Below are 288,358 nucleotides of genomic sequence, written 5' to 3'. Positions count from 1 at the left end.
AACTTTATCTTAAATGCAAAGTTTTCTCCTAAGTATACTCACTTCATTATTCATCATTTTATGTCTTCAAATTTTTTATAATACTGATGATAACATCAGTTAGTTGTTTTTCTGATTCAACTTATTTTAATATGAATCAGCTCAAATATCTTTCAATACCTCTGAAATAATCTATTTTTCTAATAAAACAATAATATTCTATCACCTTTGTAATCCACAATTTATTTAGTCATTCCTCAATTAAGAGGAATAATTTAATTCCCATATTTTTTGCCATCACAAACAGAATGGATGCATATACATGTATATATATATGTGTGTGTGTGTGTATGTATGTATAGGTGTATATACATAGTATGTTCTCACAGCTATTGCTAAATTTATTACTTTCCCTTTTTTTACTTCCAATTTCATGATTTTGAGGTGGAATCTCAGGTATTCTTTTATTTACATATTTCTAATTAGCTGTGATTTATAACTTTTTTTTTTTTCATATGGCTATATGTGGCCTAGAGTTCTTCCCTTGAAAACTGCTTCTTCAAACCCTTCAAGCATTGATAAACTTCAGAGTGTGGTTCTTATTCTTATAAAGTTGAATCTATTCCTTTTGTAGTTTGTAAATATGACATCAATAAAGAAACTTGCAATTATTTTGTTCCCAGTTTGTTTTCATCTTAATGTTTCTCTCTGTCTCTTTTAAATCTCTTTTGCTGTTGTCTTGTCTGAAATCTTAATTACTACCTCTAGTTGTTTTGTTTTATTTAGCTGAGGCATGATATTTTAATTCTGTGAATCTTTTTGCATCAAATATGTATCTTCTCAACAATGTATTGTTATTTTTTGTTACCTAATTTTTCTAATCCATATCTTTTAACCTCTTCAGTTTTAAGAGGGAGTTTACACTGTTAATATTTGTAATAGTTAAGTGTTTATTTCCTTCCAGCTTATTCTTTTGTTCTTTTGTACTTCTCTTCTCTATATTACCCCTATCTGTTTACTTCAAGTTGTTTTCCTGTCTTTTTTTTCTTTCTAACACTTCTCCAACCTTAAAGTTTGTTTTACTTGTGATTAATATTTCCCTAAATCAAAGTCTTTCCCCTTTTTCTGTTACAATCTATATTTCTGCTGAGTTCAATGTATTACACTGCACTGTGTCTGAGTTTTGCCCACTTTTGCTAGTGTAAATGAAAGTGAAGTGCTTACTTAACTCTTTCCATTTTTCTAATTTACATGTTCTAGAGAACTTTGTCCATTTACCAGTTTTCCCAGCTTTCCTCCCATTTCCCCTTATATTCTTTCCTCTCTCCTTTTCTTTTTTCTTGTATATTCAAAAAAAATAAAATTATTTATGACTGTCTCAATTGACTACTTCTTGAAACATTAGGTTTCTGAAGAATCCTTCATAATTGCTCTGTATTCCTTGTTATTATTGTTCAGTCATTTCAGTCATGTCTGAGTCCTTCTGATCTCGTGAAGTTTTCTTTGTTTTGTTTTATTTTGGCAAAAACACTAGAGTGGTTTGATTATTTCTCCAGCTCATTTTGCAGATGAGGAACTAAAGCAAATAGAGTTAAATGACTTTCCCATTATCATACAGCAAGTTAGTGTATGAAGCAGGATTTGAAGTCATAATAAGTCTTCCTGGTTTTAATGCTGTATCCATTGCATCACCTCATTGCCTTGCCCTTATTAGAATGTTGAAAATTCATCCTTATAAAGATTATTTGCTCATATTAACCATTTCATTTCCCTCAACTCATATATATTTATTTCTAAGTTCTTTTTAGCTCCTTTTTAAAGAAATTTTTGAAAAATTCTTTTTCAATGAAGAGTTCTTTTTTTTTTTTTTCTTGTAGGATTATACTCAGTTTTGATGAGGAAATTATTCCAAATTGTAGATCTATATCTTTTTCCTTTAGGAAAAAACTCATTCCATATCCTCTGTTTCTTTAGTGTGGTAGTAGCTAAAATTTTTGTCATAGTTACTCTGGTCCCTAATGTTTGGATTTTTTCTTTCTGAATGCTTGAAGTATTTTTATTTTGTATGGCTCTTGCCAATGAAATTCTTGAGAGTTTTTATTTGAGTATTTCTTTTGGGTGGTGAATTATTTTTTCACATAGCTTTTTGATCTAATGTGCTTAGTCAATTTTAAAATGATTTAATGAAACATGATATTCAAGGGTTTTGTCGGGAAGGCTTGTTTGGTTTGGTTTGGATTTTGGTCTAAGGCTTCTAGTAATTTTGTGATTTTTTTCCTCTTCTCGAACTGTTTTCCATATCAATTTCTCTCTGTGGCTCTATGTATCTCTCTTTCTCTCTGGCTCTGTCTCCATCTCCATCTCTCTTTCTTTCCATCTCTCCATCTCTCTCTCTCTCTCTCTCTCTCTCTCTCTCTCTCTCTCTCTCTCTCTCTCTCTCTCTCTCTCTCTCTTTCTCTCTCTCTCTTTCTCTCTCTCTCTCTCTCTCTCTCTCTCTCTCTCTCTCTCTCTCTCATTCTTTGGACTTTGTTTTTGAAATCTTTGTTATTTCTATTTAGTCAATTCTAATTTTAAAGAATTTGGTAGTGGGGCAAGGTTTTGTACATCTTCTGTTAAGTTATTTAATTTTTCCCAAATTTCCCCTTCATGACTCTTTTTTTAATATCTTTTTAAAGTCTTTCATCACTTCTTAAGAATTCTAATTTTTCTTATGAAGAAACTATTTTTTCCAGATTGTTCTCTTCTTTCAGTTTTTTGTGTCATCTCTGACATCATAAAGTTGAATTTTTGATTTTTGTTGTTGTTGCTTATTTTCTTAAAGAGGTTTGAATCTCCTCTGTTCTTGACATTGAATGAAATTGAAGATCTTTATTTTGCTCCAAGCATCTTTCTTTAGGCCAAACTCTTTAATTGTGTTAGAATTCCAACTTATCCTTTTTTTTTCACTATAGAAAATTACATTCTCCTATCCTATCATCAACCTTTTTTTGAGAGGAAAACAAGGAAGAGTTTTTATTTTTATGTACTTCTCTATCAAAGCTAACAGAGCTCCACATCTCCATCTTTTTTCCTCTAAAAGTGGTGAGACTTCTTCAGCCTTTTCCCTCTCAACTGAATTATTCTCTCCTTAAGCAATTAGATTTTGTTTATTTTTGCCTTAATAGCAAAGTCTTTTGATTTTCTTTGAGTCACCCAAGAGAACTTACTATTGCCCTTTCCATTAACTGAAGTCTTTAATGTCAAAGTCTTTCACTTATACTTCTGTACATTAAGGGATTCAATATAGCTGAAGTTGGTGGTTTAGTTTTTTATTTGTTTGTTTTTAGCCTGAAACCTTTTACTTTCAACTCTTAAAAGATCTGCTGCTTTTCTATGAGGATAATTGTTGGTAATTTTCTTACTTAATATCGGGATAGAACTAAACTCTAATTTTATTTTTATTACACTATCAAAATCCTTTTAAATTAGATTTTTGCAATATCACATGTATAAATTAGACTAATTAGAGTAATGGCCATATAAACAGAGAGAAGGGGACCTACACAAGAGATGTAATGGATATGAAATCAACAAAATTTGGCAATTGTTTGAATATTGTGGCTTGTGCTTAAAGAAAGGTGAAGAGTTGATAATGAATCCTAGGTTTCAAACTTAGTTGACTGGAATAATGATATACCTCAATAGAAAAGGACAATTTAGGAAGAAAGATTGATTTTGGATAACATAGAATGACTTATGTTTTGGACAGGACAAGTTGTACATAAGACATGTTACCAAAATTGTAGATAATCTCAGACTAGATCTCAAGACAATAAGGTTGGATATATACATCAAGGACTAATCTTGTTAAAGAAAAATAACTAAAAAATTAAATGAAGGTGGCCTACTGTACCAGATCTAAAATTATATTATAAAGCAGCAGTTACCAAAGCCATTTGGTATTGGCTAAGAAATAAGACTAGTTGATCAGTGGAATAGGTTAGGTCCAAAGGACAAAATAATCAATAACTCTAATAACCTAGTGTTTGACAAACCGAAGGACCCCAGACTTTGGGATAGAACTCGATGTTTAACAAAAATTGCTGGGAAATTGGAAATTAATATGGCAGAAACTAGGCATTAACACCGTACACCAAGGTCAGGTCAAAATGGGTTCATGACCTAGGCATAAAGAATGAGATTATAAATAAATTAGAAGAACATAGGTTAGCTTACTTCTCAGACCTGTGGAAGAGGAATGAATTTATGTCCAAGAAGAACTAGAGATCATTATTGATCACAAAGTAGAAAACTTTGATTATATCAAATTGAAAAGTTTTTGTACAAACAAAACTAATGCAGATAATATTAGAAGGGAAACAATAAACTGGGAAAACATTTTTACAATCAAAGGTTCCGATAAAGGCCTCATTTCCAAAATATATAGAGAATTGACTCTAATTTATAAGAAATCAAGCCATTCTCCAGTTGATAAATGGTCAAAGGATATGAACAAACAATTCTCAGATGAAGAAATTGAAACTATTTCTAGTCATATAAAAAGATGCTCCAAGTCATTATTACTCAGAGAAATGCAAATTAAGACAACTCTGAGATACCACTACACACCTGTCAGATTGGCTAGAATGACAGGGAAAAATAATGCAGAATGTTGGAGGAGATGTGGGAAAACAGGAACACTGATACATTGTTGGTGGAATTGTGAATACATCCAGCCATTCTGGAGAGCAATTTAGAACTATGCTCAAAAAATTATCAAACTGCATAGCCTTTGACCCAGCAGTGTTACTACTGGGCTCATATCCCAGAGAGATCTTAAAGAAGGGAAAGGGACCTGTATATGCAAGAATGTTTGTGTCAGCCCTCTTTGTGGTGGCCAGAAACTGGAAACTACGTGGATGCCCATCAATTGGAGAATGGCTGAATAAATTGTGGTATATGAATATTATGAAATATTATTGTTCTGTAAGAAATGACCAACAGGATGATCTCAGAAAGGCCTGGAGAGACATGAACTGATGCTGAGTGAAATGAGTAGAACCAGAAGATCATTGTATACTTCAAGAACAATACTATATGATGATCCATTCTGATGATCCATTCTGATGGATGTGGCCATTTTCAACAATGAGATGAACCAAAACAGTTCCAATAGAGCAGTAATGAACTGAACCAGCTACACACATCAAAAGAACTCTAGGAGATGACTATGAACCACTACACAGAACTCCCAATCCCTCTAATTTTGTCTGCCTACATTTTGGATTTCCTTCACAGGCTAATTGTGCACTATTTCAAAGTCCGATTCTTTTTGTCCAGCAAAACAACTGTTTGGACATGTATACATATATTGTATTTAATTTATACTTTAACATCTTTAATATGTATTGGTCAACCTGCCATCTGGGGAGGGAAGGAGGGGAAAAATTAGAATAAAAGGTTTGGCAAGTGTCAATGTTGTAAAATTACCTATGCATATATCTGGTAAATAAAAACTATTAAAATAATAATAAAAAAAGAAAAATAACTTATAGAGTCATGATCCAATTGATAAATGATCAAATGATATAAACTATGTCCAAAAGTTTACAAAATATACATATCCTTTGACCTAATAATATTGCTACTTAGCATGAATCCCAAAAGAGATATAAAAAAAATAAAAAGATCTATATGTATAAAAATATTTACAGCACCTGATTTCTGAGGGCAAAAATAATTCAAAACTGAGAGGATGACCATTAATTGGAATAAATTGTGGCATGTATTATTATTCTATGAGAAAAAATGAGCAGGATGCTCTCATAAAAACCTGGAAATTCCTCCAAAGCGAAGTAAAATGTACTGTGTATTATAATAATAATGTTATGGGATGCTCTGCTGTGAATAACTTTGTTATTCTCAGTAATACAATGATCCACAACTGTTCTGAAGGATTTATGATGAAAAATTTTATCCATACCCAGAAAAAGAACTGATTGTGTCTGATTACAAGCTGAAACTCTCCATCTCTGTCTCCCTGTCTATCCGTCTCTCTCTATCTCTGTTTTCTTTCACAGTATGACTTTTATGGAAATGTTTTGCATAACTTCACATGTTCTTTCTTAATGGGGACTGGGAATGGACATGAGGGAAAGAATCTAGAGCTCAAATTTTTAAAAATAAATGTAAAAAGTTTTAAAATAGTAAATAAAATAAAATAAAAGTATCAAATGGCAAATATTAAATATATATGAAAAAAAGAAGAATCCATAAAAGTTGATGAGCTCACAGAAATCAAAGAATGCAGTACAGAAATGAGTTAAGGGTTCATGAATGAAAATCTAAGTGAAAGATTAAGGAACAATCAGACAAGTAGAAGAGGAGCAAGAGAAACCAATGTTGCAAAAAGACAGATCATCCAGAAGAATGTGATTGTCAAAATGTCAGATTCTGATGAGTTCAAAAAGAATGAAGAAATAGCCAAGATGTAGATTTTAATCCTTCCATTCTTGTTTATCTTGTGTGATTCTTTATTATTCTTTCTCATAACTTCACAATAGAGTGTCCACCTTTGGGTTCTCTTCATATTGTGGAAATAATAGTAGACCACATGAACTGTTAGTCATTTATCCCTCATTCTAGATCCCTCATTTAAAAAAATGCTTGACCCATTCATTCATAACATCTTTTGCTTTTTTTTTTTCTTTGTGATTCTTTTGTGGTGAGGTGATGTATTCTCTTCACATTCATCATGTTTTGTTATGGGCCAGAACTTGAAACAAATTGCTAAGTCAGTGGAATTGATAGAGACAATAGTTATCTAATTTAGCATGGTGCTTAACAGTTCTCTAGTTCAGTACATGTACTTAGTGCTTATTATAATTCTACAAGATTCACACCTTTAAGAGACATAGATAAGCTTGAAGCTCAAGCTCTAGGAACCAAGGCCAGACTGAAAGACTCTCCAGAAAGCTACCCAGCCCCAGGAAGGAGATAATAAAGGATCTGGACTATAAGAAAGCTAACCCGGATGCAGGAAAGGAGACAAGACTTGAAAAGAGACAATAAAGAATTTGGACTTAAATCCCTGGCTGCACTTGTGGTGATTACTGAACTGAAAGGAAGGCTGCCTCCAGAGACCCCAAGAAAATCTCAACAAGAGAAGATTACATTTTAGAGAGAATATTACAGTGTGTTTCTCTCTTGTCCTTTGGGTTATTCTCATTTAGAATTCTTCATGTTCCATGAATTATAGCTAAGCAACAATGTACTGAACAATAATCAGATAAAAGATTTAGACTCAGTATAACCAAAGCCAAAGGCCTTGGTCAATGTAATAAATTCCACAGGGAGAAAATGTCACACCATTTTATTTATATCAGTGGATGTCTTTTATTTTTTAACATTCATCTCACCTTTTGAAACTGTTTCCTCTTCTTTAAAATGTATTAAACTAGAAAATCTCTAAAGTATCTTCCAACATTAAATTCTTTGATCCTATTACCCAATTGTGGGATTCTATTGATACATAGTTTTTATTCTTGTAGACTTAGATTGGAATCAGAGAATACAGTTCTGTTACTTATACTTTTGTGGTATTTAATCAAAGTCTCTGAAGTCTCAGTTTTCTTATCTAAGGCCATGTCCAAATATAAATTTACATTCCTAAGATTCCTTAATATTCCAACGCTCCAGTGATCTCTGAACTTATGAATATAAGCAGTTCCCCAAATGTGGCTGTCATTATTTTCATCCCAAAAATTCATCACAGAAGAGTGATGCACTTCATATTGCACATAGCACATTGTACAAATACTATATTCTCTCTGACCATGTGACTTATCCATCTTTTTTCCATTCATATGTGCTTCTGATGACATTTTTAGACCATTTCTCACTTTTATTTCCTTATTTATAACATGTTGACATCTAGTATTCACCATGTACTTCTCTATTATATTCTGGCTGCAACTATAGTTATCTGTTGACTATATTCTGCAATGATGCAAAGCATACAACTTCACCAGGCATATATTGATACAAAAGGTTAGGCATCTGTTTTAAAGAAAAGTTGGGAATGGGATATTCTTTAAAAAAAAACACAGCAATTTGTCAAATAGTCCTAGAAAAGTAGAAATAAAGATAATAATTGTGACATTAACAAAATGAATAACAATAAAGTAAATATACTTAAATATATACCTGACCACTTATGGATTGTCTGAGTCCTGAAGATTATTTATGAGCCATAAAGATCTAAATAAATAATAGGTCTGTTATTATGTTGCATTTTATCTCAAATAAAATACATTACAAAGCCTAAAATGAAACACTCAGAGGCAGGAAATTATGAGAAAGTATCATGTCTTCTTGAGTGGCCTCAGTAATTTTCATTATTTTTAAAATTAGATGTGAAATAAATAACCCCATTGAGGGTTTGCTATAACTTCAGATGGATTGTTCTTTATGCAATAAAAGAAGGAATAAGAGGAATTCGTAATGACATTATGGAGAGCCAACTTTTGGATATCCACCTCTGCTAAGTTCTCCATAACTCTTTCTAGGCAGCGTGGTATATTTATATTCAAAGGTCATGATTTTCTTGATAGAACAAGATCTTGCCCAGACATAGATTTTTTTTTTTTTTTTCATCTCTGGTATCATAGACACATAGAGATGCTAAGTGTTATCTAAAGCTAGAAACCCAGCTCAAACAAGTAAGGTATAACTATGAGATAATGAAGGTTCCAGGAAATAGGTATTGGTGCTGTGGAAGATTAAAAAATGAAATCACTGAAGAAACAAAGATTCAAGCTTATGAATATGTCAATTTATTAAACAATGACTAACAATTGCCCAACAGACTGAGACTATACTTCCTCAGCTTAAGCCTAGATCCCTAACACAGGAAGAGATAGGGTTTATACATTAGAAACAACTAATCAGATAAAGCCAACAAGTTAAAAGAAAACAATTCCCCAGATTATAAAATTAGGCAAATTTCTAATTGGAGAAAAGATAAAGTACTTTCCAGTTGGGGAAGGAGAGAATGAAGACATGCAATTCCCTTTATTCAGAAAAAGAGATGTCCCACTCCCCTCTCTAAATGTCTATAAACAATCAAAGGACCTTGGAAATAATAACTTATTGATAATCAAAGGACCACTTTTCAGATTAAGACATATGGATTGATTGATATATGCAATTGTGAGAAATCTTGCATCAATCTTAGGATCTGACTGGGTTTCTGGTCAGCGTAACTTAGTTCTTTAGTTAATGGAATATAAATGTGAATATATGTATGTGTATATATACATACATACATATATACCCACATGTTTCTATGACAGAAGAATATGTTGGTTGAATTTAAGTGTAAGACAAGTCTTCCACCTATTCAGAGTAAACTCTTTGGAGAAGGTAGGATTTGAATAAGGTTATATTTCCCAGTACAATATTTAGTGCAGAAGTCTATGGCTAAATATACCTGGTTGTCTGCTTAGCCATCCAGCCCATCAAAAACTTCAAAAAACATTTTTAGATGGTGTGTCAGGTTGCATCATATCACCTTGTGTTGCATTAGTAATCAAGAGTACCTTTTTTAATTTAATGTGATGGAAATAACCCTGTAGGCTATATTACCTAAAAATGTCATTTAAAAAATTTATATGAAAACTTTAAAGGAAGCAAGTTGAAGAAAGTAATGAAGAATATATTAGAATGTGTTTATGCAGAATATGCTGTCAACTGAGACTCTTTTATCTCACACTTCCTATAATTGTGGCATAATGGAAATATTCCTATTGATGCCCCCAATCTATGGAAAAAACCTAAAAGCTTTCTGATTTATCCAAGAAAAATTAGTTGTTGTTCTTCAATTTTTATATTGTTGGCTTTTTAATAGTATTTTGTCTTTAGAAATTGATAGTTCCTGTATCTATATGGAAAGTCTTTACTAATCAGAATTTTAAATTATTCAGAATATCAGTATTCTCACTGGATAATAGAAAATTTATTATACTTATTATACTTAAGCTTGGTACAGTAGAAAGCTAACTAGATTTGGAATCAGATGATCTGAGTTCAAATTCATGACCTAGTTGTTACATGACATTAAACAAAACACTTAACCCTTCTGGGTCTTAGTTTCCTGTAACAGCCTTGCTGTCTCTGGAAACTCTCAAATTTCTGATCAATAATTTCATTGTGTCCATATGAAGTTAATTATGTTTCTCCTTGTGGATGAATGGAAATAGCTATGTAGAGCATGTTATATAAGAATATACGGCAGGGAAAACCATTCTTTTCAATAGCTATTGATTATTCTAAACACAAAATTAAGGAAAAGAACATGGTAACACAAATGAAACTTAGAGAAGGGCCACAAAATATAATTTTATGATTAATCTTCTGATATTCTCCTTTGTCCCCAATACAATCCTAATGGTAAATAAAAATAACTTTATATTTAACCAAATATATAACTTTAGGAGTCATTAATATAGATCAAAGGTCATAATTTCTAAATAAACTAAAAATTGGTTTCCACACCTGGGAAAAACACAGCTTTTCTAATAATCAAAGTCCTAAATTTCAATTATTGTTTCATTAACTTCTTTTAAGGAAGCTATTTCATTATAATATTTCATTAAGTATTTAATCAGTTTTAAACTTGTCACTGCAGAGGGACTATTTAGAAAGCAAAATTATAATTCATTAAAGCATACTAGACCTATTTCTTATATTTCTGGGTTTTCAATTATATAAATTATAGTTTGTACCTTTATATAATTATGTACCTATTAAATCATTTAATTCTTAGCATAATAAATAGTTGTAGAACTTGTCTACCTAGAAGGCAAACCTATCTAAATTTGCTTCATTAGTTGGCTTCAAAATCTAGTTATCCATTTGACTAATATTTACTAAACACCTACATAACACTTTGCTCAGCACTATGGAGGGGATATAAATCTGAAAAAAATATAATTCCTGAACTCAAGGAAATTATGATTGAGTCCTGAAATAACTATTTCATTCAACAGTTCAACATTTATTAGGATCATATTATGTGTAAGACATGAGCTGTATGCTGAGATTTAAAAGAAAAATATATTGTTCATATAGAACAGTAAATAGTATAGGTAAATATAAACTCTGGGTACGGGGTGAAATGAGAGCAGCTCAAAAAGTAGTAAAAGGATTATTATGGTTGGAGTGGGGAGGGAATTTAAGGTTCAATTTATCTATATTTTAAATTTTTTAGAATAATTTGATTAAAAGGTTGGGGAGTTTCCTGTCTCTCAGGAAAAAAAAGAACAAAGAAAAAGTAACCAAATATTATTATTCATGTGTACCTAACCTCTCTATATGCTTCCTTATGTATTTAATGAAAGGGTCAATCCAAATAGTTTAGATAATCCTTTCATCTCTAAATCTATAATCCTGTGACACTCCTATTTTGACATAGTAATCAAAAAGCTAATGGCATATTGGACTACATTTAAAAAGACATAGTATCTGCATTTAGGAGGGTGATAATCCCATTCTGTATGATTACATCTAAAATATTGTGTTAAGTTCTGGGATTCACATTTCTGGAAAGAATAGAGAGCAATTTAAATATTTGAATGGATAGGTGGATGAGTGGATGGATGGATGGATGGATGGATGGATGGATGGATGGATGGATGAATGGATGGATCTTCCAAAATTATGATTTGAAGGAACTGGAGATGTTTAGTTTGGATCAGAAAAAAAATGCATTAGCAATCAAAAATATTTTTAAAGTGACATATGGTTGTAAGTAGACTTATTTACTTCATCCTAAAGGGAAAACCTAGGATGGATGAAAAGTCCCAAAGGAATGGTTTAGATGTGATGTAAAACATAATTTCTAAACTACCATAACTGTATCAGAGGATATTAGACTCTCTTAGAAGATGGTAGGCTCCCTTACCTCAGATCTTCTTGAAATAGGTTTTTGGGTATTTTGCACATAAGGTTTGTGTTTGGTAAAGGATTGGATTAGATAACTTATTAGGTCCCTTCAGTACCTGAGATGTTGTAATACTCAGGGAAAATCTACAAATTAAAGAATACAGTTGACTTCTTAAGGTAGTCAAGAAATGGAAACAGGGGGCAGCTAGGTGGCGCAGTGGATAGAGCACCAGCCCTGAATTCAGGAGGACCGGAGTTCAAATCTGGCCTCAGACAGTTAACACTTCCTTGCTGTGTGATCCTGGGCAAGTCACTTAACCCCAGCCTCAGAAAAAAAAAAAAAAAAAAAAGAAAAAAGAAAGAAAGAAATGGAAACAAAGTAGGTGCAACTTGGCAAATGACTAAATAGATTGTTATACATAGATGTAATAGGATATTATTGTCCTGTAACGTGGACTAATAGAAAGTAATGCAAGCTAAACCAGGAAAACATATGCAATTACTACAACAATATAAATAGATTACTTATTATTATATTAATTATTAAACTATTAATTATAAATACTATGAAATTATACTGATCAAGGTTGATCATCAGGTATAAAATGTATAAAACAAATCATAAAAACATGGAAAACTTGCCTATAAAATATATGGCTAAGAGAAATATTCATTATCAAAGAACAAATAAGGAGAATCATAGAAGATAAAGTGGATACTTTTGATTAATATAATTTTAAAGATTTTATATAAACAAATCAAATAAAACTAAGATGAATTGGGAATCATCTGGAGATAATCTTTGAATTAAGTTTCTCCAATACAAGTCTTATTTCCAAAGTATATAAGAAACTGATTCAAATTTGTAAAAAAAATAATACATTCCCCAATTGATAAATGATCTAAGGATATGAACAGTCAGTTCTCAAGGGAAGAAACACAGAATCTCTATAACCATAAAGAAAAATAATGCTCCAAACCTCTACTAATTAGAGAAATTTTAATTAAAGCAATTCTGAAATTTTCCCATATAGATATATTAGAGTGGCAAATATGGCACAAAAAATAATAAACACTGATAAGGTTGTGGGAAAATAGGCACATTGAAACAGACATGGATACTAGACCTGTGGATGAGCAAGTTCATTCTGCAAAGAATTTTGAAATAGTACCCCAAAATTTCTAAACAATGTATAATTCATGACCTTTGACCTATCTTTACCACTCCTTTGTCCATCCCCCAAAATAATAAAAAAAGAATAAAATGTCTTTTATATACAAAAGTTTGACAGTAGCATAGAGTAGTAAAGTAGTAGTAAAGGCTAAAACTGGAAAAATAGGTTGGACCCAAAGAGTAAAACACCTTAAATTACATGTTAAGAAAATTTTATATTATTCATTAATAAAAATTGAAAATGTATTGAAGGATTTTGAACATAAATTTAATATTGCATTTGGAAGGTAAATTTGATAGGAGTATATAGAGATGTCACCATTTTTTTACACAGAGGGATTGAGGGGATTGTCAAAAGAAGAGGACGTGGTTTCTCAGTTCAGTCACATCAGGTGATATTAATGGAGGTATTTTATGAAGACAGGACACTGTGAGTAAAAGCTGTACTACATAGTGCCAAGGCAATGATGGTAGCAATAGAAAGGGTGAGTATGGACTCAGATATGAGATGTGTCAAAACCCTGTTCACTATGATTCTTCATGTTAATTGTGGCTCTAAATAGTATATAAGATGGATTGTAATGGAGGAGCCTACAGGCAGAAAAACAAGTTCCAATTTAAGTTTGGAGAAAACCTAAATAATAAAGTAGTGATTCAATATATTATGGGAGTTTAAATTTTAAAAAATTGTATGTGGTTGAGGGAGTTCAGAAAAGTTGTTTTTGTTTGTGGCAATTAGGGTTAAGTGACTTGTCCAGGATCACACAGCTAAGAAGTATTAAGTGTCTGAAGCCACATTTGAACTCAGTTCTTCCTAACTTCAAGGCTGGTACTCTATCCACTATGCCATCTAGCTGCCCCAATTCCCAAGAGTTTTATGAAGTGTATGACATTTGAACCAGGACTGAAAGAATGAAAGGAATTTTACTAGAGTATGCTTAAAAGAAAAAAAAAAGTTAAGAAATCATAAGCTCTATTTTTAAAATAGTGCTTTTATTTTGCTGGTTGATAGAGTATGAAAATAAAGGAAAATAAAGTTGGATTCGTAGATTGGTTTAAAATCATGAAGGTTCTGAAATGTCATGCTAAGGAACTTGGATTTAGCATCATAGATTTGATAATAGAACAAATACCAGTGATCAGAAAACCCATCCATTTATTTTTCAGTTGAGAAAAGTGAGACCCAGAAAGATTTAATTAAGATCATACAAAGAGGATGAAGCAGAGCTGGGATTTAGACACACATCTTGTGATTCCTAGGTTGAAATTATTCTTTCCAATGCACTATGCTTTCAAAAAACATCATTTTTTTGTGGAGAATGCAATAATATTGTTGAAGAACTGAGATAAAGTTTTTATTGACTGGAAATGAAGGGAAATCCTCCAAGAGAGACCACATGTAGAAATTAATAGTTTTATTTATGTCAACTTCAAGTGTCTCTCTTTGATAATGTCAAAAATAGAGGTGAAGGGTATATTATGAAGAAAGGATGTGATTAGGTTCAGCATCACCTGTTTTGGTTTTATATATATTTCCCCCCCTTCTGAGGCTGGGGTTAAGTGACTTGCCCAGGGTCACATAGCTAGGAAGTGTTAAGTGTCTGAGACCAGATTTGAACTCAGGTCCTCCTGAATTCAAGGCTGGTGTTCTATCCACTGCGCCACCATCCTTGTTTCTAGCCACAAACATTTTGGCACATACAGGTTCCTTTCCCTTCTTTAGTAATTCTTTGGAATATAAACCCAGTAGTAGCACTGCTGGATCAAAGGGTATGCACAGTTTGATAACTTTTGGGGCATAATTCCAGATTGCTCTCCAGAATGGTTGGATTCTTTCACAACTCCACCCAACGATGTATCAATATCCCAGTTTTCCCACAGCCCCTCCAACATTCATCATTATTTTTTCCTGTCATCTTAGCCAATATGACAGGCATGTAGTGGTATCTCAGAGTTGTTTTAATTTGCATTTCTCTGATCAATAGTGATTTGGAACACTCATATGGGTGAAAATAGTTTCAATTTCATCATCTGAAAATTGTCTATTCATATTCTTTGACCATTTATCAATTGGAGAATGGCTTGATTTTTTATAAATTAGAGTAAGTTCTCTATATATTTTGGAAATGAGGCATTTATCAGAATCTTTAACTGTAAAAATATTTTCCCAGTTTGTGGCTTCCCTTCTAATCTTGTTTGCATTAGTTTTGTTTGTACAAAAGCTTTTTAATTTGATGTAATCAAAATTTTCTATTTTGTGATCAATAATGATCTCTAGTTCTCCTTTAGTCACAAATTCCTTTCTCCTCCACAAGTCTGAGAGGTAAACTATCCTATGTTCCTCTAATTTATTTATGATCTTGTTCTTTATGCCTAAATCATTGACCCATTTTGATCTTATCTTGGTATGTGGTGTTAAGTGTGGGTCCATACCTAATTTCTGCCATACTAATTTCCAGTTTTCCCAGCAGTTTTTGTCAAATAATGAATTCCTATCCCACGAGTTGGGATCTTTGGGTTTGTCAAACACTAGATTGCTACAGTTGTTCACTACTTTGTCCTGTGAACCTAACCTATTCCACTGATCAACTAGTCTTGAATATCTAATTCTTGATAGTTAATAGTAGGAACAAGAGTTTTCCCCCACTGCTACTACAATATGATATATTGAATTTTATATACAGAGTGCTTGTTTTAATGGATATTAATTTTCTCTCATTAAGGCAATTATTTCAAATTTTCATCCCAATCAATTGCTACATGTGTAGCCTACTAAGAAGTTATTTGTATGAGTTATTTTATTTCATAAACAAATAAAAAGAAAAAATAATGTTATACATAAATCTATTCAACCAAAAGTCAGTGCTTTGGGGAGGAAATTAATTTATGCAGTGTAGTAGAATGGTGGCATTAATTAGTTCTATATTACTTTTGTCTATGTCTGATCTTGATTTCATTTTTCATGATAAATTTGGAGTTGCAAAATAGGACTTAGTGTGTACTTATTTCATTCTTTAAAACTTTTGCTGATCTCAGCATCTCAATGTCTGGCACCTCTTTGCATTCTGTAGTTTCCCATGTTTTTGTTTGCAAAACCCAGGGGATGAATACAAGTTTTATTTCTTTTCAAGATGGTGTCAAAAAAAAAAACAGTTTCAGATTTTCAAGCACTGCCTGATGGTAAATTTGCAGTAAAGAATAAGAATTAGAAGTGGCACTAAGAAACTTTTCTTTAGCTGTACCTTAATAAGGGATCTTGCTCACCTAATGTGAAGTTTAAAAAAAAAATCTGCTAAGCTCCACTGAACAGGGTGTAGATAAATCGAACGTAAACTGTAAAAATACATGCTGTCGCAGCTGCTCCCAGACTGGGACAATCTCTGACTCATGGTTAGTTACTTTCTCCTTAGGGAGCAGAAAAAGCAGTTGCTCTAAGCATTTTCAGTTGAGTCACCAGTCCTCTTAGGGATGCATCTTATACTTTCTTTAGGACTGAGATGGTACCATATGGAGGTGTTTATGTAAAGCCAGAGACAGTGAACACTACTCCTGAAAAAAGAAGAGAACATTCCTCTTTCCTCTCTTATCTTCAAGCTTCTGACAATACTTTCATTCTCGTGTAATGAATTCATTTGGTATTTAAGAATGCTTTTATTCTTATTTTTGCTTTTTTTAAGTAAAAAGTTGTTTTTAAATACTAAAAGAAATATATATATTCACTATAGGCATGCCAATTTTGTTGGCAAATCAATGATACTTTCTACTCATCTAAGGGATCCTCTATAGGCACCTAGATGGCACAGTGAATAGAGTAGCAGGGCTAGAGTAAAGAAAACCTGTGTTTAAATCCAACTTGAGACACTATCTGTGTGATCCTGGGAAGTCAGTTAACTTCAATTACCTCAGTTTCCTCATCTGCAAAATGAGCTGGGGGGATGACATGGCAAAACATTATAATATTTTTAACCAACAAAACCCCTCAAAAGGGTCACAGAAACTCAGATACAACAGAAAATAGCTAAACACCTCCCCCCACCAAGAATCCTCTATACTTCCTAAATCACAAACTCTAAAGAAAATTTAAACCATAAACTGTTCTTCTTCCTAAACAAAAAATTCAGGAAATTGGCACAATTACAAAAACATGGTTTACTAGCTTTAAATAACAGTAAATTCTGAATTACTGAATTCTCCTACATTAAGAATTTATATAATATTACTGTTAATGCAGGAAATAATATAATGAATCTAAAAAGCTGGTCTTGGAGAGTTTCTACTTTTTGGAAAATCAAAAGAGACAGGAACATATGGATGTGTTATTTAAAGCTATAGAGAAGGTACTGAAGATTTGGTGGTAGGCAGTGTGGTATAGTAGATAAGAGAACTGGTCTCAGAGCCAGGAAGATGAATTCAAGTCCTGCCTCTGGCATAAAGACTGTGTGACTCTGAAAGTGTTATTTAATTTATCAGTTAATACTTTAAGTTGCAAAGAAGTTTTTAGATTAGTAGAGGGAGTGCTTCATCACTGCCCTCTCATCTGATAAAATCACAGGTCCAGTAAAAACTTAAAATATTAAATTAATTAATTAAGTATTAAATAAAAAATAATTGCTGTAATGTTCTTTTCCCTAGTATACAGACACTGACTTTACCTTTTAAGAGAAATATTTTTGCTCTTCCTTTAGGACTTGAAACAAATGCTGTATTATTCCAAATATAGGCTGCCCTAAATGTAGGTCATACCCTAAAAGGAAAAAAATAATAAGTAGCTCTATACTGAAAAGTAACATCAATTATAGACTGCACTCAGATTTTCTTACAAGATAAATTTGAAGGAAACATGTGGCCTATATCTGAACCAATATGGTTTGAGATAATTGATTCTTAAATAGAAGTCTTTTTCTCCAAATATCTTGAGGGTTTTGTCTTTTTAAGACTCAGCTTAAAAACTGACCTCATAAATATAAGGTGAAAGGAGAGGTGTAACTTGGGGAAACCATTAGGGAACAAGCCTTAGACACACGGACCAAAATATGCCTCCATCCCCAAGTGAGTAGGTTTCTTCTGTGATGTCATTCACAACAGAAAAGGATTATTGACCAAATCATCACCATGGCAACTAATGAGCTACCATGGACTTTCTGTAAGTGTGTGTCTTTTAAGTTATCAGCCACAGCATATAGGATGCTGAATGTGGTAATAAATGAGAGCTTGAGAAAGAAAGTTCATGTTATAAGCTTCCTACACAATTTACTTCAGTTTTTACAAAGACTGGGAGTGTTGAGGAAATTATTGTCTTCTTTAACTCCATTATTCCTTTGGAATTATCACTATATTCGCATTCTTAGCATATGACTTTATAGAGATACCTTAGTTTCTGGAAATATGTGGGAACATACTAAGGGTTACCACATTTGGTAACCCCCTTTAGTTTCAATGATTGAATTAAAACTGCCATCCTCTTTGAGGGCAGGATTTCTTATACCTTTGAGTAATCCAGTCACTCTAGAAAATGAAAACTTGGAGAATTGCGTTGTAGGGATTACCAAAGTCTTTTAAGTTCCTCTGTTTATTCTGAGGTATCATCTCATACTTATTAGATTGGCTAGCATTATAGAAAATGGAAATGACAAATGCTGGACAGAATATGAGGGGAAAAGGAATACTAATGCAATGTTGGTAGAGTTGTGAACTGGTCCAACCATTCTGAAAGCCTTGAGTGGGAGTCACCCATCATTTATCACAGACAGGACATGACATCCTACCAATAAGGTAACAAGAAGGTCATCTCTCAAATTACTACATGTTGATTCTCAAGTCAATGATTAGATTCATTTAATATAGAATATCAGAGCAAGAAGGGATTTCAGAGAACTCCCAATACAAGCCTGCCATTTTATAAGTGGAGAAACTGAGGTCCAGTGATATTGATTAATTCAACATTACACAGCTGGTTAATGGCAGAGAAGAAGTGAGAAATCAAGTAGTCTAACCCCTATTCACTACTGCCTATAATTTGTAGTTATAAAGTATAAGATTACTCATTTTATACCCTATAGATTATAAAATCTATTAAGAAGTATTGCAAACTCCCATTGTCATATGTTCTATAGCATATCAGCAACCCACACCTAAGCATAGGAATAGCAACAACAGCTCCAACAACGGAAAACTTGTATTAGTCATTTTTATAGCACATTCAAGTCTGCAAGCAATTTATAAACATTAGCTCATTTTATACATTCAATTGCATCCAATAAAAATGGTTAACCAGCCTCTGCTAGTCAATAGAAGTGATTCCACTTTGTCATAGTTCTAATAATAAGGAAGTTGGGGAGAGGAGTATTCTCCCTTAAACTGAGTTAAAATCTACCTCTCAGCAGCTTCTACCAATTAGTCGTATGCTTTGTAGCAGTGTGAACAAGTCTAATCTCTCTTAACAGCCTTTCAAAATCTTGCAGACAGCAATCATGTTACTCCTTAAATCTTGTCCTCTGCTGAAATAACATCTTCAACTCACAACACGGTATCCAATTCCCTGACTATCTGTGTTATTTATTAAATTTTTGGCTTTCATGAGAGAATTGTTACCTTTTTTTAGACCTCAATGCTTCTTCTAGACACTAGAGGATGCTCATCCTGAAAATGACTATGTAACTTCCAGTCCCCAAGAACTCAGTTGCTATGCAAATCAACTTTAATATCTTCATTTCTTTCAGCTTAATCTAGGGGATGAAATAGAATATTGCTTAAAATACTAAAATGTGAAATTTGCATCTCACAATTCTCCTGTCTCTCAAGTCATTGCCCACCTAATAAATTAAAACAGAATGAATGGATCACACTATTTACTGTGCATAGAATAAAGTGAAAAAGAAATTAGAACTAATATTCTTCCATTAAAACAGATGATACTAATAATCTAACTCTTATATCCCTTCATTCAGCTCCTCAGATTATCTTCTGTGGATGAGGAAATCCTTATTCTATACCTGCAACTCATGGAAAATTAATTATTTCAAAGGAGTTCCATCTCAGTCTAATGGACTAAAAGGAGAAAGCATTTACCTATGTATATCAGCCAAATGGGATTCATAATAGTTGGCAGTTCTCAACAATTCTAGATTTCTCTTCTATTCACACCTCTTAGTCCCCATAGCTGCTTCAAAATCCATTTCTGATTGCTGCTTGAGGCACTATAAATTCCATCTAGCACTACAATCTCAGTCATAGAAAGAGAGCAAACTAAAAGAAAGAACATATGCAAAGCACATAAAACAGCATTGTATCTTATCTTAGCACTAATGAACCACCCCCACAAAAATAATTAAAACCTCATCATAGAGGTAATCAGTTTCTCATATTTGGGTAATTAGAAATAGTTCTGTCATTCTCACCCTCTCTGAACATCATTTTCTGGGCCTTAGGATTTCCCCAGAGATGAAAAGACAAAAGAGATTCTACATCACAGGTGCTTTTAATAAAAATGTATCAAGAATTATCAAGAATCGATGTATAAAACTAGTTTCTTTTATCAAAACAAATTATAAAAGAAGAAATTTTATAGGAGGAAATACTCCCTCAGAATAAATCAAATTGAACTTATTTTTCTCTGAAAATAAATCCTACCATAAAAACACAGACAATACCTAAACAATGTATATAATATATAATGTATGTATATAAAGGCACTGAAAAATTTTCCAAAGGATTTCAATTCAGCAGGTGGTATGAAACAGAGGACAAGCAACAAAAGGAAGATGTAGAGACAGGATAAATTCACCAGATTCCACTGTGGTAACAAATTTTTTCTAGCCACAACTCTCTTTAAGTGTGTCAGTGACCCAGACAAGGTTCCAACAGCTGATGATTATATTCATTATAGGAGATTAGCAACCTTCCTTTGCAAATCATCTCTCAGCTGGCCTAGAATTAACTTGTCCTATAAGAAACCAAAGCTCCTGAATTCTTTCTATCCCAGTTTGTTTCCTGTAATTCTTTCAGTCCCTTCTTTCTCCTGAGGAAAAGATATGCCTTTCATTTATTCCTTTGCTGATAAGGATATGTGCAGAAGAGGGTTCTCCTATACATTTTCAAAATGATTCTGCTTTCTAGTTCTCAGGGATCCTAAAGTAGTAATCGACTAAAAAAGGATGTCAAACTATACAGTTTAGAGATATAAGGCAAAATAGCAATAGGCAAGAAATTAGAAGTAAACAAGAAAATAAAACATTACCATGAACTGAACTAACAATGCCAATAAAGCTTTTTTTAAAATCTCTAAATCAATCTGATCACTGCTAAGGGAATTGATCTTCAGGCATATTCTTTGTTGAAGAGGTCTTTCCTTTAAAAGGAGTTATAATTTTCTCTAGAAATTTCAGTAAATGAATGTTACCCTAGACTCAAAAGCCTCCTAATATTAGGGGAAAAGGGACCTCAACTTACTATACTTTTTATAGATATGTGTATATATGAATACATTCTTTAGCAGGCAATATAAATTTGCTTATATTCACAAAACAAAGTTGGCATTAGTAATTATAAACTCTCTAAATAACTAATATATTCAAGTATAGACATAAACCAGCAATTATGATATGAATGAATGAAGGACAGAACTATGTGCAAAGCACTGTATTAAGTGCTGAGTCTGAAAAGAAAGTCAGTTTCTGCTCTTGAGGAGGTCACCTTTTTGTAAGAATAGAGAAAACATAGTTACAGGGTTTAACTACAAATCAGATGGAAAGGTCCTGTAGTTCTTAAGATTCAGTACATGGTACTGCATTCTCTTTAGTATATCCCCCCTCCCAGATTTTATTTTGCATTTTTGGAATAAAACAAGAATTTCCAAAACATAGTACAAGAAAAAAGATTTTTACATGGAACTGCAAATCTGCTATGCACAAGTTATTATTCCTTTGAAATAAACTGAATTGAACCAGTTAACTGTATCATGGCTCTTGATGATTAGAACTTTATTTTTCTGAATTCATTTGCTGTAGCTTTTATCCATCATAGTATGAGTTGTTACAGAGTTTGGCCAATGTTAACACCGGGAGCTAGATTATTTCTTAATTTCCCTGCCAGTATTGGCGTCCTATTCTTTTAATGGGAATTACATTAACCATTCTTATATTAATCACCATGTTTTTCTTGTATATATTACACAAGGCTGTTTTTTTGTTTGTTTTTGTTTTTTGTGAAATGTCTTACAATGCAAGTCTGGTTTCTACATGGGCTAAAATTAGCTCAATTTTGCAGCTTCTAAACTTTCTCTTCTATTCCTTTGACTTTGCTCTTCTCTTTTCTTTCTTCTTTAAGGCCAGTATATATAGGATCAGCTCCTTCCACCCCACTTACCAGAATCATTTCTCCAAGAAAATAAAATAAGGTACATTTAAAATATTACATAAGTTTTCATGCCTTTAATCTGCCCTTCCCAACATCACCATAATAATATGATATACATTTTATCTATTGAACTTGTATAGCAGAGGTTCTTAAATTGGGATCCATCAATCAATTTCAGGAGGTCTGAGAACATGAATGGGAAAAAAAATCACATCTACTTTCATTGTCCTCACCCTGAAATATATCATTTCCTTCAATTATGAATTGGCAACAAACCATAATGATATTGAGCTTCAACATAACCTAAAAGAAATTTAAGAATTCTTGCTCTGATTTGGAACTATGCCCAAAGGGCCATAAAAACATGTACATCCTTAGATCCAGTACTAGATCTGTATCCTAAAAAGATCATAAAAGATATGGAAAGCATCCATATGTATAAAAATATTTATAACAGCTCTTTTTGTAATGGCAAAAAATTGAAAATTGTGGGTTTACCCATTATTTTGGGAATGACTGAACAAGTTGTGGTAAATGAATGTAATGGAATATTATTATACTATAAGAAATGATGAGAAGTTAGATTTCAGAAAAACCTGGAAAGACTTAAATGAACTGATTCTGATTGAAGTGAAAAGTAATACACAATATTAGCAACACTATGTGATGATCAACTATGATAGACTTAGCTCATCTCAGCAATGATTTAAGACAGTTCCAAAAGATTCATAATGAAAAATGCTATCCACATCTAGGGAAAGGACTATAGAGTTTGATCAAAGAATTCTATTTTTACTTTTTGTTGTTTTTGTTTTGTTTTGTTTTGTTTTGATTTTTTTTTCTTATACTTTCTCCCTTTTGTTCTGATTCTTCTTTCACACATGATTAATGTCGAAATATTTTTAACATGATTGAATATATATGGCCCATATCAGATTGTTTGTTGTCTTGAGGAAGAGAGAGGGTAGGGAAGAAGAAAGAAAAATTTGGAAGTCAAAATCTTGCAAAGAAGAATATTGAAAACTGGCATCTAAGTGGAAAAACAATACTATATAATAAAAAATAATTCTTGCATTGTGGTATTCATACACTTGATAAAGTCACATGCAAAGAAACATTTTCTATGTTGTTTCCTTCTGTTTCCTTCCTAATATTATTGTGGTGTATATTTTCTCCATGTTATATTTTGTTCCGTTCTGAGTAATTAGGTTGAAAAAGAGACTAAATCCAGAAATAATTTGCTACTATATCAAAATTCTTTCTTAGTAGAAGGGGATTCTGACTAAAATTATCAATTGATTATAGGATCAGCCAAAAAACATATATTATGTACCTACCATGTACTGGATACTGTGGTAGGAGATACAGAAAGATAAGAGGTAAAAGCCTCTGGTGGAAAAGGGAAATAGAAAATATAACAATGTAATTCCTTGGTTCATCTGGATTCTAGAATATATACCATCTAAGAGACAATGGGAGAGGAAAACAAATATATCATAGAAAAGGGGGGATTGTAACAGTTAGAGTTACAAAGAGAAATTCCATTTAAAGTAACTATCAATAGTATAAAATATTTCTAAATCTATCTACCAAGGGAAAATCAGAAACTATATGAGCAAAACCTACAAAACACTTTCCACATAAATTAAGTCAGATCTAACCAATAGGAAAAATATTAAATGCTCTTGGATAGGGAGAACAAATATAATAAAGATGACAATACTACCTAAACTATTTATTTAGCACTATACCAATAAGGCTTCCAAGAAACTATTTTAATGACCTAGAAAAATAACAACAAAGTTCATATGGAAAAACAAAAGGTCAAAAATTTCAAGGGAATTGATGAAAAAAAAATCAAATGAAAGTGGCCTAGCTGTACCAGATCTAAAATTATATTATAAAGCAGCAGTTCCCAAAACCATTTGGTATTGGCTAAGAAATAGACTAGTTGATCAGTGGAATAGCTTAAGTTCAAAGGACAAAACAGTCAATAACCTTAATAATCTAGTCTTTGACAAACCCAAAGATCCCAGCTTTGGGGATAAGAATTCACTGTTTGACAAAAAATTGTTGTAAAAATTGGAAATTAATATGGCAGAAACTAGACATTGACCCCCACTTAACACCATACACCAAGATAAGGTCACAATGGGTTCATGACCTAGGCATAAAGAATGAGATTATAAACAAATTAGAGGAACATAGGATAGTTTACCTCTCAGACCTGTGGAATAGGAAGGAATTTATGACCAAAGAAGAACCAGAGATCATTATTGATCACAAAATAGAAAAATGTGATTATATCAAATTGAAAAGTTTTTGTATAAACAAAACTGATGCAGGCAGACAAGATTGGAAGGGAATCAATAAACTGGAAAAACATTTTTACAATCAAAGATTCTGATAAAGGCCTCATTTCTAAAATATATAGAGAATTGACTCTAATTTATAAGAAATCAAGCCATTCTCCAATTGATAAATGGTCAAAGGATATGAACAGATGAAGAAATTGAAACTATTTCTAACCCTATGAAAAGATGCTCCAAGTCATTATTAATCAGAGAAATAAAAATTAAGACAACTCTGAGATACCACTACACATCTGTCAGATGGCTAGAATAGCAGGGAAAGATAATGCCCAATGTTGGAGGGGATGTGGGAAAACAGGGACACTGATACATTGTTGGTGGAAATGTGAATACATCCAGCCATTCTGGAGAGCAATTTAGAACTATGCTCAAAAAGTTATCAAACTGTGCATACCCTTTGACCCAGCAGTGTTACTACTGGGTTTATATCCCAAAGAAACACTAAAGAAGGGAAAGGGACCTGTATGTGCAAGAATGTTTGTTGCAGCCCTCTTTGTGGTGGCCAGAAACTGGAAACTACATGGATGCCCATTAATTGGAGAATGGCTGAATAAATTGTGGTATATGAATATTATGGAATATTATTGTTCTGTAAGAAATGACCAACAGGATGATTTCAGAAAGGCCTGGAGAGACTTACATGAACTGATGCTAAGTGAAATGAGCAGGACTAGGAGATTGTTGAATACTCAACAACAATACTATATGATGATCAATTCTGATGGACCTAGCCCGCTTCAACAATGAGATGAACCAAATCAGCTCCAATAGAGCAGTAATGAACTGAACCAGCTACACCCAGTGAAAGAGCTCTGGGAGATGACTATGAACCACTACATAGAATTCCCAATCCCTCTACCTTTGTCCGCTGCATTTTTTATTTCCTTCATAGGCTAATAGTGCACTATTTCAAAGTCCAATTCTTTTTGAACAGCAAAATGACTATTTGGACATGTATACTAATATTGTATTCAATTTATACTTTAACATATTTAACATGTATTGGTCAACCTGCCATCTGGGGGAGGGGGGAAGGGGAAGGAGGGGAAAAATTGGAACAAAAGGTTTGGCAATTGTCAATGCTGCAAAATTACCCATACATATAACTTGTAAATAAAAAGCTATAATAATTTTTTTTAAAAATAAAATTAAAAAAAAAAGAAAATGGGAGATTGGGCAATCTAAGAGCAGAACTCCTAAAAAACTCATAAGAACTGAAGAGAAAAAAGGGATAAAAAGTCACTGACACCTCTCTACATACTTCAGGCTCTATTCTCAATCAGTAACAAGAAACATAGCTATCTAGCATGATACTCATAACTGACTTCTTCCATAGAAGGCTGTGTGTTCAAGTTCAAGTGTTACATGGCTTTCAATAATTCTTATATGAAACCTTTTATTCGTATTTTCTTTCTTTTTCTTTTTTTTCCTGAGGCAATTGGGGTTAAGTGACTCATCCAGGGTCACACAGCTAGGATGTGTTAAGTATCTGAGACCAGATTTGAACTCAAGTCCTCCTGACTTTAGGACTGGTGTTCTATCCACTGCACCAGCTAGCTGCCCCTATTTGTACTTATTAACTAGTTATTGTTGATTCAAATGAAACCAAGGTGATGGATTTAATACTGGCATAGACCACTTATTTTTATTCTATTTCTTTGCATAGGATTCATTACATTTAGGTTTGAAGGGCCTTAGAGATAATCACATTATTTATTTCTCATGAGACAATTGAGGCCCATAAAAAAGAATTACTTAGTTTAGATCATACAGATTATATGTGTCAAGAACACAATATATAAATGAATAAGCATCCATCTATCACTATTAATAATTAATAAATAACTCAACAAACATTAAATGTCTACTACATAGGCACTGTGGTATGGACTAGGAATTTTCTAGAGGCAAAGGAATGTCTCTGTCCTCAAAGACCTTACAATCTCAAGGGAGAGACAGCATGCAAACAAATATACAAAAAGCAAGCTATACATAGGAAAAATAAGAAATGATTGACAAAAAGACATTGGAATTATGAGAAACTAGGGAGAAATCTTTATATAGAAAGTAAAATTTTAGTTGTGATTTAAAGGAAACCAGAGAGGTCAGTGGTTGAAAAAGAGGAAGGAAATCATTCTAGGCATCAAGGACTGCCAGAGAAAATGCCCAGAGCTTAGGAATGAAGTGTTCTGTTCATGAAATAGCCAAGAGGCCAGTGTTACTGTGTCAAAAAGTACATGTCTGGCAGTAAAGTGTAAAAAAACTTGAAAATTAAGAGGGCTATGAAGAGCTTTGATTACCAGCGTATTTTATCTTTACTCCTGAAGGAAATAGGAAATCATTGGAGTTTATAGAGTAGAGGGGTGACATGATCAGATCAGTAATATAAGAAAATCACTTTAATGGCTGAATGGAAAATGGATTGGAGTGGGGAAAGACTTGAGACAGGCAAACCCATTAGCCACTTACTGCAATAATTTTCCCATGAGTTGATGAAGACCTGCATTAGAATGGTGGCAGTGTTAGGAAAGGTAAGTGGATATATATTAGAAATATTAAAAAAGTGAAATGTATTGGCCTTAATAACAGATTTGATATGGAGATGAAGTGGTGGGGATGAGGAGCTGAGAGATAGTGGAAAATATGAAATGACTCCTAGGTTGAAAGGCTAACGGACTAGGAGGATGTTGTTGCCTTTTATTGCAGTAGTGAAGGGAGAAGGATGGTATTGTATAGGAGAAAAGACAATAAATTCTATTTTGGACATTTTGATCTTAAGATGTCTATTGGATATCCAGTTCAAGATAACTGAAAGGCAATTTGGAGATTAGAGGGCAGCAGAGACATTAAGGGCAGGAAGGGTAGATTTTAGAACCATCTATATAGAAACTAACATTAAATCCCTGGAAGTTGAGGAGACTGCTAAGTGAAGCAGTATAGAAGGAGAAGAGCCCAGTATATAACTTGAGGGATAGCTGGAACAGGATCCAACAAAAGAAATTGAGAAAGAATAAATAGTATAAGAACCAGAAAAGAGTTATGTTCTAAAATCATAGAGAAAAGAGTATTAAGAAAGTGAGTGTGATCAATAGTGTTAAAGGTTGCAGAGAAATTGAGATGAATGAGGATTGAGAAAAGGCTAAGGGTTTTGTTAGCTAAAGTATCATTATTTGATTTGTTGATAGTTGTTTCAGAAGCCAGATTGTCAGGGATCAAGAAAAACTAAGAAGAAAGAAAATGGAGGTTGCTATTATAAATAGCATTTTGGAGGAGTTTATCTATAAAGAATAGATGAGAAATACGATGAAAATTAGCTGGGATGGAAGGATAGCAGATGTCATATATTATATTATGCATATAATGTATTGCCATTATATATACTAGTGATTTTACATTATGTTTTTGTATATGTTATTGCTAGCCATATGCAATTCTCATATATAATGCCATGATCTAGGTATATAGATGGAAGGTATCAATTTGAGATATAATTAATAATAATTATTATAACATTATGAAGATTCAAATGGCCTTTAAATAAAGGGGAAGATTTCAACAAGTGCAGGCGTAAAAGAAAGATTATTCTAAGCTTCAGGGTTACTTTATACAAAGAAACTGAGCAGGCTAGATCAGGAAATATAGTAAACAGTCCAATTCACCTAAAATAAAGAGTAACAAAGGGAAGGAATTTGCAGTCTATACAGATAAGTTGAAGCCAGATCATAAAAGTCAATGGATGCCAAATCAAGGAATGTGTGTTTTATTCAATAAGAAATGTTGAGCACTTTAAGGCTTTTGAGCAAGACAACGATCAGACCTGTATATTCAGAAGATTATTATGAAAGCAGAATAAAGACTGGAATGGAGAAGAGGAGAGACTAGAACAGAGGAGCTGCTTGGGAAGATATTGCTATTGAACAGGTGGGAAGCAATAGAGCCTAAAATGGTGTATAGAATAGAAATTGGAAAGGAGAAGACCAATAAAAGAAATATTGTAAAGAAATATTCAATACGTGATGACTGGTTTTGATAAGGGACAATGAGGTTACAAAAACATGACTCCAAAGTCCTTTTTGTGGGAAAAGAAAAATTCAAAGATTAGTCTGAAGAAATGTGTATGTGACTAGCAGAATAATGATATCATCAACAGAAATAAATTAAAGTGAAGAACACAATTGCTTTTTTATTTTTAAATAGTCTCCTATATTAATAACATAGGCAAAACTATTTGGTTTCTTTAATCAGACAGCCATAAAACCATGTTAAATAGAACTAATGTACCTGGAACACAACACTTAATACTTATTGAATTATTGGTTAGTATGGAAATGGTAAAGAGTCTTAGTTGACAGCCTTGGTAAGATAGAACTTTCTTTTCTATATTTACACACTTTGTTTATGGCACAAGGCCACTTTCTGGTAAAGAGACTCTGGTTTTATTTTTGTGATCCATTTTATCCCCAGAATTTCAACCTAAACTACCTCCAATTTGTTAAATTATGAGTGGGCCATTGATTTCATGCAATGTAATGCAGAGATATTGGAAGGCCAGAAATACTGGCAAAATAAAAGAGTAACAGGATAGGTTCACTAGCTGTTTATATTCCCTTTCATCCCTGTCCTCACTTACAAACCTTCAAGTTCAGGGTCCTTACTAGAAGTTTCTTCTTCTTTCAGAAAACCACACAGGTAAGCTTCAATTTATGAGACTTTTTGAAACCCGATGGCTCAGGGGACCATTTGTCCTGTGAGTTTTTATGCACAGGCTTGAATCAGAAATTTGACAAGTTTTGTCAGCTTTAGTGGGCTGAGCAAATTGTTTTAGTTTCTAATCAGTCACTGGCTCCCTCTTCTGGCTGTAGAGCTGCCTAGCAATGATCCTTATTCTCAAGATCCAGGATTTTCTCAAAGCATAATTTTCTCAAAGCAATTTTGTCATATAAAAGCTACTCAGAGACTACTGATTTCAAATCAATAGAAGTGTTACTGGAAATCAATTTCACTAATGGCAATGCTTTTGTTCAAAGCATTTAGAATTTGTCTTCTATTAAAGCTTATGCCCATAATTTGAAAATAAGCTTCTCTTCATAAAATCAACCATTGAGTGGTATAAGGATCATGAAGAAATCATCAAATAAAAGGGAAAAATGTTTTCTTGCAATTTGCTGCTCCACAGCTCACTCTGCCTCACTGAATAGCAGCAGGACTTCCTAAAGAGAGATCCTCATTATTTTTGGAACAGAAAATTTTAAAACAATCTTCTTTTCTGCAATAATGATTAATAAGACATGTTTTGGAGTAGATGAAGTGATACCACTGTTTCAAGACTTTGTTGGAAAACAGCAAATATTTTAAGACGTCCATTAATTATTATTGATAACACAAATCAATTTTTGATATTTTGTATAAGAATTTGGGCATTACAAAATTTGTGCATTATGCTGTAATGGTTTAACAGAGAAGTGTCTGACTCACCAGAGTGTATCAGATTAGTCTGAATTTCTCTAGTCCAAATTTCCTATATCAAATAATTGGACTTCTTGCTTACCAGATTAACCTCAAAGCAATTTACTCAGCTCCTTAACTCCCTCTATGTCTGTCTGCCTGTACTTTCTTTGTAGGTGTCTTAGAATGCATCATTAGGGAAGTATAAAAAGCCACTTCAACTCACTGGGTCTCTGTTTTATTTTTTACAGAGTGAGTATGTTAAAGTAGGTGATCTCTGAATTATTATATTTATATATTATTATGTAATTATAATACATTACATGATTATATTATCCCACTCTTTATGCTATTATTCCCTATTCCAAATGAAAACTAAAATATGTCAGACTACATAATACTCATCTCTATCAATATAAAAGCCAGGATCATAGCTAGTGGAAACTTATGTCAGAATCTGGCCATGAATCAGAAAAACCGTGGTGAACTTTAAATGGGAATGACAGAAGGCATAGCAGCTTTTATAACAAAACTACCTTTCACTCCAGTATCTCCTGAAATCTCCAGGCTGCTGGGAAAGGGGTACTTGGGTTGGTGGGAAATGTTTGAGCACATTTTTATAGGCTTAGAGTTTGTAAGGTAGGGCAGTAGCAAGGCAACATGGCATAATGGAGAGTGTTCTGGAATTAGAATTAGGAAAACTTGGGTTCAAATATTTACCTCTGATTCTTATTAACTATGAGACCATGAATAATTCTCTTAATCTGTATATAACTCAGACAATTTCCAATGCATTCTTCTTCTTGTTGTTATAAAGGGATGAAACTCTGAAAATGTGTACTTGAATTAGACAACAGAGAACTTAGGGCTAATTACCAATTCAATGTGAGATAATGGCTCTATATACATATATTTAGATGAGATGGTGATGTGATGGCTCTCCTCACCATTTGTGCTTGTTGAATGTTTGGCAGTGAGCTAATAATAAGCAAGGATTGGAGGGCTGAGGGAGAGAAGTTGGGGTCACTTGGCGGCAGGACAAGGAGGAGAGAGGATGGAGACTCCGGACTCCAGAATCCAGGAGACAACTTTGACAAACCTCGTGGCAGCTTGTCTGTCTTCTTCACTTCTCCTCTAAAGACCAAGAACTTTAATTGATCCTGACTCTAATCCTGAGACCCTCCAGGGAGCTTGTTCCTTTATTTTCAAGTTCCACCAATGATAACACAGGTGACTTGTGCATGAGGCAAACTTATAAAAAGTCATCAACCTCATTCTCTTTTCCAGAATCTTTTTAAAAGTCCATTGGTGAAACAAAAGTCAGGATGGCTGTTCAGTCTGGAATGCAGTGGATGACCTTGGTGTTTTCAATGTCTGACCAAGCTCTAAACACTCCATAACCTTTTTCAACCATCTTCATGGCCACTGGTGCAAATGGTTCTCAGTCATCTGTTCTACCAGGAGAAGTCTTCATGTGTTTGGGGTGAAAATCTTCCTACTTCACTGACAGCTTTCAGATCTGTTAGTTTCCTTTGACTTGAATGGTTTTATCAGAGTATTGAAGCTGCACATTCTAAAACTTCTTGAAGTCACAGGTGAAAGTTAGGTGAAAGATTCCTAATATAGATGAGCAACCTTGAAAAGGACTCCAGAAGTTCTCACACCAGAAGTGTTAGTCCTCTCTGAATACTACATGTACTCCTTCAATGCACAGCATCTTTCAGTGGAAAGAGTATTGGATTTCAATTCAGAGTCTCTGGAATCAAATTTTGTCTTTGGTACTTAATAACTATGTGAATTTGGGTAATCACTTATTGTCTTTGAGCCTCAGGTTCTCATCTGGGGAAAATTAGTTTTACCAAAAGCTTCTACAAGCTTCACTTATATTCTTGTGATGTATCTTTTAAATGATGGATATATTGCAATCTGAATTGGTAGAGAGTTTTCAAGTTAAAGAAATCATAAATCCTATGAATATTCATAGAAAGAAGTACTATCCAAGCTTCATTTTGATTGATTAGAGGATCTACTACAGGTCTACTGCAACTTCTACACTATTACCAAATCCATATAAAACAATTGTTATTACACAAGGAAACAACAAAGTTTCAGAATAGCTAGTGCATTAATATAGGAAAAATATCTTCTAAAACACAATATTATGAATGTGTCATGGACAAAGAAAGATAATAACACTTAAGTGTTACACTGGAAAGAAGCAATCACAGGCCAAATTAGAAAGTAAAACTCAAGAAGTAAACAAAACAATTGCTTAGAGTCCTAAAATTATTGAGAAACAAAATCAAATTACAGCACATGTGAGATACAGCCATCAATACTAGGACATCTCCTTTTAAGCAGGTTTCACATAACCCATAACACAAACTTGAAGAGCCATAAATAAAAGTTTCACATATAGATGTGAAAAATACTTTATAGTTCTACATTGTAGAAAGCATTTGAAGTCATATTATCAGGAATTCCATAATTGGAACTGGTTTGAATCATCTCATTGTTAAAGAGAGCCACATCTATCAGAATTGCTCATCATATAATCTTGTGGTTGCCATATATAATGATCTCTTGGTTCTGCTTATTAAACCTATCATCAGTTGACATAAGTCTCTCTGAAACCATTCTGTTGGTCATTTCTTACAGAATAATAATATTCCATAACATTCATATACCATAATTTATTCAGCCATTCTCCAATTGATGGGCATCCACTCAGTTTTCAGTTTCTTACCACTACAAAAAGGGATGCCACAAATATTTTTGCACATGTGGGTCCCTTTCCCTCCTTTTAGATCTCTTTGGGATATAAGACCATAGAAACTGGGCTGGATCAAAGAGTATGCATAGTTTGATAACTTTTTGAGCAAGTTCCAAATTGCTGGTTGGATCACTTCACAGTTCCACCAACAATGTATCAGTGTCCTAGTTTTCCCACATCCCTTCCAACATTTGTCATTATCTTTTCCTGTCATCTTAGCCAATCTGATAGGTGTATAGTACTATCTTAGAGTTGTCTTAATTTGCTTTTCTTTGATCAATAATGATTTGGAGCACCTCTTCAATTTCTTCATCTGAAAATTGTCTGTTCATATCCTTTGTTTATCAATTGGAAAATGGCTTGAATTCTTATAAATTTGAGTCAATTCTCTATATATTTTAGAAAAGAGGCCTTTAGATCATGAAGCCATTTCTTGGTATATGGTGTTAGGTGTGGGTCAATGACTAGTTTCTGACATACTAGTTTCTAATTTTCCTAGCAGTTTTTGTCAAATAGTAAATTCTTATCCCAAAATCTGGGGTCTTTGGGTTGAGCAAACACTAGGTTAATATAGTGATTGACTATTTTGTCCTGTGAACCTAACCTATTCCACTGACCAACTACTCTATTTTTTAGCTAGTACCAAATGGTTTTGATGACATTTTTTCAGTAATGCTCTTTAAATTCTTGGCCTTTTGTTCTTCCAAATAAATTTTGTTGTTGTTTTTGTTATTTATTTCCTCAGTTTTTGAAGATTGCACCATGGGCTGATGTTCTTGATGTTCTTGACTTGTGTATGAATTGGATTCAAATTAAACAGAGTTGAACAAAATCATCAGCCTCATTTTCTCTTCCAGAATCATTAAAATCTGCCTTTTAGGGAATGCATTTGTTTATAAACAATTCTACAAACTTGCACAGAGGAAAATAAATACTACCTATTATATATGGTGATCTTAGAATATGGATCATGTATTTCTTGTTCTCCATGTCCTTCTTCCATGGCCACTTAGGCAGAGATGTAGGGGATAAAGAAAAAGAAAAGAGGAACTACATTCAAACCATTTAATCTGACATATATTGACATAAATTACTTAACCTCTCAAGGATCTAGGCAAATCTCTAAGATCCTGAGTGCAGAGAAGGCATCAAGCTTCATTGCCTGAAGGAACTTTCTCACCTGGGAGTTTCCTATACCAAAGAAATCATAGATTTTCTAGTTCATCCTATTTCTTATTGTTGAAATGATAATGATTAGATCACCATAATCATCATCATCAAATTCAGACTTATGGAGGAAATAAGATGTAGATCTCTAAAGCAAAAGTCCTGCAAAGCCTCACAATAAAACTAAAGTGCAAAGCTCAACTCAAAGTCAATTTTTGAACTCTCAAGACAGTTCTTTTATACACAGAGAAGAAGAAATCCCCTCACTCATATAATACAATAATAATAATATGATAAAAAAAAATCATAACTGTTACAAATGTTTCTGGTTAAATATTCCTTTTTTCCATGCATTCTCTTACTGATTTACTATAATAGTCTTCATCCACGCATCAATCTCCATCCATTGAATTTCACTGGGCCTATTTCAATTTTCACCAAGTATCACAAGTATGAATAAATCCTCTTACTTTTGCAATATTAAATAAACTATGATGTAACACTGACACCTGCTGGTCAAAGGCTTACTCGCACATAATTACCTGTTTACCAAATGATCATTCATTTATTCAATACTTATATTAAATCCTTACTCTGGGTCAGTGCTACACCAGTGGAGGAAATTCCAGTTGAGAAGAGAATAATATTAGTCCACAAAACAAGTAGAACAAGTAGAATTGATGTGTTTGAGAAAGAAAAAAATTTAAAACCTCTCACCAAAAATGTATAAATTTCCAGGAAATTGGCATTTTGCTCCAAAAGTCATATCAATTCTATTTAATTATTCTATGTAATTTTTATTTTCATTACCTTGGCAAACTACCAAGGAAGTACTTAATAATTAGATAAAATATTAATTCATTAGTGGGAACAAAGAACCTTGAAATTAACTAATTGGTCAATATTAGCTTTCATTCTGTGCAAAACGGTTTATCCAATAATTGCTGATGCAATATAAAACAAAATGTTTGCATATAATTAAATATTTATACATCACATCTTGAGGTAAAAAGAAAGATCATAGAGACAATCTAGTACTGCTCTCTCATTCTATAGATGATGAAAATGAGTCCTAAAGAGCTTAAGTGATATATTCAAGGCCATACAGAGAATAAACATCTGAGACATGAGTCAACTCCAAGTCCTATAATGCCAAATCTAATGTCACTTTCACTTCCCTACCTAGATCAGTGATATAAGATATAGATAAATGATGATGATAGATGGAAAGAAGTGTGTATAGACACATATATAATATATGTTAACATATATACATATTATATATGTGTGGTATGTTTGTGTATGGGGGTGTGTGAGTGTAAAAAAAGGTTGTGGTATTTTATATATATATATATATATATATATATATATATATATACATTTAGATAATCAGCAAGAAAATTAATAGCTTCAGTAATGTAGTGGAATACAAAATAAATCCACAAAATTATCATAATTTTATTTAACAATTACCAAATCTAGGAAAAATAATAAAATGGGAAGTTCCATTAACATAACTGCAACATACTCAGGGCTTCTATAAATATAATTACAAAATAATATTTAAATAAATGAAGAATCATGGTAAGGACATTAATTATTCATGTATAGATTCTAGCAAGAAAAAAATCACATTATTTAAATTAATTTACCATATCTAAATTAATTTACTAGGTAATACTGGTATAGTGTTTTCCAGGCAAATTACCAAGGAAGTACTTAATAATTAGATAAAATATTAATTCATTAGTGGGAACAAAGAACCTTGAATCTCACCATAGATGAAAAAATAGAAAAGAAGGGAAAATTCCAGACTTCCACTTACGTTATAAAGCACTAATCAATAAAACTATGTGGTATTGCTTTAAAATGGAAAATATCAATGAATCAGATTAGATAAAAATAATTTTTAAAAGAAAACTTTGAAATAAAAAATCCAAGTTTTTTTTAATAATTCCAAAGTCATAAATTACTTGAACAAGATTATTAGACAAAAACTTATGGAGTCTGGGCTGTTTGGGTAATCTCTAATCATACCTATCTGGTAGAAATTGCATTCATGCTAGAAGAAAAGGTGGGGTCCTTTTCCCATTACTAATTGCTAGGATGGAAGTAGGAAGAAGGTGGAATATGTCATTCCAAATCCCTCTTTGATGTTTCTTTTTACAACTGCAGAGTAATCTTAGTTTATTAAAAATTGTCTTTCCTATTTTAAGTATTTGGATATTGCACCACCTTGTGGCTTATTCAAACATTAGATTTTTGTTTTCCTTTTCTGCTTTAAAGATTTGTTTTCTTATTAATGACTAAGAATTACTTCATTCCTTTGAGTTTGAGACATGTCTTGTTATCTTGATGGTGACAGTCTCTGAGTTTGATAAATCAGCATTTTTGTGATAACCATTTTAAAAAACCTAGTTTTTTTCTATCATTCCCTGCAGTATGGTATTAAATTCTAGTGGGGTTTCATTTGTTTTTAATTTGTAAAAATTTTCTCCCCAAGAGATCTATGATGTTTAAGTTATCTTTGAATTTGTGATTTTCAATCCCCCAGTTTGATTTTTCTCTTCTTTTTTTGCCTTGCCATCTACTTTGGAATTCACTTTGTAACTCACTTATTTTTACAAAAAATCAAAATCATGCCTCAAATGAAAGTTCCTCACCAGTCTTTAGGGATGTTCTAACCTTTGGATAGAAAGGAGGGAATGAAGAAATATTATTATTATTATTATTTTCATAATTATGAAAATGATGTATGTGATGAATATACTAATAATTAGGTTTCTCAGAGCTGCTGCTTCTGGCTTAGAAATCAGTCTTAAAATACAACTTGAAATGATCAATTAATTCTTGATAAGATTCTCTTATGTATGTTAAGTGAAGTAAATCAAAGATTATAGAACCTGTTCCAGTCACAGAGCATGGTCCTATATCCTCACCAAACAAAAATTCTTGTGATTTAAAACAATCACTGTTCAGACAGGATTATAGAACACTCATGTTGTCCTGCACTCATGGGATTAACTCCATGTTGATGTAGTGTCATCAATTTTGAAATGTTTTTTGATTTAATTCCATTACTAACTTTTATTAACAATATATTATATGTATATTATGGAGTGGGTGGGATAGAGGAGCAAAATATTTAGAAGCAGAGTTGATAAGGATAGAGAACATCTGAAGTGTGATCCATAATTGCAGAGAATAGAAGGCTTGTGCTTGCATCACAATCTTGATAACCGAGGGAAAGGGAACACATGAGACAGCCAAGAAAAGCTGGCAAATCTCTTCTGCAGTCTCAAAGAGGATTATATCTCTCTGCTGCTACCTTAAACAATCTGTGATCTAGGGGAATAAACCTGAATTCAGAAGGAAAGCTGCTTCTTGATCACTTTCAAGAGGGGAAATTAGCCCCTAACCTATACTAGTTCAGTTCAATTCACCACACTCTAATTACAAATACAAACAGAAAACAATAGAAAAACAAATAAGAAAACAAAACAAAAACCTTTACAAATCATATTAGCAAATAAATCTTTCTCTACTGTCTTCCCAAAAAAGTCCTTTGTCTTTGTATTTCGTCTAAAATAAAAAAAAAAATTAAAAAAAAAGACTGGAAACAACTGAAGTTTCTTGTGAGAGGTATGCAACATCCTGCTCAGCATCCTCTCACGCAATCAAGATATGTCTTCTTCTACAAATGTAATAAGTTATAATAATAATAATAATAAATGAGAATTGAATGAAAATTGTTAACATTTTTATTTCTGTTCTAAACCATTCTGTAGTTTCTTGCTGTTGTTCTGTGATCTCTGGGGAAATCTGCAGGTTTCTCTTTTTTATTATGGGATTTTCTTTCATTTTGCTTCAAAATATATATATTCAAAATATTCACTATTTCCTTGGACCTTTTTTCTCTTACAGATTTTCTCTCATTCCCAATTATATGTCTCTAATTTCTGTCAATATTTTTTAACTGCTTCTATTCCAGTATAAATGCTCCCAAGACTGATTATCCTCAGCCTCCAGTCAATTGTAGACCTTTTACAGAGTAAAATATCTGAGGTAGAGGGGAAAATGATTGACCCCAAATATTTCCAGATCCCTTTTTTTAAATAGGGGAATTTTTTTAAATCACCCAACAAGAATTTGTTAATAAAGTCACTGTTTGCACCAACCCCCAGATCTCCAAGCCTGAGAATATTGGGTATCCTTAACTTTTTTTTATGTTAGGGGATGCAGGTGGCTGCCTAGCCAAAGTTCCTTCTCAAAGTAAAGTTGGGAGCTGAAGGGGGTATAAAGTGATGTTTCCTATCAGGTTTCCAGTTCCTTTTCCATTAGATAGATACAAGCCATTTTGCATTACAACAAAGGTATTTTGCCTTGTTCTATGATGCTCTTCCCACCTTCAGTCTCCCTTTCCTTTAAATTGTTAGAATACTTCAAGAAAATCTAAAGATATTTGCTGTGCAATATCACTTGGGACATTAGTGTGTGTGGGGTGTGTGTGTGTGTGTGTGTGTGTGTGTGTGTGTGTGTGTGTGTGTGTCGACTCAGTGTCAAGTCTGAATAAGTCACCAGGTGGTGCAATATTCAAACATTTCTATACCTCACTAGCAAGGATAGAAATTCATTCAAGAGTTTCTAGGATCTTCAAAGACTGAGCTGCTTTTTCCTCTGAATGGCAGGGAAAAGGCCCTTTCAACAAATTAATTTCCCTCACTTGTACATCAAATCTGAGCTTATGAGATGAAATCTTACACAAATATTTAAATATATCTATGATCAAATCATTGTAAATGATCTTTCCAATAATGCAGATCCATGGTTTCCTATCATACACAACTTAATCATCCCACTCCCCAAGAGCTAGGTGGTGCAATGGTTAAAGTGTGGGATTTAGAAAGAACTGAGTTCAAATTCTGCCTCACACACTTGTGTGAACTGCAAAAAGTACCACTTCTGAGAGCATTTGTTTTTCTTATCTATATAATTGGTGTACTAATTGGTGTACTTATCAGGGTTGCTAGAAGAATCAAAGAGGAAAAATGTAAAGGACTTTGCCAATCTTAAGACATTCTATGAAGGCCAAATAATTACTATCATTATTATGACATGCAGCAAGCTTTCCTTGCTTTCTTCTAATGTCAAATGGGCAAGAATGAGAAAAAAAATATATCAGATAGTCTGTCATTTATCCTTTACTCTTCATATGCCCTGGTTATCTTTTTTTAAGACTCTTTACAATGGTTTCTCTTTATCTATTATGTGTCATTGCCTTACTCATATCTACCTTGCGCCTCTCTATTTTCCTTTGAGTCTGCATAGAAATATTAATATTTAAATATTCTAATTGCTCTTATCATCTTGGCTCTAGCTCATACTCCTTAGTATAATCCACTCTTCGTTCCTCAGTACCCACTTAATAGACATGAAGCATGTGATCACTCCAATTCTAAAATACATAAATTAAATTTTAAAAAGGCAAATTTTTTTCAAACGTAGTCATCTCTCCCTTTTCCTTTTCTTTTCTCCTTTTTTCTGGTCTTTGGTGGGAGGAGAAGATTAGAGAGCAGGAGGGGAAGATTAACTAATACACCTAAAGTTAATTGTAAATAAGGGAAAAGGATTGGCTTTTTCTGGCCATATGCAACAAAAGAAGTCAGAAAGAAAGAATTGTTGGGGGTTTTTTTCCCCCAACTGAACAGTCTGATTACTAAGCAAGATTTATAGCTTTTGTTACATTGTTAGTGATAAATGATTACATTGTGATTGTGGACCAAAAAGAAAAAAAAACACATAAAAAACATAACCAGTACACCTTTTGCCTTCTATTCTTTTGTAGAAAGGTCAGTGTGACCTAATCAAGGCCCATTTTGAACTGAAAAGTTCCTCCCACATCTGTTTGACCTAATGCTTTCTATCCAAGTCCATAAAGGACCAAAGAGGAAACAAAAATCTGGTAAAATCTCCCAGGGTGGAAAAAAATTTAGGGAGAATTTGTTTTAAAAATTCACTAATGAAAATATGGGTATATGAATGATACAAGAGGACTTAAGGCAAGGGGAACAAATGAAGCCTCTTGTCCTTGGGACTAAGAAATATGATTTTTCAGACACTACTAAGAGAAGATCCAATCACAAAAGACCACAAAAATACAGAAATAGCATGTACTAGGTCAAAATAACCGGAATGGACTGAAGTACTTTACAATTGATTATAGTACATCTGTTACCATAGCAACAGACCACAACTACCACTCTTCACCATCTGTGAGGTTTCTATTAAATGTGTGCAAGGCTATTCAAGTGGAAGTAAACAATAAGAGAGGTAGGACATCTGAGACTGAAAATTTAGTGGCATTTGAGACAGGTTTAGGGAGGAATGAGTCAGAGGAGTGGGCAGGATATGGCGAGATATTAAATTTAATGGGAAAGTTGGGTAAATGCTACTTAGGCTCAGACAGCAAGCTCTGTGTCACTGGAGTACATGATGGAAGAGAGAGTCCATAGACAAAAATAGCTATTATATAAATACATAAAATAATACAAATCAATGAACAAAATGCCATTAGTGCAAAAGAGAAGAATCAAAAGCAGGGTGAGATCATTATCAACTGGGAGGCAATCTAGAAAAGCTTCCTAACAAGAGGTGAAATTGAAATAGAATTTGAACAGTGAGGTAGGACTTCAAAAGGTTAAGATAGAAAGAGGACTTTCATACATGGGGAACAAAGTCAGATAAACAAGCTCAGGAAATTCATGAGTAATAGAAAATCTTCAGTTTGGACAGAATATGAAGTCCATGGTGTAACTTGCATAACTGAGTTACCAACAAAATTAGAGAGGGAGGCAGAAGAGAAAGAAAGGCCTGCAATGTTCTAGGTGATTTGTTTCATGGATATAATGAAATAAATGAAAGCCTACTTTCCATTTTTCTCTTTTCCAATAAATCTTGGTTCATTAGTAGTAAAGGCACCCTTAGACACTAATATGGAAAACATCCACAATAACCTATAACATATAAAAATAACAACATGTGAAAACATGTGGAGGGAGAGATAAAGATAGAAAGAAAAAGAGAGACAGAGTAACAGAGACAAAGAGAGACAGAGAGACAGAGTAACAGAGACAAAGAGAGACAAGGAATAGATCACTTTAAAAATGATCTGGGAAGCAGTTTTCCTTCTGAATTCAGATTCATTCTCCTAAACCAGAGATATTAAAAATGATCAGACATTAGATACATTCCTACATATATGCATACATTTATACATACACATAGAGACATATATAGGCAGGAAGACAAATTTAGAAAAAACAGATAAAAGATTTATTAAGCATTGACTCTGTATCATATATTTAATTAAATGATGGAGATACAATACAAACCTCAAGAAGCTTACATTCTAATAAGGAAAATCTCACATAAAAAAATATTGGAGACTGTTAAGAGTAAGAAAAGAAATGGAAATGGTAGGGCAGTGGCATGAAGGCCTTGTTCCCAGAAAAATAAGGCAAAAACTCATTTATCAGGGACAGAATGGATCAGGGAGGAGGGGAAAGAAGAAGGCTAAAGTGTGTAGTAGATGAGAGATGAAGATGACAGAAGGAATGATATGAAAATAGCTAGAAACTCTTTGCATTAAGTCCTATTGTTAAGAACTGTGTAAGAGTGGCTTGAGACAGATGGAATGGGAAATGGAAGAGACCCTATGACATTAGGGAAGCATCTTTGGTAAGGGCTGGAGTCAATGACAGAGATTGAACACACTAAAACATCCTAAAGGTATCAAAATACTCTAGGAAGAAAAGGGAGAAATGTAATATATTTGGCCTTCAGGCAATGTAGCTCAAGGTAATCACTCTTACACAGTTATTAACCTCTGTGAAGGTAGTCCTTTCCCTGCCTAGTTTAATTCATAGTATCCCCCACTGTCATTATACAGGATCCTTACCATCATCACCACCCATGACCATGCAGCCAATGGAAAATGGTCATTCATTAGTAAATGTGCTCTTGGACACTAACATGGAAAACATTCACAATAACCTTTTCACACGTGGAGGGAGAAAAAGAAACATACAAAAAGAGAAAGAGAGACAAATAGGAAGACAAAGGCAAAGGAAGACATTGAATAGATCAATTCATTGAATCAATCAATCAATAATTGAATAGATTAAAAGTGATCTGAAAAACAGTTTTCCTTCTGAATTCAGATTCATCCTCCTAAACCAGAGATATTAGAGACAGTACAGACAGACAGACATGTGGTAGGAGAATATAGACTTTCTATCTTCTAGAAACAAGTTTTTTATTATCTGGTATATAGGTACTATCATGTTGTTGATCTAGACATGTATAAAGGAAAGCTCCATCATAAATGTAAGGACAAGGGAAATCCTAGAAAGATGCAAGCAACATGAGGGGATGACCCTACCTCAAAAAAAATAATAAACAATAAATATAACCTAATGAAGCAAAAGCAGTAATTGCAAATTATTTACAATTTGGTGATATTTTCAGTGCCAAATGTAAGCTGCAAGAAATAAAAATTTCATGATTTTGAGTATGGAAAAAAAGCAATTACAAAATGAACACTGCTAGGAAAATTGTGACCAAAAATCCAGAATGGCCATGTTAAAGAAAAAATGTTACAAACAGCCAGGAAGAAAGAATGAAAGTTCTGTGGAACCATAATTAGTATCACATGCTATTTAGTAGCCACTATATAAAGCAATAGAGAACTTGGAATAAAATATTAAAAAAGGCAAAAAATATGAGTTTATACTCAGGAATTTATTACCCAGCAAAACTGAGTATAAAAGTATTACAGAAGGAAAAAATGAAATTTTAATGTAATAGAGAACTTTTTAAGCATTCCTAATGAGAAGACAAGAGCTGAAGAGAAACATTGAACTTCAATTTCCAGCATGAAGAGCAACATGAAAATAATAAACAGTGATAAAAAGTATCTACAAGGAGATGATATATATAGATAGATAGATATAGATATATCTATTTATATCTATATCTATCTATCTATCTATATCTATATATATATATAGATAGATAGATAGATAGATATAGATATAGATATATATATATCCTCTCTGAATCCTCTCACCAGCAGTATTTATTGAGGAAGTCCTATTAGATAATATCTGAGAGTGATTCTGTTATGTCTTATGTCTTTAAGGATGATCTTGGGGATGATTAGGGGAAATTATCTCATACAATCAGAGTGTATAATAAGACATCTATACAAACAAGGCTGAGGAGAGTGAGTGACATGAACTTTACTCTCATGTGAACTAGTCAAAAGAAGGAAGAAAGCAGACTCAAAGAGTTGGGTAGAAAAATCTATTTTATTCAAAAGAAAACATAGGAAAGAAAGAGGTGGGGATAGGGGTGAGATCAGAGTAAGAGTAGACTATGTGAGATTCATCCTAAGCAAAACAAACTCTAAGGATATACAAAAATATAATTTTTTGAGATAACAACAACTAAGAATCTGAGGGACTGAATATAAGTTGGGTAAGAGATGAATAAGTTATGGTATATAAAAATGATGGGATATAATATGTCAAACTCTAATCAGTGCAATAACCAACTAGAATTCCAGAGAATCAATGATGAAACACACTATCCATCTCCTAATATAGAAGTGAGACTCAGAACTCTGGTTAGCAATTGTTTTTGGACATGGTCTTTATGGAAATTTGTTTTGATTGACTATGTTTATGATTTTTTTTCCTTATGTTATCAATTTGTGGGGGGGGCAGTGAAAATGAGAAGGAAGAACATGACTGACTGTAATAAGTAAAATCCTTTTTTAAAAATTCTTTAAAATTGAGAAAATTGGTAACAGTGTTATCAAGGAGGACAGTAACACTTGATGTATAGAAAGGAAAGACATGTTAGCAAGATGCGCATTTACAAAGAGGATCGCATTAAAAAATGTCAGAGTGTGGAATAAAGACAGATAAAAAATGACTGAAGAACAATGAAAAGATGAATAAAAGAACTACCTCAGTGACTAAGTACTATACAACAAAAGGGAATGAGTTAAAATCTTCTGAAGAAAGAGATAGTAAAAAGAATTTGAAAGACCCTTTGAAATGATAATGGAGGTATTCCAAGAATATCTGTAATAGTTCAGAAGGGAAATTAAAGAATTATGTGAAAATATGGATCTGTGATCTCATTGATTCTGATATTTTCTCCTTCAGAACCCATCCATGCCTGTTTATGTGTCATTCTTCCTCTAAGTTCACCACAGAAGGACCACTCAACATTCTGGACATTTTCCTAGCTTTCACTAGAAATCTGAAAAATACAAGTAGAATATTCTGGTCATGTGCCCAACCCACCTGATGTTATGACTTAATATTCTAATATCGTTACTTCTGTTCTTCAGACTTTCTCATTTATTATATATAGGAATTCCTCATTGACAACATGTTGTAATCTGATCTCCCTCCAGTTTTCTCTCCATGATAACCATTTTAAATTCTTAGAAGATTATTATATTCTGTGTCTTGATGCCGTGTAGCAATTTCAGTAGAATTTTGGTCTTAAAAATATTGAGGGACTTTCAATTAATATGGCAGCAGAAAAGCCTAGCATCCTTTCAAGTACTACAGTGAAGATAAAGAAATATAAAGAGAAATAAAAATAATTGCCTTCATCCTGATATTGCCCACATAGGATGAATGTCAGAAACCTATAAGCAGTCAAAAACGATAAACTTAAAAAAAAAAAACTAGACATCATTAAAGGAGCTTTAAAATTTCCCAAAGTCAATTAAATCTTCTTTTCACATCTTGCTCAAATTTAGGTCCATTTAAATCATAGTTTATTTGTACTGTTTATCTCAGATATTTATTTTGATGGAAAAGCCCCATAGTATGTCTTTCTAGATACATGTTGGACACTAGGCAAACTAAAGCAAAATTCCATTGAAAATATGGTTGATTTTTAAATATCGGTCTTGAAAATCTACTTGTTTCCTATTAATTATTTTTATCATACTCTTTATTTCTGTATAAATGATACTCATAAATATGTTATAAAGATGGGAGAGTATTAATGTCCTCTCCATAGTCATTTTCAAAAAAATTAATCAGAAAGTCCAAGAATCTTTTTCCATCCCTTTCATATGTTCTCCTTTTTTCAAATATATTGATCTCTCAGTTCCCTCACAATTATGTTGCCACTATCACAAATCTCTGTAGGTATTTTGCTCAAATACAAGTGCTTTTACTTTTCTTTTTAGTAAAACAATTAGACCAAATCATAGTTCTACCAACTTGACTAGTTCTTGTCTTCTCACAGTGTCTACATCACTGACTATTCCCAATTTTTAACATTCCACTATCTAGGGAGAAAAAAACAGGACAAAAACAGAACTAGAATAAGAGTAAGAAATTAATTAGTATTTAATAAAGATTCTTACTTTTTTATCAGTAAATTAATGTCATTAGTAATGAAATAACACAAGGGTAATGAGGCATTTGGAAACCAGTTTTTGCATGTAAAAGCAAAGTCCTTCAGGGCCTCCGGGGAAGAAAATCTTGAAGTAGTAAAGTTATTACTAATCTGTAGAAACCCAACTCTTGGAAGAAGGGGAGAGTAATGAGCTCATAAACTGATAGATAATTGTGATCCCACTTGCAGACTTTAACTTAGTTCATCTAGTGACAGATGGAAAGTTCAGTATGGCTATCTGTTTTAGTCCATCAAGCAAATGAGAAAGACCCAGCATTATTGGGGAAATAAGGAATTGGTGTGGGGAAAAAGGGTTACAAACTAAACAGGTGGTAACTTGGAGACAAACAGCATCCTTGGTTTTGGGGAGTCTCTTCCAACCATGCACTTCATTCCTCCACTGTCAAATAGGAAATGACTGTGGGACCCAAGGCAAAGGCACTTCTGATTATACTAAGCTTATACTTTCAATATAATTCATGCAAATGGTAAAAAGCCTATCTCTCTCCCCTTCTTTTTAATCAAAGTCCAGAAACTGATTGCAAAGTTTTCCTGTTTCTAAAGTTCATTTACACTTTCTATTTCAATTAGTACCATTGTCAGCTTAAATATTTGTTTGATCACAAATTTATGTGCATCATTATTTCTGATTATTTCTTGTATTATTATGTCAAGGTTCTTATTTTGATCACAGCTTTCAGTTAGTCTAATTATTCTTATATTTTCTCTTCTTTATCTGTTCTCCAGATTTGCTTTTTTCTTTTAAGATGTTTCACATTCTGTTCTATTTTTTCATTCTTTTTATTTTATTATTTCTTAGTCTCACATAGTTTCACTGTCTTTCTTTTGTCCAATTCTAATTTGCAAATAAGTATATTTTCTTCTTTAAGACTCTGAATCTCCTTTTCTGATTGGTTAATTTTTTTTCATAATCTTGTTTCTCTTTAAATTTTTTTTTAGTTTTTCTTAAATCTCTTTCATTTGATTTTTGAAATCTTTTTTGTGTTCTACAAATTCTTTCTGAGCAGGTAGGTATTTAATGTTATTCTTTGGGGCAGAAGAGGATTTTTTTTAAACTTCATTGTTTTTCTTTGAAGATGAGTCCCAGTCTTCCCCATTCCCATAAATTTCTATGGTTGGGTTTTTTTCTTCTTTGGCTCTTTATTTTTTGTAATGGGAACTATTAGTGTAACCATCTCTAATCCCAGTGGATGGGGATAGTGCCTTCTGCTTCACTTCAGCTATCCCCTCTGAGCTGGAATCCCAAGCGTCACCAGCTAGCAGTATCCCTGCTTCACTGCTTCTACTCTCATAAGGTGTGTTGGTTCCTTCTACCCCAGACAGGATCTCAGAAGCTTAGCTACAGGTGGAATTCCTAGTCATCAGAGGCTCACTCAGTCTTCCCAGACTCAGACTCCTGACTCCCCATGATGTCAGGGAGGTGAAAGTTCTTGTGGTTTGGGTTGAGGCTCCCTCAGAACCTAGTCCCAACTTGGTATTTCTACAGTTAACTTGAAGGTGTTTATACTTCATACTAATTAAACCTGGTTCTAGGGTCTTTCTTAGGGTCTTTTCTGGTTGTCACAGGAGAACCTATGTCTTCCCCAAGTCTTAATTGTTTTTCACTTGTCTGTGTTTACCCTGAGACACAATTTTGTTCTACTTGAGGGAGAAATCTGGAGAGCTTGAAATTTTCTGATCTATTCCATCATCTTTCCAGATTCCTTTTCCTGTGCCATTATTTTTGAATTTGAAATTAGGAGGAAAAGTATCTGGAATCTGTGAGAAAGATAAGACAGAAAAAGAGAAAGACAGAGACAGACAGTCAGACAGATGAAAAGGAGGAAGAAGAAAGGGAAGGGAAAATGAAGAATAGAAGATTTTGGATGATCAAAGGTCTCTTCCAGGTCTAATAATGCTATGATTTCCATGCATAATAAATTTGCTTTAACATCCATGCCCATATTAAAAAGGCTGTCATAAATAAGGTGGTATTAAGACCTCTCTGGAAATAAATTTCTTCTAGTAATAAGAATTTTTTAAAAATCTAGACTTTAAAGAGTTATTGTCCTCTTATATAGCATCCATGATAAATATACATTACATTAAATTGTATTCTAGAAAGGATCATGTTTTATAGATAAGCAATGTACCATGATGGTGAATACATACATTTCTAAGCATTCATTTACCAGTGAATTCTTCAATCTCTCCACGGTAAGAAAAGTCATTTCATTCTAAAAAATGAAATCGTCTAAAGACAATTTGTGAAAATTCAGTTGACTGAAAAAAAAGATGTGCTGAACTACTGACACTTATTAATACTGCCACATCATAATTCCAAATAATAATAATTTAGTTTGCCAGTACTTTAGAGGTATCATATTGTTAGAGGTATCATATTGCGATATCAAGAGCATTGAACCTGGCAGGCTTAAAACCACTAGGTATGCTGATAATAATACATTAACTCTGCATTTTTTGCAAAATGAAAATTACATTGGTACCCTCTATCTTGGAAGCAAATGTGGATAGAATGCTGGGTCTGGAATCAGAAAGACTCCTTTTTTACGAGTTTGGTCTTGGACACTTACTAACTATGATTGTGAACATGTCACTTAATTCTGTTTGCTTCAATTTGCTCATTTTCAAAATGAGCTGGAGATGGAAACAAGAAATCACTCAAGTATCTATCAAAAAAAAAAAAAAAAACCCAAATGCAGTCTCAAAGGGCCAGGAATGATTAAAACAACTCAACAACAACAACAAAACTACCTATCTCATATCACAAGATTTTTGTGAGCAAAGCATTTCCTAAACTGTAAAAATTAACATAAAAGTGTGTTATTCCATTAAATATGTTAGATTCCAAGGTCTCTTTTAGTAAGTCAGATCAGTTTTTGTGGCCTCTATTCCTTCAACTGCAAAATTAAGAATTAGAATCAGATGCTCTCCAAGTTCCCCTGTTATTCTAATCTATAAATCTTAAGATTGTTAAGAAAGAATTAACAATGTTAAAAATTGATTAATTGCAATTTTATACTTGGTATTTTAAGAAATATGTTTTGAAAGAAATATAATTGATATTCTTCTCTGGCTATTGAAATCTTATAATGCTGTGGATATTTAGGGGGAAATATATAGTAAAATATAAATAATAAAAATAATAAAATAACTTTAAAATGTTAACATCATTTTTAAATTACTAGCTAGTAAGCTCTTTGAGGGTAGTTTTTCCATACGTACATCTCCCTCTGAATCTGGCACAGAAACTCATACATAGTAGAAGCTTAGCAAATATTTGAAAGAAAGAATAAGTAATTGGTCCAATGAATGAAGTATGAAATTGTCACTCAGAAAAAAAGTAATTTCTACAAAGGGCAAGATCACCTTAGTAAGATAAATCTAGCAAAAGTGGAACAAAAGGAAATTAAATAAATGCTATTTGATGTTAAGCTCTCAGAGAATGGAACAATTTGATTAAATTATGGGACAAATTATGCCAAAGGAATTGTCAAAGAAAAAGATTTATTTGATTTTGAGATACCATTTGGTTCACTTTGAAGGATAAAAAAATAAGATATATATTATGCCTAATTTTTCATCTTTTGTGTTATAAAGCATGTAGCTACCTTCTTTCTTTAATCTTCCCTTCAGTATGGAAGTATGCATTCCTGGTCTGTGTTCAGATTCATAATAGTAAAATTATACAAGTAAAAGATAAGCCCAGTTGCTGGTTATCAAAATGATCAGAGAAATGTCAATCCTGGAGAGGAACTTAGAATTCATCTAAGCTAACACCTTCATTTTATGAAAGGAAAAACTGAGGTTCAGAGAAGGGACAAAGTTGGTACAAAATCATATGTAATAAGTAGCAGAATCAGAATACAAATCCAGATTCTTTGGTGGTTCTGTGCCATCCTAATTGAGGCAGAGTAGGCCCTAATAGCAAACTGCTTCTGATGAATTTCCTGATTATTCAACGATTACCACTCTGCATTCTTCATGCAGTAGTGTCCAGTAGCTCCCATGGCTATCAGTTTCAGGGAATCAATCATCCACATTAGAACACTGGATATAATTATGTAGATTTCTAGAATTCACTCTTTTCTTTGAATTTGGTTTACTGGTTTTGCAAAGCCAGGGTAACATCCAACATATGACTTAATCTGATGAGTTTTGTTCCATTATAAGGCAGACAATAATTTAATAAATTTATCAAGATCATTTCCCATCTGGACCTCAGATGGGTGTTTGGGAAAGGTGTTCATGCCTCTTCAAAACAGACATTATTACAATTCACCTTTTTGAAAAGGACTTGTGATTTGGAACATCATGGCATTACTAAATTGGGATTTTTTTTTCTAGTGCAATGGCTAGTTTAGTCAGGTAATCAGCAAGAATGTAACATCCACAGGGTATATATGGGATGTATAGATAGATTTGAGAAAAAAAGCATTTTTTTATGAGAGATTGATCAGAGTTGGAGGTCATAGAAATGATTTTTTTTCTTAGTGCCCTCCTCAGTGTCAGTTATAAAGATATGTGCCAAGAACTGTGTTATGCTGAGTCAAAAGCTGAAAGTTCTTAGCTTCAAAGAGGTAACATTCAAATGGGGCAGACTACATCTATATAAATCAGTTTACACAAGATGCATTCCTACTACAATCACTTATTTTCTTAAGTGAATATACAAAAGATTAAGGATTGTTATGTTATAGGAAAACTCTAGGGTGGGTACTCTCATCAACAAGAGAGATTGAAACCTATTTGTGATTATTTTGTATATACATCCCAGACATTAGCCTGAGATGTAGAGATTCAATGATTTGCTCAGGGTCAAACAGTAATATTCAGAAGCAGAGTTTTAATCCTAATTTTCTTCATATTGCTTCTTTGTAACATATTCCTTCTTCCCCTCCTCAGGACCCTTCAATTTGACTCGCATTTAAACATGTGAAAATCTCTAGGGATCCACCACCAAATCTGGTTGCTTTTTCTCAGTCATCTTTCTCTTACCTGGGCAGCTAGGTGCTACAGTAAATAGTTCTGGGCCAGGAGTGTAGAAGACATGAATTCAAGTTATGTGACCATGGCAAGTCTCTTAATGTCTACCTCAGTTTCTTTATCACTAAAATGGGAATAATAATAGGCCCTGCCTCCAAGGGTCATCATTAGAAATAAAACGAAATAATAATTAATTAGAACAATGTCTGGCCCACAGTAAGCATTAAAAAATGTTAGTTCTTCTTATTAATACCTAGCTGGCACAATGAATAGTACACCAGGCCTAAAGTCAGACTTATCTCCTGACTTCAAATCCAACTGTAAACATTTTCTAGCTATGTGACTTTAGGAAAATCGTTTAACCTTGTTTGCCTTATTTTCTTCAACTGTAAAATGATCTGGAGAAGGAAATGCCAAACCACTCCAGTGTCTTTGCCACAAAAACCCCAAATGTGGTCATAAAAAGTCAGACATGACTGAAAAATGACTGAACATACACATTATTATTATTAATTCACTGCAGCAAATTGATTTCCCTTTCCAGAATTTCTCCTCTTCCTTGACTTTTGAAAGGCCACATATTCTTGGTTTTATTGCTTATCTACTTGCAAAGAACTTGTTTTTAGAATATGAAGTTTTAGTAGGATACATATTTAAGTCAATTTTTTTGGCAGTATAGACTGGGAAATAAAGCATAGCTATATTAAGGGAGAAATGTGGTGATGAGTTGTTAGACCATTCCTGTTTTATTTTTACTTTACTTTAAGGGTACCTAGATGACACAGAGATTTGAAGAAACTGACCTCAAATCTGGCCTCAAACACTTGTTAGTTTGTGGACTTTGGACAAGTCTTTTAGCCTTAGTTCTTTCATCTGTAAATGGAAATAATCATGGCCACAACTGACAAGTTGTTGTGACAATTAAATGAGAAAACTTATGTAAAGCTCTTTGCAAACCAAAACTAAACAAATGCTAGGTATTTAACTATTTACTGATACTTTAGTTTTTCTTATATAAATGCTCGGTAAGAAAATTTTTAAAAATACTTTTTTTTTTTTAACCTTTTTGTCAACTCTGAGCACCTTAGTTAGAAAAGAAGTCTTATGCAAAGAAACACTTCATAACTTTGCCTTCTTTTGTTTTGTTTTGTTTTGTGCAGGGAGGATTTTTTCCTCAATTGCCTCCTCCAAAGTGTATTACCAATATATACATTCCAATTAGCAATGCTAATGGTTAACTTTTTTAAAAACAATGTATGCATTTAAAACAGAAAGATTGAACAGACTTTCTTTGTATCAAGAGAAAAATGGCTGCTTGTTCCCAGGAAGGATATCTAGAGAAGAAAGGAGATGTAAGATTACAGCCTTGGATATCTAGTAGGATGAGAGGAGGCTTTAGCCACACAGTTCCTACTTCAACACTTTTTATGCCTCATTGATATGAGCAACCTCCCTTGTGGACTCTTGACACCTTTATAGAAGTTCATCCATATTTCTGTTCTCCCAGATCTCTGTCTTTTCATACCTACTCATTCTCCCAAGGCCATACATCTGTCCCCTTGTGAGTTGAATTCCTCTTGAACTTTTTGTTTTTGTTTTGTTTTGTTTTGTTTTAAATTAAATCCAGGGAATTGGTTTTTAAAGATCACCCTGAGGTTTGGCTTTTCATTGGTGATCTTATCATGTTTCTTTCTTTCTGCTTCAGCCAAGATACTAATTTGTATGTCATAAATGGATCACTTGATATAGCAGCATCTTTCCAGTTACTTTACAATCTTTTTTGCCTTATTTTGTTTTGTTTTCAATTAGTCCCTGGGCTTTCAAGGATTACACAGGATTACAAAAACCATCTGACAGATTATGGAATTTGTGGCACAATCAGGCATTCCAAAGATAGCTAAACAGCTGACTACTCCTTTTGAATCTCCTTTTGCTATCTAATTTTCCTGGAGTCCCCTAACTATGAACATTCCACAAGTTTGAATCTTCATTGTTTGATCTTTTCTTTCTCCACTTGTTTAGTTAATTCTAACTTTCAGTTTTAAGTACCATTGTGAACGTTGAACTGATCAATAAAAAGTTAGTTTGTTGAAAAGACTACCACAATTTGTGAAGCTTTGTTGTTTGTCAATTGTTTTAATTGTATCCAATTCCCCCCCCCCCAGGCTGGGGTTAAGTGACTCACCCAGAGTCACACAGCAAGGAAGTGTTAAGTGTCTGAGACCAGATTTAAACTCTGGTCCTCCAGAATTCAGGGATGGTTCTCTATTCACTGTGCCATCTAGCTGCCCCTGTATCCAACTTTTTATAGCCCCATTTGATGTTTCCTTAGAGAATATAGTGGAGTAGCTTCCTATTTCCTTCTACAATTTATTTTATAGATGAGGAACCTAAGACCTAAGGGAAAGGGACTTGCTTAGGGTCACCCTGCTGGTAAGTGTCTGAAGCCTTATTTGATCTCAAGTGTTTCATCAGAAACACCCAGCTCAGCACTCTATTCACTGTATGACCACAAACTGAATTTTTAAAATTAATGAAAAAATTTAATAAAGTGACATCATAAGTGCAAAACCAGAAGAAATAAAAAAGAAATATCAAAATTATCTAATATCAAAACTTAGAACACAAAGAGATACAAAGGACAACTTCCAAAAAATATAAAATACCTAACATTACCAGTTTAAAAACTTGTGTTCTTGAGTAAAACAATCTCAGAAAAGGAAATAAATTAGCTGTATATGAACTATCAAAAAAGAAATTAGGGGCAGCTAGGTGGTGCAGTGGATAGAGCACCAGCCTTGAATTCAGGAGGACCAGAGTTCAAATCTGGTCTCAGACACTTAACACTTCCTAGATGTGTGACCCTGGGCATGTCACTTAACCCCAGCCTCAAAAAAAAAAAAAAAAAAGAAAAGAAAAAAAAAAAAAAAGAAAAAGAAATTAACACAAAAAGTTCTGTAATGCCGGAGAAACTGAGGCAAGATAGAGATTAGAGAGTTTTCTTTAATATTTTATTAATTGGAGAGTTTAATTGACTGGACAGGACTCTCATCTCAAAGTGTCCAGTAATGAATGGGGGAACCATGAACACTTTTATAGCTCTTCAGACAAAGGAGAGGAAAAAGCGGGAAAATCAGGATGGGGGGAAGTTATAAACTTTTACTAAAAGCCAGAGTCAGGATGTTTGAATAACAGAAGTCAAGATGTCAGTGAAGTATCCGTGATAGTCTTATCTTTTGGAATATCTTAGAGGGGCAGTGTCATAAATTCTTGGGGTAGAAGGAGCTAGGAGTCAGGAAGTCTGATCTGCTCCTCTTCTCCCATTGACAATTTATAACTTTAGAGCAAGTGGTCCTCAGTCTTAAGGAACCAGGGGGGTTTTATGACTTAGGGGACTGAGGCAGAACAGTTAAGGAAACTGAGATAGAACAATTCATGGAAGCTCAGTCAGGACAACGAGGGAAACTAGTGCAGGGAAACTGAGGTAGAACAACTCAAGGAGATTGTGGCACAACAGTTCTTGGTTCTGATGTATTTTCAGAATTCTATCGGACTTTTAAAATGTTAATATTAATAATAAAATTTTTCAATATTATCAAATACTGAAAAAACACATTTTGAAATTCCTTTTATGAGACAAATTTCTAGTACCAAATCAAGGAAGGATGAAGCAAAGAAAGAAAATTATGAACCTTTAATGAATTTCTGTTTCTAAGATGTTATGTTTCTTTTAATGCAGTTTAAGACGACAGTGGCTGATGGAGAGGGGGAAGAGAGGCAGGGGGCTCCATCTCACACTATTGATTTATAATGATCCTCCAGGCCACTAAAACTCAGTGGTTTTTTTTGATATATTAACAATTCTGTATTCATAACCTCTCCCTCATATACAAATGCATCCAATATACATACACATTTGTGGAGATAGCCTACTATTGTCTCAAACTCAAAATGTCTCAAACAGATTACTTCCATGCATATCAAAATTTTGTTTTCTACTAGTTTTCCATTTCTGAGTATTGTTTCACCATCCTTCTGAATACTCAGGATTGATATTTAGATCTTATCTTTGGCTTTTTCTTGGTCTTTTCACATCTGGTCTGTCCACTACAACCATCTGCCAATCTTCTCCCCTGCCATCTCCCCACCTAGAACAGTATGGCATCTCCAAATTGCTAAATGTTCCCAGTTTTTAAGGTAGCTGTTGCACTTAGTTTTATTGCTCTCAACCGGGTAAGTGCTACCTTGATTGAAGAAGTCAATATATAATCCATTCTATCAACTAGTAAACCTCAACAGAAACAAGGGGATACCATGGAGAAACTGGAGACAAATGGAATGGTGGAAGAGAAGAATGATAAGAGGAAATGGCATTTGATTGGGAGTTGAAAAAGATAGTATTGAGAAAGGAGAGCACCCAGGCCCAAGGAACTACATATGCAGGTATGAAGAAGGGGAATGGAGTGTTGTGTATTGGGAATATCAGCTAAGCTGATTTATCTAAAAAATAGAAAGGGAACTACTTTTTTTTTTTAACTACTTCTTTTTACTTATTTCATCTGCAAGTTATAAAAACCTAAAAGGATTGGCATTTAATTAGCATAATTAACTCCTAAGTGAAGAAATCCCCTCCTCCAATGCATATGGGCACCTTCTTCATAATAGGCCTAGAGGTAACCTAGAATACTAATAATTACCCAGGATTATGCAGTACATATGGCAATATATGAGGAATTCAAGTCTTCCTTTACCTAGCAGACCATGTATTTCACTATAAAAGCAGCTTCAACAAGGATGACAATTTTCCAAATTTAGTGAATTAACTATCCACAGACAGTGGGGGCATTTATCAATTTAGGCATACTCTTCCAAGTGGGGGGGGGAAGCATGCACATCCAGTCAGACCACAGCTTATAAAAGACCAGGTCTGAGCATTGCTAGAAGAGCAGACAATTCCTCATGTAAACAGTTAAAGTTCTGAATACTGCACATGATTTCCTCCTATATCGTTTACTATTCATTGTTGTCTTGTGATTAATGTTAATATGATATCCCTGAGAAAATTCAATAAGCAAAAGGATTATTACCTAACAAACAGGAAAGCAGAAGAAGGTAATTTGGATTGACTTGAAATTCCTAGGTACCAAAAAAAAAAAAAAACTAACAAAAAAAAAAAACAAAAAAAAAACACCAATCCACACAATAAATTGCCAGCACTTGTAACTTCTTGTAATCATTATATGAGTTATTTCATGAATATTCTGTTTTTTTCTATTGTATATTTTTTTATATTCAATAGGCTTTTTTGTTGTATTCTTTTGTTTTTAGGGTTTTGGAGACTTGGAAATGTATAGTAGACAGACAGCCTTAAGTTTAAAAACCTGGATTCAAGACCAGCCTTACACATTGGCTGCATAACCCCAAGCAAATTATCTTCTCAGTGCCCTAGGCAATTCTTTCTTTCCAGGTCTTTAAGCTGTGGGGAAAGGTTTCCATTCAGTAAAGAATTTCTTCACCTAAGAGTTCCTTCTAAAGAAACCATTAAGTCCAATGCTCATCATTTTTTCTTTTTTTATACCTTGCAAGTGAAATAAAAAGATTTCCTTTCTACATTCCAGGTAAACTGACTTAATTGATGTTACCCATATACAATATTCCATTCCCTTCCTCCATACTTTTGAATATAATGCCCCCCAGGCCTGAGTATTTCCCCTTTTCAAATCTAGCTTTTTCAATGCCAGTTCAGATGCCACCTTCTTAATCATTCTTTCTCTCCCCCCCCCCCCATGTCTCTGGTTTCTCCTCTGCCATCCCCTTTGTTCTGTTCTCCTTTTCTCCTTTTTTCTTCTTAGAAGCCAGGTGTTAAGTCTTAACAATTGTTAAGGCTTTTGGCATTCTACTTTATAATCTTTAATGTAGTCATGGGAATCACTTGAGCAGAATAGGCTTAAGGATGGAGCTTCAGAACCTAAGAGAGAACCTACTGAAACTGATGTCTGAGAACAAAATGTTGATTTCTGGACCACAGTGCAATACTTAGGAATAATGTGTTACTATCCAAGGAAGTAGAAAATGTGATTATAGTTAGTGAAAATATACTTTCAAGTTTCGGGTGAGACTATCAAATTGAAGGCAAATTTTCTATTTCTACAGAAGCTACATCCAGTAAATTTCTAACAGAGTACTTCAGTAAAAGCTTAGAATTCTCATCAGATCAAATTGTGATTAAGAAACTACAATAAACATCTTTCACCCCAATTTTGAACTGAATGTCAGCCTTAGTCCATAGGTAATAGGGAAGTCAACAACACTAATATACATTTAGACAAACAAGCTAGTAGCCTCCTGGTAAAAGAAATGTCAAGTCAGACATATCTTACCCTACAAAACTCTGTGTCTAGAGGCAACAAGAATGAATTACTTCATAGTAAAATCCATAGGAGATAAAAAAAAATACCATCATGGAGACCTTGGAAGCATAAGAAAGAGCAACAAGAGCAGCTCAGGAAACCAAAAAGAAAACCCAGGAACCTAAAAACTTCAAGGCTTTTGGCACTTTATTCTGAGATACCATAGGGGACTCTAGTGAACTATTACTCTTTGTTTCAAAGATTTAGGAGAAGCATAGAAACCGAGATGACCCAGGATCAACCATTCTACCCAAAATTGTATCAGAGGATAAAGTTTGTTTGAAGCAAAAGGCCCTAATTTAGAAACTAAAGCTAGAAAGAAATAAAGAAAATAAAATACAAACTAGGATCAAATATTGACACAAATCTAGAAATCCTCCCAAATAAAGAGAGATTAATTGTAACAACTGCAAGTACTAACTAGAAAGGAAGAAAAGGAAAAGGGAAAGGGAAAGGAAAAGGAAAAGGAAAGGAAAATAAAAAATCTGGACAAAGGCACCTAGGGAAAAATGTATTATTTTTATTTTGTAAATTGTAGTAAGTTTATTTTTAGTACACATTGATTTATGAATCATGTAGAAAGGAAAAAAACAGAGCAAAAGGGAAAAATCATAGGAGAGAGGAAAAAAACAGGAAAAAAGTGAATATAGCATATGCTGGTTTACATTCAGTTTCCTTAGATTTTTTTTTCTGAATGCAGATGTCATTTTCTGTCCAAAGTCTATTGGGATTGCTTTGGATCACTGATTCACTGCGAAGAACCAAGTCTTTCCATACTAGATCATTGTACATTCTTGCTGTTATTATTTACAATGTATTCCTGTTTCTTAATTGTTTTGCTCTGCATCCAGGCCTTGCTGAAATCAGCTTGTTCATAATTTGTTTATAGAATAATAATATGCCATTACCTTCAAGTATCACAGCTTGTTTAGCCATTCCCTGATTGATGGGCATCTAACTTTTCCAATTCTTTGCTACCACAAAAAGAGCTGCAACAAACATTTTTGCATATTTGGGTCCTTTTATGATTTCCTTTATGATTTCTTTGGGATATAGACCCAGTAATGGTACTGCTGGGTCAAAGGATATACATAGTTTTATAGCCCTTTGGGCATAGTTCCAGAATGGTTGAATCATTTCATAGCTCCACCAGTAATGCATTAGTGTCCTAGTTCTCCCATATCCCCTCCAACATTTATTATTATCTTTTTCTGTCTTTTAGCCAATCTGAAAGGTATGAGGTGGCATCTCAGAATTGTTTTAATTTGCATTTCTCTAATCAATAGTGATTCCCAGCATTTTTTCACATAACTATAAATGGCTTTAATATTATAAATATCCTTTAACCATTTCTCAATTGGAGAATGAGACCTTTTATCAGAAATATTGGCTATAATAATTTTTCCCCAACTTTATATTTACCTTTTAATCTTGTTTATGTTGGTTTTGTTTGTGCAAAACCTTTTTAATTTAATGTATTCAAAGTTGTTCATTTTGCCTTTCATATTGTTTTCTAGTTCTTCTTTGGTCATAAATTCTTCCTTTCTCCAAGAATTTGATAAGTAAATTATCCCTTGTTATTCTAATTTTTATGGTATCATTCTTTATGTCCAAATCATGTATCCATTTGACCTTATTTTGGTATGGAGTGTGAGATATATTTTTTTCATTAATTCCCTTGATATTCTTGATATTTTGTTCTTTCAGATGAATTTTATTATTTTTTCTAGTTATATAAAATAATGTTTTGGCAATTTGATTGGTATAGCACTAAACAAGTAGAACAATTTAGACATAATTATTATTATCATATTAGCTTAGCCTAGCCATGAACAATTGATATTTTCCCACTTGTTTAGATCTGATTTTATTTGAATGAGAAATGTTTTGTAATTGTGTTTATATAGTTCTTGGGTTTGTCTTGGCAGATAGACCCCCAAGTACTTTATTTTGTCTATAGAATGGAATTTCTATCTCTTGCTGATAGGCTTTGTCAGTAATATAAAGAAATGCTGATGATTTATATGGGTTTATTTTCTATTCAACTTTGCTAAAGCTGTGAGTTGTTTCCAGCAGGTTTTTTGGATGATGCTCTAGGATTCTCTAAGTTATAGCATCTTATTATCTACAAAGAGTGATAGTTTTATTTCCTCATTGCTTATTCTAATTCCTTTAATTTCTTTTTCTTTTCTTATTGCTAAAGCCAACATATCCAGTCCAATGTTGAATAATAGTGATGATAAAGGGCATCCTTGTTTCACCCCTCATCTTATTGCGAATGTGTCCAGCTTCTTTCCGTTGCAAATAATGATTTCTGTATATTTTAGATAGATACTGCTTATTATTTTAAGGAGGGCTCCCTTTATCCCTATGATCTCTAGTGTTTTTAATAGGAATGGATTTTGTAAAAAGGTTTTTCTGCCTCTATTGAGATTATATGATTTATGTTGGTTTTTTTTATTGACGTGGTTGATTATAGTAATAAGTTTCCTGACATTGAACTAGCCCTGACTTTCTGGTATAAATCAAACTTGGTTATAATGTATTATCCTGCTGATAAATTGTTGTAATCTCTTTGCTAATATCTTATTTAAATTTTTTGTATCAATATTCATTAGGGAGATTGGTTTGTAATTTTGTTTCTGTTTTGACCCTTCCTATTTTAGGTATCAGTATCTTATTTGTATCATAGAAAGAATTTGGTAGTACTCCTTCTTTACCTATTTTTCCAAATAGTTTACATAATTTTGAAATTAATTGTTCTTTAAATGATTGCTAGAATTCCCATCTGGCCCTGGAGATTTTTTTCTTTGGGGTAGGGGGGAATTCATTGATGACTTATTCAATTTCTTTTTCTAAAATGGGATTATCTAAATATTTTATTTCCTCTTCTGTTAATCAGGGCAATTTATATTTTTATAAATATTTATCCATTTCAGTTACATTGTTAGACTTGCTGCCCTAGAGTTGGGCAAATAGCTTCTAATTACTGATTTAATTTTCTTTTCATTGGTGATAAGTTCACCCTTTTCATTTTTCATGCTATTTGGATTTTTTTCCTTTCCTTTTTTCTGATCAAATTAACCAAAGATTTATCTATTTTGCTGTTTTTTTTTTCATAAAAACAACTTTGAGTTTTATTAATTCAATAGTTTTCTTAATCTCAATTTTATTAATCTCTCAAATTTTGTATTTATATATTTCAAAATTATATTTTAGGATCATGTAATTCTTGCCCCTAAGAAAAATAAATGGAAGCAATGAAAAGACAAACAAACCACCACTTGTGTGATATGGCAGCCAAAAAAATATGCTAAATAAACGAAGGAACAAACAAACAAATAAAGGAAAATACAAGTTTAATGTAAATATTATATGTCTTTCTGCAGGGTTTCTGCAGTTATTTGAGATAGAAAATGTAAGTGAAAAGAATTATTTTCACTGTCTTCTGGGCTTCACTTTTGTAATTTTGGGATATTTCTATTCCTCCTAGACTATGGCTCCCATTAACATTAGGCATACATAAGCATAAAATAATAGGGGTGAAGAGTGTTAAGAAGAAGAAAATATGATCTGTTTACTAGGTCGGCAGCTTTTTATATCATTTTCTTATTTTTTTTTTCATCTTTTGGTTATTGTCCTGTTATTTCTTGCATTCTAATGTCACTGCTTTCTGTTTGTCTCATTTAATTTTCAGGGAGTCTATAACTTGATTGAGCCAAATTTATACTTTCTTTTCCATCCCAATTTTCTTATATTCTCTTATTATTTAACTACTACACCATGTTATATTTCAAATTCATGTTTAATACTTTGAAAGTAAAAGGTCTAGATTCAAGTCCTGCCACTGATATATATCAGTGAGAACAACAAACAACAAAAAAAAAAAATCATTTAATCTCTAAAACACTCCCCCAAGCAAATTTTAAAGACCATAAATTGTAGAAAAGCTGACAATCATCATAAGTGGAGAGTATTTCCACACTAAGATTTTCCCCTAGTCCAATAGGGACATATGAATAAAACAAAGTTGTAAATATTCATTGATGATGATTCTTCATTGTATTCTGACCAATGGCAGGTCATCCATTGGTGTATTGTCTCCTGCAAGATTCTGAGAATTTTTCAAAAATAAAGGACTATTAAAAATATGAAAATCCAAACTATTTTTATGTTTTTAAAAAACTAAATTGGCTAGTTTTTGTAATGTGTAAACAGACATGGCATCCTCCATAAACACAAATAGTGCTGCATATTATAGTAGAAAGAGCTCTAGGAATAATGTTATAGGAATTGTGTTCAGTTTCTAGTTGTGTTTCTTACTATCTCTATTACTATGATTAAATTATTCAATCTTTCTGGGCCTCTGTTTTCTCTAGAAATAATGATTCAAACATTTATATACTTTAATGGTGGTTAAACCACATTAAGTACATAAGGTACTAGGAACATTTGCATAATTGACTGAATTTTTCATTTCATCTGAATACTTGAGATAATACAAACAGTTAATGAGTTGGTTAAACTCAACTCCAATCATTCACTATTGGAAATTTTGCAGGTTAGATGAAATGTGGTCTAAGGTCCAACTCTACATATCTATTATTCTTGATGGAAGATAAAGATCTATGGATTCATAGCTCAATTCCAAGCAGAAAAAAATCAAGGAATAAAGAGATTATTTTTTCCAGAGTTAGAGTTGACTATGAATGGAAGGAATGGATGAAGCCCACAAAGTAAAAAGTGAGCCACCACAGTAAGATCTTTAAAATCCAAAGTCCACAGTCAGTTTTTGTTTCCAAAAATCTAATGGTACTTCCAAGAGGTGATTTTGTTGGCCTTAATTAATTAGACAAGAACAACATGAAGGAGGCTTAAAATAAAAGCACTTTTTTTTTAACCAGCAAGATTTTAAAAGAAGGAATTAAGTCAATAAAATTAGTCATCTGTGAATCATTAAACTTGATTTTGTATTAGACTTCTTTTGTAGAATACAGTGACCTTTTCCTTTGCAAACATAATTTAAATCTTGAGTTGTCACAGGATGTCATTTTCTTTCCCAATACCATTTTAAAGATACAAAAAGGACATGGAAAAATGTAGGGTTCTGTGAAATAATTCAATTTATGAATGTTTATTCAGAAAGTCCTTGATTAGCCATTATAGCAATCTGAGTGCTTATTCCAAAGGCCTTTGGAACTAAAGAAAGTCAGATGGTGTTTTATAGACTTTCTCATTAGTGCTTATAAATTTTATTATTTTGGAATGCAGAGTTAAGGTGACAGAGAGAAGTATGCAAGGTTTTGTCTTAGCTGTGCTTGGGTCCCCTCAGAATCAATACCAGATCAAGCCTCTGAAGGAATTTTGGAGTGACAGGATTCACAAATATTTGGAGTGTAACAAATTTCTAGCAGAAAATGTTTTGGAAGAATTTCAGGAAAGGTCTACATCAGTCAGGCAGGAGGAGGACACAACTCAGCATAGGTGCAGAGCAGGAAGGCCCAGGGCAGAGAGACCTCCAAGGCAGGAGCAAGGAAGAGGGGCAGAATCTAGTGGGAGGCTCTTAGCCAACATATAGCATCATGGTTCCTCTGTCCCAGTTCAGAAGCAGTGGATCAGACTAGCTGTGAGACCTCCAACACAACTACAAAAGTAAATAGTGACCCCCATAAACTCCAGCATAACAAGAGCAACTTGGCCACACCCACCCAGCATTCGGAAGAAGTGGGCAACACTGATCTCAGCCTAGTATGAAGCTAATGTAGAAAAAGCTTGGAATAATCTCCCCTTTGTCCTAAAAGCAGGAATCAATCTTTAAAAATGAGCAAAAAAGCAAAAAGAGCTCTGACAATAGATAGCTATTATGGAGACAGGGAAAAACAGATCTCTAATCCTGATGACACTAAAAGCAAAACATCTCCAAATGAAGCCCTAAAGGGTGATATGAGTTGTCTCCAGATCAAAAGACACTCTTGGAAGAATTCAAAAAGGATCTTAAAAGAGAGTTAAAAGAAAAATGGGGCAGAGGGAAGTTTTGGAAAAGGAAACACAGAAAAAGTCTAAAGAAAACCACCTTTTAAAAAATAGATTTGGTGAAATGAAATAAGAAAACACTTCCTTGAAAAACAGAATTTGGAAGATGGAAAAAAGAGAATAACTTTATGTGGCAAGAAATACAGGCTTAGTAATTTTAACTGTGAATGTGAATGGGATGACTCTCCCATAAAACGGAAGTGGATAGCATACTAGATTAAAAGCCACAATCTTATAATATGTTGTCTGCAAGAAACACATTTAAAGCAGAGTGATATAAACAAAGTCAAGGTAAAAAGATGGAGTAGGATCTATAATTGCTTCACCTGAAGTTTAAAAAAAAATTAAAAAGCAGGGGTAAAGATCCTGACCTCAGATAAAGCAAAAGCAAAAATCTAATTAAAAGAAAAAAGAAAGGAAATAACATTTTGCTAAAGAGTACCATAGATAATGAAGTAATATCAATACTAAACATGTATGCACCAAGTGCTATAGCATTAAAAATCCTAGAAGAAAAGTTAAGAGAACTGCAAGAAGAAATAGACAGTAAAACTCTACTTAGTGGAGGATCTCAACCTCACTCTATCTGAACGAGATAAATCAAATCACAAAATAAACAAGAAAAATTTAGAAAAGTTAGATATGATAGGCCTTTGGAGAAAACTGAATGGGGAGAAAAAGAAACATTTTTTTTTTCTTGTCAGTTTTCTTGGAAGCTACACAAAAATTGGACATGAATTAGGGCCCAGGGCCCGATGAATTTATAAGTGAATTCTACCAAACATTTAAAGAATAATGAATTCTAATGCTATGCAAATTATTTGGAGAAATATGGAAAGAACTCCTACAAAATTCCTTTTATGGCACAGATATGGTACAGATACCTAAACCAGGTAGGGTCAAAATAGAGGAAGAAAATTATAGACCAATTTTCTAAGAATATTGATGCAAAAATCATAAATAAAATATTAATTAAAAAAGGTTACAGGAAGTTAATCATCAGTAAAACAGTTAATCATCAAATTTATATCAGGAATGCAAGGGTGGTACAATATTAGGAAAACTAGCAGCATAAATGACTATATCAATAGAGGATAAAACACATAGGAATAAATTAAGTTTTCCTTAAAATGATCAGTTTCATCTAGTATCCAGTATCCAGTATCATTTGCAATAGGGATAAACTAGAAGCATTCCCAAAAAGATCAGAGGTGAAACAAGGTTGCTCACTATCACTTTTACTATTCAATATTGTATTCAAAATGTTAGCTTTAGTAATAGGAGAAGAAGAAAAAAAAAACTAATTAGAGTAGGTAAGGAGGAAACCACATTATCACTCTTTGCAAAAGATATGATGTCCCGTCCTGCAAGACTCAAGTCATTCGTGGGGAATCGAGGAGGATCCAGCCTGGGGGAGAATGGGCGAGAAAGAAGAGGGAGACCAAGCATATCTTGTCAAGGTCTCATTTATTGATGGAAACAGCTCAAGTTATATAGGGTAGAGCTAGGTGCAATACATAAGGACAAAGTTGGGAGGGGAAAGGGGGCAGGGGAGAGTAAAGGTATGTGCTACCTGCGAGAAAGGGTATGGGGGGGGACTGCAGGAAGGAGCAGACATTCCAGGAGGAGGAGGGGAAGAGCATCCTGTGGTTACAATTCTTATCTGAGTCTAGGGTCGTTAAGCCCTGAGACATCTCTGTGGTTAATACAATACCATGGCTATGTGTTTACAAGTATGGGGGTCGTTCGCTTCTCTAGCCACCTGGTCGCCATCTAATGCTAGATGCAAAGTTTATGGTCTGGTAATATTCCATGACTATAGTTCCCATCACCAACAATATGATGGTATACTCAGAGAATTCTAGAGAATCAACAAAAAAAAATTACTAGAAAAAATTCACAATTTTAGCAAAGTTACAGGGTCCACATAAATCAGCATTTTTATGTTACCAACAAAGTCCAGCAGCAAGAGATACAAAGAGAAATTCCATTTACAATAACTGTAGATAATATAAAATATTTGGGAATCTACTTACCAAGACAGTCAGGAACTATATGAATAAAATTACAAAACACTTTCCACATAAGTAAAGTCAGATCTAAACAATTGAAATAATATCAAATTCTCATGGGTAGGCCTAGCTAATATAATAAAAATGGCAATTCTACTAATCTATTTATTCAGTGCCATACCAATCAAACTGTCAAAAATTATACATAGAGAAAAATAATAACTAAGTTCATTTGGAAGGACAGAAGATGAAAAATGTCAAGAGAATAAATGAAAAAAAAAAGTAAATGATGGTGGTCTAGCTGTATTAGAGCTAAAACTATATTACAAAATAGTAGTCATCAAAATCACTTGGTACTGACTAAAAAAATAATTGTTCAGTGGAATAGGTTAGATTCACAAGACATAATAGTCAATGACTATACTAATCTATGGTTTAATAAACTCAAAGACCCCAACTTCTGAGATAAGGACTCATTATTAGACAAAAATTGCTGGGAAAATTGGAAACCAGTATGGCAGAAACTAAGCACTGACCAATACCTAATACCCCTATATCAAGATAAGGATGAAATGGATTCATGATTTAGACATAAAAGGTAATACTATAAGCAAATAAGAAAAACAAGGGATAGTCTACCTTTCAGATGTGTAAAGAAAGAAGGAATTAATAGTCAAAAAAGAACTAGAGAACATTAAGAAATGCAAAATGGATAATTTTGATTATATTAAATTAAAAAGGGATTGCACAAACAAAACCAATGCAGACAAGATGAGAAGGGAAGCAGAAAGCTAGGAAAAACTGGGGTAAATTTTTACATCCAAGGGTTCTGATAAAGACCTCATTTCGAAAATATATAGAGAATTGACACAAATTTATAAGAATACAAGCCATTCTCCAATTGATAAATGGTCAAGTCATATGGACAATTTTTAAATGACAAAATTAAAATCTTTTCTAGTCATGTGAAAAAAATTCTCTAGATTACTATTGATCAAAAAAATGCACACACTTCACTACACACACTTAGACTGGCTACGATGGAAGAAAAAGATGACAAATGTTGGCAGGGGATATGGGAAAACTGGGACACATACATTTTTGGTAGGTTTGTGAGTTGATCCAACTGTTCTGGAGAGTAATATAGAGAGCAAAGGACTATCAGACTGTGCATATCCTTTGATCCAGCTGTGTTTCTGCTGGCTCTGTATTCCAAAGATATCATAAAAAAGGGAAAAGGACCCAGATGTGTAAATATGTTTGTAGCAGCCCTTTTATAATGACAAGTTATTGGAAAATGAGTGGATGCCCATCAGTTTGGAATTAGCTGAATGAGTTATGTATATGAATGTTACAGAATACTATTGTTCTATAAGAAATGTTCAGCATAATGATTTTAGAAAGAGCTGGAGAGCCTTACATGAATTGATGCTAAGTGACGTAAGTAGAACCAAGAGAACACTGTACATAGCAACAAAAAGATTATGTGATGATCAATTCTGATAGACATTACTCTTTTCAACAGGGAAGTGATTCAGGCCACTTCTAATAGACTTGTGATGGAGAGAGCCATCCATCTGCATCCAGAAAGAGGACTATGGGAGCTGACTGTGGATTGCAGCATAGTATTTTCACCTTTTGGGTTCTGGGGGGTTTTTTTGCTTGCTTTTTTTCTTTCTCATTTTTTTCCTTTTTGATCAAATGTTTCTTGTGCAGCATGATAAATATAGAAGTATGTATGGCAAAAGTTCACATGTTTTAACATATATTGGATTGTTTACTGTCTAGGAGGGAAGTGAGAGAGAAAAATATGGAACACAAGTTTTGCAAAGCTGAAAATTGAAAATTGTCTTTGCATATATTTTGAAAATAAAAGTTATTATTTTTTTACTTTATTCATTTAGTTCCTCTTATTTGCTTTAAAATATACATACCAGGCAGAAAGAAAAGAGCTAGATCCTTCTGCCTTGATTATGCCTGGAAAATAGTAACATTATTAGTCCCAGAATCTGCCTTGGGGTCTTTGGAGAAGAAATGAAAGGAAAGAGATATCTAGAGTGTAAAAATACAGGAGATGTGAGAGGAACAGGCTTATTATATTTGACATTCAATTCTCAAGGCCTCAGGTAGCATCAGATTAATTAGGCTGAATACCTGGTGATAATGATGCATATTCAGCACTGAAACCAATGGGGAAATAAAAAGTAGTGTGTAAAGTGATAGAAACAATTGGATCTGTATGTTGTCAGGGAAACAAAGGGTCATAAGCTCCAAGAACTGCAAAAGCCTAATAGATTTGGTACCCCTTGGTACCTCCAAGACATAATGGGTGTCACAAAGGAAAAAATATGGGATTTATAGTTATAAAACCTGGATTTAATTTTTATTTCCTTTATAACCCTAGACAAACTTTTACTGATTGTGCTGTGGTCTTCTTTAGAATGTCTGCTATAGTTTCCTTAAAGCAGTATACTTAATTGGCCTTAAAAGTGATGTCTGGTACATTTTCATTGCTTAACTCCATTTATATTAAAAGTTGTAGACAACTCATCTTTTAGTTTTTAGAATTTTGTATCCTTGTCTGACATCCAAAGCAGGTGGCCATCCTCCCACCACCATAGAGCCATATGTGATAGAGGACTATTTTCCTAGTCCTATGGAATATGGTCAGAATTGTCCTTACTGGTTGTAGTCATAAAACTCAGGGCTAAAGGGATTTCCCTCTAAAACAAGTTTGGGAGAAGATGTTGGAGGAAAGAATGAAATAAGCACATATTAAGCACCTACTACATGGCAGGTACTGTGGTAATTGCTTTACAAATATTACCTCAATTAATCATCACAAGAACCCTAACAGGTAAGTGGTATGGTTATCTCAATTTAGCAGATTAGGAAACTGAAGCAGACATAAGTTAAATGATTTATCCAGGACCATACAGTTAGTAAGTGTATGAAGTTGGATTTGAACTCAAATCTTTGTGACTCCAAGCTCAGCATTCTATCCTTAGACTTACTTAGCTACCTCAGGCAGGATAATGGTCCTGATATACCTCAACTCAGCCATTACATTCAGGAGTGTGTTGGTAAATGTTTAATAACTGACTCTCCAAAAAAAAGTACTAGTGATATATTTTTGAGTTTCTTATGCACCATTAGCATTTGTCTCCATCATTTTCTTAAGTTTAGGCAACCAATAAAATGATAAATCAACCCTTGATTAGTAGCATTTGTTGAATTAGATGCTCACAGTGAAAATATAGCAGTTCACTCTAATAAGCCCATTCATCTTGCTCCAATGCATATCTTCCCAAGTAATTGACTATCTTCTCTAGATATTCAGAAAATTGCCCTTGATACTAAGAGACTACAAAATAAATCACTTTGGAAATACTATGCCAGCTATAAATGTAATGGAACATTGTTATAAGGTATAACATAAAGGAGACAACTTCACAGCACCCTGAGAATATTTTTATGAACTACTACAGAATTGAATGAATAGAATCAAGAGAAAAATAAAAAAAACAATATTGTAAAGATAAGTGACTTTGAAAGACTTAAGAACACATATCGATGAATACAATTGAATTACAAAATGAATACAAAATGAATTACAATCATGTAATGCTGGAGAAACTGAGGCAAGATAGAGATTAGAGAGTTTTAATATTTTATTTATTAGAGAGTTTAATTGATTGACTGGACAGGACTCTCATCTCAAAGTATTCAGTGGTGAATGTGAGTTCTCAATGATATATATACATACATGGCTCAGCTACAGGGGTAGATCAAGGCAGAGGCGGAGTTAGAACATTGAGAATAGGAAGGGACTATCAATCTGGTTCTGACAGGGTGGTGGGAGACACCAGACATTCTGGTAAATTGGGATAAAGAAGAACAATGATAGGATAGGAGGTAGGACCATAAATTCTTGATGACAGAAGGAGTTAGAAGCTAGGAAGTTTGAACTCCCCCTTATGTTGAGTCTCGCATTGACAATTTATAACCTTAGAGCAAGCGGTGGGGGGAGGTTGCAACTAAGGGGATTGAGGCAGAACAGTTAAGGAAACTGAGGCAGAACAATTTAGGGAAACTGAGCAAAATCAATTAGGGAAACTGAGTCAGGACAATTAAAAATAACTGTGGCACAACATTCCACACTTTCTCTTCTGAATATTCAAAATCATTGAATTACCTTCCTCTAGAAGGCCTTAGTACTGTAATTTTGACCAACCCTATGTGAAGCAAATAAATCAAAATAAAACTAGGAAAATTCAAGGACAAGTCTCTGCCTGATAACCCCAGAGTTAATAGCTGTACAAAGGCTCCCTTGTTGCAAGCATGTCAGGTACTCTGCAGTTGGGGCATCATCTCACCCAGAGAATCCAGTTTGAGATGAGTTCACTGTGAGTTAGGTCTGTGATCATTGTGCATTTAATTCAGCCTCTGCTAATAGAGCAGCAAAGTTCAAGGGCTCAAGGCCCATTCAGAGGAGCAACCTACTCCAGGAGAGAAGAGTGAGGCCCAGAGGAACAGACAGGGCTACAGAAAGAATCAGATTTCTGATCAGATTATGCACAGTTAGACCATCAAGGCAGGCAAACTCCGAACTTTTAGAGACCTGATATCAAACTACAAGGTCCTTTGAGAATGCTGAAATACTAATTAATGAACTGGGGTTACAGGACTGGAGAAACTGATCAGAGAGACCACCAGTCCCAAAACAGATGTCTGGTTGTTTCTAAAAAATAATCCCAAAAACTGAGTCTGCAAGGGCAATTCCACAGAACAAGGTAAAGCTAAAGCATAATAAAAATGAAAAAAAAAAAAAAAATGACTGTTTAAAAGACTTCCCAATTCAATCTGAACTAGTGAGATAGGGGTGGGGCAGAAATGCCTAAAGGAAAGTGAATAAGAGATAGGGGTTCCCATTCTTTCCAGTATTTTGAGAAAAATACACAAGTTTCCCCAATTGTTTATATCTTCCTCCCTTTTTTTCTCACACAAAGGAATTACCAAATGACTATTCCACATATAAATCCCAAGAGTGAATCAAAATTCCTACACTTAACAGACTAGTACAGTAGTATTTCCTAAAAATCCCTCAAACATAATAGTAATAATTACAAGTTTTACAAATCCCATCCCTAATCTTAAACACACAGTAATAGATGAACCGGTTCGGGTTTAACAGTCTTTGATGAATAATCATGGACCCTCTTTCTAGTGTACTTTGAACTGATATGGGGGACTTTTGGTTCCATGGTCTCATTCAAAAACTGCTTCAGGATGAGAAAATGCAGGAGGTGAGTATCCTATGGTGTGCTGACAATCAAAGGTGATCAAAGCTGATCTAGGTCCCAGAAACAAGGCAATATCTGTAATTTGACAATATCTGTAATTCTAGAACCAAAAAAACACAAATCTAACAAAAAGTGTTAGAACGGCCTGAGATAGAAAGACTTGTCCACAAGACTGCTGCAAAATTTGAAGAAGCCAAAATAGATTGTCCAGCAGCTTCCTATGTGAAGAGATGAGTTTGCTTTACAAGACAGGCAAATGGCTGTAGTCTCAAGTCTCAACAGCAGTTAGGATTCACAGACCACTGCTAATTATCCTCTTATCATTTAGAAACCTTAAAAAAAAACCCCACAAATATCCACTAACAGACAGATGACCAAGCTAAATATTTGCCTAAGTATTTAGGATACAATGATTACATATAACCAGATTGGAAACAGCAAGGTATGACATAATTGAATTTCATTAACAATTCTAATGACCTCTGATCATAGAAATCAGTTACAGGAGGAAAAAAAAATGCAAGAACATAACTATAACATAACATAAGCAGTTAATACTCAACCTTCAGTACATACAGGATAAAATAGCTTTAACCCAGTTTTATTCCAATCAATCGTCCCACTAATTGTCAAGAGAGTAGAGCTTTAAAAACCCCCAATAGTATTAACTAATTAACTATAAGGCTAAGAAATTTTACCTCCAATAACAGATTCCATTAATCAGATTTCAGATAAATCCTAAACAAATATTTACCATAACCAAATAGTAATAACAGTAAGAAATTTGTCCCAGTAAGTTCACAACTTAAAGTAGATGTTCATAAATGAACCTTATACATAAAAATCATTTTGCTTTTTAAATACCCAATACATATATAAACATCCCAAATTGCATATTTTCCATAACAGAAACATTTTCAAAAGGACAAAGAAAAAAAAAACTATTATTTCCAGAAGCCCTTTAAATAACCTCAGAATGACCCAATACAATCAATTAAAACTTATACAGAATGCCCAAATACCACATAAGACAATCTGAAAGATTTTTAAAATAGCAATTAAACTTTCAGAAATAATCCTACTAAAGTATGGATCACATTTAGGACCAAATTCCTCAAACAAGAAAACCATTATGTATTAAGAAACAAATATTCAGTCAATTAACCAAGCCTCTGCAGAAAGTTGCTGGGACACACTTAGTGGGAGGGAGGGGGAAATTCCACATGGCTGCCCTTCCGCCACTCCTGCACCCCTGGACAAAAGTTTCCCTCAGGTTCCCCTCTCAATTTCCTACACAGGAATCCTCAAGATTTAGCCCATCAGTTTATTTACTTTCTCCCAATGTCAAGTTTCTTCCAAAGTCTACCATGATTCCCAACTTTCTCTTTCTTTCTTGTAACATGTCTTAACATGTGGGGGGGGGGAGGGTTTGAGTTGAATCTTTACTTTTGAAGACAAAGGATCCTCTCCCATTTCTCTTTCCCCCACCTCTTCTTCCTACTCCCAAAACCTTTCTCTTAAATCCTTCTTCCTAAAATCATGCAAACCTTTAATTGTTCCTACAAAGCAATCCTTCATAAATCACCTGAATTCCTCTTTCCTTTTTCCTTCAAAATCTGTAAGATTCACATTATATAGTGAATAGCTCAAAACTCCACAAAGCCCACACATTTCCAGCAGAACTGGATTAAAAGTATATAACTTATGTTAACAAATAAACCAAATCAAACCAAATACAGTTTTTTTTATTCCTTCAGCCTGAGTGTTCTTCTGACAGCAATTAGCATTTCTTATCTTTAGAGATTTATTGTCCAGCCTAGGCTAAGCTTGAATTTTATTGCTCTTTTCCTTCCTCTCTAACTAGAGCAGGCTGCTTTTTTTTCCTGCCATTCCTAAAATAGACAATTTTTTTTCTTTTTCCTCTTTAGTAATAAAGGTTTCAATATTCAAACAAATTCTAAGATCTTATACTCAGGATAAACAAATCTAGCATGCAAAGACAATAGCAAAATTATTTCCCACTAATTTCAGAATCATCCCAAAATTCCTATTCAAATGTTGTCTCCTGCCTGAGTTTCATTCATATAAGGTTTTATTGTCCTTTAATCTAGCAGGCTTTGAAAACTTGCTTTAAAGAAAAACTTTCCTGTCAGTTTAAAATAGACAAGTTCCATTTACTTACAAATTAGTACAACAGGTTAAAAAGTTTAAAATCACAAGCAAATTTTCAAATAACCCAAATTTCTTAATCATTGTTCTTAAAACTTAACAGAGCTTTCAAATTTAAAAAAACAAACAAACAAACAAACAAAACACAGACAAATCACACAGAACACAGAACACAAATTACACAAGCTGCAGTTACAACATTAAACAAACATTTAACACATAAAGACTAGGAACTTTTTCCCTAGGAATAGCCCTGAGAGAAGGTTGTTTCAGTTTAAGATTCTTCCCTCCCAGAATCCAAACAGAGCTTCTATAAACTTTCAAGTCCCATTTGGTGCCTTTTTCTGCCTTCACATAGAATGCCTAGAGATAACCAGAACCAAGATTTTTGACCAGAGGCAACCAGAATCAGAACCAGATGGTGTCAGAACACCCAGCCAGATTTATACCCTAGAACACCCAGAGTTGTGCCATTGGCACACAGAACCAGAGGTGTCTTAGTAGACACTCAGAACAGAGAATATCTTTTGGCGTCCCAGAATGATATCCTTCTTGGCATTTAATGTCTGTCAGCATTTTATTATTCTGAGAATACAGATGCTAGCATAGACAGAACAGATAAACAGATCATATGACCTAAAACAGACATTTAGGCTTACTTTCCAAGGCCAAATATGAAGGTGTCTACATTTGGGTGTAGTTGCAACTGAAAACCGCTCTCTTCCCTGGAAACTCTGGAAACAAATGCGGAGAGCCAACCTCTCCAGGCCCAGAACCCAAAGGTCTCTAATCTCTAATCCCATTCGCATTTTCTAATATCTCGGTGGGACCTCCAAATGTAATGCCAGAGAAACTGAGGCAAGATAGAGATTAGACCCAGGGGTTCTCAAATTACGGCCCACAGGCCAGATGCGACCCGCTGAGGACGTTTATGTGGGTTATGGCAAATGGGCTGAGGGGCAAAGACAGAGTGTGAGTTCTTGTTTTTACTATAGTCCGGCCCTCCAACAGTCTGAGGGACTGTGAACTGGCCCCCTATTTAAAAAGTTTGAGGACCACTGGATTAGAGAGTTTACATGTTTTATTTATTGGAGCATTTAATTGATTGACTGGACAGGACTCTCATCTCAAAGTATTCAGTGGTGAATGTGAGTTCTCAATGACATATATACACACATGGCTCAGCTACAGGGGTAGATCAAGGCAGTGGTGGAGTCAGAACATTGAGAGTGGGAAGGGACTATCAATCTGGTTCTGACAGGGTGGTGGGAGACACCAGACATTCTGGTAAATTGGGATAAAGAAGAACAATGACAGGATGGGGGTAGGACCATAAATTCTTGATGACAGAAGGAGTTAGAAGCTAGAGCCTCGCATTGACAATTTATAACCTTAGAGCAAGCAGCCCTCAATCTTAATGAACCAAAGGGGGGTGGAGGGTTGCAACTAAGGGGATTGAGGCAGAACAGTTAAGGAAAGTGAGGCAGTGTAACGTGCTGTTGTCTCCAGAAGCTGCCGATCGCTCTCTGGGAGGAGATCAGCTGTGTCAATATCTTCAAATCTCTCCAACAGATTCTTCTTCCTGTAGAGAACCGTTGTCTCCAGACAGTTGCAGTTAACTCTCGTCCAGAGTAGTGACTTCCCTCTTTTATCCTCCCAGATAATGGGCATAGGATAAAGCAAGAGCTTCTGGGAAAAATTACTTCAACCAATGAACTTGCTCCTCCTAAGCATGCAAACTCTTCCCCAGAAATTCACAAGTAAAACTTCCAGTCATGGCCAGAACTAGAGAATTGTCAAGTGCCGACTTAGCACTTAGTAAGAACCTAATATCTCATTATCTCATTAGCACTTAGTAAGAACCTAACATCTCCCCCTTTCTTTTGATTTAGAACATAGGGTGGTCATGACCTTGAAACATAAATCCATCAATATGGGAGACATTACACATAATTACATAGATTGCATAAACACATAGTAACATAGTAACATAGTAACATAACACATGCTAGAAGTATGTAACAAATAACATGATCAAATAATAAATTGAGAATTTATAAATGTCCATAAGTCCATTGTCCATTAGTCTCATCTTGTGTTAAGAAATCCAATGATTCCTGCTGGTTTATAAAGTTCTTTAACAGTCTTCTTATTAACCATGCTCTTTCAGTGTCAGATGTTTCTTAGATTTTCTCCTTTGTTTTGAGGTCTTTCTCTTTTTCTGTCCCTCTCCAATGGACAAGGCGAATACGATTCGTTGGCACCCATCTGATTGCTTCTCCATCTGAAGAAATACAAGCAAACCCTCTCCCCCAAGCAGTTAACCTATCTGGTCCCTTCCATTCACCACTTTCTGGGTCTCTCCACATCACCTGGTGATTCTCTAAGGACAGTGGAGCTGCTCGCATTGTACCTTCTGGTGGGTTATAAAACCTATCTACCAGAGACAGTGCATCTTTGTCAAAAATTAGAAAATTAATGGTATAGAGAACTAAATTTAAAAGTTCCCTAGGGCTACCTGTGGCTCCCCCTTTCTTTTGTTTTTGGAGGAGTGTCTTAATGTCTCTGTTTCTTCTATTATTGCCTGACCTTGCAGATTAAAAGGTATTCCAGTAATGTGTAATATCTTATACTGTGCACAGAAGTGCGCAAAATGTTTAGAAGTATATGCAGGTCCATTATCTGTTTTTATTTCTTGTGGCACACTCATAATTGCAAATGCTTGGATAAGGAATTCACTGACCACTCGGGCTGTCTCTTTTGCTATTGGCACTGCAAAAGTGAATCCTGAAAAGGTATCTACTACCACGTGGATGAAAGACAGATGACCAAAAGATTTATAGTGGGTCACATCCATTTGCCAGATTTCATTGGGTCTCAAACCACGAGGATTCTTCCCTGGAGGGAGTGTAGGAGCGTGGAAAGGAAGACAAGCTGTACAGCTTTTTACTATGCTCCTAGCTTCCTCTCTTGTGATTCTAAATTGTAAACGTAAAGCTTGAGCAGACTGATGATATTTAGAGATTCTTGTGCTTCCTGAAATAAAGGACTACTGGTTAACATGGTTAGAAGGCTATCTGCCTTTGAATTTCCATCAAAAATAGGATCTGAAAGTCCACTATGTGAGTGGACATGCAAGATATAAATCTTGCCCGGATGTTTTCTCACTTGCTCTCGAAGTTCCTTAAAGAGCTGATAAATATTGGAGGGTGCAAATTTTATTTGGGCTGTGGCAATTCTTTGTATTACACCTACTGAATAGGCTGAATCAATAGTTATATTTACGCCTCCTGGGTAATAAGTAAGAGCTAGCATGATAGCAAATAATTCATTTTGTTGAGTGGACTGAAAAGGAGTCCTGATTACTCTCTTTATGGTTAAATCATGAGAGTATACAGCACAAATATTTTCTTTGGAGGCATCTGTAAAGATTGTTGGTCCTTTAAGAGGAACCTTAGAAACCTTTTCAAAAATCCATCACCAATTATGTGGTAGCTGGGTTATCTTTAATGGAGATCCATGTGCAAAATTTGGAGCAGTGGCTAATAAAATTTGCCATTTTGGGATGATCTCACAGAATACATTAATTTGTGTGTTAGTATAGATTGTGTATATTTTTTTAGGACTTATTCCAGATAATTGTATTACTCTCTTAATAGCCTTTAATAAAATCCTAGTCACAAGCACTGGGTAAAGAGTAAGGCTTTGTTCTGGTTGTGCTGGGAGGTTCACCCACTCTATCACACTGTCTCCTTGATGGACTGCTGTGGGTGCCTCTTTTGTAGCAAAAACTGATATTTCCTAGGGTTTTTGAGTGACTCTTTCAACCACATTGGATAAAGCCAGTTCAATTTCTCTCAAAGCCTCTTGTGCTTCTTTTGTAAGCTGGCATGGTGAATTTAAAGCACTGTCTCCCCTTAAAATGTCATATAGAGGTTGTAGTTGATTGGTAGTTAAGCCTAACACTGGACGCATCCATTGGATATCTCCTATTAATTTTTGGAAATCATTTAAGGTGTTCAACTTCTCTGTTCTTAAAGAAAGCTTTTGTACTGTGTCTTAGGATATACTTCATATACTAAATATTGAAAAGGAGCATGTCTTTGAATTTTTTCTGTAGCTATATGCAGTTTGTAGTACGTTAGTGTGCCCATGGTCTTTTGTAGACATGCTTCTAACATATGTTCCTCAGGTGCACATCCCAAAATATCATCCATGTAATGTAACAATATTACTTTTGGAAAGGCTTTTCTTACTGGAGCAAGAGCAGCAGCAACATACATTTGGCACATAGTAGGGCTGTTTTTCATTCCCTGTGGTAAAACTGTCCATTCATATCTTTTATAAGGCTCAGCCAAATTAACACTAGGCACACTGAAAAAGCAAATCTTTTCATATTCTCCTTATCTAGAAGGATAGAATAGAAACAATCCTTAATGTCTATAAACCATAGAGGCCATTCTCTTGCCAACTGAGTAGGAGATGGAAGTCCAGGCTGAAGAATTCCCATAGTTTCCATCTGTTCATTTACTCTTCTTAGATCAGTTAACATTCTCCATTTCCCAGATTTCTTTTTCACCACAAATATTGGGGAATTCCAAGGACTTAGAGAAGGCTGCAAGTGTCCTTGGTCAAGTTGTTCGTTCACTATGTCTAATAAGGCCTGAATTTTATCACTTCTTAAGGGCCACTGTTCTACCCACACTCGTGAATCAGTCTTCCACTAAATAGGAACCAGTGAAAGTGCAGGTAGGCCTTCAACAGCAGCCCTGCCTAAAAAGCCAAAGTGCTTATTTGTAATCCTATCTGCTGTAAAATTTCTCTTCCCCACAGATTGATGGGGATTTTTTCAACCATAAAAGGAGTAAAAACTCCTGTTTCACCTTCAAACATTTGCTGATCGCTCTCTGGGAGATCTGCTGTGCCAACTCAAATCTCTCCGACAGATTCTTCTTCCTGTAGAGAGCCGACTCAACTCTGGCCTAGAGCAGAGACTCCCTTTTCCTTCAGAGCTGCCCTCTTTTATCCTCCCAGATAATGGGTATGGGATAATGCAAGGGCTTCTGGGAAAAATTACTTCAACCAATGAACTTGCTCCTCCTAAGCATGCAAGCTCTTCCCCAGAAATTCACAAGTAAAACTCCCAGTCATGGCCGGAACTAGAGAATTGTCAAGTGCCGACTTAGCACTTAGTAAGAACCTAATATCTCATTATCTCATTAGCACTTAGTAAGAACCTAACAAGGCAGAACAATTTATGGAAACTGAGGCAGAACCAATTAGGGAAAGTGAGTCAGGACAATTAAAGAGAACTGTGACACAACATGATCAGTAATGATTCCAGGGGAATCATAGATAAATATGCTACCAACCTCCAGAAAGAGGTAATGAACTCAGCTGAGACCAAAACATTTTTTAGACATGGCCAATGTCAGAAGTTATTTTCCTTAATTGTGAATATTTGTTAAAAAATTTATTTTCCTTTTTTTTTTTCCAATGGGAGAGAGGTAACTTTTTGTTAAGTGGAAAAATAATTCAAAATGGAAAAAAAAAAAAAAAAAAAAAAAAAAAAAAAAAAAAACACAGCCAGCTCTTTAACTGATCAGAAATTACTTATCATTTCCTCTATTCCTCAACCATATCTCTTGAAGTTTGATTTTAAAATCTGCACAGACACTAAAACATAATATGGCCTTTCTGCTGAAAAAATACCATATAATATCAAGAAACATGTGGTCAGAATAATTAATCTAAAAATCACAAGAAAACTAGTCATCCTTTAGAAAATGCTTCCAAATTCTTTCCCCTAATGTCTTCAGCACAACTTCTCTCTGAAGTTGACTGTCTTTTCTTATTCCATTCTTTGTTCTGTCCTGGCCTCTTATAAGCAAGAGATTTGTACTAAATAAATAGAAACTCCATTTCTAAGTGGAAGCCCAGCTGTGCTTGCTGGCTAATGGAGGAAGGCTTTGTCCAGAGTCTGCATTATCCCAGTAAACATTACATGGCATCAGTAATTCCTTTGACAGTGACTAATGAGGACAGAGATTAGTCAGTGTGTTTCTAGGGACTGAATGTGCATAGTTCCATAGATAGGATGCACAGATAGACTTGTCTTTTAATGAGCTTTAGGGAACATCATAACCTCATTGAAATAAAAACCTATTGTTCCAGGGCACAGAAGGGGTCCGGGAACTGCTTATTTGGTTTGGAATTTGTTTACATAAAACAAATGTTGAGTGCCCTCTGAATATGCAAACACTAACAAACCAGTGGGAGGTGGCTTTGCTGAGCTGGATGCTAGGCTGGTGTGGAAACAGTCCCTCCTGATGGAATTTTTCTTTGGAGGCAAAGGAGGAAAGATGCTCTTAATGTACTTGAAGTGCTTTTTAAAAAAAAAAGTTCAAGGCACATAAGCCTTCTATTTATAGTAACACAAGATGCAATACTTAAAGTGTTTTTATTTCTTATGTGGACCTACTCTAGGGAAGCTAGGTGATGCAGTTGATAAGAGTACAGAGTTCAGAAAATGAGTCTTCCAAAGTTTAAATCTGGTCCCATAGCCTTATTAATCATGTGAGTCTTAGCAAGTCACTTAACCCTTTTTACCTCAGTTTCCTTTTCTGTAAAATGATCTGGAGAAGGAAATGACAAAATACTACATTATCTTTGCCTACCCAAAAACAAAGTCATATATATAACTGAACCACAAGTAGGCTCTTTCCACCTCTACCACTCTATGTGTTATGAGATTCCATAGCCAAAACCATTCATCTACAAATGGATAGACTTCTCATGGCAAAATTTTGTGTATTTAGCTAGAATATGTCTTAGAACATGGGCATACCAGTTCATCCTTAGGTCCAACCTCAAAGCCTCTGAAAAATGGGGGCTTCCAGAGCTTTTGTTCATCAGACACAGCCTTCTAGAACCCCAGGAAAATTCAACAAATTTTTTTTTCTTAAAGCTGGATTTGGAGTCAGAGGATCTATTTCAAATCTCAACAAATCACTTAGCCTGAGTTTCATCATCTGTAAGATAAGGGAGTTAGAATAGCTTTTAAAGTTTCTTATAATTTCTCTAATTTCTGTGAGTACACATGCACAAAATATATATGTATATGAATATATACATACACATTATGTTTACACATATATATGCATATTTTCATATGTATATAATTGTAGAACAGATATTAGTAACAATATAAGTAACAATAATAAGCACTGGTAAGCTCAAGGAAGCTAAGGCACTCTCCTTCCTTATCTCCTAATCTTCCTTATCTTCCTTATCTCTTCACTGGACCCAGACCTGCACAGGCTGGATTAAATCCTGAGGGATCTTCTAAAAGGAGACACTGAGTTCTGTTTCTCAAACTCTGGTTTTTACAACTTTTTTTCATATCCTTGAGAGAGAAATTATTTAAAGCTTAGTTTTAATGAAAGTCTGTTTTCTTTCTGAAATGAGAGAAGGGGCATTGAAACATTTAATAAACAGTATAAATTAGGAAGAGAGGAGCAATTTATTTTCTCCACCTAAAATAAAAGGCTAACACAAGAAGCTCAGTAACACAAATTGACAAATATTAAAAAAAAATTGGTAATCTGCAAATTAGTTATTCCCCTTGGGAGAGTGGAGACATAAAACCATCAAAAAGTAAAATAGTTTGGGGGGATGTTGAATTGACATTTCAACTTCATATTAGTTCTGCATTGTCTAAACACTTCTCTCCAGACCTAAGATTCTTCAAAGTAGCTTGTTCTCATATGAGCAGTCATATTCACTAAGAAAAATTTAAGTGCAAAACACTCTTCCTAATGCAATCATCTCTGACCAAAAGATCTATCTGGGATTAAGTGTCACCAGAGGGAAGATGTGATAGCAAGGAGTTTTAAAAACATAAATATAACTTCTTATTTAGGGAAAGAGAGGTGAGAAATGACTTTAAGGAACAAATGACATTTCAGCAGGATCTTGAAGGATGGTTAGAATTTGAGAAGATGGAAAATGGCCTTATAAAAGGAAGAAAATGGTTGGCTCTGATATTGAAAATTCTGTCCTAATCAAAAATCTTATAGTTCCCAGAAGAAACATTTTTATTGGAAAATTTATATTAGATATTTATTTGAATCTAGTATATATATGAAACCGAAGAAATATAGACTGGTCCTGTAAAGGAACTCTATACCAAGGAAACTTCTAATGCAGGTTAGCCATCTTGGGAGTGAGGAGTAAGTGGGCAACATAGCTTTAGCCTTCAGCTCTCCATGATTAAATGACTTTTCCAAGTTCACAGTCAGTTTTTGACAGAGGCAAAATTTAAACTCAAGTCTTCCTGGACTTGAAGTCAACTGTCTAATTATTTACTATAATTACTTATAATTTACTATAATTACTTATTTACTATAATTAATAAAAATTATTTTTAAAAAAGACCTTGTGCATAAGCAACTTATAACTGAACTACCTCTTTACTTCCTCCAATATATTTACTTCTAAAAGCATTTAAGGCAACTTTCAATTTAGTTTGGGAGAAAAGACATTCAAAAATACCTGTTTGCATGTGTGTGAAAGAGACAGTCACACAGAGAGACAGAGACAGAGAAAGAAACCCTCTCATTGTTCCACCATGCCCAATATCATGTCAAATTTCATTAGCATGCTTAATATTGTTGTTATTGTTCAGTCATTTCAATCATGTTCAACTCTTCATAAAGACATTTGGGATTTTCTTGGCCAATATACTAGAGTAGTTTTACATTCCTTCTCTAACTCATTTTACAGTTGAAGTAACTGAGACAAACAGGGTAAAGTGACTTGTTCAGAGTCATATAACTAGTAATATCTGAAGCTGGATTTGAACTGCAATCTTCCTTCTCCAGGCCCCGTACTCTATCCACTATGCCGCCTAGCTGCACAGCATATTTAAGTACCTTACACATTTTTTTGTTCATACTTAAAAAACATAGGTTACATAATAAAAACATCACACTAAACAGACCTAAAGCTAAATGGGTAGAAAAACTGTAAAAATATCTTTTGGACAATTGTTGGATCCTCATTAATAAGATGGTATTCTATGTGGATTACTTCTTGGGCCATGGAAGCAGACCTTCTACTACAGAACTGGTTAGCATAATAACATTAATTTTAAAATAATTCAAAACCTATGTGCTCTCTCACACACACAAATGCATATACAATATCCCAACAGTAAGAAAATTAACAAATTGCACCTATATTGATATCTTGTAAATTTAATATTTTGTTTCTTTGACTATGGGATCTATTTTTAACATTGGGTTGTACTGTGGATTCAGTCTTTTAATTAAACCCAGGCCTATGAATTGAAACTATCACATCTTCTATTAAGTTCATCAAAACAAGGTTAGTTGAACATAGATCATAGAATGGAAAAGGACATCAAGAAACATCTAGTAAGTATTCTGTTTTCCCACTATAAAAGTGATGAAATGGAGCTCAAGGGTAGTTGGGTGACATACTGCAGGTCTTGTGATTTTTTTTCTCCACTGTTTTCCCTCCATTCCCATTCCATTATTTTCACCCCTGCATTGTGTTTTCTGTACCACAAAATGTAGACCAATTGAACTTCATTTTCTTATTTTTCCCTTTTATAACCACAATAATCAAAGCTTCTGTGATCAGTTTATTATTCTTATCATTTTGTTTTATTAGGTAATTGGGGTTAAGGACTTACCTAGGGTCACATAGCTAGTTAAGTATTAAGTGTCTGAGACCAACTTTGAATTCAGATACTCTTGACTTTAGGGCCAGTATTCTATCTACCATGCTATCTAGCTGCCCCAGTCATTTTAATTTTTTAAAAATCATCTGAGAAGCAAAATATCAATAGAAGCACAAGATCCTAAGTTTTTATAATTCTAATTATTGATGATTAGAATCATTATTAGCTGTTTGAGGGATTTTGACCACATTGTAACTTTGGATATTATTCTAAATATTCTAGAATCATATAGTACTTAGAAAACATGTTATAACTACTGAGAATACCAGACATGAAACTACTCATTAAAAATATGAACATGAGTAGGGTCAGGGAAGGTATTTTGTCCATTTTCTTAGGCCACTACTTACCTTAGAAAATCACAAGTACTGGTTCTCAATCTCAAATTAGTCAAAGATTATCAACAGACTCTAGAACACATGACAACTTCTCTGCTCTTTTCCCCCAGCAATACCTGTTGGAACTATTCCATTTGTATGTACCAAACAAATACAAAATAAAATAGATGTAAAAATGTCTGAAAAATGTGATATAAATACAACCCGTTTTCATCATACGTCTTTATCTGTGCTACTCAACCTGATCAAAATTTAACCTTTCTCCTAACCAAGGCCATCCCCTCTATTTCTAACAGTGATCCAATCCTCTCCAGTTATCTTACTCACACTGCTCATACCATCTTTACCAACCTTGCTCTGTCAGTCTCTCCTTTGTCTACTGGTTGTTTTCTTAATGACTACAAACATGGTCTTGTAATCTGGCTCAAAGCCCACATATATGGAATTATCTCCTTATTGATAGACATGAAACCTTTGTCTTACATGAGAGGTTAGTTCCAGTTGGTGGGAGGTGAGAGAGCTCCTGGCTTTGCCAATCCCTTTTGGGACTCTCCAAGCCAAAGAATCTTTTGAATTTCATGTTAGAACTCTTCAGAGCCAGACCTCTTTGGGAACATTTCAAGCAGGAGTCCTCTTTCAGAACTCCTCAGGCTTTAAAGTCTTCAAGCATCAAGTTGCTTCTGGCTTCTAGCTTCAAGAGAAGTGATGGAAGAGACAAACTCCACTTTAGGTTTCTGAAGGAAAAGATACTCTGAGGAGACATGAAGGGAACATCATGTCCCTATTCCTAGATTGCTATTCTAAAGATTTTTGACATTTTTCCCTTCATTGAAATCCAAGACACTCTCTCTTTGGTTGAGTTTCCTTGCTCCCAGTTAAAGAGCTTCTTCACTCTATATTGTGCATTTTTCCTTATTTTCTATTTTGCTAATAATTCAGCTAAAAGTGTTTCTTTGCTATTTGTTATGTGTATTAATTATGAAATTGGCATTAGGTGTAGAAGAAATCAAAAGCTTGAAGTCTTCCCTTCTTTATAAAATGAAAAGGTGATAAGAAGTTACATGGAACCCAATCATAACCCTAGAAGAACAATATTTAAGGGAGCATTCTAACTCTGAGGAGAACAGTAATGGCCTCTGATCACAACAGCCTACTTTCCCTTCTAGAAGGAACAAAAGTCTATTTTGAAGAAGGGAGCTGTGGATAAGGGTCCAGAGATACCTATTCTTCCTCTCTTTGAGCCATAGAGCAGGCCTTCTCACCATATGTGAAAACGTACTACACATGTGGGGGCCAATGCCACTATACTAATTTCTCATTTATTTCTAAAAAACAAAACGACAAAAAGACTTATTTAGCAAAATCATCCTTTCAGACTGTTGTTCCATATTTCTACTCCCTTTCACAGTTCCTAGAAAAAACTTACCCTTCTCTCACTCACTTTGCAACCGCTTTTTCTCTGTTGCAGTCTCATCATTCAACTAACATTTATTTCTCCAAAACCACCAATGATTTATTAATTTCCCAAACCTTTTCTTGACTTCTCATCAGTATTTGATTCTAATGACTACCCTTTTCCTTCTGGAGATTTTCTTCCCTCTGAGTTTTCATGGTATTACTCTTAATTCTCCTCCTCCTTATATTAGATACTCTTCAATCTTCTTTTCTAGATCACCATCCATATTCCATGACATATCCCAGGGCTATGTACTGGGACTTTTCTCTTTTCTATAATCCTAGCAGTCACCTCATTTAGTTTTGCTGAGTTCAATTATCATCTCCTTGCCAGTGACTCCTACATCTATATATCCAACCTTAATCTTCCTCTTTAAGTTTAGTTTCATATCACTAATTGCCTTTTGGCCATTTTTCACTAGATGTTTCATTGGCATTTCATTAATCATAGGGATCACAATGCTACACTCCAGATTACAGAATTCTAGTGACTTCCAATTATCTTTAGGATAAAATTAATGACTTCTATGTTGAGAATTTAAATCACTTCACAGACTGGCTCCAATGTGCCATTTTAGGTTTATTATACTTTCAGCCAGTGGTTCTTAATATACAATATTCCCTCTCTTATTACTTGCCTTTGTACAGGACTGTCCCCCAAGACTAGAAGGAAATCTCTTCATTTCTTAGGATCCCTACTTTCAAGTTCTGCTTTATTAGTATAATGGGATACTATTGGAATATAAGAAATAATGAACAGGCAGATTTCAGAAAAAACCTGGAAAGACTTATATGAATTGATAGTGAATGAAGTGAGCAGAACCAGGAGAATATTACACACAATAACAGCAATAGTGTGTGATAATCTCAACAATACAATAATCTAAGACAATTCCTAAATATTTATGATGGAAAATGCTATCCATATCAGAGAAAGAATTGATGGGATCTGAATGCAGATCAAAACATTATTTACTTTCACTTTTGAGGGAGGGGTTGTGTTTCTTTTCCTTCTTTTCTGTTTCTTCTTTTACAACATGACTAATGAGGAAATACATTTTACATGATTGTATATGTACAGATTGCATATGTAACCAATTGCTTACTGATTTGGGGAGTTGGGAGAGGAAAGAGGGAAGGAGAAAAAATTTGAAATTCAAAAGCTTATAAAAATGAATGGTTAAAATTATCTTTATAAGTAATTTGAAAAAATATTATTTTAAAAATAATTCATATTTTCCTTCAAAGCTGGGCTCTTTATCACATTTTCCCCCCATTCTAGACCTATACACACTTAACAAATTTTCCTAAAGTATAATTCTGACCATGCCACCTAATTCAGTACACTCAATTACTTTCTTACTATAAACTCCTGTTTGTCATTAATAATTATTCACTACCTGGCCTCTCTCTAGCTCCTCAGTTTTCCTACACATTACTTCCTTCCGTGATATTCTATGGTCTAGCCATGCTGATTTATTTCCTATTCCTCACACACAACAAAAGCTCAATTTCCCATGTCTGTGTTTTTCACTCTGGTTATGGGTAGAATACTCTCTTTGCTCATATTTTCCTCTTTTTCCTTCCTTCCTTCAGTACTTAGCTCAAATGCAACCTTCATAGAAGACCTTTCCAAGTCTCCTGAAGTTGTTAATGGTTTAGCTAAGACAACAATACAACTATTCTGTATGTATCTTAGTATATACATATTTATATACATGTTGTCTTTCCCATTAGAATGAAAACTCCTTGAGGGCAAGGACTAATTTTTTTTTCTTTATATTCCCAGTGCTTGGCACAGTTTCTGGTGCTTAGTAAACTCTTAACAAATGCTTGAGATTAACTGGTTGATTAAGGAACAATTCTAACATTAAATCTTTCTAGATAACCCCAAATGTCTCTAATAAATTTCTTAGTATTTACCTTGTACATATTTTGGATTTATTTCTCTATGTGCTGCTTTCCCCATAAACTCCTTGAGGTCAGGCATTGTTTCATTTTTTCCTTTATAGTTCCAAATTCATCAAGATCTCTAGAATATAGTAGGCATCTCTAGAATATAGTAGGCACTTAATAATTGCTTGTTATTTCCTAATTAGGTTTTAGTGGCCTACAAAAGAAAGGGCAACTTTTAAAAAAACTAGAATGAAAAGCCTCATTTGGGATTGATTTTCTTCTCCATTTCCAACAAGGCACTAGCAAATATAGCTTGCTAGACACAGAGTGAGTAATTGCCTCCTTCTGCCATACTCTGCTTCTCTGCTGTAACTGGACTTATGCCCAGGAGCTGTCTGAAAGGGGTTGCCAAAAGTGGTGCTTTGGATACCACTCAGAGTTTGCTTGCACTGTCAGCACAAAGGTTCTTGCCATGTTGCCTATATATTTGAAAAGAGATATATGTGGCATACAGCTCTTGGTTAGCCCCTACAGTCCTTAGGAACATATTCATTTGAACTATGTCTGTGGTTGGAAGTAAGGAATGGAAAGGGAAATGTAGAAACATATATGAATCTAGTTTCCTATGTGTTCTGGCAAATGTGTGTGTATGTTTGTATTAAATCTTTGAGAATTTTGACCTTCTATAAATAAGTATCCTCTTTTCCTTCAAATATGTTGAAAATACATTTAAAAATGAGTGATTAAAAATGATGAAAAATAATGGACAAAGTAGTAGTGAATTACTCATAAAGAAAATAATTCCCATTGAATACTTTGAAGTTTTCCTTAAAACCCATCCTGCCTATAGTAGACATTATATATCACAAAACCATAGCTTTAGAGGATTTTTGTTTAGTTGTTTTTCAATTGTGTCTGACTTTTCATGATCTCATTTGAGGTTTTCTAGGCAAAGATGATGGAATCTGAGGCAGACAGGGTTAAGTGACTTGCCCAAGATCACATAATCAGTAAGCGTCTGAGAATCAGATCTGAACTTAAGATAATTCTTCCTGACTCCAGGTATGGCACTTCATCCACTGTGTCACCTAACTGCCCAAAAAATGGTCTTTGAGACTATCTGGTCCAAGCACCTCATTGAAAGTGAGGAAACTGAGACCCAGAAAGTTTAATTACATGCCACTTATACAGGTAGTAACTGGCAGAGGCAGTTCCTCTGACTCCAAATCCAGTTTTTATCATACCTATTTGGCAGAGGAAAAGAAAAGATTAAAAAAAAAGGAAATTAAGCAGAACATTTTTTAAGCTAATATAAAAGGAAAATTTGAACTATGTTAGTTTTTGCAATCATTATTAAGTTGTGTTGTGGCTCATGCTTTTAACAGAAGTCATGGGAGTTGGAAGCATTTACACTGGGATGGTCTGCCATTTTAATAACTATCATTTGGACTGAGAAGCTTTCAGTGAGAATTATCCTGAGAGAGTTGTGATTAATCATTTGAAACCTATCATTGCATTAATTAAAGCCCACTCCACAGGCACAATGAGAAGGATACAAATAAAAAAGAATTAGCACTTTGAGAGATACCCCTGTGGTTAAGGGAAGAAATAGAAAAGATGGGTACACTTCAGGTTATTTGAAATTAAATAAGCAACCAAAGCGACAACTTGTTTGAATAGTGATTCATTTGAATTCCTAAAAGAACATCACCTAAAAAAGAAAGGGTGCCTATAGATCATAACGTTTGGAAGTGGTTTGTGAGTGAGCACTTCATTCACTCTACAGAGTCTCCTCTTCATCTGCTTTTTCACCATCCCAGAGAATCCTCTGCCCCAAGGCCATCCTCCCCTGATTGTTGATTGCCTTCCCAAAACTATCACTTTGGGAGACATCAACCATGCTGGGCAAACTAAAACATTTGATCAGCTGAGGGCACATCTGAATATCAGCAGATGATTGCTGATTTTTCTCAAGTACATTGCTGCCCTACTGGTTAAGGTACAGACCTGCATCCATGAGGACCTGGTCACAATGAAAGGAAACTGCCAGAAATAAGACATCAATGAAGAAAGTAAACAAAACTGGAGATAAGGTCCCTAATCTTTTGTGTTCATCCTATATTTATCAGCTTGAGTATCCCCTGTGCTTCTTCTTCACTTAATAATAAAAATCCTGGGTCACCCATTACTTACAAAGGAGACATGAAAATAGCCACTCTTCTAATTCACAGATAACAGTGCTTTCGTGTGATGAAGTACGAGTAGGAGTACATAGCTCCTCTGTGACTAATTTTTCTGATCATTAAAGGACACTGTACCATTTTTTTTAAAGGCACCTACTCATTATGCTTAGATATTTTCTAGACTTCTCTACTTTCTTTCCTGCTGGATCTCCTTCTTTTCTGCCAACTTTTCTGCTTTTTTTTTTTTTTTAATGTGATGTTCCTCATTAGTATGTAAGCCCCTTGAGGGTAGGGGTTGTTTGATTGTTTGGATTTTTAACCTCACACAAAACACATGCTATTATGTTATATATATATATATATATGTATATATATATATATACATATACATATATACATGGAACAATGTAAATATCCATTGGCAAATGACCAAAAAGCAGTCCAAATATTGTGGTGCATTATTGTAGTGGAATATTAATATTCTTTAAGAAACAATGTATATGAAGAGATTCAGAAAACTATAAAAGATTTCTATGTTCTGATATAAAGGGAAAGTGATTGCAACAATATAAATTGAAAGAATAAGAAGATAATTGCTTGGCCCCAAAGAGATGAGAATGCATTTCCCTCCCTTCTTTACAGGGCTGGTGAGGGACAGTGAATGTGGAACACTACAAATAATCTCAAGCTTAATTAATGTGTTAAGTACTTTAGCTGACTTTCCCCATTCCTCTCTGTTATAAAAGGACGCCTGGGAGGAAGAGGAATATATTAGAAAATGTCAAAACAAAAACTTTTTTAAAAATTTAATTTCACTATGTACAAATATGAATTTAAGACAATAATCATGCATCTGAGTAAGATTTTCCACTACAATTTTAGCACAATAGTGATGTAAGTGGAACAACATGATAATCATTTAGCAATTTGAGGAGCAATATCTATTTTAATATTTAATCAGTTAATTCACAATATAATCATTAAATCAATTCCCCCTCTCTATTTTGCCACATTTTCACTAATGCTTGATTTTCCTTTGATGAGAAAAAACAAAATGTATATTTTATTATATACAAGTTCTGCTTTTGACTTCACCCTCCCTCTTGATTAGAACAGAATATGAGTTCATTTCTAAGGTATTCAGTTGTGTCTCATTCTTCTTGACCCTGTGAATCATAGCACACTAATACTTGGCAAAGATTCTGAAGTGGTTTGACATTTTCTTTTCTAGTTTATTTTACAGATGGGAAAACAGGGTTAAGTGTTTGCTTAAAGTCACACATCTAATGCTGAGGCTGGATTTAAACTCAGGTCTTTCAAGCCGAGCACTGTAATACATTGAGCAATTTATCTATCTCTCTTTTTTTAAGTCACCTAGCTGCCTCTTCCTATTTCCCTTGTAATCATTGTGTACACTTTTGTTCTGGCTTTGTTGTATTTTACATTTGCTCAAAACTTCTAATATTTTACTGTATTTTTCATATTCGTTTTTTCACATAGTACAATATTCCATTATACTCAAGTGCCACAATTTGATAAACAATTTCCTAGTCAACAAGTATTCATTCTTTTTAGTTCCATGCTACTACAGAAAATGTTACTGTGACTACTTGGGTACACATTAGATATCTCCATTTTTGAACTTTTTGGCATATACATTTACCAATATAACTTCTCAATAGAAAAGCAATTGATATGTTTTGTCTGTCTTAGCATAATTCAAAACAATTTCTAGAATGGTTGGACTAATTTCACAACTCTACTAATGGGCTGTTAGTATGTCTACCTTCTCACAATCCCTCCAAAATTGAATAATTCTTCTTTTTTGATGTCTTTGCCAATTTACTATACATTTGAAACTTCAAATGATTTTGGTTTACCATGTTGTTAGTTTTTAATATTTTGATTTTTTAAACAGTAATAATTTTTACAGCAAACCTAATTTTCAAAAATGATATCTATCTTTTGTAACTAAGATAATATTTGAGTACTAATATCTTAGAGTAAAACTGGTTTAAGGATTGGCCAGCATACCTCAAGATTCTGACCAAGAAAAAGCAGGCATATAATTGTCTGATTGGCTTCAAAACATACATCCCAGTTTCCAATTCTTAATCAAGGGTAATCAAGTAATTAGTTACCCTTGCTACTATGAAGAGCATAAAAATCTACTTCTCTTGGGATCTTCTCGAAATCTTTACAAATTCTGAGACCTTGGCTACATATTTTTAGTTTTAAGTTTTATTTTTCAGATACCACTACTGGCAACATTAGTTCCCCTATAGCCAGTACTTACCAGACTCTCTTCTCTTCTGTTCTCCATCCTACCTCTACTTTCACTATTCCATCTCTCCCTATGGAATATGAAGTTTAAAAAAAAACTGCCCTCAGCATATAACTGTGCCTTCTTCCAATAAATTACTTTGTCCATGTCTTCCATTTAAGGTTTATTTTTGAAAATTTAAAAATATTATAAAGTTCCAAAACATCCTAATTTTTTTTTCCAAAAAGCAATTTTTGACAGACAAGTAGAAACAAGCAAAGTCAAGATTTTCCCATTATTAGCTAATTTGTTGTAGAGAGACAACCAAATAATTTGGAAAATAGGACTTCAGAAGGCAAATACTCATTAGCCTGAGCTCTGTGGATTAATCAATGAAACAATTAGGTTATGCCCTTTCAATCAGAAATATTTAAAAGTGTCTATGGAATGAACTATTTTGTTTGCTTATAAGGTTAAGGTTTGCTCCTGATAAGAGAATAAATCACCTTGACTCTAGGCCAATCAATATATATCATGAGAGAAATGTGAATGGCTGAGTGAAAAATTTAATCAAAAGTTCATCAGTTATCATCCCTAGGGTGTAGAAAAGGTATAAAAGTGGACCAATTATATAGTTCACCACAATTTTTCTAGGAAATTATGTTATCATGGTGTACATATTTTACTAGTCTCACTCAGGGATAAATAAAATATTTTGTTTCGTAACATCCATTCAGATGTTTGAATAAGCTAGAAATATAATAGAATAAGAAAGAAAATGGTTTCTAAGCAATGCAGATTATTTTTTCTTTTATTAAAAATCTCAATCATATAAGATCAAAATGGGTCCATGATTTAGGCATAAAGAGGGAGATAATAAATAGATTAGAGGAACAGAGGATAATCTACCTCTCAGACTTGTGGAGGAGGAAGGAATTTATGACCAGAGGAGAACTAGAGATCATTATTGATCACAAAATAGAAGATTTTGATTACATCAAACTAAAAAGTTTCTGTACAAATAATACTAATGCAAACAAGATTAGAAGGGAAGTAACAAATTGGGAAAATATTTTTAAAAACAAAGGTTCTGACAAAGGTCTCATTTCCAAAATATATAGAGAACTGACCATAATTTATAAGAAACCGAACCATTCTCCAATTGATAAATGGTCAAAGGATATGAACAGACAATTCTCAGAGGAAGAAATTGAAACTATATCCACTCACATGAAAGCGTGTTCCAAATCACTACTGATCAGAGAAATGCAAATTAAGACCACTCTGAGATACCACTACACACCTGTCAGATTGGTTAAGATGACAGGAACAAATAATGACAAATGTTGGAGGGGATGTGGGGAAATTGGGACACTAATACATTGCTGGTGGAGTTGTGAAAGAATCCAGCCATTCTGGAGAGCAATCTGGAATTATGCCCAAAAAGTTATCAAACTGTGCATACCCTTTGACCCAGCAGCGCTACTACTGGGATTATATCCCAAAGAAATACTAAAGAGCGGAAAGAGACATATATGTGCCAAAATGTTTGTGGCAGCTCTTTTTGTTGTAGCTAGAAACTGGAAGATGAATGGATGTCCATCAGTTGGAGAATGGTTGGGTAAATTGTGGTATATGAAGGTTATGGAATATTATTGCTCGGTAAGAAATGACCAGCAGGAGGAATATAGAGAGGCCTGGAGAGACTTAAATCAACTGATGCTGAGTGAAATGAGCAGAACCAGAAGATCGCTGTACACTTCAACAACAATACTGTATGAGGATGTATTCTGATGGAAGTGGAAATCTTCAACATAAGATCCAACTCACTTCCAGTTGATCAATGATGGACAGAGGTAGCTACACCCAGAGAAAAAACACTGGGAAGTGAATGTAAATTGTTAGCACTAATATCTGTCTGCCCAGGTTGCATGTACCTTCGGATTCTAATGTTTATTGTGCAACAAGAAAATGATATTCACACACATGTATTGTACCTAGACTATATTGTAACACATGTAAAATGTATGGTATTGCCTGTGGTCGGGGGGAGGGAATAGAGGGAGGGGGGGTAATTTGGAAAAATGAATACAAGGGATAATATTATAAAATATATATATATATATATATAATAAAAAATAAAAAAAAATCTCAATCATATGCAAAAATAACTAGCAAACAAAAAATTACTTGGTATAAAATCATGTTTTAAAAATATTTTAAAAGTTTAAACATAAAACTAAATTAAACAGAGTAAAATGTAAGACCAAGATCAATTCCTGTTAATACTTTTCATAGATGGTTACCAAGAACATGTCTATGTAGATGCTTAAAGAAGATTCCCTAAAATATCAATTTTACTTATTTTTAAAATCTCCAAATAGTTTTACAATTCCTTCCATCAAAGCCATGAAGATAATTATGCATCATTAATTTTGCAATCACTATTCTATTTCTAGGTAGCTTCCTCATGAAGAATATCTCCCAATTTATTTATGAGTAAATTTTACATCAATTAAATAAATTCAATAAATTAATGTGTATAGGGACAAATTGGAAAAAAATTAAAATGTATTTGTGTATAAAAGAAATTACATAACACATGAATTACAGAGCAAAAGAAAATATATTTATATTTTACCACTGGATTTATACATTCACTGCTTAGCATTTATAAAGAATAAAACAATTTTTAAAAAATGAATAGACTCCAATTTGCAAATTTAAATTTCACACAATAGATCTCTAGTTTCTGTTGTATTCATTCATTCTGAAACAGATAAACATTTTTTAAACTGATACATTCTATATTCTTTATACAATACAGTAAGGCATTTATGAGCAATTGTATGTGTTCTTGAGAATAGAGAAAATAAAACAATTATCCTGAACTGTTTCATATTTGAGGAAACATCTTAATTTCCATAATTGTAAAAAAAATTACAAGCATTGAAAAGCAATAGGTAATATATTAAACAACTGTTTTTATTAGTGCTTTAACATATTGCTAATGGAAATTTTTTCCCTTTGGCTTAGAGGTAGGAAGAACTGAATCCTCACCTTGTGATTTGCTAAAAAATTTTAAAATTATGTTTTCTTTAGTAATCTTTGACTTGGTTAAACCATATGTTAAGCAAAGAATTAAACAAAAACTTTTATCTTATACGGTAGCAGACTTAATTTTTTTTTTTATTATTATCCATAGAAAAACATAAAAATCAACTATCTAGCTGTTTATACAGATTATTAGAAGGAGCTGTATCTGGTTATTTGTTTCTGCATAATGTCTCCCAAGACCAGGCAAGAAAATTTCTAAGTGTTAAATCATTCTCTAAGGTATTTCAGACTGGTTCCATTCCACAAAGACATGACAATATAGAGATTACCTGCCATGTCTACAATGTATCTTGCAAATATTATTATTTATAAAACTTAATACTCCTAAAATGGATATCCATATATTGATTAGATTCCCCATCCCAGTTTAGTTCAAATAATGCATATGTTGTTATTTTATATTTAAGTTGCTAAACAAAAATCCAGGTAATAGCCACATTTGTCAATAATACCCTACTAATTAGCCACTTTTAAAAAATAGCTGTTAAAGGTGGATCCTTTAGTCATTCTCAAATGAATTTTTCTGCTTGTATTGACAATTGTTTCATTATAATCAAAGGGGGAAAATATATAGTGACTTGATAACTTTAATTCTTTATAACAATAGGGTCATGGATTTAGAGCTACAATAACCTCACGAAAGGCTAGATCACATAAATGATAAGTGATAGTCATTTCATGGTTTAATGGTTACAGAAAAACTTATTCATTCTAGAAGTGTATTGTACTGAATTTGGAAGTAAGAGAATGCGAGTTCTAATTCTGGCTCAGCTAATTATTTTCTGTGATCTCGTGTAAATGACTTCATCTCCTTGTACCTTCAGTTTACTAACTATAAATGAGAGAGCTGGTCTTGATCCCTATGATCCTTCCAACTCCAAGTCATTTGAAATGCTTATTGTACTGCTGTAAAAGGCTGCTACCCTATACAAGACACTATCCCATGTAAATATTATAGTATCTGTGACTACTTCCATTTTGAGATGTGGTTTTTTGCTTGCTTATTTAATGAAAGATAGAATCTTTGTCCTATAAATAAAAACAAGATAGCTGAATGATAACTATCTAAGTAGAAATCCATACAAGTGACTGAAATGAAGAGCCAGAGAAACTGCTAAGAAAATTGATAATTGGTTATCTTGTCCATATTTTAATGAACTTGACCCAGAACAGAAAATTCTGCTAATTTATACTTATTTCTAATTTATACTTATTTCCTTTGAGTTCAAATTTTAAAAACTTGCCATCTGTATTGTCTTTCAAGGCAAGAGCCAAGTACAACTGATCATGACAATACCTATTTGAATATGCAATACCAGTGTACATAAACACAAGTCTCACTAATTGAAACCTAGTGGGAGTTTGTGATAATTAAAACATGAGACTGCCTAAAGTTAATGTTTGCATTGTCTGTGGAGGAAAAAGTGAGATTCTGAAGTAAATGAAGAGATTAGAGACTTAGGGAAGGATAATAGGATAATAGGATGTCCCAAACATTTTAGAACTATCCACACATAAAAAAGGCAAATCATGAAGATTTCTCACTTGGTCATTAAAGGAAGTCTGCAGGAGTTCTGCTTACCACTAATTTTCATTATGTGTTCATTCTTGTAAATGGGGCAACCAACATTTCTCTTTGAAACTATTCTGTAGTTCAGACTTTTCTCTAATTCAGACAGAACTTCCTACCAATTAAGTGAAATCAATGACTTTCCATTGAATTTGTACATTACCCTGAAAAGTAATGCTTTTAGATATTTTAGGAAGCATGCTACTGACAAACTTAATGAGGCTTTATTTATTACACTGAGACAGTACACTGTTAGCATGACAAATTTAATGTATTTTTCCCAAGTGTATAACTACATCATGGAGCAGCTTAGGCACTAGAATCACTTGGCTAGCTCAGTCCCTCATTAGTCAATCTACTTAGCATGTGCATGAGTTTGGCCAAGATCATTTCTGTTTTCTTGTAAAATGTAACTTTTCAGAAGACTCTGGAAAAGGTCTCCCTTCACTTTATTATTCATAGAATATATTCTATTGATCCACGTACTTATCAACAAAGTTGTTTTTTTTTTCCAGGAGAGGGAAGAAGTTATAGTAAGCAATGCTACTTTTTAAAAAATCAATTTACTGTATGAATATTTTAGGCTACTATGAAATAGCAAATTTTCTTCCTTGAAAATCATTTCACACTAAATAGATGAGAGTAAATAAGTAAACTGAAAGCATAGTGTGAATATTTGAGAATGGGTCAATTATTAACTTGCCAAGCTAAAAATGTTTCAAATTATGTCTTGTCAAGACTACTAAACACATCACTTACTTAGATTTAATAAACTAGTCTATTCAGTTAAACAGCTAGCTTTCCTGAACTTTCTCTATGAAATAAATGATAGATTGTTCAAACAGAACTGATCTAATTGATCAGCTATGCTGGAAGGAACCTAAATCTATTCAGACTTGAGATATTTCCAAGCAACATAAATACAAAGACTTTAGCTGGGAGGTTGAGAATTAGGGGAATATAGCATCATTTAGAGGTGGCACTTTCATTCAACAGTGCTCATCTGCAAAGAAAATGACTGCATTTTAGAATCAGCACTACTTTCCCAATTTCTTTGATTGTCCACTAATATCAGTATTTTAAAATTTTTATTTTTTTAATAATGATCAGTTCTATATGTATTCCTTAATAATTTTCACAATTTGAATTCCAAGCCAAAATCATCATTTCCTCTTTTATTCTATAATTAATCATTGGACTTCTATGTTTGCATAATTTCTGAATTGTGTAATTTTCTTCTACTATAGCAATACTGTTAGGATGAGGCACAAGAATGTCAAACATCCAAGATCTTTAAACATAATTATAGAAGATTTTTGCCTCAATTTGAGTGTTATCATGGATAATACTATGAATGAGATTTGGCTTCAAATCCTACCTGAGTTACTATATAATGGGGAAATCTCAGAGCCTCAATATTTCAACTGAAAAATAGGGATAAAAATTTTTGTTCTTTGACTACATAGGGATATTGTAAAGAAAATGCTTTGCAAAACCTAAAGTGCCTAAAAAATATTGGCACCATTCTTATTTAAAAATTACTTCCTTGAGTTGCATTTAAGTAATGGTCACATGCTACATTATCATTTTTAAAAATATTAGCATTTAGTAAGGCAGTAACGACACACAAACTATATTAAACTTTTGGCTAACAGTTCCCTAAAGTAATTTTGCTTGTTGAAGTCACCCAAAGCAACATGTAGATATTCAAGGTAGTATACGGTGCCTGAGTAACTTGAAACTCAAGTCAGGTAATACTATCCAGGTCTGCTACTCATCTCTCTCATTCTACAATGCTAGAAAAGAATCGTCAATAATACCATTGTGTACTTCTCTGCTATCATCCACTCTTTGCTCTCATCAACACTGCAGTAGGCACAACTGAGAAAACACAAAGAGCAGAAGTATCATGGCCATAACAAAGTCAAAGTTAACTACATTTCTTACATTCTTTTTTTATCGTGTTATCTTCTCAGTAACAGATGAAATTTATTAATGCTCACACATCTAGGTTTAAACAAGCTAAATCAGAACAAGTCTTCTGTTGTTTAATAGATTCAGGCTACTCACCAAGAAGATAATAGTCATTTAAAAATGGTTACTGAGTGACTAACTGATGAAAAGACTGTCTCTGGAGAAATATTTTAGTTTTCAGAATATTCAAGGCTAAATCACACAAGAAAATTCAAACTGTCTTGATATAAAGTTCATAGTAATATTTTAACCATAATATATTAAAAAGAGAGAAATTAGTTTTTATTGTTGTCAAAAATAATTGGATATGTAAGATACAAAACTAAGCAAAATAAAATATTAATTATAACATGACTTCAATATTTAAATCAAAAATAGTTATTAAAAACATCACATGAATTCACATCCCAATTGATTTGGAGTAAATGAAATAAACAAATATTTAGAGATTTATATATACATCAACAGTATCTTCAACAAAAAGGTTTTAACCAACAAAAAAAAATGACAAAAAGTTTTTTTTTTTCTTTTAGGAAGCACTTTTAAAGAACAACTCATTCTAAATATGAAAAGAAATAAACTATGTCCTAAAAGTATACCAGTTCATTCAGGATGTCATAACTTTTGTCATTTAAAGGAACTATATAGAGTTATATGGAATATGTAACAATTAATGCTTTAGCTTCTTGAGGACAGGAGGAATTTTGCTTTTTGCCTTCATTAAAGGCGGTTAACATAATGCCTACTATATAGAAGGCACTTAAAAAATGTTGATGAACTGGTTGATTAGCTATTTAGATTATTCAGTGAAATAAAAAAGCTCACGCAGACTGGGAAATATAATATCTAAATTATTAGCATGATATTCAACTATGTGAGGCGTAATACCATGTTTTTTTTCCACTATCAACCCCTTTTTGCCTAAGAAATTTTTATGCAACCTAGGGTATATAGGTATATAAATCAAACATTTACTAATAATAAATCATAATTTCATAACCCCCACATTCAGTTACACATACATAAGATTGTGGCCCACAGTTTAAGGAGCTTTGGTAAAGACAATGTGTTTAGTTCTCTGGAGTAAGGGAAATCCTAGAATAAATGTTAAAAGATATATAGGAACAATCATCTCTATATGTCCCATATATAGGACCAGCCACCTCTAATAGTAATGCTACATAATAAAAGAAAAAAACTCAGTGTTGGGTAGCCATATATGAAGTATTAAATCTCTAGAAATCTAGATAATTGTCTTTACATTTTAAATAGCCCCACACTAAAACTAGGAAACCAGATGGCCTTAATATGAGAAGGTAAGAGAAAAAGAAATGATACAAATTGATCTTGGATTAAGGGTTATAAGTTATGAATCTAATCAAATGATATAATAAAATTGTTTTCATGCTTATTTGTACTAAGATTCATAGGTAAAAGGTTATTTTAATGGGAAATAATCCACATCTTTTACAAAGAAAGAAGGCACTGCTTTCCTAATTAGGGATGGTGTTAGGAACTGGAAATATGATGCCACTGGTATAGAGTGTATTAAGGAAACTCTCCCTACCAATAAACATTGGCATTTTCTATGCAATTTAAGAGTTTAAAAAGTTGCCTAGACTTCTGAGAAGTTGGGTAATTTCCAGAGCCATTATTTGTCAGGCAAAGAAATTGAATCCTAATCTTTCTGGATTCAAGGCCAATTTTCTAGCCAATATGATATGCCACCTTTCTCAACTTAATAAAATAAATTTTCACTAACAATGATCTTCTAAATTATCATTTTTCCATGTTACATTTTGTTACCTCTTCAAAATATTTCAATATTTTATTAAGACACATGGCAAAAGTTTTCCCTTTAATGATATCTTTGGTTGTTATAGTTCTTTTTTTTTAATGCATAAGTAATCTATTAAGGATTTTTGCTGGCATCTATTTTGCATGTTCATTAAAGACTAATGTAAAGGTAATATTTTCATAACAGTAGGGAAAACCCTGATGAGCATCATTTTACAGAAAAGAAAGTGTTAGCATCTGCATATTCAAATAGTAACAATACTTTTGCTTTTCACTAATATTGTGAAATAATCACAGCATGAAAATATACCTGCAACCCTGGAATAAGTATACAGCATTTATGAAGTAACTTCTCAAGCACAAGAATGGTATCATGTTTTTGTTGCAAGTATTTCATTCTTTAAAGCAACAAGAAAAGCCATATACCCTTAAGAGAAAGCATAATCTTCAAATGTGCAATTATGAACACAGCTTTCCAGGATTCTTCATTATCAAATGGTTTTTCTTTTCTTGGCTTGAAATTTCCTGAATTAAATAAAACATTTTAAATATGATTAATATGACATTTTATTTGACAAGGAACATTACTACCATGATTCTATAGCATTGATGATACAGTGCTAGAGGAAGGTGGGACTCAAAAATTGTTTCAAATGAAGTCTCTAGACTAAAAAAACAAACAAACAACAAAAAAATTGCTATATAGAATAAAATACAAGCAGAATATAATCAAAAAAGGAAATGGAGCAAAATTGGTGAAAAATATTGTCAGAATCAATTTATCTATTCCTCTAACACAAAACGATGAAGAAGAATAGGGAGCTTATATTACAGAGGATATGAATGTATCACAGGTTGAAAAAGCAGTAATAAAAAACAGGATGAGATCAAAGTGGGAAAAATCCAAAATAAAATCAACAATGCTAACATGATTCACTTTTCTGGCAGGACTACATACATTCTATGGAAATATACATCATATTTATTTTAATTTTGACTAAAATTCATGCTTCTTCTATATAATTTGTGTCAAAAATAAAAAAATAAATAAAAATGTTTAGGTCTTTTTATAAAACAAGAAAAATGTATACATACACGCTATTGATAGAAGTTAATTTTACCTTTAATTGGAGCATTAATTCACACTGACTTCACTCTTTCTGTACCTGGTTCTTTGCTTATTCTTCTGTACTCCATTGTGATCTTCTGGTTTTCTGCATGAAATGTAAATTTAAAAAAGAAAGACAATTATCACATGCTTTCTCTAAATAACCTATATCAGGATATCACTTAATATTATACAGGTAGCAACAAAGCATAATTGAGTCCTTCAAAAACTACCTATTTCTACCATGGAATGAAGGTGGTCCATGACCCTAACCTAGAAAAGCTTCATGTAATGACTTAGTGACATTCTGTTGACTAAGGACAAGATTGGCTAAATTTACAGTGGTGATCAATTTAAGAATTCCCAGCAATTCATTTGGCTAAATGAATCACAAAGTTTTATCTCCATCTACTGAATAGCTTGGTGGTATTTAATGAAAAGCCATAAAGCACATAGAAAAGTTGTCCTCAACAACCTGGAAGACAGAATTATTTTTCAAATATGTACAGATCAAATTTTGATAAGAAAGAAATATATTGTGGGAAAATCAATGAAGAAACCTAGAGATATATTAGGGGTTATTCCAAAAAGTTTAATAGCCCCATTTCTGAAGTGAAAGACACTGACTTCAAAGGCCAGAGCATGCCAATAAGTGGAAATTACATCTTTCAAAGCTGATATTGACAAAATACAAATAAAAGAGATTATCAGGAGACTCAAACTCACCTTTATTCTAGGTTATGAAAGAGTTTCTTAAGAATATCTACATGATGAGACATTGGTCGTAATTAGTACAATAATCTAGAATTAAGTAAACTAAATCTAAAGTGAACGTACATATCTTCTGAATTGATTGAATCAACTAGACATTTTAATGTTGTGAAGATATATTTTTGGAATAAGCTCTCAAAATTCATAATGGTACTAACTGATATTATACTATATTATACCAGTATGAACTTAATATCTATAGATTTCACTATCTCTTCACTAAAATAAGCATTGAATAAAACAGAAAAGTTATATCAACTTAACTTTCATAATTGAATCATTTTCAAAAGAATGATTCAAATTTGTGGGGTTTTTCTGGGTTCTTAGATACTTTGATATAACAATTTTGGAAAAGCCATGGAGCTTCTGTTTATATTGTAAAGTAAAAATTGAACCATCATATATGAAAATTATGAGAAGTCCTTTGTTTACTAAGAAAAAGAGTAAAACAAATATATACTTGGACCCATAATTCTGTTTACATCCATTTTCCGTTCTTACTTGTTTCATGAAATGAACTGACCAATAATTTCATCATTTGTTGGTCAATCTTTGGAAGAAGGGTATCTAGCAATGCAGCAATCGCATCAAATGTTTGCTTTTATCTCAACTACATCATTTTACATAATTTAATATTAATACTTACAGTTGTTCACCTTGTTCAAAATCATTTCCACTTTCTGTGTTTAAAAAAAAGACAATTTAAATCTTAGGATTATTTTATTGTTTTTTAAGGATCATGTATGATCAGTTTTCTATAAATGGATTTCCCCAGAGAATGTGAGGAGAGCTGATTAGCATATAATTTTTCAATTTATAAATAAATTAATGGTATTATGACAAGATGTTTTACAATTTTCCAATGAAAAAAATAAACTGATATTGACAACAGTTGATAAACAAAAATTTTGTTTCTCCCAAACTATTTGAGGTTGTATATATATTCTATATTAAAAAGTAAAATTGATATATTCTTCATTCTCCTAATCTTTTATTTAATTAAGAATATGTAACTTAAATAGATTAAGAATGATTGTTGTTATTCTGCAACATTATGTAAAGGATCATCACAGAATTCATTGGCATATTCTATTGAATACATTTTTAAACTTTAAGTACATAGTATATGGCTTATTTAGGGAACAGTAAAAATAGAAAATAATCTATAACATTAAGAATCTATAACCTCAGCAGGTTAAGATAGAAAATAGATTAAGAGCTCCAACTTTACTAGTATGGAATACCAGTATTTTTTATACATATATGTTGGTAGAGCATATATATGTGTGTGTGTGTATGTGTGTGTGCGTACATACTAGTACAGAATACAAATCTATTAATGCGCATAATGATCAAAAATTTTGAAACTTTACTGTGCATTGATAAGTCATAATGAAATATATCAGAATAACATTCCTACCTGAGGGTAGCTGTCTCCTTTTGGTGTATAGCTCATAGAGAAAAATACCAGTTACTAAAATTATAACTTCAGCAGTTACTGCAAGAAATGGTTTGAGTGGTACTAGGTAGGTTAGCACTCTGAGGTTCAGTTTTCCTTCACTCTCTCCTAGGAGGAATATTGCACGACACCAGTATGGTCCACTCTCTGTTGTTTGGAGATGCTTTATCTTTAGTTTTGTTTCATTATATTTGGATGGTAGAATTTCATACTTGTTTTTCATTGTAAGGTCAATGGGAACCTAATATGAGGAGATATTCAAATCACATGTATAAGATATATGTGGGTAGAAGTTTTGGTTTGGTTGATTGTTTTTAAGTTGGACCTATAATTTCATTTGAGAAGGGATTTTTAATGGAGAACTTCCACTAAAGTAAACTAGCACTCACTTTTTAGATTAGTTTAAGAGCTTAGAGTCTGGCTCCTTAAGAGTTAAGTGACTTAACCAACATTAGAAAAAATTTTCTTGACTCCAAATCTAGCACTTTATCAATTATGTCACACTATCTTTCATAAAATATTTCTACATTTATGAGCTATTTAGGCTAGATATTCTTAAGAAAATGTGTCAGGAAAAAATTAGGGATTCTTATTCTAATTTTTATCAGAGATATCTTCATCAGACTGATGAAGCCTATGGATCCCTTCTCAGAATAAAGATTAAATGGCTAAAACAAAACATTAAAAAGAAAAACAATTTTGTTGAAGTCTAGATATACATACCTCTGTCTTTACATCTATATATGTAAGCTTCAAAGACCACACATTAAAAACCTCTGAAATTAGACAATCTTTAAATCCATGAGCCCATAATCATTATGAAGAAATGAATATGTCAGAGCTAGAATTCAGAATCAGGTCTATACTCTTAAATATTTTTAAAATATAGAAAAGTGACCCTAGTATATAAGAGCGCATCTGAAAATTGGTTGTCAGTAAAAAAAAAAGTCTTACTTTAAAGCCTAACTTCTTAAACTGTGAATTGTAGATTCACATAATTGAATATGAGGATCGCAAAATTTGTTATCAATAAATGTCTGGTGTATATACCTATGTACAAAGGTTCACATAAAAAGTTCTTGAGCAAAATGGGGTCATGTGTGGAAAAAGTGTAAGAAGCCCTATTCTAAAGCATACCTTTAAAAGGAAAAGGCTTAATTAAATAAGATTGCTTTATCTCTCACTGTTGGAGAAAGAATAGAATGTAGATGGGATGTCATCTTAAGCAATGATATACAGCTGTACACTTAAATCTGGTTCTTTCCTTTATTTGGATTTTTTGAATGGGATAGAAATTCTCAATATTCCCTATATTCTTCTTAAATTTTTCAAGGTTTCTCAAATTCAAATATTATCTAGGACTATTATTCAACATAATAAAAATCAGTTTATTAATTGAATTCCCATAACTATATATAAATTAAAACTATTTCTAAGATTCGATTAAGGCCTAGTGGCCTGCTCTTTATTGTCTGTAAACAGATTATCCAAACTCAAGGCCTCCTGCCAGCCACCAGTCATCTGGAGAGCCCCGCCCCTTCAAGAGGTCCTGAGACTAGAGAAAAATATGAGTATATATTTATTGTATTAAAAAATACAAAAAACAAAAATAAAAAATAAAAAATAAAAAAATTTAAAAATTAAAAAAATACAATAAAAATAGATTTATATCATTCTTCATATTATATTCAATCAACAAGCATTTCATAAGTATAAAGTAGAAACCAGGCACTGTCTACTATTCTTTCCTGTCGTGTATACAAATATGTGGAAGCTGAATCATAACAATTTAAATGTTGTGGAAAACCCACCATTCAACTTAACTTCTTCAAATTAAAGCTGTCTGATATATATTTTGATGGTTATTAGCGACAAAGACAAGAAGATTTGATCCCTTCAACTCACAACCTGAATGTTATCAAAGGATTCGTCCTTCTAAAGAACTCTATCACAATATCCATCGGCTCCAAAGTGGCATTGAGAACTGTCTGTTCTACAAGAATGGACTCCCATCCGTCTGCCCTCAGAAAGCTAAAGCAAGATCTGTCTTGATTGACTTAGAATGTCCTATCAGATTTGGAAGCCCATCACACCTGTATGGCAGTATTATTACCTGACAGCAACTTGCCTTTGTCATGAATTTATTTGGAAGAGAAAGAATACAATAGGGATATAGTTTACTTTACTGCCCTTATTAAACAATGTGGAGAGGCTTTGATGAGTATTATTGATCATCCATGTCTTTATAGTCAATGATTGGATAAATCCACTCTTCTAGATTATTAGAAATTGACTTTCTTTAGCTTTCCTTGGCCACCTGCCAACCCTAGATCATGTTGTCTTATTTAGCTACTAAAACCTATACCTCTGATTTAAAACAAAAATCTGCATATGCAGATTAAAATAAAACAATTTAGAAAAAACTGACTTTTTCTTTATTAACCTGAGTTTGAACAACTAACTGATGTACTAGAGTGCTGGAGATGATGTCAAAAAGATCTTAGTTAAAATCTCAGACATATATTAACTGTTACCTTGCCAAGTTACGTAACCCCTGTTTCCTTCAATTTCTTCATTAGTAAAGTGAAGTTAATAATATACTACCTATCTCCCAAGGTTGTTATGAAAATCATAAGAGGTGATATTTGTAGGAGATTTAGCCTAATGCATAGACATACTAGTATTTTCTCCCTATCTCTTCCTTCTAAATCACAATGGTAGGTGAGAAAGGGATAAAGAAAAGAGTTACAGATTTCTTTCAATTTGGGGTTTTTTGTTTGTTCATTTTCAAACTGTGATTTTGTTGTTGCTGTCAGAAAATCCTTTCTATCAATAGATATCTGACATCACTCTAGCTAAAGCAATCAGAAATGAAGAGATTTGTCTAACCTCCCAAAGCCAGTATATGTCACAAAAAGGACTTGAACACAGATCTACCTGATTTAGAGAGGCTTCTAAAACCTTTCCCACTCACAATCCCTTTTCTTTCAAAAAATTTTTATGTGACTCAGATATATAACTATACAAAACAATTATACAAATCAAACATTTATTAATAAAAAATCACAATAAAAAACTACAGTTTAAGAAGTTGGGATTTAGAAGACAACTCTTTATCTACTATGCTTGCAGCTTTAATCAACTTTCCAGGTAATAACACAAGATGCTAATGAGTAAGATATCTTTTCTCAAGGATGTATTTCTCCAGATCATCAATTAAATATGCAAAATGCTAATGAAGTGTGCCTTCTTCTCAAAAAAGATTGAATAAATTACATCTTCTTTTCAAGTCAGTTTTATGCCTTATTAGAAATGATTTCTGAACTCTGACTATGAAGATGACAATATATTTATCACTGATGCTATTTGTTTTTTCTAAGAATATTAACTCAGAGAAGAACATGGAGCTCAGAAATTTAAATAGACTTAGGATCTAGGTAAAGATGCATTAAAAAATAAACTTTTGCTTATTTTTTTATTTTGATTAGAAAAATTAAATCTTACCTTTTCACTTCCATTACTAGCATACCAGACCCACTGCAAGGGGACAAATTTTTCACTGTTACAGTTCAAGACAACAGAGTCCCATTCATAATTCACCAATGGCTTTTCTTTCGTACAAATTTTAGGAACTAAGGAAAATTAAGAGAAATGTAGGGTTAGTGAAAAAAAAAGTTTAAACAAAATACAAATTTGTGTTTTAAATATTTTCTAAAAAAGTTTTCTCATGTTCCTAAATGATTAATGACCTATAATATGGTATTATTTGCTAGTTGGTTCTCTATACTTAGTAAAACAATTTCAGAAGAACAAATTGCTCATTTATGTTTATTTTTAATGTAGCAAGTTCTAATATAAATCTCATCAAAAAAGAATGGTGTAGAACAATTTTGAATCAGCGTTAGCATGCATGTAATATAAAAAAAAATGGCAATTTAAGAACAATGACTAAAGAAGTGGCCAATCATTACTCTAGAATACTTATGGCAAATCCAGCTTCCTGCCTTTTAACAAAGAGATGATGGCACGGATGAGGCATACACTTATAAATACTGAATACACAAATATCTTCTTTAAGCATATAACTATTTACTTCTTACAATATAAGATGTTTATTTGGAGGAAAAAGTAGAAGGGAAATGACAAAATACTTTAAAAGAGGAAGAAATAAGGGGAGAGATCATAAGTGAATCATCAAAAATACACAGAAAAAAAAATGGTAGTTCAAAAGGGCACACAGACATGTAGGTCAGTGTCAGAAGTACTGGATTCAAGTTGAAATATACCAAAATAAAAGCACTCTTTTTTTCTGTTCTTTTTATAGGTAAATGCTTGTCTGCATCAAGTTAATTACACAGATAAATTTGAAAAAAGGAAAGTGTAAAGTGTAGACTCTAGAATTTTGACATTAGAATAATTTGTTTGGGGACAGCTAAATGGTGCTATGTATAGAGCACTGACCTCAGACACATACTAAATATGTACTAGCTGTATAACTGACTAAGTCACTTAAGCCAAATTGCCTCCAAAAAAGAAAAAAAATTGTTCAAAATGACCAGACTTTAATGATCAGACCATGATTTCTAAATCCATCTTACTACTTCAAAGCTATTTGTTAAAAAGATGGAGATAGGAATGTGGTGGAATAAATGTTTGACAATTTTCTTGGAGTAAGGATGGGGAAGGTGCAAAAACATTTTTATCTTTGATTTCCATTATTCCTTATTATTTCCTTTCAAAATTCCAATCAACAATATGATAAGTCAAGCCTGGATTTGTAGCTTTTGTCTACTTCTGAGTTGTGAATCATCATAAACAATTGTTCTCAAAAGACAATACAAACTAACTCCAGCATACCACTCTGTGGAGAGTAACTAGCCAGATGAGATCAGAATGGCTCTGTGAAATCTGATTATCTGATTATTATGAAGTCTTCCCAGTGTGTCTATATTTATGTATTATACTAAGATGACATTCTTATAGTGGCTTGTACTAGTTTTAAGGCATACCCACAAGAAAGGGGTAGTGATACAAAAACAGCTAACCCTGTGAATATGATTTTGTCCATAACTATACAACTGTGATATTTTAAGGATTCTACACACACACACACACACACACACACACACACACACACACACACACACACACAGTAGTATCTGACAAGATTTATATTAAAAGAAAGAAGCTGGTGTGTCTAGTCACAACACTGAAATAAATCAAGTAATGTTAGGGTAGGAAGAACTTTATCAGTTCTCTCTTCACAATGTTTATCTAAGCTAGAAAGGAGGGGCATCTAGAGCAACTTACTGTGTGTCATAGAACATTAGATTTAATGTAGAAATGACAAACTGCATACCCATCACTTTGAAGATTCTGATGCAAAAGGATGAAAGAAAATCACACTGGCAAAGACCAGGGGCTATAGAATTGAATGCTGAGCTTGCATTTTTAGTTCAAGGAACAATAAAAAGAATAGATCTATCTTCAAGAGACTTCTAAGGCCATATAGTCCAGCACTCTAATTTTGAAGATGAGGAAGCTGAGGGTCACAGAAGCTAAGTGATTTTCTCAAGGTCATACAGGTAGCAAATGAGGGACTGGGAATCTAATGAAGGCCCTTTGCTTATAAATGCAGTGCTCTTCTACTACAGTGTTCAACTGAAAAATAGTGAATCTAAGAAGACTAACATGACAATTTTATGACAGAAAAGCAAAAAATTATTTGTCATTCACAATTTCTTGAGCATTCACTACCTGGGAGATTAAACAAGAAGCTGGCTGAAGAAACTTATTCTGATGCTATTTGTGCAATAGGTAATATGTTTCTACCTTTTCCTATGTAAATGTAAATGAGATCTTTGAAAATCAAGGCATTCCCTGAAAGCTCCATTTCAATAAAAAAAGAATGATCATGGTAAAAGCTACAGGGGGTCTCAAAACCATCATAGCACAAGAGAATAAAAAAAGGAAGAAAGGTTAACTTTGACAAACTGATACAACCAACTTGTATTTCATAGGCATGTGAAAGTTCACTTTTAAGCAAGAGAGAGTTTCCTATTCCAAGTGATACAACATCTCTCTCTCTCAAATCATCTTTTTCTAATTAAAAGAACACATATTATGGCAATGCAATAGAAAAAAGATGTACTTCCTTTATATAATTGCTTGACCCATTTTTGGTAAAGGTATTTGTGTAGGCTCAGCTCAATTTTCTTCTGCAGCTGGCTGTCCATCAGCTAAAAAGGAGTGATTAGCCCCATAGATGGAGGGAATCTGTCAAACTATCATTGGAAACAACTTCATGATCCAAGTGAGTAGATTGGCTGATTTGGTACTAGCAATAAAATTCTCTTGAAAATATGAGTCAAAGTAATATGCTTCAGTTTCTTCTTGAAAAACAAGACTAGACAGTTAAAGGTCAAGTATGCAGAAAGCCAATATCAAGATGAATCTCAAAACATCTGCAAGTATGATGAATTTTATGGAAGTAGCAGTGTAGCAATCTTGGGTCAGAATGCTCCCTTTTTTGCACAGGGTATGGGGTGAGTGGGAGTGGGGAATATCATAATTTAGAAAATATATGCCATCTTTTGAGCTAAAAATCAACCCTGACTGTTGCAGGTTTAGAGTGTAAACTTTGCTTATTCTCTTTCTGGCATTCAAATACCCTCCTGACAGTTAAATACCAATAGACTTTTTTGTCTTAAAACTAATCAACTATGTAGAGACCATTTAAAAATCTCATAGTAATAAATCATCTCTTGCTTTCACACAGAATAAGGTAGTGACATTATTACTTAATTGTTCCTAGGTTCAGGTTTATACATTTGTGTTTGACTTATGCACTTAGGAGAAGACTTCCTTAGCCCTATCTAAAACTGAAGCTTCAATATAAGACATCTTCTTAAGAGAATTCACAAGTTACATATAATGAGTGGAATTATAGGAAGATTGAGTATTTATAAAATATCTATGCCTTGAAGGTAGAATTAAATAACTGCAATATGAATTGTTCTGTGGAAGCCTTTAAATTGTATTCTGATGAAATTAATTGTTTCTTCAGGCAATATTCATTTTTTAAATGAATTGAAGGGCAGGATTCTCTCTTAGGAAAGAAATGCTAGAAGGAATACATTTATTAACTTTACAAATACCTCCAGGATACAGGGTATGCTTAAAGTTGCATTAAAGTTAAATGCACATTAAAAACTAATAAGCCCAATTGAAATGTTTCTATCTAAATAACAGAAAAGAAAAAAAAAACACTCGGCTAGCACTCAGGTATCTTTTTATTTAAAAAAAAAGTTTGAATAAAACCACACAGACTTTGTACTGAAATTCTGATCAGAAACAAAAATGAATTGAACTAAATCAAAGTAGACAATTGATCAAAAAGGTACCCATTGACATATATATATAGGAATGTGTGTATGCATGTGTGTATAGTATGTACATAATCAAATATGCATGTATGTCTGCACATATTTGATCTTGTGTGGGGAAAAACAAAAAATATAAAATTGAGTGTCCCACTAGGACACAACATAAAAGAGACAAACTAAAATCCTCTCTTTGCAGAGGTTCCAACATGCCAGCTATGCCATGCTTGGGATGCCAAGGGCCTCTGTCCACTGGAATATTCTTTTCCAGTGCTTTCCTCTCTTTATCCTCACCTATTTCCCTAACCAGGTTTTATGCCTCTTTATCAAGATTTCTAACCTTACTTCCAATCCCCATAGTAAACCCTTTTATAAATCTAGGTTTTCAGGTCTGTAAATTCTTTTACAGAGGACCTCTGCGCTGCCAAAAGGAAGTCCCCAAAACTCCCTACCTTTGCACAGAATCCAAGGGGTTGCAGGGAAGCCAAACTTCTTCATTTGGTTCCCTGTACCTCAAACCTGCCACTAGACCTTATCATTTAACTTCCTGACCACCAGAAACCCTATCACAAATACTTTTTCTTGAACTTGTAGTGCTTTATTCCAAAAAAACTATGACTTGAACAAGAGCCAATATATCCATCAAGTAGCATGTAATGAACATGTACTATTTATCTAACAAAATTCTAAATTGGGCAAGGAGGATAGAAGAAAGTGGAAAAAAAACAGAAGGTAAAAGTTTCTGTCTTTGGAGACATACTCTACAAATCAGAATACTTAAAAGTAAGTATAAAATAGAGGAAAATAGCCTGACTGTGTAGGTGGTAGGATATTAAAGAGAAATGAAAAGTCTTTAATCATGATCACTAAAAAGCAATGAGTTGTAGGCTACTAAGTAGGAACTTTTAAAATATTAAAAAAAAAACTCTCAAAGTACTAAGTAACTGAAAATGAAACACACCTTTTAATATTTAAGACTTTTTTTTATAATTTGCCCCCATATTGTACTCTTGTTATCATGGTCTAGCTGTGAAAATACTTAACTCATATTATTTCATTTTGCTAAACAAAATTCCATACCTCAGAAACTTCTGCCCTCTCTGACAAATTATTCTTATTTTCACAAATAAGTGGTTTGTGAAAATTTGCATTTTGAAGCTTTTTATAAACACAGCAGATTTTTATGAGGTCTAATTCTATGTATATAAAATGAAATACAAAACTTAGTCTCTGTCTTCAAAGAACTTAAAATCTAATTATATATATATTTCTTGAAGACTGATGATGGATGGACAAGATCTCAAATTCCTAATCATTTTCTTATATCATATGCTATTTTTTTTAAAGAAGGAGGTAGAGAGAAATTACTGGTGTAAAGATTCTCTCCATCAATATAAGAATTCAGCTTCTCTCCAATGGATAGGGATAGATTATTTTGCAAGATACCAAGAAGCTAAGTGCCTCACCCATTGTCATTATAGCAAGATATGTCAAAAATAGAACTTGAATCTAGGACATCTAGATTCCAACTCGAGCCCCTTGGTCATTTTGTGACCCTGGCCCCCTCATATTCAACATGGTGTGTGCTTATGTGTGTCTGTGTATAATAAAATATGAATATGTGCATCTTCAAAAATACTATATGTAAGCAAAGTTTATACATATATTTGTAAATAAATATTTGTATATACATATATATGTGTGCATACATATGTAAATTCATTATGTATATTCTGTTGACTATGTTGTTTATTCATTAAAAACCAAAAAAGACTAGGAGGTTTTATAATTCCTATAACATAATATTGGTATTAATTTCTTAGTACTGACCTTTAAAGTGAAATGTCCCCTTTCGAGCCTTTATCCCTTCAAAAATACAAGAGTAGCTATCCATATGCACCTTATCAGTGACCATCAACCTAGAATAATTTAAATAATTATCTTTGTGCCTTTTTACCTTCTAAAAATGAAAAATTAAAGAGACCTAACCATTGTTTAAAACATAAGTTTGAGCAACATAAAGTGAATAATTAAGGAGGTAAGTAATTACTATTTTCAAATAACAAGTAAATAAAATAATTAAGGTTCAACTAACTTATATAGAAATTTTTTAAAAAGTCAAATTTCTGTATCACTTACCTGATATAAGCTTGCAAAATATTTTCAATTACTCTGACGCTACTTGTTCTATTGATCCGATCATTACCTTTTTTCCAAAATACATACACAAATTGTGGATTCATGCTAGTACTGAAGTTACATCTTAGTTCTATGCTAGCAGGGTTTCCTATTGTCACATTTTTTTCCACCACTTCATCAGATGTTTCTAGTAATTAAAAGATAAAGTATAGTTATTAAAAATTACAATAGCTTCAAAATATCAATTACAATTTTATAATTACAAATTTATAATATAAATTTATAATTTTTCAAAAGTTCTACCTTTTAATTGTTTTATTTACTTTATTTTTTTCAAATTTGAAGAAAAAAATTAATGTTAATAGAAATGGACAGGCATATGCCATAATCTTATTACTTTGTATTCTCAATTAGATTTTAAGTTCTTTGAAGACAGAGACTAAGTTTTGTATTTCCTTTTATATACATAGCATCATGACTGACATACAGAAGCTGTTCAATATATATGTGTTACTTACTGAAATGTGGTACAAAAGTATAATTACAGCAGCATAAAAATTTTAATATAAAAAATTTTAGATGCTAAAAGGAATTGCTGAATTAATTTCAATATTATTACTTAACTTTTCAGTTGCAAGATGAGGATAATAATAGCTATTTTAACTACTTTATTAGAATAGCTGAGAAGCTCAAATAAGATGATATATGAAAAGTACTCTTTAAGTATGCCAAAATATGTTATTATTTGAACTCTTGTTAATAATATAAAATTTGAAGAAGAAAACTTGCATTAAAAACTTATTTTTAAGATTATTATTGTTAAAGAGAGGCAGGATAGAGTAATGAATAGAAAGCTGTCTTCAGAAGCAGAAAGCAGGGTTCAAAGTTCCTTCTCTGACACTGCATGTCACTTAATTTTTCAATTTTATAAACAATTCTTTAAGACAAAAGTTGCAGAGAAGGGACTTTCCTGCACTGGATAATAAGAGTTACCTAAACTAGGAGTTCTCTACATCAAATGAAATTCCTATCCTTATTGTTAAAAGCCAGAAAAGCTAGGCAGCAAATAGCTTTTGTCTAATAGCTTATAGTGTCATCACTTATAATTACATTAAAAAATTTAGAAAGTGGGAAAATGTTTTCCTGAGTAGCAACCAAGTGTAAAGTTTTAAAAACTGTATGCACAGCTAATCTAAAGTGCTTCATGGGCAAATGCTTGAAATAATTGCTTGTACAATTCAAAAACAGCTGAGTTGAATTCCTTGTTTTAAAGAAGAATGCCTTTGATTATAGAATAGTGGAGCCTAGAAAGTATCAAACACTAAGAAAATTTTTTTATGAATCATGATCAATTATGAATCAACAGTGCAAGTAGAAATGGTTTTGAATGCCATTAAATATTCCAGGACACCTGAAATATTCCCTGCTCCCTTTTAGAAGCATCCTTTATGGTCTCAATTCAATACAACCAACATTAACATCAAGACCTAAAGCTAGGCTATGGAAGAGAAAAAATTTTACTTTCAGGGAGTTTACTCTCCACTTAGAAGGATTCTCTATGTATGACATAGAATACAGAGTTATTTCAAAAAAAAGAACATATTAATAATTAAGTGAATTGGTAAAGGCTGCCTATAGGAATTGCCACTTGATTTCTGTCTTAAAGGAAGCCAAATCTATTAGTGTTTGGATAATCTTAAAAATATAAAGAATCAAGTTATCTTCTTTATGATGAAAATGCCATCTACCTCTAGAAAAAAGAACAAAATAGCCTGAATACAGATCAAAGCATAAAACTTTTTAAAATGCTTTCATTTTATCTGTTTTATTTCACAACATGACTGTTGTGCATGACTGCACAGTGTCACATTTACCAAATTCTCTGCCTTCTCAATGAAGAGGATAAGGTGGGAGTAAGAATTTGGAACTCAAAATTAAAAAAAAATGTTAAAAATATATTTTGCATGTAATTAGACAAAATAAAATATTTAATTTATTTTTTTTGAAAGATCAAATTATCTGAGCTCAGCAAATTTACATAAACAAATGTAATTTTTGAACACTTACTGTATACTAAGCATTATAATACCTTCAAAGATTTTACTATCCACGTGAGAAAATGAGACTAGAATACATGAATTATTGAATGACATAAATTATAATTATGTTAAATTTAGTGCTATAAATTAAGTACAAAATCACATGATTACCAGAAAGGGTAGCTCACTACTAAAACAGTATATCAAAATAAAGAGTCCAAGATTTGAAGTGAAAAGATCTAGATTTTAAGTCTTACTTCAATTTCATTATATCTAGGAGACTTTAAACAAATTATATGATCTCTAGGTTAGTCTTCTTATTCATAAAATGGAGGTAATGATATATCCACCTTGTACCTTGTTCTGTCATTGGAAAGGGATAGTTGGATAATGTGTTTAAAATGATCTATAACTGCAAAGTTCTATTTGTGTCAGCTATTAGTATCAATTTTGCTATTGCAATTCTGAGGTCAGAAAGAATGACAAGAGCATAGTTGATTTAAGGATATAGGACTTAAATTCAGTCTTGAAGGATAGGTAAAATTTGGAAAAGTAGAAGTTGGAGGGGAGAATATTCAAGATAAAGTAGAGGCAGAGCAGCTAGTAGGCATCTTTTGAGTAGTGAAATTGTATACTAAACATTAGCTGATAGTAATCAATATGTGCTACCCATAGTAAGAGAAATGATTCAATCATCATCTCTTCCCTCAAACTTCCTTTCCGAATATACTATTTTTCTTTCATTCCACCAGGAAATTAGAGTTTGGGGAGCACTTTGGAGGAAGACTAAAACATGTGCCTCTTTATTTTTTTCCTCTAACAACAATGGAACGTTCTCATGCTTTGTCTTTCTATCCTCTTTAAAACACATTGAAGTGTTAGTTCTGTATAATACAATACTCAATTAAGCACCCACTGGAAAAAAAAAAGTAGGTTATTAGTGATACAAAGGGATCAAACATTCAGAAAATATACACACACGTCTGTTTGAAAGAAAAAGGGCTCTTAAATTGGAAATAATTACTTTGGAAATTTTGTAAATTGAAAGTCTAAAGAACTAAACACACAAAAAAGGTGATGTACTACCCTCTATGGAATGACTGAACTAATTACGGTTTGTAGATATGATATATTTTTGCACAATAAGAAGTCATGAGAGGCAAATCTAGGAAGACTTTTATGAACTGATGCAGAATTAGTGAAAAGAACCAGGAGAGCAATTCATAATAATAAAAATATTATAAAGACAAAGAATTTTGAAATAAAGGAAATGACTACAGTAAGATTGCATTTGAAAAGTATAAAGACTTAAGTTTTTAGAATATTATTATAAAAAGTATTGGGAAAACTGGAAAGCAGTCTGGCAGAAATTGGGCCTTGAACAATATCTTGTATCACTTAACAAGATATGGCCAAAATTAATACATTATTTCTATGCAAAGAGATATTTACCAGAAAATCTGAAGAATATGGAAAATATTAGGGGGACAATTTATGAATAAAGAAGAAATAGAAAGCAGTATGAAGTATAAAATGGATAATTTAGATTACAAAGTTTTTTGTACAAATTAAACAAATGTAAGCAGAAAGAAAATAGAAAATTGGTGGTAAGGTGGGGGAGGATTTAAAGAACAATTCCTTAGATAAAGGCTTCATATCTCAAATATATAAAGAACTTTTTCAAATTCATAAGTATACAAATTATTCCCCAACTGATAAATGGTTAAAAGATATGAACAGGCAGTTTTCCAATTAAGAAATCAAAACAATTTATGGTCACATAAAAAAAAAAGCTGAAAACCATTATTGTTTAGAAAAATGCAAATTAAAATAATCTTGAGATAACATTTTATATTTATTAGATTAGCTAAAATGATCAAAGGGGAAAGTAACAAATATTGGAGGGAATATAGAAAAATGGGGACACATTTACCATTGGTGGTAGAATTGTGAACTAATTTAACCATGTTGCAAAGAAATCTAGAATTATGTCCAAAGAGTCATTAAACTACATATGCCTTTTGACCCAGCAATACCACTTTTAGGTCTCTTTTCCCTATGTGATTGGGCAAAGGAAGAGGACCTACATTTCTAAAATAATTATAGCAGCTTTCTTTGTGTTGGCAAAGAACTGGAAAAGGCACAGTTGCCTGTCAATTAGGGAATGGCTAAACAAATTGTGGGTATATGCTTGTGATGGAATAGTACTATACTATAAGAAATGAGTTTAATAATCTTAGGGAAAAATAGAGAGACTAGAAGAAAATAACAAATAATAATATGAGCAGAACCAAGAGAATATGCTACACAGTAAGAGAAATATTGTTTTAAGAATGACTGAGTGATTAAGTCATTTTGAAAAATACTCAAATTTACTACAAAGGACTTTCTATGAGGAAGACACTATATGTATTCAGAGAAAGAACTGATAAATAGAAGTATGTATAGTTTTATATACATATGCATATATGTGTGTTTACATTTACATATATATACACATACATATTTGTGTTTAATGGTACCCATTTCTAGAGGAGAGTTGAGGAGAGGAGAAAAAAAGGAAAAAAAAGTTACATAATAACTTTATATATTTAAAAAGAGCAAGTTTTACATGATAGAATTATATTTTCATATGCAATAATCTTTTTTTTCTATTCTATCATGTTATGGAAATGCTTGTTTTATTTCTTAAGTTCAAAATAAAATAAATTACATTTTTAAAAAGAAATGCTTATGAACTCTTATCAGTGCAATATACAACCACAATTCCAGAGTATCAATGATGAAGCGTGCTCTCCACTTCCTGAGATTGGAGACTCAAGATGGAGAATGAGATGTACACATTTTTGGACATAATCAACACAGGTATTTGTTTTGCTTTACTATGAATAGCTGTTTAAAAGGCTTTTGTTTTATTTATTATTTTTTAAATAAGGGAGACTAAGAATAGCTAGGTTTACCTCACCCAAGAAAAGAATAGAACAAAAGAAAGCCAGAAGCAATAATAAATGGAGAATCTTTAAAAGTTGTATTCTGAATTATAGTATTGTTTTTAGTTGCTATTGTTTAAATATTTCAGTCACATCAGACTCTGGAGTTTTCTTGGCAATTTTCTTTTCCTTCTCTAGCTGACTGTACAGTTGAAGAAAGTGAAGTAAACACAATTAAATTACTTGCCCAGAGTCACACAGGTAGTAAATGTGAGACCATATTTAAACCCAGGTCTTCCTGACTACAGGCCTACTATCTGCTGAGTACTTTTGAATTGCATATCTATATCTATATCTATATTTATATAGATATAGATATATATGTTTTAAAATAATTTCTTCATGTATGAGTTTCTTATAGCAACAAAATCAAGTCTAATTTCAGATTTTGTAATATTATCCTCTCCTCTTTTATTTTTTTTTAAATCATTTTAATATTTTGTTTTGGAGACAAGAATTGAAACAGAAACTTTCATTATTGTTTTGGATAATCATCATTAATGAATATCAAAGGGTTTTAAATTTTTAAAAATCTCATTCTAAGCTTAAATAGTAATTAAAATAATCATTTTTACAGACGTAGAATAGGGGAGTAGTGATCAAAATTTCAAATCTATTATGTAGTTTTAAAAATAAATTATATACTTCAAAATTTTAAAGTTGAATTACATTCTTTAAAATAAATAAAGTTAAATTATATGCCTTAAAATAAGCCTTTAAGGGTGTATTAAGTGCCAAGAACTCTGCTAAGAGTTGGGAATACAAATACAAGGAAATAGACAGTCTTTGCCTTTCAGGGAGTTTAAAATTTAATAGCAAAAGCTAACATGCAAAAGGGAGGAAAGCAAGGATTGTGGGATATGGTATAGAAGTTCAAAAAGGTCAGAAGCACAGTAGGAAAAGAAATGAAGGATGTGCTCACCTTATCCCCATAAAAAAACAAAGGTCCCTGAAGCAACTCATCAGTGGGGAAAAGGAGGGGCACAACAGCATGGGAAGATGGATGTTCCAGGGCAAGAGATCATGTGCAGCATCATATTAAAGCCCAGAATATCAGAAGCATGAAACGTGTAATCTCTGTGACTGTCTATTCTCGGGAGGGAGAAAATTTATGAGAGAATGCAGCCCAGGTTTATGGGAAAGGTGATGCATTACTATTTTTCCTAATGAGCTATGTCTTCTGGCTGATTATTGAAAGATATGAAGCTACTAGGGGAAACAAAATTGGCTGTAGCGTCAGGAAGATCTCAGTTCAAATGCAGCCTCAAACACTTAATAGGCATGTAAATCTGATCACTTCATTTAATGTGACTTTGATATCAGCTTCCTTATATGAAAAGTGGAAAGATTCCCCCAAGATCATTAAAAGAAAATATTTGTAAAGTGTTTTGCAAAACTTAAAATGCTGATATTGGTGTTCGTGTTTTATTAAACATATCAATGGATGCTTGTGAGCTGTCACTTCAGAAGTATGGATACACTGAATACTATGAACCTGAGGTACCCATATTCTGGGGGAATGTGATGACAAAAAAAGGTAGGGGACAGGCTACCCCCAGCATGCTGCATGTGTAAGTACTAAGATATGTACTATGAGTATACGCATAATATGTGTATGTAGAAAACAATATAAATTATATACCCAAAAGCATCTATTTGTAATATATGCCTAGAATTTATGAGAACAAGAGCAAAGGTAATATACTGGACATAAACAGACTTTTTTTTTCCAGGCACAGATACATGTAGTTTTAACAATGCAAGAAAATCTGGAGAGCTTACATAATTGAGGCTACATTTTTCAAAGTCATTTAGCAAATACTGAGAAATTTTGGTTACCTTATAACTATTCAAGTGAAGATTTAAGCCATATTTCCTGCTAGAGAAGGCTCTTGGCTCACTGTTAGCACTTGTAATAGACATTAAAACATTTACTCTGTTATTTCTCCATTTTAAAAATTGATTTCAGATGCAAGTGTTTTGTCATTCTGGAGAAATGACAAAGTGGTAAATGTTTCTACTTATGTTTTAATAATGTGTTTCTACACTTATTTTCAATAGTTGAATAGTAATTGTTAGTGAATGGCAATGAATAATATCCCAATTCTTGCACAATCATTGTTCCACAGCAAAAAGAATAGAGTAGTATTTCACAACTTACTGTATCACCAGTTAAAGGAAAGTTGTTGCAAAGGTTAGATACATTGCCTTAATCATTACTTAGACTTGCCACTATTTTTTTCAAATTATTTTACTAACACAAAGGTAATCCAAAGTGATTAAAAAAAAACATCCAGCTACACAATAAACTACACAATACATACAAAATTTAGAGTTTAGACATTGCCAGCTCCTGCTTTTTTCCTACAATATCCCTACCATATTGGTTTACCACACTTTTTTACTACAAGATCTCTCTTCAGGACATATGAGAAAAAGGCATTGAACCTTAACAACCAATTCACTTTCAATTTACCAGGATCCAGATATCCTATAATCATTTTTCTCTAGATTCTCAAAACACCGCCAGATCTGGCCTTTTCTTTCCCCTTTGCTGTTTGACTTCTCACCTAAATCTAATAGAGAAAGAGATGTACTGATTTCCCTTTTAAACACAAAAGCACTAAGATTAATAGTTTCCAGTGGCATGGCAAATTCATCCATCCATTGGCATTTGAGAAATACTGTTTGAATCAGTATGTGCATATGCATATATATGTCTATGTGTGTATATACATATATGTGTATGCATAGAGAGAAAGAGAGAAAAAAAAGAGAGAGAGAGAGAAGCCACTCTACTTGGAACAATCAAATCAAGGTAGAACTAGTGGGAAAAGAAAAAAAAAATAAAGAGAAAAAGAAACATGAATTCACAGGCCTAAATATGAACTTTTTCAAAATGTAGGTGATTTCTTTGCTAGCTTCTTCAGTCCCCTATTCTAGATAGGTATATCTCTAGCTATTTCTACCTAAAGAACCAGCTATTAAGTGGCCAGAAGAGGCAAAAAAGAAATGAAGAAAAAAAAAGATAAACTAAACATCAAGCAACCCTTAAGTGAATGACTACTATCCTGTAAAGAATAATGAATAGTCAGTCATTCAGTCAATAAATTTATTAATTAAACCACAATTAATTAATAAAAAATTATTAATTAAACTAGGGAAAGAACTCACAGTCTGATGAGAAGAGATAAAATTCAAACATGTGTAAACAAGTTATATATAGGATAAATTAGGATTAAACCACAGAGGAAATGTACTAGAAATCAAGTGGGTCAGAAAAGCTTCTTATAAAAGATTGAATTTTAGCTGGGATTTGAAAAAAGACAGAGAAGCCAAGAATCAAGGATGAGGAAGGAGTCTAGGTATGGGGGACAACCAATAAAAATGTCCAAAGTCCAGATATGGAATGTCTTATAAAGAACTGCAAGGAAGCCAGTGTCACTGGATTGCAGAGTTTAGAATAAATACAACATATAAGAATAATGGAAAGATGAAGGCACTGCATATAGAGGCCTGAAATTCCGAGTTGGTGCACTGGAATCAGACAACCAAGCAATTAAGGCTAATTACCGATTGGACAATACTCTATTAGCATATGCTTGGAAAATGGCCCTTCTCGCTATTCTGTGCTAGCTCGATTTTTTGATGTGTACAGATCATTGTAGGAGGGATTAGCTGGTAGAGTAAGACAAGCCAGGGTCACTTTGGCTGTGGACGTGGAGGAGAGAAGAGGTTGTGGAGAGTTCATGGAGTTTTCGTCCATCTCCTTTACTTCTCCTTCTAAAGACCAAAGACTTTTACTGATCCTGACTCTGGCTGATCCTGAGGTCAACAGGGAGCTAACTCGGACATCACAACAAGTTATAAAGGGCCTCATATTCCAAAAAGATTTTATATTTGGTCTTAGAAGCAAAAAGGTAGACATTGAAGTTTACTGAATAGGCACAAGAGAGAAAAAATTATCAGACTAAATACCAAGATAGGAAATTTGGAATAAGCAGCTCTTATGTAGTAATAACTATACACGGGGCTATCAAAAATAAGTAAAAATATCAGTGATATTTTTATATCACTGTGATATTAGAAAGTGGCATCAGGAAGAATATCTGATGCCTATTAAATACATTCAAACAATATGAAGCAAATAATCAGTTTTAAAATGTGTCTAACTATATTTATGCCCCTGCAAATGCAATTGCAAAAATAGCTTTAAGCAATTGAAAATAACTTTTTAAAAATTTATCATACTATTTGAACATATCAGGCAACAAAAACTTCCATTTTTCTTTAATGTGCCAAATTAAAATTAATTACTCTTACTGTTAAGAACTCTTATTGAAAGAATTACCCCAAATAATCAGTCAATAAGCTTTTATTAAACACTTAATATGCTAGACTTATTATTAGGCACTAGGGTCAAATAGAGGTAAAAGTCCCTATCTTTTTATTCTACTGAGGAAAACAACATGTATACAGGTAAGTAAGTACAAAATCTCTACAAAGCAAATATAATATTGTTTGGGCAGGGAACACTGACAAGAGGCAGTAACAATTTAGAGGGCCCAAGAAAGAGAATGTGGCACCAGTTCAAAGAATATAATATTTTTGAAATAAGGATGCCTAAAAGTTGAAAGAGATCATTTATAAGGAGGGAGGAAGGGAAACAATAAATGTGTTATAATGTTGATATTGTATAATTTGCTCTGTGAATCTGAGGTTTGGGGAGTCTTTTTCAAAGGAACAAAGTTGACACTGTAAGGATACTGTGAGCTCTTTAGGTATAGTGGAACAATCTGATTTCAAATCCTACCATAACACTGTGTGACTCTCATGCAAGTCCTTTAATCCCTTTGTATCTCAATTATCTGTAAAATGACAGTAATAAGAGAACCTACCTTTTTATGAGCACTTAATGAATTACTATAGAGAGTGTCCCAAAAGTCTAGTTTTAATAGTTTAAAAAGGCTTTAAGATGTTTAGGACATCCTGAATATAAAGCTTTTTACAAATTTAAAGCATTAAACAAATTCCAGCTATTATCATTATGAGTTTTTTGCTTTGGTTTGGTTTGGTTTTTTGCCAGTCTGTTCATTGAATACTTTGATATATTCAAAGAATCCATGTGGTCAATACTATAGGACTTTACTTTGCTAAAATGCTCTTGGATTAATCATTTCCACTAGAAAAATACAGAGCCAGTTATTGTGACATGAGTTGATTCCCTTATAGTAGTAAAGGTCACCATGAAAAGAAATATGACACTCATAGTTTCAGTTGAATGACATTCAAAAAGCATATTTTAGTATAATGTCACAATGGATTTTGAGTATTTTGAAAAGATAAATGCAGCAAGATTAATAATTAATCCAAATGAATGTTTTATTTTACAAATTTCAAGTGGATTTAAACAGAAAAAAAGAAAATTACAAAATTTTGATATGTGTACAATGCCTTGGAGTTACCTATTAACAACAGGGTTGCCTCCATAGAAATTAACTCTGGATATGATAAAACTGTCACATTTTCCTCACTCCAGTCTGTTGGTCCTTCTGTGGGGACTTGGGTTGTAAAATCTGCATCTATTAAAAAATAAAAGACATGATTGTTAGTCTCCATACCATCTAAGATACATACATATGTGTGTACATCAGCTAATTCTTTGAAAAAATGATTAGTATCAGCTATGTTGTTTTAGCTTATAAATTATAAACTTATAAATTGAAGAGACAATGATTAAAAATAGATGGTTTCTGCAAGTTGGGTTTTTGGTTTAATTTATAACTAACAAGAAAAATATTGTTAAAATAAACTATTTTCCTTTTGAAAAATGTATATAACTCATCATAAATAATAACCCAGGCTTCCATTTAGTGATTTCATTTTATTTTTAAATCCTATTGTCTCAATGTAGCCAAAGGTGAACTGATAAATGTTTAAACAACTAACTACTTTAAAAAGAAAAAGTACAAAAGAGTTTAAGTTTAACATTAATAATATTTTCTCCATCATTTTCTGAAGACTAGATGATGAAAAAAAAATGTATATTAAACCCTGATTTATAGCATTTGCCTATTTCCCAGGTTTAAACGCTCTCATTACAAATTTAGCAACTGGTTTGGTTAGAGCTGGCTCCAGCACAAAACTCAGAATAATAAAACATATTCACAACCAACAATGTTAGGAAGAATGCAATGAGGGGAAGGAAATAATACAGAAAATTATAGGATGTAGAAACAATGAAAAGCCAAATAGAGAAGAGATATCAGAGACAAAGTCGAAGACTATAGCAGAGGTATAAAACTTAGCCCCAGCTACATTAAAATAGAGCTGGAAAATGTTTAACAAAATCAATAAAAATACTATATAATATGTTAATTGATGGGTTTTCGAAATCTATATGCTACCCACAGAGATTTGTTTCTATTTAAGTTTGATACTTCTAGACTAGAGTACAGCAAGTACCTTAAAATGTAAAGATGAAAAGGAAAATAAGTGATGTGTGATAGTCTTGCATGCTGATGGTTTGTTTCTCTATGTTATCTATTTATTTAAGAACCTTGTTAGTGAAATATTCAAGTAGTAATTTCAACTTCTCACTTTCTCCTCAAAGGCCTTTTCAATCCTCATCAATCCTTTATTTTCAGGACCCTTGAATTCTCTCTCCTTACCTTTCTTTAAAAACAATCCCAGGTGGAGCCAAAACAGCAGATTAAGGGTCAGCTACCCAGATAATCAGCGCAAACTTTCACCCCCAAAGAATTTTTAAATAATGACTCAAATTTTAGAGCAGCAGAGCCAATAAAGTCAGGGTAAAGCATTTTTCTGGCCTAAAAATACTTAAAAGATAGGTAGGAGAAATTTGTTACACCAAGCAGGAGATCTGTTCAGATCCAATACAACACAGCAGAAGCAACAGCAGCTTCAGGAGTTCTCTTCCCAGAGATAGTAAAAGGGAGGAGGGAAGGGGTGAACATCTAATTAGAAAATTACAATAGTCTCTTTGCTAGCACTACTGTTGCACTGGCCATGCTCTGTCAAGTTACATTTGAGAGTCAAAGTTCCCAAGGTGAGGAATATAGCCCCAATTTGTAGCCCCAAGGGAGTAGGTAATCAGGTCGCAATTCCAGGGAAGAAAAGAAATCTTATGGTCATTCACCGACTGGAAAGGGTAGTAAATATACCTTTCCTTAGATAATACAACCTTGGAAAAACTGAAAGCTTAAAGACCTCCAGAACTAACTGCACAAAGAAGCTGAAGCATGGTATACTGTCTCCTCCAGCCCAGGAGTAAATCCCAACTTTAATATAAGTTAAAAATCAAGAAATAGGAAAAATGAGTAAGCAACAATAACAACCAAAAACAAATCCTGTCCTCATAAAGTTACTAAGGAGACAGGATGTATCAAAACATAAACTCAGAAGACAACAAAAACAAAAAACTTATATCTAAAGTCTCAAAGAAAAAATATGAATACCACCCCTCAACCCCCCAAAATTTCTAAAAGACCTCAAGTCTAAAAGATTGTTATACAGTCCTCTCTCTGAATGTAGATGGCTCTCTTCATCACAAGGTCATTGGAATTGGCATCAATCATCTCATTGTTGGAATGGTACAAAATTTTAATGAAGAAAATAATTCCTTGAAAATAAGAATGGAGCAAATGGAAACTAATGACTTCATGAGACATCAAGAAAGAATAAAACAAAAATTTAAAAGAATAAAAAGAAAAAATGAAGACAATATAAAACATTTATTTGGAAAAAATAACTGATCTGGAAAACAAAAAAAAAAATTTAAGGAAGAAAAAAATTTAAGAATTTTTGGACTATTTGAAAGCCATGATCAAAAAAAGAATTTAAACATCACTTTCCAAGAAATTATCAAAGAAAACTGTTCTAATATTTCAGAACCAGAGGGTAAAATAGACTATTGAAAGAATCCACTCATCATTTACTGAAAGAAATCTCCAAAATGAAAACTACCAGGAATATTATAACAAAATTATATCAGAACTCTCAGATCAAGGAGAAAATACTCATCGAGAAAGAAACAATTAAAAAATCATGGAGTCACAATCAGGATAACAGAAAATTTTGTAGTTTCTACATGAAAAAATCAGAGGGCTTGGAATATGATATCCAGAGGGGAAAATAGGTAGGATTTTCTCCCCACAAAACTGAGTTTAATTGTTTTGGAGAAATGGACAATCAATGGAGATTTTCAAGCATTCCAAATGAAAAGCCCAGAAATGAATAGAAAATTTGGCTTTCAAATACAAGACTCAAGAGAAGTATGAAAAGATAAACAGTAAAGAAAAATCATAAGGGATACAATAATTATGGTTAAATTGTTTAAATTCCTACAGAGGAAGATAATACTTGTAACTCCTAAGAATTTTCTCATTATTAAGGCAATTAAGAGAGCATGCATAGAGAAAATAAGTATGAGTTGAATATAATGGGATGCTTACCTTAAAATTAATAACAATAATTATGATGATAATAAGGCATGGTGGAGTTATGAAAGAATCCAACCATTCTGGAGAGCAATCTGGAATTATGCCCAAAAAGTTATCAAAATGTGCATACCCTTTGACCCAGCAGTGCTACTACTGGGCTTATATCTCAAGGAACTACTAAAGAAGGGAAAGGGACCTGTATGTGCCAAAATGTTTGTGGCAGCCCTTTTCATAGTGGCTAGAAGCTGGAAGATGAATGGATGTCCATTAATTGGAGAATGGTTGGGTAAATTATGGTATATGAATGTTATGGAATATTATTGTTCTATAAGAAATGAGCAACAGGAGAAATACAGAGAGGCTTGGAGAGACTTACATCAACTGATGCTGAGTGAAATGAGCAGAACCAGAAGATCATTATACACTTCAACAATGATACTGTACGAGGATGTATGCTGATGGAAATGGATATCTTCAACATAGAGAAGAGCTAATCCAATTCCAATTGATTAATGATGGACAGAATCAGCTACATCCAGAAAAGGAACACTGGGAAATGAGTGTAAACTGTTATTTTTACCTTCTGAATCCAATTCTTCCTGTCCAACAAAAAATTCGGTTCTACACAAATATAGTGTATCTAGAATATACTGTAATATATTTAACATATATAAGACTGCCTGCCATCTGGGGGAGGGGGTTGGGGGAGGAAGGGAAAAAATCTGAATAGAAGTAAGTGCAAGGGATAATGTTGTAAAAAATTACCCATGCATATGTACTGTCAAAAAAAAGTTATAATTATAAAATAAAATAAAAATTAAATTATAAATAAAAAAGAATGCTTTTGAAGAAGGGGGAAAGGGTAGGTGGAATGGGATAAATTATTTTACATAAAAGAAATGTAAAAGCTTTTTATAACAGAGGGGAAGATGGGGGAAGTGCAGGGGAATGACTGAACCTTTACTCTGATTATAATAGATGCAGAGCATATATATTCAATTGAGTTCAAAAATAAATTTAAACTATCTTTATATGTAAATGGAAAAATACTATTTACAAAAAAAAGATAGGGAACCTTATTAGATGGAAAATGATTAATTTTGATTATTTTAAAGTTTTAAATAAACAAAATCAATGCAACCAAGATTAGAAAGAAAGCAAAAAATCTGGAAGGGGAATTTTTTTTACAACAGCTATCTCTGAGAAAGATCTCATTACTCAATAAAGAATTGATTTAAATTTATTAAAAATATTTTTAAAAGTAAAAACCATTCCCCAATTGACAATGTTCAAAAGATATGAATAGGCAGTTTTCAGATGAAGACATCAAAGCTATATTCAATTATATTGATGAGATTCTGATTATTATCCCCCCCAGCCCAAACCTCACAAAAATCCTTAGAAACAGACCAGCTTGCCCCACCCCATCCTGGTCCAAACTACAGAAATGTTTAAACCCTCACTTACTGGTACAGTTCTATATGATCCTTATTCACATCATCTATATATTTAGGTATCAGTCAATAAGAAAATAGCACCAACAGGATGCAGAACAGGGCATTGACCCACAAACCTCAATAAATCTTTCCCCAACATGGCACCCCCATGCTATCATTCTTTACTGTCTTTTGGGTAAAGTTATGACAATTTTTATTTGTTAATTATTGTATCATTATCATACATTAATACCCCTAGTGAGCTTTTCTTATGCATTCTGAATAACCACATGCACAGTTCCATCAAGGCTTTAGGAACTCCCCATGTTAGCAAGTTCTTTCTGTAACCTTAAAATCTATTTATGTGAATCAAATTCCATAAATATTGTCATCTTGCTTTGCCTGGATGCTAACTCCTTAAAGGAACACAGTTCTACTCTGAAGGTGTGACTATCAATAAATCTTAATAAATACCTTTACTTGATTTGGAGATGGCCTGGGTACTGAGTTCTTAAGATGACATTGAAGATTACCTGTTTGAACCCCAATATTTTTGGTACCCAACATGAGGTTGGAGTCTTTGACTCAGTTTCTCTCCAAATCAAGGTAATCCCCTCTCTCGCCCTACACACACTTTAGTAGATGTTTCACAAGCACCTAAGAAAGCACATCTAGGAAAAGTTAATGGGACTTTTTGGGCTCGCATGCCAGAAAATTCCTTCTAACTAGAGAACACATTATCTGGTAAGTTTATGTGAGGCCTTTCATTCCTGAGCACTGGCGTTCATTTTCTCACTCCATGAAGGACTGGAAGTGTATATCTTTAAATGAAGATTTTTTAAGGCATAATAATGGGACTGTCCTTTTCCATCCCCTGGTACTTTCCCACAACAACTAAATTGACTCCTATAACAATGGAACAAAATTGGTTTATCAGACTTTAAAAGGAGATACTTTGTATATTACTTTAATAGAGCCAGTCCCAAATATAATCTAGAGGACCAGGAAAGGTAGTGTACCAAAGGCTCCCTTAATTATAATACCATTTTTTTAGGTTGATCATTTTTGTTGCCACAAAGGGAAGTGGACTAAGGTCTTGTGTTCAGGCCTTTTGCCCTCTCTCAAGATGCAACCTGGCAGCAACAGCCCAGGATGTGCCTAGTCAAATTTACTCCAGGCAAAGGGGTTCCAGACAAAGAAGATGGGGAACAATATGATCTTCTCAATGATCCCTTCCTTACAGTCTTTGAAGCCTTTGTTCCCACTCCATGAGAGCCAAGTAACCCTTATCAATAAGTTTGTAACCTGCTGGATTCTCTCCTTTACCCACCCTTTCTTACTAGTATACTGGACCTTCATATGATGAGCTAGACTCTGCAACTTCCCAGCAATCTTTGCTTCTCAGATCTTCCCACACAAGGAGTGTGGGCCTTTTTGTCATGTCCCTTTCTCAATGTGTGGCCTTTCCCAAGTTTAGGAAAAACTTGACCCATCACTCAAAATACCTCACTAAATTCAATGAGGGCTTTAAAGGCATTGCCCTCCAATTTGATCTTACCTGGGGAGATGTTAATAACATTTTCCCTTTCTTCTGCACAAATGAGGAGAAAAAAAAAATAATCTGGAATTTATCCCAGAAATTTGGTTATGAAATGGCTGAGATACCTCCCAAGTGCTAATGCTGTACCACTTGCAGACCCTAGGTGGGATCACCAAGTAGACAGCAAAGACAAAGAAAAGAGGGACCATATGCTGACCTGCCTTATTGAAGATATGGAAAAACAGATTAAGAAAGAAGTTAAATATGAAAAGCTTAAGCAAGTTACCAAGAGGGGTGAGGAAAATCCCACCCTCTTTTAAGAGTGAATTCTAGAGGCTCTTAAGAGCTTGGATTACACTTTTCCTGAAGGGACTTTTGTCCTTAACATGCACTTTACTAACCAATTTCCCCAAACATTCAGAGGAAGCTGTAGAAGTTAGTCATGGGTCCCCAGACTCCCCAAGCCCAACTTTTGGAAATAGTTTTTACAGTTTATAACAATAGGGCCTGAGCTATAGCAGAGGATCAGATCCATAAGGCTGGGGCAAGGTATAGTGAAAGACTCAAAGTTTGGTTGCTACCATATCTAGGACCCTAGTGGATGTGCTTCTGATTTCAAATAGAGCCATTTTGTACAGTGAAAACCCCACCTAGAAGAAAGTCCCCAAGCCCATGCTCTATCTGCAACCAAGAGGAGTAGTGAAAGAGGGAATGTCAGTAAGGGAGTTGAGCTGCCTCCCCCCCACTACCACATACTCTGATATCCTCAGGACAAGGAACAATGGGACTCAGGATTTGGCCAACTCCCAACACTCCCCCAGTCCATTATCTGACCAAACCAGAGTAATTTTGGATGTGGCAGATAAGTCCATTAATTTTCTTATTGATATGGGAGACACTACTCTGTTCTACCTCAGCACTACAGCCCTACCTGTCTCTTGCCCCATCACATTATGAAGATTGAAAGGAAACCTAAGAGATGGTTTGAGACTTTCCCTCTCCCCTATCAGTTTGGGGACATATTGTTTAAGATTTCTTTCTTGTCCTCTCCTCTTGCCTAACCCTTTGTTAAGTCATGATCTAATGATGAAATTGGGGCCTCAGTTCTCCCTTCTCAGACCTCTAGGGGCACTTCTACTACTCCTCTCAAGCTGCTCCCACATTCCATCTAAAATCTGAAAGGAAAAAGTCTCCTCCATCAGAGAACAAGGAATTCCAGCTACTCATACCAACCCAGCCATAGTAAGCCTCCATGATGCTAATGTGCTCCCCCCCTCCATTGCCAATGCCTAATTAAGCCTGAGGCTTTCTACCACTGATTGAGAAATTTCTTAAGTATGAGCTTCGGATTCCATCCTTGTAATATTCCAAACCTCCCAATTAAAAAGTCAAATAAGGAGTACTGCAATCTCAAAGCTATTAGTGAAGTTGTTATTCTTATTCATTCTAATCTCCTATACCAGCCTTACTGGAATAGTATCTAATCTTCAATACCAGCCTTATTCAGATTCCAGGAGATATCCAAAAGTTTTCTACTTTAGATCTTACCATACCATTCCAAAAATAATCACACTTTATTTTTGCAATTGAGCAAATATGCCTGGGTGAGCTAAATGTCAACCAATTAACATGGGAAGTCAAGTCCCAAGGCTTCTAAGACATCCCCATCTATTTGGGCATTATCCTAAAGGATAAGATTTAAGAGACCTAAAACAGTTATCTGATTCAATATTTATGTAACATTCTTGTGACATCCTTTGCTGCCTGCTACCATACAGATCTCAATTTCCTGGGTTCTTACACTATACAGTGTCTTTATCTAAGGCTCGAATTGCCTATTAATCTATTATATATCAGGGCCATGAACTAACTCCCACCTCTCACTCATGTCAGAGAGAAAGCAGGCCATTATGTCACTTTCTGAGCCAGTCACAAAGAAACAACTGCATACCTTTCTAAGAATGGCTAGATTTTGTAGATTCTGGATATCCAATTTTGGGTTATTGCAAAGTGTCTTTATAATTCTATTCAGGATCCTGACTCATTTCCCCTAGTCCAGGAACTGAACCAACTCAAGACTTTTGAGACATTGAAAGACACCATTGCCTCAGCATCTACCCTGCATAATTTGAAAAAAACCTTTCACTTTTCATGTTGATAAACAACACAGCCAAGTCTAGTTTAATTAGGTTCCTAGGACCTTATCACAGGCCTATGGCTTACTTTTCTTGATCCTGTGGTCTCTGGGTGGGCTTCCTGTCTCAAACTAGTCACTACCTCAGTCCTTTCATTTAGGAAACTACCAAATTCACTCGTGGCCAGCCTTTGGAAATTTTAAACTCCCCATAAGCTTCAGAGTATTTTGGAAGCTAAAGGCCATCAGTGGCTGGCTAGTAGTAGAAGGCTCACTAAATATCAGGCTGGACACCCCCCCAGAGTGTGTTACCCTCTCAATGTAGTTACAATTCCTGATACCACATAATCAGATGGCATTATTCGCAATTGTGAGGAAACCTTAGATTTTGTCTATTCTAGTCACCCTGACATGAAAGATTTTCCTGACAATAAAATGATTAACACATGGTCCCAGTTCTATTGAGGACTGGGAAATAAAGGTAGGCTACTACGTTGCAAACCTCAATATTATCTCAGGAGCTAAACCATTTCTCCCTAGGACTTTTGCTCAGAGGGCCAAATTCATTGCCCTCACTAGACTTTCAGAATTGGGGCAGGGATTGAGAGTTAACATCTCTGCTGCTTCTAAATGTCTTTCATGTTATACATATTCATGGGGCTAGGTAGAGGGAAAGGGGATTCCCCCATTAAAGCATGCAGGACAAATCTTATGATTATTTTGTAAAGGACATCAAAACAGAGACTTATTCCAAGGCAGGGATAATAGGTTTGCAGATTCAACTACTCCAGCAGCTGCATTCTTGCCATGATTAAGTACTACTATTCTCCCAGCTCCCTAATTCTTATACACCTTCCTATAGTCCCCAAGAAAAGACCCCTGCTAAAGAGAGGAAATACACTCTTAGAGTGCATTCTCTACACTCTAAAGGATAGTAGTGGGTTCAAACACTTTCAGGACAGCTTCTAATCCCAGAGGCAAGTCAGTGGTCTACCCCAAGCTACTCACTTGGGAAAGAACACCCTCCAATTCCTCGTGAAAATGATTTTCACCAACCACAAGCTGAAGAAACCATTCAGCAAGTTTGTCAAGCCTTCCCAACATGCACTCAGGTAAATCCTGAAGGTGTCATTAACTCTCATCCCCCTTTTAAAACCTGTTCAGAAAAAGGGGTACTTACCCAGAATAGTAATAGTCTTTCAAACTAGTTTCAATCTACTTCTAGTTTTTGTCCATACCTTTCGTACTGGGTAATACTCATTCCCATGCTCAGTGGGCTTTTCTATTTGCATTCTGAGTAACTACATGCAGAGTTTGATCAAGGCTTTAGACACTCTCTATGATAATAAAGTTCTCCTCTAATCTCAAAATTTTAAAAAGTGGTAGTTCTTTTTCTTTTTTAATAGAATTTTATTTTTCTAAATATAAGCAAAGTTAGTTATCAACATTTACCTTTGCAAAACCTCGTGATCCTAATTTTTTTCCCTCATTCCCTCACCTCTCACCTCTCCAAGACAGCAAGCAATCCAATACAGGTTAAAAACAATCTAATATAGGTTAAACATGGACAATTGTTCTAAACATATTTCTATATATAAAATAGGGGGAATGCCTCATTGAGAATATGTAGTGCTGATGAAATCACAGATATGACTTTAAAAAATTAACTGGAAGTTCTTTCTGAACATAAACAAGAGCTGCTATAACAAAGTATTACTCCAAAGACTGGTTCAGAAATCAATGAAAATAATATATGGCTAGAGCTGGCAAGACGCTAAAGAGCTGGTAAAGAAAATGATAAGAAAGGAAAAAATGCAAGCAATTAATTTAAGAGCCAAATATGGACTACACACTGTGCTAAGCACTTTTAAATATTATATTATTTGATCTTCACAACAACCATAATAGATTCTATTATTATCCATTTTTATAGTTGAGGAAATTGAGGCAAACAGAAATTAATTCATATGCTCAGGATCACATAACTAGTGAGTATCTGAAGCCACATTTAAATCCAAGTCTTCCTGACTCTGGGCCTAGCAGGACTCTATCCACGTTCATACCCAGTTGCCTCATGAGATACTGGGCATGATGAGATAGTGTACTATAATGACTTGAATGGGGAAAGGCTACTCACCTAATCTATGCAGATAAAATTTTGGAACCTTTTTCAAAAGAAAGGTTTTTTTTCCCAAGTAACAAATTGTGTGTGTGTTAAATTTCCTGTGTTGGGTGGCAAGTCTTGGAGTTTAATCATATTCAGCTGATCTCACATATTATCCTTAGACATAATGTTAAAACTAAAACAAGCATTTAATGTAAAACATTTACTATGCGACAGAAACTAATCTAAGCACTTTACAAATATCACCTCATTGATCATCTATAAACTGGGTTTCCTACTCAATAAGGATTTTTGGTGATATTTGATGATATTTGGTGAAATAAGCATATTTGGTGATAAAGACTGACAAAAGAAACACATATTTTTAAATGTCCTACAATTTTTAAATGTTCTTTTTTTCATAGAATTGTGAAATACTATAGAAATCAAATTTGCTCATTTTTCCATTAAGAAAAAAATGTTCTTATCCTGAAGTTTCTTCACCTATTATTTTTACATCATTGTGGTATAAATCCTTTTCTATCTTCAGATCACAAAATACTAAAATAGAAAGGAATTTTAAGACATCAACCTGTTAACCTTCTTCTTTTACAGAAGACACTGAGTCCAGAATACTAACAGGACTGGCCAACATCACAAATGAAGGCAAAACTGAGTAGAACCAACGACATCCAACTGACCAGTGATCCTGATGCAACATACGGCTTCTTTAGGGGAAAAATAAGCTTTCAAAATAGATTCCACTCCATAGCTATTTATTACAAAGTCATAATTTAAATGAAGTGAGTGGTCAAACTGAATGGGAAAAAATAGGGCACTAGTAATACTACTTAGCTAATATTTTCTAAAAAAGAGAATGGTCTTTCAGAGTTGCTTAGAGTAGATAACCAATCAGTAATATTCTTTGTCATTTGGGTGGACCAATGAGATACAATGAGTTTTAAATATTTAGCCTAAGCAAAATGGAAGTAATTGAGTCTCTTTTTTTAATCAATTTATAGCATATATACCATATAGCATTTAGAATTTGTTCAATAGGCTACAGAATAAGAGATGACATAATGGGTAGATGAAAGGGGAAGTAAAGAGAATAAGCATTTATAGAATACTTACTATGGACTAGACACTATATTGTGCTAATCACTTTACAACTATTATATTATTTGATCTTCAGAACCCTAAGAAGTGGTTTACAGTATTTATAGTTGAGGAAGTTGATTCAAACAGGAGGTAAGTAACTTGCCCAGGGTCACATAGCTACTAAGAGTCATTAGGTGCATTCACATCTTCCTGACTTCAGGCCTAGTATTCTAACCATTTCACTTAATTGGCTCTTAATTTACATTCTGCACATTCTAATTACAAGGTGGTCACACTGCATTGACCTGTGTCTCACTGTTTTAGGCCAGTCACTCATCATCCTACATGACTCTGGAGTGACAGATGACTATAAGCAGTACAAAGAAAATCATGGGAATAAATAATTTAGAATGTACAGGCATTCTAAAAGCAAATAAGAGGCAGCTACTAGCTCAGTGGATAGAGCACTATGTCTGGAATCAAAAAGAACTGAGCTCAAATATAGCCACAGAGCCTTCCTTGCTGTGTGACCTGGGCAAGTAACTTAACCCAATGCATCCACTGGAGAAGGAAATGGCAAAACACTCTAATATCTTTGCCAAGAAAACTCCAAATGGAATTACAAAGAGTCAGATGTAATTGAAATGGCCTAACAAGAAGAAATAAAATCAAGGAAAAGGGCAGCTAACTGGTGGTAAATAAAAAGAAATCAGCAAATGGTTAAATGAGTAAAACAGATAGCCCTGAAAACTTACATTTGGCACAAAATTTAGTATTAATAAAGATATAATCATTTAGGTCTCCAGAGGGATAGACATTTTGACACTATTAAAACAATGGGAATTTAGGGAAAAAATTAGGTTCAGAGACCTGAGTGGCAAAAATACACACACACACACACACACACACACACACACACACACACACACACACACAAGCAAAACCAACAATAGGCAACAATTATTTAGTAATACAGAATGTAGAACACAGAGCAATTATGGTACAAAGATGTTCATGACAATTATCCTTAGGACTCCAAAAGCAATTGCTAGAGTAAAGATCCATTTAATTAATATTTCCCATCATTAGATGTAATGGTCAATAACCATGTTATTCTAGGCAAATTTCTCACATGTGCAAATATTTTCTTCTCAAAGGTCTTTGTTTAAACTTTTTTTTTAACCTTCATAGTTTAATCTCCTTCCATTTCCTCCTTTTTTCAGTTGTGTCCAACTCTTCAAGAAACTTGGGATTTTTTTTTTTTTTGGCAAAAATGTTGAAATAATTTGTAATTTCCTTCTTCAGCTCATTTTGCAGATTAAGAAAGGGAAGTAAATAATGTTAAGAAACTTGCCCAGAGTCACAGAGTTAGTAGTGTCCATGTTAGAATTGAACTCAAGATGAATCTTCCTGGAATTCCAACACTCTACAAGACATGTAGATATCCATTGCATAACAGAACCATCAGTAAATAGAAGGAGAGGAATGGGAGAGAAGGCAATATTACTTTGAATCATCACTTCTTTTATAGATGAAGAAACTGAAGACTAGTAAGAAAAACACTAAGTCAACATGAAGAGACCTGGATCCTTCTAACCAAATATACTTTGTCCTTATCCAAATTTACAATTCTCACAGATCTGCCATAAAATTAGAGATTATGACTAATGGCAAACCATCAGAGTCCCTTTGTTTTAGGGGCTTCAAGCAAGGAAAAAATAGACAAAACAGACTTGTGTGGATTGATTAAACAGGCATTCCATACAAACCAGGATATTAAGTAGACATTCAATCCAGAGAATATAACAGTGGGCCCCAGTGTCCCCCCCCCCATCTCCACAGTACTATCAGAGTTGTTAGAAGCCTTTGAGAACTGTTTTTCCCCCTTTTATAAGCCTTCCTTTGATATTCATTCTAATTTAAAATCACCTATAAGGGATGATTTCACAAGAGCCCAGGATCTCAGCTTGATCTCCCTTCCCCAGCAAGTCTTTTCCACAAGGGCTTCCCTTAATAATCATTTTAATTTCCCCAACAAAATGGAAACAACACCAGCTCTAGACTATTCACAATCAAATGGGAATAGAAGAGGGGAACAAAATGATATTGGGAACAAATGCACACCTAAAATGGGCTCCAAATAGAAACAGATCCTAATTGTTCTTTATAAGAATACAATGATTGGTGCCCAGAGAAAATAAAACATACTCCAAATTATAAAAATAGAAAATGCTTTGAGTTCATAAAAAACTGATCTTTGGTTCTGAATTACAATATTTTAAAATAATATTTTGTTCTATACATAAAATTATTCTATTAGATGTATTCCTTTTTAAGATCGTGAGGATGTCTAACACAGGAACTTTTTTTTGCCTATTCGGTTTAATGTGATATCATCATATTATATTAACAATTTGTAAGATGAAATGGCAACTTTTCTAATGGATTTTGGCTTAACTTTTATATAGATGTCTTCCTTCTCCAAGTTTCCAGGACACATTTTCTTGGGAGAGCTCGTGAGTCTCCCTTTATTGGATTCTAAAATTCAACTCTGAAAAGGATTCAGAAGTACCTTCTTCTAGCAGGTGCAATTGCCAGAAAGAAAGGAGCTATTATATATCTTCTAATCAATACGGGGAGAAGGAAAAGAGATGAGAGGGAAAGAGCTTTCAGAGGCAGTCACTGCTCTCAGCTTCCTCAACCTTACTTGGTTCCTTAAAACAAGCCTAAACCTACTTAAACTCCAAAAGGAGTTCTGTATTCGTCCCAGAGATATGGCGACACCGGAGCAGAGACACCATGTTTCCCTGTTTAGTCATTTAGCTTAGTATCGGACACCTGAGCCAATAGGAAAGCGAAATAAACCCTAGCTCTCCACCCTCCTTGGACTGGGCATCCAAGATATCCACTCCCTCCTTCTTTCCCTTAATTTGCTGGTTTCTTTGGGCTAGGCGTAAGCTTCCCCTTGGGGATGCTAAGTGGAATAGACAAGCGGTACTTAATGTCTGCTTACAACACCTCCTGTAACCCTCTCCTCCCGCTTTGCCCACCTCTGCTAGGCAGCCTCCGTACTGGGGAAAGAAGCAAGGACTTCAAAGATGCTGCAAAGAAGAATCTTTCTTTTACCTGTGGTAGTGCCCTGCGAAAAGCACGGGGCAGCTACGTAAAGGAGGAAACTGAGCGACAGAGGGAAGCAGGGAGCCCCCAAAGGAGAGCGCATGGTGCTGGTTAACGCACTGCAGAGTACCCTCTAAGAGACCCAGAAGGCGGGTGAGGCTGGATGGGAGCTGTCACTCTCTGAGAACCGGGCATCCAAGGAACGGACGGATCGGCAGTTTGTCCGAAGAGGAAGTGTAGATGTGGGTGGGGAGAGGAGTAGCTGAAAGAAAAGCTAGCTGGGAGGGGTGCGGCTAATCTTTCCTCCTCCCCCAGAAGCCCTTCCTTTTCCACCCCCACCCAACCCCCGGACAGTCTAGAATAGGACATGGTGCCTCCATCAATTATTCAACTTGGCAGTTCCAGCTGGTTTACTTCCACTCTGTAGTGGCTACCCCTCCTCAGCATCCTTTCCCACTTAAAAGGCCCCTGTAGATCTTAGGAAGAGGGGCTTAAGGAAAATCTAGACAAAACTGACCTTTCAGATCCCAATAAACTGTGACCTGGGAAGGTGCTGAAGCAGTTGACTCCCATTTATTTTGTTGATAAACAATGGAAGGAGAAAAAATTTTTTTTCTCCCCAAGTATTTTTATGTTAAATTTTTCTGTTTTTGTTTTTGTTTTTTCATTTACTGGCCTATATTTGTCTCAATATCTTCATTTCCCATATGAGGGGGCTTGAAAAATGATCCCTCAGATACTATTCAGTTGTGATATTTTATGAGATCCTTTATAAAATCTCAAGAGACCTGCTCTCTGAAGGTTAAGGTTTAGCAATCTGGCTCCCATGGAGAGAGTATGTGTTTTTCTTTGTTTGTTTAGCAAAGATACACTTTGAAGTAGAGCTTGAATGGAAAAAACAACTTAAAATTGAGTAAATACGCTGTGCATTGTTCTCACTCAAGTACTTTCTGCTATGGAGAAGGAAACAGGTAACAAATCTGTGGTGCAATGACTGGGAATGTTCCATACTCAAAAAAAAAAAAAAAAAAAAGACAAAATGTATTCAGTATAGCTACAGTTTACAATATTAAAGAATAATAATAATAATAGACTATATTACTGGACTATATTTTTTTTTCCATTTAAAAAATTTCAGGATTTTTCCCCCAAAGCTAGAATTATTCTTTCATTAATGGAGAACCTAAAATTTCGGAGATATGAAATAGCTCAGGGACACAATCTCCACAGGCAGACCATATAGTTTTAAACAGAAAATGAACAGCTGAGTTCTAACAGAATTTATGAAATATTGTAGTAATCAGCATTTAAAAGAATATTCTATCACAGGACTTTTTTTTGTCTCATCTCTAACATATCTCCATGATGTAGTAGAAAGAAGAGCAAAGCTGTAATCACATATTTTTTTATTTCAAATCCCTGTTTTGACACTTGATTATATGACTTTAGGCAAGTTATTAGCTTCTCTCTGTAATGCTGGAGAAACTGAGACAAGGTAGAGATTAGAAAGTATTTAATATTTTATTTGAAAGGGAGAGATTTACTGGGACCAAATGGATCCATGGTTTGATCCCAGGGCTGAATGAGACTATTGTCTCTAAGAATCCAGCAAACAATGTGAGTTCTTAATGACATATATACAAGTGGCTCACACACACACACACACACACACACACACACACACACACACATATATATATATATATATATATATATATGTATACACAAGTGGCAGGACAATTTAGGGAAACTGAGTCAAGATAATCAGGAAAACTGAGTTGGGATAATAAAAAAGAACTGTGGCACAACATTTGGACCTCAGTTTCCTCATCTGTTAAAAAAAAAAAAAAAACGATTTAGATAATCTCTAAGGTCCCTCTCATCTTTAATTCTATGATTCATTCCAGATAGGATTAAAAGAGAGAGTGATTAGCAAAACAATAAAGAAGGAATTTTTGTGGAAGTCATAAACAGAATAAAAATTATATCTTTTCTACTTCTGTTAAGTAGAGGAGGGGGATGTTAATTATAATATCAGTATATTTCATATCATATTACCACAAACTTGGAAAGTAGTTTACTGGAGTTCTTGAAATAGGATATTTATAAAATATGTTTCAAGTACCTTTCTATAATTAGTTTTATAATATAAAATATGTTGGTTATATTCAAACAACTTTAGAACATAGGCCTTCATAAAACTATTATTCAGAGGGAGGTTTTCTAATAGCAAGATAAATGTTTAAAAAACTGGGAACTTTATACCTAGATTAAGGGTTAATGTTTTCTAAAAGTTTTGTCAAGGTTATATTGTTTGCTTTGGTGAACAGTATAAAATACTGATAATAATCCCCAGTTATAGGGGTTCACATATTGAAAAGTTATCACTTTCCTTATGAGCCTTTGTGTAATATGAGGTCAGTTGGGATTTCAATCCTCTAATTATATTTTCTGGTGATTTTTTTTCTTCCTACAGAAAATCCAAGAGTCGTTCAAGTGTTAAACCAAATTGCATTGTGTTACTAAAGTCATTTATTTGTCTATTACTAACATAGTTCAAATGAATTTTTAAATTCCAAGTCTGAAAACAAATGAGCAATGAGTTAATGAATGACTAATAAATAAGTAAATTTTAATTAACAGGTCACAGTGCCAAATTTGTGACTTCATGACCTGAAAAATAAACTGGTAGTCATGAATGTGACCAAATTTGGAATAGGGGAGGAAAATTTTTATCAGCATATTCCATTAACGTCATTTCTTGGAGAGCTAAAAACAGGATAAAAGAATGGAAACATTTACCAATCTCTAGGTGATAGGTACTATGCTCATATCTGTTTTTGTAGATAGACCATAACATATAGAACATGTACACTAACCTCTCCTTTAAGCAGTATATCTATTGCTGCTACTTATTAAATTGCTGTTGTAGATACTTAGAGTAATTTGAAGTATTTTAGAGCCAAATATAAAATAGTATTTGGGGGGAGGGGAATAGAAATCTAAAAGAAAAAAGAAGAGTGGTATTTTGGCTAAGCTGGGTTGCATAGTAGATAGACTGTCAGGCCTGAAATTAAGAAGACTCAACTTCCCAAATTCAAATTTGGCCTCAGATTCTTAACAGTTATGTGACCCTAGACAAGCCATTTATTCCTTTTTGTTTCAGTTTCCTCATCTGTAAAATGAGCTCAATAGAGAAATGACAAATCACTCCAATAGTTCCAACAAGAAAACCCTAAATAGGGCCACAAAGAATTAGACACCACTGAACAACAACAGCCCCTTCTAAAACTTTCTTAATCACAAATAAGATATGTGATTGTCATCTCAGCTGCTCCCCATTACATTATTGAGAGATGAGATCAGTTCTAAGGTAAACTCAGTAGTTCTCAAACATGGAAATAGTCTGCAGTAAATGAAAATTTCTAGGACAGTTTAGATGGAAGATATTGACCTTTAGGAAATTTCTCTGAAATATGGATGATGGATGAAGTTACAAAGATGGAGATACAAGTTTCAATAAAAGTTGAGGTATTGATTTCAAAATAAAAATTGTGAAGCATTAACAGAGGTTACCTGAGTAAAATTTATAGCCAAAGAGGATATTTAGCCTAGCTTAAGTCTTAACAAAATAAAATTAAAAGTCAATTTTTAATTTCACATTTCAATTCTTTGATTTTTGGGACACTATGCTATTGAGAGAAAAAAATCTTAAAATATTGCAAAAGACAAGGGTCTAAAACAATTTGGGTTAAACTTTAAAAATAATTCTTTCACTCCATTCAATTTTTTTAAATTTTACATTACATTTTTATCTAATCTAATTCCCTCCTTAGGACAAGATTATCATTATATCAACTTGGAAGAATAAAATTGTTCAGAAACCTATTTTCATATATGAACACACAATTTTAAAGAAGATGACAAGCTGGAGAAATTGTTATTTAGTTATTTGTGATATGGACTTGCTTTATCTATTGGCAGCTTGGTGATACAATGGATAGAGTGCTAGCTCTGAACTCAGAAAGACTCATTTTCCAGGTTCAAATCTGACCTCAGGCACACTAGTAATGTGATCCTGAACAAGTCAGTTAATCCTATTTGCCTCAGTTCCTCATATGTAAAATGAGCCATAGAAGTAAATGGCAAATCATTCCAATATGTTTGCCAAAAGGAAACCCCAAATGGAATCATGAAGAGTCAGACATGATTAAACAATGAAACAATAATTGGCATCTTAGTGTTTTTAATATAAGCCTGCAGTATGTCTTAGTATTTAATACTTAACGATAAAAGTCCCCAACTGGCCAACTAATTTTAAGTGCTATTAATCTAAATACCCCCTTAGGAGGAAACAATTCTTATATTATCAAAAACAGTAGGGATACATATAGAGCCAATAAATGATATATAAACTAGAAAGCAACCATTGAAGGCAACAGTTTGGAAGACATAATTAAATACTTAATAGGTGTTACTTGATAATATAAACTCTGGGAAGTAGTAGGCTGCCTTCCAGAATTCCCAGATCTCAAAGGCATTAGAGACAGGAAAAATGTTCTCAGGAATCGCCAGAAAAAAAAAAGCCATTGGAGAAGCATAAAATTGTGGCAAAATAAGGAGATTTCAGCATGAGAAGAGTATTTTATTGAAAGGATCAACAGTGACTCTAGCAAGTGACTCTAGCAGAAAATTGGGTGTCCAATTTTAATCAATATCTCAATATATTTAGCACTGGCACAAATGGGTACTATGAATATCTTGCTTTAAGTGTATAAATTTACTTTGAAAGGGAAAAGGACGATAATAATTATAACAACATTAAGATTGTCCCCTCGGTGGCACAGACTGATTTGCCATAAGCCATAAAATGGAAAAAATCCCAAATCCCTTAGCTGTATTGGATTCCTGGGCATGAATCATATTTAACAACCAATTTCACTTTTATTCACAAGGTATTACACAACAAGCTCTGTGTGTGTGTGTGTGTGTGTGTGTGTGTGTGTGTGTGTGTGTGTGTGTATGGGGTATATGTTATATATATATACAAGCCAACTTGTATGTATATGTATGTGTATTCACATATATATGCACGTGTATGCATATACATATAACATAGCATGCCAAGCCTATACTCCACTATCTCCTGAAGTGTATTCAAGTTCATATGAGTGGCTTTCATGACACTATCTAGCTATCTCATCTGCTTTTTCCCTTTTTCTTTTGCTTTAAATCTTTCCCAATATTAGGGATTTTTCATAATGTGGCCAAAAGATTTAAGCTTCAGCTTTGATATTTGACCTTCCAATGAATAGTCTGAATTAATTCCTTAAATTATTGACTACATTGGTCTCTTTCCTGTTCAAACGACTTTCAAAAGTCCTCTCTAGCTCCATAATTGAAAGCATCAATTCTGCATGTTTAACTTTCCTCATAGTCCAACTCTCTCAGCCATACATTGCTACTGGAAAAGCCATAGCTTTGATTAGATGGGCCTTTATTGGCAGGTGATATTTTCACTTTTTAATATGCTATCCAAACTTGTCATAAATTTCTTTCCAAGGAGAAAACACTTTTTAATTTTATGGTTGCAGCCACATTCTGCAATCATCTTTGAGAATCCAAGAGTATAAAATCTTTTACTGCTTCCATTTCTTCTTCCTCTTTTGCTAGGAAGTTATATGACCTGTTGCCATTATCTTAACGTTTTTTTCCTTATGTTAAGCTTTAAGCCAACTTGTACACTTTCCTCTTTCACCTTCATCAAAAGATCTCTTAATTCTTTTTTTTTTTTAATTTTATAATTATAACTTTTTTTGACAGTACATACGCATGGGTAATTTTTTTCAACATTATCCCTTGCACTCACTTCTGTTCCAATTTTTCCCTTCTTTCCCTCCACTCCTTCCCCTAGATGGCAGGCAGTCTTATACATGTTAAATATGTTATAGTATATCCTAGATACAATATATGTGTGCAGAACTGAATTTCTTGTTGCACAGGAAGAATTGGATTCAGAAGGTAAAAAATCACCTGGGAAGAAAAACAAAAATGCAAACAGTTTACACTCATTTCCCAGTGTTCCTTCTCTAGGTATAACTGATTCTGTCCATCATTGATCAATTGAAACTGAATTAGATCTTCTCTTTGTCGTAGATATCCACTTCCATCAGACTACATAAGAGGTCTCTTAATTCTTTTTCACTTTTTGCCATCAAAGAAGTATTGTCTACATTTTTGAGATTGATGACATTTCTCCCAGCAACCTTAATTCTGGCTTTTTATTCATCTAGTCTGGCATTTCACTTGAAGAATTTTGCATAGAAGTTAAAAAGTATGGTCATAATATACAGCCTTCTTGTAATCCTTTTCCAGTTTTAAGCCAATCAGCTACTCTATGTTCAGTTTAACTCTTTATTCTTAACTGCCTACAGATTCCTCAGGGGATATGTGAGATTATCTGGTATTCCCATCTTTTTGAGGATCTGACATATTTGTTGTAATCCACACAGCCAAAGACTTTAGGGTAGGCAGTGAAACAGAAGGCTGTTTTTCTGGAACTCTCTTGTTTTGTTTTGTTTTTTTCCATAATCCAGTGAATTTTGGCAATTTGGTCTCTAGTTTCTCTGCCTCTTCAAAAACCATCCTATCTTCTGGTAACTCTCAGTTCACATATTGCTAAAACCTTGCTTGTACAATCTTGAGCACAACTTTGCTGGACTATGAAATAAGTTCAATTGTTCAGTAAATTAAACATTCTTTGAATATTACCCCTTTTAGGATTGGAACATAAACGGATTTTTTTTTTCCAATCCATTGGCCACTGTTGAATTTTCCTAATTTGCTGGCTACAAATACTGAGTGCAGCACTTTAAAAGCATCTTTTTAGGATTTTAAATAGCTCACATGAAATTTCTGTCACTTTTACTAGCCTTAGCAAGGCCCATTTTACTTCATTATCCAGGATGTCTGAGTCTAGATCAGTAATCACACCATCTTAGTGGTCATGTTGAGATCTTTCTTGTATAGTTCTTCTGTATAGTCTTACCACCTCTTTCTAGTCTCTTCTTCTTCTGTTAAGTTTCTACCATTTTTATCTTTTATTATGCCCACTTTTGCATGAAACATTCCCTTGATATTTCTAATTTTTTGAAGAGATCTCATCTTTCCTTTTTGCTCATTTAAGCATTGCTCATTTAAGAAAATTATTTTTCCTTTCTAATTTCTGGAATTCTGCATTCAGTTGGGTATAACTTCCTCTTTCTCCTTTCCTTTTGTTTTCCTTATTTCCTCAATTATAAAGTCTCATCAGACAGTCATTTTAAGTCAGCCACAAATCTTTCTCTTTTCATGAAGGAAGTGTTTAAGAGCCAAATAAATTTCAACTGTCAAACGTTCTTAAAATTCAATAATACTCAAGAGCTGATGTAAATTCCTGTTCATTTCTGACATTGCAAACAAACTCAATTCTCTTTTTTTTTTTTTTTCATTTCTTTCTTTAAAACCATAAACTTGTTTCTCCTTGGTGAAAGAGTTGATTAAAAAGTGATCTACTTCTCAGAATCTACCGTGTTTCCCCGATAATAAGACACTGTCTTATTATTTTTTTGGGACTAAAAAACACCAGAGGGCTTATTTTCAGGGGAGGGCTTATTTTATCCTCCATCATGCCCCTTTTATCCTCCATCATGCCCATTTTAGCCTCCATCATGCCCCTTTTAGCCTCCATCATGCCCCCTGAGTGCTTATTTTATTCTCCATCGCTTACTGAACTTACCGAGTTTTTAGATGGTCCTGTCTCAGCTCTACTCCGCGGCGCTGCTCTCAGTAGCGCCAGCAAGCAAATCACCAGGGAAGAAGAGGATGACGCGCTCACTGCTGCAGCTCTGATTGGATGCAGCTCGGAGCGCGATGTGCGTTTCACCCGGGAGGGGAGGGCGGCGCTGCTTACTGAAGGTACCGCTACGCAGCATATAGCGCAGGGGATCACCATGATGACCGTTTTCATAGTAAGTTCGATAGGGCTTATTTTTGGGGGAGGGCTTATTTTAGCGGAATATTAAAGAGTATGTGGGTGTCTTATTTTCAGGATAGGTCTTATTATCGGGGAAACACGGTAGTTTTCTCTGTAGTTTCAATATTCCCCTCCTTTCTTTAAAATACTTAAATAATAGGGGCAGCTAATGAGTGCAGTGGATAGAGCACAAACCCTGAAATCAGGAGTATTTAAGTTCAAATCTACTCTCAGACTCTTAACACTTACTAGCTCTGTGGCCCTGAGCAATTTACTTAACCCTAATTGCCTCAGGAAAAAAAAAAAAACCTCAAATAATATTTTGTAATTTCCAAATCAAGAGAGTTGCATTTTCTAAATCTTTCTAACATTTCTTATATGACAATTTTATAATAGTATAAGAATTTTCATCATCATATGGATCATTTAAATTTAGACCTACCTAATGCTTAGCATCTTTGAACAAACTAGTTTTTAAAGCAGTTAGTATGCCCAAGGAGCTATAAAACTGTGTATATACTCCATGACCCTGCAATATCACTACTAGATTGTTATCTCAAAGAGATTTTTAAAAGTCCTGGGATGGGCTTAGTAGGGGGACACTATGTACAAACTCTCCCTATGTGTCTCTCTGTCTCTCTTTCTGGTAACTCTCTTTCTGGTAACAAACTATTAAAAACTGAGGGGATTCTGGATAAACAAGTTGAAGTATATGATTGTGAAAGAGTACTATTGTGTTAGAAGAAATGATATGCAGGATACTCTCAGAAAAATTTTTCAAATCTTGAAAGACTTACATAAATTGATACATTAAGATTAAAGTAAGCAGAAGCAGGAGAACACTATATATAGTAACAGCAATAATACATGAAGATCAATTTTGAGTGGCTTAGCTATTATCAGCAATACATAAATTCAACACCAAATTTCAGTTCTAAAGGACTTATGATGAAAAATGTTGTTCACCTCCAGAGAAAAAAAACTGTTGAAGTCTGCATACAGATTGAAGCATACTATCATTTTATTTTTATTGGGGGGGGGGTAATGAAAGAAGAAAGGGAGAAATAAATTCTGTTTTGTTTCAAAATATTAATATTATAATGGAAATACAAAATTTGTTTTTCATGACTACCTATATATAACCTGGTTGGTCAGCTGGTTGGTGATTTGTACTTAGTTTTCGAAGAGAACCAAAATGACATCACTACAGTCAAGTTAGTATGTCTGACTGTGCTGACCTGAGCAATATGAAATTGGAATGCTCTGCCACAGGTCAGACACAAATAGTCCCTATAAACATTTAGGGTGGATTCTCTAACATTGTACATCTCACATTCCATATATAACCTATATCAAACTGCTTGTCTTTTTAGGAGAAGGAGAATATTGAGAGAAAGGAAGAGAAGTTGGAACTCAAAAATTAAAAAAAAATGTTGAAAATTATTTTTACATGAAATGGGAAAAATATAATATCTAAAATATATTTAAAGAGACTTCTCAAAATTAAAAAATACTTCCAATTCTGGGATGAACAGCACAAGTGGCCATAATCTACAAAATTTAATTTCAGAACTCAATTAAAGATGGATTTATAATTTCTAATATTTAAAATCAATGTTACTTAAGCTACTTAAAGGTAAGGATTAAGTTTCACTCACTCTCAAGTCCTCCTTGATTTAAACAAATTTCTTCTGGTCAAAAAGAAAATTCATGCACATATTTAATCTATATCGGCTTGCTTGCTGTCTTGGGAGGTATGGGAGAAGAGGGAGAAAAAATTGGAACACAGATTTTTACAAAGGTGAATGTTGAAAACTATTTTGTGTGTAGTTGGAAAAATAAAAAAACTATTTTAAAAAAGAACATTCAAAAAACTGTCTTTGAAAGCTTACTGAAGATGAATTTTAGAACTAGAGTGAAAAAACCTATCTCTCTGCAACAATAAAAGCATACTGTATGTAATCTTTTCTTCTGAAATATACTATAGTTTTGAGATACCACAAAGATCCACAACATCCACAAGCACAATCAATTCATAATTTGGAAAAGTCAACAAAGAGATATATACTTTTTCTAGATACAGTTAGAAATCACTCTGTTTTTCAGAGCTAAGGCCCAGCAAGCTGACTGTGCCCTAACGTTGGCATAGCAACAATCTCTTGCATTCCCCTCTGGATAATCTCAGCCACAGCAAAATCCCAAGTTGCTTCATATAATGATTGTACAGTCATGAAGTCCTCCTCTGAACCAAACTTGTTTCATTGTTGCTGTTATCCCTCATTGTTAGGGGTAGCCATTGGTTTAAGTATTGAGATAGCCCCATACTGCCCCAGGTATATTGCCACTAACAGTGGGACACCAGCATATGTGTCTAATCTGCATCATTGCTTGCATGCTGTTTCCCTCACTTTGAAATTAAGCCTCTGTTTGATTCCTGACTTTTCTGTCTCTAGCCTGCTCTGTTCAGCTCCAGCCATCTACAGATTAGATGGATACGGACCATAGTATAAACATAAGAAAGAAGTCTGGGATCCTTTCCTCCAGAATCATTAAAAGTCAGAATTTCTGTCTCCTATCTAGAAAGAACAATGGGTTGGCAATATCTAATGGACATTATTGTGACCCAACTGCTTTTGGAAGAGAAGGACACAAACAAGTCCCTCATGTTCAAATTTTCTGATAGTAGGAGGAGAAGGAGGGTAAAAGGTGGAAAAAGCAAGGCATCAGAAAAAGGAGGCCAAGCATCATCAGCACATAATTTAATAGCGTGGTTTCTTATCATTCTCAGTTGATTGCAAAAAAAAAAAATTTCTAAAGGGGTTCCTTTTGGCTCACTAATTTTGGATCCCCTGATACATTTCAAATTGTGAACCATTAGAAATATTGCAATATTAGTTTTACTTTATTTTTATTTTGGCTTGCCAGGCCACAAAAAAGAAGAAAAAACTTTCACCTCTAGTTTTTCTAAAAAAGTATAGTTTGGTTTTTCAGGGGAGAACCATAGTAAGATTTTAGGAATGTAGCTTTGCCCCATTTTTAGAGACACCTTTTTATCTGCTTGCAGAGATGCTCCTACTTGCATGTAATGTCATTCTACTTGTGGAATTATCTTCTTCTGGATGTAGAAGAAATAGTTTTCATTCTCTATTTGTAAATAATATTGCTCTTTCTGCAAAAGAATTCCCCTAATTGAAAGAGGGATTGTTCTAAAAGCAACAAGTATTTTTCTAGACTTAAGTACATTTTTACAAGGTCAACACTACTACAGCAGAACAAACAGAAACAGTAGCAAAGCTCTAAAACCTTTATCTCTAATTGATCCCAGAGGATTGCCTGTCCTAAAGGTCACATGGTTTAGAAGAACACCCTTGGTTCTTTCCCTTTGGTTCAACTAGATTGGCCTAATGAGTGAAGGGTACCTCTGAAAGCTTTGTTGCAAACTACATCCTCAAGTCATGGGTCTATAGGAAAGAAATCCTAATGGGAGTGGAAGGGGATTTGACTACCTCCATCTCTGATATTCCAATTGGTAGTCCTTGCTATAGAGAACACTATCACAGGACTATAGTCAAGAGAGTCTATAGGAGTCTCTACCAATCATATTACCAGGAGAGTTTATAGATCTAATGAGGACTTTATCAGAACAGAAATTGCTAGCAGAACATACAACGGATGAACCCTTAAAAGACACAAATTGTCTGTGTCTAAACTAGTAAAGTTTAGACACAACTAGCAAAGTATTCCTCCTAAATCCCTTCTTGAAAAGTGAAAACAAGCCCATGGTAGTCCATGGACATTTCAGCTCTCAACTCTTCTCCAGCTATAGATTATTGTTCCTCCTTTATTCAGGAAGAGGACTAATGACATCAGGAGGGTAATGATTTGCAAGTGAATTGGATTGAGGTGAGGCAGGGCTGTCCAAAATGATCACCCTCACTTTCTTCTCCAGTCAGTGAAGTTCAGTGGCAAGACATAAGTCATTTTGGGTGGTGGCCCAGTATGCAGGTGGAAACTTTGGCCTTTTTAAGCTAAGGTCTTTCTAAGGTCTTGGTTTGTCTGAAGCAATGCCCATTCGGGGGTTAAAGTCTGTTAAAATTGAAACAAAACAAAACAAAACAAAAAACCTAGTTTACTTCCCCAAAAGAATCAATCTGGGAGGGAAATACCCTTACAATGTCTGGTTAGAACAGAAAATAATTTCTATTTGCATTCACTTTAAACTATCAAAACCCAAACAATAAGCAGTGAAGTTTGGATTGGGACCTAATATTGACTGATCAGTGAAAGCAGGTCCTAGACTCATGACACATAACAGACAATGTGTTCACTAATTTGTAATAATTGAAGGTCTCTTCCTTAGGTCAAATTTGGTAACTTAGATGAGTCTGTATATTATAAGCCAATAGTGGGATTCAAGTTTGCTTTCACTTTGTGCTATTACTGCATCTTAGTGCTCTCCAGATACTACTAGCCCTTTCAAAAAATAAGAGAACCCTACCTAGTTTTCTAGGGGACTTTCTGAAACTAATTCTCAGACCTACCAACTTCCTAAACAATGAGGAAAGAAAGAGTTTACTTATTCCCTTCCACTTAAAGGAAATTCCTGGTCTCACCTGCCAGTCTTAACTCAGAAGACTTGGAATTAATCAGAGAGGGGAGTCCAACATAGATTAGCCTCCCCACAAAGAAGTCCTATGATGAACACTGGGAAGTGAATGTAAATTGTTAGCACTACTGTCTATCTACCCAGGTTACTTATACCTTCAGAATCTAATACTTAACATGCAACAAGAAAATTGGATTTACACACATATATTGTATCTAGGTTATACTGTAACACATGTAAAATGTATGGGATTGCCTGTCATCTGGGGGAGGGAGTAGAGGGAGGGAGGGGATAATGTGGAAAAATGAATACAAGGGATAATGTTATTTAAAAAATTACTCATGCATATATACTGTCAAAAAATAATAATTATAAAATAAAAAAGTCTGAGCTAAAAAAAAAAAAAAAAAAAAAAAAAAGTCCTATGATAAAATCACCTAGTGTGTGCCTCTGGGAAATTCTTTCAAAGAGCCATTTCCGAGGTCAGAATCCTTTAACTCAGTAGGGGACCAACTGTCTTGAGGGAAATTCTAAGAGACAAAGCCTCAACCCATTTATTAGTGAGGCTATAAAAAAGCCAATAAATGGGGTCAATGACTCTTCAATATTCAAAGACCCTGAGTGAGGGAATGCAAGGTCTTTTATGGTAAAAAAATAAGATGACAGAATAAAATGTTGAGAAATCTAGGTAATAGGTATGTCTTCTGATTGGCCAGTAAGAGAAAAAAAGACCCTCTGACATCAGTTTGATATTATAAATGTCTGTACCTCCCCTTCTAATCACATCTCTGGGGTGAGATCTTGCTGAGCGTTTTTCAGAACTGCTCATCCCTTTAATATCTATCTGGCATCCAATTCTCACCTTATGGTTCCAAGAAACAGTGCATATACAGGGGCCACTTTCTCATAAGATAAGTTCTACTGCATCCCACGTCATTGTTAGTCATCTTGACTTTTGTCCTATTACTGGACTTTGAAGACTCTATAAGACAGCCTTACAGAGAAATGTAGGTAGGAGTAAAAGTTTGGGAGGATAAACTGTTTTTAACTGTTTCTGAAGTGTATTTTTTTTCCTATCAAGAAAAAAGGGTTGCTTTAGAAGGGTATGGAAAGAACAAGGGGAAAAAATAATTTGGAAGTCTCCTGGGTTATAGGAATGTGGGAGCATGTTGGGAGTCTGAAGACTTTGCAGCTTTGCCTTACTTCAATTCATGAGTATAAAAAACATCACCATAATGTCATTTGTCTTCTTGAAAAAAAATTTGTCCCTGTTTTCAAGGACAAACAGCTGCATGTGATCCGGGTCACAAGATAAGAGTAAAACAATTCCAATTGATAAATATTTAAATGAAGAAGTAAGATAAGTACCATCTTTTAGCTGTATCATTCTTGTCCAACTTTACATGATCCCATTTGGAGTTTTCTTGGCAAAGATACTGGAGTAGTTTGATATTTCCTTCTCTAGCTCATTTTCAAATGAAAATGAAGATGAGGAAATTGAAGCTGAAGCAAATAAAATTAAATGACTTGCCCAGGATCATATAGCTAGTAAATGTTTGAGGTCAAATTTGAATTCAGGAAGATGAATCTTTCTGAATCTAGGTCCAGAACTCTATTCACTGTGCCATTTAACTGCCTAAGTGTCTTCTCAGCTCCTCCCCATACATTTATTAGGAGATCAGTTCTCAAATGATAAGAAGTTTTCAAATAGCAGGATTAGTCTGCAGCCAATAGAAATTACTATGACAGTTTAAATTGATGACATTGACCTTTAAGCAAATTTTTCTGGAATGTAGGTGGTGGGTGAAATACAGAGGTAACTTTTATATGAGGATGGAGGTAGTAGCTACAAGATTAGAATTAGATCTGAGGTTACCTAAGTAAAATTTATAGGGAAGAGGAATATTAAATCTAGCTTGATTAAGTCTTTAAAAATAGAATTAAAAATCAATTTTAAATTTCTTCATTTTAGAGGAGAATTAATCTATAAGTGGATATGAATGAAATATGCAGTCTGTGTAACATCCCTTTAATGCTTCCACTTTTACTATGAATTTCCTTATTAAATTAATTTTGGGGGTGTTTAAAATAACATCCTGAATGAAAATTGATTAATAAAGTAACACCAGGGGAAAGAAATAAAGATCTGGGGCAATTAATGGGGGATCAAGACAGAAAGTGGATAAACCATGCTCCTCATCTAGACAACATTAAGATTGAATTAATTGACAGCCACAACTGTTCCTGGTCTTGACTAGTCTTAGCAAGTAACTCAAAGATCCTACTATTTACAATAGTACCATTTGGTATAGTCATTACAGGAGTATATCATCTCCCTACTGCACAACCCTCTATATTTCCTTTGAAGAAAGTAAATCTATTCATTACACTATTCCAGGCATGAATTATATATCACCAAATTTCAGTGATATTTTTTAGTTCAAATTTATCTCCTTGATTTAAATACAGAGTTCATACTGTGTTTTACCAAACTCCCACTAATATTCCGATATATGAGACTATTATTATTATGATTGTTATTACCATTACCTTCTTTCTCAGATATTGTCTCTGATGAATTACTATGCTTTTCCATTATTTTTCTTCTTCCTATATTGTGCCTTTTTAATACACCAATTTAGGCTTGATAGGTACATGTGGCCAGAATTCTACCTCCCCCTCCATTTTCAAATTAAAACCATCTTGAAAAGAATGGCAAGTCTCCAGGCAAATATATTCCTCCAGGCCTTCATTAGAAGTACCATCCTTTGCCAAGGATATATTACCAAAGCCAGGTCTGGAAATACAAATCCTGTTTTCTAGCACCATCTAATTTACCAGATGGTCCCTGAGTCAATACAGACAAGCAGGTGGTTACTAGGAAGTTAAAATTTTAGGGCACAAGATCTAGATCAGTGATTCTCAAAGTGTGATCCAGAGAATCCTGGTAATCTCTGAAACTCTTTAAGAGGGTCTACAAATTCAAAATTAATTGTTTTTCTAATCTGGCAAATATTTATAACTATAATTCACACAAACAAAAAAATTTTGGACAGTACTTGGACAATAATGTTTAATAGTATAAAGATACTTGGAACAAGTTTAAGAACCACTGGTCTAGAGACTATTTTATAGGTTCTCTACATAGTTTTGGAAAATTGAAAGGAAAGATAAGAAAATGTACAGCACCAGATTATGTTTTTTTTTTAATCTCAAATTTTAAAATTTACATTTTCTTATAAGAGGTGAAAAATAGGTGAAAAATTGTAGATTATTAGAGGAGTGTTTAGTCTTATAGAGAAATGGAAGTAAGAATAAGAGTTTGAAAGGGTGAGCTTGTTTTTGAAGAGTTTTTTTTTCTATCAAAAAAAGGGGTTGGTTTTAAAATAGATTTATTGGGGTATAGAAGGAGCCAGGAGGAAAATAATTCTGGAGGCCCTCTGGGCTAGAGGAATGTGGGAATATATGAACTCAAGAATCTTAAAGGAAATGCCTCCAGGGTACAGTGATCTCAATTCTAGAAAGATTCTATGAAGATGTAGAGGTTCCTAAACTACTCTGTAGATCTGAATGTTTCTGGGTAAATTTTAAATCAAATATCTCCATGACTTGGGGCTTACCCTAATTTTAAACAACAGCAATCTGAACAAAATCAGACTTGTAGAAATATGACATGAATTAAAATTCAGCAACACATTATTTTCTAAGCATCTATGTGCAAGCATTGTACTAGGTTCTAGTGAAAGAAATATTAAAAGTTACAAAACTGATGACCTCAAAAAATGTTAAGATTTAGAGAAAGGAAGACCTACTTTCAAACCCTGCTTCTGACATTTATTAGCTATATAACTATGATGAAATAATAAGCTCCAAAACTGTTTCCTCATCTATTAAAAAAGACAATTTTAGTTTCTAATGTCTCTTTTAACTCTAACTCCATGATAAGGAGTTTATAATGAGATAGAGGAATAAAATAGGTAACTATGAATCAGGAACCAATGTGATACAGGAAAAGAAAAGTATCAATATAAGTTGCTATGAGAAATTTGGGGAAATGTCACATCTATTTGGGAAGATTTTAGATTTTTTGGAGAATAAAGAATATAATTTAGGCCTTAAAAAGGGAAGGATTAAAATACATAAAGAATTATAGAGAGGATGTTTCATATATGTTAGTCTGCATATATACAATGAAATAGACAAAAAGATTAGTAATAGTAATAGTAACAATAGTAGTGGTAGTAGAAGTAATAGTAGTAGTAGTAATAATAGTAATAGTAGTGGTAGTAGTTTTAGTAGTACTAATAATAGTGGTAGTAGTAGTAGTAGTAGTAGTGATAGTAGTAGTAGTAGTGGTAGTAGTGACAGTAGTACTAATAGTAGTGGTGGTAGTAGTAGTAGTAATAGTAATAGTAGCAGTAGTAGTACTAATAGTAGTGATGGTAGTAGCGCTAGTAATAGTAGCAATAGTAGTGCTAGTAATAGTAGCAGTAGTAGTGCTAGTAGAAGTAGTAGTAGTAGTAGTAGTAGTAGTAGTAGTAGTAGTGGTGGTGGTGGTATAGTAGTAGTAGTGGTAGTAGTAGTAGTTGTAGTAGTAGTAATAGTACCAGTAGTGGTAATAGTAGTAGTAATAAGAATAGTAGTAGAAATAATGGTGCTGATAATAAAGGCATTAGTGGTACTGATCCAGGTAGTAGACCTAGTGGTGGCAATAGTAGTAAAGATAGTGATAGTAGTGGAAGTACTGGTACTGGTGGTGGTAGTATACTTTGGTTGGAATATAGAGTATATACATATGACTAGAAGTAGCAGGACATTTATCTGGAAAAGTGGGTTTAAGCCATGTTGTAGAGGACCCACTGAATACCAAGCTAGAGTATTTTGGTTTTATCCCTGAAGTGGTAGGGATTGAAGATTTTTTTTTGAAGATTGAATTGAAGATTTTTTGAGCAGATGAATAACATCAAGACCAGACTTGCCATGAAGAAGCTTATTTGAGCAGCTATGTAAAGAATGAATTGGATGGAAGGGAGATTATAATTAGCGAGACCAACTAGGTTAAAATACTCTTTCCAGACCAGATGTAAGATAGACTTAAACTAAGATGGTAACAGCATGAGTGAGAACAGTTCTGTGCCTGATTGCATTCTACTTAATGTCTAAAAATCAATGTGTGGGGAGAGTGAGGATTTCAGTGCCAGGTAACAATGAGTCATTCTACAGGGATAGAGATCATATGTCCTATTATCCAAAGAAAGTCTAGTAAAGTGGCTTGGGTTTTGTTCATAGGAGCCTGAATTTTTTTTTATAACATTCAAGTCACAAATACGAATAAGAAATGAGTTGGGGAGGACAAAGGGAAGCAAATGATTTAAAGATTAATATTGTGAAGAATATTGAAAATAGTTTTTGAGAATAAATAGGTATTTTTATTTTTGTTTCAGTCATGTCCTACTCTACATGATCCCATTTTGGCATTTTCTTGATAAAGATACTGGAGTGATTTGCCATTTCCTTCTCCAGCTCACTTTTACAGATGAGGAACTGAGGCCTACAAGATTAAGTGGCTTACCTAGGGTTCCACAGCTTATAAGGGTCTGAAGCCACATTTGAATTTATAAAGATGAGTCTTCTTGAATCCAGCCAGTGTTTTATCCACTGAGTCACCTAGCTGCCCACTATATATTAAAGTGAAATAAGATATACAGAAAGATAGTAAGATTTAGAGAATTATAGAAAGCAGGGGAGGAACAAAACAGTAAAACACATATGGTTGTTAAATACTATTTGAGACAATATGGCACCTTTCTCTCCCACCACTGATGGCTTATCCAATATTGACTCTTACCCAAGAGTGTCATATACCTCAAAGCCTAGATTAGTGCTCAGCTTGCAATATATATGTTTAATGAATATCTGATGAATTGAAATGAATCTTGTTTAAAGATAAGTAAATGGCCACAGATTGGGAAAGAAGAGAGAAGAAAGGAAAACATGGAAGTTTTGAGGTTCCTCTAATTTGAATCTGAAAATGTTTGCTATATATGTAAATCATGGCAAATTATCCATTTTTGCTAAAATAGCATCTGATTGTAGAAGATCTTGAATGACAGGCTAAGAAGATTTTTATTCAGTTGTCATACCTTTTAACCTAGTGATACTACTATCTTGAGAAGAAAAAAGAAAAGTTAACTCTTTTATTAGTTCATATAAGTTTTTCTAAGTTTCTCTAAAACAATTCATTTTACCCTTTCTTATAGAACAATGGAATTTTATTACATTCATGTGATAATTTATTTAGCCATTCCCCAGTTAATTAATATTCTCTTATTTTTCAGTTTTTTGCTGTATGAAGAATTGTTATGAAAAAAATTTTACACAATTTTTCCCTTTTTCTTTGAGGTTAAGTCTTGGTAATGTTATCACTGTAGGTCCTTTAACTCAGCAAACAATAGTTGTTTTTCCAGAATGGCCAGATCAACATATAGTTCAACCAAGAATGTATTCATTCCAGTGTCTGTCTTCCTGCAACCCTTTCTGTCAATTGTCTTTTTCATTTTTCTTCATCTTTCCTAATTTGATATATATGAGGTAGAAAATCAGAGTTAATTTAATTTGATTTCTCTATCACTAATTTGGAGAATTTTTAAAAATAACTGCTGATACCTTGGTTTTCTTTTTTTGAAATTGGAACAAGATTCCTTTCTAAAGTAGTACTGGTGGTCATTATTCTCCAATTAGAGACCTCATGTGAAGAACTCAATGTTCTCTACACTAAACTTGTGGATTTCACTCGGGAGCAGTTCTGATTTGTGAGAAAGTTTTTCTTGATATCTAGATGAAATCTTCTTTGGAACATACAAAGATAAGTGATACATAACCTTTTCCCCTCCATCAAAAAATAAAATAGCTATCTGGGGAGATATAGAAATAATCATTATATAAACTATATGAGAATGGCAGAAAATGCCATAAATGTAATTATGCTTTGATCTTTTACAATTGATTAATATTTTCTAATCAAGTAATTTTTATTATTATTTTGCTTTCAAGCATTTGGTAATAGTTTATTTCCCTATGCTTTTTTCTTCCCTTACTTTTTTTTTTGTTTTATTTTTCTTCTTTATTCAAATTTTTATTCAGATCTTAACTATTGATAGTCAGTTCTTTTCCCCACTACTTTTCCCCCTTAACTTATATCAAATGAACATGTTCCTATATATTTTTAATAACCCATAAATACCTTTCAATCAACCTGAAAAGAAATATAACCTTCTTTTTTCTCTAAAGAGATAGAAACCAGAAGTGGGGAATATTGCATGTTTTCAGTTAGGCATTTGCCCTCATCCCTTATTTTTTCCATCCTTCCTTAACTTTTAATTCCCAAATAAAACTGGACTTTTTACAAGAAGATTCTCCTAATCTTTTTTGTTCTAATGCCTTACTGTGTGGATTATCTCTTATTTATTACATACATACACATATAGGTCGTTTTTGTTTGTTTTTCCTTCTGGAAAAGAACTATGACATCAGGGAAATGATGCATAATGTGTAAGTGAATTGTATTTAAATGAGGGAGGGCTGGGCAAAGTCACTTGCCTCACTTTCCCCTCTAGAGTTATCTGGTTTCAGTGACCAAATACAGATCAAAATGCTTAGATGCAATGGAATATGCACACAAACACAAACACACACATACACACACATCGTACCCATTTGTTTGTTATGCTGTCTCCCCCATTACACTGTGAGCTCCTTGAGAACAGGGGCCACCATCATCTTTCTTTGTATCACTAGTGCTTAAAATACAGCAAGTAAGTAATAGTTATTGATTACCTGACTGTTCACATTCAGAACACCTACAAAGTTATGTTATTTTCTCCTTCCATTGACATAAATCATAAAGTCTTCATAGTTTCCCATTACGTGATACTTAAATCCAACTTTTGCCACATGTTATCCCAACATTTCATTTCCCTCACATATGCCTTTGTACAAGTTACTAGAATACACTCCGATCTCAACTCTGCCACTTAGCTCTTTCAAATTACAGGCCATGTGCTACTTCCTTGCATGATAGGCTCCCTCCCCCTTATCTCCAATGCCAGCTATTTATTAGGACTCAGCTTCTTGAAATTTCTTGTTTAATAATCTGTTTGACGGGTTTTTTTTTTTTTTTTGTTGCTTGGTTTTTTTTTTTTGTTTTTTTTTTAGGTATGAATACCTTGAGATATAAAGGTTTAGGCTTGATGGAAGGAAATATATATATATATATATATATATATATATATATATATATATATATATATTTTGCTGTATGAAGAATTGTTATGAAAAAAAATTTACACAATTTTTTCCCTTTTTCTTTGAGGTTAAGTCTTGGTAATGTTATCACTGTAGGTCCTTTGACTCAGCAAACAATAGTTGTTTTTCCAGAATGGCCAAATCAACATATAGTTCAACCAAGAATGTATTCATTCCAGTGTCTGTCTTCCTGCAACCCTTTCTGTCAATTGTCATTTTCATTTTATATATATATATCTATAGATATATCTATATATCTATAGATATATAGATATATCTATAGATATATCTATAGATATAGATATATATATATATAATTAGAGCTACCTAAGAGTGAATACTATTAGGCTGAGAGGCTGATCTTACTAGAACTATCCCCTGAATCTTTGGGGATATTGGCAAATAACCTTATCCTTTTCTTCAATTGGTGATTAGACTAGATGGCTTTGTAGATCCCTTTAAATTCTCAAGAACAGTGGAGTCTTTGGCATACTGCTATTTTCTGAAATCTTCATTATGAACATTGTAGTAAAATTTGTTGTCTTCATTTGTCTGTCACCTTCTGACTAACTTCTTAAAATTAATTGACTCTAATTCCAGGAATATTTCAGTACACTGGGATATTATCCACATGATTATAGAGCCCTGAAATTATTTATAATCACTAGGTATTCTCTTATCGTTCTATTTTAAGATTCAATTGCTACTATCATATTTTTCCAATATTTTGTATAATACTCATTTTTTCCTCTCATGAAATAGAGGCAACAACAACAAAAACTCAACAGAGTTCAGCAGTTTTGTTTTTGGGTTTTTTTTTGTTGTTGTTTTTGGTGATCATTTGTTAGAATCATGCTACATATATTTGTTGTTGTTTTTAATATTGCTATTGAATGAATGAATGTTGGCTACATAAAGCTGTTGGGCTTGCTTTATCTTCTTTAATTTCTTCAATTTCATTTTAATCTTCATTTTTGATCTCATCAAATAAGATATTTGTAAAGGGCTTAACACAGTGTCTGGAACATAGTAGGTGTTTAATAAATGCTTACTCACTTCTCTTTCCCTTCTTAAACAAACAATTCTTAGTTATTTCATTTTTTTCTTTTTCATTATTTCAATATTTCTTTTGCACACATATCAGCTCATTTTTTTGCTTTCTTGTTCTAAGAACTTTGCTTACAAATTTCTCTAATTATTTTTTTAATTTGCCTTTGGCTATAAGTTCTTTCTTCCATCATTTGTACATACATAAGATGAATATGAGAACATCAGAGATATCCTATAAGAACTGATTGGTATTTTAAAATGCTTTCTGGTTTTCTTCCTTATTGAAGTTGCTCTGCCTTCCAATAAGCACAATCTGCAAACACTTTCTCAAATTTAGATGCTTAATGAAGTTAACCAATATTTGCAAAGGAATACACAAAAAATAAATCAAACAATAAAATTGATGCAAAAAGCAAATATATTCTTAGTAACCTAAATAAATGAAAGATTCTAGAAACACTGAGAGAGAATAGGAATTAGTTTCCCTTAATATGGGATTGTACATGATATAAACAATTCTTATTTTTACCCAATATTTTAACATACCCAGGCCTCATGTCTAAAATGAACATTTTGGTAAGCAGTTTAGTAATACACAAACAAGACAGTATGTGCATGAATGTGTTTCAGCGCCATAACTGCTTATTCATAAAATGTTTTGCTAACAAAATTTACTAAAACATTTTTCTAACAAATATGTTCATATGAATTTTACATGTATATTATGGTGAAGTATATGAAGAGGGATTTTCTGAATGAGTGGTTGGAAAAAAATATTTCAAACTAAAACCTTTTTATTTATCAGAAAGAAAATTTCAGAATGAATGAATTATTTACATTTTTATTCAAAACTCATTTAAATAAAAGATATACTATGTAAAAATGCAAATAATTGGCTTTATGTAGTTTTATAGAACTACAGTGAAGATTATCTTTATTGTGCAAAGGTACCCTGTGAATGGCTAAATGTTCAGGTAAAAGAGATTATCTGTTCAGAAGATAAGGATATATAAATTAGGTCCATCATAAGACCAAGAATTGTAATAAGGGCTTTATGAGTTCAAGGAATATATATATTCATATATTCCCACCTCTCCCCCAGAGTTTGGTCTAAGAAAAACAAAACAGGTTGTATTTGCAACTTTATTCCTCCTAAGTAGAAAGACATATATACATGGAAGCACAGTTAGAACCTAGTTCTGGGTGGGCAGCAAGTGTCATAAACACAAAAATCACAGAGGGGGAGTAATGTAATGACATAGTAGTTTTATCAGGTTATCTCTGAGCTGAGTTGTTTTTAGAACTGGGAGTGGCTATGAATCAGTCTGAGTTGACTATCTGTCATAGCAGGGGAAGTTCTGGACTCAGTATACCAATATCTAAGGAACTTTTAATGAGCAAATACTGCAGTAAACTTCTGATAAAAACCATCTTAAGGAAAGCTCAGTTTAATCTAATTCCAGGTCAGACCTTTCTCTTCTGAATAGTAAGAGAATTCAAGCAAATCAAGGTATTTAGTAAACTCATTAACCATTCTCTTTTCAAAAAGCATTTCTTAACAATAAAGTAAATCCAAAAACTGTCCAACTTTGAAGAAATCAGAGATTGAATATTACACTAACTTGACCAAAACCAGTATACATCACTTCCATGGCAACAATACTGAACTGGGTACAACATGTGGGAAGTGCTACAGAGTAGGTATACTGGCATAATTGAGCTAGGTGATTCTGATATCATTAGAAGCATGCCAGTAAAGTCCAGTAAAAAGTAATCTGTACCAAAAAAAAAAAATAAATAAATAATAAACTTGCCAAAGCTTAGAATAGAAAAGTACAAAAAAGCAAATCAATAATATAATAAACAATAGGTACTCATTATAAAGGACAGCTAAGTGACATAATGGTTATAGAGTGCTGTCCCTGAAATCAGGAAGACTCGTCTTCCTGAGTTCAAAATCTGACCTCAGATACTTACTAGCTGTGTGAGCCTGGGCAAGTCACTTAACTCTGCATGCCTCAGTTCTGTATCTGTAAAATGGGCTGGAGAGGGAAGTAGCAAATTATTCCAGTATCTCTGCCAAGAAAACCCCAAATGGGGTCAGGAAGAATCAGAGTGAACAGAAATAACTGAACAACAACAACTCCTTATAAAGCAAATGACAAAAAACTAGTCACAATGCATACAATGTTTGTGGGGGAAAGTGGGCAAATATTTAAAAGAAAATTCCTATCAAGAAAGTATATGAGTGAGAAAACATGTGCTTGAGTAAATCATACCTCTAAATTACAGGGCTTGATATCATTGGTTTATTTGTAAATAATAAAATCATAAGAAGCTACTTCAACATTATGTCAAGCAAAAAAGCACAGTGGATAGAATGCTGTATTTGGAGGAAGGAAGATCTGAGTTCAAATTCAATTTCAGATGCTTAGTAGTTCTATGATCCTGGGTAAGTCTATAGTATTTATCTGTTCAAGTTTCTTTAACACTAAAATGAAAATAATCATAATAGCACCTAACTTGCAGGCTTCTGTGAGGACCAAATAGGTTAATAGTAAAGTATTTAGTACAATGCCTGACCCATATATATATATATATATATATACACTTATTCTGCTATATAAATCCTTTTTTTAAACTCTCTAATCAATGAAACATTGGCAAGCTTTCTATATTCATAACTCTTAATAGGGTATTGAAAAAGTATTATGCTATCATGTTGATTAGCAGTTTTTAACCAAAATTTGCAAAACTCTGTCTGAACCATGGAAAGAATCTACATAGCCAGATTCAGCACCACCCAATCAACTAGCAAATTCAGTAGTTCTCCTATCAAACCAATGTGTTCTGTGAAGAGCAAGACAGCTCAAAAAGTCATCCCTTTTCTCAAAATGTAGGTTAATTCATCTATCCTCCAATGAACTTCATCCTTTATCCAGGTGAACAGAAACTATCAACTTAAACCTTCTTGTAAGCTACATCTTCTCCTGCTTCTTCACATGACTCTGCCAGAAGCTTTCCCACCTCTCCCTTTGCTCCACTCCTTGCCAAGTCTTTAACCACCAACTAGAATCTTCAAAACTTTAAATGACTCAAATCCTAGTCTAGCAGTACTTAGTGATATCTTTCCTCTAAGAGGCAAAAATTCATGAATTCCCCATTTCTATTAGTTAGAAAACTATCAGTTTTAATTAATCATTCTTGCATTTTAAATTATATGATTTATAATTTTATGTTTTAACAATTTACATGCATTTTTTTTAATTACATGGAAGTGATTAAATGAAGAAAATGACTATAGCCCCAGCTATTTTCAGTCGGAAAAGTGGTCTTCACATTTACATTTTATAAAGATTTTTTAATATACACAAAATATTTTTCTCTCTTTTAGTCACCAAACTATTTACACACAAATAAAAGAAACACTTTACATCCTTTACAAGGAGATTAATCTTTTATTTAAACAAATATTCATTTTATATGCCTTTTGACAAGTCAACTATTCACTTCCTATCCAAAAGCTGTTATTTTATCCATGAATTTTAACAGTTTTAATTAAACAATATTTTTGGAAGATAAGCAAAGAAATAGGAAGAAGGTAACCCTCACATAGCTATTTTTTAAAAAAAATATTAAATAACATCAGACTAATCAATGATCTAGAAATCTAAGGAGAAATAGTAGTAGATATTTTTTTTTCTATTCTAAAAAGGCAAATTTATCAGAACTTCAAATGACCTCATCATCTATGGGAAAAGGATTTACAAAGCTTTAGTGCTTTGATTCCAGAGTGAGATCACAGATTCAATCCCTAGGAACTGACCTGCAGAATCTTTCAGCTAACTGATAAGATCAGGGGTTAACTAGTATCAATGGAACTCCACTCAAGAACATCTGAATTTATGTTGTTTAAACCCAAACTAAGTCTGGGAGCCTAGAAAGTCTTATAATATAGCAATCAATCAGTTCACTAACTCAGACTGTTTAAGGCCCATTAAGAGTTTTTAGCTTTTTGGTTCATGTCACCTTTGTGATACAGAAAGGCCATAGAACTCAATATTTAAAAAGAATAACAGCAGAACCTCAGACAATACAAAGAAAAAATGATATTCTTTGCAGAAGGGTAAAGATCCTTTCCTTAACACAAAGTCTCAGTCTAGGAGATGAGGCTATAATAATGAATAAATTTTTAAAAGACTCATAATAAGGAGCTATCATTGTGCTAAGGATTCCTAAGAGCTAAACTCAAAATAAGATAATAATTCCAAAATATCTATAAGAAAAACTCAGACTTTGCATAAAAACAATTAAAATTCTTAGAAGAAATTAAGATATTTTAAAATCATTTGAAAAGACAGCATCAGTGAAATTTGGAGTGCTAAAATTCACATATAAATCCAAGGAAAAGGAATGAGGTATGGAAGAAAGACTAACAATTTAACACAAAAACAAAACTAATAATTTAACACAAAAAGTATGTCCAAGTAAAGTACTTATCCAACTAAAAATGCTTCATAAAAATGAAAATAGACAAATATAATTTATTGAATCAATGAGATAAGAGAAATATTGAGACAAAATCAGTTTTTTTTTAATGGAAGAAGATGTTTTATCAAAAAAATTATCTGGAAAACAAGTTGAGGAGAGATAATTTAAGAACTGTGGAATTACATGAGAGTTATGAACAAGCTGAGAGAGAGAGAGCAAACCTGAATATGAGAATGCTATTTATTAATAATATATTATGATAAATATTATTTTAAGGAATCATGAAATAAAACTGCTCAAAACCATTAAACAAGAATATAAAATGAAAATAGAAAGAAGACACTGGATACCTCCTAAAATGAAACCCCAAAATAAAAATTCTCAGAAATATCATAGCATGATCCAGAGTTTCCAGGTTAAAGTACTAAGAAACCACAATCAGGATTGTATAAAATTTAAAAGCTACCACTTGGAGTGGAGAACTTGGAATACAGTATCTTTCCCTTTTCTCACCTCACTCCCCCAAAAAAGAAAAAATAGCAAAGAATGTAGGTTTCTAATGAGTAACTTAACAAGCAAAAATGAATATAATATTTGATATTGGGAGAAAGGAGAAAAAGGATTTTGGGAGAAGTAGAGCTCCTCTAAAAATTCGTGATGCAAACACCAGAAGTGAATAGAAAGTTTGAAATATAAACATAGGAATGAAGAGAAAAATAAAGAGGTAATTAAAAACAAAAAAAATCAGAAGACATTATTAAAAGATAATATTTTTATATTCCTATAAGGAGGAGATGATGCAAGTATCTTCTCAGAATGCAATTATCATCAAGGATCATAGAGTTAAATAAAATAGAGAGCCTGGAAATGGCTTAATGATATTTTGATAATCTTGAAGAAAGAAAAAGGGATAACCTATAGAATAACTTTTCTATGTTTGTGGCAGCCCTCTTTGTGTGGCCAGAAATTGGAAACTATGTGGATGCCCATCAATTGAAGATTGACTGAATAAACTGTGCTATATGAATATTATGGAATATTATTGTTCTGTAAGAAATGACCAACAGGATGATTTCAGAAAGGCCGGGAGACACATGAACTGATGCTGAGTGAGATGAGCAAGACCAGGAGATCGTTGTATGCTTCAACAACAATACTATATGATGATCAATTCTGATGGATGTGGCCATATTCAACAATGAGATGAACCAAATCAGTTCCAATAGAGCAGTAATGAATTGAACCAGCTACACCCAGCAAAAGAACTCTAGGAGATGATTATGAACCACTACATAGAATTTCCAGTCCCTCTAATTTTGTCCGCCTGCATTTTGGATTTCCTTCACAGGCCAATTGTACACTATTTCAAAGTCCGATTCTTTTTGTACAGCAAAACAATTGTTTGGTTATGTATACATATATTGTATTTAATTTATGCTCTAACATATTTGGCATGTATTGGTCAACCTGCCATCTAGAGGAGGGAAGGGAGGGGAAAAATTTGGAACAAGGGGTTTGGCAATTGTCAATGTTGTAAAATTATTCATGCATATATCTGTAAATAAAAATTATTAATAAAAAAGAATAACTTTTCTAACTTTTGCAAGGCTTATATTGGGAACTAAGTTTATGCGATATCTTAACTGTGTGTAATTTGAATTTCCAATTTTATATGTGATCAGATTTTTTATGTGCACTAGATTGCAGTGGACCCAAAATACAAAGAATGCTGGCTATCAAAGATTGCAAAGAGAAGGGAGGAAAATCCACTCTAGCAAAGGGACTGGGGAATATAAAGCGCTAAATTAATCCTTTTTATTCATTCATTCATCTTGTCATATATACTGCAAATTGGTTTTGCTGAATTTATTGGTTTGAGGTTGTTGTTTGATCGGGTGAATTAAAACACCTAAAGTTTTGATCTATTTAATGATAATGTCTAGTGTATTTTTCTCCCATAGCTGGTTGTTTTCATATCTTGTGTACACAGTCTCAAGCAGCATGACATAACCCTAGCTTAGATGACCAATAGAGAACAGAGACTAGGATTAAATAGTAAAAATATCTAGAGAGAGCCAGAGATCAGAGCATCCATATTTCAGTAAATAAAGATAAATTAAAATCAAGTAGCAGCACCTAGGTTTGTTTACTGAAAGTATTGTGGGGAGGGAGTCTTAAAGAAGGAGAGTTAAGAAGTAAGTTAACATCAAAATAGGAGTATAGATTTAATTTTAAAATGGAATGAAATTTAATTAATAATGTCTCATATGCTTAAAGTACTTTGCAATTATAAGTCATTGTTATTCTTCTCTCATTTGCTCATTAAATCAGTTCAAAGTAAAAGTTGTCAAGCAATTCAAAAGAGAATTTGTTCAGGCACATATTGGAACCAATGACCAACATCTGTAGAGGTCCCTTGCAAGTGTGAAATGTTATAACTCCTATAGCAACTATACAGGGTTGCTAACTCAAATATTGTTACCCATATTTTGGAGAAAAGAAAACTGAAACTCTGGGAGGATCAGTATAAAATGAAGAAGTTGAGTTTGATAACTTCTCAAGTCTTTTTTCCATTTCTATGGGTTTAGGGATTTAATTTTAGATCTTCTGAACAATTTATATAACCTATAAAGAACTGTATAAGCCTTAAAACATGATGTAAATGCTGTTCATCAGCTCATCCTCAACATCCTCACCCAATCTCACTCTGTCAAGGATTCCTGAGACACTCACCTCCAGCCTACTGCACACTTCTTTCGACTTCTCTCATATTTCTTCAATTTTGTCTCATTTGTCATCTTACTCCCTTATAAAAAAAATAACTCTACATCCATCTGAGTAATTCTAATAGTGTTCCTTTCTTATATTTCCATCTGTTCTTATGCCTAGCTATCCTTCCATCTTTGCTTGTAGCTTTTGCTTTTTTTCTTTTACTCATTGGAGGACTGTTCATTTCCACCTCAGATTCCTTAGGAATCTGAGTATCTTCTCTCCTTCTTGATAATGATACATTTTACAAAATAGATAAAATAAGGAGAACAATAAAAACAAGGGATAACCAAAAGCTATTCTTTTCATTTACACCATTTCAAGCTTTTTTGGGAGATAGTTCCTAAAGTCAGATATGTTTTCTAGTCAGACACAAAAGTGAGATGGTCACTTAAGGAAGGAAATAAGTGAATATATGTCAGTAATGAATCTAGCTAAGCCTTTGTTCAATGTATATTGTATAGAATAAGCAACCTGGAAAGGGACTCAATTATAATATGGGACCAAATAAAGAAAGTGATTTACAAGCAACAGATAATGGCTGATGATTTACTTTATTAATGACAGCATATGCTTTTACCTAGGCATTTTCATTTATCAAGGGTAATTACCACTATGGATTTTTATAAATAAAACAAACAATAAGGCATTGCCATGTGTATGTGATGAGTGCATTTTCTAGAATTTAAATGTCAAAATCTTTTCTTGGGATGAATATAGCAGTCAAAAGCCATTAAACTTTGCTCTTAGATTACTCAGGTAGAAAGTTAAATATGCTGTCCAATAACACTTGCTATTTATAGGAGCACATAATTCAATAAATACAAATTAATTGGGAAGAGAAAGAACAGTTAGCAAACTTTTGTCCTCTTTCTAGTCAATTGTTTTTCCCTACTACAGTAACCATAAATAGACTTACATCAAGTAATTTAATATTCTCTCAGACTCTTGGAGTAAAAGTGCATTCTTTTTCTTATTACTGTCTACATTTTTACCACCACAGCTTTATCACAGCAAGAGGAAAAGGGATATATAACTAGGTCAAGATTAAAACCCTGCTGCTATGATACCTAAAGAATAAATTATCTCCTGTACTGTTTGCACTAGAGATAACTAAAGGCAGGGTCTTTGAAGTAATTTACCTATTGTCATACTTTTTGCTCAAAGCCACAGATTCAGCCCTATGGACACATCTAAGCCTGATATCCAGTGAACCACACTATACTTAACTATTCTAGATGGTTTTTGCTCTTTGATCTGCAGTTATTTTGTTTTCTCATTTTGTATTCAATAATATCTTTTAAAGTCTAGGTAGAACAGTCCTAAAGGGTTGTTGAGTGGGATGAAACAATCATGATATAATTTATTATACAATGCAATTATTGTAACATAATTTAGAAACAACTAGGCAAGTTGAAAGAAGATATAAAAGTCTATTAGATTACTAAATACCTATATAAAATGCCTATACTTCAAAAGGATCAAAGAAGGAAAGGATCTATATATGCAAAATTCTATAGAGTAGTTTTTTGTTGAAGTTGTTGTTGTTGTTGTTGTTGTTGTTGTTGTTGTTGTTGTTGTTGTTGTTGTTTTGTAACAGCAAAAAACTTCCAGGACAGTTTTCAACCTTAGATTTTATAAGATATTCTCCCACAAAACAAAAAATATTCTTTATTTTTAAATGTTTGTCCTTTTTGTTTACACCATGGTAGTCATTGATATATTCCTTTTTTGGTTCTTCTTACTTCACTATGCTTTGTTCATGTAGATCTCTTCAGCTTTTTTTCCCCACTTCATTTTCATCACATTCATCATTTCTTACAGAAAATAACATCCCATCATATTCATATAGCACAGATTGTTTAGCCAGGGACAATTGATGAATATCTATTTTGTTTCCAATTCTTTGCCATCACAAAAAGTAGTACAATAAATATTTTGGAGAATTAGGGGAACTTTTTTCTTATCAATCATTTTTAATGCTATAAGCCTAATAAAATATTTAGATCAAATAGTATTAATTTTTAAAGACTTTTTCACAATTCTGAGTTGCTTTCCAAAATATATTTCAATCAGTCAATAAGCATTTATTAAATATCTATAACCAATGTGCTAAGCATTAAGGATATAAAGAAAGGAAAAAGACAATTCTTGCTCTTAAGGAGTTAACAATCTTATTTATAACTCCATTAATAATGCCCTAGGTTGCATATCTTCCCACAATCCCTCTATTACTGACTATTCCCTTCTTATTTTTTTTTTCATTTTTGCCAATAGATTTTGAGGTAGAAACTCTGAGTTGTTTTTGTATTTCTCTAATTATTACTGATTAGGAGCAGTCCTTCACATAGTTATTAATAATTTGCAATTCTACTTTTGAGAACTGTTTGCTCACATCCTTTGACTAACTACCTATTAGGAAATAAGTTTTAGTCATATAACTATATATACACCCACAGACACCATACATACATATGTCTGTTTTTCCCAGACCTCTTTCAAATTTTTCAGAAGTATTTATTAAATAAAAAGCTCACTTTAGAGTAACTTATGTTTTCTAGTTTATTAAGCACTGGATTATTAATTTCCCTAGATTTCTTATTCTTCCTAATTGAGTCTGTTCCACTGATCTACTTTCTATTTTTAAAACAAATTCTAGAGGGTAATGATGACTACTCTTTTATCAGATAATTTGAGTTGTGGAAATGGTATTTCTTCTTCCATACTTTCCATTATTTCAATTAATATCTTTTTAAAATTATTTTATCAAGTTCTTCAAAATATTGTTGGTATTACATTAATAATTTACTTTGATAGTATTGTCATTTGTATTATAGTGCCATGGTATAATTATGAGCCCTGAATATTCTAACTTTTAAGTTTTTTTAATTATTTTTAGGAATATTTTGTCATTTAATTTAATTAGTATTTTCTGTCCTTTAGATTTATCCCCATTTTATATATGTTGTGATTATTTGGAATGTCATTTTACATAGTCTCTTTGTTAAGAATATAGATTTAGATATAGAAATTCTGTTAATTTTGTGTTATTTTGTAACCTTCAACTTTGCTAAAACTGCTATTTGTCTCAATTAATATCTTTGCTGATTCCCTAAATTTTTTAAAGTAAACACTCATACTATCAATAAGCTGAGATGTGATATTGACCCATCTTCACAACTTGAATTTCTTTATTTTCTCTTACTGCTATTGGTAACATTTGAAGAATTATATCAAACAAGTAGAATAGCATCCTTTGTTTATTCCTGTATAAATTAGAAAAAGGTCCTATATATTCCCAACCCATACGGTGCTAATTTTTGGTTTTACATAGCTATTGGTTTTAATTTTAAATATTTCAATAAATTAAATTTAATAAATGTTAATATTAAAAGGGCTGAATTTTGTCAAAGGCTTTTTAAAATTTCCATCAACATAATCATGTTATATGCTTGTTATTGAATTTATATACATTTGGTTATTTGTTTTTAATTAACTATTTATGTTGTTTTCCTAATGTTGAACCACCTTTGAATCCCTGATATAAATCTAACTTGGTCATGAGGAATAATTTCTTGGATGAGTCATTTTAGTCTAGTTTACTTTTAAAATTTAAATCAATATTCATTAATGATATTGATCTATATTTTCTGTGCTTTATCCTTCCTTAATATAGGTATTAAGAATCTATTTGCCTCACCAAAGTGACCTCATAAAGTACTTTCTTAATTTTTGAGAATATTTTGTACAGTATTAGAATTAACTGTTCTTTAAACATTTGATATAATTCTTTTGTTATTCTATCAAAAGCAAGAATTTGTTTCTTACTCCAACATTTATAGTTAGTTCCATTTCATTTTCTGAAATTTAGCGCTTCTATTTAGGCTTCTATTTATTTGGTTATCCCATATTTTTGAAAGCATTCTTCTTTGTTTATGTTCTAAGCATTTTTATCTTTTAAAGATATGTAGGGGCAGCTAGGTGGTGCAGTGGATAAAACATCAGCCCTGAATTCAGGAGGACCTGAGTTCAAATGTGATCTCAGACACTTAACACTTCTTTGTGTGACCCTGGGCAAGTCACTTAACCCTAGCCTCAAAAATAAATAAATAAAGATATGTAATAGTCTCTGATAATTTTTTTTTAATTTAGTCAGATTTGGGTGTAGCTTTCAATGTTCTTTACTTCCTGATTTCTTTCTTCCATCTTTAAAAAAATAAAATTAACTAAAGGTTTATCAATTTTATTAGTCTTTTCAAAGATTTGTTTTTTGTTTACAGATTGTATTTTTTATTTTCTTATTTTAAGTTTATCTTCAGGATTTCTAATTTTTAACTGCATATTAAATTCCTTGGTGCTTCCTCCTCTATATTATTAATGTATATTTGTCAATATGTATTGTGTTGGGTTTTTTTTCCCATGAGGATCATTGACCTGTCCAGCAGGTCTTCAACGTGGGTCAAAAAAAGAAGGACATAGACCGAAATTAAGGCAAAAGCCTGCGGGGGCTAAGACAGCCCGGGAACAGGATCTAGAGAGAGAGAGAGGGGAGACTACTCAAAGCAATGGTCAAGCATGTCTCGTTTATTGGCTTACAGTTACAGAATTTATAGGCAGAAAACCGCAATGCCATGTATGCATAAGGATTGGGTAGCATGATAGATGAGTCAAATATTTTTGTAACATTTACCAGGTGCAGATTATGAGACGGTTAGGGGCCCAAGGACGGGGTGGAATAACGTAGTTTTGTCTATTCCATATCAGTTCTGGGAACTGTGGTCTTGACATTCCTCAGAAATCATCAGCCTCAGGGCCGTGGTGACCTGGGTTTGTTCAAGAGGGGGGAAGAGCAAGGGGAAAGGTTGGGGAAGGTTCCTGACAGATCATTTTATTTACATCATGAAAATTTTGAAACCATTCCATGATTATACTTTTATTTCACAAAATCATATTATTTGATTTAGTATTTCATTGTTAAGTCTCCATTTGAGTGTGTGTCTTTTGTGTGTGTGTGTGTGTGTGTGTATGTATGTGTGTGTGTCCCAACCTATTGTTCTTTAAGAAATGATGAGCAGGATCTCTGAGCTGAGGATTTAGCATCAGCAGTGATAGAGAGAGACATCTGCATACAGAAAGAGGACTGGGGACTGAGTGTGAATCACAACATAGTATTTCCACCTTTTTGTTGTTGTTTTTCTTTTTTCCTTTCTCAGTTTTTTTCTTTATGATCTGATTTTTCTTGTGCAGCATGATAAATGTGGATATATATATATATATATAATTTAACATATATTGCTGTCTGGGGGGGGAAATTTGTAATAGAAAGTTTTGCAAGGGTAAATGTTGAAAACTATTTTTATATGTATTTTGAAAATAAACATTATTATTTGACATTTAAAAAAAAATAAAACTGTCTTTAGATATAATTGGTGTTGGAGGAAAACTAGGCACTGTTTGGCAATTTCGGTGCCCATTATCCATTTGCAGATCTCAGTTCCAGAATAGAGAGGAGCACTTGCAGTCCCAAAGGAACAAAGACACTGGTAGCAGTTTCAGGGTAAATGAAGTGCTAGTAATTGCTTTTCAAAGGGAGCAAGTCCCAAACTTGGTAAGCACCAGAGTACAAACAAGGGAAGGAGTAATCACAGCTCTACTTGGATCACATAATCTTAAAAGAACTGAAAATTTACAGATTCCACAACTAACTGTGAAGACAGCAACATTGAAAAAGCCTAAATCTTGAAACAGTAATACTCAATTTCCATCTTATTTTTTATGTCAAATCTTATGTTAGAGTTGGGTTTTGCTCACTCAAAATAGCTAAAGAAAAAGAGCAAAAAAGAGCAAAAAAAGTTTTTAAATTGTAGTGTGGAGAATTTTTTTTTAAATGAGAGAAATACAAGAAGAGTAAGAAAAGAGAATTAAAAGCTTGGTAAAAGAGGTACAAAACTTTATCAAAAAAAAAAAAAAAACTCCTTAAAAAATAAAATTATCCAAATGGCAAAAGAGTTATAAAAGTTCACTAATTAGAATGACTTCATAAAAGGCAAAATTAGCTAAAAAGAAAAAGAAAGGTATAAAATCTCATTAAAGACAGTAATTCCTTAAACATTAACATTGATCAAGCAGAAGCTAAAGACTCTATAAGACATTAAGAAATAATAAAACAAAGTCAAAAGAATGATATGTGAAATGTCATTAGAAAGACAAATGACCTGAAAATAGATTGATGAAATATAATTTAAGAATTATTGGACTACTTAAACCCATCCACAAAAAAAAATGAATTTAGATATCATCTTTCAAGAAATTATAATGGAACACTGTCCTTAGTATCTTTAAAATGGATGGGAAAAGAGAGAGATAAAGAATCCACTAAAAACCTACTAAAGGATATCCCAAAATGGAAACCCTCAGGAACATTTCATTTCTATTAGAGAGGATGTTGACATCTCTTGCCATTATTGTATTATCAATTATCTTTTTAGTGGTTTCTTTATCAATTTAATTCTTCCTTTATGAATTTAGATGCCAAGGGATTTGGAGCATATAAGTATAATAATAATTTCAGTTTATTTTCCATGTCATTTCATAATGATGAAAGATATTCTAGAATAAAAAATGAAAATTAAAATGGCTTAAGAAGTTTTCTTTATTCTTTTTATGTTGTAAATGTTTGCTTTTGCAACATGTGAGAGTATAAGTACAATTCCTGTTGTGTTTTTTTATTCATTAGATGCATAAAATTATTTCTCAGTGATTCACTTACATTCTGTGTATGTTTTTGTTTATAAATATTTTTATAAGCAACAGGTTTTGGTATTTTGTTTGTCTGATCTTTCACTTTTTCATTTTATTGGATTGTTTAATCCATGTAAGTTAATTTTAATTTTTATATTTTCCTCTTTTCTTCCATTTGGTTTTATAAATTAGGAATTTCTCCTTCTAAATCTCTGGAGATAATATTTTTCCTCTTCAGTTATTTTAACATAATCTACTTTAAATCGTCCTTCTCAATTGATAATCCTTCTCTGATCCCTAAACTTTCCAGAGAAATTTTAGCTATTGTTTAAATGGCAACTGAATGGAAGGAGATATATAGAGGATACAAGTTGTTGCATAGTTCCTGAAATGAGCTGAATGTCAGACTATAACAGATGTATAATAAATTTTTAGTGACAACTGATAAAAATTGTCATCAAAGGCAGGTTTGACTGAGAAAGAATGCTGACTGAAATTGTAGTAGAATATAAAACACAAGATGGACTGCCTGAGTGCTTTATCAGCATGTACCCATGAAAAAAAAAATTAAAGAATCAGTGTAATGTCTTGTGAACAGTGGCTAGAGCCTTTTTGAAAATTTTATAGATATTGACAGACAAGAGTTATGTGGGATAAGAAGGAATAGAGGGGTTTCATAGTATTCCATTGGAAGAAGTACTCATATAAATAAGATTAGCCATAAAATTATCAAAAGAACTATTTTGTCTCATATTCCCACAAAAAATGTGAATTCAATAGTCCTTGAGAAGTGAAAATATTAGACATCAATCTTACCACTGTTTCTACTCAATTGTGGTTTATAGATGAGGTGACAGATATTATGGCTTATCTACAAAGGAAGAAACAGTAGAGAACTTTTGTCTCTGGCAAGTCTAATACAAAAGAAATTCAAGTTTCATTTGTACTCTGCAGAGATCAGAAAATATGTTCAATTTATTTAGGTTTTTCAATATGATTCTTCTAAAGATTAGTGGTTTTCTACATATCTTATTGACTGACAGCATTAGGAGTTGGGAGCTCAGAAAATTTTAAGTGGATTTATATAGTTACCAATATCAAGGAAAAAAATCCCTGAAAACCCTGAATAGGTTTTAATGTGTATATGCATATAAAGTGTTCATATATGAGTATCATAAATGCATATCACATAACTACACACACACATATATATATATATATACATATATATATACATATATAGTACATATAGGAGTATATAGATATAAATGTGTAAAGAGTGTTCCAGAAGTCTTAGTTCAGTTTTAAGGTATGAAAATTTCAGGATACTATCTACATACAAACAGAGAGGCAGAAAAAGGGAGAGAAAGGGGAAAAGAGACAGATAGACAGACTGACAAATAAAGTACAATCATATTCCAGAGCTGCAGTACCTGTCTCACAAGGTTATATGGAAGATTAAATGTGGTAATTCATGTAAGATAACTTTATAAAATTTGCCAATCTGCCTCTGAAGAAAATCCAATTTCATTTGGATTCTTCAGAGATCAGTAACTGTACTCACCTTGAGTTACTATATAAATATATATATTTACATATTTTAATATAGATAGATATAAATGTGCACATGTATTCCACTAGTCACTAGAAAGGCACTTGATGGATATGGTTACCCACAGTCTATATATCACAAATCTATCCAGTAAATATGAGTAGTGTAGACAAAAGGATAATTTGTATGAATTGTGTTTTTTAACTTTTACCCATCCCTATTCACTAGGTAATTTCAGTCATTTCAACTTTGTTCTGTAGATGTTCTTTACCTTTTATATATTATGTATGTACCCACTTAAGTGCAGGGAAAAAATGCATAAGATTAAAAAGAAAACCAATTATTCAGTTATAAATATATATATATATATATGTATATTAAAACAAAAATTCGTGAGACCCTTCTTCAGAATTTCTGATCTATAGAATCTATAATGTACAGTCCTGGTCTGGGAATGAAGTATGATATTTGTCCCTCCACCTCCACCCAGTGGGCAGTTTCAGTAAGATCACATCAGTAACAGATCATTTGTACAAGAGATGCTCCACTGGATTATCTTTCAGTCAGGCTGTTCTGAAATAATAACTAGGGATAGAACTAGTTCTCCTTATAATTCTTGAGTTTTATTTTCTCATTTGTGTCAGTTTAATCTCATGGAGGCAGAAATTTTACAGGGAAAAGTTGAATTCTAATACTCTATAAGAGCTGATAAGCTTTGATATAAAAATATGCTTAAATTATTTTTTAAATCCTCAATTTTAATAAAAATGTTCTAAGTGAATAATAGTATATGTTCAGATAAACTAAAAAATTACAATGTCTCAGTCTCAGAGTTTGGAGGAATTTTAGAAGTTTTTAGTTCAACCCATTCCTGATCAAGAATCCTCTCTACAACCTGCTGCTGACTTCTGGATGAGTCATCATCCAGGATTTATTTGAAACATTGAGATAGGTGTTTCATACAGAGAAAGAACTGAGGAAGTCTGAATTCAGCTCAAAGCATGTTATTTCCACTTTATTTTTTTTTTCAGTTTTTCCTCTTTTGTTCTGTTTCAACCCCATTAAAATTTGGTTTTATACATAAATTTGTACATATTTTATATATATATATATATTCATATATATATATATACATAAATGTATGTATGCATTTGTATATATGTATACATATATACATAAAATAAATACATAAAATATACATAAAATTTGTAGGATGCAAATAATTGTTATAAAGAAAACATTTTGTGAACTCTGTATTGTGTGTGTGTGTGTGTGTGTGGTTGTGGCAGTTATATCACATAGTAGATAAAGTGCTAAAGACTCAAGTTTAAATCTTGTTTCAAATACTAACTGTATGACTCTGAGGTGAAGATGCACTTTCTAGCAGATGTATAAATGGTGAAAATCAAAATGGGTAGATTTCTGGGATCTAGCTGAGTTATGTTTGGTGTATTCACCAAGAAATCCTCAGCCCCTGAATTCAGCCAAATTCTACCAAAGTGGCACAATGGATAGAGCGATGGGTCTGTGAAGTAAGGAAGACTCATCTTCCTGAGTTCAATTCTGACACTTACCTAAAGCTATGACCCTGGGCAAGTCACCTAACCCTGTTTGCCTCAGTTTCCTCATCTGTAAAATGAGCTAGAAAAGGAAATAACAAGTTACTCCAGTATCTTTGCCAAGAAAACCGCAAATGGGGTCATTATAACTCAAACACAACTGAGAAATGATCAAACAACAAAATGAATTATAAATAAATAAAAAAATAATAATAATAGCTATATATTAATAGGTAGCAATAATTTTTCAACCACTTTAAGGTTTGTAAAAGGATTTTCAAATATATACTCTCAATAGTGCAACTAAACAAATTTTGCATAATTTTGAAGAGCTATGCTAGAAACTATTACAAAAATAGAGTAAAAAGAGTCCCTACTTCAAAATACTTTAAATTCTATGGTGATATCCCCTTTTATCCTTCATAGTGATTCTAAGAAATAGGTATTATTATCATCATTTTACAAAAATGGACCCTAGCAAGGTTGTGTCTTACCCATCATTACAGAGCTAATAAATGTCAAAAATAGGATTGGAACCCATATATTTTCATGTTTTACCCGTTAAATATTGATCTTTGAATCTTCTATGGATTTATACACTGAAGTGTTATTGTTAATATTTGGGAGGACTGAGGATCAAGAATAATTAGTATTATGTGCTACAATTCTTTTTCCTTCCAAATGAAGCTTGTTATAAAAATGGTTTAAAATAAACTTCAGGCACAGTTTTAAAAAAGCAAAGTGAATCATAAAAGCCTTGTATTTGGTATTTTGGTATTTTTTGCACATATAGGTAGGGAGAATCTTCCCTTTATCTTGTCTACAGGTTAAGGTCTCGGTAATAATGGCTAGACATATGTTAGCTTCAGATTTTGACTCATATCTCCTACAAAGTAAATACAAGGAATCAATATATTCACATTATGAAGAATTAAGAATTATTTAAATAAGTCCCCTGATTTGGCAGTAGGTTATAGCAAGGTATGATTTCAAAGGATAAGAGAATGGAAAGGCAGTCAATTATTAATAAGGTGGCATGTATGACATGTATTATTAAGGGACTGATATATTAAGAAACTCAGAAAAATACAATAAAGAAGGACTCAAGGTTTTCACGTAGATCAACAACTCTAGCAGCCTAACACAATGGATACAACGTTGGATAGCCATGGAGTAAAGATGAGCTGAGTTCAAATCCAATCTCAGACAGTTACTGGCTGTGACACTAGGTAAATCAACATCTGTCTGCCTATTTCTTCTCCTAGAAAATGGGAATAATAACAGTAGCATCTATCTAACAGGATTATGAGGCTCAAGCAAGGTAATATTTTTATAAAATTTAGCACATTGTCTGGCACATAGTAGGTTCTTAATAAAAATTTGTTCCTTTCCCCTCCTAAAGTGTAAGGCAAATTTAGTAAGAAGAACTACAACATGGCTTCTACCACCATACTTTATCTACCATGCCCACACTGCATTTGGCTCATTCACAAACCAGCAGGAGGTGGATAGCATTATTTTTCTTCTACTTCACTCCAAAACTTTAGTGTCAGAAAACATGCTTCAGTTAGCTTCATTTTTCTCTATAATTATAGCACCTGTCTCACAAAGTTATTGTGAGGCTCCCACAAGGTAATAGAAAATACTTTGCAAATGTTAATGTTATATTAATATGAGTCATTATACTATGAGTGTAATCTCATTTGTATAGTACAAACCCCCTTTGAAACATCCTACTTCATTCTTAAAGACTTTATTGTCAGCATACACATCATCTTCTTCCCCCCATTGTAATATTAAGGGTACACAAAAATGAGAAGCAGATATTTATTTTCTCTCTGGAATATTACTTTATTGTACAAAATATAAGCCCAAACTTAAATTAGAGCTAGAAATGGGTCAGATTTACAAGTTCCTAAAATCTCAGACATGAGTAAGAGGAAAACAAGCTAGTAAAATTCAACATTTATTCACCAGATAGATCATTTTCAGGGAAGGTTCTTAAGTTTGAATCTAGCACATTTGTTAGTGGAGTTGGCCCTGCTGCGGCCATAATCTTTATTATCATTGTTGCTAATTGCTTTTACTCTCCTTATTCAGCACTGTTTCAATTTTTATAATGAGACAATGAGATCTAAAAGGTCAAGGACTAGTCAACATAGTTATAACTATTGTCTTTTCATCAGGCCTATACTTGAGAGCAAAAAGGGAAAAGAGAAAGAGGAGAGTTCCCTAGCACCCTATGCTCAGAAGTGATGTTTAATAATTAAATATCCCTTGGATCAGGTGACTAAATACTTCTTAAGAAAAATACTGGGCATCTCTGACATACACAGTGGATTAATGACTAACTCTTTTATTCAGCTATTTTGGATTGTTGATATAATAGGGGTGGACTATGAGCTACTGCTAAAAAACATATCATAGTCTTATATTGTGAAATATCGTAAAAGACAATCAAATGAGAATGAATTGTATTCGAGGAATTAGGGAAATCACTGAGTATAAACATAACATGTCCATATACCTGAATATCTAGATCGTGAAGCTATCTGAAATGTTGGCAATATAGTATATAGCTTGGTGTCTGATTCCTTAGATTCACTTAGATTCATTTTTATTTTTTTATTGTGTCTTTAAACATAAGAATACAAGTGTATTCCTTATATTATATATTCAATAAATGTAGCAAGGGTCAGAAAGAAATTAAGAGGGAGAAAAGCATATGATATAATGAAGACCCTGAATTCGAGGCCCTATCCATTGTGAAACATGCTTTGTTTCTCAAAGTAGAAAGCTAGTGAACAGTAAGTTCACGAATCAGATATATACTGTGACATGACTGATATATCAAGTTCTTTGATATATGGTGTGTTTTTTGTGAAAAAGAGATGATTCAACTGAATGTGTATTGGTAATGGAGGAACTGGGAAATAACAGGATCTTAAGTATCAATAAAACATTGAATGACTTGGAGACAAAAATTTTTCAGCCTTAAATATATATATGTAATATATAAAATCAGAAAATTTAGTTATGGCATATTGAAACAATATCTCTTCTTCCTGTGCATAAAACTTCCCATACAGTAAGAAACTAATAAATATTTGTTGAATTGTAAAAGTATAATGCACCATGTACTATAATATCACTGAGTTTGAACTACCAATTTGCATGTGTTCTCTTCTAAAAGGGGATATTGTTTCAAAAGGCCATGGTCTTTACCCTCAGAAAACATACAGTCTGATACTTATATGGCAGAAAAACTCATATAAGCAAAATATACTTCATTTTGCCCCATGGTAAGTATAAAAATGTTATATAGGTAAGGATAGGTAAGTGTTCATCAAGAGTAAATAAAAAAGCTAATCATTTAAAGCATAGAGATTAAAAAAGCAAAAGCATAGAGAACAAATATATATATGTATACATATATATGTATGTATTTTGGAGATCAAGACTAATTTTGTTCATATGATGCAAGTGGGGATAGATGGACTATGAACTTCTGCTGAAAATATGCAATAGTTTTAGATTACAAAGCACTCTGAAAAACAATCAAAAGAGACTGAATTTTATTCAAGAGGAATTGGAGGAATTGGGGGAAATCACTGAGCATAACATGACCACATACTTGAATATCCAGATTGTGAAGTTATCTGAAGTGTTGACAATATAGTATGTGGCTTGGTGTCTGATTCTTTATGTTCATTTTTATTTTCTTCATTGTTGCTTAAAACATAAATATATAGATGCATTCCTTATACCAGGTATGTAATAACTGTAACAAGGGTCAGAAAGAAATAAAGATGGAGAAAATAAAATATATCCACTAAGATACAATTGAAAGTAGCTCTAATGTAAGAATCACAATTAGAATTAACCCCAAATCCACAGCAAATAAAATCCGAAAAAGAAGAAAAGTAATAAGACTCATGGGCCCAAATGTTCATATGTAAATGCACCAAGTATGAGTAACCAGAAAAATGAACTAGGAATCCTCATGTAATCAAGCAAATTTGAATGCATAACTATCCCTGGGACTTCTTGACATTAGACCTATTATTAAAAAATATGAATCTGGAAAGCATACATTGTAGAAAAGGAGCAGGAAATGTAAAAGAAAGATGATACAAAGAAGTATTGCTTATTAAGAAGATATATTCATGAGGAAATTCAGTCACAGTATATGAAGATAATAGGAGTTTAATTATATTTATTTCCTCTTCAATTGTATATATTTTTAAAAGTTCAAGTTTAATAGTATCCAGATAAACAATGAAAAAAGTTTTTAAAAATATGCTCAAATTATTAGATTTAGTTTTTTCTTATGAGTTTAATAAAGGCATAGATGATATGATTATGAAATTACAGTTGACCCAAGGAGGAGAGAGTCAACTAACATTGAATGATAAGAGTCAAGAGCCAAAAGATTCTTAAGAGACTAAAAAAATTAGACTAAGTTTATTAAGATGAAATTACAAAACTATCAATTAATTTTTAAAATGTCAACTTGTACACTGGAACAGATACTGTGCTACATGCTGTGAATTTAAAAAAAAAAAAAAAAAGATCCACAGGGCAGCTAGCTAGGACCCAATGAATAGAGCATTGGTATCTGAAGCACCTGAATTCAAATTTGATCACAGGAACTTACTTGCTGTGTGATCCTAGGCAAGTCACTTAACCCCAATTGCCCCCCAAAATTAATTAATTACTTTTTTAAAAGACAATCTCTGCCATCAAGGAGCTTACATTCTCTAGAAGTAATATGACATTTAATGGCAATCAAACATACAACATATTTGAAATAAAAACAATGATTTGGATCAGAATAAGTCTCTTGAAGGAAAAAGGTGGCATTTGAACTGATCCTTGAAAGTAACTGGTTTCCAAGAAGAATTGTCACCTCTTTCCTATAAAAGTATATATGTATGTGCATGCATACCTAAATATCTAGATAATTCCTTTCATATATATATGTATATATATATATATATATATGATATATATATAGGCATGTCTATGTGTGAATATACAAACCCACACAACATTTATATACATATGTCTACGGACATGACAGCCAAAAAATTTAATACAATTTTATGCAGCATTAAGAAACATAGTTTTCAGAATTAAGGTCCCATGATATTATATTCTGTTCATATCACTTCTGGAGTATTGCCTTCACTTCTGGGCACAACATTTTAGAAAGGACACCGATAAGCTGGTGAGCAGGCAAAGCATGGTAAACCAGATCGTGAAGAGCTGGGAGACAGTGCATAAAGATTAAATAAATTGAAGCCAATTTTCCAGAGGGAAGAAGACCTATAGTGACATGATAGCTATCATGATATATCCTGATGTACAGAACTAGATATAGTGGGTAGAAATTGAAATAAGGCAAATTTAAGATTGAGAAAACAAAATTTCCTATAAATTTCAAGTCAAATGGGCTATACAGGGAAGAAGCAGATTCTTATTCCCTAGAGATTTTTAAGCAAAACTTAGTGGAATACTTCTAGATATATTGTACCAGAAATCCTGTTTTAGGTACAAGTTGGACTAAATGATTCAAAAGGTCATTCCAATTCAAGATCCTGTGATTTTGTGAAATAGAGTTTAAGCCAAAAGAGACCTGTTATCAAAAAGAGATAAAAGCAAATTTATGGGGAAGATAATAACCTTCTTTTGGGTCATACTGAACTTAAGGTGACACTGGAAAATGTCCTGTGCACAGTGAGATTTGGCAATCATCTGCATAGAAGGCATAAGTGAAAAGAGTAAATAAGGCCTCTTCAGAAAGAAAGTGATTTATTTTTGGTTTTTTTAAAGCAGATAAAAGATGGATCCTTTGATTCAGATTATTCTGATAATTATTTTTTTGGAATACTTACTGTACCTCAATCATTGAACCATTATTAGGTAAATAAAAATGAGAAACAAACCTTACCTTCTCTTCATGCAATTTAGGTTTTATTGATCAGAAACATCTACAAAGTGAAGAAAATACAAAAACATATAAAGAAAATTGGGGAGAGGGAAGGGAACATTAATAACTTAAGTCCAAAAAGCCTCTGTAGAAGGAGACAAAATAAATTCCAAATGGAAGTGTGGATTCTAAGAGAGGACATAAAAGAGAGTATTAACTGGTTCTAAAGATATCAAGACAGGAGATGGAATGTTGTATATGGGAAACCCATGTGAACCAGCTTTTCTGATCCTTATTGAAAACCTATGTTTGTAAGTGAATAAAAAAGCAGTAGGGATAAAAGAGAAGTATGTAGAAAGATAATAGAACCAAGAAAATGTGATGTCTCTAATGCCCTAGGGAGAAAATATATAGAAAAAAAAAGGGTCAGATGTTAAAAGTTCCAGGCAACTCAAGGAGTTTGTAAAATGAAGGAGCTGGAGATGAAACATGAAATTTGGTGAAGAAGCCATTGGTGGCCTTGGAGAGAACTTTTTTCTGAGTATGTGGGGTAGAGGCAAGAGCCAGAAATCACAGAATTAAAGAGGGTTTGGATAGCCAAGAAATTCATTTCTGTATTCTCTCAGTATTGCAGAGTAAACTATTATGAGAAATAAAACATTTTCTTTTTCCTGTTTTTCACTAGTTCCTAAGGTAATTTAAGATGAAATATTCCAAAATGTTCAAACTTCTGATTTTGTTTCTCTTCTTTAATTTTTTTCTTCCTCAGAGTTTCAGCAAACATTAGCTTGAGTTATTTATTTTATTTTTAGTGAAAACCCTCATACACTTGATCATTCATTCTGCTTCAGAAAAGATTACCTCACCTTTTACATTTCTCAGGACACTACATTTATTTTACTGTCTTTAAATTACTTTTTTATGAAGCAACTCATTAGATTATTAAATCAATAGCTGTCTGATTTTAAAGGTTTGTAGCTGAGTATAGAATTTCCTAAGACAGAATTGATGCTAAAAATAATTTTAACGAGTATATCTGAGGTCAAAACTCTAAACAATGTGAAAAGTACATATGAGAAGACTAAGCAAAATGTTATGAAAATTTTAAGGAATGCAATATGTATTCCTACTTAATAGTATAGATATAAACTTGAGGTCATATGACAAAGTGGATAGAACAAAGAATTTAGAATGATTGGACCCTGGGTTGAATCCCAATTCTGCTGCTTATTACTGATTCACTGAGAAAATCATTTCAAATGTCTGAGCCAGTTTCCTTATCCGTAAAAAGCTAAGTATGGATTAAAGAACCACTAAAACCTCATTCAGTTCTAAATTATGGTTTTTTGTTTGTTTGTTTGTTTGTTTGTTTTCCTAAATTATCTTAATTTTAAATTTAAATATTTTTGTTTTATTAATTGATATAAGCTCTTTGAGATCTTGGACCATTTTATTTCTATCTTTGCATCCCTAACACCTACCATGGTGTCTGGCACATAGTAGGCATCTGATAACTGTTTGTCAAAGTGAATGGAATGGAAACAAATCGAGTGTGGAAGGGACCTAAAAAAGGAAAGGCAGTTAAGTTGGACATTGAATGAAAAGAGATATTTAAACTGAAAGATAAAGGTGTTTCATTATTTAAATGGTAGTGTGTAGCAAAACAAAGTTATGGAGATAAGAGGAAAAGAAATTAAGGTGGAATAAAGAGTTGTATAGGTAGGCTGGAATACCAAGTTCATTACAAAGAAGTAATTAGTTGTGAAAGGCAGGTTGGAGGAGAAGATTGTAGAAGAACTTGAATGCTAGGATCTTTTTTTTTTTAATATAAGAGTAATAAATCTGGAGTAGTCCTTCAAAGATTTTGAATATAGAAATAATATGAATAACGTAGTACATTCAGAAAAGAATAAACCAATCAGTGTGAAGTTTTAAGTACCTTTCTATAGGCAATAGGGATAGGTAATTAGGTTTAAAGACAGCAGGAAAAATAAAATCTGTCTATAAGAACATTATAGTCTAATGGTACATTTGGGATTACATTTACACATATAAGTATATATATATAAGTAGAAGCTAAATCATAGCTTTTAGAGCTGGAAGCAATTATAGAGGCCACCTACCCAACAACCTCATTTTACACTAAAGGAAACCAAGGTTCAGAGAGAAGTAATTTATTTGTATTCTCCTTTTTCCTTTAAACTTTAATTTTTTATTTATGTATTTTCCTTCTATAAGTAGATCATAAGTCCCTTGAGGAGAAGGTATATTTCATTTTTCTCTAGGTCCTTGACATCTAGCACAGAGTAGATACTTAATGCTTATCAACTTGAAATGAGCTGAAGAGAGTGTGTAATGCATGTATATCTGTAACTTTGTGTTGGTATGTTGAGGGAGGTGGTACAAGAGTAGTATGTGATAAGATGCTGAAGGTTATGCAACTTGGAAATGAGAAAGCCAGAAGCTGAATACAGGTCTTCTTTCTACAAATGCAATGCTTTGTTTACTTATACTATGCTGTGTTCCAGATTTCTTTGCAAACAGTGTAAGGATGATAAGCAAATAGACAAGAGAGTAGGAAAAATAGAAAGAATTACTGAAATAAGAAGAGATGAAAATTTGTATCAAATAGGTACAGCAGCAAGAAGCAGTTATAAAAAGTATCTCAAGTTTAGAAAAAAAATATTCCAGAATTGTGTAAGTAAAACAGATGTTTCAAAGAAAAATAGAAATATTTTGTATAAATTGATAATCCCATAGAATTTTGAGAAAATTTCTACTTTAATCCAACTATAAAAAAAAAAGAAATTAAAGTATAAACAGTATTCCTAGTTTCCTGTTGGATATATCCGACATTTGATCATGGATTACCAACTCCAAAGTTCAATATGAGAAATGAAAAGAGTGGGGAAGAAAATAGAGAAATGGAGAAATAGCTGACCCTGACCTGACAGAGTAAAGAAATGTCAACTGATCTAGTCAATGACTTTATAGAAGGGAAGGGGGAAAGAAGAGAAGTAAAAGTAAATAAATAAATTAAATGTTCTCCAAGTCCTTTCCAGCTACAAATCTATTATACTATTATAGCATATACTTAAAGACATGGTTATCCCTCATTCTCTAGCTGGCTAACACAATCAGCTTTCACACTGGGAATTCTGGCATTCTCAAGAGATATACCAGTATCACATGTTTATCTGTTCTCTGATTGACAATCAATAGGTCTCAGGCCATATCCCATCTGGTCATTGTTTGGATCCTGATAGATTCAGATTAAATGTAAATAACAATCATTTCTGCTTTGGCCAGAAACCCCCAGGGTCTTCCCCTCCCAGATTTATTGATTTTTTTGGATTTTTTTTTTTTTGATTAAGTGAAAGAGGAGATTCTTTGTCTCAATTGCTTTATAGCTGAATGGCTTGAAGCCTCAATTAAACTGAGACCTATGGAAGACCTTAGTTTAAAAAGGCCAAGTTCTCCTATTGCATCCAGGTCCATCTCCTATATCTGACCTATATCTGGCCACTGGACCTAGATGGCTCTCGAGGGGAAAATGAGGTGGGAAACCTTGCACAGCCTTTCCTCACTTAATTCACTTACATATTATGGTATCACTTCCCTGATGTCATGGTTCTTTTCCAGAATGAAAGACAAATAACAGCCACCAATACCATAGGTCCATTAATCAAACTATCTGCTCTGTGGTAAGGTAAGGGAAGGAAAGAAAAATACATTACTACTACTTACCACCATGAGCTCTCCACTGCTATGATTTTCATTTTTATAAAATCAGTCCAAATATCCATACCATCGACACTTAAACATAAAATATTTGTTAATGACATGGTGAAAACAAATATAATGATTATATAACAGATTTTAAATATAAATTATAAAAGAGCAATTAGCATATCAGCATTCAGTCTAAATCTGTGTCACAACCTTGGATACAAATTTTCAAAGACCTAAAAAGAAGTCAAATGATTGGAATATCTCATGAACTTGAAACAACTTATCATCATGAACTATAGGCTATGATGTCCTTGTTTCCTACAAGAATTTTTTTTTTTTTTAGCTGTTCTAGTCCTCACCACTCTCCTGCTGGCAAATCTGTTCCTCTTTCACTCTTTGCATGATGAAACATTAGTAAACTTTATTTATTTAAATGTATTTACATTTTATGTATTTATAATTTTTATATTAAATATTATTTAAAGTAATCACTCTTCAAAAATAAGCTGAAACTGTATTATACTATTATTGTAGCAAGGAGTTTTAATAAACCAAACAACTATAGAGCTCATCATATTGCCATTCTGGACAATGCAGACAAGCCCAAACACCTCTTTGCTCAATAGAATTCTGACATTTAATCAGCAATCAGTGTTATGTTACAAAAAACAGAGTTCTCAGTAAAACTTGGGTTGGCTGTCTGAGCAATAAAACAACTCACTTCACTCACTCAACAATATTATACCAATTCAAAACAACTTCAAACATGCTTACAGCCAAGTTACTGCAAAGTATGAATTACTCCTTTTTTGTCCTCAAAATACATGGAGTAGTAGAAAGTAATATCACAAATTAAAGAAAATTTCAATTATCTTTTTATTCAGAAGCACCAAATACAGCTGCAGAAGTGTTTCAATCAAATGATAGGATTTACTGCTGGATTTACCATATTTCTCCATTTAGTTTCTTAACTTGATTCCTTTACAGCTGGCTATTCTCTCCTAATGACTTCTTACATAAATCAAAAAGCCTTTTTGAAGTTGCTACCATACACCAGGGATTATGCCTAAATACTAGGATTAAAAGGCAAAGGACATTCCCTGACCTCAAGGAGCCTATAATCTAATCTAATTTTTACATCTAATTAAACCAGAAGTTAAAAACAATGAAATCCAACATTGTCTTAGTTATAAAACCAATAGCTTTTACTTAATTTTCTCATAATATCTGAATTGATTTTTCTCTATGAATTTTAACCTCACAAATTGAAAAAAAAAGTTATTTGCAAATTAAGAAAGTGAATATAATGCTTTGTAATCTTCCTTATTTCTCTGCCCTCAACTAGATTTTCTAAGTCCATTCAGCTCAGGAACAGTTCTTTATCCAGTTCTCTAAACAATCTCTGTCTTCAGATTTTATCAGGAAAATTGTGTTTTCTCACACATTGATTTTATCAGCTTTTGGTGCACAAAAGTGCCCTTCTGGGCTTTATCAGCAATAAAATTGTTCACGAACAAAAGGGACATTACTTTAGATTCTTTAGCAGTTGATCGAACCTTTTTCTTTATGTAAAAACTCACTTTCTCTCCCTTTGAGCAATAAAACTGCTCATTTGCAAAAAAAAAAAAAAAAAAAAAAAAAAAAATGCTACTGATCCTTACACACTTATAGCATGATTGCATCTGAAAGTGAGTCAGCTGTACATGGGGGAAAATGAATACAAACCAACAAACAGTTCAAAAAAGACTAGTGAATGCCCTCCCTATATCTCTTCTAATATTTCTGATCTAGTCAAATAATTTGTTATTATCTTCTTTTTTAGTTTCCATAGCCTATTCTGTTACCCATTCCTCAATTTTTTTCTCAGGTTTGTAGAGAAAACTACAACCTCTACATTTCCAGTCTCATGCCAAAAAAATCACTTGCAAAACTATCCTTAAAAGAGTTTTGAAATATAAAGGTCCAGTCTTATTATTACAGAAAGTTATCTCCTCAGTCCCTTTATATGAATAGTTCCTGCTTTGCTTTCCAAGATCTTTTCTTTTTTCTGGATTTGATAGAAAGAAAAAAAAATGAGTCTTCATTGCTGTATCCCATTTGCAAATCCTTAAAACATAATGAGGTATTAATCATCACTAAAATATTAGTTAATTCCTAACAACCATCATTCTAAAATAAAACAAAAAAGCTCTTCTTACTCTGCTATCCTCTAGTAGTTTGTTCTTTTCTTCTCAACCAATATTAGGAAATAGAAACTATAAAAAACTAGCTCCACATTCTTACTTCCACTCACTAGTTGACTATAATCTAATGACTCTCATTTACAGCAATTGTTCTGTACAAAGTCACTCATGACTTCATTGTGACCACATTCATTATCCTTCTTGATCCTCTTTACCTTTGCATTTCATGATTTTGAAACATCCAACCTCAATTCTTCCACATTTTTTTTTGCTAGAACTTGTCATTTCATCTGCATAGGCAAATACTAATGAAAAAACTTATGTTGGCTCTCTCAGACAAAGAAGCCTAACCAGCTTTTCTCTTACTCAATAGTATTCTGTTTTGTCAAATCAGCTTCAAACCTATCTTACAGTAAACTAGCAAAAACTGAACTCTTCCTGATGTTGAGGTTGGCTATTTGCTATCTCATACTGCCTCTCAAACAACACAATGGCAACAGAAGCAATTACAATAAAAGTATCTTGTAGAAAATTAAAAAAATTTGTAGAAAATAACCCCTCAGGAAAAAAATAACATTATTTAACACATTCATTTGCAAAATTTTTGTTGCACACACTTACTTACTCTTCAAAATGCTCCATTTACCTTCAGGTAAATCTACTCTTGGGTTTGCTTTTGATTGGTAACTCTCTGATGAGGATCATATGTAATGAAAAGCCCCATCCATTCTCAATTCATTCTCAGTTCATCACTCTTTGGTCTCTTCTATATGAATATAAGCTCCAAGTAAAAAGGAGCATCTTGTTTTCTTGAATTTGTATCCCTACTATTTAGCACAGTACCTGGCATATGGTTAGTACTTAAGAAATAATTTTTCTATCTATTTATTATCTATCTGGCAGAAAGGGATATATACATATATGTACATGTATGTATACATATATATATATATATGTCTTACATCCTAACGTTTAGTGAATTTCAACTTAATGAAACTCAATTTTTAAAAAAGAAGTACAAAAATGGAGAAAAGCGGTTGAAAATGTTTATATCAATTGTGATTAAAATGATATTTCTTTCCTAAGCAACAAATAGAATTATTAGGGATAGAAAAGATGTGTTTGATAACATTGGGAAAGAATTAGAAATTAAGTAGATGCCCATAAATTAGGCAATTGCTAAGCAAATTGTATCATATGCCTACTGGAATTCTATTGTGCTATAAAAAACTTTGAAGAGAAAGAATTTAGTAAAGTATGGAAAGATATAAAGTTATAAAATTTATGCCTAGTAAAGCAAGAAGAAACAGAACATTAACAGAAATAATGATACTGGGAGGGGGAAGCAAAACAATTGTAACAACTAAAGGAATTGAATATTATGTGATTATGATGTCCAATAAGCTTGGCCCTAAAGAAGAATAGATATCCTTCCCTTCTTTGTAGAGATGGAGAACTGTGAGTATAGAAGATTATATATACTATCAGAAATGATCTAATTGGTTTTGCTGAACTTTTTTTTCTCCTTTAATTTTTGTTTTCAAGAAAAGGTATGAATCACTCGATAGCAAAGAGGGGAGCAATATATTAAAAAATGAAGATGTATATTAAAATATAAAATATATTTTATATGTAATATATCCTTCATTTCTGAATATATCCTTTCTTGCTCTGATATATATGTACATATATATATGTACATATATACATTTGAAGAAAATCATGGCGGTAACTCTTGGTCCACAAAAGATAAATTGAAAACATAACAACAAGCAGTTTTCAAAAGAAGAAATACAAATTGTTAATAATCACTTGAAAAAAATATGCACTCATGAATAATCAAAAAGATAGAAATTAAATCTACTTGAGATGCCATTTTAAATTCATAAAACAGAAAAAAACACATTCAAAGCAATAAAATTCAGTGTTTATAAAATAGAAAAACACGTACTCATTTGCTTCTGGTAAAATTAAAAAATACTAATGAAATCTTTTAAGAGCATTCTGGTAGTACATCCTAAAAGTTATAAAAATAAGCATACTCTATAAATCAGGAAAGACTTCCATTCTGAAGTGCTGTCCTTCTGATTGGGGATTGACTGCCTACCTTCTCTGCTATTTCAGGATGGGCCCTGGTCAATGCTCCACCTTACTCTGTGCACTTCTTTTTTACCCACTCAGGGCCTATATATTATAGTTATTACAATGAGGAAATTGTGAAATGTTGTCTATCTTCCCAAACTGTACATCCATTTTAAAGAACATTTCATTAATAACAATAATCTCCTTTTGACTGAAAATTGTACAATACAATCTTATAACAGAATTAAAATTACAAATGGTTCAAGGAATGTTTCAAAGATATGAAGGGGGTATTGAGAGACTATAGTGCTTTTCCAAGGAATGTGTTTGAGACAGTTTAAAACAAAGGTGTAAAACATGCAGCCCCCACATAGCCCACAATACTCCTGAGTTTAGCTCAAATAAGATGAAAATGTAACTGGGAAATATTTAATATATAAATAAAAATATAATAAAATATTGATAACATTTATATGATTTTCTCAGTCAATATGTGGCTTGTAGATATTATTATAAATTATTTATTGGTCCTGATCTCTCTGTTTGACACCACTGACATAATCAGCATTATTAAGGATCTGCATAAGCACAAAGAAAATGGACCAGACATAAAACAAAAAGTAAGAAGCAACAGATGGATAACATAAGTAGAGAAGCATTCTTGAGACCATTCTCCATACATTAATCTCCTTGAAGAAACATATGTACATTAAGAAAGAATATTCACTATTTACAAAAGAAGGGAAACAATTATGTACCCCACTAGAGATCGAGATAGAGATAAAGATGTAAATATAGAGTAATGTATACATATATATATATATATAATATACATAATCTTATGATTTGCAGAGTATTCTTAAACCCATTATTTACTATCTAGCTCAATGATTTCTGTTTTCTGCCATCCAGTGGTAATTTACAAAAGATATTAACACTGATTTAGATCAAGTAATTATTGGGTGACTCTCCATATTTTTAAATTATATGCTTGTGTGTGATTATAGCATCCCTTCAGAAAATGGATAGGAATTGTGGAAAGAATGACTCCTGGAAAGAAGATTGCTATATCTAAAGTTGATAGCACAGTACAATTAGAAAGACCATTGAACTAAGTAGAATTGAATTCAAGACATGGCTCTATTACTAACTCACTGTGTAACACAGAACAATTCACTTCCTTCTCTGAACTTTAATATCTTCCTCTGTAAAATGAACATCTTAGAGTACTAGATATCTATTGACCATCCCAGTTCTAAAAGTATGTAATTTGTTCTGATGAATAGTGTCTGTCTTCTAATCTTTAGCTACATTATCAGTTGCTTGTTGGATATTTCAAACATGATAAAGCCACAAAAATTTCTCAAATTCAACACATCCAAAAACACAATTCACTATTTTTCTTGCCAAAATTTCTTATACTGCCCTATTTCTATCAAAGATACAACAATCTTCCGGTCTCCCAGATTTGTTACTTTAACATTATTTTCAACTCTTCAGTTTCACCCTATCAAATTAGTCACCAAATCTTTTTAATTTCTATTTCTGTAACATCTTCTTCATCTTATACCCTTATCTCCATTCACAAAGCTACCACCTCTTTTCAGTTTTTCATCACTTCTTGCTTAGATCATTATAATAAACTCCTGAATAGTTTCATTAAATGGGTCTCTGTTCAGTCCCTCCTTCACACTGCTGCCAAAGTAATTTTCCTTAAGCAAAGATCTGACCATGTCACTCCCCTATTCAATGAACTTTAATGATTCCAATTCCCTCTAAAATAAAATATACACATCTCTGTTCAGCTTTTAAAAACCCTTTACAGCCTGGCCCTAATCTATCTTTCCATCTTCAGTGGACATTACTTTTCATTCCATACTCTGCAAACTGAGCTTCTGTCTGATCATTCCATAAGATTCTCAGTATTTTATCTCCCTACCTTTGCTCTGGCCACTTTCAATAATAAAAATCAATTTTCTCCTCTTTTCTGTTCCCATAGAATCCTTTCTTTCAAATACAAGTCATATACTACCTTCTATTGAAACCTTTCCTGCTCCCCTCAACTGATAGTGTCTTCCCAAACTATGTTGCCATTAACTTTAAAAACTTTTCCTGTATATACTCATATGTTAACTTCTCTCTCTCTTTTTATAATGTAAGCTCTTTGAAAGCAAAAACTTTAATTCTTTGTATTTGCACAGTGCCTATAATTATTTAAAACTTGTTAGTTGATGAACTGATTGGTAATAATCATTTAAATTGTTTCATATTGCCACTGTAATGAAAAAAATTCAATTCTGATAATTTTTTTCCTATTATGCCAAAAATAAGTTCTCTTTTTTATCCAACCCTATATATGAAATCCACATTTCCAAGTCAAATTTCCAAAAAAATCTAAATTATAAAGTATCTATTCTTTCCTTGTTTCCCAGCCTTTTAAATCCTTAAACTGTATCATCTTTTACAAAGCAGCGCTCTAAAGATAGAATTGATATAGCCCATTAATTATTGACCAGGTAATTAGAGCTAGAATTACTTGAAACTATTCATTAGTATAAGAAACCCTTTTCCATCTTTCTTTCCTTTTCCAAGAAATACATCTACACTGAAACTAAATTTATAGATAAAGTTTTGACTTTGATATGACAAAGATAGAAAGAGTTGATTATTTCTGGAGTTCCAATCCCATTGAAGAGATTATTCTTTAAGGTAATACTCAACTAATAACCTTCCTTCCCTTAACCCACTCAAATAAAAGGCAAAAAGAAGATAGTAAAAAAGAGAAATACCTCTCAGGAATGATAATGAGCATCTTTACAATGTATTTCATCACACTGATCTTTATGCAGATGCTATAAATTTTTAAAATCCACCCCACATCATGAGGTTTTCTTTTATTACTACATATATCACTGGGGGATATTCATTAAAGTCTTAGAAATTAATTGAGTTATCAGTATAAAGACCTTACATTTCACATTTTAATATCACAAGGCAGAAATGGAGGGAACCAAATAAATGGAAAATATGCTGAACAATAAACTTTTAGGTTTAGTGAATGAATCAATTACTCCCAATCGGATCCTCCATTGCATCATTTTATCTATAAATTATCTTGTCCTTGATCAGTCTAGGATCATAAATATGAAAGCAGCAAGAGTCTTTTGGCTTAAGTCTGTTCTGTCTGACTGCTAATGTTTATTTCATGCTCTCTAAAACTTTCTCTAATACTTACTTATTCTTGACTGAGGGGGAAAATGCTTACCAGGGAGAAAGTTTCATTACATTTTCTAACTGGTTTGTGCATTAGATAACTTAGAAAATTGCTTTTTATGAGTACCAATTTATGTCCTTTCCCTATCATAAAATGATATGATTTCTTTAAAAAAATACAATAAACAGGTTAAAAAGGGGGAGGGTTAGAAGAGGGAAGGGCCAGATGGGAATAGGAATCAGTGTAGTATGGTGGGAAGACCCCTGAACACAAGACTAACTCAAAAAAAAAAAAAGACCATATGGCAAGGAATTGGAAATTGAATGTATGCCCATCAACTGAGGAATGGCTGAATAAGTTATGGTATGTGAATGTAACGGAATAGGATTGTTCTATAAGAAATGATGAGTAGCCTGATTTCAGAAAAACTTGGAAAGACTTCATGAACTGATGCTAAGTAAAGTGAGCAGAATCAAGAGAACAGTGTACACGGTAAGAGCAATCAGCTTTGATAAACTTAGTTCTTCTTAGCAACAAAGTAATCTACTTCCAAAGCATTTGGGATGGAAAATACCATCCACATCCAGAGAGAAAACTATGGGTATGGAATGTTAATTGAAGCATATTGTTTTCACCTTTTTTTGTTTGTTTGCTTTTTCCCTCATGGTTTTTCCCTTTTGTTCTGATTTGTCTTTCATGAGATAACTAACATGGAAATATATTTAAATGATTGTACATATATAACCTATATCAGATTGTTTGCTATGTTGGGGAGGAAGTAAGGAAGGAAGGAAGAGGAAAAAAATGGATCTCAAAATCTTACAAAAAGGAATATTGAAAACCATTTTTACATATAATTGACAAAATAAAATTGAAAAGTTTTAAAACAAAAGTAATAGGATAACAAATCCAAGTGTAGAAAAAACTTCAGAGGCTATTTGAGTCCATCCCTTTCACTTGATAAACTAGATAACTAGTGTACAGTGAAATTCAATGGTTTTCCCAAATAATATCTTACCTAGGTGGGTATTAGTCCTAGCCCAATAAGAGAATTATAGAGGCATTCCATTATTTTAAGTTTTCACTTATTTGTAAAATCTCTTCAGTTTAATGAAAATAATAAATAAAATCATATTTTATTCACATCTTATATCACACATTATCCTTCCTTCAAATCACCACATTTGATAGCTATGACCTAAAATAAGAGGAAATAGGAAAAGTAAAGAGACAATTTTTTAAAAAAATTTAAAAAAAACAGTGAAAGCAGATGTCAAAAGATTATTGAAAATAAAATGAGAAAATGTTAGTTATGGAAGATAGTATGGCCATTATTTTCTAAGTACTCCAATACAGAAATGAAGAAATTATGGGCCAAGGGAGTTAATTAGGATGCCTAAAGGCATCCATTTAGTTAAGGGCAGAGACTAAAATCTTAAGTATTTTGAATTCCTAGGCAGGACTCATTATAATATCTCTACATAAGATGGCAGATAACTGGAGTTTGAGTCCTAGCTAGGCCACTTAGTAATTGTATGATCTTTTGCAAATAATTTCACATCTCTACAACTCAATTTCCTTTTGTGTAAAACAGAGATAGTGATTAATGCCTTAAGTTCCTCCTGGAATGTGTGAGCATCTTAAGATCATAGATTTTTAGTTCGAATGGATCTTAGAGATTATATAACTAATCATATATAAGCATTTCTTTATTTCATGTCTCTGAATTCTCCTAAACTGTTATTACTTTTATTAAATGACCAGAAGCATAAGTGACTAATACACTAAAAATATGGAATATGATTAGCAGATGCAGGAAATATGGGAAAAAAGATGACTGTGTTCTATGAAATTGAGGAGACGGGTAAAGAAGTATAGTAGCCATGTAGGAAGACAATGATAAAATATCTCAAGAAAGTAGAAAGTGGTCACTTTCAAAAAAACACATGAACCTTCATTTTCATGTAATCTTACAAAATGTTTTGATATATTATTAGAAATGCAATAGCCTAGCTACTTTAGGCTACCTTAAAGTTCAACCTCTATTTCTTTTCCCTGCATCCCTTGGGCTATACTGATTCCACCTGAAGGCCCTGTAGAGTTATACTATATTGTAGCTCCATATTGTTGGATGTTATTGTATGAGGGGAAAAAATGTTTGAAGGTTTCAATTAGTTTACAATGCAGTATAGAGAATGTGCAAATGCTATACCCAAAGAAACATATGAGGGACTTTCTAAAGTTACTAGCTGCCTCCTGAGGGCCCCATCCAGAAACCACATGATTTTTTTTGTTGCATAAATGTTGTATCTTCACTTGTCTGATAAATATCATATATATCTGTTTGAAAATACAATTTGTCTTTGTTATTAAGCATAAGATTGTTATTGTAATTCTAAAATTGAGATAAATACACTGTAACTCTAATGTTAAACTCTTCCATAATTTGACTTAAATATGTATTTGATAATGTCAAACTAAAATATTTTCTGATGAGAAATATAGTAAACAATCATCACAATAAGCAAATATACTTAGGTTTAAAATTGAACTGGCTCCAGACCCGCATACTGTATCTACTGTAACACATAACTGTCTCAATTTACACCTCTATCTTTTATGTGACTTGGGAAAAGAGTTCAGACGGTAGTGAAATGATAGCAGATTTTTATAAAACCAGTCTTTAAAGATGATTAAGGCTTTTACATTGCAATTTATCTCCCTCTATATTCCTAATCTGTCAACATGCAAAGAACAGTGTTGACTGGGTGCATTTATCCTCACATCAGAAGGCTTGAGTTTAAGTCTTGATCATGTCATTAATCAGCTAAATGTGTGACAAATGTTGAGTAAGTCAACTGTTTTTTTCACTCATTTTCTGTGTTTATAAAATGGGTATACTATTATTTGCAGTATTACCAATGTAACATAGTTATTATGAGAAAAGTTATAAAATATAAAGTCTAGCTTATAAATATAGGATTTTTTAAAATGAAAGATGTTTTTCTATATCATCACTGGGAAACGATTAACTGTATAGTTAAAGATTATGAGAAATAAATAAGTTTATGAGGGTTTTAAGGGAATATAAAATGAATGAAGCATTAACTTACTATAATAGAATCTGTATGACACAATCACAATCTCAAATTTGGAAGAGATTTCAGATCCAATCTGAATCTGAACAAGAAACTTTTTCTCCACCATGCCTAAGAAACTATCAATCAGACTTTAAGGGATAAAATTCCCTTCAGGCTACCCTCAAAAACTGAATCATATACTTGTTGAATTGCCATTAAATGATGAAATTAACAATACCCAAATATAGGACACTGGTGACACAAAAAAATTTCAACAGTATCATTTGGAAAGAAGAGAAATAAATACATTTGTTATTGCATGTTTATGTAGCTAACAAAGAATATGACTATATGATTTTGTCATTTGTTCTTTTAAAAAAGTATCTTTAAAAAAAACTATTTCCATAAATAAATTATTGAAATGAAAGGTATGGAAATGACATCACTATTACTTTATAAGTAATTCTTGAATAATTTGCTGCTTTCTTTTTTTGTGAAATAGTAAACTTAAATTTTTTTATCAATTAATGTTGATAGTAACAAAGAAATTAAAATGAGTTGTCTTTTCTTTTGCTAGAGATTATTTTACTTGTACATTTATTGTTTGTAAATTGATACATTTCCTGAATGGGGATTTAAGAATATGTTTTTAAATAGTCCTTCCTATAGAGAAGCTTAAGTGACCCATTCTAGAAAATGTGACTAATTTGCTTATGTTGGTTTCTCAAAAGGAATGAAATCCCATATAACCATCTAATTCAAATACATACATCAATTTTAGTTCTGGACTGACTGGAAAATAATTTTTTTTTATTTTTATTATTTTATGTATAAAACATAGTCCCTGCCTTCCAGGAACTGACAACCCAGTTATAAATGACTGGAAAACATGAAGCAAATGGAAAAGTACTGAAACAAGTAGGAATAGTTGGAACCAAGTGGGAATATAAGCATTCAAAGTTTTTCAAAGAATTTTTAAACATCTATATTGCTATAGCCTTCTGTACATTATTTTACACTACTATCATATTCTTGGCTTTTGATGTTTTCCTTTTTTTTTTTTTTTCTTATCATTTTCATTAAGGCCTAAGTTTCATAAGAACAAAGATTATGACTTTTTCCCCCTGAGGCAATTGGAGTTAAGTGACTTTGCCCAAGATCACACAGCTAGGAAGTGTTAAGTGTCTGAGGTAGATTTGATATCAGGTCCTCCAGACTTCAAGTCTTCACTGCGCCACCTAGCTGCCTCTAAAGATGATGGCTTTATCTGTTTCACACAAATGCTCAAAAACAGTGATCTCTAAATATTTTTTGAGTCACTCTTTTTGGTAAAATATTTTTAATATGTACTTTATATGCAAAGTTAGTTGATTTTTTAAAAATCCTAAAATGCACATCATTTTACATACATTGTATTATACATGCAAAATAGAAATAAAATAATGATATAAAGATGAAATAATATTTTAAATAAATTTTATTATTAAGAAAAATATTTTTAGGGAGAACAACATGATTGTTTCCTTACTTTTTTAAAATATTGGTCTAATACTGTGATATGAGCAAATCAAAAATCTGTTTCTAAGTTCAGTTTATTTTTTAATATTTGACTGAAAAAGATACATCACAAAGATTTGAAGATGTTAATGGAAGAACCATATCATTGACTCCACTCCTAAATCATGATACTTATTTTTAGACCTATCCATCAATTATGTAATGAATTGTATTGAAATTTAACTAGTAAATTTGCATCTTATATGATGCTACAGTTCTTCTAACTAATCAGAATGTGTAACATGTTTATATTTTAATTGGCTCAAAACCCCACTGAAACACTTGATTTGAAAGATTTTTAAACAAGCCAGAGAATACTGTGTCCAAATGTTTAAGTAAACTGATATGAGTGTTTTTGTGAGTTATACATAACATTATTTTCAGCAACAAAAGAACATAACCATAGAAACATTTTTAAATATTGGTTTTTAAGATGCTCTCTCCATAAACACATATTTCTTTCAAAAAACAATTACTTTTTTCATTCATTGTTTTAAAATAACCTTTAGTTGAAGGGACAGATTAAGTACCATATTTTTCCCCAAAACGATATGTGAGGTACGATGGTATTGAAAGTCATTTGTCATCAGAGTACATTTAGAACATGTTTCTTTTCCCCAAGAAAAATATTCATAATTAATTTCAGATTAGAAAACTCATTTGAATACCCATCAATTAGGGAATGGCTGAATAATTTGTGGTATATTACTGTGGTGGAATACTATTGTTCCATAAGAAATGATGGACAGTATGCTCTCAGAAGAACCTGGAAAGACTTCCAGGAGTTTATGCAAATTGAAATGTTCAAAGAAACAGCAATGTTGTAAGATGAGAGGTTTTGAATGATACAACTATTCTCAGCAATACATTGAGCCAATACAACTCTGAGGGACTATGAAAAATGCTATCCATAATTAATGGATTCCGAATACAAACTGAAGTATATTTTTTAAACTGTATTTTTGAGAGACTTTCTTTGGGGGGGTTTTTGGGGGGAAAGCGTTATCTATATTTTCTTTCACAACTTGACTATTATGGAAATGTTTTTGCATGACTACATATGTATAATCTATATCTGATTGCTTACATTTCAGTGGGAGGATGGAGAGGGAAGAGGAGAAAGAATCTAGAACTCAAAGTTTTTAAAATGTTAAAAAAAAAACATTTTTACATATAACTGGGGAATAAATAAAATATAAAATTAAGAAAAAGCAAACCAAAAAACCTTTTTTGAATACCTTGCAATAATTTAACCATCAAATCTTATTGTGTCACAAGACATTTTCTAGTCACTCACTATACCATTACAAAAAAATTGGAAATATTCTACTATTTAAAGATTTTACTTTTATGAAAATAATTATAATATGACATCTTGTGGCACAATATATGATTTTAGTTCAAACATTGCTGCAATGGTTTGCCCATAAATCATGCAATGAATGAATCTGTCATGTGGTGCTAACATAGAACTATTCCTTTATACTTTTTTTCCAATTCCACTCAAAGCAACCACTCCATTAGTGGCTAACTTAAAAGTTTTTCTATAAAATATTAGTGGATTTAAAAAAAATTAAGTCAATTATTGATCAGAATATTTCTTCTCCAATTTAGCCTTCCTTTAGAATCATATACACATATCAAAAAAATAGTTCTTCAATTATTTCATAATTGAAAAACATTCTTTGTGACTTTGGGATCATAGGATCACAGATTATAGATTGAAGGGACTTCAGAGGCCAGCTAGTCCAACCTCTTCATTCTACAGTTGATCAAACTGAGGCCTGGAGACATTAAAGTTGCCAAGTAAAGATTTTAAAAAATGGTAACATTTGAATGTAGCCATCTAATTCCAAATCTTTTCTGGTAATATCATAAGCTAGGGACTGACAAAATCTTCTCTATTTTTATCCATCCATCTCATAAATCTTTCATCTTATGAAATTAATTCTAATATTTGATTATTTTAATTTTATCACTTGCTTTCCTCAGGTACCATAATGTCCAGGCTAACAAGTGCCTCAATCGGTCATGAGTCATATGTTATACCCATATATATATATATATAAAATTTTGTAAAGTATTATATTAAGTATCACATGACTTTAAGCATCTTTGAAAAAATATAAAATTTTCCATATTCTGAATGCTGAATTTGTAAATAGGTTGATAATTATGATGATTTCTTATTGTCCTTAACTTACATCAGAAAGCACAATTCATATAGAGATGAGAATTAATAATGTTGGATATAAGAATCCTCAGCTTCCTCATCTGTAAAATAGACTTAATAATGACACCTACTTCTCAAAGCTATTGTGAGAGCCAAATGAGACAATAATTGTAAAGAACTTAACATAGTGCCCAGCACATAATAAGTATTATATAAACATTAGCTATTATTAATATTAGCCACTGTATAACTCCATATTTAAAACAATTTTGATAATATCAAAAATAAATATGACCAACCTTTCCAGAACTTAAAGTTTATTATTGTTTATGTTTTATAATGTGACTTGGAAGAGATTATTCTAGAAGTGCCAAATCTGCAATTTTTTTGTTGTTCACTTGTGTTAGTTTTATTATTATTATGTTCAATACTTTCTTTGCAGAAATCTTTTTAAGCCATTTCTACAGTTTGTGAGGTTTTAAATACACTTAATTTGGAATATAAAAAATCAATACTTCATAGTAGGCTGAAATCACCAATTGCATTAACAATGTCATTGTCAACCTCAAAATGCTTTGGAAGTTACACTCTTTCCTTATGAAGCCTCACATCTTACTGGTATATGGGGGAATGTTTAGCAACCAGTTCTCTGGAGGGGAAATGTACACATGACAAATTTTTAAGTCTACTTTAAATTATTAATGATTTCTCCATCTCTTTCTTAAGTCTAGTCTATCAACAAAGCAATAAATCAAGCCCTGATTGGTAGCATTTGTAACAATTAGGTATTTCCAAGAACACAAATACTCACTGGAAATTTAATATCCAGCTCTCATGAATTGATTCATGCTGGTTCCAATATATGACTATCATTCATATGTAATATGAGATTATCTGTCATAAAAACTGAGTGAAGGACTCAATATTAAGCTATGTATTAAACATTTGTAAAGTTTAATTATTTTGTTTTTAAATAAAACTAAATGGGGAAAGGGTGCTAATGTTTTCTTCCCATAATCCCAAAAGATCACCTTGCACACCCATTGGGACAAGAGTGAGATTCACTTTGGAGATTAGTCATCTAGCACAAAGTTTTCTAAACTCTCAATGAATATGTGTTGGATTAATAAATGATAGTGAACATTTTCATAGTTGAAGGGAAAACTTAAAATGAATTTTTAAAAAAAATTCATTTAGCTATGGGGGAGGAGATTGTTTAAGAAAAAGACAAGAATATGGATAAAAATATGGAAATAAGAATGAGCCTGGTCCTTGAGGAGTATTCTTAGAAGAGACTGAGTGGATTGGAGAACATCTGAAGGAGTGTAGGAGGATAAGTAGGGTTGAATAGGCAGAAAAAGGTCAGTTTATAGAGGAAACTTAAAAATCTGACAGCTGAAATTGTTTTGTGTATTGGCAACAAATAACATTTAATAGTGTTTCTCATCTGTATAGCAGTTTTTGAAGGACAAAAGCTTTCATATAAATTACAGAACTCCTTACATGCATACACTATTATTACTTTGATGTTTTTCAGTTACTTCAGTTGTGTCCAATTCTTTGTGACTTCATTTGGGGTTTTATTGGCAAAGTTACAGAAGTGGTTTGCCATTTACTTCTTCAATGAGGAAACTGAGAGAAACAGAGTTGTGACTTCTCCATTCTATTTTACAGATAAGAAAATTGTGTCTGGGAAATAAAATGACTTGCTCATAGACACATACCTATTTTGAGGGTTGATACTAATCCTAACAGTTCTCTTTCCATCACAACTTCCTACCCTCTCATGTTGTAATAACAAATTGCAACCATTGTCATCTCTTGAGAGAGTTAGAAGATCCCTATCTTAAAAGTGGGATAAGTAATAGAGGCCTTGTCTCTATTGAGATAGTATCAATGAGAATTTTGAATTATCCTTTGATAATGTTGAATTAAAAAGAGCTCATGATGAACAACTGTCTAAAGGAGATAACAATAAAGAAGCAATGATGATTCCAAGGTTTTAGTTCTGAGAAAATGAAACAATGGTGTGTCATAGACAGAGACAGAATAGTTTAAAAGGAGGATCCACTTTTCTGAAGGCAAAATTAAGACTTCAGTTTTGAAGTGTTAAAATCATTGAACAAAATGAAAATGACCTATAAGGAATTGTGGAGGATTAGTACAAAGGCCATTGGGACATAGAATCAGAGTACCACAAAGTGAGTACTTTTATTGATTGAATGTTTCCTGAGAATCAGAAAGTTTTAAAAGCAGAAGACCACCATGAAGGCATCTGTAGAGATAAGAGGACTAGCTGGGGTTGAAGTTGGAATAAGGAAAAAGAAGTGGATATATTTGGAGCAAAGCTGATGTGGTGCTCCTGAAATCAATCATCTCAACAGAATCCTGTCAGCTTTGGTGCCAGTAGTGCTCAGTGTCTGTCCCCAAAAGCTTTAGGAGATCTGTAGAGCTGAAGCAGACATTAAAAGGTAAAGTCTCAAACAAGAGAATTTTATATAAGTCTCAAAATGATTATATTCCTCATCCATTGGGAAATTAAAAAATATAACACTTTAGGAACTTGTAGGGATAAGTGAAACCTCTTTATATATAGAATGTTGAGGATGAATCTGCTGGGTTTTTTTTCTCTTATATCTACCTTGCCTTTTAGTTTCAAACAAATTGTTTGATTGGAGATATAGGGAGAATAAATTTAGAATTGGAACACAAGTGAGAGATCATGTCAATTGGAAATAAATATTTAGCAGATAGTGCTTCTCTCCTAAATTTTCTCAAAAATTAAAGTTTTGCTTTATTAAGTTTTTTATTTTGTCTAATCTCATAGGTAATGAAAATGATTTTTCACTTTTACCTTCCTTCTGATATCAGTTCTCATAGTTCCCATTTTTTAAAAAAGGAACAAAAATTTCAGAAATAAGATTCTTTGGGAGTGATTTCTAAAATTCCATGGAAAAATTTGAAGATTTGGACAAAATTTTGATAATTTGAAATCACAACTTTATATGTATATATGTATATATATACATATATATACATATATATGTATATATGTGTATATATATTTCATTGATTCTTTTTCAGCATCAGGTTCATTTCTTAAAGGAGCAATTATCAAAATTCCTTGCTGCTGGCTAAAAAATAGAAAAGTTCTTCCATAGAACCAAAGGGCTGGGATCTGAGACCTCTCTTTCCATGAAGGGCCCTTTCTGCTCTGGATTTAGGTTGGTATGACACTGGTTTCAGTTCTGGAGAAATCTGGCTTTTAATGAGAAGGATTAGCATCCTTTATTCATACTCTGGCTCACTAAACTCCCACATTGTTGTTCGAGGGAAATTACATAAAATCTTAAGTTAGATTTAAGTCTGGAGTCTTTCAAAAGAGGAAGAAGAAAAGTACTTAATATATTATATGATGTAGGTATGAGACAGATAATTATTTCCTACACACAAAAGGAATGCCAAACATTCACAAGACTCATAAGTGCACAGAAGAAAACTTAACAAGTATATATCAACAATGTTACTAATATTGCCCTCTTCTAGAAGATTAATATTTAAAATATCGAGCCATGATGCTTTTTTCTTTTTTTCATATCTTTTTATAACAGCTTTTTTTCAAAATACATGCAAAAATAGTTTTCAACATTCATTTTTGCAAATCCTTGTGTTCAAAATCTTTCCTTCCTTCCGCTTAACTCCCTCACCTAGACAGCAAGCAATTCAATGTATTAAACAGGTGCAATTCTTCTACATATATTTCCACATTTATCATGCTGCACAAGATAAATCAGATCAAAAAAGGGAGGAAAGTAAGAAAAAAAAAAGAAAAAGAAAACAATCAATAACCAAAAAACAGTAAAGTTTCAATTAAAAAGAGATGACACTTAAAACACACAGCATATAAACAAAGGAATATTATGTATTTTTTATGGAACCTGCTCTTCCAGATGCATCTTTCTTTAACACAGTCAAAAAATATGTCATTTAGTCTTTAGCATTAAACAGCAACAACAAATTAAGGGGGTATATATAATTAAGAAAAATGAGTTTTAGGTATTATGCCTCCAACTTAAGATTCGTGATGCAAGTACAAAATTTTCATTATAAAGTAAATTTAAAACTTATTCTCAATTTCTCAAAATTTCTTCCAGTCTTCAGAGTTTAAAAAAATAAATTTTAAAAGTTTTTTAAAAATTAATTTTATTTACAAGCCATAAAATAAAATCCCATCTTACCTCAGAGCAAGACTCTTTAAAGAACCTCATCTTGTTCTCTATATCTGGAGAATGGAGATGGATATCTGAGTTCAGATGCAATTGGAATCTTGTATTGAATTTCTACTTTATTTATGATTCACTATTAAATACTGCCTTGATAGCAATATAGACAGACCTATAATAAAGCAGGTTACCACTCCTTAATAGAAAGATGGACTAAATGATTGAGACATATTATTTCAGACATTGACAATCAGTGTATTTTTTGTGGTTTACTTGACTATATATGTTACAAAGGAAGGGTTTTTGGGGAGACAAGAATCTAGTGATAATAAAGCAAAAAGGAGGGAAAAAAATCATTAAAGCATTTTAAATGCATAGAAAAGAAGGTAATTCAAAGAGAAGAATAGCTTTGAAACCAATGTGCTGAAATTATTATATTTTTAAAATATGCCATACATAATAGAAATGCAATTTCATATCTTTTCAAAAGAAAAGAAAATATATCTCACTACTAATTCCTGAGTAAGTAGTAGTATGTCATCACTCCAATTTTCTCCTAGAGTAGCAAGGGTAATAAGGAACTAAAAGCCACGCACCTCTGAAATGGAATATCAAGAGGAAATAAAGCTTACTCAGGGGTTTATGGGCAAACCAAAGTGGATAATGTGAGTATAACAATGGAAAATAAGAAAATAAGAGGGATTCCAAGACACCACAAAAACAAAATACAAGATAAAATCCTTGTTTTTGGAAACAAAATATTATCAAAATACAAAAATAAAATCAGAAAAACAGAAAACACATTCACATACTCAAAAATGATTTCTTCTTCACTTAGGTAACATCCAAACAATTTCCAACATTAAAGTACAAATTGGCAATTATATATTAAATCAATTTGGAGTACAGTCATAACTAAAAACAGAACTCCTCCTGGAAGAAATTGGTTGTGAATAGGAATTTGAAGAAAGAGAAAAATCTGGAATGACAGCAAGGTAGGAAAGTCATTCAGTTCAAATAGGCGGAGTACTACTGAGTGCAAAAGTATATAGGCAGAAACAAACAAGTTGCTGGGGAGTCAGCAGATATATTTGAGAAAAGCAAAATTCAATTACCATATATTTAAAGGATCTCTGATTTTCTGAAGAAAAAAAGCAACTGACATGTATCAGAGGACTATGGTATATTCAAAATGAAACTAGCAAATAATTTTAATTGTATACAATTTTAACCAGAATCAAGTAATGAAGCTCCACTAAAACTGTAACTCATGAAGTAAGCCAAAATAAAGGAAGTTCTGTCTGGTTTGGTGCAGTATTTTGTCATTGACTTTCGTTCAGCTCCATTATGTTCCCCCCATCCACAGAGACAACCACCACAGCAGTCTCTCTCCCCCATCTTCTATTTCTCTCCTCATTGTATAATGAGCTCAGTTACTCAGGCATCCTTTTTTTCATCTATAAAGTATCATGCAAATTTCCTTTGGGATACCTTTTTTTGCCTAGGAAAAAATAATATATAATTTTCAGATTAGAGAGCAGATTTGAGGATGTTCAGTGTGTTTTCCTTAGAAAAATATATCTCAAAATGTGAAAAAATTGCTCACCTACCATTTTAAGGTCCATTGAAAACTGCCTGGGTGGTATCTCACAGTCAGCATTTTTGCCTGTTTTTTATGCATAAACTATAATCATCAGAATGGGTTTCTTACAAGCTTTGCATTTTTCCTCCAAACTTAGTTTCCTCTTAAATGTTCCAAAAATCAATAAGTCTTGGTTTTCTTTCTCTTTCCTTTGCCCATTTACTTATATGTTAAGAGTGAAACTAACTTACAGATAATTAGAAGTCAGGATAAATGGGAAAAGAAAGTCTTGATTTATACTGGCAACAGGTTCACACTATTAGGACAGACAGAAAATACAGGATTTTCCAATCACTGCAAAGGTTTTGTCTGTATAGTGGAGCATTAAACATATCTAGCCAAAGCATTTTGAAAATATATGTTGAATTATGACCAGTCCATATTTAAAAGAGATATAAACCTGAGATTTTATTGCTCATATTAAATTTATCATTAAAAATAAATTAAAATTAAAATAAAATTAAAATCATTAAAAAGGTAGAAATTAATTAAGTACATATTATGGACCAGGCTTTATAAATTCAAAACTCACTACTAGGTGTACAAAACCTAGGAACCAAGGAATAAAAATTAAGTATTACTTAATAAAGTTATTCTTAAGTCTTATTATTATAACTTAATCAAGTTATTCTTAGGTTAGTTCTTTGAAATATTACTTTCCTAACTGTATATACAAAAAATATTTATAGCAGCTCTTTTCTTAGAGGAAAATATTGGAAAATAAGGAGATGTTCATCAATTGGGGAATGATTGAATTAATTGTGATATGTAATGATGATGATTATGTAGATTATTATCTACAAGAAATGATGAGCAGGATGCTCTCAGAAAAACCCATAAAGTCCTCTATGTTGTCAAATAAAGTGAAATGTGTACAAAGTAATCAATGTTGTGCAATGATCAGTTGTGGATGACTGCTATTTTCAGCAATACAATGATACAAGACTACTCTGAAGAACATATGATGAAAAATACTATCTATACCCAAAGAAAGAAATGATTGTGCCTGAATACAGATGGAAGAATATTTTTTTTCCATAGGAGATTGGGGGAGATCTATATTTTCTTTTACAATATAACTTTTATTAAAATGTTTTGCATAACTTCACATGTGTCTTCGCAATGGAGGTAGGGTGATGAGGAAGGTAGAGAATCCGGATCTCAGACTTTTAAAAACAAATGTAAAAAACTGTTCTACATGTTTCATCTTCTACATGGAAAATAAAAATATTACATATGTGTGTATGTGCATGTATATATGTATAAACTTTTCTTCTTGGCTCTGACAATTATTTTGTAAAAAAATTCTGCTTGAGAACTGGTTATTATGAGCAACTCCCTGAAACTATTAAATTAATATTCATTAATTCAAAGTTATGAATATCATAGACTCAAAAGATCATAGATTTAGAGTGGGAAGTCACTGGATATCATGTAATGCAATCTGTTGATTTTATAGATGAGAAACTATAAGTCCCAGAAAAGTTGATTGATTTGCCCAATGACTGACTAGAAGCAAGAATCAAAGGTGTGGTTTATTTCCAGATCTTCAGACTTCAGCTGCACTGCATCACACTGAATGAATGAATGAATGAAGATCCATGGAAGAGACATTTTTTTAAATATTGGTGTACTGGATATACATTATATTTAACATTAATTTTTTTAAAATTCTGTCTAGTGACATAAATGGTTTCCCCTGTAGTTTGTGGAGGATTGCTTGTATCGTTTGGTATAAGATTTATTAAAAAAAAAAAAAAAACTAAATCCTAGAAAATGATAGATAGAAGATAGACAGATGATCAATAGAAGATAAGAACTAGTAAAGATAGTTCTACTATCCTCTGAAATGATCAGAACATATATGGAGCATTGATTTCAGGGCTAAGCCACATTTCATGAAAGACAAGAAATAAGTTTAGAGAACATCTAGACGGCAACTAGAATGAAGATTCTGTGAGATGAAAATCTTCTGAAGAAATTGAGTTTGTTAGTCTAGTAAAAAGACCAAGGGAAACATGAAAGTTCTTCTCAAATAATTGAAGTGCTTTCCCTGAGAGTTTCACTAGTTTTGGTTGACTCCAGAGGGTAAAGAACACCGTACAGTTTGTAGAAGCACCAAAGATGTAGACAGACTTTCCTGTGACCTAAAAGAATTCCAAACTAAAATGGGCAGCTTTCCCCTTATTAAAAGTCATTTTTCAGGTATGCTAGAGGAGGGGGTGGGAAATTCTTTTTCAAAAACCATTGGTCAGAAAACTTCAAAGGTCGTTTTCATCTCTAAGAGTCTAAGCTACTATGTTTTAATTTTAAAATAATAACAATAAAAATCAACTACTCAGGTTTTCTTTTTTGTGTGAATTTTTCAACTGACATTTTCTCAAGAACCTTGGACTTCTTCCCTATAATCATGGAATTAAAAACGTCTAGATCGGTCCCTATTTGAAGCACACAAATATTGATTGTGCAAATATTTTTAGAAGAATTACACATTTTTAACCTTATTGTATTACTTGTTATCTAGGGGAGGAAGGAAGAGAGGAGGGAAAAAGAAAAAAATTGAAACACAATATTTTGTAAGGATTAATGTTAAAAACTATCTTTGCTTGTATTTAAAAAAAAAGCTTTTGTAAAAAAAATTAAAAATAATTTTTCCATTTCCAAATCTAAAAAAAAAGTACTGATAAAATATAAACTAAGGAATAATTATAAAAAGAATTGTGTTTCTTGTGTTCATACTGCATACCATATAAAAATAACTGAAAGGAATTGGAAATTTTAAATTTAAAGACAAGAAGACTTAGAGGTTGCTATAATTGCTATCTTCAAATATTTGAAGGACTGTCATCTGAAAGATAGATTGAAAAAAATTGCCCCAGAAAGCAGAAATAGGAGAAATAGATGGAATTTGTTAATAGGTAAAATATAAGAAAAATTTCTGACAACCTGTTCAAAAGTTCTGGGAGGAATCAATTAGGCAATTATTGAAATCCCTTATAGAAGGAAGTCTTTCTACCACAAAATGGATAACTTTTTCTAGGGAAAGTGAGGGTCTATATAATTTTAAAAAAAAGTCTTTCAATAAAATTTAGAATGGAATTCTTTATAAAATGTAGTTTCATGCAAATGTTTGTAAATATTGCTATTTTTTAAACTGTAGCATAAATTGTATAGAATGGCAATGGCATTGGTAAAATATCTTATGGTCATGCTTTTATTTTGGGACCTTTCTTTCTTCCTGATTAATGGATAGAGTGCTGAACATCAGTATTGAAATCTGACCTTAGTGTTCCAAATCATTATTGATCAAAGAAATGCAAATTAAGACAACTCGGAGATATCACTATATACCTCTCACAATGACTAAAATGACAGGAAAAAATAATGACGAATGTTGGAGGGGATGTAGGAAAACTGAGACTCTGATACATTACTGGTGGAGTTGTGAAAGAATCCGGCCATTCTGAAGCGCAATCAGGAACTATGCTCAAAAAGTTGTCAAACTGTGCATACCCTTTGATCTAGCAGTGTTTCTACTGGGTTTATATCCCAAAGAGATCTTAAAGATGTGCAAAAATGTTTGTGGAAGCCCTCTTTGTAGTGGCAAGAAACTGGAAATTGAACGGGTGTCCATCAATTGGGGAATGGCTGAATAAATCATAGGATATGAATGTTATGGAATATTATTGTTCTGTTAGAAATGACCAGCAGGATGATCTTAGAGAGGCTTGGAGAGACATGAACTGATGCTAAGTGAAACGAGCAGAACCAAGAGATCATTATACACAGTAACAAGAAGACTTTACAACGATCAATTCTGATGGACGTGACTCTCTTCAATATTGAGATGACTCAAACAGTTCCACTTGTTCAGTGATGAAGAGAGCCATCTACACTCAGAGAGAGAATTGTGGGAACAGTGTGGACCACAACATAGCATTCTCATTCTCTCTGTTGTTATTTGCTTGCATTGTGTTTTCTTTCTCAGTTTTTCCTTTTCTTCCTTCTTGATCTGATTTTTCTTGCACAACAAAATAACTGTATAAATATGTATACATATATTGGATTTAACATGTATTTCAACATATTTAAAATGTATTGGACTACCTGCCAGCTAGGGGAGGGAGTAGGGGCAAGGAAGGAAAAATTTGCAACAAAAGGTTATGCAAGGGTCAATGTTTGAAAAATTACCCATGCATATGCTTTGTAAATAAAAAGCTTTAATTAAAAAGGAAAGAAAGAAAGAAATCTTACCTCAGACACTTAATAGTTGTGTAACTTTGGGCAAGGCCTTTAACTTTGTCTCAATTTTCTCAGTGGTAAAATGGGGATAATAATAGCATCTATTTTACAGCATTGTTATGAGGATCCAATAATATAATGTATGTAAAGTACAGAATAAAAGAAACTCAAAAGAAATATGAAATATGCAAACTTAGAGAATCCACCCCAAATGTTTACATGGACTATTTGTGTCTGACCTGTGTAGAGCATTCGAAGCTTGAATTGTTCTGCTCAGTCACAGTTGGACACATATTAATTGACTCTAAGACAGTGATGTCATTTTGGTCTTCCTTGAGAACAAAGGACAACAACCAATCAACCAACCAAGCCTAACACATAATAGATGCTTAATAAATGCTTAAAAAAAGGGGGGGGGAGGATCAATATATCAATATAAGTGAACACATAAAAAGTTTTTAACTTGTAATTCAAGAAGTATAATCTTAGGAGAAATCATAGGAACATAAACAGTTTTTTTTTTAATTTCCTCCCATTTCATTTCATTTGAATAAATTTAATTTGTGCTACCATGGATGCAAAGTAACTGAGACTTTAAAGAGGAAAAAAACATAAACAAATAAGCATGTGTAGAACTGAATATTAGCTGTAGGAAATAGGTGTCTCCTCTCTGTATCTGCTTTTCCCTTACCTTGTTGAATGAGATACCAAGAATTTGGCTCAGGACAGCAACAGGAATAGAGGAAAGAGATGGAGGGATGTCAGAAAGCAACTAGCTTAAACTCAAAGTCAGAGAGAAAAGGAAGAGCACGATAATAACAGAACTGTTCCTTGTCAAACTGCCTGCTGAGGTTACTCATCCTGTCCTATAATGAGCTAGTTCAAAGCAGGAATCAGCAACCAGACATCTAAGACTAGGGAAAATACAACTCTCTTGAGTTTCAGAATGGACTAGATCTTGAACTTCACACTCTAGTATGATCCAAAGTCTGTAGTTTCTACCTGAGGACCAATTTTATAAATATGAATATCTTGTAGAAACTGATGTTAAACTCTTTTGGGTGATTGAAGAATCATCATATATCTTTTCTGGCATTCTTGATTCTAAATTAATTCTTTGCTGAGAAGAATTTCATGGAGTTTGAAGAATTGTATACTAATAGCTATTCATGAAATGATTTTATTATCCAGGTTTCAAGCTGGGCATTTGTGTAAGACTGTCTTCTACATGTAGAGAATGATTACCTGATCTTCCCTGATTGGTGGGACAGAAATGGTACAGGCTGAAGAAAAAATTATTTTTTCCTAATTAAAAAAAAATTGGGGGGAAACAATACCTACAATTTGAAGCTCTCTTTATGGAAAAATCCCTGGAGAGGGAAAGAAAGACTACAGATAGAATCCAGCATGTCAATGAGCAGACACTTTCAATATATGCCTATTTCCAACTTGTCATACTAGAGACCTCTGGGAATTTCCCCTTGAATGTGATTTAGGAGTCTTTCAGTTGTGCCTAAATATCTCTCTCATAATGGAAGAGCTAATTCCTTATGTATATTCTGTGGTATAATTTTTCTTGAGTTCTATTTGCTATCAGTTCTTTTAAATGGATATATTTATTATTTGTAATTGTGATGGTCTTTGTTTAAGTGTATTCCATGGCGGAGGGAGGGAAGCCTTTGAATAAAGCTTGGGACATTCCTTTCCCCATTAATAGAAAGTGACTAGAAAAAGTAGTTTTAAGCTAAATTTTTTTTCTAGATTAACAATATTTTAAAAGGCATATAGATATAATTCTAGTCTGATAATCTCTCCCTGGGAAAAAAGAACATCCCACTTCATGGCCCCTCTAGGTAGAAAGTCTCCTTGAAAGAGTACATGGAATTACAGAGAAATCAATTCACTTTTACCTATGAACAAGATTTAAATAGACCCTGGAAGATATTCATATAACTGACAAGGCAATATGTATCTCCTCCATTTCATTATTCATTCTGTCGGCTGTTATGATATATTATTCATTGACTGATGTATTGTAAGAGGAAATGTTATATGTAATATCAAAGCATGCTAGTCTGCTCCTGTATAAAGCTATTATCAATAGGCCATAAACATGACTAAGGCTCACTGAAATAGATCTAGAGTCCTAGCTTATCCCCATTACATACAATATTTGCTGATAGTTTTAGGTAAATTTATTTTATCAATTTAAGGAAAAATCCATTTATATCAATACTTTCAAGTGTTTTTAATAGAAATGAGTGTTTTATTTTATCAAAAGGTTTCTTAATATAATCATGATTTTTAAAAAAATTATTATTGATATTATCAGATATGTTAATAGTTTTGCTTATGTTATGTCATCCTTGCATTGCTAGTATATATCCTGTTTGGTCATAATCATATAAAGGAAAATGCTATCTGTATCCAGAGAAAGAACTGATAAGTAGATTTACATATAGGATGTTTTTACACACACACACACACACACACACACACACAGATTTATACCTAATAGTAACTTTCTCTATGTCAGGGGGGAGAAAGAGGGAAGGGAGAAAAAAGGGGAAAAAAGAAAGTTACATAAAACTTTATTATATATTTAAAAGGAATAGCAAGTTAAAAGGAATTTGCAGTTTAATCTACAATCATCTTTTTTTCTATTACTGCTAAAGTTCAGAACAAAATAAATAATTTTTTTTAAAAAATAGAACTAGGTCTGCTTTATTGAAAATAACCAAACTCATAAAGGGATCAAAATATCCAAATTCACCATGTACATTTCCATTGTGCTGGGAAAATTGTCATTTTCTAAATAATTATTAACTTTAAATAGTGAGAATTGAAATACATGTGACCAAATCACAAGAATTCATTATTTGCATTAATTGGGATCTAGCAAATTGTAAAAAGGGTCAAGATTAAGTCAAGATGGCAAAATGATAGAAAGCAATTCAATGAGTTCTCTTTCACTGCATCTTCCTTAAAGATTTTTTAAATCCACTGGAAAAAAAAATCATGGTGGGGAAATTAAAACAAACAAAAACCTCAATAAGTTATCTGCCCAATAGAAATACACACAGTGAAATGTGTCTAAACTAGGAACCCAGTCTAATCAGGAGTATGCCATATATAAGTAATACAGCTGTGCACTAGGACAAAACAACCCTCCCAGACTTACATCAGCACACCACCAGACATTTTGGTCATTATGACAGAAACAAATATGAATTGGCAAATCTGTTATTCATCTCTCAGTTCTTACTCATAGGTCCAAGGTAGACGGAGAAGAGGATCTGTTCCTAGATATAAAGTTCTTGGGTAGGGAGAACCTGATCAAAGAAAGAAAGGGGAAAAGAGCAAGGAAAGGAGAAAGTTCAGAATCCAGTAGAAGCAATGGTGTAGCTCAAACTTCAAGCATAGAACAAGATTTCCAGAATCTAGTCCAGCCTGCAAAGAAATAATCAAGGTGGCACCCAGAACAAATGATTGCAGAACAAAGGAACTCTACAATTCTATCAGTCTGAACCAACAGAGCTTTCCAGTTAGCTGATAGAGGTAACCACCAGCATTTATTTTTCTTCAGACTCAAACCCAGGTTAGGAATTTACAGAACTCAGACCAGCAATCCATACTTTACTTTGGATCAAAACACTTTGAAAGCACTAAAAGCTTAGATTTCCCCAGACAGTTCCTGAGATCCTGGAATAATACAATCTCAATATCCCCAAAAGTAGCAGCAATATTACTCCAGTTCTTTCCTCTAAAAGTACCATAAAGCCCAGCCTTAACAAGAAGTAAAAAGTCAGGAAGCAGGCTAGAAGAAAAAACACACACACACACACACACACACACACACACACACACACACACACACGGATTCCTACCTTAAAGACTTTTATGGTAGCAGGGCAGTTCAAGAAACAAAAACAGAAGAGAATAATTCCAAAATTTCTACAAGCAAAACCTCAGAGAAAAATATATCAGGTAAAAATTCAGCTATAGCTTCTGGAAGAGAACAAGCAAGAATATTTTTTGTTTGAAAAAATTTTATAGATGAAATGAGAATACTTGAAGAAAAATGGAAAAATCAATGAGAGCTACTGGAAAAAAAACAATTTGAAAGGATATATAACACCTTAGTATAAGAGGTAAAAATGTTGCCCAAGCAACAAACTCTCTGAAATTTAGAATGGACCAAATCTATAACTAACTTATAGTTTAAACAATTGTTCTGGAAAATAGATCAGAAGAAAAATATTTTAAAATCATTGAACTGCCTGAACATTGAAAGAAAGAAACAAAGAAAGAAAGCATTTTCAACCTATTTTAAGAAGCTTCAAAAGGAAGTTGTCCAAACCTCTTAGAACCAGAGGAAAAATGGAAATAGAAAGTCACTAGTTATTCTTAAAAGAAAATTATTGGGAATATCATAACCAAAATCTAGAAGTGAAGATAAAAATTAAAAGAAAAGAAAAATCAAAAGGAACTAAAAGAGAATAAACTGCCTATATTCATAGATAAGGAAATGATATGTCCTCTCTGAATCCTAGCATCATTAGGGGCTATAGAGACCAATCATCAGACAAGATCTTATAGTAGCTCTATTATGTCTTGATGATTTTTTAAAAAAAAATAGTTGAGAGAGAAAGAGGAATACTGGGAAGGGGGAGAAGGGAAAGCAGATCAAGAACAATTATCTCCCATGCTCAAATAGACATCTATACAAACAAAGAGAAAAGGATGAGGGTAAACTAACATTTACTACACTCTCATTAAGATTAGTCAAAAGAGAGAATACACATACACACAATTTGGTACAGACATACATTTCATTCAAAAGGAAAATAGAAGGGGAAGGAGAAGAGGCAGGGAGAATGAAAGGGGAAGTAGAGAAATAGACAGGGAGAGAAAAAGAAAAAAGAGAGAAAGAGAGAGAAAAAAGGAGGGAGGGAAGAGGAGAGAGGGAAAAGAAAAGAAAAGGGGGGAAAGAAAGATGGGGAGAGGGGGAGAAGGGGATAAATTTAAGGGAGAAATTAATCCTGGACAAAAAAAAAACTTTAAGAATATATAAAAATATTTAAAACTCTTATTGAGGTGATTTAAAAAGGAATTAGAAGGGATAATAATAAATTGAGGAATATATGCATGTTATAGTATTTGAATGTGATGAAGTATCATTGTGTTCTTAAGGACCAACAACCATAATTCCAAAAGAAACAGTAGTGGCCAATGTGGAAAATTATTTTGATTGACACTGTATGGGTTTTTTTTCTTGTTCTCTCAAATTGAAGTGGGAAGATTAGAAAGAGATGGAAAAAGAAGGTAGATTTTCACTGATTAAAAAAAATGCTAAAAGAAGTTAGGGTTATACCAAGATAAGATCAAAATGGGTCCATGATTTAGGCATAAAGAGGGAGATAATAAATAGATTAGAGGAACAGAGGATAATCTACCTCTCAGACTTGTGGAGGAGGAAGGAATTTATGACCAGAGGAGAACTAGAGATCATTATTGATCACAAAATAGAAGATTTTGATTACATCAAACTAAAAAGTTTCTGTACAAATAATACTAATGCAAACAAGATTAGAAGGGAAGTAACAAATTGGGAAAATATTTTTAAAAACAAAGGTTCTGACAAAGGTCTCATTTCCAAAATATATAGAGAACTGACCATAGTTTATAAGAAACCAAACCATTCTCCAATTGATAAATGGTCAAAGGATATGAACAGACAATTCTCAGAGGAAGAAATTGAAACTATATCCACTCACATGAAAGAGTGTTCCAAATCACTACTGATCAGAGAAATGCAAATTAAGACCACTCTGAGATACCACTACACACCTGTCAGATTGGCTAAGATGACAGGAACAAATAATGACAAATGTTGGAGGGGATGTGGGGAAATTGGGACACTAATACATTGCTGGTGGAGTTGTGAAAGAATCCAGCCATTCTGGAGAGCAATCTGGAATTATGCCCAAAAAGTTATCAAACTGTGCATACCCTTTGACCCAGCAGCGCTACTACTGGGATTATATCCCAAAGAAATACTAAAGAGCGGAAAGAGACATATATGTGCCAAAATGTTTGTGGCAGCTCTTTTTGTTGTAGCTAGAAACTGGAAGATGAATGGATGTCCATCAGTTGGAGAATGGTTGGGTAAATTGTGGTATATGAAAGCTATGGAATATTATTGCTCAGTAAGAAATGACCAGCAGGAGGAATACAGAGAGGGTTGGAGAGACTTAAATCAACTGATGCTGAGTGAAATGAGCAGAACCAGAAGATCACTGTATACTTCAACAACGATACTGTATGAGGATGTATTCTGATGGAAGTGGAAATCTTCAACATAAAGAAGATCCAACTCACTTCCAGTTGATCAATGATGGACAGAGGTAGATACACCCAGAGAAGAAACACTGGGAGGGGAATGTAAATTGTTAGCACTAATATCTGTCTGCCCAGGTTGCATGTACCTTCGGATTCTAATGTTTATTGTGCAACAAGAAAATGATATTCACACACATGTATTGTACTTAGACTATATTGTAACACATGTAAAATGTATGGTATTGCCTGTCGTCGGGGGGAGGGAATAAGGGAGGGGGGGGTAATTTGGAAAAATGAATACAAGGGATAATATTATAAAATATATATATATATATATATATATAATAAAAAAAAATTAAAAAAAAAAAAAAAAAAAAGAAGTTAGGGTTAGCCAGTAGGTACAGGGTTTTAAATAAATAGTAGAATGCTACCTCTTGACACCTCTTGACAAGGCAATGATACCTCATTGACTGCAGTTACTTAATACTTCCATCAGAGTGAGTTACTCACAAACCTTTTTAAAAAACATGGGACGCTTCAGTGAATGACTTCCAATTTTACCTGGTAATTAAATGGGATTTGATGATCACCAGAGAATTTTTATAAATTCAGAACCCCTGACTTCAAATCCAGAACTCTTTCTTCTATATCATATTATTTTCACATAAGATAACTCACTTTGTCCTTGTTTCCACTTCCAAACCACTAGTCAAATATTAAAATAGTCTATAAAATTGAGAAGCCTATTTGAGGACATATGGTGATCCCATACTTTTACCAAGAGCAAAAAACATTCACATTAGCAACAACAACAACAACAAAAAAAAAATTTGCAGATTCCTGAGGTCTCATACCTATTATAGCCATCAGCATTTCTATATATTACTGACAAAGCCCATTAGCAAGAGATAAATAAATTCCATTTTAAATTACTGTAAATAAAATAAAACACTTGAGAGTCTACCTGTCAAGAAAAATCCAAGAACTATATGAACACAATACAAAATATTTCTCACACAAATGAAGTCAGATCTATAGAATTGGAAAAATATCAATTGCTCACAGGTAGGCTAAGCTAATACAATAAAAATGACACAATTCTGCCTAAATCAATCTACTTTTTCAGTATTATACTAATCAAATTGCCCAAAAAAATTTCATAGAAGTAGAAAAATAATAACAAAATTCATCCAGAACAATTAAAGGTCAAAAATATCAAAGGAATTAATGGGGAAAAATACAAAGGATAGCCTGATGATTATTCTGCTGAAATCTCCAGATCTCCAGAAAGCTAACCAGAACATTACAATAAATGGCCAAAGGATATGGAAAAGACAATTTTCAGATGATGAAATTAAAGCCATCTATAGTTATATGAAAAAAGTTCTAACTTACTATTGATTAGAGAAATGCAAATTAAAACAACTCCGAGGTACCACCTCATACTTCTCAGATTGGCTAAGATGACAGGAAAAGAGAATGGTAAAGATTGAAGGAGGTGTGGGAAAACTGGGACACTAATGCATTGTTGGTGGAGTTGTGAAATGATCCAACCATTCTGAAGAACAATTTGGAACTAAGCTCAAAGGGCTATAAAACTGTGCATACCCTTTGACTCAGCATGCCATTACTGGGTCTCCATCCCAAGGAAATCTTAAAGGAGGGGAAAGGAGCCACATGTATAAAAATATTTGTAGCAGCTCTTTTAGTGGTAGCAAAGAATTGGAAAAGGAGTGGATATCCATCAATTGGGTAATGGCTGACCAAGTTGTGATACATAAAGGTAATGTAAAATTATTGTTCTATGAAAAAATGGTGAATAAGCTGACTATAGAAAGACCTGGAGAGATTTACATGAACTGTGTTGAGCAAAGCATGCAGAACCAGGAATACACTGTATACAATAACAGCAAGAATGTGTGATGATAAACTACGAAAGGTTTGATTCTTCTCACTGGTTCAGTGATCCAAAGCAATCCCAATAGACTTTGGACAGAAAATGCCATCTGCATCCAGAAAATAATTAAGGAGACAATGTAAATCAACACAGCCTATGCTCACATCTTTTTTTCTGATTTTTTAAAATCTCTCCTATAGATTTTCCCTTTTGCTCTGATTTTTCTCTCCCAACATGATCCATAAAGTAATGTGTATTAAAGATAAATGAATTTACTTTAAAAATAGTAATTTAGAGCACTTTTTCATATGACTATAAGAAATAGAGCTTTGATTACTTCATCTGAAAAATTCCTATTCATAACTTGAATAATTTATCAATTAAGGAATGATGGATATTCTTATAAATTTGACAGTTCTCTATATATTTGATTACATTAGGGGTTTTTTTGCCTTTTTTTAGTTCTCTATACATTTGAGAAATGAGGCCTTTATCAGAGAGATTTTCTATAAAAAATTTCCTAGTTTTCTGTTTTTCTTCAAATCTTAATTTGATTTTGCTTGTATAAAATCTTTTTAATATAATCAATCTATATATAGTGTTGACCATTATGTCTCAGGTTTCACTTTATGCCTCTCTATATCCAATCAGAATAATGTCCTTGTTGTCAGTTAGTAACTATATATTTGTTTCTTAAGAATTTTCATTCAAATCAGAGATCTTCCTTTATTTTTAAATATCCTTGACAATATGGTCTCCAGCTATCTGTCCAGATTCCTTTGTTGTTACTTTCTTCTGCGCTCTTTAGATCCCACTAAACTGATCTTCTCTATATGCCTCAAAAACCACAGTCCCTCTTCCATTTTTATGCCTTCCCACTAGTGGTCCTTTGTGCCTATAACATCTGCTTCACAGAATCCCTCTATTCCATCAAAATGCAACTGAAACATCGCTTTTTTATGTGAAGTCTTTCTGATCATGCCAACAATACTGCTTCTTCCTTACCCCCAACCAATTTGTACTTAATTTATTCATACTTATTCCATAAGTATGTCTAAATATATTTCAAGGATAGGGATTTTTTCCTTCTTTGTGTTTTTAGACCCACTGCCTCATAGAATGGTATATAAGAGATTCTTATTCTTAATAGCTATACATACTTATTAATAGATTGATAGACTTATTACCAATCTCTAATAAAGCAATCCAAAAAGAATTAACTATATCTCTTATAAGGAGGAGCCAAAAAAATATTTGATGGGTAAAAATTTAAAAAAGACTGGGAATCAGGATGTTTGGATTCTAGTTTTGGCTATTTCACTTAAGTAGATATGTAATCTTCATTGTCTCTAGGAGTCTCATATGTAAAATGAGATGGTTGGATTAAGTGTCTTTGGATTCAGGTCCTAGCCAGATCTATCATCTTTAAATTCAGAAATATTTCTGAATCTCAGTAATTTGATAAGTTATCATCTAATGTAATTGAGGTATTACCCAATATTGTGTAAAAGTCTTATAAGGCCTGCTTTGTGGAAAATTCACACAGAGTATCTGGTTCAGTTCTCTGTGTCAAATGAAATATCCTACTGAAATAAACCAGCCAGGATTTATTTGAGTTTTATCAAAGCTTTTTGTAGTTTTATCTCCAGTGCCCGACACTGTTTGCATGTTGGAATACCCCTGCTGTAAGGTTGCTTTGAGTTTCATCGTCAGTCTGTTTCGATGTAGCAAAGAAAATGATGGTATTTCATAAATACTGTTCAACTTGTAGACTGACATCTCTGAGTTTTTAAAATATCTAGTAATTTTTCTCTATTACATTTGATATAGATAGATTTGATTATGAATCATCACATACCTGTATAATGAAATAATCCAAAAATTAAAGAAGTCTTCAGAATATGAATGTTTAACTTATGAATATCTTGTTTATATATAGAATTGGCTACCATGACATAGGTCTTGCTTCAAGTCACTCTCCACCGAATAGAGGCCCTTCCTTGCTGCTAAATCAATAAATATAGCTTTAGATGGTTTTGGTTTTGGTTTTTATAATTGCCACCCCAAGACAAATACCTTCCTTTTTCACTCTCCAAGATGATTGAGAAAGCTGGATTTAATATATGTTATTATGACTATAACAAAAAGGAGAGATGTTCTCAGCATTCAGAGTTAGAACTTAGAACACGTCCCCATGGACACAATGTGATTACCATAAAGTTGTTTTAGATCTAAAAATTCTTTTGCTACTATAGATCTACCATATTATGAATAAAATCAGTTTTTTATAAGTTAGCCTAGGAACTTTACATCATTTAAGACATTTTTTTTTACTATGGAAAAACATTTTTAGTCTCAAATATCTCACTTCAGTTCAGCCCCCAAAATATTTGTTAAATTTCTATTTTGTAAAAAAGCACTATACTTTCCTTACAACAACCCTGTGGGGTAAATAATGCAAGTTATATTATTCCTGTTTTAGAAATGAAGAAATTAAGGCTCAGAGAATGAAGTATCAGGGCTAAGGATCCCACAGCTAGGAAGTGTTAGAAACAATAATTGAGCTCAAGCATCATGTTTCCAAATCTAGCATTCTCCAATTATAACATACCTTTGTTAAAACTGATTGGTTAAAGGGTTTTTGTTTTGTTTTATTTTTTTGTCAGTCTCTTGTTTTAATATTTAAAATTTTGGCTCCATAGATACATAGTCTAAGAGACTTGGAGAATGTAATAAAATGCCATGAAAAGAGGTTCACACAATTTGTACTTATTCAAGAAGTAGAAAGTAGTTTAATGAGAAGTTTGATCCATATTTTTTTTCCTCAGAAAATCTTACTGTCTTACTGATGCCCTTGCCTGCTTTTCCGTTGTTTTATTCCTCAGGTCCTTTTGAAAGCGTTTTGTTTCTAACTTCTCTCTAGTTTTTCTACCTCTCCATGATTACAATAACTGCAAAGTCAATTACTTCATCCTGGGCCATCACCAATTATCTTGACTTTTTTCTGGTCACTGGACTTCAATTACTCAGAAAGAGAGATAAAGGCTGATGACTTCATACAATTTTGCCTTACTTAAATCCAATTCACACATAAGTCAAGACATCACCCCATGATGTTACTGGATATCTTTGAAAATAAAGGACAAACAACAACAGCAAGCAACAGCAGTGATTTCAAAAAGTAGAACTTCTTAATTAGGAACCTATAAGTTTCCTGTATTTCTAAAAAAAATTATGATCTTTTTAAAATTTACGATCCAAAGATATCAAGCCATTTTGATCAAATCTGGTCCCCTGCTAAAGGGTTTACACATGAGTATGTTTATATGTATGCATATATGTATTTATATACATATATGTGTGTTTCTTTTATAGATATATGCATATGTGCATATAATGAAATAGATGATAGATAAATTGAAAGATAGATAGATTTACTTTAATTTCATAGTAAATATCCCACTAGAAAGGTAATCTCCAAGAAATTGGAATCAAGAATTTATCATTGTAGTGTCTATTGATCCAATAATAAAAATAAAAAACATTACTGACAGCTTTTTATGTAAAATACCAATATGTTTATCTATCTATGTTATATTAACACCTAAAGTGATGAGGCATTAAGTGGCAGAGTGGACAGAGCACTAAGCCTGGAGTCAGGAAAACTTGAGTTCAAATCTAGCCTCAGACATCTACTGTGTGATCCTGTGGCAAGTCACTTAAACATTGTGTGCCTTGGTTTCATCAAGGATAAAATGAGGACAATAGGTCAGGATTGCTGTGAGAATCAGATGGGATATTTGTAAAGTGCTCAGCACAAAGCCCATCATATAAGATGCTGAATAAATGCTTATTTCTTCCCTCTTCCCCTCTCTATCTGTAATTGTTAATTATATTATATAACTTATATCTACAAATGACTAGTAATATATTTAGAATCATTTGGCTTGGATTCAAAAACAAGCTTGCCCAGGTACTGCCCATGTGACTTTACCTCTCTGAGCTTCTGTTTCCCTACCTACTTAGGGAACTTAGACTAGGTGATTTTTAAGATCCTTTCCAGTTCTGATCTCTGATTAGCTACATAAAAATCTAAAACTAAGCTCTCAGGCACACAAATAAATCCCAAACTTACTTCAGAAAGATACTTGTGGTGGGTTTTGTTTTTCTTGTCTTTTCAATGAATAGGGATAGAGGGAGGGAGAGAATTTGAGATTAAAAATAAAATAAAATTGAATTAAATGTTTTAAGTAAATAAACAATAGTTAAAAGATTTTAGTGACACTACCTTGATATGTCTCTAATACATGGTTTTATTTTTTCTCTGCTATGATTATGATTAAAAAAAAAAAACACCTTTTATCTTCAATGCCAGTTTGCCTAGAATTTAACATTCAAATCATTATTAAGCCAAGGCCTTGATCAACTAGAATGTACAGAAAATAACCATCTCTGATTAATTGGATTTCTGATTAACTGAGGATTATTTAGACTACTGCTTTGCTTCCAGAAAGCATTTTAAACTTTGTAAAATAGATTAGCCTATTTAATGACCCTAGTTATAACAATGTACTGGAGATAATCAACTAATTAACAAGTGTTTATTATGTTCCTCTCTATAGGGTACACAGTACTAAGTGCTTGGGATATAAAGACAAAGATGAAAAATCCTTGTTTTCAACTAGTTGACATATCAGTGGATGAATCTTTGAAGGTGAATGATTGTAGAGTTGATCACTAGTATTTTTTCTATTTAAGCTCATTATAACAATATGCCATAATTATAATAGATATGTCAAATGTATCTCTGATACCTCGTAATCTTGTTTTGTTATGAATTTTCTCTTTTGTCCTAAAAGATGAAAAAAAGAAATATAGTTAACTGAAGATTCCTATAAATTTCCAGATAATTGAGGTTTTTACAATTTTTATGGGTTTTTTTCCCCTGGTACTTTGAGGTCAGTTATGCAGAATTTCCAGTGTCATGGTTATATAACTATACATTTTTGGTTAATTTGAAGAATCAAAGTATCCCAGCTAAAGAATCTGAGAATAGTCCAGAGTCATCAGGAGGTCATTAACATCTTACTTAGAAGGAACAAGCTAATGAATACTAATAGAATTCAATAAACCTGTGGGCAAAATGATACTGCTGTTCTGGAAGATTGCCCCAGGACCCCAGAGTTTATATATGATCATCCAACCAAAACTGCTTCTCTACTCAATGGAATCTTCTGTTAGTGATCTACAGAAGCTATAATTATGAAATATTTTTATGTTAATATGGTACATTAATAATATTAAATAATATGTGAGGATATATTATTAAATGTTTTAATATTAATAAATGCTTTAACACACATAAGGCATTTAAATATTATCATAATTACCATCATCATAATTGTATTTTAGTGCCTAAATGTTTTCAAAGGGTTACAATACTGGAAATTTCAGATATCATAAAAAGAGACATGTTCTTTGTCCAGCAAGACTTTAAATTTAAAAGATTTATGGAAAGTCATATAAACAAGAGCCTTTTTCAAATCAATGTTATTTTTTTAAAATCCCTATTCTCTCTATATTGGAAATGTTTTACTTCATGATGAGGGGGAAAGGGGAAATACTTTGGGAAGGATCTATCTATCACTCCAGTTTTCCTGGTCTCTTGGATGAGGTACCAGAGCACAGCTGTAGTCACAGTTTGCATACCTTCTGTGCACATACCTATAAGCCCATCATCAAGATAGAAAATGGTACCTAAGAGGATGTATACTTGAGACTTTAGGGCAAATAGTCTCTGCCCTAGGATCAATTGACTTCAAAGGATGGCAGCATATCAAGAACTGAAAAGCTTAAAAATCATCTAGTCCAATTAAATAGATAAGAATCTCCTTCAACAACACATACAATAATTGGTCATACAGATTGTGATTCAAGATCTCCACTGAACAAGATTATTCTTGACCTCTCATGGAACACTAGTCTACTTTGGATTACTTCTAATATTTAGGAATTAATACTATCAAGTATTAGTATTTTTGCTATTACGAAAATAGAAAAGCCAAGTCATTAAGACCAAATGTATCCCAAAGTATGAAAAGAAATATGCTAACATCATATTTAATAAATACAACAAATGTTTGTTAGTTACTTAGTACAAAATATAATTGTAATTATAAAATATAACTTATAATGGACTCAACCTCATAGTAAAAAAAATAAATAAATAAATAGCACAATCTTTCGCCCTTAAGGAATAGCATGTATAAACAAGAATTATAATGCACAATAGAAGGAAATCCACATGCACACCAGAATATAAGCAACAAACAATTTTCCCACCTGGTCATATTGGATTCTGGACACTTGCCTGACAATATCCAGGACCTGATTAATCTTTTCTAATTTTCTGACCTTCTGGATACCACACCTTCAGCTTTCATTTGACCTTGCTTTATGAGGAACTCTCTGGTCTTTGCCAAATAAGCTCAAGACTTTGGGCTTATTTCTTCTGACTTCCAACTCTGCTAAGGCATTGACCTTAATCAGAATCCTTATCTTAGCTCCCTTCTGGTCTTTGTCGCTTTCTTTCACCCTTTCATAGTATACTCCCCCTATTACCAACGAGCTATATTCTGCTTTTACTTATCCCCTGATGTGATAACCCAGAGCTGTGGTATCAAACTCAATTAAAAGCAGGCAGCACCAAACCATACAGAAGTTTTTCTGCAAACAGCAGATTAACTTTGAAAACCACTTGTTAAACATTAGCTATGGCTTATTTTATTTTTAATTATTTTGCTAAGTATTTCTCAACTATATTTTAATTATGATTTGGCTGTACTCAAGAATATTATGAGTCATATGCAGCATTCTGGACCTTGTCTGACACCTCTGGTCTAGAGGATGAAGTTAGGACTTGGGGTTTTTTTTTGTTTGTTTATTAGTTTGTTTTTTTGGATGTGAGATTAAGGAGAAATAGAGGGGAAAATAATATTCCTAAACTCCTTTACTTTTTCTGGGTTAGGTGTAAATATTATTAAAACATAGAGAATGTCCATTGTATAACTGGAAACAGTATACAATAGAACTGTGATGATATAATGTTTATAGAAAAATCATATGTACCTTATTAACTATGCAATAATAACTCACACATTCAAACAAGATTTTAAAAAATACTTCCTATGTATCAGACACAGTCCTAGAGAATGTGAATAAAAAGAAGACAAAAATGAAATTATTTCTGCCTTTAAAGGGTCAGCATACTATTTAGGAAGTTAAAACAACTATCATATACCACTGCCTATAAGGGGGATGTTACCCATAGTTATGACACAGTTAAATAATTGAGTTATTTACTCTGGATTATGCACTAATTTTTCTAATAGTCTATTGCTTAGTGCCTTAGTATCTAGATGAAAGAATATCATAATCAAAAAAAAAAGTGCAAACTTCAGAATTGCAAACTACACAACCTAAGTAACTTGAATTGAGGACAAGGATTGTTTGCTTGCATAGTGCTATTATCTAGTGGAGTACCTGGGATAAAATAGGCATTTAATAAAGGTTGGCTTAATTGAATGTATTTTATTACTATTTTATCTTTTTTCTACTTAACAACAACAGTCACAAATTTAATGAACTCAATGGAGGTGAAACCCATATTAAATAGGCAAGAGGAATTGAATAGTTGAATGAAAAAAAAGATAGTGGGGACAAAAAATTCTCAATTTCAAAAAAGGGAACAAGATTAACTGGTAGCAGGATATGACAGAAAGGATGTGATAGATGAGAAGAAAAAACAGAAATAGAGTGTTATATTCCCTAGATTTGTGTCCTTAACTTCCTCTATTTATGGATTTTCTTTTAAAGACTAATCATTTAGTGGGAATATGGCATACTCAAGGGACTACTTGTATGATTCACTGGTATCTGTAAAAGGGCAAGAGATCTACTGGAACAACTCTCATGCAGCACATTGGATAGCCCTCCTGTGGAGATTAAAGTAATGGCAAACATTTCAGAAACGTTAGGATTGGATGGAGCCAGCAATCTTTGCTCATAATGAATATACAGGTCCACATAGTTAAATGATTAGATCAAGGAAGAGAGGTATTTTAAAATTACCAAATCAAAACTTGCTTTATTGTTTTGTTGACTATCTAGACTTAAAAAAGTAATGGAGAAAAATTGAATAATGTAGATTAAACTTTAAAGTGTGTCCTTTACACAAATTTGGGGTAGGGTGGAGGAAGTAAAGATGTGGTTGATAAATAATAACCAGTATATCTCCTGCTGGCTTGCCCCCATAAAAAGAAAAGCTTTATTTATAGTCAATATTTCAAAAACTTTATGTAGATAGATAGATAAATAGATAGATGGATATATGGATATATGGATAGATGGATAAATGAATGGATTTCTGACTTTCTCCATGTGGGTACTCCTTTCTATGATGCTAATCACAATCCATCCATTTTTTCTCATTCCATTCTATGTTTTTTCACATTTTCTCATTAACCCTCCACAGGAGGGCTACCAAGTGTGCAGCAGGAAAGTTATTCCAATGGAACTCTTGCCCTTTTACAGATACCAGTAAATCACACAAATAGTTCATTGGATAGACCATATTCTCACTAAATGATTCTCATACTACTTCCCTTCATTAGGCCTTTGTGATACCCTCCTATACCAAAAGTTACCAAAAGTAATGATATGTTACAGCCCAGTCACACCCACCATCCACCACATTTCCTTTTGAATGAACAGCAACTTCAGCCATTTCTCTTCAGAAATTGTTGTATTCCATGACTCAACAAAAGGCATAACTGGAAGAATATTATTCTTAAAAGCATAGTCCTTTGTTTCAAGAGTAGCTTGTAATCATTAACAACGCTGTAGAGTTTCCCAAAGGCAATGTTGTCTGTTCCCCTCCTGCTGCTTAATCTGAGCTGAGTTCAGTATACACACAAGTTCATGTATTGATGGATGGGCTCTTCAGTTGTTCATTCAACTCTGCATCATCATGTAAACATAAAGCATTCTTCTTCCACTTGACATTTTTCCAACACATCATGGCAATAGAATCTTTGAATATCTCCTAAGAAACCTCTCTATATATGAATAATTGCAATGGAATATTCCCCAAAATATATGGACTACAAACAATTATAATGGGAGGAATGGGAGGGAGGTGTGCCCTCCTTTGTACCAATGTCACTGAATGGCATGTTCAATGTGTTCAGCCATTATTAACCAAATCAATGTTAACATAAAGAGAACCAATAATGATTCTAACCATATGGATACTGATTGACAGAAAGACAGTCATGAGGTAGAAGAATTCTACTTGGATCTTTCTCCTCCCATCATCTCATTAAATTTGGCAAGGAAAAAACTCACTAACAGCATTTGATTATTGAAGGAAATGCTCCAGAAATAATGAAGTATTTGTGCAGTCTTCCTTTCACTGATCCTGATGATAAAGAACTCCCAAAATGTCTTAGACTTACTCAAATGAGCCACTGTCCATCAAATACATGAATTAAGTCATAAACCCAATTCTTACCTATGTCAGGGACTTTAGCTAGTTTACCATGAAAAAGTGAAATTAGTGGGCTTGTTAGAAAAGTTTAAAGTGAATATCCAATTAACAAAAATTAACAAGATTGAGATTATTTTTCATAATCCCTTAAACACTATACAAATTTTATATCACACTATAATCACTTGAGCAATACAAACATAGCAATATTTCCATTATTTGAGATTATATGCAACAGAAATTTTATTATGTAGCAGAACAATTAAATTCCCTGTGTTGTTTATGTACCTAATTTCTCAGATTTGCATGCCATTTCTGTCAATTGGCTCTCATTTCTCTGAATTGATCCATAAATATTTTCATTGTTTGCTGTGAAATTAACTCAGCAGAGTGGATGGGAAGTTACCATCTGATGCCTCCAGTGGGGTCTGCCATTCTCAGATAATAGAAGATATTACTGGCACACACTTTCTCAGCTGCTATCTCTCTCTGTATGCTCCTCTCCATACAATTCATCTCTCTTATTCCCCAGTATCTATTCTCCACCTCTTCCCACTCATTTATTCCTATTCTTCCCACCTAATCACTTGAAACCTAACTTTCTCTTGTAACCTGAAAGTCCTTGTCATAATTCCTGTCTCTCACAGCTGGGTCCCTAATGAGGCTATATTTATCCCTTAGGGTTCTAATTTATATCATAGAGAGTTGTCTTTAACTTTTGAGCCCCCATTCCATTCTGTTCTCCACAATATTCATCACCAGTTATAGTTAGTATCTCCTTTATGTCATTTAATCAATTAACATCAGTTGGGCTATACAAATAGATATTTACTGAAAAGGTGTAACAAGAAAATACCAAACATTTTTTCAATAACTAGGACTAAATTCTCCCCATAGTTTCCATTAAGTCTTCACCCCACAAAGTTCACTTCTGAATTAGACACAGCCAATGGCTAGGTGGCTATCTCTGTCTCTTGATAGCTGTTAGTCTGCTTCTGTGCTTAGTTAAGTACTTTGCTTGGGACTTCCCTCTTCATTGAATTTACATTTCTATAAATTCCAACAGGGACTCTAGGCCTCATTACTTATTGCCAATATTCATGATAATATCTCTTACATACTATTCTCATTAGCATCATTCATTGAAGAAATCAGTTACTTGCAGTCATATGAAGGAATGCTTTAAATCACCTTTGATTAGAGAATATTTTGTCCTTTTCATCTTCTGCTCTATTTGTCCTGTTATCTTCCATATAGAGATATACTCTTTATCGTTTACTCTACTCCTATTCCCAGACATCTCAATTGGGTTTACCTGGAAGATCCATAAAAACAAAGTCTCAAATGAACTCTCACTGCTGCATAACAATATTTTTACATTTCTTGAGTAAAAATATCACACTTTCTAGAGTAGTTGCTATTAACTTTTTCTTCTCTCCCTAAGTCTTCACACCTGTTCTGCCTTTCCCAGTTATCAGCAGATAAATTTTCTAGGAAGTACTAATAATAAAATTTTGGGAGAAAGAATTTAAATTAATTCTAATTTCAAATCCCATCTCATGTAAAATTTATAGTAAAATACATCAAAATAAAATACTGTAAGCAATACATATGAAATCAAATTTATAAAGTGTATAGTACTTATATAATCTTCCTAGTTTAGTAAGGTAAATTGAGTTAATTTTTTTTTAAACACAGAGAATTTTTTTATTCTCTTTTTTTCAGTTCCAAAATCTTTTCCTTCTTCTATGCACCCAATGACAATACAAGAAAAACAAAAAATATTACAAATATACATAGTTATGAGGGTAAGGGAAAAGGTCTATTCACGTACACCCCGCTCTGTAAAAAAAAAAAAAAAAAAAAAGTGTAAATTTACACTCTGAGCCCATTAGGTCTCTTATCTAGAGCACATTTTATCACAAATCCCATGGAATTGTGTTAGGACATTGTATTTTTCAGAGTTACAAAACCTTCCACAGGTGATTATAGTATCACTGTTAGTAAATAAAAATACCAAAAGGTCTTTGATTGAATAGCACTAAATAAACATATTAGTTTAGGCAGTATTGTCATCTTTACTATATTTACTCAACCTATCCAACTCCCAAGAACCTATTTTCCTGACCTAGAAAAAATAACACAATTCGTCTGAAAGAACAAGGTCAAGAATTTCAAGGGAATTAATGAAAAAAAAGAAAAAAAAAAAGAAAAAGAAAATGAAGGTGGCCTAGCTGTACCAGATCTAAAACTATATTATAAAGCAGAGGTCATCCAAACCATTTGGTACTGGCTAAGAAATAGACTAGTTGAGCACTGGAATAGGTTAAGTTCACAGGACAAAATAGTTAATGACTATAGCAATCTAATGTTTGACAAACCCAAAGACCCCAGCTTTGGGGATAAGAATTCACTATTTGACAAAAACTGCTGGGAAAATTGGAAACTAGTATGACAGAAACTAAGCATTGCCCCACACCTAATACCATATATCAAGATAAAGTCAAAATGAGTTCATGATCTAGACATAAAAAATCATATTATAAACAAATTAGAAGAACATAGGATAGTTTACCTCTTAGACCTGTGGAGGAAGAAGGAGCTTGTGACCAAAGAAGGACTAGAGATTATTACTGATCACAAAATAGATAATTTGGATTATATTAAGTTAAAAAGTTTTTGTACAAAAAGAAAAAAAAAAAAACTAATGCAGACAAGATTAGAAGGGAAGCAATAAAGTGGGGAAAAATTTTTACATTCAAAGATTCTGATAAAGGCCTCATTTCTAAAATATATTAGAGATTGACTCAAATTTATATGAATTCAAGCCATTCCCTAAATGATAAATTGTCAAAGGATATGAACAGAAAATTTTCAGATGAAGAAACCAAAACTATTTCTAGTCATATGAAAAGTCCTCTAAATCACTATTGATCAGAAAAATGCAAATTAAGACAACTCTGAGATACCACTACACATCTGTCATATTGGCTAAAATGACAGGAAGAGATAGTGATGAATGTTGGAGGGGATTTGGGAAAATTGGAAGACTGATACATTGTTGGTGGTACTGTGAATGGATCCAACCATTCTGGAGAGCAATTTGGAACTATGCTCAAAGAGCTATCAAACTGACCTAGCAGTGTTTTTACTGGGATTATATCCCAAAGAGATCTTAAAGGAGGGAAAGGGATTTACATGTCTAAAAATGTTTGTGGCAGTCCTGAAAACTGAATGAATGTCCATCAACAAGAGAATGGTTGAATAAATTATGGTATATGAATTCCATCAACAGGAGAATGGCTGAATAAATTATCCTATATGAATGTTATGGAATACTCTTGTTCTGTAAGAAACGACCAACAGGATGATTTCAGAGAGGCGTGGAGAAACTTACATGAACTGATGCTAAGTGAAATGAGCAGAACCAGGAAATCATTGTACATGGCAACAAGAAGACTATAAAGATCAGTGCTGATGGACATGGATCTCTTTAACAATGAGATAATTCAAACCAGTCCCAATTGTTCAGTGATGAAGAAAGCCATTATACACCCAGAAAGAGGCCTGTGGGAACTGAGTATGGACCATAACATAGCATTTTCATGCTTTCTGTTGATGTTTGCTTGCATTTTATTTTCCTTCTCAGGATTTTTTTAGATCTGATTTTTTTTGTGCAGCAAGATAACTGTATAAATATGTACACATATATTGAATTTAGCATACATTTTAACATATTTAACATATATTGGACTACATGCAATCTAGAAGAGGGGGTGGGGAGAAGGAGGGAAAAATTTGGAACAGAAAGTTTTGCAAGGGTTAATGTTGAAAACTTACCCATGCATATGTTTTGTAAATAAAAAGCTTTAATTAAAAAAGAATGAAAAAAAATAAAAATAAATGTGATTCTTATTGATTTTTCATCAATATAAACAATCATATTTATAGTTTTCTTAATATTAAGACACTTCTTTGTGATATATTGCTGTAGTCTTCATGCTATCTAAAATTTTTGCATCAATATTCATTAGTGAAATTGATCTATAATTTTCTTTCTCTGTTTTGACTTTCATTGTTTACTTGTGTCACAGAAAATTTATTAGGATTCCTTTCCTTTTTTTTTCAAATAGTTTGTGTATTATTGGAATTACTTATTTTTTAAAATGTTTAATATAATTTATTTATAAATCCAACTAGTCCTGGGGTTTTAATCTTAGAATTTCTTATTTCTAGAATTTATGGCTTCTCCATTTTTTTTAAAGATTTATTTATTTATTTCCTCTTCTGTTAATCTGTATTTTTTGTAAATATCCATTGATTTCATTTAGATTATAAGTTCATTGGAATATAAGTGGCCAAAATGGATCCCGATAAGTGCTTTCATTTTTTTTTTTTTTATTAGTTGTGAATTCACACATTTAAAATTTTGGATACAATTAATTTGAGGTCTCGTAAAAAAATCAAATTAGTCAATGGTCAATTAGTCAATTACTCCTTTTCTCCCCACCAAAGCCACTAATTGTGTTTACTAGTTCAATTTTTTAACTTTAAATAGTGTTACTCTCCTTTGATTTTCAGAATTTCTATTTTTATACTTCATTAAGAGTTTTTAATTTGTTGTTTTTTCTAGAATTTTTTTATTACATGCCTAATTTTATCAATTTGTCTTTCTTTTTAATATAGGCATTTAGACTTATAAAATTTTCCTAAGTACTATTTTGGCTACATTCCACAGATTTTGGTATTTTGTCTTGTGGTTTTCATTTTCTTTAATGAAATGATTGATTGTTTCTATGATTTGTTCTTTGTCCCATTTATTCTTTAGAATTTTATTATTTAGTTTCCAATGACTTTTTAATTTATGTTTAAAGGACCTTTTTTGAATTCAATTTTATTGTATAATGGTCATAAAAATGTAGTTTTTTCTGCTTTTTTTTTGTATTTGTAAGGTCTATATACCCTTATACATTAGGTGTATAATATAATATAGATAATAAATGATCAGTTTTAGAGAAGATGCCACACACAGTTGAAAAACAGTCATACATATTTCTATTCCCATTCAATAACTCTGTATGTCTATTATATCTAACTTTTTCTTAAATTCTTTTAATTTTCTTCCTTAAGATTCTTCTAGATCTGAAAGACTCAAATTGAGTCGTGTAATGTTCTGATAGTCTCTTCAATTATAATCCTTCTCTGGGAGGAGGTTTCTTTTCTGTATAATCTTTTCCTCTGAGTGCAGATTTCTTGGGAAGCTTCTGGAGCCTCCAGCCAGAGCTAAGGTAGAATCTTGAATCCTCTTCTTCCTGAATCCTGGATCTGAATTTCCTCCAGCTCTTGTCCTTATCCAATCCAGACTGCTTATCCAGGCCCAATGTTGTCTTCTTTTATCCTCCCAGAGAATGGGCATGTGAGAACTCAGGGGCTTGTGGGAAATATTCAACCAATGAACTTGCTCCTTTTAAAGATGCAAACTCCTTTTAAAATGTAAACTCTTCTTCAGAAGTCCAAAGGTACTTTCAAAGGCCTGAATCAAAGGTGTGAATTCTGAGCTAGAGAATTGTTTAGACAACCTGAGTTATCACCTTGTAATCCTAACAGAGTTGCTCTGATAGTACTTACTGTATTTCATTTTCTAATTTATTCAACTTTTCCTTAAGAATTTGTGTATTAGGCAATGTGGGGGCATGTGTGTTTAATAATGAACAAGTGAAATAATTAATTTGTATGATTTTTTATGATTTTAATTAAACTACATGTCTACATGCGTTTTTCTAGATGTAGCTCACAGGGAGTCATGCATGTATATATTTAAAGTCTTCTCCATTTCTTCAAGAAATTTGATTTCTACAATGAAGGTTGTGTGAAATTAGGACCACAAGGCTGACCTCTCTGCTTTACTAAAAGATAGGTACTAAGATAGAATTATATTTATTTCACTCCACTCCTAAATTTCTCATAGGCAATAATTTTTAGGTCCAAGCTGACCTTGGTCCTTATCCCAGGAAAGGAGTGTCACAAGCTATATATCTAAAAGCTTGACTTCCTTCCTTCCCACAAAATGCCAGCAGCACAAAATCAGTAATACATTGGGAACTATAAATAAATGTATTTATCTAAGCAAATAGAAATTTATCTGGCAAATCAAAATCAAAGAAATTACATATTTATTAGTTTATATAGATACAGAATAAATGAGCTTTCTCTCACTTGGAATCAAGCTTAGTCAATCATAAGATACAGTCACAGATCTTACCCAAGCAGAAATTCCCCAAAGTCTCTAACATAATAAAGTGGGAACAAAGAAATGATCAAGATACCAGATTCTTTATATGCTTGTTTTTTTCCTTCCAGAGACCTCTGAAACATTTATATTCTCTTGAACTATAAAATAGAAGCTTCTTTTCTACTAAGTACTTGCCAACTTTGTTGTTCATAGACACACAGAAAGGAGTATTCATACTTTACCAACATGGGATTACACTAGGTTTTTCATTCCTATAAACTTTTAGTGTACTAATGTTGAAGTCATTACAGTCAAATGGGTATGTAAATCTGTAGTATTCTTTGATACTTCAGCTCTCAAAGTCCCATTCATTTTGCTTCCATAGCACCTATTTCTTTCATCTTATTTCTACTCAGTGCTACTCCTGCAATTTAGGTCCTTATCATTTCTAGCCTAGACTCTTAGCCATTCTATTCCCTCTCCAATTCATCCTTCAGACAGTTGCCAAAATAATCTTTCTATGTCTTCAATCTGATGTCATTTTCCCTACCCAAACTTTTTTAAAAAATTTATCTAAGGCCTCTAGGATGCACACAGACTCCTTGGCCTGACATTAAATTAAAATCTTCTTCCACTTTGCTCTTTCATTATTTTTGGTCTTCCAGGCAAAACTAGACTATCTGACATGCCAACTTCTCCTTATTTTCATCTTCATGGGCTGACCTATGTCAAGAATGTATATTATACAGAAAGATTATGTGATGATTAACTATAATGGATTTAACTCTTCTTAGCAATGCAGTGGTCCAAGACAATTCCAATAGACTTGGGATAAAAATACTATCCACATTTAGAAAGAGAACAACAGAGACTGATTGTGGATCAAAGTATTTTAACCCCCTTTTTGGCTCTTCTTTTCTCATGTTTTTCCCTTTTGATCTGATTTTTCTTGCACAACATGAAAAATATAGAAATGTTTAAAAGTATTGTACACATGTAACATAGATTGCTTGCTGTCTTGGGAAAGGAGAGGTAAGGAGGGGAGGGAGAAAAAAAATCGAAACACAAAATCTTACAAAAATATCATAAAAGGGAAAAGGATCCACCTGTGCAAAAATGTTTATAGCAACTCTTTTTATAATGGCAAGGAACTGGAAATTGAACCACCAAATGGGGAATGGCTGAATAAGTTATTGAATCTGAATGTAATGAAATGTCATTGTTCTACAAGAAATGATGAGCAGGCTACTTTTACAAAAGCCTGTAAAGACTTACATGAACTTACGTCGAGTGGAATGAGAAGAACCAAAAGAACCTTTTACATAGTCATAACAAAATTACATGATGTTCAATTGTGATGGGTTTGCCTCTTCTCAGCAATATGATGATTCAAGGCATTTCCAATAGATTTGGGATGGAAAATGTCATCCCCATTCTGAGAAAAAATTATGGAGACAATGTTAATTGAAGCATAGTATTTTCACCTTTGTATATTTGCTTTTTCTTTCTCATGTTTTTTTCCCTTTTGGTCTGATTTTTCTTGCATGACATAACAAAAATGAAAATAGGTTTAAAAGTATTGCACATATTTAACCTATATTAAATTGCTTGCTATCATGAGGAAGGATGGGAGAGAAGAAGAGAGAAATTTTTGGAACACAAAGTCTTACAAAAATGAATGCTGAAAACTATCTTTACATGTTTTTGGAAAAATAAAATACTATTAAGAAAGAAAGAATTCATGTTATACTCATTTCTGCATTTCAATATTCCTTCAAGATTTATCTTAGGTTACAGGATGTCTATCCTTTTTTGATCTCTACAATTCTTGCAAATTGTTCGTTCCTCAAATTTCCCCAGATCTCATTGTCTGGTCTCTTCTTTGCCCTCTTTATTGACTACTTTTTATTAGAATTATTTGGGGAATTCATGTATTTAACCCTAGCATCACCAAAACTGAATGTAATCTCTTAGAGAGTTGAGACTATTTCAGGTGAAAGGGAATACCAAGAAGGTATTGTCTTTCTTTTCTGCTGGTACTGTATCTCATATGCAGGATTTCTTAAATAGGGATTTAAGATGTGTATGTTGAATTGAATTATTTAAATTATTGATCATTGTCAAAGAAGCCCATTTGTATCTTTAATTATATTTACTGTTAGTGAAAAAATTCTCATTTCTTCATCTAGGACTTTAAATTTTTTCATATTTTAATGCTAATTTGATAACTTTTACTATATTATATTTGTTAAACACAGCCACCTATAACTTTAATGATTTTGAATGTGTTTTTTCCAGATCTCATGCCAGATTCGTGGATTCCATTGCCTTCAAAGCTCTAATCTAGTGTCATTATCAAAGTAGCTAAATACTACAAGCATGTTCAAGAAGTGAAAAGAGTTGCTACAGTATAACTGCATTCACATCCAAGTGCATGAATCAATTCTAGTATTTTAGGACTCCATCCAATGACATTTCTCTTTAAATTCTTCTGTCAATATTCTATATTGCACCAAGTGCTTGATCTGTGGACTTAAGGAAATTAAAATAATTACGTAGGAGAATAGAAAAATTAATATAACAACAACAACAATAATAATAATCAAAGATTTTAAAACACTTTACTGTGACTGTTCAATCATAACAAAACCCACCAAGGCACAATTTTCTAAAAACTAAATCTTACATATCAATTTTCAGTCTCCTATTCAGTGCAATAAAAAGTAAAAAAATATAAGTACAACTATGTATGTGTGCATGTATGTATATATATATATATGTGTGTGTACACTTTTTTTTTTTCTTTTTTTTTTTTTTTTTTTTTTTGGTGAGGCATTTGGGGTTAAGTGAATTGCTCAGGGTCACACAGCTAGGAAGTGGTATCTGAGACCAGATTTGAACTCAGGTCCTCCCGATATCAGGGCTGGTGCTCTATTCACTGCACCACCTAGCTGCCCTGGGTGTGTACACATTCTTATAAACAAATCAGAATGATGGAATATACTAGTAATTGTATCTTTTTTTGATTGAGATAGCAATGTTAAGTTCATTTTCACCTTCATATCTCTTCATTGATTCTGGTTTTGACTAGAACCAGTTTCATATTCTAATCAAAATTTGACATTGTTTTTTTTTTTTTTAAACACAAGTAGACATGATTTTTAAGAGATAAAATGGAAAGAGATTTATAATGAAGGGTACAGAATTGATTTAGTGGGACAATATTTGTTTTTATAGAAATCACAGGTATGATATGTTAAAATACACTATTATATGGCACACTATTATGAAAAGGAGACTATAGAATAGAAAAATCTTGAGTAAGCATCACTTTCAATGCATATTAAAATTGTGCTGCTCACATTGTGTTTTATAGTTTGAAAGCCAGAAAAGACGTTAACTATTTTCAACCATATTATTGACTCTTTGTCCCTTGAATTAGTTTAAAGACTTTCACATAACAAGATAATCTGGTAATTTGAGTTTCTCAGAATAAGGATTTCAAGGCACAAATGAAATAGATTGTATAAGTAGGGTTGCCAAAGACAAATGATAATAAATTGATTCATCAGTAAGGATTTCTTCCCTCTAGAAATTCTGTCTGAACCAGTCTGTTGGCAACTCTACATGTGGCATTTTAAAAATTATGAATTATAGCAATACAATATGATAATTGATCCATCAAAATATCTAGAACTTTCACCTAGGTTTAGAATTAATTCAAGTAATGTTTCTGAATGTATCATTCATCTTATAGAATCTTTCTACAATTTTTTTTCTCACAATGTAACTTTTTATTATGGGTTAGCTAGTTTCAATTAAGATTTTCTTTCAATGCATTTAGAAAAAATAGTATTTCAAAGTGCTATGCTAAAAGTACCATTGCCCAGTCATTTACTGTGCTCCCAGTAAGACAATAGGGAAGACTTAAATTTAAGGAAGGGGCCAATTGGTTATATATGAATATACATTAAATTGAATTCATTGACCATCCTTTAAAGATCTACCTAAGATTCAGAATAAGAGAGATGTTTTTAAACTCAATTAATGTGGAAATTGGTTGTACAAATTTATATTTAATATATTTAGAAAGTAAAGCAAACTAATCTATTAGAGATTCACAGTTTTGTGTGTAATCCCTTTGTTCTGATTTATTATCCATGTATATAAAAATGCTACTTTGGGTGTTTAAGTTCAGATTTTTAAAAGTAAAATTAAGTTCCACCTAAATTCAGAACTTATAACCCAAGTGAAAGCTTACACAAAAAGGGAAGAGGGAGTCTCAAATATATAATACATATTTATATATAATGTACTATTTATGTATGTATATATATATATGGTCAAGATATAACATACATGTAGATATGAATAATAAAATAATTTTACATATACATTTAAATTATTTTATCACAAATATTTTTCATTCCATTTAAAAGATGCCATCAGCAAGGTCAATTTATTTAAGCTTCACATTTGGAATAGATTTTAAATCTTTGATTAAAAAGATAGCTTCATAATTAATAGGGTTAAAGAAAAGATTTCATACTCAATATATTCTAAGTGTTCTGGAAAGTTAAGTATATGTAGCACAGTGACATTAGCAAACACAAAGCCATTATATATTTGGTAATAACTCACAATACAGTTTTTAACACTGAACTATTTTTCCTTCCACAAATTATGCTGCCTATCATTCTGAAATTAATTTTTAATAAAATAAAAATTAAAAGTATTTGCCTGGAGGAAAACAATATATTTTAATATAAAAGAGAGTGCCTTTGAATTTCAAAATAATTATCCTGACATCTTGACAAATTATTTATCTTAGACTTATTAATTATTCTCAAGTAAACCTTCGGAAGTTTTTGAAATGATCAAATTATTTTAAAATCCAGATGAACTAATGAAATTTTAAATAGCTTTATGTTTCTAAATATTTGGGCTAATTTTATACATAATATGAGTTGCAATATTAGGCATCAAAGAAAAAAATTAGTTATTTAAGCTTTCTCAGTGTTTCCCAAGAGACTGCAATAGTCCGTGATTGCCTTAAAAATTGTTCTTTGTAAATACTTTCTATTTTGATAAGGATATTCATGAATAAATCACTAGAAAACATATCTATTGCAGGGAAGGGGTCTTCACTAGTCAAACCCTTTCATTTGAAAGATGCAGAAACTAAGACCCAAAGAAGTGATATGATCCACCCAAGATCACACAGGTGACTAGAATAAGCAGTATATCTAAGATTTCACTCCAAGCCACATAAAGCTAATTTCAGCATTCTTTCCCCTTTCTCATTATACTTTCTACCAGCAGTAAGTTTTGAAGAAATACTGCTTGACAGGTACAAAAATCATTCTCTTCTGAAACTCCAACTGCAACCCAGAGAGTTACTTCAGTTTTTTTCAATGTTACTTGACCCAGAAATCTGAAAGGAGAATTCACAATTGCATTGGAAATTTGATGAAGCATATGGGATACTTGAAGAGATTGAAAAGATGATTGAAAAGAGACTTCTTCAAACACAATACCCTCCCTGATCCTGTCACCCCAGGAGTGGATAGCAATGGAAGCTGAAAGAACTGATTTCTAGAGCTACAGTCCTCTTCCAACGTAGAGGCTTGCCACAGCATCCCTTCTATGACCCTAATGGGAGATGAATAGCTGAAGACCCACTGGTGTGGAAATATGAAGCCTAGGGGGAAACTACAGAAAATCAAACTTTGTGAGGATAAATGGAAAGTAATGCTGCAAAGGAAGTAGTCCCATCAGAATGTCTTTGATACCATCAGAAGACATCAGCAGCGTTGCATAATGTCTCCCCCACCTCATAAAAGTGTCATGAATCATATGTTCATCACTTGTGCCTAATGTGAGCTATATGCACATGTATTATTCTGATTGAAGAGTCATATAATTGTGAAAGAATGAACAGTAGTTATGGGAGCAATAGTTTGTTGTTACATTTATTACTATGTGTTTTTTTTTTCACTAAATGTCTTTACTTTAAAAAAGAAAAAGTAAAGATAGAAAAATAATAGAGTAGGAGAGAGAACTAAAATCATTCTTCTAGAATATGGGTCTGACCTCAGCAGAAAAAAAAAATTGTCATCTTTTCTCCTTGAGAAGTTTCTTTGATTGTGCTTTGAAATAATTTTATTCATCACCAAAATAAGGATAGTAGCCTACTATTTTTTTAAAAACATTATACCAATAAAGTTGCTAAAACTGGATTAAAAGAAAGCCTTTAAGAGTAGGTTGCTACAGGAGTTAATGAAGCATTTTTTTTAAATGAAGGTATTTTAATTGTTTCAGGATGCATCAGCATAAAGCCTGAATAACAAATCAGTCAATTTAACCAGCTGAGCTATTGGTGGCCTATTTAATTTAAAACAATAAAACAACACATGAAAATATGTTAGTTCAGCTATTCCAGGTAGTTGAAAGCTACCAAAGAAAAGAAAATGAGTATATAGCTCTGGAAAATGACCTAAACAAAGTAAAAAATGAAATATGTAAACGTTACCATCTTGACAGCTAGAAAGGTTTCACACACTATGGAAGTCTGGCATAAAGACTTTTTCTTTGATCCTTTGATCCATCATGTTTTTAATATACTTCTAAAATTAATCAAGCATTCAAAAAAATTACCAATAATTTTTACCATGCCCATTATGTACTAGATACTCTATTAGAAACTGGAGAATACAAAGATAAAGTACTATTCCTAGACAAATCAAGAGAAAGATTTAATGCCCCAAATCAATTGATTGTGAAGCACTTATCTAAGTTTTATACCATTACAATAGTACTATCTCAAATTTACCCAAAATAAATTTCTAGGAATACATGGACAATTGTATAGAATGAACTTGCATAGATGTCTTTGTATCTGTATCATTAAAGGGGATGCCCACATAGATGGAACCAGAAAGAAGTCTCTAGAAAAAGAGATGGATCTTTTAGTTAGGACTTACATAAAGACATGAGAAACATTCAGAAGAGTAACATGTCAAAGAAATATAACAATAAAAATGTGTTCATAAAAATCAACATTTAAAGGGATTAAAACCTGATTCAGTAGAGACTCTCTATACCTATGAATTCACAGATTCACCTAAGTATCTAAGAAAACATCATATAATAAAAACATATGAAGATAATTAAGTGTATAATAAATGTTGGCTAATTTTTTCTTCCAAAATCATCAGAACAAAGATTCTGCTACAGAAAAAAGATATGGGAGTTCATCATTGGAGGAAATATGGTTTTGAAGACATAATCAATCATTTTCCACACTAAATATCTTCAAATAAAGAATATTACTATTCTGAAATCATAGATTTAGAAAAATTCATTAAAATAAAATTATATTAGACTTTCAAACAAGAAGTCAGCAGAAAAATCATAATAAGATTCCTAACTCAGTCAATTAAGAAGCATTTATTAATCAACTACTATATCCTAGCCTCTGGAGATACCACAGAGAGCAATGAAACAATTTCTACCTGCCAAGAGCTTGTATTCTAACTCATAAAAAGTTTAGCATGCTTAGGTAGATTTCTTTGCATTTTTATAAACCAAAACTTAACCAAAATAATTAAAGGAACAACAATGTCAAAAGTTGCAGAAATGACCATTTATTGAAAAGTATGTAGTGGAGAGAGAATAAGGTGAACAGGAAGAGAAGAAATGGGGAATAGATATTAGTTGCTTTTTTCAAGTCCTCCTACTCACACCTCTGCTTAACATGTTCAACAAAATAAAGCAACTTTGTGCTGTTTGATCAACTTTTTTTCCTCTGGTCAATTCTTCTTCTGCCAAAGACTATCTGTTCAATCAAAGCATTGTAAAGGACAGTAGTTAGTTACTTGGAAACTGTATCACTCCTGGGCTAGAAAATTCACATGCTAGGCAGTGATTTGGAGGTGGACCTGAATTATTAGAATAGGGATGTAACCTTCTACATCATGGAGTTCTGTAAAACTGTTGTTTAAAAGAATAGAAATTCTGCCACATATCTGTTGGATAACTCATTCTTGGAGCATCACCAGCAGAGTTCCAAATACAACAATTACAAGAGTATTTGTCTGAAAGAAGGAATACACACTTTTTATAAATTAGATGGCTTTGTTAGAGCCTTCCCAATTTCATTATACATTCTACTAATTACACAGTTAACTTTATGTATTAATTATCCCTGCAAAGATACAGTGTAAGCACACCCTCCTCTCTCTCCTACACAAATACTCATCTCACCTTTATAGATTATCTATCTTCAATTGCCATCATCATTCCAGTCATGTCTTGTACTTTTCCCTTGTATCTTTTTCTGCTGTAACTCTTTAGCAAGAACAATAGTGAGTCTTTATACAAGACAAGTCATATACTACATGAGGACAGGGACCATATTTTATTTAAACATAGTATGTCATACAGCATCTATTACTGTACTTTAAAAACAATGCTTATTAAGGACATTTTGTTTATTAGATCAAATGTTGAAGAAATAGAGATTATTTCTATCTTCTGATGACATTGAACGGGTTTACTATGTGGCTTCTGGAAAATTTCAACCCATATAAACTAGGGTCTAAACACCTGCCTTTTAAAAATTTATTTCAATAAATAGAGTGGGAAAGAAGGGAGCTTAGTAATACCATATCTCAAACTATATTACAAAGCAGAAATTATCCAATTTAGAATTAGCTAAAAAATGGAAAAGTTGAACATTGGAGTAGATTATGTAAACAAAGATCTAGAAGCAATTGGATATCATACAATAGTGGGCTAATGTGAAGGTCAATAGGTACCACAGTAAGGACTCACAGTGATCCATCATAAGTTGCTGGGAAAATTGAAAACTGGAATGGAAAACATTACAATCAAATAACTTTATCAGAAAATATACAATAAGCTCTAAATGCATATTTGACCTAGGTATAAAAGTTTTTAATGATAAAAAAATTTGAGGACCATAGAAGATGATAACCTGTAACAATTATGGATATAGAAGATTTCTTAACCAAATGGAAGATAAAAACTATCATGGGGTAAAATGGACAATTTTGATTAGATAAAATTGAAAATTTTTGGAACAATACCAATGAAGTCAGAATTAGAAGGGAAACAGTTAACTGAAGAAATAAACCTCTGTACAAGCTTATCTAATTAAGGTCTGATATACAAAGGTCTGAAACTGATATAAATAAATATATGAAAAATGAAAGTTGTTCCTCAGGAGATAAATGATGAAAAGATATTAAATCCTCAAAAAAAAAAAAAAACCAAACTATCAACAATCCTATAAAATGTTCTAAATCACTAATAATAAGCGAAATAAGGATTAAAACAGCACACCACCTTACACCCATGAAGTTGGCAAAGAGGACCAGAAAAGAAAATTACTCTCATCTGAAGGGGCTGTAAGAGGATAAGAACACTGATGCATTTTTAATGGAATTGTAAAATGGTCTAACCATTATAGAAAGAAATTTGTAATGTGACCTTGGGGTGTTGAAGGCTAAGCCAGCAAAGCAGAAGCCCCATTAGTTTCTACCTTCCTGGAAAGGCTACAACTATGATTTTGGCTATAGACTAATGTCCAAATATGGAGATGCTCACCATCAGCAAGTTGGCTACTTGGTGACTGATTCTTTGACTCTAGAAATCCATAAAACAATAAAAAGATAAAAAATAGTGGATCTCTCTCTCAAAATGAACAAATTACAGGATTTGAGAGTTAGAAAGAACCATTTATCTAGTCTAAATAGTACCTCAAAAAGAATGACCACTATAGGATACCTGACAAGTGATCATTCATCTTGAAGGTTTCCAGTTGGAGAAATTCACTACCTCATGAGGCAAGCTATTTAACTTTTGGATGGTTCTAATTTTTCCTGACATCAGGTCTAAATCTATTTGCCAGCTCTCTTCATTACTCCTGGTTCTGCCTTTGAGGCTAAACAAAATAAGCATAATCCTTCTTCCACATAAAGTCTTTCAAATAGTGTACACATTTCCTATGTTGCCCCTGAATCTTCTAACATTACAAGGCTAAACCCACAAGGTTCCTTCAATTTCTACTCTTGAAATCAAACCCCATTAACCATCTTAGTTGCCCTCCTCTGGATGCTCTCTTGTTGGTCAACTTCCTTTCTAAATTATTATAACCAGACTTGGATATAATATTCCCCATGTGGTTTGATTAAAACAAAGTATTGCTACAGGACTATGACATCCTCATTCCTAAAAGTTATGATTCTTTATTAATGTAGCACAACATTACATTAGCTTTTATGGCTGTCATGTAACTATTCATTCATGTTGAACTTACTGTCCACTCAAAACACAGGGTTTGGATTTTTTTTTTCAGATAAGACGCTATCTAACCATCCCCTCCACAACTTATATTATTGAAGTCATTTTTTGAGTCATGGTATATGACTTTATACTTATCTTCATTAAATATTATCTTCTTAGATTCAGCTCAATATTTCACCTCCTTTAAAGTTTTTTGAGTTCTGACTTTGTTCATTCTTTTTCAAAAAATGGAAATAAAGTTAGTCTAACATGCCCTGGTTTTGATGAAGAATATAATGGCTCTTTGTTATTAGTAGTACTACTGCTTTGTTACTACTATAACTGCTGCTGCTGCTCATTACAATTGCTCCTCTTCCTCCTACTCGTCCTTCATTTTCTTCTTCTTCTCCTTTTCCTTCTTCTTTCTTCTCCTTCTCCAAATTCTTCTTCTTCACTATCTTCTCCATCTTTTCTGTCTTCATGTACATCTTTGTTTGCTAACCATGTCTTTAATAAACTATTTCAAAATTTAGTCACAAAAGTCAAGCGTAGTAGTTTTGATATACATCATAGTTGGAAGCACCTATATCAGTGGGATAAGTGACTCATTCAAGCACTTAATTGTTTCATCATGTGGAACTGACTGGTGATGCTCTTAAAAGCAGATGGATTTTTCAGTGAAATGGAAATTCCAAAAACTTTTTCAAATTTTAAAAATACCATACATAGAATGAATGATGCACATAAATATTATCTTCATGTCACTAGCTTCAATTGGAAGTCTAATGAACTAGAAAATGGTCAATGAATATTAAAATTTATATTAAGGACAGCAATGAAACTTTTAGCATGTCAAATTTCCATCGTGTCTTGAAGTAGTACTCTTATAAGAAGTGAATGATAATAAAGATACATAAAACATATCCAGTTAAGCCAGCCATGCCTGATTTATTCTGAGCGGTGCTACCTTAGTTGTGCTAATAGTATTATTTCTTACCATGATGATTATTTGGTTGCCAAAAAAAAAAAAAATCAATGTAGTATAGAGATTGTTGAGATTGTTCTAAATTGGATGGCTTAGCAGATTACTAATGATGTCATTCATCTCTATACCAAGAATTCATAAAGTGTCAGCCACCGAATGGTACTTTTCATATGTACTCTCAATCCAAGAACTACTTAGTAAAACATTAATTTCAATACGTATTGGGCTACACACAATCACTGCTAACCAACTACAGTGAGGGAAATGCAAATCATTTTTTTCTTAAGAACAGTATTGTTTTTCCAAATACAAATCATATGCTTTCTTACCATATAAAACATACATTTGACAGATCACAAAGTATGTTTTTTGCTTGAAACATTCTATCAAGAGATTTGAATATTGTTTCAAGTGAAATTTCAACATATATACAAATACATATAAAACAATTAGAATGTGATAGGAGTAAAGGAGCAATTCAAAGAAACTGAGGAATGATGAGAAGGAAAAAGAAACTTTTGTTCAGGGGAGAGGAGAGGTGGTATTATAGAAGATCTGAGTCTACTTGATGAGCTTTAACAGAAGAAAAGGACGTCAACCAGCAGAGATGAGTTAGGAGTGAACACCAGATATGGAAAATGATGAGCTTGCATGAACAAAGTGGGAGGTGACAGAATGACCATAGAGTAAAACTACCAGTCCATTTTGGCTCCATGAGGCTAGTTAATGTGACATAAGATTGCCCAGGTACATTAGAAACTGACTTACATGTGCAACTAAAAGGCTTTGGAGGGGAAAGTGAGGCAGGTGACTTTGCACAGCCTTCCCTCATTTAAATCCATTTCATTTGCATGTCATAATATCACCTCCCTGATGTCATGGTCCTCTTTCAGAACAAAGGACAAAAACAAAGAACAAGTTTACTACTGTGTCTAAATGTTTTTGGACAAAGGAGTAACATAATTAGACAATTTAATGAGGAAAGATAGAGTGAATAGAGAGTGTAGAAGAAACCGAAGTCTAGTTTTGAGATTTTTTTTTTTAGGTTATAGCCCCTAAATCTTTAAGCATCTTTTAATATTAAATTTAAATTCTCCCAATTTAAGTGTTTCACATTGATTAGATATTTTAAGTTCAAGTAGAACTTTTCATTCTCTTCTTTTTTTTAAATTTTATTTATTTATAATTTTTTCACAGTATATATGCATGAGTAATTTTTTTATTTAGAATTTTTTTCCACAGTATATATGCATGAGTAATTTTTTTATAATATTATCCCTTGTATTCATTTTTCCAAATTATCCCCTCCCTCCCTCTACTTCCTTTCCTTGATGACAGGCAATCCCATACATTTTACATATGTTACAATATAACCTAGATACAATATATGTGTGTAAATACCATTTTCTTGTTGCACATTAAGTATTAGATTCCGAAGGTATAAGTAACCTGGGTAGATAGACAATAGTGCTAACAATTTACATTCACTTCCCAGTGTTCCTTCTCTGGGTATAGTTATTTCTGTCCATCATTGGTCAACTGGAAGTGAGTTGGATCTTCTTTATGTTGAAGATACCCACTTCCATCAGAATACATCTTCATACAACACTGAAGTGTACAGTGATCTTCTGGTTCTGCTCGTTTCACTCAGCATCAGTTGATGTCAGTCTCTCCAAGCCTCTCTGTATTCCTCCTGCTGGTCATTTCTTACAGAGCAATAATATTCCATAACCTTCATATACCATAATTTACCCAACCATTCTCCAACTGATGGACATCCATTCATTTTCCAGTTTCTAGCCACTACGAAAAGAGCTGCCACAAACATTCTGGCACATACACGTCCCTTTCCCTTCTTTAGTATTTCCTTGGGATACAAGCCCAGTAGTAGTACTGCTGGATCAAAGGGTATGCACAGTTTGATAACTTTTTGAGCATAGTTCCAAATTGCTCTCCAGAATGGCTGGATTCTTTCACAATTCCACCAACAATGTATTAGTGTCCCAGTTTTCCCACATCCCCTCCAACATTCATCATTATTTGTTCCTGTCATCTTAGCCAATCTGACAGGTGTGTAGTGGTATCTCAGAGTTGTCTTAATTTGCATTTCTCTGATCAGTAGTGATTTGGAACACTAGTTTTGAGATTATTAAGAGAGAAGAATTATGTGCTGATGGAAATTTAAATAGTGTTGACAATACAAATGGAAAAAAGAGGATTTGGGAGATATTGAGCAATATACATAAGGCTTCATGACTTATAACTGACTGAATGTGGGGTATAAGAGAGGGAATAATCAAACTGCAATTCAAATATCAAGCCTGGTTACTTGGAAAAGTATAGTGACATCAATAGAAAGAGGAAAAAACTGGGGGGAGGACTGAATAGGTTTATGAAGAGAAAATGACAAACTCAGTTACTGCTACAGTAAGTTTGACTTGACAACAGAACTTCTGGATGTTCAGCAGTAGTTGCAGATAAGGTATTGGAGCTCATGGGAAAAATTGGGCTTAGACATGCCTACTGGGGAATTGTCTATATGAAAGCAACTATCAAATCAATTGGGACAAATAAGATAACAATAAGAGTGAACATACAGAGAGAAGGAGCAAAGATTGAAGACAGAACTTAAGAGAGCATCCACATTTAGGACACATTTAGGATCCAGTAAATGAAAACAAGGAGCAATGAGCAAGGGAGACAACTAAAAAAAGCATTACAGTGGATAGTGAGGAAGAGAGTGCTCTGTGAGATGATTGGTCAACAGTGACAAATGCTACGTTAAGATCAAGAGTCTCAGGACTAAGAAAAGATAATCAGATTTAATAATTAGGAAGTCATTGGTGACCTTTGCCAAGGAAATTTCAGTAAAATGGGTTCAAGAAATTATGTCATAAGAGATTGAAAAGTGAATAGGAAGTTTAAGAAAGAGAAGTGAAGTACAAACTCCTCTTACTAGAAATTTAGCAGCAAATACAGAGCTATAAGCATGATAGATTGAGGAGATGGCAAATTCTAGGAGAAAACATTTTTGTCTTGTTTTGTTTTAGCACAGGTGAGCCTAAGAATGCTTTTAGAAGAGGAAATAATGATTGATAAAACAATTCTCAGGATGTGATTGAGAAGAGATTATAGCTTCAAAAGATCCATTGAAAAGGAATGTCCATGTTACCCTGAGAATGGTACAAAGAAAAAGATGGATAAATGTGTAGAAAGATTTTGAGGTATACACTACACACCTTAGATTGGCTAAGATGACAAGAAAAGATAATGAGGAATGCTGGAGGGGATGTGGGAAAACTGGTTCACTGATACATTTTTAGTGGAACTGTGAACAGATCCAACCATTCTGGAGAGCAATTTGGAATTCTGCTCACAAAGTTATCAAACTGTGATGCAGCAATATTTCTACTGGGCTTATATCCCAAAGAGATCTTGAAAGAGACCCCCATGTGCAAAAATGTTTGTGGCAGCCCTTTTTGTAGTGGCAAGAAACTGGAAACTGAGTGGATGCCCATCAATCGGAGAATGGCTGGATAAATTATGGTATATGAATGTTATGGAATATTATTGTTCTGCAAGAAACAGCCAGCAGGATGATTTTAGAGAGGCCTGGAGACACTTACATGAAATGATGCCAAGTAAAATGAGCAGAACCAGGAGATCATTATACACAGCAACAGGAAGACTATATGACAATCAATTCTGATAGACATGGCTCTCTTCAACACTGAGATGATTCAAACCAGTTCTACTTGTTCAATGATGAAGAGAATCAGCTACATCCAGAGAGAGGACTTTGATTAATGAGATGATTCACTACAATTCCAAAAAATAGAGCATTTTATTCATCAATTGACAGAGAAGTGCTGTATTCAAATTGCAATTTGGAGCCAACTTGGAAATTTCTTTTGTTTGCCTATCCATATGTAAAACTTTTTTTTTTCCAAGAAGAATAAATGCTTATTAAAGGATCCTTTTTAAATTCCTTGGAAAAGTGGAGGGAGCACTGAAGTCAGTAGGGTCTGAGTTCAAATATAGCCTTTAACACTTAACATACTTACTAGTCATGTGATCCTAGAAAAGTCACAACCTCAATTGCCTCATTAAAAAATAAACAAACGAATAGATAGATGGATGAATAAAAATAAATAAAGCAAAATTCCTTGAAAAAAAGTTCAAAAAACTAATTTTCATAATAAATAAAGCTTCCCTTACCCAAGCATCAAATTTTTATGATAACTATTTTAAGTGGAATTTAAAAAAAAAACAACACGTTGCCTTCCTAATTATTGAACATAGCTTAAATTTTTTTGATTATTATCCATATTATGACATACCTTTTGGATAGATAACCCATTGAATAAATTTATTAGTACATATAATTTGAAAAACAGACACTAAAGATAGGGTCTTAATGAAGAGGGACCATATTAACTTATTACTCTATGAAGATAACTCCCAATTCTATGTATCTATCCCCAATCATTGCTCCAAGCTTAGCCCTATATTCTTAATCACCTGCTAAATATTTCCAAGTAAATGTCTTATAAATATCTTGAACTGTAATACCTCAGTTTCCCTGCCTCAATTTCCCTGAATTGTAATGCCTCAGTTTTCCTGAATTATTATGCTATACCCTGAATAAAATATTATGGCCGACTCACACCTTTCCTTACCCAATTAAGCTCTGGTCACTCTCATATACCAGTGAGTCATGAAACTCCAGATGGCTTGTCTCAAATGCTTGGGAATCTCCTGATTCAGACTCCTGTCTTCTGCCCTCAACCTTCTTGACCCCTAAACTGTCAGAATTAAAAAGTTATGGTCCTTTGAAATTATGACTTACCTTTGCCCCCCTCCCGGCCTTTGATGGAGCCCTATAAAAGTGTCTGTAATTAATTGCTTGCGGCTGATGCTTTGAGACAAGAATCCCATTCAGCTGACTAGCGTCAACTAGTCCAAATTCTCCACTATTAAAATATTAAAAACCTAATCTTTGTCTTGCCTCAGTTTCTCTAGCATTACAGAACTTACCCATAAAAGTATTCATTTGTCAAACTTCCTTTTTTTCTATTGATGACATGTCAGTCTACCTAGTCACACAGGTTTAAATTTTTAAATTTCCAAAGACTATGGTGCTTTCCCCTCTATTTTTATTTATTTTTTCTTCAGCCCCCATCACTGATTGCTAAGATCCCAAAGGGACAGAGGTAGGAACACTTACCACCACCAGAGCCTCCCCCCCCCATATTCTCCTAGAATAGATAGATAGATAGATACACACACATACATATATTTCCATCCAATCATTTTTCAGGTTTTATTACTTTCTCCACAATATTTCTTATATCTGTCTCCCCCTCACTTATATTTCAACTCCTAGTTACAGGTTCTTATTACATTTCATATGTATTATTATAGAAACTTTATTGCTGTGTAAGGGTCCAAGAAAGTTCAGGCCAGCTCAATTAAGATGTAAGTAGACCAATGGTCCTTATCCCCAGATGTGCTGAAGAGTTGAGTACTTAGGGACTTCCTTCATGGATGGGACCTCCACCCATGGCGGAAACCTAGATCTCGCTCTGAAGTCTTGGTCAAGTTCGAGATGTAGACTTCATCGTTGATTGGCTTGGGTCTGTGACCTCATTGACTCTATTTACACTCAGGACAAGGAGCACCCTTCCCTTTTTCCCTTTTCTCTTTCTTCTTTCCACCTGTTACCTGGACTGGGAGGTCAATACTAAAGTATGTGCAGGAGGTCATAGGGTAGATGTGATTTACGGGAATAAAGTTTAAGATTGCTGCTCATTTAAACTCTCGGGTGCTCTGTTATACTTCAATTACTTTCTATGAGATAGTAGCCAGAGGATTCTGAAGACCTCAAAATAGAGGTGAGATTGATATTATTATTGATATTATATTTACCAGATTTTCTCTGATAGGCCTAGGAATAAGGACAGATTAGCATTAGTTAGCGAGAGGAAAATAAAACCCTAACATTACTGGTGTCCCTACAGACAGTTATCCTTACCCTCTCTTTCTATTTTATCCCTACTACTACTCCCAAAATTATCTCCCAAAGGTATCTACTGTAATGCCAGAGAAACTGAGGCAAGATAGAGATTAGAAAGTTTTTAATATTTTATTTGGATTTCTGAAAGGGAGAGATTGTCTGGGACCAAAGGATGTATTTTGGTCCCAGAGCTGATGTCTTAAAGTATTCAGCATCAGCACTGAATGTGAAATTCTAATGATTTATATATGGCTCCAGAGATCACGGTAGACAAAGGCAAGGGACACACTCCAAACACTGAGAGCAGGAATTTACAGGCAGGGAATTCCTGTTCTGACAGGGAGTGAGGACCATAAATTCTTACACATTGGGAGTTAAGGGGGTAGTCAAATTAGAGACAGTTTGTCTAGAGAGATAGAGGTAGAGAATGCCAATTAGGTATCTGAGACAGGACATCTAGAGTTTTATCTTTTGGAATACTAGAGTGGCCAGATCTCTACATTACCTCAGCCCTAATGAACAGGAAAGCTGGGTTGCAACCAGGGAGATTGAGGCAGAACAATTAAGGGAATTGACACAGAACAATTTAGGGAAACTAAAGCAGGACAATTTAGGGAAACTGAGGCAGAATACTAAAGGGAAACTGTGGCACACACAATCTCATGATGATACATCCTTGCTCAAAAATCTTCTCTAATACATCATTGCATTTTAAGTTCTCCACAATTTGTCTCCATTCATCTCTCCTACCTTGTTTCTGACATTTCATACACTACATTCCTGGTCAACCATATTATTAAACAAGATCTAACCACCAAATACAATTCCCCACATCCATGTATGTCTTTCAATTATTCTTTTTATTTCTTTCTTCTTTCTTTATCTCTTTTATTTCTTCATTTCTTTCTTTCTACATCCAATTAAAAAAAAATTCTGCCTCTTCCCTTGATGTCAAACTGTCAGCTCTCTTTCTACTTAGAATCTGAAATGTAATGAGAAACCAGAAAAGCAAGTTTTTAAAAGGATTTTTGTTTCATTTTTAAATGAGTCACTACTTTTGGAGGACACCCTAAGTAAACGATAACAATAACAAAGATGGTGAGAGCTAACATTGATAGTGTTTTTGAAGTGTTTTATATATAGCATCTTGTTTATTGGAGGAAGTCTATGGCATATGGAATATATAGCAAAGGAAGCAGAGCAGTTTATTTCCAAGTTCACAAATGTGTTTAGAAGACTTGAGGTTCATGAAAATATATCCTCCAAAAGGAGGAGGATTCTGGAAAGATGGCAGAGTAAGTTGGTAAATTTCAAGCTCTCCTGATTTCCCCCACAAATGGAACAAATTTGTGCTTCAGGACAAATATAGACTGGTGAAAAATCAAGAGAATTTGGTACAAAACAGGGATCCTGCTGACATAATACAAGAAGATATGAATAAAGACCCTGGGCCAGGATTAACCTGACTGAAGTGCAAACAACTCAGACTAGCTCCACAGAAATACCAAGTGGGGAACCCTTGGGCTAGCTGGATGTGTCTGGAGCCTGAGCCTAAACCACAGAGACTTTACCTCTCAGACTGTTTGTCTAGTAGGGATTTGAGTCTGGAAAGACAGAGTGAATCTTAGCTGACTGAAAATGCCAGGACCAAATGTGCTACTGAGATGAGGCCTTGGGCAAGAAGGAACCAGCACCTGGTAAGTGCAGAAACAGAGGGCCAGGAGCATTGCTGGCTGTAGGCACTTGCAGGAGGTGATGTGGAGAGACCCAGAAAGTGGTGAATGGAAGGGACCAGAGAGGTTAACTGCCTGGGGGAGAGGGTTTGCTTGTATTTCTTCAGATGGCAAAGGAATCAGATGGGTGCCAACGAGTCATATTTGCCTTGTCCATTGGAGAGGGACAGAAAAAGAGAAAGACCTCAAAACAAAGGAGAAAATCTAAGAAACATCTGACACTGAAAGATCATGGCTAATAAGAAGACTGTTAAAGAACTTTAAAACCAGCAAGAATCATTGGATTTCCTAGCACAAGATGAGACTAATGGACAATGGACTTATGGACATTTATAAATTCTCAATTTATGATTATTTGATCATGTTATTTGCTACATACTTCTAGTATGTACTATGTTACTATGTTACTATGTGTTTATGTAATCTATGTAATTATGTGTAATGCCTCCCATATTGATGGATTTATGTTTCAAGATCATGACCACCCTATGTTCTAAATCAAAAGAAAGGGGGAGATGTTAGGGTCTTACTAAGTGCTAATGAGATAATGAGATATTAGGTTCTTACTAAGTGCTAAGTCGGTACTTAACAATTCTCTAGTTCCAGCCTTTAGGGGAGTTTTACTCCTGTCAACTCCTGGGGAGGAGCTTGCATGCTTAGGAGGAGCAAGTTCATTGGTTGAAGTGATTTTTTCCAGAAGCCCTTGCATTATCCCATGCTCATTCTCTGGGAGGATAAAAGAGGGTGGCAAAAGAGATTAAGAGTCTTTTGTCTGGGCCAGACCTGGGGCGGCTCTCTGGAGGAAGAAGAATCTCGACTCTAGGTCAGAGTTGGAGCAGCTCTCGGCAGTTTCTGGAGACAACAGCACATTACACTTCTACTACATATATGTGTGTGTGTGTGTGTGTGTGTGTATACACTTTCTTAACTTGGTATTTGTTGTTACATATTTTGAATCCTCCCTGATGTTCTACTGGGTATATGACGATGTTCTCTTTTGTTTTGTTTCATTTTGTATTGTATTGCTTTTCTGTTTTTCTTTTCTCTTACTCTGTTTCCTCAAATAAAATTAATTTTTTTTATTCATTTTTCCAAATTATCCCCTCCCTCCCTCCACTCCCTCCTCTCAATGACAAGTAATCCCATACATTTTACATGTGTTACAATATAACCTAGATACAATATATGTGTGTAAATACCATTTTCTTGTTGCACATTAATTATTAGCTTCCGAAGGTATAAGTAACCTGGGTAGATAGACAGTAGTGCTAACAATTTACCAAATAAAATTAATTTGATAAATGAAAAAGAAAATATGTCCTCTATACAAGTGTAGTGGTTCTTCAAGGGAGGAAGTATGACTTTAAAGACAAAAACAAAACACCTACCAGTGCTTCTGGATGCAGAATTTATTTTAAGTGAAATGAAATAAGTTTTGCTTTCATCTGGAATATGCCCCATTTTTAGCTCTCATATTAAGATATGAGTGGATGCTAAAACACCTAACCAAAGGTCAAAATAGCAATTATATTACTACATCAGATGCCAAAGCATGTTGAAATTCTGTAAAGATACTTCATTTAAAATAATGATTTGGATGGAGAATATTCATATATAAAATGTCTCTTTCATTATGATAGAAGGACCTTAAATTTGAGAAGCTTTAGAATTTTAGTAGACTAACTTTCCTTACTAATATTAGGATTTGGGATTTTGCTTCTGATTATATTTTAAAATTGCTATGATGTAAAAAGAATCATGAAGATTATAGTGTATCAGGCACAAATGTTTTTCCTGATCAGATTAAAAACTGTAGTGAACATTTTGCTTAAAGATTAAGAATGATTGACAATATCTGGGCATAGCAGCATAGCAAATGGAATCATGGAGTAGTCTAGTCACACAGCTTACAGAACAATACAGTGGTGAAAGACATGTTGATAGTTGGTGACCACACCTTTGAGGAATTTTACCAATAATTATATGGAGTGTGGATAGCTGCATTTTCAATAGCAGGTGATTGTTAAAATCTGGTAAAGTATGTTCTACAAAAGCAAAAAATGGATTGTATCAGTAGCCATGCAACTTTGAGAATGAGACATATGGCATGATGATATAGCAGAAGTAGTTATCAAGGAGTCTTAGATAGGTAATATGTGAGTATATGTATCTTTCTGGTTCCATCCTTCACAACAATATCAAATTATTTTTTCTAATGTGAGGGTGTGATCACTCCCTTCTGCTACCATTCCTCTTAGCTTTTCTCTATAGGAAAAGTGCAAATTCTTTAATCAGTTATCCAAGACTCTCTTCTATCAGCTAGTAATCAACCTTTCCAGCCTTATCACAAACCATTTCTCTTTTCTAACTCCTTTTTTAAATTTTACTTTTTGTTATAAAATTAACAATCATTAACAAGTATAATATTCCAATATAGCAAAGAAAAGATATCATATATGTATATATGAACTTTATGATTTTTCAACATATATTAAAATTTTAAAAGGTAGAACTCTTTCAAACAAAGTTTGCTTCATTATTTCCTGAAAGATTCTAGAGGTCCTACTGAGGGGATGGAGTACCTCTTTTGCCATACTATCAGCTTAAGTGCACATTCCAGTTTGGTGCCTTATTGTAGCATCAGATATCCCCAGGTCCATTGAATCTGCTACCATCAAACAGCTTTTACAAAGGAATATTTAATTTGTTAAACATTTAATGCCGGAAAAATTGAGGCAAGATAGAGAATAGAGAGTTTTTAATATTTTATTTATTGGAGAGCTTAATTGATTGACTGGATCGAACTCTCGTCTCAAAGTATCCAGTATTGAATGTGAGGCTCCAAGGATTTTTATAGGACTTCAGTGAGAAAAGAAACAAAGACAGAAGGCAGAGAGTGGGAATTTTCAGGGAGGAACCATAAATTCAGTTCTGACAGATTGGGGGTGAGAACTATAAATTCTTACTAATTGGAAGTTAAGGAGGTGTCCAGCTACAGACAGGAACTCTAGAGAAATAGAGGTAGAATATGTCAATTAGGTATCTGAGATAGGACATCTGGAGTCTTATCTTTTGGAATGCCAGAGTGGCCAGATCTCTTCAGCCCTAATGAACAGAAAAGGAGGGTTTCAATCAGGGGGATTGAGGCAGAACAATTAAGGAACTGAAGCACAACAATTTAGGGAAACTGAGGCAGAACAATAAAAGAGAACTGTGGCACAACAATACCTGAGGTATATAATCTTCCCTATGTTATATCTCTTCAACATCTGAAGAAAGCAACCTCAGAATTTAGCACAGTTTCTCCTTAGTATTGGTCTAACTGAGTTCAAATGGAAATACAATATCATTAATAGATGAATTCTTGTTTATATCATTAATAGATGAATTCTTGTTTCAAATACAGATGAGCCTAGATCCTAAAGGTCTCTTTTCACTCATAATGGTCCCAATACAAGACCAGATTGATCCAAATCCCAACATGGATTCCACTCCAGGATCTTATAGTTACTTGCTTTTATTATTTTTTCAAGATGGTAGACTTAAATTGTTTTCACCTACAATGTAGGAATTACTAGTTCTATACTCAAATATGTAGAAAAATAAGAAAAGAATTGGTATGTACAAAAAATTACATTTTATAATAGCAGAGAATTGGAAACTCAGGGGTACCCTCCAATTGTGGTTTTTCTCTTTTGTTCTGATTTTTTTCTTTTCCAATATGACTCACATAGAAATATATTAAAAATGAATGTAACACATAACCCATATTGGATTACTTGTTACCTTGGGGAAGGGAGGGTAAGAGAGGAAGGAGGAAAAAACCCAGAACTCAAAATCTTACAAAAATTAATGTTGAAAACCATATTTATATATAATTGTAAAAATAATGTAATATTCAACTAAAACTTTAAAAAAAAAAGAAACAGGAGAATAATTTATACAATAAAAAGCTTATGAAGACAAACATCTTTGAAAGATAAGAAAATTGATGATCAATATTCCAAAAGACTTGGGAGGAATAATCTACTTCCTGATAGGTAGACTCAATGCAAATTAAGACTTTTTTTTGAATTTGACCAATATGAGAAGTTATTTTACATGACTATAATGTCTATTTTTAAAAATTGGGTTTGGACATTTGATTATTTATTGCTTTTTGAATGTAGGAAGAGAAATAGAATAAAAAGAAGGTAAATTTCTATTTGAAAAAAATTACTTTAAAATAAGTTGTTAACATGAAATAAAAGAACTAATGCCCAAAAAATTTAACAAAATAGTAACACAATCACTCTGTGTATCCCTTTCTGAATTTCATTTTACTGCCTTGTTTTGTGTATATTGTTTTACTGAAATTCTTCTCTTTTTTTTTCTCTCTCTCTCTGCTCCCTGCCTTGTCTGACCCTTCCAATTAACCCTTTTCCTTCCCTTTCTTGAAATAAATAAGTACAATCAAGTAAAACAAATCAATACATTGGTTATATCTGAAAAAAGCATGCTTCACTGTGTACTTTTAGTCCATCACATCTGCCAAAATATGGGTAGTATGTTTCACTGTCTTCTGAAGTCAACTGGTCATTTCACTGATTAAAGTTCTGTGGCCTTGAAAATTATTGTTCTTTGCATGTTTGCAAACTATGAGTAAATTGTTCAGTTCTGCATATTTCACTTGCTATCAACTTATACAATTCTTTAAGGTTTTTTTTGCTTCTTCATATTTGTACTTTCTTATACTGCCATATAATTTTCAATTTTTCTCAGAGGAAATCCTTATTTAAGTAATCGCTTTCCTTGGTTTTCTGTTTTTGATTTTTTTTTTACTAATATATTAATATCTTCTGTTTCCTATCCACATAATCAGTTGCTTTAATCAACTTTTCTACATTTTTACTAGAACTATATCATATTATGATTACCATTTTAATATATAACTTGAAATCAGTTAATACTAGGTTCCCTTCGTTTTTTTTTTTTCATCATTTTCTTTGAGATTCTTGATTCTTACAAATTTTTTTTTCATTATTTTTTCTACTTCCATAAAAATTTCCTCTTGGTAGACTGGTCAGTATAATATTAAACTTCTAAATTAATTATTTCTTTTTCTATCTCTTCCTCCTGGATTTTGTTGATAATATACAGAAAAGGTTGATTATAATTGTAGGTTGTTTTATATTCTGTTACTTAATTTTTTAATTATTTTTTCAGTTTTTTTTAAAGTTCTAAGATCATCTAAGTATCATCATATCATCTGCAAGTCAAGACAATTTTTTACTCTTTAAATATATTCATTCTTTCAATTTTTTGTTATATTGCTATAATTTGCATTTCTAGAACTTATATAAAATAATAGTGGTAGCAAATGAACATTTTTATGCCTGACCTTCTTGGAAAGTCCTACTATTCCACTAATATTTCTAACTCAAGCTCTTTGTTTTAATTTGATACCCTCTTCTTTCCAATTCAACTGATCTTCTCATTCCCCTGTCTCTTCTTACTGTCAACTACCCTCAAACATTTTTGTAGCATGTACCATAACAAGAATTGATTACTTCATATCTCTTCATGTTGAAAACTTCCTCCTTTTTCAAGGTTCATTTCAAATGCTAGGTCTCCCATGAAGTTTGCCCTGGTGCTCTTATCTATGAATGATTTTGCTCAGTGCAACAACTAGAAAGCAGGAAGATAGAAAGCACCACATCCTGGTGCAGCACAGGAAATAATTGCACAAAAAAAAAAAAAAAAAAAAAAAAAAAAAAGTGCTAATATATCATTCTTCCCTGTTTGACTTCATCTAACATTTGCCACATTGTAACTCATACAATTGTCATTTCTGAATATCTAAACTCTCTAGTGGATTGTAACTTCTCTGAGACAGGGAGTGAGTATATAATTTTTTCAAACTTTATATTCCTAACACTTTACATTGTGTGTTTTACCTTAGAAGCAGTTAAAAACCTTTTCTTGAATTAAGTTGAATTCTAGATCTTGCCCCTACTATGAACCTAAAACAATTGGACCAAAACATTTGTCCCTAGTTCTAGGAGTAACTACAACAGAATGAGCAAGCCAACACCTGGTTGAATAATTTAGAAAAATCTGTCAATCAGATTTGTTCCACAAACTACACATTCCAAAAGAGAGATTATTCTCCATGAAATTTTTCTCCTGAATTTTTAATAAGGACATTTAATGGTAGTTTGCTATTAATTTACATAATTGTTCTGAGATTAATCAGCAGCAATAATTTCTCATTTGCAAAATCCCTTAAAAAGATAAAAACTTCATATAAAAAGTTTTAGAAATTGTTTACACAATAAATAATCATTGAATTAGTTAATGGTAATTGAAAAACATTGTTTTTTCGTGACATATTAAAATCAAATATTTGGTGATTTCAGAGCTTATCAAAAATCTTTGATAATCATTTCAAATGAGATAGTATTTATAAAACACAGGCATGTAGTAGGTATTATAAAAATGCTATCCACTATGATTATTATTTACATTACTAGTAGTATATCATTATTATTACAGAGCTTGCTAATCTCCTCTATTAGCAGAAATGCTACCTTTGTTCAATCAAAAATCCTTATTGAGTTTCTATTTTATGTCAGTTGATGTTCCAGAAAAAGATGCAAAGATATAAAACATAGTTCCTCTTCCACATCCCTTACAAAACTTGAAATCTAGTTGATGGAACAGTAATATTACATTTAATTAGTAGAATGCAAGAGGGAGTTTCAAGAATGCAAGAAATCAAAATATCATAAATTTATCAAATGGTTGACAAATAATACATATAGCAGAGAAACCATGGCATGAATGGTTCCCCTTCGATATGTTAAAATAATACAAGATTTATTGAAATATAACATTATAATAGTTATATTTATACTATGCTCCTTTGTCCTAGTTTTTAAAATTGGGGGGGGGAATGATAGATGTCTATAAAACATACATGTATGTGCCTATGCATATGTATCTATACATAAATGCATGCATATATACATGTGCCTATATATAAAATATAAAAAGAATTTGGATTTGCAGAGGACACTTGAAAGGAACTTTCTCCAATTACAGTCAAAAGATTGCTGCATGTTGAATCTGAGCACCTAGTTCTACCACTTACTACCTATGCATATCATCTTAGACAAGTCATTAAACTTCCCTGAATATAAATTTATCCAAATAAAAATAACAACAATGATGATGCTGATAGATAGCAGTTGCACAGATCTTTGTGGTTTGTAAAAAGCTTTACAAATATAATCTCATTTTATCCTCATATCAATCCTAGAATTGCTATAGAATATATACAAAATGTTATAACTATTACCATTTTATAGGTAGGGAAACTGAGACAGACGATGGTTAAGTGATGACTAAGTGTCCAAGGACAGATTTGAATTCAGTTCTTCTTGACTCAAGCCTGAGTATATTATCTACTCTACAATCTACAAGGGTAAGCTAGGTGGCCCCAGAATCAGGAGGACCTGAGTTCAAACTCCAACCTCAAACACTTAACATTTCCTAGCTATGTGACCCTGGGCAGATCACTTAACTCCTATTACCTTGCTAAAAATAAAAAGAATACATAAATGAGAGAGAGGACTTTAAAAAACTTTTACTAAGGGTCCAGAATTTCTAGCTTTACTCTTGGTATAGGATTAATATTGAAGTAACAAGGATGAAATGAGTATATCATGAAAGACAACACCATAAAGGAAGTAAAACCAACTGAGATGGAAAATTTGTCAGGGCCAAAACAGACAAGATGGCTTCTTGTCTCAATTCTACCACAGTATTCCCACATACATTTAGGGAAGCTATTTAACCATTCATTCTCCTATCTGCTTTTCAAAAAGGGATAGTGTTAATCATACAGTTAATATTTTAGTGTGAATGAAATAAGTTAATTTCTATAAAAATATATATATTTTTTAAATGTGAAGTTCTATATAAATGTTTGTTATTAGTGTATAATTATTCATTGTCAAATTTGGGACATATTTTTCTCTTGCAGCTTGCATCATGAATCATAATTTCACTAAGGATTAGGAGTCCTTAATGGATTCACCATAAAGTATAAAACATTTGAAGGTGATAAAAACAAGTCTATAAAAACTGATTTTTTTTACCAAAATAGTTCTTCTGTAGTCAAGAGTTCTTATAAGCGATAGAAGGAATGAGGATGGGAAGGGAGAAGATTGATTCTGTGTATAGTACTTAGACAAGAAATAGTTATATTTTGATTTAAGGTGTAGTTACTTAATACCAAAAAGAAATTCCCAAGCTAAAAGAGAAAATTCAGTCTTTTCAGTTACTGAATTCACTAGGGAAACTGAGCTCAATTGTATATGGTTTCTGGGATTTATGAGAGAAAAGCCTATGATATTATGAGAAAGGTCTCCTGAAATATCCTAATAACTGTTCATTTCAGATAATTTTAATAAGAATGTCCTTATTATCTAAAATTTTTTTCATAAAAAAACCTTTTCAAATAGAGCTTTACCATTAATTTTTCATTTCAAAAAGTATCTGTGATTAAAGATGATAGTATCTCCCCAAGTAAGGTTGACTGTAAGAAAATATAGTGAACAGCTAAACTTCCCCTTACCAATAGGGCAGTGATCAAAATAGGTAACAGGTACTTACAATGGTATTCAGAAAAAAAGGGTCAAGCATTTATTAAATACCTCCTATATGCTAGGGATTATGATAAGCACTTTAAAATACTATCTCATTTGATCCTCACAACAATCCTGGTAGGTGCTATTGTTATCCCCATTTTACAATTGAGGAAACTGAGGTAGACAAAAGTTAAGTGAATTGCCCAGAGTTGCACAGCAAGTGAGCATCTGAGGCCACACTTGAATTCTTGACTCTAGACCCAATATTCTATCCACTGCACTACCTTACTGATTCTAGGAAGGAGAAAACTTGGTTAATGCTCTTTTTTAGAATAAAAAGTAATGATTGTGTCATTACTGTGGCTGCTCCCTGAACATCTTCTGAGCTGGCTCATTCCAGTCTCTCTTAAATGATTTTATTTTTTGTTTCTGTACCTATGTCTTACAAATTACATGGCCTCTTAACCTGATAATCTCCTAGCAAAGCAGCATTTTAATCTTCATCATGTTCTTTGTGTTTTCCTGTTGGCTCAGTGGTCACTGTGGTGGCCTAGAACTGGCTTAAACATGTTAAGGAGCCCTTGTTAAATTTTCAGTGTGAGCATTTTTGCCTCAGATATTAGCACATGCTACAAATAAGGGCTTTATTGTTTTATTGATTGTGTCAACTTAATAAAGTAAGTTATCATATAGATATTAACTATCTAGAGATAGTTAATAATATAGATTTAATTAAAAAATATGTTCAGGATTCCCTCTCCCCCAATTCTCTCCTCTCTCCAAATTAGTTGTTAAACATTTACTAGCATACCCCTGTGTTAGAATTATGCTCTGATGGGGATCTTTTGGTTCAATGTATGCTTTGAGCCCATGTCCAAAGAGGACAATGTTTCAAAAAGATAACATCAAAACATCACCCAGAAATCTCAGAAGTAAGCTTTTTACAAGAATTTAGTGGACAAAAAATGAACTTATTTACTTCAGGTCTCACTGTAATCAATTCTTTAACTCTCTGTCAGCTCTAATTATACATTTAGGATCATAGAATTGTATGCATTATCTTATGATATTTAGTCAAATCTTCTTATTTTTTAGATTTAACAATAATCATAATAACTCATGTGCATATCATGAATTATATGGTATTTTAATAGTTCCCAAATACTTTTCTCACAAGAACTCTGTGATGTAGATATCACATATATTTTTATCTTTATTTTACAGATGGAAAAACCAATACTTTGAAAGCTTTAGTATCTGAAACAGAGCCTTGAAAGAATTCAGCAGGTAGAAACTTGTCCATAGTTACATTATCAAGTGTCAGAAATAAAATTCAAACTCTGATCTGTTGAATTCTGACTCTAGCATTATTTACAGTGTGTGAAACTACCCAGAGAGAGTGAAGAAACTTACTTGCATTCACATGGTCAATGTACATTTTCCACTCACAGTCTTCTCAATCTGTGCAACTGTCATTCCACAAATTCTCTAAAAGGGAACAATTCACAGTGCTAGGATCCTTCCCCTAGGTCTCTTGTCATTGAGTGTCAGTAGAGTTTTGGCTATTTTCATGATACATTTGTTTTCTGTATATTTGTAATTTTGTCACTATTAACACTTTGCTTCTTTTGTCTAAGTATCACACTCCTTGCCCTCACTGGACTCATTACAATTCCTTTAAAAAACAAAAACCAAGTCTGAAGTATGGTTTTTATATTTCTTATTTGAATCTTGTTCAGTATTCTACTTGTTAGTGGCAAAGTATTTATGTTCCTAATTTCCTTTCTGTACAATAGATCTATAATGGCTATAATGCCATAAATTATTGTATTAGCTCTCTCATTTACTTCAAAAACAAATCTGAGGAACAGCTAGATTAATCAGTGGACAGAGAATCATCCCTGGAATCAGAAAGACCAGAGTTCAAATTAGGTTTCAACACTTCCTGGGCAAGTTACTTAACCCTGATTGCCTATGCCCTCCCCCCCAAAAAAAGGGGGAGAATTGCCCTCCAAATGGTTTTGAAATTTGCACTTTTTGAGGTGTTTCTTTTTGAAAGAATCAAATAATATCCCTTTCTGCTATGACTATTAGGAAAGGATAGACTATTTGCAAGTTATCACTTTTTTTATCCCATTTCTTTTTGAACAACGTTGGTTTATTCTTTCATTAATCCTTATAGTATCCCTTTGGATACTATAGAACAAGAATGATTTTAAGTATAAAAAAATGGATCAAAATGGTTTGGATTTGCCTTTTTTCTCCAGCTAAGTATTCAACCTTTAAGCACATTAGTCACAGATCTATTAACAAATTCTTCATTGCTTGCATTCCAAACTGTGCTTAACCAATGAATCCACATTGAAGCAGACTAGGCAAATTCCAGTGATGGCAGGTACCCAAGCACCCATGTCTCTAAATTTTCAGTGGCAAGAGAATAATAGTGTTCTTCTTCCAACTGCATCCCAAAATGTCATTTAAAAAAAATTCAAGTTATTCCTCTCATTACCTAATAACATCATTACCCAATTACATCGAACATTATCTAACACTCGCTCCTTCAAAGAATATTATAGAAATTATTTCATTGGAATCTTGCTCAGATTCAATTATAAAATATATTTACATGTTTTATATAATTGTGTATATACATGTATATTCACATATTTAAAATTCTCTAATTTTTAATTTTTTCATATTTCTTGTATTTTTATTCATTATGTTTTTCCTTCTCCTTATTATACTATGCTTTATGCTTCCAAATGATTTATGCCCTTGATTCTTGCACACATTTGTGGGCTTCTGCAAATCTGCTATCATAGGGAGCCTTTAATCTCCCCAACTGTGACTGTTTATTCTTTGTTTTTGACTTTCACTTTAGCTAGAAGTCAAAACCAGTTTCATTGTCACTCTAGTTCCATGTTCTTTGTTTTTGCAGCTCCATATTAGAAAATTCTTTTCTTTAAAATAGATTATATCTTCATTTTGGAATTTGCTTCCTAGACTCAGCACAGAGTATTTGACACATAGTAAGTGCCTTAACAATTTTTTTTCATTCATTCATTCATTCATTCATTCGTCCAGTTATTTACCTACTCATTCATATATCCATCCCGTCTTTCACCCATTCATTCCTCTATTTGTCCATTCATATAATCATTCATTCATTTTTGTAGCCACTATATTTTTCATCTTGGTAAAAAGAATTCTAGTAAGAGCCAAGAAGTTGCTGAATTTCTTCCTCAAAGCTTTTCTTTAAGCCAGATACTCTCCATCCTTGAATGAAATTAAGTATTAACTTTAACTTTAACAAAGTATTAACAGTTCATTTTAAAAGATATTTAGTTTTTCCTAGTTTTCCTGGGTAGGATGCTTTTCACAGTTTCCCCAACTGCTAATGTTTTCCCTTCTCATATTACATGCAATCTATGCTGTATATATTTCATATGTACCTATTTATGTGTAAACTGTCTCCCCAATTAGAATGGGGTCTCTTAAAATTATCCATGCATATGTACTGTGAAAATAATTATAATTATAAAATTTTAAAAAAAAAGAACGGCGTCTCTTTGAGGGTAGGGATTTTTTATTTCTGGTGCTTAATTCAGAGCTTCATACTTAAGTGTCTAATGATTGACAAGTATATTGTCTCTTCTTTTTTCCTATTTCTATTTTTTTAGTCACTATTTTTTTTATAAACCACATTAGTAAATTGATGAAGCCTGTATACTCCTCATATTAACAATTTAAATGAAAAAATGAAAACATAGATTATACAGAAAACCAATTACATTGAAATAGTTATCCACATATAAAAAGCCTAGAAAACCCAATTTAAGAACTTCTTTAAAAATTTTTAATATTCTCATCCCCAAGTACATCAAATTCTATTTTAAGATTTGTAGCCTTCCTTCAGCATTTCTCTGATATATTATATACATATAAATATAATATAAAATTCAAAAATAAGTTCTAAAATTCATCTTTATATGGATTGAATAGATAAGTTCTTATTAGACAATTAGTGTTTATGAGGGGAAAAAAGTTGGAAATTTTCAGAGACTATAAGATCAATAGGAATTAACAGTGTGACCAAAAGAAAGGCATAGTATTAGGTTAGCCTGCATCATAATGATCTGAATGAACATCTCTGGAGTTTTGGTCAGAACATCTCTAGAGTTTTATGTTCAATTTTCAGCACATTTATGAAACACAAGTTAAGAGTATCTCCAGAAAGTGACCAGGATGAATGAGGGGATTTGCCATGAGGACAGGCTGAAAGAAGTGAGGATGCTTAAATAGATAAAATAATAGATTAAATAAAATAGATCACATGTGACAACAATATAAGTATCTAAAAGGCTATCAGGGAAAAGATAGGCAATTTCTACTTAGCCTAAAGACAACAGCAATAGTTGAACAATACACTATCCTAAAAGAACATGGTTATGTCACCCTTGCCAAAAATCAGGGTGACCAAGGCTCTTAACTGGACTTTCAGTGTCACTGTTTCCCTGCCAACTCTTTTACGAGACAGACAAGCTAGGATCTCTGAAAGATTGGTTTGGTAGTTTTCTTGCATGAAGCCTAAGTCTGCCTCTCAACCAAATCAAAACAAACAAACAAAAAAGACTTTCTAATCATGAGAGCTGTCTAAAAATGGAATATGCTACTTCATGAGATAGTGATCTTCCTCTCTCTAGAAGCTCAGCAATAGTTGAATAAAGCACTATCCTAAAAGAACATGATTATGTCACTCTTGCAAAAGATCAGGGTGACCAAGGCTATTACTGGTCTTTCAGTGTCATTGTTTCCCTGCCAACGCTTCTATAAGACAGACAAGCTAGGATCCCTGAATGAGATGAACATAGTGAGCCATAACTAGAAATAAATAAGACTATTTGCCTTAGTTCAGCTATAATACAGGAGAATTGGGACATTGACTTCAAAATGAAGGGGGACTTCTTCCCCTACACTACCAAAGATTACTTTAGGAAAGGACTCTCTTCTTCCTATGTCCTAGTTTTGCTACTATACTCCCTCATGTAATCCTAAAATCTTCGAGGATAGCCAAAGGGCTATTGTAGAAGCAATCAATGTAGGTACCTGTGCTAGATGTAACAGTTTATGCATTTGTGCCTCGGGGACTTAATATGATCCAGGCTACCACAATTACTCAGAAAATTTTGACCATGCAATTCTAGGGGTGGAGTGTCACTTCAAAAGAGTAGAGGAGGAACAGAAAAAATATTCTTCAAGAGCAACTAGGCTGAAAATTAAGAGAGATTTTTAAGAGACACTACGTGGCCAGAAACCACAACTGTGGGGTTGCCACTAATTCAAATTCCCCTTTGATTTAAGTAATGAGAAAATCTATTTCCATCAATGTCAGGATGGATGAGATAAAAAGTAGCTCCCATGGGACTGTGCATTCTCATGACAAGTGATGGAAGACATTTTCAATACTATTACTTTGGTGGACTTGCTGGAAAACCTGGTTCTCATTTCTCCTCTCATAATTCATTCACACATGAACAACTCTTTAACTTAAAAAAAAATGAAACTGTCAGATTAAAAAAAAAAAAAAGAACAACAATGATGTCTGCTGAAGGTGAACTATAACCTCCAGAGATAGCCTATTCCACTTTCAAATGGCTCTAAGCATTATAAAGTCTTTTTTCTTGTCTCTGTGCAACTTTAGCTCACCACCCTTGGTTCTGCCCTTTGGAACCAATCTGTGTAAGTCTAATTCTTCTTTCTCTTAACAGACTTTAAGACAGCTCTATACAAATTAGTTTCAGCTCTCTAGAGCAGACATATCAGTTGGCAATATACAACTCCTGAGTGCTGTCCCAACCAGATTAAAATGTAATCAGTGTTTAACAAAATAAAGAAAAACACAATATAACTTAGATGAGTTTAATTTGTAGCTTTTTAAGTCAATATGAAAAGCACAGGAATTCATAATTATGAGAGTTTGACAGATATATCTCTGTATGGTCCCTTCAGGAAATATATGCATTAGGAAAGTGACAGTAGATAGGAAGAGTAATATTGGGTTCACGGAGTGAGAGTGAACAGCAGACGCATATTATGGATAATAAACCCAGATCATGTTATTTACTAGTGTTATAAGTTAAGCAAATTATACAGATGTGTATTGTGTATATGGGTATGTGTTTGTGTATGTAGCTGACATATGAGGAAACAAGTGTATATGTCTATGAAGGGAAACAACTTTCTATTAACCTTGAATGTATTCCTCTTATAGAATTACATTGACAACTTACTGAGTGAAGGATTCTATAGGTACTTAGAGTGGTGGGGCTAAACAAAGGGAAGGTTACTTGAATCTCTAACAATATTATTGCTGTTTTTATTAATAATATAACCCCATTAAATTACCTTAGTCAACTTACCTTTCACAAGTTTTCTCTGGGCCAAAATACACACCATATGCGTTTCATAAGTATTCTTGAATTGAAAAATCTTTGTTAAGAATCTACATTGATCTTTCAAAAAAAAATTCCATCTATAGACAGATTTCTTAATTTGACATACTTCTTAAAATGGCTTAATGTGCAACAAATTTCCTCTGAAATTTTTCCTTTAACAATGACATAATATTAGCATATAGGTAAGAATTTTCAAAACATTGCAGCTGTGACTATAATGTCTTCTCACCTTAAAGAGAAGAAAGGAGACTTACTAAAGGAACCTTGAAGCAAATGCTCAGAGGATATTAACTAATAAAAACTATCATTTTTTTCATTATTCAATATAATATTTCATGTTCAACATCAGGAGCCAGTCCTCTCAATTAATAATTGAGTAGCTCAAGACTTGCCTCAACTATTTCCATCCAGATTTAGAGAGCAGGTGGATGCTACTCTACATCCACTCTTTGTTTCATTTTACCATGAGTCAGTTTTTCCTAGGAACTATGAAACTGAATAGATGGATTTCTATCACTATACCTTGAGGCAACAGGTATATATATTACAAGTTCTCTTATGTAGAAGGGACAGTAGAGTACTACTATGTTGAACAACTAGAAAAACATTCTTCCTATTGTGACTTGGCAGGATCACAGACATTAGAAGCATCTACTCTGGAACCATCTGGCACTAATATTTTTGGCTACACATTCTGAAGACCTGCCAGAGACAGAATGAGTGAAGAAAACATTTTTTTAGGACTAATATAACTGCTGAAGTGAGGTTACTTGGTATTTTTCCATATACTAGTATAACATAGACAACCTTGAAAAGATATGAATGTTCTTCCTGGCTAGTTCAAACATTAAGTAAAGGAGAATGTGTTATTTATGCTAGCCAGGGTATTATGCTGAAATGTTCATGTTTTTAATGTCTTTCCATTTCGTATGGGTTTTACTTTTTAATTTTCCCATATTACAGGATGGGTTTTATATAAAATGGTTTGCATTAGTGTTGGAGGTCTATTCATTTTTGCCTGTTCACTGATATCAACAAGGCAGGCAGGAAGTGGGTACTTCAACAACCATCAAACTTAATTTTAGCCACATTGTTCTGTTACAGATTCTGTTATCATTTCCCACAGGTAAATGCTTTTCCTTTGGTTTTTCTTAAAACTCATTATCATGACTTTAATCTCTCACATATTTTGACAGGTGGGACTCTTTCCATTATCTTCCCGAAATGCTGATTTTCATTTATGAGCCCCACAAACCTTGCCAATTGGCATTGTATTTCTGCTTCTACTTCTCCCCCCAATTTAATTCAATAGATAATATGCTGTAGTGTACAGATGTCTTGACTATGATGGTAAAATATGTTGACAAAGACTATATGTAATTTACAGAAAATTGAAACAAACTCTTGAAGATAGCCATCTCCATTTGATAATATTTTTTTCTCTTTCTGTTTTCACTATAATAAATTAAAATCATTTGATGACCATCTCCATTCAAAGTAGAGAGATATATGTGGCTTAACTTAGTTGGCTGTAATGCTTCCAATATCTCTCCTCCAAGTACTTTTATATCATTTTGGTATCTTTTAAAACTATTTATATGTGTACCTTATTCAGAGCAACTGATCCTAAAGCTGAAAAGTTCTGGCAAATTTCTTTATTATTTTCTCTTTCCTGATTATATCTTCTTGTTCTTTTATTTGACAATAACCCAAACAACTTTTGTTCTTTTGAAATATTATTAGTACTTTAATGATGTCTTCTCTAAATAACTTCTTTTATAAAAATAAAGATCAAGCTTATTTCATCTTTGTTTCCAAATATTTTCATTCTCAGCCTACTCCTTTGAGATGCCCAGTGGAGCTGGGGGCATAGTTCCCATTATAATTAGCTTTATGGTCACATTAAATGTAAATCTAAAGCTCTAAGCAGAGAAAGACTAAAAATATCAGCTATAGCTAAGTTAACACCTAGATATATTTGCTAAAGATCCTGTGGTAATTTTATCTTGAATACTTCTTAACCATTTGAATGGTGCTATACAAGGGCCATTTAGGACCCCTGTAATTTCATTAGGACTTTACAACACTGAACTCAGTGACTTGATGTTGGCACCAGCATCCAAATATTATAAAATCTATTCCTAATATCTCATCATTTCTCTGCATTTGTAAACACCCTTGAACACAGTTACATATTTCAAGTGTCAAGTAGCTTGAGGCATGAAGATCCTTTTGGAGGGTGAATAGACTAAAACATAATACTTTAGTGAGATAAGATTTCAGAAGTATAGTAGCATTAGTGGCAGTAATATTGGTGGTGGTAGTGGTAAATCTTAAACCAAAATATGTTTCCCTGGATACTATTTTTCTAGCTCTGTTGTTTTTCCCTATTATAATATGTTGGGGAATTTCTTAATCAAGAGGTCCTAATATTCTTCCTAAAGGGAATTTCTCCTACCTTGGTCCATTTGACTGGAGGTGAAAATATAGAGGAAGAGTAAAAAACAAAAAGTTTAATTAGCACTGGGTGATGGACAGTTGCCAGGAGGCTAGCAACATCATAGAAAAAGAGAAAGGCAGTTACAGGGTGTTTTACAGAGTATTAGAGTGATAATACTGGTAGCCAAAGGAGTCTAGGACTTAAGATAGCTCAGTTGCTTTTCTTATTTTAATGGTTGAGTTATAGGGACAGAAAGCTGGATGATTTGGAGAAAATGTCAATCTTGGAATCTCAGGAGTTACAAAAATCTGTTTTACTACCTTAAGGATGTTTTTTCTATAATTAATTTCATTAGAGTATTCTGGTGGACCTGGAAATCTCCAGTTAATCCCATCACATCCTAATTCCAGTGTAACAGAAGTCACTAAAATTGTTGAGGTCTTTTAGAAAAAAATCCATGGGACTATCCTGTTTTTTAAATAAAATATAGACTGAGATCATACCTTTACACAACCACTTAGTCCTGTTTCTTTAACCACTAAAGTGACTTTTGGAAAATGTTTCATCCAATTTCCTTCTGTTTTTCCATCCTCAGAAATTAGCATAGTTTTTGGCATACAGTATTCACTTAATCCTTACCCCTTTTACTTATTCATTCATTCATTTACTTTGCATTTATTTATCTGCAAATTTTTGTAGCCCTCATCTTTTCCCCAATGGGAAACTATTAGCTTTATGAGGGTAGGGATGTTTTGGGGATTTTTTTGTCCTTACATTCCCAACATCTACGCAGTAACATAAGGACTTGAGAAATAAATGTTTATTAAATGGAATTGAACTACTCTTTCTTCAACTTCCTGCCCGCTTCCTGTCATCTTTCCTTTCAATTGTTGATATTCACAAAATCATATTTCACAGTCCAAAAACCTTGTCCTTGAAACTCTTCTTTTTTTTAAATATTTATTTCTAAATGATTCCTTTGTGTCTATCTGAAACTTTCCTTTACAAACTTAAACTATTTAATGTCCTACCTTTATTTTGAAGCTTCCATCTTTTCTCTATCTTGTTCTTTAAATACTATTTGAAACATCTTACTCACTTGAGAATGTGAAATATGCAGAATGATAGTGAGCATTTGCATAGTGCTATAAGGTTTACAAAGTTTTACATAGGTTAACTTAATTGATTCTCAAAACAAACCTATGAGATCAGGGTTATTATTATTCTCATTTTACAAAGAAGAAAACTGAGACATTTTTGTTGTTCAGTCCAATTCTTCCTGACACTGTTGGATTTTCTTGGCAAAAATACTGAGTGGCTTGCCATTTCCTTCTCCAGCTCATTTTACAGATGAAGAAACTAAGCAGGACTTTCTCAAGATCACAAAGCTAATAAGTATCTGAAGCCAGATTTGAATTCAGTAAGAAGAGTTTTCCTACTTTAAGGCCTGACACTCCATCCATTGAGCCCCTGAAACACAGAAAGGGCTCTTTGAAGATCTAAAGATTGTAGATTTAAGTCTGGAAGGGACTTTAGACGTCATTCAAGTTTAAAGCCCTCATTTTTTTAGATGACAACTGTGGCCCAGAGAAATAAAATGACTGCCCACAAACACCCAGGCACTATCTGTCAGAAGTTAGATATTAAGTCAAGTAATCCTGATTCAGATGACAATCCTCTATCACTTCAGGATGCTACAACTTTTGTATATTTGTATATCATTTTGTATGTGTGCATATGTATTGTATCTCTCTGCTAGATTGTAATCTTTATGTAGGTGAGAGAAATGTTTCATTATGCTTTATAAATACTATGTGCTTACTAAACCATTGTATTAAAGGTAAATTCCTTTCCAGGAACTTTTCAAATGAATCAGGAAATGTTTTTGCAGCTACACGGTTCATTGTATAGAGTTCTAGGCCCGCAGTTAGAAGTCCTGAGTTCAAATAGAGAAATCAGTCCTGAAAAATCACTTACAAATGAACAACAAATCTATGTGCAACTTCTGTGCTGCTTCCTCTTACCACTTGTATTATGCATTTTCTTCTTTTTATTTAAATAAAAGCAAATATCTATAGATTTCTCCCACACTAAGAATAACATTTTTGAAAACTTTCACCTTAATTATTCTTTAGTCAACCACATATTGATTATCCTTATTGAATTTATCCATTCATTCTCAATTGTACTGCTCCTTGGTCTGAGGTCTTGCAGGGCAAGAAAAGAAAAGAAACAGTCAAGGAACATGGCTAGGAGTGTACCAACCTAGTAACTACCTGGGCAAGGCCATTAGTGGTGCTGATACTCCATTTCTGCAGGTGAGAGGTCAAGAGCAAGCAAAGCACGAATCATACCATATACTTAGAGTTGGAAGGGAACTTTGAAGTCATTTGTTCCAAACCCCTCATTTTATAGATGAAGATCTATGGTCCAGAAAGTCCCAGAAGAGTCCAATATCATAAAATAATAATTTTGGAGAATTAGGATTTGAAGTCAGGATTTTAATCAAATACAAACTAATGGAGTCCACTAGGTGAATTACTACAAGGCAGGAAGAATACCAGAGGTGAAAGGCAGGAGTGTCAATGGTGTTGAAAAAGTGGTTGGTAAAATGATCCAAACCAGAAACAGACAGACATGGAGGATTGTAATGTTGAAGTACTGGGCTAGAACATAAGCACCTTGAGGGGAGTCCCCTTTGTCTTGCTATCCACTGTCCCTAGAAAAGCATCTGATATTTATCTCTTTAGTAATGGTGCTTAATAAAGACGAAGTCTTAGACTGTTTATTTGATAGATTAAGATATAAAAGGGCAAAAGATTAGTTTGGCATAAAGTCAGGCAAGAGTTCAAGGAACCAGATAGCCAAACACATTGTATCTTATATAAATCAATGAGAATCAGAGTGGTTTTGGTTTTAGGTATGGTCCTTAAGAAAAAGATCTAGCCAGTAAAATCCAAGACATCTGGGGAGGGCTCAGAGATCTATTCAGGGATTAAGGCTAAATTGTGGTTTGGGCCTAAATTCTGGAAGACGTACATGACATCCAAGGAAATGGATCAAGCCCCATTTAGTCATTGTTTGGGTACTCATTGATGCAGATTAAATGTAAATATCAATCATTTCTTGACCAGGAACCCTCAAATTCTTCCCCTCCCAGATTTATTGATTTATTTATTTAGATTTTATTTTTGACTAGGTGAAAAAGGAGATTCATTGCCTCAATTGCTATCTAGCTTGTCACTGAATGGGTGCACTCAGTCAAACTGAGACCTGTGAAAGATCTTAGCTTAAAAAGGCCAAAGTCTTCCACTGTATCCAGGGCCATAACCATTTATCCTGGCCTATATCTGGCCACTAGACCTAGATTGCTCTAGGGGAAAGTGAGGTGGACAATCTTGCACAGCCTTCCCTCACTTAAATCGAATTTACTTGCATGTTATGGCATCACCCCCTCCCCCCTTCATGGTCCTCTTCAAGAACAAAGTACAAAAAACAAACAAACAAAAATCTTATATAAAGAAGTATATTTCTACTTTAATTCCTTCAATTCAGATCATCCTTCTATCCTTTCCAGGTCCTGGAAATTAAAGCCAATTCCAGCTCTATTGTTCTCCTGCATCTATTATAAGGCTGGACATTTCCCTAATCTTCCTAGTGTTTCCCACAGTGCAAACAATCTTCTTTATAGTTTGTACCATCAAGCACCAGACTTGTCTCCTCTTTCCTTTCCAGTCTTTCTTACCCACTTTCCTGGGCCAGATCTCTACTATTTAATGACTCTATCCAAAAAGAGCAATGAACAGTGTTTAATTATCTGGATGACTGGTCCCTTCCATTAGTATGGAGAATGAAGAACTTGTTAGGTATTTTACCATGTGTGCTTTATGTACTATTAAAAAGGAAAAATGACTTTTCAAGAAAGTGTCCCATATCCTGTGGGAGGTTTAAAAGAAGGCAATCTTATAACACAAAGAACCATATCATAGTTGTTAAATAGCAACCAGCCAATTTTGAGGAAGTCTCTACTCCATAAACAGGTTCTTTTCAGTGTTTGGAATCATCTTTCCTTAATTACTTTTATGGTCCCACATCATTCTTCTCCATGTTTATGGGACCATAGGCTTCCCATCCTATCATTTAAGTATTCTGAAGATTTTCTTTCAAACAAAGCTATGTTGTGTTGATTCTGCATACCCTGTTTGTAAACATAATTGTAAACCTTGTGCTAAATATATACATACTATGAAAGGATACAGATTGTAAAGTTGTCTCTTCTCTTGACTGCATACCTGCCCTGAAAGCTGGGGAAACCTGTCTAGGGGCAGCCCAATAGCATCAACACTCATTTACACCATCATCCAGCAGAAAGTGCTATTAAAATGAAGGAATTTTTGAAATTCAATTCAACAAACGTTTTTTAAATATTTAGTGTGTATAAAGCAATCTATTAAATGCTAAAGAAGATTTTAAGAAGAAAAAAAAAATAAGATTTAACCAGGATACAGTCCCTATCTTTACAAAGTTTTACAGCATTATATACTTAGTGAAAAAAAAAATTAACAATAACTTCATATCTCTTAAGGTTCCACAATGTCATTTAAAGTCTTAAAACTAGAATCCTGAATCATTTAGTAGTCATTCAATTAGCATTTAAGCTTCATTCACTTACCAACTGGGAAAAGGGTCCCAAAGAGTCAGTCATGAAAGAAAACAACTAAATAAACATATCTGATCTATCAACCCTGTAAGTTGTACAACTGAAAGCTTCTTCAAAAATATATTTTTTTTTTGGAGTCAGCAAAAAAAATGTTTTTCAGATTCTAAATTTCTCCACTTAACTTATTTTACTGCCCATGGTTATTCATCAGTCTCATGGTCTTTTCTTACCATTTTATACTACTTTCAGGCACTTCTCTTCATGTTCAAACTCTTTTACATTAAATAAGTATAATAAAACAAAACTCAACCCATTGAACAAAATGAGATACTTCATGTATCATCATTTTTATCTTCTCTCAACTCATTCAGGAATTATGGTATACTTTCCATAAAAGGGTGCTCCATAAATGTCACTAAAAACTATAAGTATCAACCTGTTTTCTGTTCTTAATTTCTGCAGTTTTTCTCTACCCCATGCCAATTTAATTAAGCATCTGAGCTGATTTTAGACCATTCTTTATATTTCCATTGACTTCTATAACTTTGATTTATGCTATACTCTTTTCCCCCTTCTACACCAGACATCTCCAAACTGGTAATTTGGAATAATTGATGCTGAAGACTAAAGGAAGGGTAAGCCAGTCACTTTGCCAAAACTCACGTGTTTTTGTAATGGGAAACTACTGTTGCAAAATTCTCTAGATCTATTTAGAGACTGATGTTCAATGACTATGATCAAAGATAGAAAGTTAGATTGAAAAGAAAATAAATATATCAGTATACTAAGGAAAACTTCTTAGGTTATAGGAACAGCTTCAGTTTCTTAGGGCATAGCTTAGATTTTTATAGATTTTTAACCTTGCTAGGTTAACACACATAATCAGAGGGGGAAAAAAACAAGAAATAGGGAGAAAATATTAATCCCACAGTCAGGAATATTGACTTTTCAGTCTCAGGAATTACTAAAGATCAGGTTTATTTTAAGGGAATAATGGTTTCTTCATAGTTAATCTTATCAGAATTCACTCAATTACCTTGAAATCTCTGTGATAGCAGAGATCTCCTTCAAAATAGAATCAATCAGACTCATCTTGTTGCTAAATAAAATATAACCAGACAATCTGTCTTTATTTACCCAACCTTGTAGCTCTGTTTCCTTGGTGTCAGAGGTTACTTCTGTGGGGAGCAGATGTTTTCCTCAAACTGACAGTACTCTGGTTTATCCACTTCCTTCACACTACAAATCCCTCAGTTCTACCTGGACACCAAATAACCAACTGATTCACTTTGAATTATCTCTTGGGTTAAGGCTTAAAACAGCTGAAAAGCATTATCTTTTGGAACAAAGTTTGCAGGGGACCTCATTTCTCCCTCCTTGCTACAGCTGCTAATAAGTTGAGTTGCTTCTCTGTTCTCAGAAGACTTCCTTTTGCATCTGCTTTCTTCAAATTAATTTGAATCTAAATAACTTCTCCCTAGGATATTCTTTTTGGTGCAGCTGAAAAACATAAGCTTCCCCTCCTTTTTCAGGATTTTAAATATTTTATCCTCAATTTTGCTTTCTGATATCTTCAACCTTTTATATGTCCCTTTTAAAATAGGCAACCCTTTATCTTATTAGTGAAAAAAATCAGTTGGGATGTTCTATTTAGGAGAAACAGAGTTAGGAAATACTCCCCAGGGGTAGAGTGGAAAGAGATTTCTTTGTGAAATCAAAACCTGGTATAATAGCCTGCCTCTGACAACATTGATCTCTACCTTGAACAAATACTTTACCCTTCCTGGCCTCAGTTTCCAGCTCTATAAAATAAGGACATTGTACCAAGATGTCTTCTATGGTAGTTGTTACCTCTAGTTCTGCAGTTTCCCACTGGCTTTTAACCTTTGAATCAATTATAAGGAAAGGTTTGATAAGATCTTATGAGAATATTTTATATGTATTTCTTTGTAAACCCTAAAGCAAGGATGGGGAATCTTTTTTTCTGGCAAAGGCCATCCAAAATTATCATCTTATAGAACTCAAGCAGTTCATTATCTAGGATTGCCTTAGCAAATGATTTCAAGGGCCTCAAACAGCCTGCAGACCTGATATTCCTCTCTCCCCCTTAAAGTATTGAAGTGGTTTGTATGTGTGTATGTTTGTATATATGTATGTATGTATTGTGAAAGAAATGTGTACTATGAAAATATCTCTCCAAAACTGTAGCAGAAAAAATGTAGCCTACGGGATTATGTAGATAGAAACAAGATTCTTAACCTATATTCTATTCTTATTCTACCTCAAAAGTAGGTATGATTTTATGAGATTAACTAAAGGGAAAGACCCAATCTTGAATGACACTAAAGTTATCCCAAAGTTAAGACATGCTACTACTACCACCACCACCCACCACCCCCATCCCAATCACCAGATACCCTGTCTCTATTACTCAACTTCCCAAATAAGAAAAGAGGCTAAGTAGCATCACCAGAAAGATTCTTTTTGGTGCTTTCCCTAAATTGTGTGAAGCTATATATATATATAAATAAACCTTGATGAAAATCTTGATGTAGATGAATTCTGTCTTGGACAACTTCGATTCAATTCAACAAATATTAATTAAGCCCCTACTGTAGGCCAGGAAAATAAAGCATAAAAAAGAAGGAAATAATAGTTATCTGCAAGATTTTAGTCTCCCACTCATCTTTTAGCATGACTCCATTTACAAAGAACTTTACAATTCTCCAACTACTTAGCTCAGCATCCAGTGATTTAGGTAATGATAGTATTTGCATTTTAGAGCTGAGGAAATGGAGACTGAGTGATAAAAGGTATTTCAGAGATTTCCCAGCTAGACAGTGGAAAAGCTATAACTTGAATCCAGATTTTCTTGGATCAACAATCCACTCCTCTTCTGAGGTATATCTGTGTCTTGTGAGCAAAGGACCTGTTCTTACATTATCAATCAATCCCAGCTATTATCAGATAAAGACTTAAAGAGGATACCCCTCCCAGGAGTATTTATATTGTGATAGAAGACTCTCAAACTCAAAGAAATGTGTCTCTAATGATGAACTTTTAGCCACTCTGGAGACAGTAGGGGAAAATTTCCTTTTTTAAAATCACATTCTTACCTACTGTTCCTAGAGAATACAAGTTCCTTGTTAGCAGGGACTAATTGATAGATTCCTGTCTTTATGTGTGGGACTAGTGCTAGATCCCCTTTCCCAAAGTAACTAATCAGAGACATCTTCAGGTATAAAGAGAAAGCATTTATTTAGTTCTTGCAGGGAGAGGCCCAAACACACACCTGAGAGCCATCCTGGCTCCTATCATGTGTTCCTGGAACCTGACAAGCTTCTGGCTTGTCAGGATTTAAAAAGCAAAAGATCCGAGCCTTTTCATTGCATAGACTAAAAGGATATAACCATCCTTGACCAATGGTCAGCAATGTTGTCTGCTTCCCACAGTCACATCACTTCTTGTAACTGAGGGTCTGACCTTTTAGAGATCATGTGACTTTCCAGGATCCTTCTTGGACCCAGAGTCTAGGCTTTGGGAATAGAGATCATGTGCCTTAGGCCTAGTCTCATAAACTGGGAAAACTTAATCCAATCAGTCCCATTCATTTATATTTGAGTTGTTTCCAATAATGTTTGGCATATAGCAAGCACTTAACAAATTCTTATTGATTAACTGACCAATTCCAATTCATAAAGTCCAATGTCACTTCTCTTATCAAGTAAATTCAAATGAAAATTTTAATTTCACTATTTTCTTCCTAGATTTCAATATGTGTGATTTTTTTTTTATTATATGATCTCTTCCATTCTTAATTGCCTTTCCTAGAGCAAATTAAAGCCCTGAAATTTCACCACAGTTGTAGCAGCATATTTTAATCTGCGTGCTTTTCTTCATAAACATTTTAGCTATTTAGAATTCCAGGCAATGTAGCTCTGAATGCTGACTTTATTTACCCAAACTTTTTACCTAAATAGAATTAGATGTCACCCCACACTTGGAAAGTTATATTTATTTTAAGTGAATCTACATTACTTGATTGGAGTTGTATATTAATTATTAATGTTCTATCATAATCCCTTAGAATGCATTTTTCCTATAAATCTAGTTAATTCCATAAAACTTCATTAAAAAGAGTTTCTCATTTTTTTTTCTCTTTTTATAAAAGAATATTCTTATATCTGGTCATACCCTTCACAGTCCAGTGATTCTGAACCTCTGTAGATTTTCTTCCAAGCTCCATTTCCCACTCCCTATCAACTAATTTCTTATTCCCATACCTCTCAACCCTCCCACACCAAAATTTTAACTAAACATCACCTGGTCCTTCTACTCTATCCTCAGCAGAAAACAGATTTCCCTTTACCCTTAATTTTTTTCTCTCCTACTCTTTCTATCCACCAGCTACTACTGAAACTTGGCTTGCCACTCAAGACAAAACCTCACTGGACACCTTTTCCAGTATCAAACCTTCTCTCATCCTCATAAGTTGAGATAAAGGCATTGGATCCATTGCTACTTCCAAAATTTCTCCCTATTTCTAACCTTCAGTAATTTCTCCTCCTTTGTGCTTCATGTAATTCATATCTATTTCCCAAACAAAATTGTAGTAGATGTCAGACTTCTCTTTGCTATTTATGTATTTATTTGCATGCTGTCTCCCCCGCCCTTAAAATGTAAACTTCTTGAGAGTGATTTTCTTTTGCCTCTTTTTGTACTCCCAGAACTTAGCTCAAGGCTGGCATATAGTAGGCCCCTAATAATTATTCACTAATTGCATGACTTCTCTTCACATACATATCCTTTTTATTTAGAGCTCATCATCTTTCTAGTCTTATCTTCCTTTGCTTACTACAATGAGAAAATACTTTTGAGGGTTTTTAAATCAAGTAACCCACTCTAATACACATAAAGTCACAACAAAATCTTTTCTCCTACTTTTGGGGAGAATCAATAGATTCTGTGGAGGAAATGGATAATATCTCTGTGTTATTAGTGTGTGGGACAAGACCACTGGTTCAAATAAATCAAGGAGATTTCTCAAGGTAAAAGCAGAAAGGAATTTTATTAAGATCTTGTGGGAAAAGGGCATCTCCTTCCCAATAAGCAGTCAGACAAGGAGAGGCAAAGTACAATAAGTAGACAAGAACTTTGCCCTAATTAGTCAAGATAAATGACCTTACATTCTAAGTTGTAAATGAGGAAAAACTTCTAACCCAATCACATCTTTAGGATTACTAAATTACCTCATATGGGAGTTTCATTGCCAAAGTGGTCCCAACTTAGTCTCATAAAGAAAAGGACTATGTGGTCTCACTCCTTGTAAACTATGTGATCTCTGGAGAAAGAAACCTGGTCCTGGGGCAAAGCTAACCTTCACTCAGTCTTTTGAACACTGTCTCCATCTTGTGAGACAGCTTTCACAGTTCACTTCATTCAATTCCTCCCTTTCATCAGTTGAAAGCTGCTCACACCAAAGTTTATACATTTCTTCAGCTTCCTGTTCTACTTAATTTTCTAGATCAGATCTATCTTCCCAGGCTCCAGTCTCTTGAGCACCATCAATTGGGCTAATCCTATGACTGTATCTTCTATTTTAATGATTTTGGAACCGGAATCTGAACCACGTTAGTAATAAGATGTATCATATAAGGGGGACCTAACTCCACTGAGGGCTATTAGGAGAAACCATAAAGCCTGTCTCCAATAGACTCCTCTAAACCAAGACCATCAAGAGGTAGTAAAAGGTGAAATCCAAGTTTGAATCAGAACATGTGTTAATTTTCTTATGTTTTTGGTTATATCTTTTATCAAGGGAATAGTCAGTATTTTCTCCTGGAAACATGAGAATATTAACTATGAAATCACACATTCAGTTTCCTCCCTTCCTTGCCCTTCATTCTAATCATCTTGGATAATACAGATTGAAAATAGGAGGGCCTACCAAGTGCTATGAGGATAGCCTTTCACAGACATTTTCTTATTGATTGGAGTTTTCTTCTTGGGCTCTGGTAGCAGGGCTACTTATTATCCCAACCAGTTATGTCCCCCATGATTGGAGTAGGTAACCTTTCACAAATAAAGATGCTTACCACAAAAGTCAGCTACAACAGAAATGCTAAAATAAATCGACAAACATATGCACCTAGCAATAGATAGATGACAAGCCAAATACTCACTTACCTGCTTCAGGATATAATGACCACATTTTTTTTTTTAATTGTGCTCATGGATTCTACTAATCATTTGTTCTGATTATAAAAACTTGCCATAAGAGAAAAAAATCAGGGAAATTATTATAATAGCATCAAAACAGGTCCTTCAGGACTTGGACTGAAAGCACATACATTTCCAATCCACCTTAAGCTAGACTCAAGAATAATTAAGAGGCTTCTTATTCAAAAGAACACCACTGGGAAACTGATTCAGAAGGATTCCACCTTAAGCAGAGGCAACGGGTCATCCTCGTAACTCTTGCTCATATATTAACTTCTCCCTATTAATAATTTAGCATCACATTCTTCTGAGTAGCTTATGTCATGCTTCTTTCAGATGAAGGATCACTGGCTTGAGGATGCATCACACATAGTTATACCTGAATTTAAAACTCCAAATAATATCAGCTACAATCCCAAGAGTTTTTATCTCCAACAGCAAATCTCATCAATCAAAGCTTCAGGTTAATTTATCTCTCAAGAGATAAATATATATTGACTATGATCTTACATTGATCACAGTAAGATATTCATCCTTGAAGGTTCACGGCTTATCTTTCATATCTAAGTAGATGGTTTTAAGTTCAAAATTATACAAATCATTTTGCTTTTAAAATGTACAATACATAGAAAAATTCTAAATTGCATATTGTCTACAATAGAAACATGTTCAAAGGGACAAGGCAAAAGCTACTATTATTCTCAGAATCCCTTTAAATAATAAGTAAAACTTTAAGATGACTCAATACAACCAATTAAAACCCATGTAGAATATAAAATTAGGATTGGAGAAAGTTGAACTAACATGAAGGATATTTTTATTCTATTATTATTATTATTATTATTATTATATTCTATATTCTAATTTCACATTAAAGAACCTTTTTAGAATTAACATTAATGATTTCTTAATTCTAAATAAAAATGTTAATTCAACTTTCTCCAATTGAGAAGTCCCTTTAAACTTTTTTGGAAATATAAGTAACAGATACAAACCAATATTGTTAAAATTCCTTTAAGCACAAACATTCCCATCTTTCATCAAAACATTCCTAACTGCAAAGTCAATTTTAGAGATAATCCATTCTTGAGGTCCTCCACAGGTTCTGTAAGCCTGGTGTTCTTCAGTCTCCAAGCTGCAGTCTCGGTCATATGTAATCTTTAGTAAGAGCCTTCCCACTCTGCTTCTTCCAGGACTTAGTAAGCACTCACTCTAAAGGTGTTGTCTGGATCCACAATCCGTGTTTCCTATGGGCTTAAAAGGGATGAAGACACTGCTGTTATGTAATTCCTTAAAAAACGTATCCTTTGTTTCAAAAGAGTGTCTTTCCCTTTCTCCACCCAAATAAAATAAGCCAAACTCATACAAAGAAATTCCCAGGTCACTTCTGGGAACCATTCTAATTCTTTAACAAAACAATAAGCAAACATTTGGTCCAAGGCAATTTAGTCTCTAACATTAATTTAGTAATCAGTTTCTTAAGAATCTGATTCATTCTTTCCACTTTCCCAGATGAGAGCAGATGCCTACGTGTATGGAATTGCCACTCAATTTGCAATCCTTCCCCATTATTTCTTATAAAACCTTAAAAGTAAGATGTGTTCTTTATCAGAATGAATAATCTCTACCAATTTATACTTAGTTACAATTTCTTCTAATGTTATTCCATTAACCTTTGTTAAAGCAGCAGAATTCAGGGGAAAGCTTCCACCCATCCCTCTATATCTCAGTTTCCCCACAGGTATCATTTCATTAAAACCTAACCTAGATATTTTGGAGCCAGGCTCCCTTTCTGTGGAAGGACACCTTCAAAATACCTTCCTATTTTTCTTTAGACATGTTACACACCTTTCAGATACAATTTGTTCTGCAATTACACACATCCCCATACACCAAATTGTCTTACTTTTACTTCTTTATTAAAGGGAGAAAGCAAGACAAATTTTAAGATTAATATCCTAAATAGCTTTGGATCAAACTTCAGAAAATTTATGCCACATATCCAACTGGCTTACAAAATTTAAAACACAGCTTATACAATTTTTACAAATTAGCCAATATATAATTTAGCAAGCAACGTAGTAGCTTAGATATATTTCATCTAATTAGGAGATACAAACATATGACCTCTTTAGGTAAGTTACCAGAAAACCAAAATTTTTAACTTAAGATCAAATCAAATACATCTCTAAATTTCTAGTAACAAAACTTCAATATCAATGCACACATTTCTAAATTTATACCAGAATAAAAAAGTTCATAATTTTAGTATGAATGAGTTAATAGTAATTATCCCCTACAATTTCAGAATAAGAATTCCAATGTAAACACACACACATACATACACACACAGCCCCAAAACTTAAGGTAGCAGAAAACTGCCCTTTCAAATCCTGACCTCAGGACATTGACAGATTTATCTTAAGAAATTGACAGAGGGGTAGCTAGGTGGCTCAGTGGATAGAGCACCAGCCTTGAATTCAGGAGGACCTGAGTTCAAATGTGATCTCGGACACTTAACACTTCCTAGCTGTGTGACCCTGGACAAGTCACTTAACCCCAGCCTCAGAAAAAAAAAAAAAAAAAAAAAAATTGACAGATTCTAAGACCCTGGGGAAAAGGGTCAGAGAAATTTGGACCTAGGTGATCAGTTAGAGGTATGTAGTCCAGTGGCTGTCTCACTATGCAGAAATGCTAGGGAGCAGGCCCTTATCAAAATTGTTGGGGCACCCATGCAAACCCCAAAAGAATTCAGGTCAGCCAGAGACACCTTCCTAGGCTTGTTAGATTCCACAAACCTGAAAAGCTTGGAAAAAGCCCAAGAGAGCAATTTGTTTGTCTGTTTGTTTGTTTTTTCCTACAGTTTCCCTCAAAAGGCTTTTAATCATGTAAATTAGGCCTACTTAAAAACACAATAGATCAACTCAATTTAACTGATAGTGCCAAGCAACATAAAACTTATTCTCAAAAACCCCAGAATCTGATAAAATGTTTTCTACAGTTCTATAACTTAGGTAGTTCTGCAAACTCAAAATGGCCAGCTCTGGGTCCAAGAAATGTCATTTTTCATTTCATTCATTTTTAAGATGGTAGCACATAGCTTTTCCACTTTCCCAAAAGTTCTCAAAACTCTCTAATCCCTTTCAGCCTATGCTCTTCCCATCCATGCATACTTTCTCACTAACCTTTTTATGAGTCAGTTAAAGTTTTTACATATCAGTTAAAGATCTTATCTTTCTAAAAACCCATTTTTTTTTTCAAACCAGCAACTGAGGCTGATCCTTAATTCTTATTCAGCTTGCAAACTTTTAACCAAAACACAGTATGCAAAGCAGACCCACACATAGAAACCACACAGGCACACAGAGAAATCTATTTTACATACAGATTTAAGGCAGTCATATTCAATTAGCCCTGGGAGTGTCCTCCCCATATTGAGAAACAATACTTACTCATTTTACTTTGTGCCCTTCTATCTTCCCAGGGGACTATCTTTTCCTTGGAGGGAGGCTTGTGGCTGAGCCCTCCCATTTTGAATATTTGAGGAGACTTTTCAGGAACATGTATGCTTAGATCCAGCCTCATGCCCAATTACCCCAAACCCCCCCAGTCCACCCTAAAAGGTCTATCCTGTCCATAGCACCCTCCAAAGTCTGTAACCCTGGACTCAAGGGTCAACTCAAAGGTTTCGAAGGTCACGGTCACTAATCCTTTGATGGCCCACCCATGCAAGTTGCCTGATTGACTGTCATCCAATCCCTACTACTCAGGATTTGCCATGGATTTATTGACTTTTATTTTGCCTTGTGACTCTCCTCTTTGGGTAATTTGACCTTGGAAGCAGGGAAGGTCTGGGAAATTCTAATGCTGTCTAAAGCAAGGTTAACTCTGGAGACCCCACCCACTCACCAGGTCACATGATCCCATATGAACCCCCATAAACTGTGTGGGACAAGACCACCAGCTCAAATAGATTTCTCAAGATAAAAACAGAAAGGAATTTTATCAAGATTTCTCAAAAAAGGGGATCTCCCTCCCAATAAGCATTCAGACAAGGAGAGGCAAGGCCCAGCTAACAGACAAAAATTATATAGGGTCTGGGCTAACACTCCCTCCAGGCTGGATCTTTGCCCTGATTAGCCAGGACAAATGACCTCACATTCTAAGTCATAAATGAGGAAAAACTTTCAACCCAACCACATCTTTAGGATTACTAAATTACCTTATATGGCAATTTCAATGCCAAAGTGGCCCCAATTTAGTCTCACAAAGAAAAGGGCTATGTGGTCCCAAGTGATCTCTGGAGAAAGAAACCTGGCCCTGGGGCATAGCCCACCTTCACTCAATCTTAGTGTGTGGTACAGAAATGGTGAGGGGTCACCATTTAATAAAAAAGCTGGAGAGATCTCTAGAGTAAAGCAAAGTTTATTTTACATTCTCTAAGAGAAGGGCATCCCACCCTTCGAGCAAAGGATCAAAGAGAGGAAGTGCCTCCTGTGGGCAGGACAGCACCTTTAATCCCTAAGCAAAATACCCCCTCCCACCACTGACCCTCATCCTCATAGGCTGAGAATCTTACATTCTAAATTCAAGATCTACACACAAAATTGAACTTGACCAATAAGTACATAGTTGCCCATATTTGACTGAAATAGGGAGGAAATTGTGTCATGGAAGGATAGCAGGAAGGGGATTCAATTATGCCCTTGAATCAATGCTCAAAATCCTTCAGGCCTACTCCAACTTTGAAGTAGATGAAGCCTTACTCGATTTTCACAACTGTCTTGAAAGATCTCACCTCATCTCATTCATTAGTATGAAGGAAATATCTACCTATTGAGAGAAAGTACCCTTATAGATCAAAAAAAGGAAGGTACAAGTGTATGTAAAGACATACTAGATTCAACTTTAAAGCAGGCCCCACTATTTTAGGAACTTGCTATCACACCCAGATATTCTAATTAAATTACCTAGAGACCTCAAGTTCCCACCAAGAAGCTTCTTTATTAACCACGAAGAAAACACCCTCACTAGAATAAACTTGATTTGGGTGACTCTTGAGACAAGGTTAATAAATTATAATCCCAAGATTAAATCATTCCACACACCCCTAAATCTTCCCTTCTAAAAAAACAAACAAAAAACCCTAATTATAAAAGTGGTTAAGCAGTTTCACTAAATAGGCCACTTCTGTGGTCTATGATATTACCCTAAGACTATATAAAAAAAAATTTGTATTTATGCATGTATATTATGCATATATCTCTAGTCTGAGAAGTTCTAGACCGCTGGCAACAGTTGATACAAATTAAACTTTTTTTTTTTTTTTTTTTTTTTTTTAATTTTCTAATCTTAACTTTTGAATTGACCTCCACTTAAATGAACCCAAGGTGGGAAAAATTATTCTTCTGGAGGATTTCAGGATGTATAGTTTTAGGAATTCCCCAACAACCACTTTGTTCCATTTCATGTCCTTCAATGGGGAAAAATAATAATTGCTTTATGTTCTGGCTAGAAACTTAGTAGTGTCTTCTTCTCCCAGATATACATTTTTGTGTTGATAAATTAGGCCATCTTTTGTCTCAATTCAGGCAATGAATGGGCCTAGCCTCAGAGAAACAGAGATCTGAGAAAGACTAATTGAAAGGCCAAGTCACCCACTGCATCCTGGGCCATTATTAGTCTTGACTTGCCATTGAACTTGGATGACTCTAGAGGAAAGAGTGAGGCTGAAGACTTTGTTATGGTCTGCCCCACTTAAATCCAATTCACACACAAGTCAAGATATCACCCTCATGATGTCACTGATCCTCTTAAAGAACAAAGGACAAACAATAGCCTTCATATCTCAAATGTTCAAATTGTCAACATCTGAGGAAATATTTCATTAAAACTTTAAATTACTAAGACCCTAAGAATTTATTCTTTATTAACAACACAACTTCCTGTTTTTCATTCCCTTCTTTTTTATTCCCCACTGTGATGTTTCTGTATCACTTCTGCCAATTTACAATTTGAAAATCTGACAACCTGAAAAACTAAATGATAATTTCAAAGACAAGTATTGTCAGAGAAACAGAGCCAAGATTATCAGAACTTCAGCAACCTTCATTCCTACCAAGTTAAACTTCTCACTATGTATAAAGTATCACATTTAACTTTAGTTTGGGGTCTCTTCTTTTTAAAAAAAATTTAAAATTTTATTTATTTTATTCTAAACTTAAGAAATAAAACAAGCATTTCCATAACAGAATATGAAGAAAAAAAAGATGCTTGCAAATCAAACTGCAAATCTACAATATGCAATTTGCTGATCCTTTTAAATATATGATAAAGTTATCATATTTTTTTATTTCTCCCCCACTTTAGAGTTTCTATTAGACACAAATGTGTGTGTATGTATGTGTGTATGTGTGTATGGATAGACAGACAGACATACAAATATAGATATTAATAATAATCAAAATGATATTGTCTCTCAAGGTTCTTTTTAAACCAATATTAATCTTATTGTAAACCATGCTCTCTTGGTTCTGCTCCCTTCACTCTTCATTGTTTCTTGCAAGTTTTTCTAATCATTTAATTCATCACTCCTTATAGCATAGTAGTATTCCATCACAATAATATATTGCAATTTCACCCTTTCCTCAACTGATTTCCAAATCTTTATCATGACAACAGCTGTTGTAAATATTTTAGAACATATGGATTATTTTCCTTTTCCTTTAATTTTCTTGGGTAATAGACCTAGTATTGGTATTGCTGGATCAGAAGGTTTAGACAATATAACTCTTTGGGTATAATTGCAGACTGTTTTTCAAAATGGTTGGATTAATTCACAGTTCTACAACAGTGAATTAGTGTCCCAGTTTTTCCACATCCCCTCCCATATTTGTTGTTTTCTCCTTCCATCATTTAATCCAAGTGATAAATGTAAACTGATACTTCAAGGTGGTTTTAATTTGCATTTTTCTAATCAGCAAGAATTTAGAGC

General features: G+C 33.1%; 1 protein-coding gene across 2 annotated transcripts; it reads right to left on the bottom strand.

Moving 5' to 3' along the window:
- Window positions 1-99,293: 99,293 nt before the first annotated feature.
- On the bottom strand, window positions 99,294-220,276 carry EMB (embigin). 2 transcript variants are annotated; one of them, XM_074282551.1, is made up of 9 exons: window positions 219,995-220,276; window positions 122,323-122,439; window positions 111,829-112,015; window positions 111,520-111,608; window positions 105,812-105,939; window positions 102,269-102,548; window positions 101,495-101,528; window positions 100,091-100,183; window positions 99,294-99,494 (listed from the first exon to the last, which is right to left on the bottom strand). In XM_074282551.1, exons 1-8 carry the CDS (start codon window positions 220,086-220,088, stop codon window positions 100,105-100,107), a joined length of 1,008 nt encoding a protein of 335 aa, XP_074138652.1. In that variant the 5' UTR covers window positions 220,089-220,276; the 3' UTR covers window positions 99,294-99,494; window positions 100,091-100,104. The 2 variants fall into 2 exon arrangements, with proteins under 2 accessions (XP_074138652.1, XP_074138653.1); XM_074282552.1 differs by lacking the exon at window positions 219,995-220,276 and adding an exon at window positions 136,761-136,996.
- Between the last annotated feature and the right edge of the window lie 68,082 nt (window positions 220,277-288,358).

This window comes from Sminthopsis crassicaudata, chromosome 1 (assembly GCF_048593235.1).
Source record: "Sminthopsis crassicaudata isolate SCR6 chromosome 1, ASM4859323v1, whole genome shotgun sequence".
Lineage (NCBI taxonomy): Eukaryota > Metazoa > Chordata > Mammalia > Dasyuromorphia > Dasyuridae > Sminthopsis > Sminthopsis crassicaudata.
The sequence above is the reverse complement of the archived record's forward strand: the minus strand, read 5'-3'. Positions and strand labels throughout refer to the sequence as shown.

What these genes read in the sequence shown, in the direction of transcription:
- EMB (XM_074282551.1), bottom strand. Translation starts at nt 220,088, where the DNA reads ATGGTAGCCAATTCTATATATAAACAAGATATTCATAAGTTAAACATT. An exon ending in GGCAACCCTGTTGTTAATAG is followed by an intron (nt 112,016 to 122,322) that starts GTAACTCCAAGG and finishes TTTAATTACTAG; the next exon opens with AAACATCTGATGAAGTGGTG. An exon ending in GGGGACATTTCACTTTAAAG is followed by an intron (nt 105,940 to 111,519) that starts GTCAGTACTAAG and finishes AATTTTCCTTAG; the next exon opens with TTCCTAAAATTTGTACGAAA.